Consider the following 284944-nt stretch of genomic DNA (forward strand, 5'->3'; position numbering starts at 1 on the left):
CAAACTCTGAAATAACTGAAGGTCCGTCTCTCGGAGCTGGCAAAGTAGTCTTCTGTTGGCAGGGACGACTATCCAAACATACACGGAATAAACAGCCCCCTGTTAGTGGCACAGTATACATAACACAAGTAAAGATTATAAAATAGCAGTGTTACGTTGACTGGCTGTCAGAGTTTCACCAGTTCAGTTGAATTATGCAGATTCTTGCCGTGCTTTTTTTTAAATAACTGACGACTGTAAATTTAAATTGCATGGACCCAGTAGTAGAAGTGAAATGCTGCCCCCTAATTTCTTTGTTGCATGTGACCTGGTATTACCCATTGCATGTTTGAAGCAGTATTAGTTTTTTGTCATCTGAGTGAGAATTTGTGTGCATTGAAATGTTTGACAAGAGAATTGTAATAAATTCATTTCGAAACGGTCAAATAATGTTTATGTACTAATTATCTGTTTAGAGAATTTGAGAATTGATTTTCAGGGAAAGGTCACTTGTACCTGAATATGTTTCAGAGGCAGAGGTTTCTTGTATAAAGAACTGCTGTGGTTTTGTACCACATTCAAGGTGTGGCTTTGACAAAAGATCTGTGGTTTTTAGTCCTGCATGAGGTGGTTTGGTTTTTAATCACTTAATGTTTAATATTGGGATAAACTGTGGTTTAATTTAGATACTCAACATGTCATACTCTAAGTCACAATTTACTTTTTCAATTTATAACCAAGACCAAGATCTTTCCAGACCAGGAGGAAGTGCTCCAATTTTCAAACACAACAAAAATGTAATCATGCTTTAGTTGCGGATATTGTATGAAAACAAAGGAAATATGTGATCGGGAATGTCTGCGGATGGGTGCATCATGAACATTTTACGTCTTGGCAGATATGTTCATCGATATGTTTCCATGTTATGTCGAAGAAAATATATATTTTTTAAATAAGTAGTACAAATGTGATTTCTATCAGATAGGATTGGTTTATTCTCTGTTATAGACTGGCCTGAATACTTATTCTCCTACTTTAAGAGTAGAAATGTGATATTGAGTTGCTTCCTGTTCTTTAGCTGACTTGGTTACTTGCAAGATTATGTAAATGATTACACTGGCCCAACAATACTTTCATCAAGATGGTTGCATATTTGACATTTTTGATATACAGGTATTTAGAAATAACAGCCTGACCACCACACCTAATTTTTTTCTTTAGCATTAAGATCATCCAGTTGATGGCCGACTTATTGTACACCACCCTTCCACTCCATCCCCAGCACCCTGTGGAAATCCATGTTCTCAGCACTGAAGTTTGCCTCTGCATGCAATGACTCTTTGCCTCGCAGGGAGGCAGTGCTGTGTCATTCTCGCACTGGTGAGAGCCACGGACACACTGTAAAAAGCCTGCATTTCAAAGAGTGATAACAGATTGCTAATATACAATATATAGCTTCTCACATAACCACAAAGCAGCTCATTTTTTACACTGACACTCCTCTCCATCTGTGACAGGGTCTCACAGTACAGGCCCATCAGCATGATGCACCCTTTGGCCAGCAGTCACAGAAACTGGCCTCGTCAATGAAGCAGGAGGAAACTCCACAGGTGAGCTAGAGTCACTGCTATCTGAAGAAGGAAGCGTTGCAATGCCGGTGTTTAATCTGCAGATTTATATATTTTGGTTCAGGGCCAAATAATATTGAGAGAGACAGTGAAAGTAGTTAAGAATAAAAAAATAAAAAAAAGATATATTGGTGTACTGAATACAAATTGCATACACGCTGTAAATATTTGGAAGAGACAGATAGAAACAGATGAAAAACCAATAAGACAGACAGGTAGATAAACAAACAGATTATTGGTCAGTCAGTCAGTCATTCAGACAGACGGTTATCCAGAAGGGACGCACTTCATCATACACAGGGAGGAAGTCGAGACAGACATTATGTTCTTACAGAAGAGACGTCCGCCAGTCACTCAGTCAGATAGGTATGACTGATTGACAGCGTTCTATAACGCTACACAGACAGACACTCTTAACAATCCAGCTGACAGACACACTGATCTCCACACAGATAAACTCGCGAGACAGGCGAGCAAACACTGTGCATCCCAGATCGGTTAGTTTTTAAAGGTCCACAATCAGGCAGACGGCAGCTGGACGGGCCATCAGGGAGAGATGTGGGGCCGCTCTGCCCCAATATATCCATGCAACATTAATATTTCAAAATTGTTTTTCTGGGAATTTATAGTCTGGCTGGCCGCTGGGCTCCATCACACGCGGTCACCTAAATCAAGCAATTATTAAGGTTTGTGTCTTTGCCTAAGATAGCAATTGTATTCCCATTAGCTCGTATGCTGGAGTTTAAGCTGCCACAAAGAAAGTCACGAGTTACTGTCGATGGTGTAAAGACTTGAATCTTAAAGCAGGTATCCATGCTGTCCTTATTCCAGTTCAACACATAGTTTGTGCTCTATTTATCTATCTATCGCTCTATCTATCTATCTATCTATCTATCTATCTATCTATCTATCTATCTATCTATCTATCTATCTATCTATCTTTTCCTCATGTGTATGAGTACAGTCAGTTATAAAGCCACAAACCTGGTTAAATGGATGTACATTACCATTAGTAATTGGAATAATAGAGGCATACTAAAATAAAGTATTAAGACTGAAGCAGAGTTCATAATGGAGACTTATATGAGAGCTGGTTATAAATAAGGCTTGTGGATAAATCCGATTATTTTCTCAATTAACAGTCCAAGAAATATCATAAAATAGTGAATATTCCCTAGAACCCAATGGGGAAAGCTTCAAATTGCTTGTTTTTCAAATCATCCTTGAAAACCCAAATACTTTCAATTTACAATCATACATGACAAAGAAAAGCAGTGAATAATTACTGAAGAATTACTTAAAAATGAACAATTATCAAATGAACTGTCGATCGAGCAACATATTTATTATACAGACCGTTCTAGCTTTAGTGTGGAACAATGAATGAAATGATACTTCTGAGAAAGTTAGCATCTATCACTCCTATTGTGAGCCAACCTCTTACTTTATTTAGTTGCACTGCACCAACTTTAATGAGTCTAAAACACAATTCTTGAGAATGCTCTCTCTCTGATCAATTGCCGTGACGAGAATAATAGAGTCATTATCCAAACAGTGACAGTGACAGACATCCTACATGCAGCTGTGGTCAGTGTGTTTGAGAGTAAACCAGAGCTGCTGTGAGCCGTGACGCGCGCCTGGACAGAGGGAGAGGGAGGGAGGGAGAGAGAGAGAGAGAGAGAGAGAGGGAGGGGAGAGAGAGATAGATATCATCGCTCCAAACCAAACAGTGAGTATCCCAAAAAAAAAAACACAAGAAGCGCTGGCGATCTTCAATGAAATCCGCTCTTTGCGTCCTCCCTCCAAACTGACTTGGGTCTCCGCGTAAACTTCCTCCAAACGTCCATCATGAGCGCAGACAGACGCCGTGGATGTGCCACATGAGGCGGACCAGACTAACTGAAGACACCGCTCAAAGTTTGCCCGCAGACACCGCCGTGACACTGACCGAACAAACGCACAACTTTGCACCTTTCTTTTTTTTTTTTTCTTCTTCTGCTCTCCTGATACTTTTTTTCCGGTTGGGATTGCTTGGATTCCGCGGTGCTTCTTTTATATGTTCAGCCGGGGAGACGTGTAGTGTTTTCGGGGGTGGTCCGCTATAAGGAAGGTGACATGCAGGTTCTCGGTTGGACCACAGTTCTCCTGTGCCAGTGGATCCTACGGAAGGTGAGTTTATTAGCATCCTGAGAGGGGAGGGGAGGGGGGGGGATAAATAACAAAAATAACAATAATACTCTATTTTTGGATTTAATATCCAAACCACTGAGAGGTGGGGTTCTGCGTTTGGAGAGAGAGACACACCTGCCTTCTCCTGTGAGAGGGTCAGTTTCTTAGAAATCTCTCCGCTGAAGAAAAAAAAAAAAAAAAAAAAAAGAGTACATGCAATAACGTTTTTAAAATGGTAACTCAAAGATTTTTTTTTTTTTTTATCGGAATCAAGACACCTGGATGTTTTACAGTTTGTTTCTGATAGTGCAGTGTTTAAACTGCGGGATCTCCACACAATCTTTGTTGGCTGGAACTTGATTTAAAGTTGTTAAATCCTCACGAGAGCTGTTAATCCTCCAAACAACCCGCAATGGGTGCGTGTCTTTTTTTTTTTGGGCATGAGTGGGACTTTAGCCAGGACTCTCCAGACGCGCAGATTCCTGCTGCCTGAGCGTTTCCCTCCCTGCTCCCGGTGCAGCAGCCTCTCTTATCTGTGGATCTGTTTGCGCTCCCAGCAACTTCCTCTCTAGATTTTTTTCCCTTCAGAAGTTAAACACGCCCGTGGCTTGTTTTATTATCTCGGCATCGCTATGGCAAAGAGTTTGTACAGTTCGTATGGCTCTGATGCTGATGCTGCTGATGATGCTGATGATGATGATGTGTGGTGAAAATGAGTGCGAGTGTGCGTGTATGTGCCCATTATAGTAGAGCGTTTTTTTTCTCCCTGATTGCTTTACACTGACAGCAGTATAATGTAGTCATTTTGATAGAAATATGCACATAACAGAATACAATACAACAGAATACAAGAGAAGGCTGTCTGACCCAGCAGAAACACACCATCTGTACTCAGTGTGTCTCCGGCCTCAGCAAGAAATGAAAGAGAATAAAAACATGACCTTTCACCATGATCCTCCTCTTTTTCTTCTTCCTCACCTCTGACTCCTCCACTTTCCTCCCCCCCTCCTGTTCCTTTCCTTTTTTCTTATCTGTTTTTTTTTTTTTTTGTACAAGATTTCAAAAAGCATCCCTGAAAGCGTGAAACAAGTCTGATTAGCAGATGAACATCACTTGGTTGTAGTGTTGGGACTTCAGAGCTGAGGGGGCGGACGGATGGAGAACCTTTCTTTGTGGCCCACAGTAGTCGGCATATTCTGGCATAAAAACACCCTGTTTGCTGCTGGTATATTGGGGCTGGGTGGTATTGTGACAGGTAATAACACCTACGCTTCTCCTGAAGATTGAATGCAAATCATTTCTGCTGCAAAGTGGGACTGCTGTGCCTCCACCGCATGAGAGTGCAACTCTGGTTCAAGTATTAGGATTGACTTGGTATTAGATTATATCAGCCATGCTTTTCAGTAATGTGCCATTTGAAATTGTGTCGGATCGTTTTTCTTCTCTTTTTTTGTTCGAGGAGTCGGATGGGCATAATAGTCTTGTTTGTTTTATATGCGGTGTAGATGACGCAGCGATTCGGCTGACATAAAATGACAAGTTTCATCCTTGGGAGCGCTATTAGCTTGAGGGATTAATGAGTGAAGAGGTTAAGGAGGCAGTGAAGAAGTGAAGGCAGCATTCGGTAAACAGAGAGGAGAGGAATCAGAGAAGCAGAAGTCAGCCGAGGGGAAGGAAGAAATGGTAACATTAAGCTTCACTCTAACTTAATTTCATAATCTCTTCGAACAAAACCCACTCTTAACGTAGAGGCCAGTTTAAGTACATGTGGAAGTGCATAACTGAGCATTTGCAAGAAGAAGAAAAGGAGACGGGAAGAGAGAGAGTGAGAGAGGACGAGAATCATTTATATTTTCCAACTGCATTAAAAATGGCAAACTTCTTTCATAGATTATTTTTTGAAATGTGTTTTTGAAAAATGTATTTGTTTTAACATACTAGGAGTGGGTTCTCGTATTTCTTATTAAAGAAAAAAATGTAATCCTGCATATTATGTCCAATGGTACAATATTCAAAATGTTTTTTTCCACCTTTTGCTTTGAAACGATATCTACAGTAACAGCACTACAAAAGAAGCAAAGATGTGTGAAAAGCTCCTTTGCTGTTTTATGCTCCCAGTAGGAACAATAGCATTAGCCGGCATCTCAACCTGACAAAATCCTCTTATCTCCCAGCATAAAACAACTAGCTATATACCCCGGGGATATTACAGCGACTGAGTCACTTTAATATCATTATACTGTATATCCTACTTCCTTTGCAATCGAGTCGCATATATTCTGCATAGCTTTGCATTTCAGCCTCCGTCCCGTTGAAATCTGTATGAAAAATACAGCCGAGTGTGTTTCCACGCCTCATGTTCTTGCCCACATTATGTATTCATATTCACGCCATTGTAGGAGACCACAGATTAAACCAGGTGGTTGTTGCCCCCCCCCCCCCCCCCACACACACACACACACACACACAAACAAACACACCCTCTATGTCTTTTTGTTCATCCATCTGTCCGTCCATCATCATCTAAACTGTCAAACGGCCCAGTTTCAACAAGCAGGAGGCTCCACTGTTCTTTAATCTGCGTAAATTATATTCTCTATTCTCAAACCGATTAGATATGTAATCTGTTGAAACATGATGACACAAGCAATCACATTATTGCTATATCTATTGCCTCTGAAATTGTTCCCAGAGATCAAAGCGTTCTTTAACCCAAAAAAAATGGCAAAGATTCATCCAGTGTTTTAATGGATTCTAACATGGTTTGCTTAAGGTTAAGCAACAATCCATTTTTATTTAATTTGTTTTTCTCCCCTTTCAACAGCCCGGTGCCCCATTTTTGACAACCCATTACTTTTAGAAATGATTTATCACTTGCTTGGTGCAGTGAAAAGTTCCACCCCAGGCGTGGTATTAGCCTTAAGGAGAGTGGGATTTAATTTAAATGTGTTAAGATGTCATATATTTTGGACTAATGTAAAATAAAACATCATTATGATCCTGTAGGTTCTGCTTTGTACAAGCACCTGGCATCACTTCAGGTTGAGGGGCTCAGGTACGACTGTAATCTACGAATAAAATTGCATTTTTTTGTGATTTAATTAAAACACAAAGATTGATATATATAATATCTGCATCATAATCCAATTTATATTCTGCAATTTATTCAGGATCCGGTAATAATAATGAAGGCAAACAGCAGGCAAAAAAACAAGTACTACGCTGCCAGAATTCAATTACAAACAACGTGTGCAGCCTTGTGTTTGACTGACAGCTCCACTGCACTTGAGCTTCCAAGACAGGGAGCATTATGTCTGAAATTATTGATAAGGTGATGGTATTATTTTTAAGGCAAAGGAAGAGAAACCCAGAACATATTCAGGTCCTCTGACAGTTGCTGCTGCTGCTGCTGCTGCTCTCTGCTGAAAAGGCCTGTTGCTGATGTTTGGGTCTCTTCCTGTTGGAGTCAGCAGTTCATGTTGGATATAAGGATGTTAAAGGAGTTCCTGGGTCAGAGATTAAGCTACTAAATGCATTTCATTGCTTTTTTTTTGTTGAGAATCTGTAGTTATTTCAGGAAGAATCCTCACCTCTAGCGAAAGTGCACCTTAAAATAAAAGTAGCATTGTTGCACTGTGAAAATACTCCATTACAAGCTCAACTCTTGCATTAAAAGTACTACTTAAGTAAAAGTATATAAGTATTATAATCAGATTGTACATAAATTATCAAAAGAAAAGGTGTTCGTAATGCAGAAGAATAACCTCTCTGAGTGGTACCGTCATGGTGGGGTGGGCCGGCAGCAGGGAAGGACCCAAACGCAGATGAAACAGATGAGGCAGCAGGATGAATGTGGTGATTTATAGAAAATGGCTCACAGGCTGAGTGTCCAAGAGGCAGGCAGGTAACAGGTAATGAAAACTCCATACAGCAAAGATGATGAAGCGACAAAGGAACAAAGGAAGTGGGCTGTTATAAGTAGTGAGTGACTGATGAGGGAAGTGGGAGCAGGTGAGTGTATGAATGAGGAAGTCTAGTGAAGAAGACTGAAAAGGCAAATCATTTATATTGATAAGAAGGGAAAGGCTATTGGCTTTTAAGAAGATTTTATCTAACTTTTAACGCTGGTTCCCTCGACAAAAAGCCAATGGGATTTGTCCATTTCATTTTGGATTAATGCAGAAAAAAAGCTCTGTGGCAAACAAATGTTTATGAAACTTATATGTTCTGTTCAACAAGATAATCTTCATATATGAACTCCACTTTAATAATTTTTGAAGCATGAATGCAATCAACAGATGAAAAAAGCTAACGTTAGGCTATAAACAAACTTCACCACAGTCACATGACTTCACTTTACCGCCAGAAATCTTTTTTTGTTGTGATGACGTTAACTAATCTCATTTAGCCACTTGTTAGCAACGGCCACTTTAAAGACACGTAAAAGCTTTTCAATTCACGAATTGGATATTTACTGACGTATTTAGTACTGTAGAGCAAAGTGTTAAAATCTCTTATGTTAACCAAAGACTTTATTTCAGGCATCTAACCAAAAACCTTATTCAAAAAATCCCACTGACTTTGAGAGGAGAGAACCATAAGTGCAAAAGTGCTGACTAATTCCTGGGTTTTAACACTCAAAAGATGCCCTGTTAATAACCTGTTGTTTGGGTACAGAGACGTTAATAAATCTGCCACTGCCCATGGGTGTGCTTTAAGATAATAAAAGTGCTAGTTACAGTACCTCAAATTTGTACTTACATTCCACTACTGTTTGTCCCTCTGACAGAAAATAAAGTACAGTAGGTTTTTTATAATAATAATAATACTTCTACATTTAACTGCATAAGTCCTGTTTTTGTGTTACTTTGGTTGTTGCTGCAAGAAAAACAAGAAGAGAGTAAATCAGGAGGACAGGATCAAGTTTGTGTGTTGGTCTAAAGTCCATGTCTAATATATCTCAAAGTGTTTCTAGAAACGTTCAAAGATAAATTCACATAAATGGGAGAAGAACACAAATGAGAGCATAATAAGGGAGTGGACTTTTCTTTTCCAGACACTTGGAAAATAAATGTGTTCCCATTTCAGCGTTACCAAAAAGCTCCTTTCTCGCCCATGTGGAGAACAGCAGATGTGTCTCAGGTTTAAATGCAGAGGCAGATCACACTTCTTCGGGCAGACAGGAAGCAGCTGGGCCGAGGTGCTGTGGTGTTTTCACTGTCACACATGCAACTGGCTCTGGAACAAATCTAAGGGTTGGCTCCTTGAACTTCTTAAAATCAAGACCCAAAATTGTGTCACAAAATGTTCCTTCTGACCCGTCCATTACTCTGTCTGCGCTACATTTGAGATGTTTCTCTCACATTACAGGTTATCCTGTTTACTATTAAAGCAGTTTTCTGAGTAATCATGTTGCACCTTTTAGAGCAATGGCGATGAAAGAAGCCAAAAACACAAATCTACAGTCAGTGCAATGACACTGTTTCATTAAAGCAGTATAATCATGTTCACTTGGTGTGAACAAAAGTGTGAACAAAAAATACGTTAGTTTGATTGATTTTAAAACTTTTTTCAGTGTTACAGATATAACTAAACATCTTATTTCCTAACTTTTTGATAATGAAAAGTTGCCATTAACAAAAAAAGTGCCAATAATATCATCTTTGATTATGAAAGCAAACCAGGTCTGATAAATTGTGATATACACATTGGAGCTTTTCCTGTTCATGTGAGATCATTTTGGCTATAAAATGATAAAAACAAATATGTACAGTTTCTGTGTAACAATTTAGTCATGATGCAGAAACATTTCTTTTTTGTTTTTTTTGTATGTCTTGAGTTCAATGTGAAACTGTTCCTTCCTCAATTAAATAAATACTTTATTTTATTTTCAAATTTAGCTGTTTTTTGTAGCACCACCATCAGGAGAATTATTCCCACAATTTAGGTTGTATCATCTCAGATAATACTGACCAATCTATCAGACTGTGGTGGATTTACTTCTACAATCATTGGATTCATACACTCACGCAGATTATGTTCTAAAGTTGAAGTGAATGTGATATATATATATAAAATAAAGATAAAATGAAATTGGTGACATTTTGGACAGATCTGGAAAAACACGACATGAAACTCCATCTTGACTGGTTGGCGGAGGCATACAGCCGTGAATGCTGTAATTTTAGTTTTGTAATATTTAGAAAAATGAATATTAAAATCGTACTATGGGCCCCCCAACTGTTTAATTGGCTGGCAATCACCTATACCCGCTCTGCTCTGGTCCGACTGGGGTTACAGTGCCACAGGGAAAGTGAGGGGATAACCAAAGCCATGATGACTCAACCACCGGGGGACATCAACATCTGTTCAAAATTTCAGTGCAACAGACTGGCAATGCCATGCTTAGAGCCACGCTAGCGTGGACGAAGATACCAGCAAAAAAACAAGGCTTTTGACCATCGATCCAGGTCACTTAATTAATATCTGCATTCTAAGACCAATAAATGTTGATGGAGTGATGTTAGTTGTCCTCTAAATCAGCCAGTCATGAGCAGAAGGTGGAACAGGAGGCCCTGTGTACAAACACAGTTAAACTCACCACAGTTAAATGATCTGTTGGCTCCCTCCTTTCAGACTGGTGGTAATATCTCCTGTTATGCTCAGTCAAACAGCAGAATGATTTATGTTAATATTCTTGCAGTTTGCCGCTTTGTTTTTACATCACCTGGCTTTTTTTTACAGTGCTTTAGGCTACTTATGTTGTGAGGTATTTGCTCTCCTTTTATTCTATGGCTTAGCTGTTTTTATACTTCTTTCTAAATAAATGGGTTTTTTTTTAAATAGGAAAAGGTACTCGTAATGAGAGAAGACAGGATTTTGAGAAAAATCTTGTTAATTTTTCTGTTTAATTTTACAAACTAGCCTCCAGCTGTCATAAGAGTCTTGCTTTGGTTGACTTGGTTGTGAATGCCAGATGGTGGGCTTTCACATAACTGCAAATAACGTTGGCAATTGGTTGACGCTTTTATGTTGGAAAGAAAAATATGGAAATCAGAGAAGCAGAAGCAGACAACTTGAATAAAACGCCTCCTCCTGTCTCGTCTGGGCTCTTGTGGCGTTATAGAAAGCTAAAGTTAATATAAAATGTCTTTCATATATTAACAGTTTATGGCATTATGGCAATGATCAGATACAACAAAACCTATTTCCATCTGTTTTTTGTTCAATGATTTACTATCCTTACTGGCTGAATTAAGTCTCTGTATGTGTGGTGTATGTCATTTTGAAATAAGTGGAACAAATTTGGGAATAACAAAAAATATAAAGTATTTAATCATGGTGCCTGCATATATAAAACTTGTCACATGTAACTGACGGGATGAAAAATTAACTGCATTCATGCTGAAAATGGGAATGTTTTAATGGCTGCACAGATTGTGTTTGCATAGTTCATAGTTGTTTAGTTACTCTAAATACCATTCCAGGTGTACATAACCTAATCAGAATATCTCAATTTCTATTTTTTTTGTACAGTTTATGGGGATGTCAGTATTTTTGCAGGGTTTGGTTGTCCAGCCAAACAAGTACCCAATTAAACTTGCATCAAAGCAAAAAAACGTGTTGCGTAATGTCAAGGCTGTCATAAAGGGATGAGGAATACAGTTTGTATAATTCAGAAGGCATATAAGTCCTGCTTCAGCTCATGAATTTAAAACCAATGTGTAGCACTGGTTTTATTCGATCAAGAAGGAAGGCTGATCCTTATGTCTCACTTCTAAAAAAATCTGGGTGATTGTTAATGTGAATTTTTTAAACCCTTTAAACCCCTCCTTAATATGTCAAAACAATCCAACTCTAGACTAGATCCTTGACTTTAGTAAAAGTAGAAATACAGGAGCCCCTCGTTATTAGTGGGGTTACAGCAGTAGCTGGCCGTGCATTTTACACCTAGGCCTTCAGTGATGTCCTACCTGAATTAATCCACCTCTTAATGCCATCATTATGACACCATGGTTCTAGAAACTATACATTTAGACAGAAACGCATTATAACTGGGCGTTGCATAACCTTAACATAGTCAAGTACAACAGAGTTATATTAATATTTCCGAAGCATTTAAAATCAATAAATCCGCATTTACAATTAAGAGTGTTAAACTACCAGCTTTAAGATCACTTGGATACTATCAAAACGTTAAAATAAAAGGCGCTTTTAAGGGAATAGTCCAAGAAGTTTTATTAAGTCCACCAATAGTATGTGAGCTTTAACAAGTTTGTTCACTAAACAGCGCATTGTTTCATTTAAGAAACGTGACGATAAAGACACAAACTATTCACTGAAAATAAAAGAAAACAAACAAATAATTTGCATTTGTTCTTGAGAATATATTTGCGACAGTGGTGAAGTACTAGTGTATTCCTAGCCTTGAATGTCCACTTTGATATAGGTTAAGCCAAAACAATTCAACAAGTCTCCTTGAGTCCTTTCACTGCAGGCACAGCTGAGCCAGTGCGCCACACACATCATCTCTGGAAGCATCAAGCATTTATTTTTTATATATTTGTCATTTTATTTCGTTTATATTTATTTAATAAAAACATCAATTAAATGCTTTGTACTCACCAAAACAACTGAGTATTCCCCAAAACACCTGCTTATTTGAACACAAAATCCATCCTAGCATCCTCCCTAGCATCCTCGCTAGCATCCTCGCTAACATCGGGGTTGGCCGACCTCTTCTCACGATGTCTAACTTTTCTTGAAAAGTCCGTCTTGAAAATGTAAGTATATCTGCGACCAAATCGATCTCTTCTCCTCCATCAGCCATCGTGGGTTGAAAAAAACCAGCTTGTAGATCTACACGAATTAGCTCGTTCGGGTTCACTTTGCTAGCTCTGCGTAGCTCCGCCTCTCACTAGTGCGTATCTAATCAAAAGGCGTGCACGCGCTGACGTTATTGTACGCCTGCTAGCTGGCCCCGGTGTCGCCAACTCGAAATCTGATTGGTTAACACCACAGTTTCGCTTCCGTTCACTTTAAGCTACAGGCGCCCGCGCTGTTGATTCTGAAGGCCTAAGGGCAGATTTCTTGGACCCTAGCAACACATGATGGCTGCAATATGATTGGATAAAAGCTCTAACATAAAGGCCAGCCCTCCGATCTCGACCTGAGGCTGGAAGCAGCGCAACCAAGAGGAAAGCTATAAAATGAAGAGAATAGCCTATGGGGAATAATTTAATACATATTTGTGGAAAAAATATATAATTTATATTCTGATGATGTTTAGGCCAGCAGAGAAGGCCTTGCTGGCCCTGACGACCCGCCACTGGGTTACAGTGCATGTCATATCACCGCATTATCCCAGATTCAATTCCCACCTTTCGTTGCATTCCTTCCTCCACCTTCACCACCTCATTTCTACTCTGTCCTCTGTCAAATACAGGCGAAAAAATACCAAAAAGACAAGAGAAAAAAAGCAATAATGCAACAGCGTTCATTTTCAAGTAAATGTCTTGAATTCAGAATCTCAAAGCTATAATATGTAGCCACATTGTCAGTTTATGTTTGTTAGCACAGCATTCAAACTTACGACTCCTGTAAAGTGAGCGAGAGAGGGAGGGAGAGAGAGCACAGTGGTGGTGGAGCGAGCTAGAGAGTGAACTAAGAGAGGGGCTGTTAATAATAAGAACATACTGTGAATCAGGAGAATTAAATGTTATTTTCTAAATGTTTCACGTGATGACGTTTTAAAACACAAATAAACACATACACACCTCCTCACACACCTGCGCCAAGGTGCCGGATTTGAAAATAATGCAGCCCAAGGTGTCTTGAAGTGAATATACAGAAGTATTATCAGTATTATCTGACTGTCACTATGGCAAAGTGCTAAACAAAGTCATCTTTTCAATTTAACACTTTATTCAATAATTTAACATCATTAAATTACATTTATTAAAGGAGAAGAAAAAAAAATGTAAATTCAAGGTGAGAATAAAAATCGTTCCTTTAATTCATACCAGCAGGAACAAACCCAGTCAGTGTAGGCTTAAACATCCATCCATCTTCCGTAACCGCTTATCCAGTTAAGGGTCGCAGGGGTGCTGGAGCCGATCCCAGCTGTCAATGGGCGAAGGCAGGGTACACCCTGGACAGGTCGCCAGTCTGTCACAGGGCAGACATATAGAGACAAACAACCATTCACACTCACATCCACACCTACGGGCGATTTCAGAGTCATCAATTAGCCTAACCTGCATGTCTTTGGACTGTGGGAGGAAGCCGGAGAACCCGGAGAGAACCCACGCTGACACGGGGAGAACATGCAAACTCCACACAGAAGGTTGTCTAGCCCGGGAATTGAACCCAGGACCCTCTTGCTGTGAGGCGACAGTGCTAACCACTACACCACCGTGCAGCAGGCTTAAACATAATAACATAAAATATCCCTGACCTGTTTTTTTGGAAAAATTTGCTCTTGAGTTTCGGTGGAAACACGGCCACACAGAGAAAGAAGCAGGACACCGGGCTCCACATCAGACCACGGCAGGCAGTTTCTCTGCCAGGATAGTCTGGAGGAGGAGGCCTGTGGACAGCTGCTGCCTCAACCCCAAGAGGGTCTCGCGTCTCATGGCCTGACCGGGCGCCCAGCCTCCAACACGGCTCTCTATGAGACTGCCAGCTTGGGCCGTGGAGGAGGAAGCGGTGATGTTGGAGATTGTTGGTGGGCTGAGACTATAGAGAGCAAACAGGAGGTCTGTGAAACTCCATGTTTCTCATTGTTCTAGGTCATGTATCATTATGCTTCTCTATAATTTTTCCTCATAGGCCTTCCTACTGACTCAACTTCTGTTTCCTTTGTATCCTCTGTTTGCTCTCTCCCTCTCTCTCTGCCTCTCCTCTCTACCTGAGTGAAGGGAAGGAGGATGAGGACAGAGCAGGCAAAGCACATATAGAGGTCCAGGTCAAGATAACCACACCTGATCTGCCTTGAACTGAGCTCTGCCCGCACTGCAGAACACACACTCGCATAGCATTTTAATGCATCCCGGCCTGCCCCAATGGATGGGCTAGCGTTATTACAATAGTACTGTGTATGACTCACCAACCCTTATGGAGCGACTGTGGAAAATTGCTCCCTGAGATGAGTTGTGGGGGGCAAAGAAGAGAGAATGCACGAGGAGACGATAATGTCTGAAAAGGAATCATCTCCAAAATATTACTCATTCTGTTTACAGAAAAAAATATAGTGGCACAAGTCGTGCATGTATAGAATGGAGAGATGATAAAAACAAATTATCCCCAAGCACAGGCATAAACACACGTATACAACCAAGGTATTCCTATACAGGGTACATGAATACCCGATTGTTCATGTTGTCATGACCAAGGTTTGATAGAGAAAGAGCTTATCTATTACAGCGCAATTACCATTGAGTTACTATATGGCCATGATGGCAGAGGGGAGAAAATGAACACTTAGCTGCAGCCGATAAAGGGACATTACAGCTGGCCGTGTCGTGGCCCTGTATCGCTGTCTGCTAAGAGGGCACACATCCATCACCGCACCGTGTCCTGAACAGAGCCGGGCAGGAGGAAGGAGGAAGCTCCAAAGACTTCATCCATCCCCTCTCCTTCTAAATGTTGACTGAAACTCAGAGTGACACCAAAATGTTTGAGTACACTTTTAAAGTTACTTACTGTAGACATTAGGGCTGGGCATTTGTAATTACTTGTAAAGGCATTCGTGATCCCCAGAGGATGACCCCATATGATTTTGGAGATCCCTTAACTTTTCCTCTAGAGCCATCATCAGGTCATAATTGTTTCAAGCACTTTGATTTATGACCAAATACCAGCAAAACTAAAGGTATTCCCATCAGCCTCAGTGGTAGTTTGTGTTTAGTGCTAACCAGCAAATTTTAGTATCATGCAAAACAAAGATGTTGAACATGGAAAACATTATATCTGCTAAATATCATCATGGTAACATGCTAATGTTAGCATTTAGCTCAAAGCATCACTGTCAGTGGATCTTCTCAGTGCCACTAGCATGGCTGGGGACCCTTAAGTCTACGATGACCAGACGTCCAAGTTTGTTTGTTTGTCCCAGGTTCATATCGGCTTTCTCAAATCCCGACAAATATCTGTAAAACACTAAAATATCCTGGTTTTCGTCACAATTAAGATGACAATAGTATTTACTATGTAATTCTTGTTTCAAGCACTTACATAGGCGTTTATCATGTTTTGTCCCACTCAGTATTACCTTACCCAATATAAAAACAAACAATGCACCACAAGTCTGAACACTGATTTGTCTGTATGTTTTTAAATCAATCATCTTATTACAAAACTCAACGGTTAGTGTTTTAAGTGTATTAATATACTGAGAGCCGAAATAATTGTTCCCTATACTGATGAGCCTCTGGTGCGTTCGTGTGTTAGTGCATGAACTTGTGGTCCACTTAAGGCTCCTGGTTTGGAGTTTTAAAATATGGTCACCCTACTTTAGTATTGTTGCAATATTTAGTATTTGATTACTTTGGAGTGTTAAGAAAAACATGTTTATATTTCTCAATACATGGCATGGAAAATAAGTATTGTTCTGGTACTGAACTGAAAATCAGGTATCATGTTGGCACTGGTATTGAAAAGTTGCAAGTTATTGTGAATCAAAACACTTCTGCTTTTTTGGGCGGTTTTGAGTTTGTTTTCTCTAGTTATGTAATTAACTATTAGTTTGCTGAGTCTCCACTGCGGTTTTGTTGTTGTTGTTATCCTCTTTTGCATGACTTAATAAATAACGCAGCAGGGGGAGATCTGGGTGTAAAGTGGTCAGCCCTACTTTGGATTGCTCTACTGGTGTTGCTCCACTTTGAGAGGTCCCCAGTCATCCTCGTGATGTGAGCGGTGTGTTAATCTCTCTCCGTCTCCTTCCCTCTCTCTCTCCCTCCCTCCCTCCCTCTCTCTCCCTCCCCCTCTGTTTTTCCTGGATGCAAGGAGCGAGGTTGAGCTTTGGAGATAAATCACATCAGAATGGACACTTGGCTTCTGATGATGGGCACCGTGTTTGTTTCATACATGCATGATGAGTAGCTCGGCTCTCGGCGGGGGCCACCAGTTATGGCATCCCGCCGCTGCCCGTGGTCAATGTGTTGCCTAGACTCGGCTCCCCCTGGGAGAAAACACACACTGTGCTTGCTATTTGATAAAGCAGTGTGTATTCCGATGCGTTCACGTGTATTTACTGGTGCGAGAGACAAGCAGGAGAACTGAACATGGGCTCACACAGAGTGCGGAATTGTTGAGGAGAAAAAGAAAATGTGTGTGCGTTGGTGTGTGGTTGTTAACGTGCACGATTTGAAATTACCGCTATATATACTGTAGATTCAGGTGTTTGATTTATTTTCCTACACATGCGAGCAATATTTGTAAATGATTGTAGCACACATAGTATTAAACAGCCTTGGGGGTTTTCACAAGGTCCGATGATTAATAGTGACACACCCAGGGGAGAAATATAGAAAAGGATTTCTGTGCATGTAATGAAATATTAATTGTAATCCGAGTGACACCAAATATCATAACTCACGGTGCAGACAGCAGAGAGCGCTCAGGGTCAGCTCGGTGTAAGGATCCCGCCACAGATGAGACTGTGGAGGAGGGAGGGATTCGTTTTTTTTGTTGTTTTTTTTAATAATTTTTTTATATCTCCAGCATTGCCTGTAATGCATTAATTCAGACATGCATTGAATATATTGGAGAACAGAGGCAGGGTGAGAGGGAATAAAAAAGAGGAGACACAGGTATGGTGACCCCTCTGCTAAGCCTCCGTATGCACTGAACCTCAGCATCTTAATAAAAAAGAGATCCTGCGGAAATCTGCTGCACAATTTCAGGGATTTCATGTTTCTTTTTTTTAAGAAGACATGTAATAATGGCGTCTTGTTCGCATTGTTGTTTGTCCTTTTACGATTTCGGGAGCTACTGTACATGGTCTGCATTATTGACATGAAAGAAAGACAATATGCTTCTACTAGCTGTGATTTTTCTTTTTTTTTTGAAGGCAGGTTTTGTTTTTCCTGCAGTGTTCTCCCCATGTCAAAACTTTCTTTATAGATATTGTTTCCTAGACTCAAGCTTAATGGAGATTTCAGTGGAGAAGCGAGCACTCTGCAGAACCGTTTGGTCACAGATTGCTGGCTCCTCTCTCATTCTACAGTCCTTCTCAGTCTTTTCTCTCTCGCTGTCTTTCATCTTACACCTTTCTCACCCGCCACCTGCCTGTCACAACCCTCACAATCGGGCATCTGTCCTTCACTCCGTCGCCCCATTTCTCCTCTCGCATGTTTTTTTCCACATCCTCCTCGCTCCCGCTCCTCCCCCCTCGCCTTGATACTGGTCATGCCTGGCCCCGCAACTACTTTTGTGTCTGATTAAAATGTAGCCCAGGACGATATAAAATATGTGAGGAGAATTTCATAGTTTCAGCTTCCAGCTCCAAATGCTCTGATAGCTTGGTGCTGGTGGAGAGGAGATTTGCGTTTTTTGTTTTTTTTTCCTCTCCTGGTGGTTTCTGGCTCCAGTCACCATGTTTCTCTCTGGGTGTTTCTGGATCAAGACATGGCAGTTCTCGCTGCTGAATTATATAAAATCTCTGCTTGGTTTTTAGTTAATTAGCCCGAGCAACGAAGAAGCAGGGGGGATGGGGAGATTGATGGCAAGAGGGAAGGAGTGGTGTGTGCGGAGGCGGCGAGGGTAGACTTTCCTTCCTTTAACTCGGTCCAAGTTGGCCCAAAGGAGGTCGCTGGGGAGGGAGTCTAGGTCAGGACTAAGGAAGGAGAAGAGTTCAGAGCAAACTGAACTCGAAGCAGTGTGGGCAAAAGGGGAACATCTGAAAACTGTCAAACATCTTAACTACCCTCACATTGGCAAATTTGATCACGATACTCCTCATGCAGAGCTTAACTGTCAGCGTGTGTTAGAGGACCTTGACATGCATGTTTTTGATCTTATTACAGATTCTGAACAAGAGAATTATATGTTGAAGGGCTGTAGCTGTCAGTGAGGAAGTTAATATGGGAGTAGCCTTGTAGAAACATCCACAAATTTAGTTCACTCACCGCAGTCTGACAAGGCTCACGATGTGTTTGTTTGGGTTAGAGGCAATATCAGCTGGTGTAGACCAAAATCTCTTTGTTGATGATTGGATCGACCCAGGGCAGGACTGCCCATCTGGCAGAGCGGCCACTTTCCCGGTGGGCCGACGTGCCTTTTAGGCTGAAACAACTGTCTTTTTTTTCTTTTTCTTTGTCTGACCGGCCCATAAAACAGGTAGATCGCCCCATTGTTTTAATTTTATTTTCTAAATTGACAGTGAAGAGGGGATGATGATAGAGAAACGTGCCTATATGTCTTTATCTGGAAAACACCGGTGGCAGCAACTTCACGATTGCGCAGTAAGCAATAAAATGTCCACCGAAAACGCTGTATTTTTGAGTTAGGGTCATTTCTGAAGAACGCCTGGAAGGAATTTCTTCAATTTTGGCACTAACCTGAATGCATACATGTCACTCACTTGGCTCTTGTTATAGTTTGAACTGTCAGAATGTCATTGAAGATATCTTGAATTTGTGTTCAGGCCGTAAGTTAATTGGAGAAAGTATGGAATTCACTTTTCAGAAAATGTTATTGTAGCTATACTGTATATATATACAACTCTCTGGTATATTCTTAAGAGTCAAAATGTAATTAGAGATAATTCAAATAGAGTTTTTACTGGTAATAAATGCATTGTGAATGTTCATTCATTCATTCATTATCCATATCCTGTTAAGGGTCGCGGGGGGGGCTTCAAAAACTATTTCCAAGGAGGAGAATAAAACCATCTGTCTCAACTTTGAAGTTAACATTAACGAAATGTTCTTAAAGTGCTCAGGAATATGGAATTTTAAACATCTAAGACATCTAAGTTCATGACAACTGGGCGAAGTAGTTCACAGTTGTTACTTATCTTTCACTCAGACTTTGAATAAGAAGTTATGTTTGGAGAAAACAGTCATAGGGGTAATTTGTAAAGCACTTACAGACGATGTACGATGTAGGTTATCATTTTGTTGGTTTTGTTTTATCTGACATAGTTTCACAATCCAAGTTTGTGGATTAAAGTGTCAAATCATGTTCGATTTTAGACCTGCAATGCTTTTTGTAGTTACGTGTTAGTTCGGATTTTATTTTATTGTGAAAGTTTAACAATATTAATACATAATGGAAAAAATTGAGCTTGTGGGGCTAGAATACCATTAGTCAGATTGTGAGGATTTTTTTTTCAAAAGTGTCACCATTTCAATGTAGCTTTAAATAACTGTCCTTTCCGTTTTTAAAACCTTTATGTATTACCAGCCCCAGCGAGCTCACAACAACTCTGCCCTCTTAAATCAAGACCAGTGAATGAAACTTCAGGTTGTGACGCAAATTCAGCAGACCTCTTCACTCATTCTGAGTCACAGCTGGATCCCACACGCTAAAATGAAAAAAAGATATAGCTTTCTCTCTGTGTGTCCTGGTCAGAAAACCCCAGATTGGAACCAGTTTCCTGAAGCCACAGTTCACTCCACTCACCGGATGTCAGCCTCCCGTCTGCAGACACTTGGACCATACCCCAACCTGCATGTAGCGACATGACCAGTCAGTGACAGCGACATAATGTGGCACCTAGAGAAACAGACGGACAGAGAATGAGGGCTGGGAAGTGACAGACTAGACGGAGAAACGGACACATATGCTGCACCAGCGAGAGGCCGGACGCCTCCCTGCAGACAGCTGTGCTTCTGTGTGTTCAGCTGGGGAGAGTGTGAACAATGTAATGCAGCACAAACAAAGAGGGCATCAGCAGAATCAGTGTAACCTCCTGAAGGATCCAGCGGGCAACGCTGATCAGACTCTTCTTCTTCTTCTTCTCCTTATGACTTTGGGCAGAGAAGTTGGCAGCAGAATAACCTTAAACTGTCAGTGCATGTCTGCTGTAGTGATATATGTTGCATGAGTGACTGCGTGAAGTTCAACCAACTACAGTTTAGGGACGAAAAGTCAGTGAACGCTTGGATGAATCAAGTTAATTTGCAAGCTCTGTGATGCATTCGATTCATCCTGTACACACTACAGGACTTTAGAAGTCTTTATTTCTTTCATTCTCTTTTTTTTTGTTAGCAAACTTTTCAGTTGTAAACCGATGTCCCTATTTTCTATGTTTAAAGTCTGAAATTAAATTGTTTGGGGTTTCTTTCTGCTACAGGGTGCAGATCCGCTCTGTAAATTCCATGTCCTGTGTGTTATTTTAAGAAAAAAAATACCCGAAAGGGAACCATTTATATTTCATATTTTTGGTTTCATGACAGTGTGCCCAGTCTGTTCAGACTGTTGCTACTCTGTCGACACAGACAGACATGATTTGCATTTGTTTGTTTGTTTACATTGTCAATCAAACACAGACACTGGCCAACCCACTCAGAGGCCCGATGAATGAAGGAGCATTTCTGATCTACTCCTTCTCTACAGATCTTCTTTAGATAGCTCTTTTTTCATTCATTTTACTATTCTTTGTTCCCTTCTTAGATCACCATTAGCTTTCACAACATGTTGGTTTTTCCTCCTGGGGTCTATATTTTTTTTTCCTAGTAAAACCATTCAGTTTGAAAATCACATTGATATTGATTTTTTACTGCAAAATGGAAGGATTTTGGTGATTTTAATGTGGCCTTAAAGGGATACTGTTGCCAGTTTGCTTTGTGTCAACGCAATGTCTGCAGATAAATGGTGTTTGGTTCCGTCCATGTGGCATCTCGCTCTTTTGCCGGTGGACTTTTGCTGGTGGATGGGCAGGGAGATCCATGCGCTGGCTGGTCAGGGGGGGTGTTTGACGCTGTTCTGGTGCCGTTTGTCTGCACACACTGTGATGACACAGAGTGGATAAAAATCTGGAGATTTCCCTTTAAAGACCACTACCTTAGGGTGCAAGGTCAATCTATGGCATGTTGCAGGGTCACATTGTGTGCAGATATCAATAATGATTAGTTGATTCATTTGAAATGACTTTGGTGATCTCCTGACTTTTCCTCTTACATCACCATGCAGTTGACGTTTCAGTTTTTTTAGTGACATCTTTCGTCAACTCTTCGATGTGTTGCAATGTAATTTAGTACACATGTTCATGTTCCCCTCATTTAACGTTTTATCTGATAAGCAAATTACAGCATGCTTACATGCTAAATTAAGACGGAGACAATGGTAAACATTATACCTAAGTATCAGCATGTGAACAAGTCGGCATGCTAGCATTGCCATTCAGCTCACAGCTTTGCCAAAGCTCAGCCTCACAGCGTCTGGTTCTGTCCTCCCTTCTGTCCCACCTCCTCCTCTACTCTTCAGAGTCATCCCGAGTCCTCTTGTTTTCCAGGTATTCATTTCCTTTATATTCTTTTTTCTTTGTCACACTTTGTGGTCGGATGTTTTCTTGTTGTTGAGATAAGGGGGTCAGCGTGAGCTCGCGTCTTGCCACATCAGACAGCAGAGTATTGAGGGGCCGGCTTCGTGTCCTGATGGCCTGCTGAGCCACATAAATCAAACACATGCACACACAAGGACAGAAAGAAAGAGATTAAAAAGATATCTGTGAAAGATTGACCACCCTGTTGCCTTGTGAAATAGAACCGCCAAAAGGTTAAAAAAAAACATACTGGTGTGTATACGTACCTGTGCAGTAGTCTGGTCTCAACAATCCCTGTGTAGACCTTGAATGAGTAATCACTCGCTTCGAGAGCGACACACACACAGAATTTATGACGTAGTTTACTATCTGAATGTTATTCTTGAGATGGACTTGAGGACTTAACCTTAGAGTGATGTCTAAAATGATGCGTCTACAAATTTCGCTCCTACATTACTGTGAGTCTCAAGGTTTATCACATCTTACAAAATCTCATCAGGCAAAGCAATTTGTATTTAACTGGATGTGCATTATTTGGAGATTGTCACATCCACTAAATAGAGATTAAAATGAGATTTACAAATGAATGTTGCTGATAAATGTTTTTTGTTATTTTGTCCGATGTTTAATCCACAAGGTCAGTGCTCCCCCCCCCCCGTGTCACCCATATCAATTCTGTAATTCACATTCCTCCCCCACAATTTTTTTTTTTTGATACTCAACCTGCTCCAGTTATCATCTTTTACAGGACATAGATTACAAAAGGCTTTGGGATTTAATATGTCTTCTTCAATATTGTATTTCTGATCGTTCTTAAGGTCTTAAACCATGTTTATTTATTTTTTTACTGCACCAAACACCTCAGCTGTCTTTATGCACATTGCCTCTACAATGATTTTCATCTGTGATAACAAATGTTCTGTGTTGAGATATCAACCCACCCTCCCGTTTTCATTTACCACTTCTGATGTAGCAAAGATTAGACTCTGTCGCCAAATGGTTTAGTTAATGATTTCATTCTGGTTCATCATTGAGATATCAAACCACCGCGTCTCCTTTTCACTGTAGGAAAGGAGATTACAATCTGTTGCCAAATAATTCCGGACTTGTTTTGTTGATCAGACTGAATGACGTGTTGGATAAAGAGTGGCAACGGTTTTCTACATGTAAGGTTACATACAGTATTGTGTACTGTATGTTATTGAGCAACTGTTGTTGCTCAAATATTCCTCTTTCTGTTTTTTTGGCATCAGAAAAATCTGGAAAATTATTTTGCAGGCAGATAATTAAATTACATTACTTTCATCAATGCTATGTGGTGTGCAAAAATGCAATACAAGCTCTTCATTAAGTCAGTGAAGTAGATTTTTGAGATGAGCTCAAGACATGAGTCAGTGTCAGTATGAGCTTTACTCAGCATAGTTAATGTTGAAATCACTTTTTTGTACACTCTCAATGATACTTTTGAATTTATTCATTTTTATTTTAAAACAAACTTAACATTTATTTTAATGAAAGGAGATGTGAGAAAAAAAAATTAGCTTGTACTCATTAGTGTTCTCACTAATATTATGCAGCGACTCGCTCAGCTGACAGTCTTATCAGAGATGTGTTTAAATCATTTATATCCAGTCAACTGTTTTCTTTCTCAGTTAGTTTTAATAAAGTTACTGTGGGGAACTTTTAATTGTTTTTGAAAGTCTCTTTATGATCTACATAAGCAAACGAGACCATCAGCGAGAATATTGGTTATTTCTATTTATTCTTAATGTTTGTCATCGTTGCACTGGGTCTGATGCTGTTCAAAATCAAACAAGACACAAGAGAACCAGGACTTAGCGGGCAGACTGTCAGACCCTGTTACAATAAAATGAGAGGTTTTTCAAAGGGACTCTGGTGCTCTGAAATACAATCGCTTTCTCAAAGGGACCATCAAATTCAACACAAAATGCTGCCTCGTAGAAGCTTTAATGTTATGTAGCGTGTGCCCTCTTAAAGAGTCCTTCATTCATAGCATATTGTTCAGAGGATTCATTTTTTAAAAAGGCAGAAAACCTTCCTTTTGTTCTTGAGGAGGAACTACCAGCACTTGTTCATTAAATCTATATAAGATTATACAAAAGTGGAGGAACATATAACCAATAGAGATTACAGTTCCCTCTACCCAGCAATACGGCTTTAGTTCCAGTACTTAATAATGTACTTGTCATGTGTTTATAGTACATACACTGTTTCTTACTTTTAACAGCTTAGGAGAAGGTTTGCTCAATCAGGACTCTGTATTTTAAAAATGGATGACTCCTAGATGTATGAGTTTCTACTTAATGTCAGAGGAAAAGGTTGAGGTGGTGCAACAGCAGCAGTAGAGGTCAGACAAAAAAAACATCCACGCTGCATTTTATTTTGCAGAATTCTCCAAACACTATTTTTGGTATGATCAGAGCAGCAGCTTGTACACACTGTATCATACATTTAGCTTTTTGCTACTCTCTTATAGTAAATTGACGTTGTATGGATTTGTAATAATTCTGGCACTAAGTGTTACATTTTCGATCACCAGCTAATTGGGAAAGTCCAGGGGGCCTGTGAACAGCTAAACCACGACCATAAACTAAAGTGTAAATAAAGAGTGGGCTGCTGCTGGCTTCATTGACTCGAGGGTGTATCGGCAAAGCTAACAGAGTGTTTAGATTGTTGTGTTTGTGGGTTAATTTGCCCCATGAGGCCGAGCCAACTGTAATGAGACAATCTGAGAAGCTCCGTCGTCCTTCCTAGTCACTTGTGAGGCCTCTGGAAAGAGTGAAGGCTCAGACATGTGAAAGGAACATCACTGTAGACACTGTAGAGAAGGACTTATATTACGCATATAATCCAATATTAAGATATATAATATTACCACTAAGAACCAGGATATTCTGCCTGCACTTGGTACTGATGTAATGCTGTCAATTTAGCTTTTACTTATTTACAGTTAATACAGTTTTAAATGCAGGATTTTTTACTTGTTATGGAGCGTTATGTGGAGTGTTACTATTGCTTTTACTAAGTTAAAAGATCTGAATATTTCTTACATCACTGAGCTTAAAACACCTTAAAGGGTCAGTTCACCCTCACAGTTTTACCCCTTAAAATATTTTCCCAGTTACAATTGATGGTATCAAGATATATAAATAGTTTTTGTTTGTTTTTTCAGTTTTTGCTTACCAAAGAAATAGTTACTATAGTTACTTGTTTACGGAAAGACACTTTGAAAATGTAATATAACATATTTTAAGTGTCATTTCTAAATAGCAATCAGAGAATGGGATGCAGAACGTCTGGCTGGGTGTGTTTTTTACGCATTGTGTTTTCACCCTGTGAATATTTTTCTCTCCAGGCTCGGTGCAGTAAGGGCAGAAATCCGATTGCTAGAAGTTAGTATTTGCTTTGCTGAAAGCTTCAGAGTGGAAGATGCATAATGTCATTACTGATTCAGTCAGCAGAGGGGGTTGTCAGGAAGGATGGAGGGAGGGGAGGAGGAAGAGGAGGAGGAGGGTGCAAAAAAAGAAAAGAAAGATCTCTGCTAAAATTAAAAAAAATGCCACAAAATGAAATAAAGATGAGTGCTCCACTGAGCCACAGACTGAATATAAAAGACAACTCTGTGAAATATACATGGCTGGTAGGAGAGCTGAGCAGAATGCTAAGCTCCAAACTCTACCTGTAACCCACAACACCGGCCCGATCCTGAGCCCGTTCATCACAGAACATTTAGGGATCAGGCCAACCGCTGCGATTCGTTCAACGGAGCGGTTTCCTGCTCACCTAGGCAACAAGAGACAGGAAGACATAAAAGAGAAGAGACCATCTCCCATATTTAATAAGATTTGGTGTTATTTTCCCCCGTCTGTAATGCCTTTATTATTGCAGATTAGCTTAGCGGTGAAAGGTATTGATTGTGAGCCAGAGCGCCAACTGGGACTGAAGAGAAGGAAACAGGGATGGAGGGTGTGGGACGTTAGCAGGTGATTTGTTTAAAAAAAATACATTCTTTCTCACGTCTTGTAAGGTGTGTTTTTTCTTCCAACATACTCCAGTCAAATAAGCGGGTTGCATTTATTTATTTGAATAAATCAAAGCAGTCGTACTTCAGTGCCTGACAATCATACCTTGGGGACATTTTTTGTAAGAAGACTTAGAACGTAGAGGAAATCTAACAGCAACATTAGGTGTGTGGTGATGTAGCAACATGAACCAGTCAATGCTAGAGAAGTAGGCCTACTCCTGTATATGTAATATAATTTAGAGGAGGCACGCTGAGAGAGAGAGACAGAACAGGGAATGTGATTCTTATGTTTTGTTTGATAAGAGTATTAAAGAAAAAAGAGACACATGTTACATATTGATTTGGCAAAGTAGATGATGTTCATAATTGTTCTACTGCTTATTTAATCCAACTTAGACCAGCATGTACTACACTGGGATTGTTTTAGTCTTTCCCTGACCAAAAATAATGAATTGCAGAAAGAAATAAAAGCAAGAAAGGCAAGATGTATGGAGATGATGAGTGAGTGATTGTGTTCCTGCTCCTATTCTTAGCCGGTGCAGTGGGGAAGCAGGACTAATGATGCTTCCTGACCTTAATGCCGAGCACTCAAGGTCAGCCCTCCACTGATGCATCGTGTGCAAGGTGTCCTGGACCGCTGAAGAGCACTGCCAGATCGAGTTTGTTGTTGTTTTCTGTGACTTTGTCCCAGAATATATCACTGTTCTTCCTGAAAGAGTAATAGACACAATCACAGAACAAGCAATTTATTCATCAATGCAGCTCTGAAGAGGAACAACCAGCACTTTTTCATTAAGTTGAAAATGTGATTTTTCACAGTTTCTCCAATTTATGTAGTGATAATTTCATGCTAATGGAAAAATAATGGAATTAGGAGACAATAGTGGAAGAGTATCCTGAGCATTTCCTCAAAATATTTCTGCAAATCCGGCAGCCATTATGGGTTTTACGCTCTGACCTGAACAAATTTAAACTGAAAGTGAAAGAACACATATCTAGGTTGTTCATAGTCAACAGATGATGGTAGTCTATGGGAATCTGTTATGTTGATGTTTCAAACGAGAGGTATATTAGTTCAAATTTCAATAAAACTGCAGTTTCTCAAATGACCACTTGAGGCTGGCTCCGAAAGTGAGTCAATCCCCGTAGACCCGGCTGCAAACATGTTTACAGCCTGGTACAAAAAAATACTTTGTGGTTTCTATAGTTCATGATCACTGTTCCAAACTTTTTCTTTTTTTTTAACTCACCCATTTGTTATTTAATTATATTAAAGCATAAAGTTATGCAAAATTGAGGGCGTACCTGCTTGCAGTGAAAGGAGGGTACTGTCTCAGGTCGCTAGCTGAAAGCTGTCTACTTTGATAAGTCCACCGTAGTCGTCCTCCGACAATCCACCTCTCTGTCCATTTTTTAGAGTTACGCTGTGTCATCACTGCCAAGATGGCTACGGCTGGAGACGACAACTTTGAGCTTAACAACTGCTTTTCAGAAACCTATGGGTGACGTCACAGAGACAAATTCTATATTTTATACAGTCTATGGTCTCAAAGCACTGATCCAATTAGTTATGACAAAAATAACATTAACATCATGTTAAAGCTTCTAATTACCTTCCCAGTGTGGATGTCAGATTGCTGTGTGGAGGAGCTAGTCAAAAGGGATAAGAGGTGGAGAGAGATCGACCCCATGTAGGCAGACCGTCAGTCATTAGATGTCTCTGGTTGTTCCTTTATCGGCATGCCAACAATTTAATGAAGATTCATGAAGGTTAGATAGAGATTTGTAAAGTATTTATTTATAAAGTAGAATTGATTTCGTGGAGGAGAGGCTTGTGGCTTTTACTTTCCATTGTTTTTACCAAAGTCTCAGCTTGTTGTTGGAGCAGCTGAAAGCAGAACAGAACAGAAAAGACGGTGAGCAGGCTGTTTTTTAGATTCAAATCTTTATTTTAATGACACTTGATGACTATATTTTCAAAATCAAAAGTGCTACACGATCCCTTCGGGAAAAAAAGTGTTACATGCGTATTTAACAAGTGAGGTGCAGCCCTAGTAATGGTGGATTTTGCTTCCGCCTACAAGTTGGTTTCCAGTTTGCAATCTTTTTTTTTTTTTCTTGATTTATAAATTAGAAACAACATCATTCTGAGAGTGTTTCTCTCACCTGTCTTGGAGGAGGAGAAAGCGCATAACCAGGATTCAAAAAAGACAAAACAAAGGAGAAGAGGAATAAGGAAGAGAAGCCGATGCAGAGGAAGATGCAAATGGGAGGAAGGCTGAATGTTGACTGTAGGGAAGGAGAGTCAGCCTTCCTCACTTGCTTGGATCATTAATTTGTGTTCTAATTAGCAGGAATGCCACAGTTGGAATGTGACGCCTGCGTAAGGGCGAGCAGCGGACGTGTGTGTGTGTGTGTGTGTGTGTGTGTGTGTGTGTGTGTGTGTGTGTGTGTGTGTGTGTGTGTGTGTGTGTGTGTGTGTGTGTGTGTGTGTGTGTGTGTGTGTGTCCTGTCTCTGTGACCTGCCCTGGCTGCAAGTCTCCTGGCTTGTTAGAAATGACAGATTGGCACTCTCCTGCACCCGCCACCCACAAGGCCAACCACCCTCCTCTACCCCACCCACCCATCTGCTCTGGAAGCGTGCCAGATCCTTAGACCTGTCTTGTGTTATTACACCGGGTGGGCGTTTGTCAGTCAGTCAGTTCAGTTTTGTCTTTTTTTCCCCCGTAGGTCTGGTTGGACCAGTGGGGGACCTCAAGAAAATTCTTCTTATGCTTTTGTGGCATTCATAATTTTTTGCTCCTGTGAAAGCCGAGGCCCAGCTGGTTTTGTTTGGTAGAAGGTGTTTTATGAACAATGTCATTGAAGTCTTTTGGCAAATCAGGTTTGTTCACTTAAGATGCACATTCAAACTCACAAAAGATCAGGTAACAGACGAGTGAAGCTCTACATTCAGCTGAAACCGGTTGCACACACTAACTGTCATTAGACTTCTATGAAAGTCCTGGAATTGACTTCATAGGTCACTATTCATTTCCTGAGTTTTCTCACTCATTGTGGATAAGCTGCTTCCGCCAAAGCTTTTCATCAGCTGTCCCCTGATTTTTTTAAAGAGCCAGACTGTGCAGTGAGCCTTTGCCTCCCCAGGGCCTGAAAACATTCATTTAGATAGTACCAATATCCAATCTTCCAATATGTTTCTTCTGGACATATCTTTAAGGAAAAAAACGAGGAAGAGAAATGTATCAGTGTTGATATCCTTTGGTCAGTGACATCACATTTATAAAGGCTGTGTGTGTGCGTGGGCTCTGGCGTCTGCTTCAGTGTCTGTGTGTGTGTGTGTGTGTGTGTGTGTGTGTGTGTGTGTGTGTGTGTGTGTGTGTGTGTGTGTGTGTGTGTGTGTGTGTGTGTGTGTGTGTGTGTGTTAACTGAAAGCTATTGCAGTAAAGCATCTAGCCCAGGGACAGAGGAGCGCTGCCCCACACGGTAATTGAACCACAGATCCTGCTGGACTATTAGTCACAAGTCTGGGTCTGTCCAGAGACTTTTATCGCTGTTGAATCAACACAAGCAGTGTGAATGAGAGCAGGTCAGTAATACAAATGTAGCTATCATAGCACTGCCACAATTTTACTTTCTATACAAATCTTACGCTTCATGTTCCGTGTACCAGAGATAAAACTGATGTGTCAATGAGAGCACAAAATTTGTTTTTACCTAAGAGTATAAATATACAAAAATATTACAATGTATAATTACATGAATATAATGTTTGAAGGTCTAGACCTTAGACTGTTTAAAAGAAATAGACGTGGTCAGCGTGACATAACACATTGGTTCGTGTAGTGGCCATTGTAAAGTTCCATCACAGTTCACGGATCAATTCTTAATTGAACTGTAGCTTAACGTTCTTTCTGTTTTTCTCTGTATTAAGGGATCTTTATTAGAATTACATGTACTCACTTTCGGTTTTGCCTCCAAATAGATTGGTTTAGATAATCTGGTTAATGTATTGGCTTGTCACTGTGTTCCTAGATCTGTGCAGTAAAGCTGGACCAATAGCCAGGCCAGTGTAACAGACAATATTCCATATGTCGGCTGATCAGTATGAAAGAAATCCCAGTTTGGGAATGCCAACGTTGTGTTTGAGGTAACTTAGAAACCGTGTCTTTGTTGTCCAACAGAGAGCGGTTAGCAGTTAGCAGGAGGGCTTTATGTCATTATAGTGTTTTTGGGATATTTGCGTTTCAAGCTGAAACAGTTAGTCAATTTATCAACCCATCCTTTTATATATTTTACCTCATTTCAGCATCTCAACTGTGAAGATTTGCAGCTTTCATTTTTCTTTCGTGATAATAAACTAAATATCTTTAGGTGGACTGTAAATTTTCCTTTAGACATTTAATAGACCAAAAGATTAATGCTGCATTTACATGGAATCAGACGGAAGGTACATGGCAAACCGGATCATGTTAGTGGACGAGAGCAGGACGGTAAAAGAGAAAGTGTTTTTTAGTTTGCAAGAGAATATTAGGAGAAAGCTGTATTTTATAGCTACATGCATACCTACAATAATTACATAAAATAGTTGACACAAAATTATTTTATTTTAAATTCTTTATTCCATCACCATAGCAACATATCAACAAGCGTACTTCATTTGCCGTCCTGCCATTCTGTTAGACTGTTTTTGTTTTTTTCCCGTCTGCATAATTCTTTGTGAATGCATCAATATAATAAATTAATAATCTGCAGATTACTCAGTTATGTAAAAGTAATACAAATAATAATCATTAGTTGCAGCCCTGTTTTCATCACTGTAATAAAATAAATACATTTTCAAATTATAATTCACTGATTTCATCATTTGAAGAATAGGCTTCAGCATTAACACCACATGTTTGTATGATGCATGATGGCATCTGTGGTCAAGGATGATTTGTGTGTGTGTGTGTGTGTGTGTGTGTGTGTGTGTGTGTGTGTGTGTGTGTGTGTGCACATGTGTGTGTTGACAGTGTCGTGCACAAGAGATGACAGTGTCTAAGAGATGAGCCGCCGGGCAGCAGCCAGCAGGTGAGATGACCTGAGCTGAAACAAAGTGTCTGTCCCATCAGGTGGAGAGGGAAGAAAAGAGGAATACTGCTGTCCTCGGTAATGTTTTCGGCCTGATGGAAAGACAGCGGGCAGGCGGACGGGCGGGCCGGAGAGATACAGGCCTACGTACACCATCGGATAGCATGACACAAATAACCGTAGTGGACACAATTGTCTGTGGAAAGACAATCATGTGTTTCTGTTATCTGTTCATATCTGCTCTGATATTGGGTCTCTGAGTGCGAAACCAAGTCGAATGATGGAAGGACACCGTCTCCGGAGGAGGGCGAGCGAAAAGGAGAGAGGGAGGGGAGTGTGTGAATGAATATGTGCGACAGGCACACACACCGACGGCCTCTCTCTCTCTCTTTTTCTCTGTTGCTTTCCGCTGTCTCTCTCTCAAAATATCATTACTGCTCTACTCGACTCCTCTTCATCTCCACAGTGGATGTTTTCCAGTCCAGTTGATACTAAGCAGTCGTTGGATTGATTAGGTTTCTATCTCCGGTATACACCCGCCCCCCATCTTGCGGCTCGTACTGAGGAACAGAATGAGAGCAGGGCCGCTGGTCAGCACTCTGCGTCCAGATGGTGGATGTGAAAGATCCCAGTTAGGGGTCCCAGTGCTGCGTCCTTGAAGCTGGGTGATTTATACACTGGCAAAGGCATCCAAAAGGCAGCAGAGGAGAAAAACTTGCTATACATTGTGCACTCGAATGCGCATGTGTTGTCTTATCTTAAACATCTATCTTATCTATCGTGTTATTTTCAGCTCCTTTTAATCAAATTATTTGCACAGAATTAAGTGGAGATAATCTTGTGCTTTCTATGCAAATGATATTACAGGAACCTTGTCGCTTCATCGTCAGTAGCAGGTGTGTGTTTCAGTGTGTGTGCATAACCTTGAAGTGAAAGGGGAATGCCGCCGTGTCCTGCTGCCAGCACCTCTGAGATTTTTTTTTTTTATTCATTGGCACCTCCTACTGTTTTCTCTCCAATTAATTCTGCCATCAACCCCGGTGAAGACAATGCGCCCCAAACCGGCATCTCCTCGCTGGTTTGAGCTTTGCCCTCCGAGGGGCCTTACTCGGCTAAGCTCCCAAAAGCAAGGAGAGAATTCTTCGCAGCAGAAATGAAAACGCTTAGTCTTTTCATCTTATTACATCCCAAAAGTCGGCTGACTCCCAAATCAGGGAGACAGACTGGGAGGCCTGGGCCCTGGCAGCAAGATGAAAGGAAAGTGGGAAGGAAGGACGAAAGGGAGGAGTTAAAGGTGCATCTTTTAACGGTTTATGACTTTGGGAATTGGAGACATGAGACGAGGAATAGAAGGATTTAGGGATGGAAGGAAGGAAGACGTGTGATTAGTTGGATGTGTGGATGTAGACAGGGAAGGGTTTAACTAAGGAAGGAATGAATCAATGTCAGGAGAAAAAGAAAGGATTGATGCTGGAAGTACAAAACTAAAAGAGAGACATGACTTGGGAGAGAGAAAAGAATTAAGGAAGTGAAAATCTGGAGCCAGTCTTAATGTTAAAGTCATGGGACGGATAAAGATGTCAAAAGAGGCAGGAAAGAGGAAATAGAGGAAGGATGAGGAAAATCATGAAAGAAAGGAAAACAACTGAGGGATGGAATACAGATCAGAGATGGAATAAAAGGAGGATGAAGGAATTGAGGGGTGAAGACAAACAAAGGCAGATTAAAATAAAATTAAACGGGTTGTAGGCAGTGAGACCGCAGGCTGGTAAAGAAAAAAGAAAAAGGGAAGCAAAGGAAAAGGAGCAGGTCTTTATTATGGTGAGTAACTCTGACACGCTCGCGTTGCGCCCAGCGCCAGTCCATCCGTCATCCAGCTCTCCCACTGATGAGCACTGGAAACAAATGTGAGGAAGCCGGGCTTTATTTTGCCGCCTGGGTGACTTGTCGGAGTCGTCACAGGCCCATGTGTCCCTGTATCCCTCGCCGACTGACGTCTCCCAGGCTCAGCTTCACCCGCTGGGAATCTCTGCCTCTCTCCTCCCCCTGCTTTCCATCTCATCTAGTCATTATGCAGATAGTTCAGCGTTTTTCTTCTTTTCCCCTGTGTTTATTTTATTCTTTATTTATCTCAAATGTTTGTGCTGTTTATCTGTTTTGGGCAGCGTGTGTGTATGTATGCTTGATGAGTTGCGAAACACAGAGGGCATCAATCACTGTCACTTAGCTGCTCAACACGTCGCTCAGAGCTGCCAGAGCCGGAGAACTCTGAACCTCCTCCGAACCTGCTCAGTCTAAACCTTGATGAAATTCAAACTAGTTCAATACATAAATATATGAGAGGGAAAGGAGGTAGGGGGGGTGTTCGGTGCGTGATGAGGACAAGCGCTTTTGTGCTTTTGCAATCTGACTCAAATATATGTTTACACGTTTACAAATGAGCATTTCAGTAGCGCAACGTCAGTTTTCATATTCCCCCACGCCCATGGCAGCCTGCCTGGCTGCGGCCCCCTCAGACTTCTGCAACAGTTATTTAGATGAATGATTAAAGTTAAGGCACAGCCTGCGAGAGTCTCACCACTCTTGTTTAAGGAAGAATGGGATAGCTGTCATCTTTTGATGCATTGCCTGCCATCCCGCATGCAAACGAGACACCCTCAATCCACCAGTGCCTCCCCGCTCCTCCGTCCCTCCCTTCCTTTCCGACGGGTCCCAGAAGAGTTGCCTCGGGTGATTGATCAAGTGCCGTGGCATCACTGGAGACACGTGGGAAGTCTGCCCACCCACCCAGCCAGCTGGGTGAAAACACACCGGCATGCTGATCTGATGTGATCAGTAAGATAGGAGGAACAAGGGAGGACTCCTGCACACAGTTGATCTATGGCCACTAAAGTCAGGCTCCTGAGAGCAGAAACTTCTAATGACTTTATAGATAAAGCAAACGGAGGTTTGTATTCTCTGCCTCTCTTGTCCAGCTTTCGGCAGACGGAATAGAGAGGAGTGAGAGAGTTTGCACTCCTGTTTGGTAATTGATTCTAAAACAGAGATTAAAGGGTGAGGAAAGAGTAGTTCACTGAGCCAAGTTGTAATTTAAGTTTCTATTTTATACAATTGGTTTTGTTTTGATAGATAAATATTTAATTGTTTCTTTGTTTTGTCATTAATTCTGATATTTGGCAGTAATACTGTTATGTTCTATATAATTACCAAAGGAGATATTTAAACAAAATGAGACATCAGACAGCATTTTGCAGTTTGCTGTGTCTTTTTTTCTTAATTATTGCAATACTGCCGAATGAGTGCCAACATTAGCTTAACCCAAAAACAATCGTATATCTGTGTAGAAAATGTCACCACAATGAGAAAAACAATCTAGGCACTTTTCCGATGTGAGTTGGATTTGCATTCACGGTGCTGCTAAAAAACGCAAGGCGCATTGAGCAGAAAAATGCAACGCAAAAGCGGCACGCAAAAAGCTTCACTCTCATTGAAAACAATCCTCCAATCCTGTATCTTGCACCTTTGAATTAAATGAAATGAATATCAACGGTTATAGAGTTAAAGTGCATGTTATCCTTTAATGAGCGTGAACAACACCACTGACACAGCCTGCCTTGCCACAGGCCTTACTTTATGCCCTGAGGCTGAGTGTGATAGTTGACAGATGAGAAGAGATTTTTAAACGTAACTGCATTGATCTTTATGAGTAACGGTAAAAAGGATTGTTAGATTGTGGCAAAGAGGGGAATATTTTAAGGAATAGTTTGACATTTGCCGGAGCCCCAGCCGGAGCCCCGGCCGGCCATCAGACCTCTGGAGCTTGTCCAGAAAGCTGCAGCTCGTCTGGTGTTCAATCGCCCCAAGTTCTCCCACACAACTTCCCTTCTCCGTTCTCTACACTGGCTCCCTGTAAGAGCTTGCATCCAGTTTAAGACTCTGGTGCTAGCCTACAGGGCAGTGAAAGGAACAGCTCCTTCCTACCTCCAGGCCATGGTCAAGCCCTACACCCCCGCCCGACCACTTTGCTCTGCTACCTCGGGGCGATTGGTTGCTCCGTCGCTCAGAGGTCCCTGTGGCCGATCCACCCGGTCACAGCTTTTTTCTGTCCTGGCCCCTCAGTGGTGGAATGAACTCCCCACTGACGTCAGGACAGCAGAGTCGCTGCCCATCTTTTGGCGCAGGCTGAAAACTCACCTCTTCAAGAAGTACTACCCTGAGCCTTCCTCGTAGCACTTATTGTATTCGTATCAGTTCGTTGCACTTATTGTATTCGTATCAGTTCGTTGCACTTATTGTATTCGTATCAGTTTGTTGCACTTATTGTATTCGTATTAGTTTGTTGCACTTATTGTATTCGTAGTAATTTGCTTCTGTACTATACTTTTGCTCTGGTTTATGCTCTTAGATGCTTGTTTAAGAAAGGAGATGCACTTATGACTTCTGGTGACTAGTAGTTCTCTTGACTACCTATGTTGAATACACTTATTGTAAGTCGCTTTGGATAAAAGCGTCTGCTAAATGACTGTAATGTAATGTAATGTAATTTGGGGAAATACGCTTATTTGCTTTTGTGTACTGTGAGTTAGATGAGAAGATGGAAATCACTGTCAAGTTTGTCCTTAAAATGAAGGCTTCAGCCCTCAGTCAGTTATCTTAGCTAAGCATAAAGACTAGAAACAGCTAGCAGTGTTTGTTACTGCTCCCTGCCAAGCACACAATCCTTGTAAAACCAAATGTTTTGCTCCTTTATATGGTCCTTGGTTTTTGTATGGATTAAACACACAGGATATAATCAGTTGATCTGTGGGTTTTAGAGTTGCTTGTTGGACGTTTTCTGCCATAGAGTACTGCAGGGATGAGGCCTAAAACCTTGAGGTGAGTCAGCATTTTTGCATATACGGTTCCCTCGTCTTGAGGTCACTGCTTTTTTTAATGTGTTCCTGGTTAGATACCTGAAATAAAGTCTGCGGTTAACACAAGACAAAGATATTTAAATGTTTTGTTCTATGCGAAATGGTAAAAATACCATTGACTTTTGTTGAAGAGCATGATCCTGACTACAAAATTACATCTCCCCACCAGCACTCTATCGTGCATCAGTGCTAAGCTAAGCTAACCAGCTGCTGGCTGTAGCTTGATGTTTACCGGACAGATTTCTCATCTCACTCTAGACAAGAAAGCAAAATGGCGTGTTTCCCAAAGTAGCGTGCTATGGCTTTCAATACATGACAGTCTTTGTGCATGATGGGGTCACTGCAGAGTGTGTATTATGGTGACTTTTCACAAGGTATTACATTGTCTCGGTAATAGTAAAGGTAAACACAAACCCTGTAAAGCAGTTTATTTTCTCCCAACATCTGGGCCTCCACTGGATCTCTGTTGCAGACTTTCTTTCTTCTGGCTGTCTCTTGTTGCTTAATTAGTGATGGTGAAAGGTATTAAGGAAGTTTATCTGGTTTGTACAAAATTATAAGATTTTCCAAAAGAAATCTCTTTAAACTTTATTTAGGGTTAATTTAAGATTCTAATTGATACATAAAACCTTTAAAAGTGCCAAAGCAAAGTAACAGAGATGTTAAATTGTCTTTGAGGTTTGTATTGTTACACTCGTGTTACCCTGATTTCTACATCTCCCTTTCAGTCCAATCTTACTGGCATCTACAATATTTTGCAATATTGTCAGCATATAACACTTAAGCTAGCACACAATACCTTCATAAATCCTCTTATGCAGACGTTAGATGGCAGAGAGTACCGTCTCACTTCTTTCTTTCTTCCTCAGTTGATGCTTGATCCAAACAGAACTTTAATGAAGCTTTATTTGTTGTATATGCTACAAAATGTACAGATTGTTCTATATGAAACTTTGCTCATGATCAACCAGCATACTTTTAAAATTTTGCCTGATTCATGGGAAAAACTTTAACAAAAAAAAATATTTCAGAGCTGAGCTGGTCTTCTCGAAACAATATTACAGATATTACTTCTCAAGAAACCTCTGATTATTCTCTATGGGGTGAAGTGATTCTCATTTTTGTCTTATTGCACTCATAATCTCAGTCGTATATATATTGTCTTTTTACCTTTTCTCACTTTCTTTGCACTTTCCCCTCACATTGTTTTACACACTTCTCTGCTTTCTCTACACTCGTCCTCTTATTCGTTTTCTTCTTCTGCCTTACTGTGTTATCTGTCTCGGCTCCATTTCCTTGCTCCCTGATACTCCCTGACTCAGTAGCTTTCATTTTCATGATAATCCAGCGACACCACTGGACTGCGAAATCGCTTTTACTGCCTTTTCTTTTTCTTCTTCTTCTCCCTCTCTCTCTCTTTCTCTCTCTCGCTCTCTCTCCATTTTCCCCCTACTGGTTTATCTTTTTTCCTCCTGGCGTTATTTTGCTTTTTGTAATTAAATGTCATTTTCAGTTCTCCCATTTTTCTTTGGAGGGAAGGAAGAAAAGTTTATTTTTTTATTTTATGATCGTTGTCAAGACAGAGTCAAGTCTCTGAATGGTATGAATTGAATGGTACTGGGACTCGAATGTCTGAGTCCCAGTACCACTTTACCAACACCTAAATGTCTTCAATTCAGCTTTCTCTGACTTATTTGCCTCCTTAATTTGTTTCATTGTTTCAGCAGCAATGAGGACTTAGTAAAATTATGAAATGTCCTTCAACCAAACAGCCATAGGTTCAGGTTTTATCATATCTAATGTGTCTGTAGTCTGCTCCATCTATAAGATAACCCATTTAGCTCAGGTTGTGGTGGCCCAGACATTCTTATTTTCAGTCACTTCCTGTTGTGTTCTTCAGGCAGATGGGATTTGTAGTCACTGGGATGAGACCTTTGAGTCCTCCCTAAGGTGCTACAGGGAGGCATCTATGATGATATAACTGTAAATGCCCATGAACGCCGGACTTATCTGGAGGTTTTAGGTCCTTACCCGTCACCCCAAAGGTGACCCCGCAATGTTCTGGTCACTCCAACATTGAAATTAGTTTTCTTGAGCTGACTATCTGTTGTAGATGTCCTCCTACTTGATTCTGTTTGTTCACCTGTTGCAAAATGAAGGCTTCAGATCTCCAAGTCTGCCTCTGTCTACCAGACGCTTGGTCTTCCTAGACTTCATGCAAAATCCAGTTTTGGCCCAACTCCAGGTGGAAATCCACCTGAAGCTGTTAAGTAACTGATAAAACCTGCACAATAACAATAATCAGTTGGTTATTGCAACAGATAACCATTAACTAACTCAAACACACAGATGAATCACATTTATTGACTTCAAGCCAGATGAAAGTTTTAGCATTCTTGCTGCTTCCTGTGGATGGTGCACCGATCCACCTGTTGACCTTGAACTCTCTCTTAGCTTTACTTGTCACCGTGACTCCGTGATACTTGAACTCCTTCACCTGGGGGCAGCAGCACATTGACTCGGAGGTGCTGACCCTCCTCTCTTCTGCCTCACACTTAGCTGCAAAAAAACTGCCCCAGTGTGCCCCGTATGTCACAGTCCAGTAAAGCCAACAGAACGACATCATGGGGAAAAAGCAGAGATGAAGTCCTGTGGAGATTTCCCTAAATAATGACCTTTTCTCTGGTCACTGTAAGGCTTTCTGGATCTCAGTTTTATCTACAGTGGTGTAAGAAGTACTCGCATTCAAAATGTTACAAATTACAAAAGTTTCAAATTCACTTTAAGTACAAAGAGATATCATTACGCAGAATAGTCTATTTCAGTATATATATTTATTATATGATGTGATTCTATTATGTGATGCATCAATGTGTTCATCACTCTCTTACCTAATTGAATAACTCTATAACCATCTTTAATCCATAACAATACATAATGTATTTATTTCGGTGATTATATTTTGTATTAATTGTAGGAATCTGCAAAGAAACCAGTAACTAATAATGCCAAACAAATGTAGTGAAGTAAAATGTATAGCAATAGAGTAGCGTAAAATGGAAGTAACTCAAAATTGTACAGTTCTTGAGTAAATTTGCTTTCCACCACTAATTATCTAAATACCCACAATGGAAATTATATAGCTGAGATGAGAGTAATTGAGATTTCAGGATCTTACAACACAACTCATACCTCAGTATAAATGGTGTAGTTAAAGAACTACAGTAAGATAACTTTGTTCTTACTTTAGGATGTTAGGCTTTTCCACCAGCAGCTTTAACTGACTGATGGCATTTGGGAACGTTTAACTTAAACAGTGACTTCAAAGATAAAACTGATGTGCATTTAATCCTGATTTTGTGTCCTCCCACTGCTTATAAATAGTTTGCAGCCTCTCTAACTCCTCTAGAGGAACTATGAGGTTATCCTAAAAAATGTGAAAGAACAAAATCCATTTCTGCTTCTAATCACAACAAGCAGTAAAGTAATAAAAGTCGGTAGCTGGCATCAGAGTCCGTGGTTTGTAGTGTGGTGGGAGTGGAACTGTACATTTGACTCTTCTCTGTGACAGCGGATCAATGCAGCCCGGAGCACAGATAGAAATGAATTGATTGTCACCAATAAAACTCCAATTAAACAAAGAAACAAGCCCAAAGAGAGAGCTCTGAGACAAAGCAGCTTTCATTTTCTCATCAGTCCTCCCTGGAGGGAGGAAAGATCGGAGGGTGGGAGGCAGGAGAGGGAGTCGGATGTGTGTAGGGACGCCGGTAAGCGAGGTCCATTCCCTCTGAATGCTCTCATTATCAAGGAGGTGTGGAAGTTATGGATGAAGGAGAGAGAGAGAGAGAGAGCGAACTGTCCGACAGAGGATCAGATACCCGATAGACAGAGAAAGGGAGAGCAGAGGAGCTACCATTGATCCAACACTTCCTTAATGATGAAAAGAGATCTTAATTGTGGTGTCATGTGATATGTCGGGTTTCAGCAGTCAATTTTACAGCTCATCTGACCTTCTCTTATTTAATAAGCTTGTGTGAATCCCTCCACCGCTCAGTCTATCTCTCCCTTTCTCTCTCTAAGCCCTTCTCTATCTGCCGGTATGTGTGTGTCTACTTTTTTCTGTCACTCACTCCGAGCTTCACTCATAATCTCCTCATTGAACATCTCCTACATTTCATTCCTCCGTGTACTTCCAGGTGGGTTATAGGCGTCCCATCTAAGCAACAACTGAAGATGCTTTTTTCTTTGCTCATATGAACTTCCAAATGAAGTTATAGATGATTAATGCTCCCTGTTCCTAGAAAATGTACAAGATCTCCTTACTCTCTCCGCTCCTCATCTCACTTCTCCGCTAATAACATTTTCTTCACTATCTCCCTCTATCTCCCGAGCTCTGTAATCTGATTGTTCTGTCTATGATTGTGCTGTTATTGAGTTGCCTGTATCATACATATGTATAAGACCACCGCTATACTTATATCCATCCCGTGCTACCAAACAGGAATCTCAATCCTAAATGGAGGAAACACATAAGCCGAGTTGATGTGTGTAAAGCTTCACTATGTGGGAGAACTTTGCAGTTTGGAAGAACTCAAAGCACCCACCAAGTCCAGTTTTCATTCACCTTTATTTAGTCACTGTAGTGGTCTGAATGGGTTGAAAGGCACTAATCCCTGAGATGGTTTGTCTCTGTTAAAGGTGCTCTTTTTCGTGGCACGGTTGGTTCATATCGAATGTGATAAAAGTGATTTGAAAGATAAAGACGTCGTGTTGTGTAGCTATTTTTGGGGGAGCAAAACGTTCACCTTTATCGGATTCAGATTACAAGCCATGCTAGCATTTTATCCGCAGTGTCAACAACTGCTGGATGGACCGTCATTAAAGTTTGTACAGAGATTCATGTTCCCCAGAGGATAAATCCTAATGACCTCCATGATCTCCTGATTTCTCCTCTAGAACCACCATGAAGTTTCCTTTTGAGTGAGATGTCTCAAGAGAAATTGAATGGATAGCCTTTAAATTGGTGAAACAAGCATGTGTAATAACCTTTTATATAGAAGCCTTATGATCGTTTTATTATGCCTCCCTGCCGGCGATTTACATGGGCGGAGGCATAATGTTTTTCAGGTTGTCTGTCCGTCCATCCATTCCTTTCTCGCGAAGCGGTAATGCTAGTTCATCCAGTACAAAAATAATGACATTTTATTTGTATGTTATTCGGATTAGGCATTTACTCAAAGCACCGCTGTCACTAAGTACAGCCTCACAAAGGCTCCAGCAAACATGAAGTACCTGAGCAGAGATAAAACATTTTCTAGGAACATACGTAATTTACATCTCTAATTTCAAAATGTACTTAACCATAGATGGCCAATTTAAATAGTAAGGCAATTACTTTTTCCCGCTATTATGCTTGTATGCTTAACATTCGAACAAATGTGATACACATCACCCAGGTGGTTATCATTGCAAAGGTTGAACACCTTCTGTTCCCTAAACAAGCCTCTACTATATATCGTTTCCTGGAGTTACACAAAGCCTTTCTGTAATTTCTGTTTTTATGCAATTGAAACTTTACGTTCATAACTTCTAGTTTACTGTATGAAGACTATTAAACATAAGTATGAATAGGAATAAATCGAAACACGAGATAGCAGAGTGTAAAAAAATACAGGTAATTTACATGTTAATCTATGCTTTAATCTCTGCTTTTCCCAGAATTGCAGTATATTTAGATAAAAGTAACTCATTTAAATTGAATACATGCATGTATGGGACTAAAATATTCTCTCTAGCTGAGTAGGTCAGTGTGTAAATATAGTGTATTTACTGTGTGCACCTGTGTGTAATTAGCTTTAATGCCTCTTAATCATCCCCAGCAACACCCCTTTTGCTTAAAGTTACTTCTCACTTATTGTAACCAAACTGAATAGAAACTGAGGAGGAAGAAAAGCATGAAGCTCTATTTTTCAAACTGTCAATCTCTTGCTGGTTGCGGCAGCCTGATGTGACCTTATAGCAAACATCCGCTGTTTTGCAAAAAGTCTATAGCATATGGATTTCATGTCAGGAAAAAATATCTGATATTTCTTCTAACAAATCCTCACCCTTTAAATGGATTTACTGTCCAGCACAAAAAAAGCCATATTTATGCTAATAGAAAGTCCATCTATTCATTGGTTTCTGTTGGCACAGAAGAAGAAGAAGAAGAAGAAGAAGAAGAAGAAGAAGAAGAAGAAGAAGAAGAAGAAGAAGAAGAAGAAGAAGCCCTCTCTCCACACTCATCTTTTTCCACTCAATCGATGTTTATTAAAGTTGCTGACATTGTACAGCTGGCCCTTAAAAAAGACCTGCGCTGACCTCAGACTCCTTCATAAAATCATTTTTGAGCTTCATACAGTTGACCCAGTTGACCCTGAAGGTTAGGTTGAGGTTCCTAGTGTGATGTTGCCGCTGAAGACGGTTAAGGATTATGATGATGGTGCTGGTTCGAGCTCCGTGCCATCAGCAAGAGAAATGATTAGGACTCTGCACCAGCAGAGTGTTAGTCTGACAGATGGCAACACATGGAGCTAGCTGACAGCACTGCTGACAGCGCATTCACAGGAAGTCCCCATCTTGCATGCACGGTACACACTGTTTGTTGCTGTACATATTGTGGTGTTTTTCTGCCATCAACTGTGGCTACCTGTCAGCGCCAAAGTCGGCTCACATCAACAATCCACCGGCTTAAAATTGTAAGACCACCGCACAGCCCTCCTGTCATGACACCAAAGGGAGTTGAGGTCTGTTAAAAATCTTCAGAGGGTCATTATCACTGGTTATTTATCAACACCTGTCGTTTTTTGGTAATTCATTCCTCCAGTAGTCAATAAACTTTCAGTTATTTTCCCTTCAATCAATCTACTTAGAAATCAGCTCTGCAGGCATGTTAATGAGTGGCCAACAGACATAGATGCATTAATTGAATGACTGAATACATTAGGAGCTGTATTGAGCGCTGCACTGTTGCCTCTGCGAATAGCAAGATGGAGTTATTATTAGGTTCAGTGATTGATGAAAGATGAGGAACGCTTTGGCATAAACCTGTCGGTTCCACTGCCCTGGATAAGAATGAAGGGAGACGAAGAACTATCCTTGCACGAGAAGACACAAAGATCGGATCGTTTTTTGTTTTGAAATGCTGTTTTCATTTATTTTTTGGTTTTGTTTATCCACTAGAACAGTTTATAACTCTATCCAAATGCATCCTCAGGGGAAGCACATGTAACCCCTCTGAGTAGCTGTAATACTTCTCGCTGTCACTTCATGACAGCTTTGAGCTTGAAGTTTGCATGTGTGCGAATGCGCCTGTGTGCTCCAATGTGTGTGTGTTTTAACGTGTGCTCATATATACATATGGATGGTAGCATGGCAGTGATGTGATTGATGAGACTTGAAAGAGAGCAGAGGAAGACTTCTAGTCAATCAGCCCGGTGAATAATCAACTAGGCTGTGGATTAAAGGCAGAGAGCTGTCTGAACTAACAAAGGCTCACATCCATTACCTTACATGCAGAGTTGTTTTTCTCTCCAGAGCAACTCTGACAACAAAATTAAAGTGTGTTAACAAAAATAGATGGTTTTGTTTTTCCTGAATTCAAGAGATGAAACAAAGAAACATCCAACAACTTGGATGCTCGGGGAAATAAAAATCATGTGAGGTAAAAAGATCTCTGCGGAGGAGTGACCTATACAAGATTTAGGATTATGATAATGTGTGTGAAATGAAATGGGACATTCCTTTTTTGTCCAGTTTCAAGATCAAATTGAATGTGCATTTCTGAATAACTGATGTCTTCAGCGTGATTTAGATGCATCCTGGCTTTGTCAGGGCTGGTATTACATGTACTGTATATTGCCCACTATTTAATTTTAAGGTGCATAACCCTTTAACTGATCCATGATGCTGCACTGTGGCTGATGCGGGACAGACATTGCAAGGATTAAGACGGATATGAATCCTGAATTGGTAACCCTCAACTGAGCCGAATTCCCGCCTGATTGTGGTTTTACGTTCATTTTGCATCCGGACAGCTGAGTAATTTTCAAAACATCAGCAATCTGGCTTTTTAATATAATTTAAACTACAGCCAGTTTGTTTCTACCATCACTATAGTTGTATTTTGCAAGTTGTGGCTAACTGTAGTGTTGACAAAACATAGAACTAGAGGTTAAACTAGACGGCTGATGCTTTTTCTCCTGTGGAATATGTGAATATTTAAATTGAACAGCCTTTGGCCCACTGTTAATAAAGATTTGTTCTTCTTTCATTTTTTTTTTCTCCAGGTCCAGGGGTTGGAGAAGCAGGTGGAGTTCTCACAACTGGGCCCAGCGGGGTCGGTGATGAAGACTCTTCCGTATGGCATGGGTGGAGGCTCGGTTGGAGGAACAACAGGGGGAGTGGTTAAGCCTCCATACCAAACACGTACCTTCTCCACCTCCATTGACCAGACACCCATGAAGTCCAAGCCCCCCACCTACAGTTTCTTTAACCCATACGACTCGGCCCGGAACCAGTCCCTGCTCCTGGACCAGACAGGATACCGCTCTAAGCGCAAGCCCTCTCTAAAGACAGCCATGAAGACCAAGAAGATCTTCGGCTGGGGAGACTTCTACTTCAACGTCAAGACCATGAAGTTCAGCTTGTTGGTGACAGGGAAGATTGTGGACCACATCAATGGGACATTCACCGTTTACTTCCGCCACAACTCGTCCAGCCTGGGGAACGTGTCGGTCAGTATCGTGCCACCGACCAAAGTGGTGGAGTTTGAGGTGCTCCAGCATCTGCACCCCTACACCCATCCGGACGTCCAGATCCAGGAGACCAAGCAGTCCACCGTCAACCCGAAAGAGACAAAGACCTTTAACTGTCGGGTGGAGTACGAGAAAACCAACAGATCCAAGAAGCCCAAACCCTGCCTGTACGACCCGTCTCAGACCTGCTTCACGGAGCACACCCAGTCCCACGCTGCCTGGCTCTGTGCCAAACCCTTCAAGGTGATCTGCATCTTCATCTCCTTCTTCAGCATCGATTACAAGCTGGTTCAAAAAGTGTGTCCGGACTACAACTTCCAAAGTGAGCACCCTTACTTAGGATAAGTAAGTGAGACTGAACTACAAAGAGAACAAAAAAAAGAGACAATGTTAATGACGATGATGAATATAATGATAATGGTGGAAATCACAGTCATATTGATTACGAAGAAGAAGCAGAGGACAGTTTTTTGCCTCTAAACTGCTGTGAAATGTGGATTTAAAAGTATAATCGAGTTATGGATGGTTAGGATATGGCTGATTTCTCTGACTTATTTTCCAACTTTGTGTTTGTTAACTTCAGTTTTTGTTTGCTTTTTTCTGTAAATAATGTACTCAACCTCAGCACACTTATTGTTTTTAGATATTTGTTTCTCAGTGTTATTACTTTTTTGCAGTCGGAGAATTCGGTTGAAAACAGCTGGAATCAGTATTATGCCCTCCGAGTACAAAGGGCGCCTCTGAGGGGGCTGTGCTGTGCCGTCACTGTATGGCAGACTTAATGTTATGGTAGACTGACTGTTAATCATCCTCTCAGCTCTACGTTTCCCCGGATATAAGAGAGTTATATGTATGAGAAATGCTATGCTGGATATGCATACAATATACTGTATGAAAAAAGCACATTAAAATCTCTTAAACTGTCTGTCTTTTACTGGGTGGATGTTTTTTTGTTCAGAGCTACAAGCACAACTGCAGGGCACAAGCTGTGCAGCACATTCATGTTATCTAACTCAGCGAGGACACTATTATGAATTAAGTTACATTTTACTCTGATTGGGAACTCGTGCCCAAGCTTTCTGTGAAGATATGTAATTTTAATTTACTGAAACATTTTGAAGGGAAGGATTGAATTTTAAAATGAAAACCAACCGTGAAACATTCTTAAAATGACGATAACTCCTTTGGAGGCAGTTGGTGTGTACAGTAATTGAATCCGAGGGAGGTATCTGGCAATATTTTAATTACATTCACCCTGAAACTGAAAAGAAAAAATAACTATTGTATTGGAGGTAATATGACTGACAGATTTAGTTTGTTTGATCATGCAAGCAGAGGAAGAATTGCACATTTGAGCAAACAGTTTTCAGTTGCACCTAAACCTCCAGGTGGCTTCGTCACAATTTTGACAGCGGTATTTCTGGTGCCACTGTTATAATCTAAACTACTTAAAAATATTTACTTCATCATTGTTTTCCTTATTCCAAAGGTATGAACTTATGGAAAAATGAATCATGATAGTTTCATCATTGCTATGTATAAATATATGCATCCATATTAAATGCTAAAACTGAAAACATAAACCAACTCACCCACCTTTTTCTTGGTTAGATTAAGAACCTCCACCTTGCAACTACATCAGACTGTTTCCTTTTCCTCGTTCACAAACTCCCTTTTTTCTCTCTCAACACAGACTCGTTGGCTCTTTGCTCTCCACACTTTTGATCTAACGATAATGGTGCTCAAAATGTCATTAGAAAACATACAGTCGATGCTAATTGAATCTTCATCTCACTCAGGCTCGATACCCTGTTATGCTTTTGATCAATGGCATTGAGATGGAGGTCCATGTATTTTAACACAAGTTATTGTGGATTATTGGGACACAGAGGTTAATGGAGTCGCCGTGTCCCAGATTCTCCAGAGTTCCCCTCTATGTGACACAGATTCTCTACAGTGGTTTTGGTGAAGAACTCACCAGACTATTCGTTGTGGACAGAGATGCTCATGATCTTCTCTGCATGTGGCCGTATGAGTATGTGTGTGTGTGTGTGTGTGTGTGTGTGTGTGTGTGTGTGTGTGTGTGTGTGTGTGTGTGTGTGTGTGTGTGTGTGTGTGTGTGTGTGTGTCTGACGCCAACATTTTAATCCACAGAGATCACAGACACCGACAGCATGCATTAACTGACACATACATTTATAGATATGGTGATAAATGTAAAACTTGAAACCTCTTATAACCTCTATTATGGGAAAATGTCTAACTATGTTGCCAAGTGTTTGAATACTTTCCCAAAATCTTGTTATCTGTAATTCATCCATTTTCAAGTTCTCCAACGTTAATGAAAAAAAATATCCATTTCAGAATGTACTGTAGGCAATGGAAAACAATATCTTTTTTTTTATCAGTTTTTATCTTATTAGAAATATTCATACAAAATAAATTACCAACATTAATATGTTATCTTGATGAAGTACACAAATTTGTAATTTCTTACACTAGTTTGAAATCTGCCCTTACATGCACCTCTGGTGATTGCCTAAGTCATAGTGTGAAGCCAGCTCTCGTTTCTTGCTTGGCAGGAAGCTCAAACGTATCATGACCTGTTCCTCATGTCAAAGTTTATGATTTCAAGACCTGGGTGATGCTGAGAAAAATGCAAATACCAATTTGGGCATAAGATAAGATAAGATAAGATGATTCTTTATTAGTGAAATTTGCATTGTTCTGTGTCAGTTAGAGAACCATGATTTCAAAGGTATTTGTCTTCATCCTCTTCCTTATTTCATCTTCCTTTCCTCCTCCTCCACCTCTTTCTTCTTGCTCCTTCTCAACATGTCCGTCCACGACTCACTGCTGCACACCAGCTTTGATTTATTTTTTGTTTTTGTTTATCATGCTTACATGCCTTTTTTAAGTAAGTTGACAGATGATAGCTGACAGGAAATGAGGAGAGCGATGGGGAAGAACATGCAGCTGGACTCAAACCACCGTTGTTGGTGGGAACCTTAATCCTTAATCCACCAAGGTACTTCACCTAAATCTATTGTGGTACAAGAGGACTTGGTGCTTTTCTCAACATACATTCGGCAAACGACAAAAGGCACCACCCATGAGCAAATCAGTTTGAACAGAGACCTAAGACAAGCAAAGTCACTCATATTCATCTTTTTTTTCAATTTAAAGCTACACTCAACCTGACTTGTTTTGTGATACTTTGAGAGGCTAACAGGGCAACAGAGAGATAAACAGGCCGTCTAAATCAGTTAAAACGGACTAGTAAAGAATGAAATCAGTAACCTGCAAGGCTATTCAAGTACAGTTCTATATGTCCATGGACAAATAATTTAACATCTAAATGTTGAACATGTGTATCTAAACTGTCTGTTTATCATCCATGATAAAAGAAAATAGCTTACAGCAAGCAAGACAAATGTTTTTTTTGAAATCTTTTTGCTTTGACAAAGTTATGAGATGTGGTGTTCATTCACATGTCACATATATAAAGCTATATAATATATATATTGAGCATAATTTAAAATGTACATATGTATTGAAATAATAAATGTTACCAAAAAATGATGAATAAGGGATGAATGCTTTTACTCACTTTTATAGGCTCAGTCACCTAGTGAGCATGTAAATGAAATAAGTTGATATAGAAGATGAATGAGTAAAATCAGTGGTGGAAAAGTATGCTACATTTACTTACGTAGTGTAGAAAAACAATTTTGAGGTACTTGTTCTTGAGGCTACTTTAATAATTCCATTATCTGCAACTTGATAGGTTACTTCTACTTTACTACACAGAGGTAATTGTTGTACTTTTTACTCCACTACATCCATTTGATAGCTTTAGCTCGTTAGGCATGCTTAGCAGATTCAGATCAATAATACTAAATATAATCAACAGATACATTCTGATGTATTATTGATAAGACCTACTAATCCTCAGAGGAAAAATCTCAAGCTACAGTATGCACATTTGAATTGCTATTGTATGTCAGTATATTACTATATATATGAAAGGAGATGCACTTATGACTTCTGGTGACTAGTAGTTCTCTTGAATACCTATGTTGAATACACTTCCTGTAAGTCGCTTTGGATAAAAGCGTCTGCTAAATGACTGTAATGTAATGTAATGTAATATACTGACATACAATAGCAATTAAAATAGGCTTCACCACTACCAGTTACAACATTAAAGTGATACTTTAATGCATCAATAATGAGAATCGCATAATATAAAATAGATTACTCTGAAATGGGCCATTATTTATGATTGAGGACTTTTACTTGTGGTACTTTAAGTACAAAGACTGTAAATGAGAAGTATAAGGAGTTTAAGTAGTTACTTTTACTTAGGCAAATCAAAAGAAGCAGAAGAAATAACTATCTTTTTTGTTGTATTTGTACACTTAAGTAAAAGATTTGATTACTTCTTCTACCATTGATAAAAAACGAAATGACAGATACAGTAGCAGTGAGTATCTGACACGTGCACCGCTGCCTTGCGTAATTTCCTCCTGACGGCCTACATTTCCCAGCAACCCTTTCGGCAGGTTAAACGTAACTACACGTTGCCATCAACTTCGAGCAGCCCTTTCGGAGCCCGTCAGCTGTGTGTCTAACCGGCTGAGCTGCTTCTTCCTCCGGACTGAGACCTGCAAACCATGCTGTCCTTCGCCCTGAGACGAGTCGCGCGGGTACGTGTGATATAACGGGGGTGGTTTTGGTGTGAATGTTTCTCTGATGGGTTTGTGCACATTTGACACATTGGTCTCTTGTTAGCTGATGAGCTAACAGGCTAGCTCTCTGTGCATGTTATGTAGCTGCAGAAGGTGATGATGCAACAGAGACTGCTCAGTTTCATCATGTGGACTGCAAGAAACAACACTGCGTCTCTGTTTCACCAAAAACTGTCCATGTAACACTCTTTTGGGTCCATGTAACACTCTTTTGGGTCCATGTAACACACTCTTTTGGGTCCATGTAACACACTCTTTTGGGTCCATGTAAAACACTTTTGGGTCCATGTTTTGGGTCCATGTAACACACTCTTTTGGGTCCATGTAACACACTTTTGGGTCCATGTAAAACACTCTTTTGGGTCCATGTAACACACTATTTTGGGCCCATGTAAAACACTATTTTGGGCCCATGTAAAACACTCTTTTGGGTACATGTAAAACACACTTTTGGGTCCATGTAACACTCTTTTGGGTCCATGTAAAACACTATTTTGGGTCCATGTAACACACTATTTTGGGCCCATGTAACACACACTTTTGGGTCCATGTAAAACACTCTTTTGGGTCCATGTAACACACTCTTTTGGGTCCATGTAACACACACTTTTGGGTCCATGTAAAACACTATTTTGGGTCCATGTAACACACTATTTTGGGCCCATGTAACACACTCTTTTGGGTCCATGTAAAACACACTTTTGGGTCCATGTAACACACACTTTTGGGTTATTAAGTGACTGTAACTTTTTGTTGTTTTTAGTTGGTTAAAGTGAAAAGCCTCAGTCATGGTTACTGTATGCAGATTATGCAAAAAAAAAAAAGCTTTATCAGAAAGCCCCCCTAATAAAGTTCAAAGTGCAAAATGAGGCTGCAGGAGAACTGACAAAATATGAACTTTCTACTTTGAGATACTTGTGTAACAGATAAGGCAATAGTCATTATTGTAGGTATGTCAGCAGATTGTTACATGTGAAGCATTACTTTCAAGGGAGCCACAAAGATAATGTGAGCTTAATTTTACTGATTGATATTATCTTATTATATATGGTGGCTCAAAGGTCCACCTTCTACGATCAGTTATCAGTTTATAAGGCAGCTAAAACTAATGATCAAACTCTGGAAAAGTATTTGAAATACCTTTTCAGAAAAGCACAACAATTCAAGGCATCACAGGAATGACCATAAAGTTGAATGAACAACCTTTCTAAACGCAATCCATCAAAATCTGGACATTACAACCTATTACAAAGTATTTATTGCAGGCTTGTAAACTTCAGTGAAGTTTACTTCAGTGACAACCATTGATATAGTGTTAATGATTTAACTTTAAGATGTGCTTAAGTACTGAACATTACAATGTACAGTAGGTTCAATTACCCTAGTTAATTATTAGCATACTTTATTATTATTGCTGATGATTATTATGATGATGGTTAATATTATTATTATGTTTTAAAGTATTTTCCCCTGTATCAGGGTGATGGAAGAGTTGGGGGGGAAAAAAAGGTTGGTTGAGGGCTATTAATATCCTCATTTTGAACTTTAAGAAGTGACCCATTTTGGAGATGGTGCAAATTTCCTGTAGTTCCTCAGAACCCAACGAGACTGTGCCACGTTTGGGCCAAAATTTGGTGGCATGTCCTCCGACCTAGTTTTACAAGTCACTGTCAGTGAGTTTGAAGTTTCCCATTAAACTGACTGGTTCACATGTATGCATGCGTTTCCTATTGGTGGTAATTGGTTAAGTGTGCATCTTCATTGAATTTTCAAAAGGACAGACAAGACCCTTGTTTCTTTTTTTGGTTAAGGAATGCAGTGTCCTCACAGGTTCTGTGCTGTTATTTCTTGTTGCTGTTGATATGCAGTTTTAGGATTGGTGTAAAGGTGGCTAAAGGCGAGGGAAATACAACTTTTGAGACTTGTACCATCAAAGAGTAGTTCATCTGTTTCTGTGGATATTATATCTACCTCTCTGTGGAAAACAGACTTTGGTCTTATAGGTGGGCTTGCTCTTAAATAGGCCAGTTTCTGCAGGTAATGGATTCCAGTTAATCAATTTAAGAATGAAGAATTTTCTTTAATCCCATTATGAAAAACTTTTCTCCCAGTAAAAGCGGCCAAAGAAGCCGGGCTCTTAACTGACACTTTTCTAACTAGGCCTGCATTATGTTTCTTTTGCTAAAGAGAGCTTTTCTTTATAAATTATTCTTTGTATAAAAATATATATTATTAGGCTGTTGAAATAACTGTTATGTTCAGATGATGTTTTGAATTACATGGATTTTGCGCCATGAATCTTCACTTCTCACCAAATAATGAGGAGTCAATCTCAGGTTAAAGATGTAGTGATGGAAAAAGCACCTAGACAATCCAGCTCTTAGCATTTTGCCAAACATTTGTGCTGAAAACGACACAAATTTTAAATTGTAATGTAGTGAAGAGCAAGGTAGTTCTCCAATCAGAGGGTCGGTGGTTCGATACCCGGCTTCGGCAGTCGATGTGTCCTTGGGCAAGACACTTAACCCCAAGTTGCTCCCGAAGGCTTGCCATCGGTGTGGACTGGATGTTGCATGAATGTTAGTTAGAGTCTGATGGTGGCACCTTGCATGGTAGCCTGTCATCAGTGTGTGAATGGGTGAATGATATGTAATATACTACTGATTGTAAGTCGCTTTGGATAAAAGCGTCTGCTAAATGACTGTAATGTAATGTAAACTTAAGCAGAGCAAAGTGAGTGTGAATATCACAGAATGTAGCATTTAAATTTGCAGGTTATATTTTTGACAGTTTATATCTGCTATGTGAGGCATTTGTGTAATTAGAGAAAGGGAATGAGCTGGAATTCAGTTCAACAGACTGCTGTATCTCTGTACTTCCAACATTAACTCTTTAACTTTAAAGGTTGCTGTGCTGAATACTTAAAAATGGCTCATTGTTGGTAATAAATGTGTCCTTTACTATTTCTATGTCCAACCCATGTCTGAAGCATGTGTGAAGCTGGTTGTTTACTGTCTTCTAATGTTTGATAATAATTCACTGGTATGACCTCATTCTTGGCTGGCTGCAGCTAGACAAGAAGGAAAGTCAACATGCTGTGATGTAACCAGAAAACTTTCATAAATATACACTGAAAGAAAGAAACTCAAGAAAACTATTAACCTATCTAGACAGCTTTCTTATCAGTATCATTGCTGGACAGAAAGGTTTGGTTTAAAATGTGAAAAGTTACATTTTTTTTATGCTTGAAATTTCCCTCCTATGTATCTGTAGTTATACTGTACTCCAAGAGGAATTTAGGGTAACGGTTGAATATTAATGAAAATGTATAATTAAATACTTTGTAGTCAAAATTAGTACTAAAAGTACTCAAACTTATCCGTGCTGCTGTGTACTGATAGATTAAAGATTTGTTTTGCTGGGCTTTATTTTTTGTTGGTGAGGCGACCTGCTGCCCTTTGAGTTTGGTGCATAACTCCTACTCATCTTGTTTTTGTTTGAAGTTATGAGGGAAAGATTTGCAGCAGCTTTTTAAACTTTTCTCAAAAGCTACAGTCAATAGAGGTTGACTCGTTTGGGAGAATGCATTTTTGTTTTCATCTATATGTTGTCAACATAAACCAGCTGAGTGGTATTTGTGCATTCAGTATTACCCAGCAATACGCCTGGAGTTTGTTTTATTTAACCTACTTCTATAAATTGACTCAGAAATAGTTTTCGGGTCACTCTGAATGCTGCCGGCCTGGCTTCATCACCTCCCACACTGTAACCACTAAAATTCCAATTTAGTGCTTTTATACACATACATTTTCTTTTGACAAAACTAACAAAGAGTTTCGCAGCAGAGTTATTCTCTAGCTATTTGAATTAATTTAACAGCAGCAGAACAGAAACACATTTTTTGGGGTTTCATGATTTCATCCATTTTATTTTCCAACAGAAATGTTAATAAGTTGCTTGGAGCTATTATGATTCCATGAAAGATGGCAGCCACTTCCTTCAAAATTTTCAAGCGCTCCTCATGTCAAGACCAGCGTAAACACACGTCAAACTAACAAACATCTGCCGGTGTCTTGAGATACCTTTCACTACTGCAGTTACCTTACGCATGTTTTAAGCTTTTTTGCTCTTTTTTGCTCACATCTCGATAATTGCAAAAAGGTACACAAAACTCTTCTGCATTTAAGTAAATAAAACTGTGTGCTAGTTCAGGCTCAATATATTTGTCTCATTACATTGAATCTTTAACTATGTGAAAACATCACATGGAGTTTTTCTTTAGTTTCTGACATTGTATTGACAAAATGATTACTTTATTCAGTTATCGGCAGATTTATTGAAAATAATAATAGGTGTTAGTTGCAGCCCTAGTTTAGTCAAGTTTGCTCCCCCGGCCAGACTGTCCCTAAAATTTTCTTAAGACTTATCCCACTGTGAATTTGAAAAACAGCATAAACGGATTTTCTCTCCTTTTACTGGTGATGTGAGAATAAAGTAAGTAAGTTTCATGACTGATTCAGCCGTATTTAGGTGGCTCAAAAGTGCCAATAGTTGTCCCTCAGCATTTTACAATGCAGGAAAAAAAACAACTTAGTGTTTTCAGTGTGTGTAGTATTTAGTGGCATCTAGTGGTGAAAGCGCAGATTGCATCCATCTGAATACCCCGTCACTCGGATCTCCCTTTGCAAGCAGGTCGGAGAACTACGTTTGTCTTTATTTAACTAGAACCTGAAAGGCTCTCTTGTGTTTGGTTTGTCCTTTCTGCTTATGTAAAAAGATGGCGATGCAAGATAGATGTGCAACATGGGCGACTCTGTGAAGAGGACCTGCTCCCTATGTAGATATAAATGGCCATTTCAAAGCTAACAAAAACACAATGAATCTCAGTTTGGACTAAATATTCTGCCAATAAATCCCACTCGATCCTACACACGGTTCCTCTTAAGTGTGTCTATTTTTGATTGAACAAACTCGGCACTTGACGGGGACAATGAGAGGTTTGTGGGCACAGGTGCTCTCTGACGATGCCAACAGTTCAGTCCACAGCTCACATCTGGACTCCTCGAGGCACCAGGAAGCCCAGTGTAGAGCCCCTTCACCATCATCACCAGCACCAGCAAAAAAAAGCGTTGTTGAACAATTACAGCATATATGTAGTGTTCCACCGCCTACGCCTCCTGAAGATTGGCTTTGTTGCCAGCATCCCTTATGTCTCTGATTGTCTCCTTGACAACCCTTTGACCAGAATACAGTGGAGTTGCCCTGGACTCGGCCTCAATCCCTTCACGCCTCTTCACCCCGTCCAGATTTCTCAGTCTAGTGTTATCTAAACTGAATCACAGGGCGATTTGTAACGGACAGCCCTGCTATTAGTCAGTGACAGGGAGAGAGGCAACTACGTGTCAGACTGACGGATGCTGCTGCCCTGTTGACACTTCTTCTCTCTAACCGTACATATCTTCTGTTTGTTTGTTTTTTCTTCAGTGTCTCCTCTCTAGTCCTTTCTGTTTTGCTTCTGTTACCCAGCTGATTGTTGTTTGGTTCAGCCACTGATGGACAGCAGTCATCTGTAAAATTGACTCGCCTCAGGAGCTGCTTCAGGAAATGGGCAAAATAATACAGAACTAGGATTAATGAAATAGTTTTCCTTCTTCCCTTTTCTTCTTCTCTGCTATTGGTCTTTGGGTACAGATGTTTGACAGGGAAAGGTAAACTGCCAACAATTACCCTCATCATTGTCACTCAGATGCGGTGCATCTGTGACTCTGCCATTATCGCGTGCTCGCGGGTTGATGTGGCCTATCCCGCCCCTTTTTCTCAGGTTCACCTTCAAACGACAGCATCATCTGTCGCCTAAAAATAGGCCCGCTGTGACACATTCGGTGCTTGTATCTTGGCTCTCACTTTTCTTGGATCAGTTTGTCTTGTGTTTATTAATTAATCTTCCGTAATGATCAGGGCTGGGACGTGAGGCAGGGAAGTGGAGAGGCAAACCACAGGGACTGACCCGTGTGTTTGTTTAAGCTCAGTGCTGTCCCGTTTGGACGCTAGGAAGTGATAGCGATGACAAGGCGAACTAATAAAAACACCACATGAGAGCTACTTGGCTGAGCGTGCTTAGCAGCTTTGAGTGACAGGATGAGGGTGGGGAGAGGAAAGCAGGGATGAAGGTGTAGGGAGAAGGAGAAGGAGGAGGAGAGTCACCCTTGTCTGTTTTGCAGTCGTCAGTAGCGCTATAACCATGGCAGTGTTGGCTTGTGTTTTTGCCACTGCTCTCCCAGGCCTCGGTGTGTCCCAGCAGAAGTGCAGACAGCGAAGGACAGTTCCCGTCAGGATTTAATGACCCGTGTGATTTCTCAGCGAGAAACTTGTCCTCAGAGGCAGCCCGACCTGTCTCCCCAGGCCCTCATCTCTTCCAGAAGGGGGGAGGGGAGGGGGGGGAGGGGGGGGGGCCTTCTCGGCTTTTCCACCATCGACACCGCCACTGGTGACAGAAGGCCAGAGTAGAAACTGTTAGAAAAATCGGCCATTAATGTGCAAGTTGCCTCCCCCGGTGTGTCACCGCTGCTCCCTCTGCCTCCCCAGGGAGCAGATGAAGAGGCGGAGTAGAGAGGATGGGCCTAACAGCGATGGAGTAGATAAACTATCTGCAAGCTGTTCCTAAGGATAAAGTGTTCTTATTAACGGTTTTTTTTCTTTTTTCTTTTTTTTAACAAAGAATGTTAAATTATGTGACGGTCAGGTTGGTCAGAAGCTTTTTTTAATTTATTTTTTCGTGGAAAACTAGAGCTGGTTTCTTTGCAAGATTACAGTGCAATAAAGCCACTACAAAAGATGAAGTACCCCAAAAAAAATTAGCACCACATCGAATAAGCATAAATTGCCTATTTTTTTCATATGGGTGTCCTCATCCAGTGCAGCACATTGTGTTAATTGCTTTTTAATGGCGCTATTAAAGGGAGGTTGTCCCTCACACCCCAGCACACCTGTACAGATGATAACTATAGGCTGGCAGCGATGGGATTGATCTCAACACAGAGTCATCACATTGTTGATTAAATGACGGGAGTGAGTCACTTTGTTGTAAATGCTATCAACCTGTCAAGGAGTTTTCTCTTTCTCTTTCTTAGTCTTCTCCCACACAGCCACGGTGTCATTTCTGTTGATAAGGGAATGTAACCACAAAGGGTGCACACATTAAGCACAGCTGTATTACAGCGCAATCGTTTGGTGCCTTCAATGTTCGATATCACCTTTGGAAAGTATCTACTGTATGCAATACCAAGCCAGAAATGTAGTGTTTGACTTATCCATCACAGGCATGGTGCATAGAAGAACCAGTATAGGATTCCTGTTTAACTTTTAAAGAAGAGACAGTGAAAATTGTATGGACTCTGCACGCTCACATGATCAGGCATTGCAGCAGCAGCAGGAGAAGAACTCGCCAGTCCCAGTCCAGATTAGATAAGCAGGAAGTGCTGAATCTGTTCTCTATATGCCTCCTTCGGCACACTGAGGCTGTAAAAGTCAGTCCCCCAGTTTGTAGAAGTGCTGATAGAGGCATAATTGAACAACCACGCTGATTATTGATATCGCGCAAACACGCCAGTTTCTAATTATACCAGGCTACATATTGGAGTCTATGAGGAACGGAGGAGGGGACTTCAAATGTCTCTTTATTTATATAGGACAAATCAGGGTGTTACCTCAAATAAGTTAAATGATCAAATACATACTAATGCTCTGTGTAACGACTCCTAATTACGTTCTGGTTCCTCTTCACGGGAAGTTTAATCTTCATTAATAATAAAGACCTTCTCAAACATGTCAACATAAACGTTCTCATTGGCCCCTTTTGTATTTCCTATTGCAATGTTTGTTAACGCAGTAGCTGACAGGAAGTCAATTTGGACAAAAGCTGTTGCCCTAGCAACAGAATGGCAATGAAAAGCTCTATAACTCAAAAAATGCATGCTATTCATTTTTATTTATTTTTCTCTTCTACACACCCACATTTGTTTTATCATTTTGCAGCTGCAACACCTACTGTGGTCCTACTCTGTTACCATAGTTTTATTAAAGCAGTGGACATTGTCAGTGCAGTGGTTTTGGTTAAAGGAAAAAAAAAAACATCTCTCCAAACCTTGGCATAAATGTCAGTCCTCATGAGACCCTTTTAAGTGCAGTGGTCCAGAATGATAAAATCTGTTCATGATAACTGTCAATCTGTATAAAACTAATATACTTTCAATTTATCCTTTTCCCTCTTTCTCATCATAACCCCCTCAACCTTGCATCCTCTCTTCTGCTCACAGCCACTGTGCCAGCGAACCCCGGTCCGTCTCAGTGTACGCGGCCAGCAGTCCCACGCCGCCACCCGTACCGTGGATGAAGATCGTCCATGGACGGGCCAGGAAAGCCTGGCTGAGGACGACCCCGAGATGTGGGATCTTATGCTGAAGGAGAAGGACAGGCAGTGCCGCGGACTGGAGCTCATTGCATCTGAGGTGAGACGTCTTGCTTGATGTCTTCATTTTCCATTTTCCAGTTTTTGACTTTACATTCTACTTAATTAAACAGTTAACAGAGAGATAGGAAAGGATGGTATGAACATTTATTTTAACCTCTTCATTGGTTTCCTTAAAAATGCCGGTATGGAAAATACATGCTAGCAGATACTATGAATAACAAAGTAAAAATATTTCTCATTAAGTCAGCCTTAAGTACAATATAAAGACTGAACTTATACCATTTTGTACTGATTGAGTTTATTTCTTTTTGAAGAAAGACAGTCAAGGTTAACACTTAATGCCTTTAAGAGCTGGCAGCACCTCAGTTATATGTTAGCAATGGAGACAGCTGAGAACACCTCACCACCTCTGATTAATGTTTTGGCAAAATGAATGGATAAATTAATAGTCTAGGTAGCCCCATGGATATCTATTCTGTTTGTATCTTTTATTTTTTTCTTCATATCACTGCTGGCAGCATTGATTGAAAAGCCTTCATCAGTGGTTAATCAGCGCTCATTCTGTAGATAAATACAGTACGCACAGCACATCCAGTCAAAATAATTCTATGGGTATTGCATTTAAAAGTCATACACTGCAAGTGTATGAATTCTTTATTCATAGTTACTCCTTATTCATCTTGCTGTTGTATGTTTTAATATTTAATAGAAATACATAAGGGGTGCTAGGGCAGTGAAACTGTGACCTTCTGGCTCAAACATACAAATGATAAAACAGATATCATGACCTCTGACAGTGTTGTTTTTAAAATAATAGAATAAATTCACATTATTCAAATGTAGCCTCCTAAATAATGAGAAGGCTCTCAGGATTGAGTTCTTTCTGTAAGCATGAATCGCTCAGTTGTTACAGAGACATGTGGGTTTCTCTTTGTTTCCATTCCGAGGCTGGATGGTGTGAAATGGAAAATATTACTATTCAAAAGAGCAGAAGGGGTTTTTATCTTGTATTGTTCTTTCTCTCTCCTCCTGTTTCTTCTTCGCCACAGTAGTTTTTCAGTGGAGTATATCGGCCCCCTCGCTACACAAAGCCTGACCGCTCTAGTTGGAGATAAAGCTGATATCTTCATTCTGCCTCCTTCCCACCTCACTGTGTGAGGCACATCACAGTAACAGCTCAGGACGGCATTCCTTGAATGAAAAGACAACCATGCATGTCCACACACGCAAACGGTCATACCCACACCCACGCACACACACAGACACTTAAAGGCGCTGAGAAGCAAATGCATTTCCTTTTGTAATATATGCAGAGTTGTCTGCATGACAGACGGACGCAGCAGAGAGCTTTTACTGGAGCTGTTATCTCCCTTGATCTCCTTTTGGCTTCTAGGTGAAGCATTAGCATAACACACACACACACACACACACACATATATATATATATATATATATATATATATATATATATATATATATATATATATATATATATATATATATATATATATATATATATATATATATATATATATATATACACACAGTACCAGTCAAAAGTTTGGACACACCTTCTCATTCAACTACTTTGAAGAATGTAAAATATAAAACATATTCTGGTTTGTTGAGCATTTGTTTGTTTACCACATAATTCCATATGTGTTCCTTCATAGTTTGGATGTCTTCAATATTAATCTACAATGTAGAATAAAAAATAAAAATAAAGGAAAAACCATTGAATGAGAAGGTGTGTCCAAACTTTTGACTGGTACTGTATATGCAAAAGGTAGTTTTATTTTTCATAGCATTTTTAATTAGTTTTTTTCACATAACATAGTTGCTTAGAGTCTGCTTTCTATAAAATATGTTTTTATGCTTTCCCTTCACATTTTGCAACATGTGCTATACTATAAACATTTGTGTAATAACCTTGCGGAGAGGAGAGAAGAAAAGTAGTGTTTGGATTTGTTGCGGCAGAAACATTTGGAGGCAGATTGGATGACCTTTCTGCATTCCCAGCATGCACAAAATGCTTTTAGTTTCAACCAACAGCAACACTTTCCTACTCAAAAAAAGGAATGGGGGGAAATCTCAGGAGAAGAAATTCAAAGAAAGGTATCATCAAAGGGACCAGTAGAGTAAAAGCTGTAGGTGGGAAATGACAATTACAAGATAAACAGGAAGTTGTAACAGCTAGCTCCATAAATCGTACCATTTATTGTCTTAATTACTTAATTAACCATTTAGTTCTTGAAGCATCAGAAAACTGTGACAAATTCCTCTAACCCAAGTTGACATCTTCAAACAGCTTGTTTTTCTACAATCTTAACCGTCATAACCCCCCAAAATACACGTTTATTATCATGTACGACAAAGAGAAACTGAGAAATCATTACATTTGGAAAGCTAGCACAAAGGAATGTTTTCAATTTTATCTTAACTTATGACTAAACAAAAACGTTTTTTAAAATAATAATCTAAATTTGTCTAACTAGCTTTCTAAGAAGTCCAGTAAAATAAATCAAAGGAATCGTTCTGCTGAAATCAGGCTGGTAAAATGTATCAGTCAGTCCAATACAAGTTACTGGTATTTATCACGTCTTTTCATCCTCCAGCACACGCGCAATATATAAACAAAACTTTCGGGGTATAATTGCACCCCTTTTCCATATCCATACTCGCAAAAATTAGTTTTTCTTACATTGCAAAATGATTAAAAAAGTCCACACCAATGTTTCTCAGCATGTACAGCAAAGATTATTACATTATCTTGTACCCTCCAGCAGCGAGGCGATAAGCATTGTGAAGTGCAGAGTGTTAGTCTATGGAGGTCCAGAGGTTCAATACTGTAATGATTGCCTTTAGCTGGAGGGGGATTTCTCACTATCACTTAACAGACTTTAATTTGCCGTCCTTGTCCCTTCTGTCCACTCGAGCAATTGATCTGAGTGTGTGTTTGCTTGTGTGTGTTCTCACCACAGAATTTCTGCAGTCGAGCAGCTCTGGAAGCTCAGGGCTCCTGTCTGAACAACAAATACTCTGAAGGCTACCCGGGGAGAAGGTGAGCGTGTTTATTGAGACACACCCCGGCTTATTAACACCGTTGATATTCTCTGCTTCAGGATATTTGCTACATTTAAACACACACATAGACATACACTGGTTTATACTCTGTTCTCTAGCTTGCCCTGTAATAGTAGATGCCAACCACACAGCAGATAATCCGCAGCCTCTGCTCTGCCAAAGCAGATTCCTGAGGGGATACATTGGAAGAATTCAGTGCCCAGGCTGGTAGTTGAATGTTTTCTTATTTCAGTTTTCCTATTATCTATTGTTTTCCCTCAGATAATTCACATTTAACAGCAGCAAACAGAGAGCTGACCTGTTTTGAATTGCTTCTTTTTTGATGCCTTTGATAACTGGAATACAAGCCTACCATAACTCTCCCTCCCACTGAATGGGTTTTTGTTTTTTTATGTTTTTTTCCCCCAACATCCTACTCATCTGCTTTTTGCACTTAAATGCAATGAAACAAAAGGATGATCTCACAGACTGAGTGGTTTGTAAAGTAGCCATCTGTTGCTCCTTCATCTGTACCTGAAAACGTTTGATGAGCGTTTTCATCTACGATGCCCCCGATCTGCTGTGGTAGTCTTTGGTTAACGTTGGTCTAGATTGCTCTGAGTCAGCAAAAACGGTAATAATTCCATAAATGATAACATTATAGGCTATTTGTGCAGTAATTGCATAGAACCACTAGTGCTGTACCAAATGCCTTTTTTTTTTTTTTTTTTTCATCTAAAGCTCACATTTAGGTTTTCAAATAAAGCTTTTAATGTCCGTTAACTGAGGTTTTATACTGTTCTGTTTTTCTGACCACGTTGAAAATTTGGTTTTAAATGTCCAAATTCCCCAAAAAATATGGATTGAAGTGGAATATTTGATTAGATTGAAGTATGTTGTGAATTTTGGAAATGATAACATTTATTTTTTCCAATTAATATAAACTTTTGGACTGGAGACTAACTGAAACAACTACAGAGACGAGGACGTAACGTGTGTGTGTGTGTGTGTGTGTGTGTGTGTGTGTGTGTGTGTGTGTGTGTGTGTGTGTGTGTGTGTGTGTGTGTGTGTGTGTGTGTGTGTGTGTGTGTGTGTGTGTGTGTGTGTGTGTGTGTGTGTGTGTGTGTGTGTGTGTGTGTGTGTGTGTGTTTTTGACAGAGAGTGGAAGAGGAGATGGAAGGTGGATTGTCACTTTTTCGGTCAGAAAAGCGCTGGAATGTCAACGTTATGAATGAAGCTTCAAAGTATTCGGTACAGCCCTACGAGCCACACACTAACTGACTTTAAATCACGAAGCAAACTAATGAATGAAGATATTGCACTGAAACTGATGAATGTGTAAATAAGCAACTATTTTCTAAAAAGTTAGACACATCAAGTAACAAAAATAACCCCCTCTTATAGGTTTCAATTGAATTCATATTATAGATTAATCCAGCAGGGTATTTGCATGAGTGATGCGTCTCTTATTAAATGGCCTGAGGGTGTCTCTTGTTTTCCATCCCTTCCCTCAGATACTACGGTGGAGCAGAAGTGGTCGATCAAATTGAGCTCCTGTGTCAGAAACGAGCCTTGGAGTCCTTCGACCTGGACCCGGCTCTGTGGGGCGTCAACGTCCAGCCGTACTCCGGCTCCCCCGCTAACTTCGCCGTCTACACGGCCGTGCTCAAACCCCATGACCGCATCATGGGCCTGGACCTGCCCGACGGAGGACAGTGAGTAGTCTCCGCAGCTTTCCTTTTAATTCTTCACCTGAAGCCTGTCACTTATAATCTCTTATCCTCACACTTTTCTGAGCTGCCCTAGTTTCTTTGTTGCTCCACACTAGTGCACCTTTTACACCTATAAAAACCAAGTTGGTTTCAAGGTAATGTTACTTTCTGTTTACATGTTCCTCTCTCTTACCCCAGTCTGACCCACGGCTACATGTCCGACGTGAAGAGGATCTCCGCAACCTCAATCTATTTTGAGTCCATGCCTTACAAGCTCAATGTAAGTAGAGATCCCTACCACTGATGTCACATAACATGTTGTGGACTGTCGTGAATAACAGTCAGCTTTTTTGGTAACAGTGAGGAACAACATCACCAGTGAAAGTGAAGTGAATTGGACAACAGCAAAAAAAAGTGTGTTTATAAAAGCTGTGAGGCAGATACAGGTTAAATAATATTCAACAATGCTTAATGTTTGCTTTGTATATATGTATACCTCCTTCAGTTTCGGACGAGACTTTTTTTTTTATGTCAAGATAAATAAAGGCAAGGTTTTCAGAGTCAGTTTATCTTGACGTTAAAAAATGGAGCTATTGGTGTTAAGAAATGTCCTATCCGACCACCACATGAACCAGTACTGTTGGTCAGAACAGCCCGTGTGTCGGAGGCTTCAGGCGTCTCAGATGTCTGATACTCGCGAGTGCGAAGCATTGCTTGTTCTGTTGCAGCACTCTGTACAATATTTCAGTAAGTATGTTGTGTATAAGGTGTTTTGTGCTGTCCCTGCCTTTCACTGTAATTGTGACAGGGAGTAAAACAGTTACACTGGATAAATACCAAGGTGCAACTGCACCACTAAAAATTGAAGCATATGTGCTGCTTACAATTAACCATATGTTTAGTGTCTAAATTTCAGCCCAACACGCTTTTGCTAGCAGGTGCTTGTGGAAAGAGCGGCATAAACGCAGGTGTTTTTGGTTGATATGGCCTCTCCACTAACAATGCAACCTTTCAGTCCTCTTGGTTTAGTATAATATGTACAACATTCAAAGTGCTGTTTTCCACCAGCGTTGAAATCCGTACAACCAGGGTCCCATAGATGCGGGAGCATCGTATATTAGTGTAACGTGTTTTATTCCTGGGGTCATAGTTGTGTGGTGGTGGTGGTGGTGGTGATGGTAGCGGCTGATGGATGGCCATGAGACTCTGCATGTCCAGACCTGCTGATGTATGGGAAGGCAAGACCCCTCTGTGAGAGAGATAATGGGAAATCGACAGGCTGGCCAGCACCACTGGCTCTGTCTTCACAATGAGCAGCTTGATGGAGTGAGGGGGCATCCATAGATGTGCTCTGGAGATGGGAGATTATCAGGTTGTCTAAATAAAGCTTTCCCTCCTTCACTTCTCTTTTCTTTTTTCTTGTCCCTGTCTCCCTAATCCTCCATCCTTTCTGTCTCCCACTTTGTTTTTCTGCTCCGTCCTGCTGTCTATCTCTCGTCTTTCCTCTCTGATGCTTGGAGGAGGAGTAGACGTGTGAAACCGGAGGTTCGGGCGCCAGACACACTTGTCATTTGACTGTTCCAGTCTGACTCCATTTCATGTGACTCATATGTTCCATCTCTGGGGATAATGGATTGTCTAACATATCTCACATTTCTTATTTCAATGGAAAGAGCGGCTAAAGTCTCCAAACCAACCTCTGATCTGTTCAGCCTCATCACACCAGTTGAGTCGATCCCTGAAAGGCTGAATTAGGATAAGTAGGGGTGCATTACTGCAATTGCTCAATCTTCTGCGATGATATGATGGGTTGAAATGTCTCCCTTCGATAAATTCCTTCCGCTTTTAAGGTACCCAAAGTACTTCAGACGCAGCTGCTTCAAATGGAGGAAAAAAACTCTAATTGTGTTGATATGTTTGCTCTCATCTGAAAACTTTTTCTCACCCTCTTGTCCTTTTTTCCTCCTCGTGACCCTTACTCTCCCTTTTTAATATTCTCATATTCACCCTCCACTTCTTCCTTTTTTTTTTCTCCCAATTTCAATCTGTCTCCCTCTCCGTTTCTCTGCAGACTACAACAGGACTCATAGACTACGACCAGATGGACATGACGGCCAAGCTGTTCAGGCCCAGGCTCATCATCGCTGGCACCAGCGCCTATGCCCGCCTCATTGACTACGCCCGCATCAAGAAGGTGCATGGAGAACTCTCTATACCAAACTTGCCTAGCTTTTGTGTGTGTGTGTGTGTGTGTGTGTGTGTGTGTGTTTTTTGCGCTACCTCATCCTCTCTTGCTACCTGTTTCCTCATTCAGTAATATGAAGGTCAGAGCAGCTTATTCCTCTTATCTAAAACTCAGTCAACCTTTTCCACTGAACTGTCACACACACCTGCTCCTCTTACTGATAGCAGGCTCTTACCTAGCCAGGATCACTCCGAACCATACCTTCACTAATTCCTTTCCCACAGTGGAGACCAGTGTTGCTCTAAATACCAAACGTTCACTTACAAACTTCATCATAACCCAACGCAAACCAAGCTGTACCATCTCTCACAACACAGATGCTTTTTCTTGCCTACTCATCCGAACTGAACGCGAAAAATAGAGGCACTGACTCACGTGTGCGCGGCAGCAACTTTTAACTGCACACTTCACTGCTCTCTTTGGCCGTGCACAAGAGGCCCCTTTATCGGTTTTGTTATAGCCACCCGCTGATTCACTTCATTCGCTCCATGACTGCTCTCCTTTGTTGCTGCAGAGCCCCACTTTAGCCAGAACCGTCAGATGGAGTGTCCCCCCATTACAGAGCTGTGTTTTTATTAAGCACCATAACTACTTTGCCACTAGGCCTGAAGTGGGGCCATATTTTCCCCCTGGCATGTCTCTGTGGAACTGTTTACTGTTTTATGGCAGAATCTGCCGGGCCGGGCTCCTCTCCAGACTTTCAAAGTGTTGTTACCTAGATTTGAGCAGCCTTTTATTTATTTTTTTATCTGAAATTTGCCACACTATCAGCGTTCATCAGCTACCGCACATCACCCTCTTGTGTTCTTTACCCCCTCCAGTAACCCTGCCATCTATCCTGCCTCTTAATCTAATAAACATGTGCTGATCCAGTTTAGATAAGAGAGGAAAGGAAGATTGTCACGATAATGAATATTAATTGGAGCGCTAAAAAGATTGTTTACTGCTCTGATCATTCGCCAGCGAGTCATTTGCATGTTAGCGAGCTATTTATTGTTTGTGCCTTTTTCAATAAATGCTGGCAAGAGACTACAAGGATTTATTAAATTATGCTCTAATATTTGGGGCCTCTGAAGACTGCTGAAGAGTGTAATAACAGCAGTTCCTATTTGTAATATCTGCCCTTTGAGAGGAGAGGTACTGCCTACAGATGTAGAGTTATCACTGAATCTTTACCGTGAGGGTAACATTTAAATGTATTAATGCCAAGAGATTTTATCTCAGATTTTTGGTCTCACATTTCAACATATACAGAGCACATTATAATATAATATGCAGAACAGTTGGGCAAGTTTAGGTATCTAGTTTTATAGTAACTATAGTGGTTTCTGGTAGCCCTCTATATCTCAATGCATAAATATTTATTCAGTTCACAGTTTTACTCCAGATTTGTAATTAAACAGTGATTGAAGATGACCTGCTGAATTTCAGCTTAGCGTGGGTTCAAGTGTGTTTACATCTATATTTGGTTGATGATCTAAAACCCTCTCCTCTTTGTACATGGTCTCTTGAAAATAATTAACTTACTGAAAAGGAAACTGAAGAGGTTTTCATGGCCAAACACTGGAATGTTATTTGAATCCAACTACGCATTTGTTTCGATTGCTGAAGATCAGACTCAACACAGAAAAAACCCACTGAAACAAGCAGGAAGTGTAGAAGGCTTATAAATGATACATTATTTTGGGTATTGTATCAAAAAAGATAAAAGGTAAAATGTAAATATAATTTGATTAAAAAGTGTCCTGTTTCATGGTATACATTTGAATCCTAATGTTGTGTTTCTTCCCTCTTTCTCACCCTTTTCCCTCTTAGCTGTGTACTGACATTAAAGCCTACATGCTGGCTGACATGGCCCATATTAGTGGCCTGGTGGCAGCCAAAGCCATCCCCTCTCCCTTTGATCATGCTGACCTGGTCACTTCCACCACACACAAGTCCCTCCGAGGAGTCAGGTAAGAACAAGAGACATTTCAGTTAAATGTCATTAGTGATGTTTTGATTCCTTTCTAATGAGATAGCTGATGAGCCTCGTCAGCTAATTATTCTGCTCTGTTCAGGGCTGGCCTCATCTTCTATCGTAAAGGTGTTCGCTCGGTGGACAAGAAGGGGAAGGAGATCATGTTCGACCTCGAGGACAAGGTCAACTTCTCTGTGTTCCCCTCGCTGCAGGGTGGACCACATAATCACGCCATCGCTGGTGTGGCTGTGGCACTCAGACAGGTCAGCACAACACACTAACGCCCAATTTTCAATTCCAACTTTATTTGTATTGATGTAACAATTCATTACCTTGGTCTGATATTCCCTAATAAGAATTTGATAACTGGTAAATCCAATTTTACAGTGAAACTAAATCTTACCATTGAGATGTGTTGGTTCTACTTGACACAGGAGCTACAGTGGGCATCTGTTACTTCTCTTCGCTACTGAAACTTAATCCATTATAAAGGATAGAAAGGCAATTTCTCTCATTTGTAACAACGTGATATGTTTATTTAGTAGGAAGTTGTTTTCTTGATATCTGATTTATAATTTCTCGCCCCCAACAGAAAAAAATCAAACTCTACCTTCAGTTCTTCTATCTTGCTCAACCTTTTTGTTATTTGTGTGTGTGTCCAGACACAGTCTCCCATGTTCAAGGAGTATATCTCCCAGGTATTAAGGAACGCCAAGTCTATGGCTACAGCTCTCCTCAGCAAAGGCTACACCCTGGTATCAGGTAATCTAATTTGTATTACAGCATTGTTTTTGTTTTTTTTGTAATTCACAGGGAGACACTTGCTCAGCAAACTGCAGAAAGAAACACCGAAAAAAACACAACACAGTCAATAAAGAGAAATGTGCTGTCAGAAAATGCAAATTACGTGACACAAGAAAAAAAGGCATTTAAATTCATGATGTGCAAATAGGCTAATGCCAGTGTAGCTGTCCCGCCAGTCAAGTAAATAAAACCAGATGAAAGTGGTCACTTTCTGGTTGTGAGCGAATGCTTGAATCTTGTACTGCATTTAATCTGCTTGCCTCAGCTCTTTTTTGATGTATAGCCTTCAATTGTCACCCTAAAAAATACAGACTGGTCCTGTGCTTACACTGCATGTTGTGCATGCTCCTTTTTTCAATCCCTCTGTAGATGTTTGTGTAAAAAAATAGGAAAAAACAATTTTACGATTACAGTCAACAGGAAGCTTGTAAAAGGAGTGTGTACTTACTCAAGTAAGATAGTTATATTGATAGCTATGGGAGATTGTATTATTAAATGTGTGTGTGTGTGTGTATATATATATGCTAACCCAGATTTCTGTTTATTACTTGAGTCAATGCAGTCTAATACAACAGTCCTGCAATAAAACCTACTTTCATGAAGGTTATAATATTCTGTTTTTGTCGAAACTAAGGAGAGGTTTTAATTTATCTATGATCCTTTCTGAGGATGTAGTTTGTGTTTGATGTAGCCTACTCTCATTGGTATAAAAATGCAGGGCAAAACAATAGAAAAACCTCTCTCTAAAATGCAATACAGATCAGCAGCACCCTGAACTGCAGCCTCAGAAATGTAGTATTATAACATTACATATGGCTATACTCTTAGCTAGGTGTAGGCATGAAGTACAACGTATCTACATACTGGATATACTGTCAACATCTAACATCAATACATTGCTCAGATGGAAATAAAGCACATATGACGACAAATGCATGAGAAAGGCGAAGATGTGAAGCATTGGAGACCCTGACAACACACGGCTCAACAATAATTTGGCTTCATTGTTAACTGCATTCAGTTTTATATCCTACAGCTAACAAAGGCTTAAATGGGAAGTTCGTGTCTACAAAGCTTTGGACTTTCCTACTCGCTCCTACTCCTAAAAGTTTTTACTTACCTTTTTTTCAGACGGGACGGACAACCACCTGGTCCTGGTTGACCTGCGGCCTAAGGGCATTGACGGGGCTCGGGCCGAGAGGGTGCTGGAGCTTGCCTCCATCACCGCCAATAAGAACACCTGCCCCGGGGACAAGAGCGCCCTGACTCCTGGTGGCCTCAGGCTAGGTAAGGAGCAGCTTCACATTACACTACGTTTAGCTCAGACAAGATCTTGTCATACTTATTATTAAGGATTTTCTCAGAAACCACATAAAGAAAATGACGCTTATTTGTGTATTCTAAATGTTTCCAACCTCAAAATACCTGTAACTTTTGTCAATATCATCAGTCTTGATATGATTGTCAACAATTCGGCATTATGTGTTCTGGATTTAACCACAAAGTGAATTTTTTCTTTGGGTGGAATTTACTTTTCACTAAGCATCTTCTTTACTTAATTTCACTTTTCAAAATGTAGTTCTGCATATGGAAATTAGTCAGCCACCAATTAAGCCACAAGCACTGAGCAGATCATGATTAATTAAGTATGTTTGGGTTTTAAATCATCTTCCAGGAAGTTCCAGAGCTCCACATCAACACCGCCACATTTTTAGCATTGTCTTAAGGCGAGAAACTGCACTTATTACCTCCCCAACGGTTTATTTGATTGCGATTTGGTTTCCACCTCAGCGGCCCATCAGCCTTCAGCATCATTGTTGGTTTGACCCTTCTGAAGTCTGTAGAATTATAACTTATATTTCAAGAAGTTCCAGGATTCCATTTTTTTTATATATTATACTATTCATATTGTTCCTAAACAGGATAAAAATGCAGGAAAGTTTATTGGAGACGGTTAAACCTTCAAAAGCAAAAGGAAGTGATCACCAGTCATAACTTTGTATTTCAAGCTGCAGATTTTGTGTTTTTCTCCATCCCAGGTGCTCCAGCTCTGACATCCAGACAGTTCAAAGAATCTGACTTTGTGCAAGTTGTCGAGTTCATGGACGAAGGTTTCAAGATTGCTTTGGACGTCAAGAAAAAGACCGGTAAGCCTTCTGTGAGAGGGGAGACCAATAACAATGTAGACCGGTATTTGGCAAGAACATGGGCCTCAGATTATTGCCTTTTTATTTTTTAAACTATGTAGAAAGGCAACAAAATTACAATATGCTGTATCTTATATTAAATTGTTGGGTAATGAAACATTAGAGGAAACAAAAAGCCCAATGGTGATAAACCAAAGCAAGCTAAATGGCCACAATGGAAAGCTGAACCTTTTCTTTCTCTCTCTGTTGTCGTCTCCAGGAAAGCTCCAGGACTTCAAGAACTTCCTTCTTCAGGACCCAGAGACCGTGGCTCGCATCGCCAACCTGCGCCAACACGTTGAAGCTTTTGCCAGGCCCTTTCCCATGCCAGGCTTCCACGACCATTAAACACAACAATATGGAGTTTGTGGGCCCATAACAGCCAGGTGGCCATCAAGGAGATGGAAAATTGTGAAATGTGGTTGTTGCCAGTGAAACAGGGTGACTCCCTTTTTTTTTTTTTTTTCAATCAGTTCTAGGAAACCACATATTTTTTTATACCTCTTTGCAGTAATCCAACAATCAGTTAATGTAAAAACTTGGCCTCCAGTTTGAGGTAAAAAAAAAATAAAAAATTGTAGAGCAGGAACATATTTTAGAGATCTTTCTCAGTTGTCGTCACACAATTTCTTTAATGTGGGGGTGTGGAAATAAAAAATCAAACATGTCAAATCAAACAACAACCAACAGCTCTTAGTGTCACAGACTCTGTGACTTGATTGGTATATAATTAGTTTTTTCTAATGAGATACACTGAGAGGTCTTAATGCTGTAAAGAGTCTTAATTAATGTCACTAATGTATTAATTATATTCACAAGAAGATGTGTGCATGATAGCTTTCTTTTTTTGTTTATTAAACCAGGTACACAAGGGGACTTTATGAGGTTAAAAGGTGTTCTGCCAAACAATGTTGCTCTGGCTTTTAAATGTATGTGGGTGACATTTTTTGAAGATCAGAAATGAACCTGTGATGTTTTCAAAAATGATTTATAACAGTTAGACCTCTTACTAAATAGAGATTTGGGCATCTAGTCTCTAAAGCCAGATTACTTTTAACCAAATCCAATATTATAAGCTTATTTTCTTTTGACGCTGTTGCTATTGAAATGTCCTTTTTCTTCCAGCATATCATTGATGTCAGATTTGAATTGCTATATATTTTGTTATGATAGATGAATAACCAAATGGGATAATAATAGAATTGTCATCCTTTTGTTATTTTATACTTTCTGTTAAGTGCGTTTACAAAGTATCTATACTTTTTAATGTGTTATTTTAAAAGGATTAACGATGTAACAGCATCATCATTTCACATATATCTTAATGTTTACAATACCAGCTGATTTGTTGTACTAGAAGAAAGATTATTTATAGTGCAGTCTGCCTGTTATTTCACAATGGTTTTCAATGATGGAAATTGTGAAGCATGGAAAATGTGAAGCAGCTTGATTTGAAAAAAAAAAATGTGTATCTGGCTCACAGAATGGTAGTGTTGTCATTATCACTGCATCAGTGAGGAAGCAAGAATTCTGTTTTGAAAATGTTTTTACAGCACAATGGAGAACAAGGCTTTAGAAATGAATGGTGTGGTTACTTTCTTACTTTGCACAAAAAACAGCTTCTAAAGTGAACCAAATCATATGAATTATCCACATCACAATTTTTTGACAGCCAACATACTATAAACATTACCAAACCATACCAAGTAGTATTTTACTATGTTCATACATCTGTTTATCATCTCTGTCATGTTGCCAGCCTTTTTACTGTACATCAACACAGTTTGTACTAACTTTCTTTTACATAACATTTGAATAAAATGTAATTGGATATAGCTGAGTATTAATAAAAACCCAATAATGCATACATAGTTTGTGTTTTGTCGTTGATATCAATTCACCATTTGTCACCATAAGAAACATCTAGTGTAGAGGAAGATGTCATTCAGTCAAAATGCAATAATGTTTCGTTGACAGACAGATTTGTGGTGTTACTGCAACAAATGAACTGTTGAGAAAATGTGAGTAGAATAAAGGATGCTTTACCAGCTATTGTATAGTATTAGGATAAATCACTTGGTATGTGATGATTGGTTGTCGGGTATATGTAGTTAATCTGGAGGGGTTTGGATATAAAAATGCATCCTAACATACACTTAAGTTAGTGCACAGATCCATCCTTAATTTTATTTCACTTTTTACTGTATACTTTGTGCATACATCGGCTCCACTGAATGGAAATATTGTGTTTTGTACTCCACTACATTCATTTCACATATAGTTACTTTAATAATAAAATGATACATTCAAAGCCCAAAATAATCAGTATGTATTTTCTAGATTTTTTTTTAAATAATACTTTTACTTGTTACGGAGTATTCACAGTGCACCATTGTTATGCTTCCAAGTTCCTCCATGGCTGTTTGTAAATGTTTGTAAAATGACTTGCATATACTGTCTTTTCAGCGGATTGTTATTATATTCATGATTAATTATTTGTAAGTAAAAACTACTGGTGAGGCTTGTCAGCTAACTAGTTAAGAGCTAGTTCTTGTTGGCACTGCTTCACACACACATGACAGCAGGTATGACCCCTGGGTGATTCCATGACTTCAACCATTTGTAACGTTAGGTCTATCACACCGGAAGCCACACGGCAACAACTTTACTACAACAGAAAAGCCCAAAGACCAGTTTTACACATGAGCCCAAGTCGTGTTAAGCAAATACAGAGCTTGGGAACATCTTTTTCAGTTTCCTATTACAATGTGCGCTATATAGTGCTGGGGAACACTAGACCTGCAAACATGACTCCCACAACCTCTACACACTGCAGCACAAATCCAACACCCTTTCTGATGGGCCGGTTTATTTAAACCGTTGAAGCCCTCCCGATGTTTGGTTCAGTTATCGGTGCTTCGGCTTCACATCAACTGTTAAAACACCTAAAAACTCTTTTATTCAACAGTACAGCGGCTATTGCTGCTTATATATCATTTTATAAATAAAGCTAACTGCCACTAGATAATATAGCCTATCTTAAGAGTTAATAAAAAAAAATTACACTGGACAACTATCCATGTTCACAACTTAAAATGTGACCCTTTCCACTCTCTCCGAAGGTGTTACTATTTGCCAAAACGCCAGGGTACGAATGCTACACCAAGTTAGTGTTTGCTACTTGTGCTAACATGCTGTTGACTTTCTTGGCTATTGGCTCATGCTCATCTGCTTTAAGTCATGTCTTGTCTGCTGCTGTTGATTTCATTCTTCTGACTTGACTTCTACCTACAGTATGCACTTCATTTGATTCTGTATAAATTGTCAATAAGATAGGGGATGAAGTTACATTTTTCTTCGGTTGGTTGTTTGGCACCTGGATGTTAACTAGTGCATGCTAAGGGGTGGGGGGCAGGAGTCCCTGAAGGGTGGGGAGTTAAACGGAGCTAATTTCAAATCATGCTAGCTCTCTCCAAACGATGTTGGAGTATGGCTAATTGGTTAATTGGCTGAATTGTGTCATAATTCCCCCAGACTGCTGTTGAATAATGACTCAATGTTATATAGTTATAACGTAAGATTCAAACATCACTTTTTTGCGTTGCACACACCCCTTGAATCTAACTGTTAACTTGTATTTCTTTTATTCTACTGCTGCAGCTGCATTCATTGTAAATCTTCAGTTTATATCAACGTATTGGTGTTTCCTGCTATTCAGTGCCCGCTAACATTTTAAAAGGGGTTGGATTTATCCATAATTGTTCCATAAATACTGGACTATATAGGTGTAAAGTAGGCATTATACAAATGTCTCTTAACAAAACTTAGACCGAACTGACTATATTGATTCACTATGTCACTAAATGATTTTGTAGCTTTAGCTGTGTTGGTCCTCTCACTAGTGACATATATGTGAAGTGCTTGAACAGGCTATTTTTGTATCTGAATCTGGTAAATTATTATCACGTCCGCTCATTTGCAATTTGCTCATTTATGGATTTGTGTTTATTTGAGACAAAAAGAGCCTCAACACATATATTGTCAGTACACAGGCAAAACAACTTATTTAAAGTGACTAATTAGAGCTGGGCTTAGATGTTGCTAGTGGAAGCATGTGCATACCTGACATATGTTTGCTTGTTTGAAATAAACATGGATGAACATTTAGCAATATGGTCTGATGGGGTAGAAGTTCTCTAACTTCAGGAAACTTCAGCATGCCTTAAAATCAAAACACAATCAGTAACAGCCCCTCAGAGGTTGTGTTACAATGGTAAATTGTCACTAGACTCTGTATTGACATAAATAACTATGTTCCAGATGAGTTGGATGACTGACCTATTTATGATGATGCTTATGATAGTGTGAAAGATCCAGTATGAATATTCAATTTTCACTTGCCCTTTTTTCTCCTTGAGAGAAAAAGGAGCTTATCCCCCAAAGACCCATCTTCTCCCATTTTTAACTACAAAAAAGGCAATCGGCCCCGTTTCCCAATAAGCCACTTCTCTCGGTTATAGTTGAGCATCAGTATTAGACTATTCACTCTACTGGGTTATCTATCCGCTTTTTCAAATTTCTTAATGAGGCCTATAGACCATTATAGTTGCTTAAACAGAAGACAATGCTTTCTTGAATAACGCTGTAAATGGGAACTGCATTAACAAGCTACAATACGTAAACAAATAAACATGCGACCAATGTACACAGACAGCATCAAAATGTACTTAGGTGGAGGAATTTTAAGGCCCCTTGCAGTTTTTTGTTGGTCATTTATATAATTAAGTCTTCTCTTTACCCTGAGGGGGAGTTAACAAAAAAAACTCCACTCCTCAGAAACGACAGATGAGCGATATCTTTTAGCAGCAGAACGGATCGTAAAATCACTCTGTAAAATAAATAGGTCCACAAGCAAGAAAAAAAAAACGATGAAAAAGTATCCATTGGTTGTAATTGTCATAATTGTACACAGTATTACCCATCTGGTACATTTCCTCATAATGTTGGTCATATATCAAAACCTTAAAACTCCCCTCCGATCTGCCCTCTGTTGTGTTCGAGGCACACACACACACACACACACACACACACACACACACACACACACACACACACACACACACACACACACACACACACACACACACACACACTGTTTTAAATGAAAATATGAAAATTTTGTTCTCTAGGTAGCTGATCTGACAATAAATCATGTCTGTGTAATGAGGAGAGGGATAAATGACATTGTCAGCAATTAATTAGAAATGTACCTTCACTCTGTCTTATCTGTGTCTGTGTGTGTGTGTGTGTCAGAGAGATATGGAGTATAAGTGTAGTTTACATGTATGTACCTTTATCACTTCAATACCTGTTATGAATAAACCTGTCAGAAGTTGATATGATAGTAAAAAAGATCTAAATATATCCAGGAAGAGCTCTCTAGATGTAATGATTGGTCCAAGTCATATTTAGACATCCATGCCACACTAATGCGCTGTAAATATCCGTAATGAAACATGAGGGCTCCTCATAGTGTCAGAGGCCTCTCTTCAGTGTGACCGGGTGTTGTCTGTATGTACAATAATCCTAATCCCCGACCTAATCCTTCCATACTACTGCACCTGCTGTTGCTGCTGCCGCTAATAGCAGTAATAAGACATTGATTCCTGTAACAAGTTGCCGCATCCAGTGCAAACCAAAAATAAAGGCATGGTTAAAATGAAAAGAACTGCCACATTTAACACTAATGAAATACAAAAAACACTCAATATTGAATGGCCTGTACAAACACAAGTGTTTTTCAGTTTGTATGTTACTCTGCTCAAAGATGCAAAGCAAAGAAGGGAATTGCATGAGTTCACTGGACTTTGTGTGCTTATACGATTGATGAAGGTGAAATTTGATGCAGTAAAGCTATAAGGAGATTTTTAGTGGAAAACACTTAATTTTTGTGCACCACTTCATGGTTGAAATGTATTTTGTTATGTGAATATTTTATACGCAGATTTTCATTTTTTCCCTTAACCTTTGGTAAACAAACATTGTGTCATACCTGCAGTAAACCTGCTGCAGGGAGCCAACAATTGAAACCTGTTGTTTTTTTCTCAACTCTCCAACTTTATGGAAACTCTTTTCGCTCCTGAAGTAAGAAGGGATTCCAGGAACAAGACTGCCAGTGCAGCACAATTCTTTGTCCTGCGTTTCACATAGAGCGAGCTATTCTCATGCTGTATATTCTAAACATGCCGGTGGCTTATTTAGAAATTCATATAGGCAAGATGTTAACTCGTACATTGTCGTATTTTTAGTGAGATATGCCGCTTGTTTTCTTTCTGCACGTGGCTTGCTTGTGTTGAGGTTTAGCAATCTGCATTGGTCAGCTCAGCATACTTATATGAAAGTATTCTTATCACACAGATAAACTGGGATTCAAAACCATCATGTCACCACATGGCTACTGCAGCTGAAATTCATTCATCCATAAGTTTCATTATATTATTATTTCATTTATTTTACAATTTCAGAATTAATTGTTTTGAAAAACGTTTGCAATGAGAAAGCATACACAGGAAGTAGAGACATCACATATCAAGTTATGTCTTTGCCTCGTCTACAGAATAGTTTTGTAAGAATCTGCCTCTAGAAATATATAATTATTAGTAATCTTATTTTAATCACATATTCATATGAATGAGAAAAATCTGAATAGAACATCTTCTTTTCATTGTTTTGTGCAATTCATAAATATATACAGTATATACTCTTCTGCTGATGAAGGCCATGTAATATGGTTGAAAGGTCTGAAAAAAGTTGTTAAATAGACTTTGGACCTCATATTGGGATCTTATTTGAGACATCATTTGCAATGTAAGTATGTGAGACATTCCTTCCAATTGAACCAGGAAGTAGCTCAGCAGTGAAATGCACCTTTTGTACCTGACATTTTTGGTACAACCTTTTTAACTTAAACATTCAAAGAGAACAGGAAACGTTCCCTTCTGTAACCTTCTCAATCCACTTGCAGTCACAATGATATCTGTTGCATTAAAATGCCTACTACAGACCCGGGTGTTTTTGGTAGGGTTGAAGTCATCTCTCCGGATCGTTCTCATCCACTCAGCCCTCAGCGGAGTCAACAGGGAATGAATGGAAGCTAATTTCCTTATTGAATTTACTCTGGCACACAACAACATAGCGCTGAATTTTATGACCGGGCGTACCAACCCACACCGGAATACGGAAGTAAAAACCGTTGGAGACTCCTGCACCTAGCCTATATGGTTGAAAGGTCTGAAAAAAGTTGTTAAATAGACTTTGGACCTCATATTGGGATCTTATTTGAGACATCATTTGCAATGTAAGTACACATAAACATTATGACACATCAATGATTTTGACAATTATTCTCAAAAAATATTTAGAAGTTTTACTTTTATAGTTATTCCTGCAGATCTTGTTAGCGTTTTTTTCTGCAGTTATCAAAAAAACATTGAATATTTTTGTTTCCTAAAACGTGTTTTAGCGTTTAGCGCAAACCTAACAGCTCTGCTTTATGAGAGGTCGCTCCATTTGGAGTTCTGGACGATCACTGGTTTGCTCTTTCAATTTTGAAGTTCCATCTCTGGGAGAAAACATTAAAAGATGAAAGGCCTCACTATCTCCACTGGATCAGTGGATCTGCCCAGGGCCTCGCAACAACAGCCACGCTACCCCTACGCTGCCTCCTGTTTTGTGGCATGTCTTATTTACTTATTTATTCGTCCCTCCTCCACCCAAGACTCACTTCTTATCTCACCCATTATAATTAATCCTCATCTAAAAATATCTGCTCTTGCTCGTCAGAGAGGATGTAATCGAGGAGGAGATGGTCTCTCTCCGTCTCTTTCCCTATCACTGACAAAAGCCCAAGCTTTCTGAGAAAGTGCTCCCACTTCAACTTCTACTTCTGATGTAGAAAAATGACAAACACAACCTGTGTTTGTAAAACTGATCTTGATCACACAATGCCATACTTTGTTTCCTACTGAGGCCTGACTGAGATTGCGTGTCTGCTTTAATGTTTGCTGTTGGGGAAAAGGGCTGCTCTGGTTTGTTGACACAGACGCTAACTGTTGAAGTCATATGAATGTAGTAATTTAGCTGAATAGTGCTATTTTACTGGTGGTAGGAGGCGATAAAATGAGTAAAAGGCTTGCAAGCAAAACATGTTATTAGATATAAAGAAAGAAAGACACATTTGAGAAGGGACGGTGTGTTCAGGTAATGTTTAGAAAACAGTCATATTTGAAATGTTGGGGAATAAATGGGGAAATGTGAAAGTCCTAAAAAATAGATAAGGAACAAAATCTCCCCATACATTCTACATCTTATCCTAACTGGTAAATTGTTTGATGGCGAGCCTCAACCACTCTCTTTAAGTTTGATACTGATACTAACACACGACCTGTGAAGCTGCTCTGGTTGGATAATAACTGTCCCCCCTCTGTGTGTGAGTGTGAGTGTGTGTGTGTGTGTGTGTGTGTGTGTGTGTGTGTGTGTGTGTGTGTGTGTGTGTGTGTGTGTGTGTGTGTGTGTGTGTGTGTGTGTGTGTGTGTGTGTGTGTGTGTGTGTGACCTTGTGATTATGCCCCAGTGTGATGCTTTGGCCTGGCTGATTACCTGTCAGCAGGTTTTGTGCATCTGACACACACACACACACACACACACACACACACACACACACACACACACACACACACACACACACACACACACACACACACACACACACAAATCACCACCCAGCAACAGACAATACCCACTGGGCAGGTCAGCACACTGTTACGGGAAGCATATTGCTGTTTAAAAAGAAGGACACACACACACACACACACACACACACACACACACACACACACACACACACACACACACACACACACACACACACACACACACACACACAGACACACAGAAACATAAATGGGCCCATGCCGGGTCTGGAACATAGATTGTCTATTAAGGAGTTTATTAGGAGAACCCAGGGGTCTGGCATTGAGACAGTTTGTGTGCCATTAGAGAGGGATTTTATGTTGTTGTCTGGTGTCCAGTGTGTGTGTTAGCGCACGCACACACACTCACACAAAGACTCAAACAATCGCACACAGACACAAACATTCATCATTCAATGAACTCTCCAACATGGGAGAATTATGCCAGCAGGAGGCATACTTGGAGAAACGACTGATTCTGTCATTTTCCTACTCCACACCTTAAGTGAAAATAATGTTTGTTTTTTTGCAGAGGAGCAGTGATCAAACAGATCCAGTGATTTGTCTCCTTGGACTGCATTTTCTGGGACTGAAAACCAGTTTAAAAAGAGCTCTATGACCCACACGAATACTCGTCTCTCATGATTGATTTCTATTTTGGTCCTCTTCATCTGAAACTTTATATCTCAGCATGTGTGACTTGCTAGTCCCTGCAGTGCTGGAATTGTGATGTGACGAGCTCAAATAATGTTTTTTTTACCTTTTGGAAATAAAAAAACCAACAAGATTTTGGTTGTGTAGCGCATGTATGAATTTATTAACACAGTTCACCACGAATTTTGGCAGTTCGTGGTATGCATAGGATGGCACACACTTTTATCAGTGTAGCAGCAGGGTGGCACACTGTGGTAAGCAGGGCAATGTCATTAACCTATAGCACCTGGAGGAGGCGTCCTCTGCTCTTATCTCATTTAACCTGAGACTTTCTATACTTTTAAGAACCTGTGAGACTTTGTCTCTAGATTCTCATTGATGTCTCCAATGTATTCTACAAACCAGGACACTTGATGATATTTGCAACTGACATCAGTGGCCTATTAAATCACTTGTGTGTCACCCAAGGGAAACATACAGGTAAATAAACAGCTTTATTAACCTGAAGTTTGCATTGTTTTAGAAAGTCCACTCACCTCCAATTGCAGCTGGAGGCTATTCAGTCTGCATTCCATCCACGATCACCTAAACTCTGTGCTTTTTCACTCTGTTTTTAATCTTTTCAACACAAATTGCACTGCATTAAAAACAGTGCCAGGGTTTAGTTAGAACATTTGACAATTGGCTGTCTTGCAGCATTACAAGCGACCCCTTTCACATAAATGTAGTCATGTGATCCATTATCAACATAAAAAAAGTTTGATCAGTGTAGCTTCAAAGAAAGGCCGTTTTCAAACCTTTTGACACCTATGCTGACGAATTCACACAAGAAAGAGAACAAACAGAAAATAACATGAAATAAAAAACACACATGATGAATTCACAGCATCTAAATAATAGCTACACAAATTGTGCACTGAAGAACCAGACTTTTTTTTCTCATATAATCTTTAATATTTTTCGTTGACAGGGTTACAGTGTTAATTCAGAGCTCTTGTCATGGAGCATGAGGTGAAACTGATCTCTGAGGCGACAGCAGGAGGTCCTGCCAAACTTGGTGCCCCTGGAGCTGCCCGGAGGACCTTTAGAAGTCAGGGCCCTCTTTCTTCAGGTTCTTGTAGTCCGTGTTGACGGCCATAAACTGTGTAAGGCAGGAGGAATACATTTAAATCTGTTTTGCTTAAATTAAATCCATCAGTCCTGTCTTTAGGAGAATACATGGGGGTAAAAAAAAGAGGCAGGGGTGAACATTTTTTCCCCTCAAATGCAAATGTAGATGTATGCTCACCCAAACACACTTATATTTACATGATGCTTTCTAGCTCATTTAATTTCCAGATTTCGTCTTGCTGAGCCTTTTTAGGACAATAGTTTGCATATGTAATGGATAATATAAATATTGTGTGACAACAAGCATGTGTTCCGCATACATCACATCCCTCCAACCATGAAAAACAAAAATGTTTTGCGTCTGGCAGTGATTATTTTTTCCCTGTGTATTTTTCTTGATTGGTCTGCCATTAAACCCCTCAGCTCTTCCTCCCCTCTTTTCCACTTCCCCCATCCTCATTACGATCATTGTTTTGGACTTCTGTGGAATTTCGATGCGAGACCTTTGCCTTGCTATCGAGAATTAAACATGCAGTGTCCTGACCTTTTGTCTGCAGCGACTTTCATTCGGCTGTCAAGCAGTGCAGCCTTGAAACGCTCAGAAAAACGCTCTTTTCTTTGAAAAACACATCAGCCAGATCTCCTCTTCTGGGACTTTTGAGTTGGTTGTTTTTCTGCTCTATTTTGGGTCAGCGTTGATAATATTTTCATTAGTTTGTCTGAGACTCTGGCCTTGTTCAAAAGGTAAGGCAAATTATTACCGACCACTTAAAGCTCCCGGTTCCATCTGCCTTAATTTGTTTTTGAAAGACACTTTGTTTTTCCTTTGTTAGAACAGAAAAGAAAGCCAGACGCAGCCTTGTTGATCTGACATTATTTTGCCAATGATGGTTGGTCCAGATCTTTTTTGGAAGGTTGTTTGGCTGTTGATGATGAATGTGAGATTTACAGTGATTTAAGGAAACAATGGCATTCCTGTGTCAGTGTTCTGGCAGACATGAGGGTGTGAGCAAGCGTGTGTGAGGGGAGTAGTTACCTTATACTGGTAGGTTGGGTCAAGCTTGTTCCAGGGCTCTGGGTTGTTCTTCTTGTCCCACAGGCTGCAAATGTGGAACGGTTGGGGGCATGCAGGATAAAAAGAGAAAAGACAGGACATGAGGAGGAGCAGGCATGCATGATGGAGGCAAACATGCAGATCAGATGCAGAGTAAAGGGAAGAAAAACAGGCCGAGATAGAGAGGACAGAGATGACAGAAGGACGGAGACAAAAGGAGATAAATATATAGATGTTGGACGGAGACACAAGTTGGATAAAAAGAGAGGTGATTATGAGATGAGGTGAACTCAGCCCAGTGACTTGGCAGTGCTTCTCTCTTCATTAACCAAAGTCTGGATTTCACAGCTCTCCACTGCGACTGTCCATCCCTCCTCCTCCTCCTCTTCCTCCTCCTCCCTCTCTGGCAGCACATCATGCCACCAAAGCACAAACAAAGGGACCGAGGGACTGATGGTGGAGCGAGCATGTCTCCCCCTCTCTCCCCCCATTACAACAAACACTAGACAGTCTCTGAGAGGGAGGCAGCCACAGACCACAGCACTTATCATCAGCCGGTGATGAGGTCAGGCTTTATGGCTGACCCTCGGAACAAGTGGTTGTCAGTGTGTGTGTTGCCTAAAATAGGACGTGAACAGTGCACATTTACAGTATGTGGGCAGTGACTGAGTTCAGTGCAGATTCTGAGATATGATAGTAGCTCACTGCTAGCTTTGTTTGTTATAAACTTTATTCAATGTATTTAGCCATCCAAAAAGCTTTTGATACTAGGTTTGATACTATGTGCAGGCCTACAGTTAATACAAACCACAACTTAACTGTAGGCGTGCACATGCGTGCACTCAGGTAGTTAACTAAAATTGCACATGGTGCTCCCTCAGCATTGGTTTGATGTTTGCCAAAATCCTTTACAATACTAGTACTAGTATTGATACTAGTATCAAAACAACTTGAGTGCACTCATGTGGAAGGCGTTAGAGTTTGACTTCAGTTTATCAAATCTGAAGTAGTGTACGCTTATTGAATCCAAATATTTAAAAATACCTGATCGAAATCTTATTGTTTCACTTTCAACATCTGTAATTTAGCCAAACCTGTAAATCAAGGGGCGGATTTTTTTTTTTTTTTTTCATTGGCAGGATTTTACTTGTATTCATCTGAGATCAAGACAGAAAAGAAATCAGTACAGAAAGATGTTTTGATTGTTAAATGTCCGTTTCAGCCTAATCTAATCTTTTCGAAAGTCTTCACCAAATTTAAATAATCCTTATCCAAATTGTTCATGTCTGCTGTTCAAGTTGCAAAATCGAAGAGACCAATAGGCAATATATTTTAGGAAATTGAATTGTGGAATAATAAATCTCAAAGATGCAGTTGAAATCAAACAACTTTTTGGGTGGAGGAAGAAGCAGAGTAGAAAATGATATTAGCAGCATAACATGTGAAATTATTTATATATTGGTACTTGCTCTCCACCATGTTTATTTTGTTTGTATGGCCTATGACTCATCCAGATAACCTGATGTGGAGAGGGCAGAGAGGGGTCCTGGCAAGTACGGTTACTACATAATATTGAGTACCGGTCCACTTCGAGCACTAGTGTGTACTTGTAGTTCCGTTAGCTGTTAGCCAAACATACCGTCACAAAACAATAAGTGTGCAAATGGTTTCTTCCCCTCTGTGTCCTTGCCCTCAGAGTAGCAGCTGGGGGCGATGTCCTCACCTGTGTTATCACTTTCGGCCCCTAGCTGCCAGGAGCCGGTTAAGAGCGGTGAGTGAGGAGTAAGCAGACAGTCAGTGGCAGTATAAAACGGGTAATAAAATGTGTTTGGAGAGAGTGTGAGTCACTGCAACCACGAGAGGTCCTTGAGCATTCGGCCATAACTGGGCACCCAAAAATATTATGCAGTTTGCTGCAGCAGAATGCAAGATTAACCGTGGACAAACACAAGGGTGGAGACTCGCTCTGTCAAGGACGCACAGACTCACGGACTGATGGACGAACACACTAACGCACAACCGAAGACGTAACCTCACCCCAGGATTATGCCTGGCTCAGATAATAATGGAAAAAAAATATATATATATTCTCACAGTATCAGAAGCAAGGTAAGGGATTACTACAAAGGCTTCAAGTTTAGACAGACAGCCATCTTACGTGACATGAGGTCCTCTTGCCAGGCGGATCAGATAGAGGGTGGCACCTGTTACGCCCAGAGTCAGGAAGACAAATTGAGGGATTAACTGAGGAGAGGAGAGGAGGAATGCATTAGACCCACAGACCACAGAGACATATGAGGGTAAACAAACATATTCTATCAAGTGGTTGGCTGTGTTATGTACCATGAACATACACTTGTGTGAAATACCACCACACACACACACACACACACACACACACACACACACACACACACACACACACACTGTATATACACACGTACACGGGTAGTTGTTATTCCTGTTTTTCCCCTCCTTGCCCTCCTCCATATGCATGAGGGCCCAGGCCATGTGTGAGGAAGCTCACTGTCAGCCTGGGTTGAACGGGCAAGGACGCGCTGGAAGAGAGAGCTGCTGCATCTCTGTGTGTGTGTGTGTGTGTGTGTGTGTGTGTGTGTGTGTGTGTGTGTGTGTGTGTGTGTGTGTGTGTGTGTGTGTGTGTGTGTGTGTGTGTGTGTGTGTGTGTGTGTGTGTGTGTGTGTGTGCCAGCCTCTCCTCCTCAACACTACACCTGTCAGACTGATCGACAGCATCACACACACACTCACACACACAAATTAAGAGCGAGACATATGCATATATTCGCACACACATGCACAGAAATTAGCCAACACACACACACACACACACACACACACACACACACACAGTCTGAGCACTCAAACACGAATGTGTGCTCACCCACACATACACTTTTATTTGATGTGCTGAGCGGCGATGATGACAGGAATTAAAATAGAAAAGCACATAAGGGGGACAGGGGGATAATGTGGTATGTCAACTTAAACACCTAAAGCTTAGCCGTGTCAATCCTCTCACCGAGCAGCGTCTATTCATCAACGCTACACTGCCATACATTTCCTGTCTACTTTGCTTCATGATTCTCTGTGCACTGTATGAGAGAGAGAGAGGGGGGGATGAGAAAGAGAGCGGGGGAGAGTCACACCACATTCGAAACAGCTGTTCTCAGCCTGCGCAGATCTAGTCAAGCTGTAGAGAGATGACAGTTTGATCAGGTTGAACTGAAGGATGTCTCTTCTCAGCTGCATCTAGACATCTGTTTTCTGTCTGATTGCAATGCCACTCGCCTTGTTGTTGATTAGGAGAATGATAAAACTTTGACTTCGCTACCTTAAAGCAGCAGTAGAGAGACGAGGAAAATATCTCTCCCTCGGTTACATACTTGAACCATTCAGCACTCAACTATTTAACAACTCTGACTCAGAACATGGACCTCCTGTTTCAGACATATACTCAAGTTATCAGATGCCCAAGTGTCGGTATTGTAAAGATTATGAATAGGACGGCAACCAATCAATCTACAGATTATTTTCTCGTCAATCGTTTTATGAATTGTGTCTTTTAAAAGTCAGAAAACAGTCAAATATCACAATTTCTCAGAACCCAAAATTATATCTTCAAATAACTTTTTGTCCAACATTCAATCCATAAAGAATTTCTTTTAATATAAAATAATGTCTTACAGTCTTGGTTATGTACTGTGAAGTGTGCTAACTATAGGTGTATTACTGCCGGAGTGCACTGAATGGGTTTGATGTTAGCCAAATGGTTGGTTCATTGTGAACGTCTCAACTTCCCCAAGTTAACCCTGGAAAAAAAGCTTATCGTGCACACCTCGTTGTCAATGCATACACACAAGCACACAACCATTCAAGCACACACACACACACACACACACACACACACACACACACACACAACGCTGACTGCAGACGCTCGTTTTCGATCACTGAAGTAAACAAAAACAGCCACCCGCTCACAAAAACATAGAAGCAGGTCAGCTTTGATCAGTCACACACACACTCAAACAAAACACACTCAAACAAACACACATACACACATGCACACACACATACACACACAAAGCAAAAAACCAAGACAGGCCTGTGTGTTGGGAGCTGTCCACTCCCTAGTGCTGATATCTTTCTATCATGCCACACAAGTAGGAGTTTCCCGTTTTACCATCGAGCCTGACCGATATAGGAAGTGTTTTATACTCGCTGGGGTTCGATACTGTTGCTGCCCTTATTACTTTTCTGGTGCACTGCCAAACCAACCCTGTCAATCCATGAATTTGGGTCACCCTCTGCATGGCTCTGAGGCTACAGAAAAAAAACAAGCACAGGCAGCTTCTGTGTCTTTTCTTTTTCTTTTTTTATTCATGTTTTTATTATTATAGCAATAAAGTAAATGAACATGCCAATGATGCTAAGTAATCATGTGCAGTCACAGTGCTTGTTTTTAATCAGCTGATCAAATCAGTAATGATTGTTTTAATGTTATGTAACAAATGTATCTAAACTAAAAGGTCCACTTCAAGCTTTTAGAGCTTTCAGCTCCATCTCACGGACTTCACTCAATTAATGGAGCTGGCTAGGTTGTTAATGTGTATTTATGTCAATATATTGACAACGCATACTGATATTCCACTATTATTTTGAATATGACAAATTTGATGCGGGTCATGTAGACAGCTTATTCCATTGCCGATATTATACGGATTTTAGGAGCATTGTTTGGTCGTGTACAGCACATTCTGAATACATGTCTTAATTGGAGTTTTTGCCAAAGTTTGCTACACACTGCCTGTTGCGTGGTTGCGGCCAGCTCTGTGCATTGTACTCAAACCAACAAGCCAGCAGTTTGCAAAGCTGGTGTGGTAATGCATGCCCAAAAGAAAAGCCCACATTTCTGTCCAGAAGGAGAAATGTACCGACTTTTAAACATTATGAAATACTTTTGACAGGAAAGATCACAACACAGACTTTTCAAAAGGGTGGCTGAAGGATTGAAAGAGGGAGGCTGTGTTCACACGGTCAAAATGTATCTTTTCTTTTAGGTATCGTAATTACAAACTGCTGTCAGTGGAGATTGCTTTGTGTGTCCATATTTACTCTATTCATATACTGTACATTTGAACTTTCTAGACATGTGTACAGTATGTTTCTTTTCTAATATAGATGAGTAAAGCTACTCTACCATTCAGTAAAAACATTCCTAATGTCTACAATTTGAAAACCAATACCAAACATCCCAGTAAAGTTATACACAAAAAGTAAACAACGTAACTTTAGTTCGATGATGTCAAATTTTTAGGCCTTGTCAATATGACAAAAATAGCTTGATATTAGTCAAAGAGATAAACACAGATCTCAATAGATACATGAATATGATACAACCTACCCCAGGATGTTTCTTCGCATGTGCAATCATGATCTTAATCATCTTTATGATTCTTCAAAAATAAGAAAATAAATTAAAACAAAACTACATAAAAAGTAAAGCTGAAATCTAATGTCTGACGAATGTATCCATCTGAAGTCCTTATGTAGATTTATACAAAGAGCTGTTTGTTAGCTGAAGTATGAAGTATCTTGGCCAGTGCAGTGAAACCGTTTGCCAATCCCCTCAGCTCTGTCCCTCACCCTCCCTCCCATTGGATAAACGAGAGGGTCAGAGGGGGTCAGAGACAGTTCTAATCCTCATAATCACATCTGTTGAGGACACTGTATGTTCCCACTGAGGCTCATTGAGTTCGCTGTGTCCTAAAGTGTGTTGTTATACAACAGCAAAACAGCAGGTACTTAAAACCAGATTTTTCCTGACACAACAGATACAGGTCGACATTTTCCAAACATTTTCTCCTGGAGATGCAGCAGTGGTGCAACCTGCTCCTATAATGGCTTCATGTCTGGACCTCAAACCCAGAGTGCCGCCATTGTGTTGGTTAATTTCATATTCTATTGTCGTTTCTAGAATGACACCACTGTTTGTTTTATAAAGAGCATCACTCTAAATCTTTAAAATCATCCCATAGCTGCGATTAAACGTTGCTGCTTCATGCAGAGCGTCATGTTCAGCTTAAAGAGGAGAGAAGTAATGACAGCGTCCAACAAGTCCCTCGGGTCGAGACCTTTGTACCTGGCATGATGACGGCAATTGATTAGTCAGCAATGCAGCAACTGCAGACCTTTCAGGTTCCCGAACAGCACTTTGGAACCTAATGTAATTAACACCAATGGCACACTCTGCAAAATGCACAGGTCATTACTTTTCCTTAGTTAAGGTACCTGTTGTGTTCTAACCATTTATCATGCTTAAGTGGGTGAAGCAAAGTGGTTGCATTTCTAGCCACGCTGTCATGGCTCTGAACTGACTGAAATATTGCATTACTATTGGATGGATTGAAGTGCAATTTTGTACATTGACATTTAATGTCCCCAGAGGATGAATCCCAGTGATTCTGGGGATCTCCTGAATTTTCCAAAAGATCAGGTCAATATTTAATATATTCAGTTCATAACATTCCTATCAGCCGTAGCCCTACTTATACTGTGTTTAGCGCTAATTTGCAAATGTTAGCAACTTACACTCTGGTTCACAGGAAAAGGTAGGCAGCTGCCTGGGGCCCCAGCTATAAGGACCCCAGACAGACATAGATTTATCAAGTAAATATAATGAAAAATATTAAACTATGTTACTATTCTAACTCATTGTACCCTGATATAACTTAAAAAAGGCCCCTAAAGCAGGTAAAAAAAATATGCAACTCAGCTTTATACTATTAACTTTGTATTTCTTCTTCGGAGGGTACTATATTTAGCTGACAGAGAAATGTTACTGGTGATGTTGCAGATTCAGATTTCACTCACAAATAAAACAATTCAAATATAATGCATTTAATACAAACAATGCATTTTTTTAGGCCAATGCCAACATTCCCAGTTAGAGAAAGGGTGAAAAGCAAATCAAGACAATGTTTGCCTGGAGACCCCAAATCTATAAATCTGCCCCGAAAAACACTATGTGGTGGTTACTCATGGTCAGAAGCGTCGGTGAAATACACTTGGTGGAGGTATTTCCAAATAGGCGTATTAGTCGCTTGCTTTGACACGATCACTGCAATTAGAAGAGCATGGATTTAATAAGCGGAAATGCACAAAAAAACACCCGGTGAAATGTAGCTGGCTACGGAGAAGAGTTTGATTACAATCAACGTGTTGTTCTTACTTTTTAAAGTCGTCACAAAGTAATTTTAACATATGACCTTGAACGATTTTTTACGAAATCAAACAAAAGCTTCATAAAAAGTAGGCTAATTAAAGAGGTGGAAAACCAAACTGGATGCTGTATTAACTTTAGTCTAAGCCTCATTTAACTGACTAGGTACTAAACACACTGTAATCTCCAGTAGCAGCCTGTTGGTGAATGTTTCAGATTAGCGAGATAGAAAATCCTTCACCCATGAGTAGAGGCTCGGTTTGCACAGTCTGCTTTATATAGGATGTGCACCCATTTCCCAAACTTTTACCTTCTGTTTACTGTATAAAAGTTAAATATCCAATATTTGGAGTGATTTATGCTACGCGCCCTTGATCCCGCAATCTTGTGAGTCACCATGAGTTGTTTTACCTGACGTTTGTCAGTGGAAAGAATGCTATTTTTGTATACCACATGACAAAAGTAATGCCTGCCATTTTTCAACCAGCGGATAAAGAGATTGATGAAGGTTGATGGGGAAGGAAAGGTGTTCAACAAAAGAGAATAGGGAGGAAATGAGATGCATTAAGATGAAAGAGAAGCGAGAAAAAGTCAATACATGCTCGCTCTCACTCATCATTCTCCTCCATTGTTCCCCCTAACAGATTGCAGGCCAAGTGTTTAAACGAAGAGTGAGAGTGCAATATCCAAATCCGTTTCCTACCGGCGTTATAGTTGGGAGGAAGACTCGCTTTAATGATATTTTTGCTGTAAGAATGGCTCAAATAGGATAACCTCTAGCACATTCATATACTTAAATACTGTGACTTGACGTCTTTTCTTTCTTAAATACTTAAATCAGCTGCAATCAATATTTTTCTTTACGCTATATTTATATTCTTTTGTTTTTTAAGATTTACTTTTCTTTAAAATTACTTGCCCAATCAATTCTTTGTAGCTGGTGGGATTTATTTAAAGCTGCACTAATCAATATTTTCATGTTAATGGATCAAATGGCTGTTTAATGTAAAGGGGTAGTCTGTATTGATAAACTGACACAGAATGATCACCTGACTCTACAGGTCCCCTCAGGTTTATGAAGCATTTTAGTGTCTTCCAGCTCATTGTTTTGTCTTGTAGTGCTTGTTCCCTGCAATCATACTCCCTGCCCTCCCCTTTCACCAGACAAAGTTATCAACTAGCTTGTGCAGCATATACCTCTTTTAAAGGAGCCAAACATTTTCTCAGCAGTTGGGGGAGACCAAAACTGAGATAAAAAGAGAGTGGATATTGGCCTTGCATTCATCTGGTGGACAGACACACAATTCCAAATTGATAACAATAATATGTCTGCTTGATGTTTGAATAAGCAACTGTTGCTAACTAGTTGATGTCAATGTTGTGGTCAAGTGGCCAAAAAGACAGTTATTGCAGGTTTAACACATATGGAAATGTACCGGGTCTATTCTCTATTACTCTGTCTGGCTCTCTCCGTCACACAGACATACAAACACTCTTGTGCAAATACACACACACACACTCTGAACTCCTATACATTTTCAACAAGTTTTTCTTTCATTCCTTAGAGAGAGGTGAGTAGTCGCGAGTCCCCCCAGTGACATGACTTTAAAACGTCCAGGGAATACAGAAGCGTTATCCAAACACAGTCTGCCTCACTGTACAAATATGTGGTGGTGGCCCCAACATGTGATCCCACCAGGATAGCTTCCAAATAATAGATGGCTGTGTTACAGATATCTCTCCTTGTGATTGTGGCTCATGATCATACAGATATCTACTGTGACTGTGTTTATTTTGAATTGTAACTTCAATTTCCACTTAAGATATTGGACACAGAACCAGGATGCCACTGTTAAATTCAAAGGCCCAATAACAAGCTGAGACAGGCCGTCACCCTGATCCATGTTATTTACACTAAATAAACAAAACACTACAGGTAGCTTCCTGAACTTTTTTGTCTCAATTCTGTATTGTTAATTCAGTGAAGTACAGTGTCATCTTCTAACGTCGACCCCAAAGGAATATATCTTCCCTTGTCCTGTCACTACAGGAACATGATCTGTCTGGAATAATGATCCACTGTAAGCTCGTTTTTAATTTCACCGATTTACGGTGCTTTATGTCCCAAAACTGCAATTAACTTCAATGTAGACTAACAAAGTTTAGTTGAGAAGAACGTGCACCCTCAAAAAGCAGAATATACATACAAACAACATAACAGAGGTTTGTGGGGTTCAGATTGGAGTGGATACATTGCTGGGTTCTTTAAGAAAAAAACCTGCTGTCTTCATGGTTTGGAGTGTATACTACTCAATAAACTTTACACTTTGTGTATGTCGTAAAAAAGCAATTGAACATATTTCACAAATGCAAAACATTGCCTTTGGAATGAACATAGTTTAATCTTGCTTTTCATGTTTTATTCAGGTTTAGTCTGAAGTCAATAACCTTCCACAGAGCGTGATAGCTACTTACCAATTTCAGTTCCAATTTTTTTTCTTTCATCCGTGGCCACATACTGCATCGGATTCAGAATACTTTGAATTACAGTATACAACCACAATATGATAAATAACATGTAGAGAGAAATGCAAAATCCTCCAGTGGGTTTGCCTCAGAAACAGAGGCTGCAAGGTGTATGAACAGAGCAGAACCTTGTGGCTTTGACAAAAGCTGCAGTCAGTGTACAGAGTGAGGGTCTATTAGGTAGACCACCAGCCAAGACTGATAATGAGATCGGTGTGGAGGGCTGAGGAGCTTGACAAGGCACGAGTCTTGTCACAGATATACTATCAGCTTTTATGTCAGATCATTAATAATCAGCTTGCAGTGCAGAAATCCTATGCAGAAATATATATTTTTTAGGTAATACAGTAACAATGTCACTATGGCATTGATTTGATTTGTTGTGTTTTTTTTACAACTTGAACATGTCCCGCTGAGTACATCTTGGTCAACATCCTTTAATAAGTAAATTGAAGGTGTTTTTATTAAGTTGTCTAAGTTGTGTTTTTATGTTAAAATAATATAAATGAGACCAGTAACTATTAGATGATTTATCCATCAGCCAATCAAATGGAAATTAATCAGCAACTATATTTATTATTAGTTGTTTCAATCCATTTTCAGGAAAAAGTGATGGACATTTTCTGGTTCCAGCCTCTTGAATGTAAGGATTTGTTTTTCTTTTTCATTCAGTAAACTGAATATAAATGAGTTTTGGATAAAACAAGCTATTTGAATGTGTCGTCTTGGCATCATGGTTGTCGGTTATATTTATAATTATTTTTCAGAATTTTCTGACTTTTAATGCAAAAAACAAATTTGGGTAAATTTAAAGAATAAATAGCAGATTAATTGATATAAAAAAACTGTTGGTGGCAGCCCTGATTCAAATCATACTGCTGATGTATTACTAAAAGGTTTCAAATATCAATATCCGTTTCTACCCTAAAAATCCGGTATTAGTCAGGCTTTACTTAACTCTAAAATAATATAATCACCTTAACATGATCACAGAAAACATCCGGCGTGTAGGCCTTTTAACCAGACTGGACAGAGCTGAAGTAATAATAGTATTGGTCGTAATAACAGCAGGAACTCTGCTGCTTTAATCACACAGAGTGATGAACTTCCTTTTGCTTTTTTAGAGAAGTCTTGGCCAAGAATTACAAAGCAGAAGATGAGTGGAGGGTAGGACATCTGCAGGGAATTATCCATCTGCGAGTGATCTAATTTCAATTCCTAACCATCAGTGCACATGTAAAAAAAGTCAGTTAGACTGTGGCCATCGTTATTTGTGATTCTTTTTTTTGTAGCAGAAGGTAGAGGAGATAGTTGTTCTTAAAGCAGAAGGCATTTCAGCTAATAGCCATGTGTGAATGTAAGCATGAAAAACAACACAATCTGTTTCCAAGTTTTTCAAGAGACTGGAAAAATACCAGTCACCGCAACTGACAAACTGTTTCTCTACACAGTAGCACGCGTGCACACACACACACACACACACACACACACACACACACACACACACACACACACACACACACACACACACACACACACACACACACACACACATACATTTTACATCTAAACAGGCACATCCACAGAAATTACAGGAATCTGTGTTACATCGGTCTGGCAGGGCACTTGTTTTTATTATTAAATGGCACAGTGGCACATTTCAAACCCTCCACTATAAGCAGCGGCTCCCTTCCATCCTCACCACTGAGGTTTGGATGATGGTCACGACTTTGTGTGCCCAAACCCAGTCCCACGAGTTCTGCAATTGCTTTGATGCATTTTTCAAAAGGGCTGTGACATGAATGCCAAAAACACATAGCTTCCAATTCCTCCAGACAGCACACACTATCCTCACCAGTTCTTCTTTGTCACATTTTCTTTGACGTACCAGAATTTTTGTAACAATAAAATAAGTTCTGTAGTGAGCCCCATACTGTACCTACACACTGCCAGCTGACAGAATTGTGGCAGCGCTGAAGTTCTGTTTTGGTTCACTTTTTAATGAAACTCTCTTCTCTCCCCCTCTCCTCTTTCTCTCTTTGACTTTTTTCTTTATAATGCTTTGTAAGTTAGGCTTGATTCTCGGTAGGTTTGTGTTTATCCAGACCTCAGCAAAAATACAACTGGAATACCTGGAAATTGTGTCCTCACAATATCCAACTTTTATTCTCATTAGTGTGTTTTTCTGTTGTGATTTTAGAGATGCAGATTCTTACTTGCATCACGTTGTGGACATGGACGATTCTGCATCGATTCAGTGACGCGTCTGGCTCTCATTTACTGTCACACCACTTTCTAAGCTGGGCCACAGATAATGGTATTGAAAAAAATGCAGCTTGTAATGTTATAGTCTGTTGTGGTTTGATTTTCTAAATAATAGGGAGTTCATATTAACTATGACTGCTTGTATTAATTAATAAAAAAGTAGTCATGTGCAGTAATATAGAAAATTGCTGATGCAATTCATTGAAATGCATTAAGAATTGTTGTGGATTCTATGTGATTTACTGTCATTTTACATTCATCTCCCATCTTTGCTTTGATGCTGGAGGGATTTATTTTTAGCTTCACTAATCAATATCATAGCAAAAATGAATCAAATGACTATGTGTTATGTGAAAAGGGTCACTTGTAGTGACAAACCCATAGAGAATTATTGCCCAAGAGCAGAGCTTTTCTTCTTTCAGCTAATTATTCTGGTTTTCTGGCCCACAAACTCTGCTCTCACAGCTACTTTCAACAAAAAACATGAATTAACTCACTGTACGCTACCTGCACAAAATTGGCCTGGTTCCAGACCAGTTAATTAATTGCAGCCCACATATCAGATTTTTTATTTCAAGTAGGTCTGGTGTGTGCTCAGTGACAGCTGTTTCCCTTGAAAAACAACTAATTTCTTACTTAGAATAAACATAAAGGGAGTTGCAGACCAATGTGAGCTTTAGTGCAAATCCATTGACATGAACTCTTCCCCAGCATCATGCTTTACCCACCAAACATGTTTATCTATTCTGACTTTGGTGAGGTCAGATATTCAGCATTTCAAAGATCTTGACACAGGTCTTAATGGCAGGATAACCTAAATCATTTGTTGTGAAACATGTTTTTAATCTTAAAAGAAAAACAACAGAGCCAATCAAAGCCTTGTGGACGTGATTAGAAGTGAAGATGTCACCCTCCTAATCCTAAAACAAGATATTGCAACAAGAGTGGGGGAGATATATATTCAACTTTTTATTAATGTTGAATATAATTAATAACCCTTTGATTGATGCAGATTGATGCAAAAATTAAATGTGTTAGCCTAGCACCAAACGGATAAGACAGGAAAAGTTGGCGACTAGCGGGCGAACATGAAACGACGTGGGGGACTGTCTCAGCTAAAAAGGACAGTGAATATTGGACTTGGAAATTGGTAATTGGAAATATGATTTCTAATGTTGCTATGTGAGTTCTGGTTGTGTAATGCAACTGTTTGTGTAATAACTTTTCCCTGAAAACTTTGCAAAGGGATAATATGTAAATGATGTGAGTTCAGCTTCTTCCATAGTGTCTATATATAATATTATACTTAACTTGCAATAAAGTATGATTATGAAGTGTGAAGCAAGGTCACACTTTCTAAGGTAGGAGATTCACACCTTTTTAGTTTGCTTGCAAATTCAGCACCAGCATTTGTTTAACGCCTGCTTCAGGTGTATTGAATCAGGGAAAGAACATGTGTAAAAGGTGGAGGGGGTGGAGAAAGAACACAATGAACTAATCGGATTGCTTTCCTTTCTCCCTTCACAGCATATTAATGTTAAAACATTTGCTCACTTGATAACTATGATATAAGGTTCCAACAAATAACGCAGTTTCTTTATTGTGAATGTGAGCCCATAAATGACTTATCCCTCCACGGCTGCAGCATGAAGTATGTTAAAAATGTCTGGTATTATCAGTCGGGGGAAAATCTCCTCAAGCATCGTGGATTGACGTGAGTGTCATAAATTCTGCCAAATAGCCTAATATCATAATATTAGAGGCAACGTCATATCTGAATATGAGAGGAATAATAGGTTTTCCTCCTTCTGTCTGCGGGTCTTGATGAAAACCTCATTTTATTGCCACAATCATAATGGAATTATCTCCAGGTGTGATGAGGGCATTTAATGAAATCATTACAAAGGATTACTTGCTCTTTTTCATGGGCTTATTAAAAGGGCCTTTGTGATGTGAGGCTGAGTAAGAAAGGCTGTTTTTTTCTTTTCCTTTCTCTTCCTTCGTTCTCCACTCTGAGTGATTGCGTGTTTGTCAGTCTGGCAGTCGCACCATTTGTGGCTGGCATAAAAGCCTGCAGGGAGCCACCAGATCTGATTGGGAATCTTAGGGTAAAAAGAAACAGAAAAAAATACATTGGCTGCTGCAGTTTTGTATTGATGTGTTTGAACATGGGGCTCTCATTTTCATGCCCTCAAAGCACACATAAAAATGGTTTTTCAATAAACGCTACACTTTGATGCATAGTTTATCTGTTCGGGCTATAATAATGGAGTTTCTCTTTCTTTCTTTCTTTCTTTCTTTCTTTTTCTTTCTTTCTTTCTTTCTTTCTTTCTCTCCTCCTTTTCCTTTTCTATCTGTCCCACTTCCTGTTCTTCTCCATTTCTCTAATCCCCCCTCTTCTTTTCTTTACCCTGCGTTGTATCCGACTACCTCTTCCAACCACCTTTATTAACCGTCATGTGACTTCACCTCTTCCGAGTATTGAATTGTGTTTAACCTATCCCTGTAAATCTTATTCCTACATTGCCAGGGGGGAGACATACACTGTAGGTATTAAGCTTAATGAGCAGCACAGGCAAATCACAGTAGTATTGCCATCCATAATTCTCTTTGATTGAGTCCTGTATTGTAAAATCAATGTCTCCTTGGCCCCTGTTCACTTGTAGTTCATATTTCTCTGTACGACAAAGCAACTTTGTTTCTTCCCTCATCAACCGGCTGAGGCCTGAGGATCTCCCATACATCAATGTTTGACGGCAAATATACTGAATACATTATTCCTCTTTATTGTTGTTATTGGCATTGCTGTTATATCCGTTTTTTTCCAAAAGGAAAAGTGGCATACAGCAGTATTTTTTTAATGGTTATCTCATCTCACTAAAACTAAACCTGCTCATGTATGTCCAGCAGTGGGAATTAACCAACTACAACTACAGTACTCAAGGTACTTGTACTTTTACTTTACTTAAGTTTTTAAATGTCATGGTACTTTATACTTTTATTCACCACATTTCAGAGGTAAACATGATCATTTATATTCTTTAACATTTATCTGACAGCGATAGATACAAGCTACTTTTCAGATTATGCTTTTATCTTCCACAGGTGATTGACTGGCTATAACTGTAAATTGCTATTTACACATGAAACATCAGTATAGAATAAAAAAATGCATATGTAATGCTTACCTTCTTTAGCATTTAAAAAGTACAAAAACATTAAATAAATTGTTTATAATGCATTATAATGTAGTTGTAAGCAGATATAAGTGATTATTAATGTATTTGTCATCTATAACTCCTCCTGTGGATACCAATGCAGTAAGTGGCATCTCAGATAATGAATGAGAATATAGTAACCACAGTCTTAATAATATTAAATATGTTTTTGTAGAAGTTATAGCTAACAAATACTGTACGTTAATAATCAACACGTACAACTACAAAATGGTGTGTTTTATATATGTATTGAATGCTTGTCTTCTGGTTACAAATGTTTTCTTCTATATTTTTGTACAAATACTACTGTGCTTTTATTAAAGTAAACCTTTGAATAAAGGCAGGACTTTAAATTTTACCTGGAAAAACCCCCCAAAAGAATATTTATTTTACCACTAGTAAAGTCAACAGGCCTTTTGCAGTGATACAGGAAAAACTAAAATATGTCAAAATACTCACCGGCCCATTTTTAACAATCCCAGCAAAAAAAAAAACAAGTTTAAATTATAGCTCATATAACCATAAAACATGCTGTATTTAAAAATGTAAAGTAATCAAGTAGGCAGCTGAGTCTTGCTCACTTCGGCTGACACCGATGGTGAAAGATGGTTATGTTCACAGCTGTTGTCAAGCTGTGATGAATAGCTCCGCCTAACTCAGGAATAATGCTTAAAACAGAAAATGAATCTAAGCGGTGAATAAATGTATTAAAAATGTGTGTTGTGCCTGGTCAGCACTGATTCCAGTTAACTCAAAGAAGGAGGGAAAAGCGAGGAGAACAAAAAAAAAGAAAAAGCAGAGCGGGGCGAGTGCTATAGTGGCACAAAATCAAGCACTCAGCAGCTCCACAATACCCCATTAGTCTTCATTTTCAGCAGGCCATGCAACAGGGCCCTTACGTCTTGAGGAACAAACTAAAATTTATTGGGCTGGCCAGTTCGGGCTAATTGAAAGAAATTGTCTGTCTGTTTGCTTTCCATTAGGTTTGTGCAGGGTGGTGGGTCGGGGCGGGGTGATGATCTGGGGCCTGAGCTTGTTGCCCTTCGCTCAACACTACAGCCTGGTTTCCTGTTAATGGTTTGATCCATGAGCGCCCTCCTCTGAGCAGACAGACTGAGCTGTGGGAATCATTTAAGGGGGAATCGTTTAAAGAGGATTTATGAGATGCATTCATTATGAAGAGGGCACAGACAAACAGTCTTCAATCGATTACGGCAGTTCATTTGTGGTTTGCGGGGTGCTTCATTGCACTCGCTGTAGTTTTGGTTCACTCCTCACCCAGAGTGCAAACATACTGATTATGACTGATCATCTCAGCCTGTGATTTTTTAAATATTTTTTTGGGTGCCACACGAGAAACTCCAAATGAATGTTGTAGCTGGTTTCACAGCAAGTCATTAGGTTATCGCTATATTGCTTTTAATTGTTATAGTGTCCAAGAAATTGGAGGCAAATGACCCTTTGCTAAGTCGCATCCTCGACGCAGACTGGCCAATCATTACGTAGTTGATGATTGATGAAGATGATTTGATTATATTATAGTAAAATAATGGAGAAAGAAGATATTGGGGTGTTAATATTTCCGTACTTTTGGCGTTTCTCTTTTATAATAACATTTTATTCACCAACTTCATTGCTGAGATCTTCAGACGTAGTGATGCAGTATTGCAGTGGGGTGCTCTTCTATTAGATCTCGGAGAGCTACTCTCTTACTCTAACCTTACATACGGGCTGTAGGTGTGTTACTGACAGATTTATATTGCAGCACACATGTAGGAATGAAACAAAAATGGACACCTTTGTTTTGTCATCCAGAATAAATAGATTATTTTGTTTAAAACCCGTCTCATGTTATCTGCCCTTTTGGAAGTGTAAAGAAGTATCAGTACGTAAAAATAAATATCTAGTTTGGTTACTATGCACTAAAACATCCCTAAATAACCAACTGTGAATTAGGTTTGTACTGTTATTGACTAAGAAAGTTTGTGGTTTGTTTTTGCATTCATACTCTCTAGAGGTGATTTAAAATGAAATTAAAACATAAACATATATTAAAACTCTACCTGGACGACAATAATCCATAGGTAAACAAATCAAATATATGATAACTGGCATCTAACCAATTCTGCACCTTTCTGGATGGAAGTGTAACATATGAAAACGCTAAATGTTTGTTTTTCAATTTGCTTTCAGTCTGGTATCTCATGCTGAATATATTTTATGTTCATTGTGAGCGAATAATCACTATAAAATCTTTTGAGGAAACAAATCCCTTCAGCCAAATCAATATTGTTACGCCCAGTACGTCAGTGTACCTTAAACGTCATTGTGAATCCACTGAAGACACATTGGAGGCCACAGATTGAATTAACATTAATTTAACTGAGAAAAGACGGAGGTGTAGAACTACTCTGCATCTAGTGTTCAGAAGTATTGTATTAAAAAAGCACAAACTAATTGATCCGGCTGCCTGTTAGACATGTGACAGGCATTCAGCTCAGTTAAAGAACCAGACAGTCAAAAACATAATCCACAACTGCCAAAAACATTTTGACATTCTCTGCCTTTTGCTTCCTCTCCCTCCTCTTCTCTGTCACAGGCTGGATAAACTCTCTGCCTCTCCGTCTCCAACCTCGCCTCAGCCTTTCGCTCGTTTATAATTGCTCACATTTAACAACTGAGCTTCTGAATCCTGAGGAGCAATGAGACTGAGGAGGAGGAGGCGGCAACCCTATAAAAAAGGAATAAAAGCACGCATCTCTGGTAGAAATTGACTGGCACCCGTGTTTTAAAATAATAAGATGCAGCTGTTGATAGTAGCGACTGTCTCCAGGTTTACTTCCCCGTGGCCCCTGTGGCAGCAGAGGAGCCGTGATGAAGGCAGACAGCTGACAGGTGCTCCAGGATGATGCTGCCATCAGGTGCATCTGCTAAACTTAACTCGGAGACAGGAGAGGAGGGATATGGGGAGGGAGGCAAAGAGAGCGGAAGAAAAAGATGCTCGAGCGAGACAGTGAGTAGGGGAAAAGTTAGAGGAGTGGCCAAAAAATAGGAGGAAAAGAGGGTTAAAGCAACAAGTAAAGAGGTAGATGCAGGATAAAGAGAATACGTGTGTGTTTGTGTATGATTAGGTGCACCTTGAAACTTTATGCCATACCTTCCTGAAGAGAAATTCACAGAATGTCTTTGAACCTGCGAGGTTGACGGAATAGGTGAAGGGCCAACAAGTTTACTGAGCGGGTCAGGAGATTGGGAGATGTGTTCAGGTAATCATGGGAGAGATAACGAGCAGGAGCAGAAAATAATGGAGAGGAAATAGTAAGAAATAACAAGAATGAGGAAATGTTATAATTCTAAGGTGCAAGAGGGAAAAGGCAGCTTGTCATGGAGCGAGTGTGTGGGTTTAAAGTGTGTGTGTGTGTGTGTGTGTGTGGTATGTGTGTGTGTGTGTGTGTGTGTGTGGGTTTAAAGTGTGTGTGTGAGAGAGAGAAATAGGGATTGTGTTGTTGCCATATGTTCATATATCACTGCATGCATCAGCACTTTGCAACTGCTATATTCACACACGCCTCCCAACTCTTGTGTCAGAAATGCAGCCTGTGTCTGAAATACACAGCCGTAATGGATTCACTCTGTGTGGCGCCCTGACAGCGGTGACGCTGACAGTGTTTCTGACTTTAATAAAAGGTGCACCGGGGCTCAGTGTCGGGAGCCGAGGCAGGGATTTGAACCCCCTTGAACCCTACTGGTGCTTTGGGGGGGCGGGGGAGAGGAGGGGCCCTTCATGTAACTCAAGGACAACCAGATGAAGTGTTCACTTGTATCACCACTCAGTACTGGGCTGAGCAAAAGGTGACGGGGAGAGTAACCAAGGAGCTGATCCTCCCTCTCTTCTTTTTCCCATGGTGTCAAGCTTTCTCTCCCTCTGCACACACACACACACACACACACACACACACACACACACACACACACACACACATACTCTAATACGCAAATGCACAGCAGTGTGGAAGGAGAGGAGCCTGACGGAGCCCAGTGCATCGCAGGTAGCCCGACAGAGTGGCTGGGAGCGCTGTCACCAATTTGTTCCTAGCCATGGGGGACATGCAGGGGATGGAGAGGCGATGGCAGCTCCCTGTCCTCATCATGGCTAATGAGGCCCAGGCTTCTCCTTCTACCTCGGTGTGAATGTGTGTGTGTATGTGTGTGTGTGTGTGTGTGTGTGTGAGTGTGTGTGTGTGTGTGTGTGTGTGTGTGTGTGTGCGTGTGTGAGAGTGTGTAAGGTAGGTCTGTATCACTTTTGTGTCACAGTGCTGCCAAAAGTCCTATTTCTGAAAAACCTGGGGTTGATATCTGGCACAGACCACCATGCACTCTCTTACTTCTGCTTATGCAAGTCTCCTTGCTGAATTATTTACCAGCCCAAGAAACACACAACCACACTCACACAGGGCGAGAGAGAGAGAGAGAGAGAGAGAGAGGAGATCAGGTCTTGTTCATAGCTGCTACCATTCAATACAGATCTTCAGGGACGCGGCACCAGCTGAGGTGTGCCTGCTGACCCTTCAAACCATCAAGGAAAGAGAGAGGGAGGACAGGAAGGCAGAGAGCGGAGAGAGGAACGGCATCATGCCTGCTGTGATAAAATACAGCCAGAAATAATGAATTCTTATGAGGACTAAAAGTGGTCAGTGTAGGACATCACCCCTTAGGAAACATATGGTATACCAGCATGGCAGTGTTTTATTTAAACCTTTAATAATTTAGTTTTCCCAGACTCGTGTTTCAAGTTGAAGTATCATCCAGTTCTCTGTGACAAGAAATTCTGTAAATGATTTCATGTTTTGAGTAATCTCCCAATATTTGTACAGCGACTTTATCGCCGCTGCGTAGACAACGATCTGTCACACTGAACAACACCAGAGAAGTTTGGGAAGCATTTAGCATCATGTTTTGTAGGGCGCATGAGGAGTGATGCTCCTTCTGGTGATATAACGCTAATATCCATCTTGAAGACATTAAGAGTACAAAGACATTCAATCTTATGAGAGATGAGAACTGTATGTTGCAGTTTTGTCAGAGTAATGGAGGGAACAACGGCACTGTGTTTGTAGTTCAGGAGCTCCCCAGTGTGGCAGAAAAGGAGAAATGCAACCAAAAGGTGGCCTCTTGGTGTGACGGTGGAATCATTTTGTGATGGTGATATTTCATAACAAAAACACTCCATATTAAAAGGAGGAGTCCCTTTTTAATAGTTAAATACAGTCCATCAGAAAATAACCCTCACAAACCAACATTCTTCATCCAAAGCTCGCAAAGAACTTCAATCAGCTTCACTCAGAGATTATTTTTACTGCTTGGGCAGTGGCATTTGCTAAATTAAAGGGCAAACGGGAGAGAGGCACAGCAAAGAGATAGAAGAAGAAGAAGAAATAAGATGCTAGGAGAGGCGCTAAGAGGAAAAATAGCAAAACAACAAGGGAAGCAAAACAACGGCAGGAAATAAAAACAGCGTAGGCGAGTCTGCAGGACAGAAAGAGCAGCGAGGTAGGAGACAGAGAGAACCTGAATTATTCTGCTGATTCATGTAACACCAGAACACGGCCAAGTCAGCTAACGGGGAACAGTGGAGGAGAGATCAGCTTTTTTCCACATTGAACCTTCACAGCATTCAGGGACAAACCCGCCCACTGAAATAGGTTAAAACCCCTGATCATACCTCTGATTGTAAATAAATATTTGTGCTTTTTCAGCCTGTGTTTCTGGTTTTTGGAATGCACACATATTAAAAACATGACTCCAAATACACTTTTACAAAGAGCCATTACACTTCATTCTTTTTTAATCCTACAGTAACACAATTGAAGACATTGATTCTACTGGAACTAATTAAGAAAATGTTTCACCTGAATTCACAATGACTGATGAGAGGTGAGTCATCTCTAGATGAAGGCAAATGAGAGCATATGGTTTTAATTATGGCTATTAACAGTCAGGATGTTTGTTGCTTGAGGAGGCAGCAGAGGAGTAGAGGAGTAGAGGAGTAGAGGAGGGTCCTCAGGGTGCAGGTGTGGGGGGTTTAAAGTGACCAGTCTTTCTGAAGTAGCGCACGATGAGAGGCACGGACACCAGAGTGATGCTGATGCGAAGAGGAGCGAAGAGCTTGTGGATGGCGTACGCCAAGACGAACGTGCTGGTTCCTGCTGCCATCTTAGAGCGAACGACGGCCTCGCTGAAGCCCACTTTGCACAGCACAGCCGCCATATCGATCCCACTGGGGAGACGGATGACACACAAAACCGGTTAGAAGTAAGAAGAATCCACATGTTAGACAATCGCTCACACCTCTTCTCCATTTGTCTTTATATTGAACTATTTCACACACAGATATTTCAGGCTATGCTGTCCTCAGTGTGTGTGTGTGTGTGTGTGTGTGTGTGTGTGTGTGTGTGTGTGTGTGTGTGTGTGTGTGTGTTATCCAGGTATCTGTTATTAAGTTAACCTCAGCCCCTCCCCTTAAAATATTACCATTCCTCAGCAAATCATTCAAAATTATCAAGATTTTCAACATGAGGCAGGATGGAAAAACTTTTTAGTTTAACATGAAAAATTCAATAACCTCAGTATTTTTTTTAAAAAACTAAATGAATAAGACACAATTAGGTTAATATAAACAAACCTAACATAAATTAATTTAAATGAAAAAAATAAAGAAACCATTTTTAAAAAATACAACATTGAGAATATAAACAATAATAATGATAATAATAATCATCATAAGACTACATTTGGACTTTCAGCAACAATCAGCCATGTAAAAAACATTCATGAAAGTCATCAACAATAAGGTGCCTCTGTGTGGACAATTATCTGGATTACTACAGTACATAAACCCAAACCATCTCAAAGAAAAAAACATTTGAACTTCCGAGCCCCAAAAAACAAGTCCTAAAAGCCTCACGCTGCAATAACAACTTCTCTTCTTTATCGCCAAGCTTTTGCTCCTGTCTGGTTGCACACTCAAGGATTTCAAAGGATTTGATATAAAGTAGAAAGGTGGAGTCCCATCCTCCCTTTTGCTTCTGCCTAAGTAGTTAGGAGTGCAAGTCTCCTTTATGTCCACCAGAGGGAGCTGTGCTCACATAATAATGTTGCATAATGTATTTTGTGGCCTTTTGAACCATTTAAACTGATTACATTAGCATAAGAAAAACTACAAAATCAAAGAGGGTTTAACAAGCTTCATGTATCACTGCCTTTGTGAGACAGCTTTGTAGAGTCGTGGCATTTTTGTCTAAGCTATTTGAGGAAATAAATATGTAAATAGTGCCAACACAAGGCAAAGAGCTGCTTCAATCAATAGAGAATCTCAATCTCACTCTCTCTCTCGCACACACTGACAGCTCTGTTGCATTCAGCAAACTTTAAAATGCTAAATGTAAGGATCCATCTGCATCCTGGCAACTGTTAACCCAATTGTTTACTGCATTAGCAGACCACATGCCTGGGCTATGTGGCCTCACAGTGTTAATGCTCAATGGTTGTCACAGTCGGTAGTAGTTCATGGTTCATTATTAGCTACAGGAGTCAGGAATGTCTGATATGTCAGAGGAGCTCTGCTGTCAAGTCTCTCCTGGCATGGAGCCACACAAACTGACAAAGTCCTGACAGATACTCTCACTAAAGTAAGGTTGTTCTGTGCTGCTTTGGCTTTTCACTGTCTGCCACCACCAACAGAAAATGACAAGGAATAAGATAGTTAAAAAGAAGAGTCAAAGATTTTACAATACTGCATGTCGTTGTAAATAAGCTAAAAGAAACGTTAACAAGATGAGAAAATTAACTAATGTTTTATTCAGCTTGATTTGAGAGTCCGACTCAGCCAGGAGTAGTTTTTCAACATCAGCAGGGCCGGCATGTTATGGCGGACTGAGTGGACCTTCTCTAGAGCATGCATATAAAAGGTCCCATTATTTGCACCAGACATTTTGCATTCCTCGGTTTAAAACGCCATTTCCTGTTTACATCTTTTGTAGGAAATACTGTACTCGGATTCTCTCACGCTGCTAGATAATGTTATAATAAATGATGTATAATAGAAATGTTTGATGCTTTCCAGAGCTATTTTATGTTATGTTGTGTCTTTTTCTAGTTTCCTTTCCCTTCAGCTAGCTTTAATGGCTTTTACTTCAGTCAGTGATTTCCTATACTCCCTAAAATACTTGGGAGAATTTCACAATGTGTTGCCTTCAGCTGCAGGCTGTATTAAAAAGGACTTATGGTTTGTCAGCAATAAATTAATCTCCCTTTCTCCTCCTCCTGCTGCTGAGAATCAGTATATCTAGAATTATGATCCGTCTCTTTGATTCTTTGGGGAATAATTTAAGATGTGATGTGTTTTGTCTTTCTTTGAAATCGTAGACACACTTGACAAATTGTGACTTTATAGCAAAGGATTTCTCTTAAGCCAGTTAACGATAGTAAGAAAAATATGTTCTGTTACAAAACAAGAAAAAAGTAGCAGATAAGGTCATGGTATATGCAACCCGTTTTTTAACAACATAACAGTGTTTTAGGATGGAGTTAATTGACTTTGAACTTTGAACTTATTTTGAGAAAACGGGACTATAGACTAAATAAAAATATTAAATCCTGCTGCTAACAGGACGCACTATATGAGGCCACTTGTCTCCCACATGTAGAACAAACTATAATGTGTTGTCACCTTGATATAAGGAGGTAGAACATTCCCAGGGACATGAGGGAGATCCCGATGTGAAAGGAAACTCCCACCGCTCCATATTCCTTGAAGACTTTCTTTAGCTGCTGGGTCTTGTTTGGTTTTCCTTCCTCTGGCTCCGGCTCCCCTGGGGCCTTCCCTGTAGATGAGGATGTAGAAGAGGTCTCCTTTAAATTCTGCTCTTCCTGAAAAAAATAGAAGAAAGAAAAAGAGCAGAATCAGAGGGAGTGATCAGGACTAAATGAAATAGGAGGAACAGAGCGTGTCTGTAAGGAGACAGAGTACATCTAGACAAAAGGAAGTGGATTAAAATTGTTAGCATAGTTTCCGCTAGACATACAAAACTTTTCCTGTTCGTATTCCAAGAACTCCATCAAACTACAGAACTGACAAGCTCCACGGTGGAGGCTTCACTGGTTCAACTGGTTTATGACCATTTTTTGGATGGGGCAGAAAAACTCAAAACAACCAAACTACCAACCAATTATAGTTGTCATGAATTACAAAATGTTTGTTATGTGTTTGTATGAGTGTTGACAGAAACCTGACAGCAATTTTCTGCTCTTGTCTTGACAGAAGACTAAATTAATTAAAATAAATAGGATTTACAGGTGAAATAAATATGAATAAATGCCGAATGTCTTCGGCTTCAAAAGTAAGGGGTGCAGCTGTTGGCCTTTGCATGGCTACAACAAACATCCTTTTAAAAATGTTGGTTCAAATACAGAAATGCATGCATCATCAAAATATAGAAGAAAAAAAACTTTGCTTCATCTAGGTCAAAGTTGAGGTCATATTGTACAAGCAAGTCAAACAAAACCCAGACTTTTACAGGCTGAGTCAGCTGATTAAACACAGACTGCTGCTGTGTGGTTTAGGTAATTCACATGATCACTGACCCTTTCACACACTCACGCGTCCAAGTCAGTCACTCTCTATCACAAACACACACACACACAAAGAGCCTCTCAAACACACACACACACACACACACACACACACACACACACACACACACACACACACACACACACACACACACACACACACACACACACACACACACACACACACACACACACACACACACACACACACACACACACACACACACACACACACAGTTTGTGACCTCCAGACACACCACTCTACATGATGAACAAGTCCCAGACACAATCCAGCCGTCTGACATATAGCAGAGAGCAGGCGGGTCATTCCAGTGTGCGCCGATAGTAAAACAGATAAGTGAACTACTACACACTCAACAACAATAAGACAACAGACTGTAACGGAGCATTGGTGGCTAGACGTGTGGAGGGGAGGCGACTCAGGGAGCAGCTAGGGATGCAGGACATTTAATAAAAAGAGAAAGCTGCCAGTATGCTAATTATGCTTAATGCAGCAGAGCCTGTAAAGGAGGTATGCAACACTACAATTGGAGGGAAAATATTATAAAAAGGGAAAATTGAATTTGAGTACTGAAATTACTCTGTACTGAATTGACTAAACAAAGTTAAAATTGCTGTTATATGTGCTACTGATTTGTTAGGAACTAGTTTAAGTCTGTGTCCTGACATTGCAGTTTAACACAGTATTTACCAAACACAATCTTAATTCTACGAGGCTCTACCCGTATTGGCTGCGTATTGATATAAAACCTCTTCAAACCATGTCTGAAGCACCTGGTGCACCACAAACCAAAAAAATAATATATTTTATTTGAATGATAGGGCTTCTTTTAGGAATTTAGGAATTATTAGGTTTAGGGACGCCTCAGAACTACAGGACCTTAGTAAAGACTGGATCATGAAAAGCACAGTACAGATGAAGTTTAAAAAAAGAACTAAATTATACTTAATCACATAGAGATGCAGCATTCTTGAACATTTCAACCCACAGAGAGCCCTGTGTTAAAATAAAAGTATGACTTCATCAGGAAATATTTCACCAAAGTATAAGTAAACAAGACCAAGAGTCCACATTCAGTACTTCACAGTTTGTACCGACTGCTATGGACACATCTGTTGTTTCTCAAGGTCACCTGTTTGCCTCATCATGCTGCTGTGGAAACGCAATTACAACAAAATATCTTTTATGGGGGCCCTTGCAGTTTAATTAGAGGTTTCGGTTATGATTAAGGATACTGGGGGGGGAATAATTTCAGCTATATCCCCTACAATTTTTATCTTTTAGATGATGAGGGCTGTTAAACTGAAATTGATACTATAAAAGGGCAGCTGACAGAAGGACATCGTTTCCATCGGCTCCGTCTGAAACCATGTTATTCAAATATTTTCTGCCAAGAGGAAACACAATCCTCTCCTGAGCAAACAGGAAGTAGCTCGGGCCTGTATGGAATTAATCTATTATTAGACAAAATATTGACATGTGCCTACCAAAGCTGAGACAATTTAGTAAGTACAACGAAGACGGCAGTGACCTCTTTAACAGGGAATGTATTATTATAGCAGACGATATGAAGTCAAGGTCAACTTGAACAGCATTGAGGACAAAATGTAGGCTGAGGGGAAAATGTTTGTATGAACATTCACACATACAGAAAGGATAAGGAGGGTGATACTATGCATCAAAATAGTAACTTGATGTCTTACAAAAATTAAAAAATGATACCAATTGGATACATAACAAGAATGCAACTCACATATAAAACAAAGAGCTTTATACGTGTTATTCTCTCTAAAGAGACTAAATAGTAGAATTGCTGTACTGAAATGTGCAAAGTCACTTTTATACAAGAAACAGCATATTTTTTGAACAAACTTCTGTTGATCTGAAGTTTGATATCTTTATTTGTAACTTGTAGCTGCGCCCATTCACCGCCGTGTGCGACACTTGGCCTAACATACAGAAACTTTAACTTACATCCTTCTACCCTTTATTTGCTGCACTGACATTCTGCTTGCTTCAGACAGTCTCCCTTTGTAGGCCTGAGTCAGACAATAAATCATTAGGGCAGAAACAATGAAGACACAGAAGAGCACAGGAGAAAAACAAGCTGATCTTTTCTCTTCAAGGCAATCCGTCTTGCTAAATTTTGTCCCAAGCCCCCCCCGGATGAAGCCATAGTCTGAGTGACGTATTCACCGGCCTTCCTTCCAACAATGGACAATAGAGAGACCAGAGTGGGCGAGGGAGCAGGCCTTTGCCTTTCAGAGGCAAGTCAGGCCGAGCTAAAAGTAAAGGCAGGCAGCAGCATGGGAGGGTCATGTGAGCGAGCGGCCAAAGGGAGTTGTGCCAGGGAGGGTGTATAGGAGGGGAACAGTGGGACTGCTGTGTGTCTGATAACAGCTTTTCAGAGCAATGAAAACACATGCAAACACAGAGAGACACACTCACATGCACACACATACACAGACAGAGCAGGAGAGAGATGATAAAGGGGTGAATCCCTGAAGAAGACGCTAAAAAGCAACTGCTAAGTGTTTGGCATTGATAAGACGAGAAAGTCAAACTGAACTAAACAAGTCACCAACGGCAGCAGGCGGCAAGCTACAACAGAACTGTCTAATGTATGGTCTTATTAAGGGGAAATTGACAATTTTACACATCAAAGTCTGTGTACAGGTCTTAAAAGAAATCTTAAGAGGGGCTGCACTAAGTACCTCAATTGCCTCAAGTGATGTCACTGGAGTCCGTGTTGTCTGGGTCTGAAGTTTATAAGTTTGAAAATTAAAAAAGTAGGAAGGTGTGAAGTTTGAAAAAAAGTGAGCTTATCTGAACTCTGTAGCCTGCTCCTCCTCTCTGCATGAGGTTAGTTGCTCACGGCTACATTAGCAGCTACTTGTATAACACACCTGGATCCCAGCCCAAACTGTCAGCAGTTGAGTTGCATTGTGGGTAATATAGACGCCAGGTTTTTACAGGGAAGAAGAATGTGTGGATCTCGGGTACATACATTTTGACCACTATTTTAAACTTTACATCCTGAGTCCGATTATGTTGTAGAGTGCAATGCTAAATTAGTAAAGTGCTCTTTAAAGGACCCAGACTCTACACAAGAAAGAGAATCCACCGGAATCCGGTTTTGCCCAACGTATGTTGTAATATGTTGACTTTAGCTGCTGGCTAGCAAAGAGTGAGGATTTTATCAATATTTACATGAGGACTGCATATCAAACAGAAGGAGAGATATTTTTCATGCCCAGATGATGAATTCAAATGAATTGGTAATTCCCTCATCAGGTCAAAATAGTATCTTTTTCCAACACTTTGCTTTTTTGATCACATCTCTCGAAAGCTAATTCCCCATCAGCCTCAACTGTACGCCTTTGCATAAAGCAAATGTCACCATGCTCACGGTGATGGTGAACGTGGCACACAGTCGACCTGCTGAACATGTGACAGCATGTGAGCATTGTCACAGTGTGCATGTGAGCTGGCTGGTGTTAGCGTAGTTAAGGACAGAGCATGGGTGTAGCCTCTTCGTCTTGTGTTATTATCTAACATAATAATCATGTAAGCCTGAAACTCATAGCCTGCATAACCCTGAAGAGAATACATTACATTACATTACAGTCATTTAGCAGACGCTTTTATCCAAAGCGACTTACAGGAAGTGTATTCAACATAGGTATTCAAGAGAACTACTAGTCACCAGAAGTCATAAGTGCATCTCCTTTCTTAAACAAGCATCTAAAAGCATAAACCAGAGCAAAAGTATAGTGCAGAAGCAAATTACTACGAAAACAATAATTGCAACAGACTAATACGAATACAATAAGTGCTACAAACTAATACGAATAGGATAAGTGCAGTAAACGAATACGAATACAATAAGTGCAGCGAACTGATACGAATGCAATAAGTGCTACGAGGAAGGCTCAGGGTAGTACTTCTTGAAGAGGTGAGTTTTCAGCCTGAATACAGCATAGTAGTGTCTAAGAACTGCTCATTGTGTGTCAAGATCAGCCAGATTATTATCTACTCTTTCACATCACTTATGTTCTTCACCCACCCACCCACCCACTAAAAGAGCACTTGCTACATTTACATTGTATTCAAATGAAATGGGTTTGGACACTCATTCTCACTAGGAGTCCCTGTAAAAGGAGCCATTCCAGTTTGAAGAGTCAGGTGTCTGAGAACAGTGACTCAGCATGTGGGCCTCTCAACTCTGTAAGTGACACCTCTGCTACTTCCCATTCAAGTTGTGAAAGATGGATCAATTATGCATGGACTACTGTGAATCCTCTGCAAAATGCACTCACAGCCCACACGGCTCTGCGTCTCATGCAGTGTTTTACAAGGATGGCAGTCAGTGAGGAGGCCCAGGCAGGCAGCTTTTTTTTTTTTTGCATAATTCATATTTTTGGAGTTCAATCCGGGCCCCACTGGGACACAGATGTGTGTGGGGGGGGGGTATAACACAGATTGGACACAGACACTGGGACATGCGCGCTCGTGTTGACTTGCCACTGGGGGTTACACACACACACACACACACACACACACACACACACACACACACACACACACACACACACACACTTGAGAGTGAACAGTTTACATAAATTACCCCTCTTTTGTTGATGTTGTTGTTGTTGTTGTTGTTGTGGTGAGCCGTCTGCTCCTCGCTCTTCTTCGTGGATAAGCTTCTGGTCTGCATGGTCCCAGTGGCGCAGAGTAAACTGGAAACCCCCAGTCACCTGTAAACAAACCATAACCCGCCGGATCTCCTCTTCTTCTTCTTCTTCTCCTCCTCCTCCTCCTCCTCCTCCTCTGTTTGCACACACCAGCGGCTGCGTAATAACATCTATGTAACCGCCTTCACTTTGCACGCGTTTGGAGAGATTGACAGGTTTGGTAACCAGCCGGTCCGGTGGTGGTGGTAGTAGTCGTAGTCGTTGTTGTTGTTGTTGTTTCTCCGGTTGCACAAGAGTTGCATCGACGGACACGCAGAAACACCGGTGCCAGTGAAACGTGGACCCGTTGCGTAATGTCCCGGCGCCGTCACGCAGCCTGCTCGCTCTGACTCGCACTAGAAACGAGCCCGTGGACCTGACCGCCTGATCCAGAGCCGCTGCAGACAGCCTCCCGGTGCGGCACAGCAACATGGTGGACGACCGCCCGACGCCAGCCAATGAAGGAAAAAAAAAACAAAAACCCCCAGAATAAAGCGAGTTCCTTAATTGAAACTAATTATGTATGTAAGTTCACAGTAGCTCTCTCTCTCTCTCCCTCTCTCTCTCCCTCCGGTCCTCTTGTTGACCGATTATCGCAGACAGCCAATGAGAGCTGACGCGCAATCGCAGATAGTGAAGCTTTACGCGGAGGGAGGGAGGGAGGAGGAGGAGGGGAGGCATTTAAAGGTGTAACCGTGTTAACTCTTACATTACATTACATTACATTACATTACAGTCATTTAGCAGACGCTTTTATCCAAAGCGACTTACAGGAAGTGTATTCAACATAGGTATTCAAGAGAACTACTAGTCACCAGAAGTCATAAGTGCATCTCCTTTCTTAAACAAGCATCTTAAAGCATAAACCAGAGCAAAAGTATAGTGCAGAGGCAAATTACTACGAAAACAATAATTGCAACAGACTAATCCGAATATAGTAAGTGCTACAAACTACTACGAATAGGATAAGTGCAGTAAACAAATACAGATTCAATAAGTGCAGCGAACTGATACAAATACAGTAAGTGCAACAACTAATACGAGTGCAATAAGTGCTACGACAATTGAGTTATGTCATGAAACGCCGCTGGAGCTGAGCGTAATGCATGTTTCAAGGACTCTTTTTTAAAAATGTAATAGTCTCTGCAGGCTCTCTGGTTAAAATGCGTAAAGTTCAGTACAGATATGATCTATTGGTTATATTCCCTAAAGCTGTCTTTGTTATGGTTATACAACATGCCAGATCTTGAATATTCCTTCACTTGTCCTCTCTGTCAGAGCAGATGAGGAGATGAAGTGATCCAAACGACACAATCAAAGCAATACCTTTTTATATTCATTATCTTATTCTATTTTGGGGTTTTTTTTTAACAATAATGATCAGTTGAGGAGAGAGGAGGTCAAGTCACGAAAAGATATCAAGAATTTAACAAAGAAACAATTACGAATGACAAAACAAGATGTAAATAGTCCAAAAAAAAAAAAAGGAACTGTACATGTATGAGCATGCTGAAGGAAAACAAAGACATCAGCAAAATGAAAAACACAATTGCACCAAATTCTTATGATACAGAACAATACAGAATATCCTACTTTTTATTGTTGGCCCTTATCTGTGTTTTTTCTGTTACTCTATGTTATGGGGAGATAAAACCGGTCAACCAGAAGAATGAAAAGATATTAACGGCATTTTAAACTGTTGGCATGATGTTTTATAGCCGTACACATCTCATATGAAAAGTAGAATGTAATGTAAGCCCCCCTCAGTTTGTTGTTATGTAAACATTTTTTTCCCTTAACTTTTTATGTATTTTCCTCTTCTGCTTGAGAAAGTATTGAGGTACTTTGCGAGAAGTAGTACTACCACACTATAAAAAACTTAATCACAAGAAAATGTCCCATATTCATAATTTCTCTTAAGTAGAAGTACATAAATAGTTCAACATTTCCCTGAAAAGTAAGTAGAATCATTAATTATACTACACAATAGCCCCTGTCAAAGTATTATATTATTTGTTTATAACTAAAGCATTATTGCAGCTTCTAAATGATCAACTGGATGTGTTGGAACTTATTTAAATAACTGTATATATGCTGTTGGGTTGTTTAAACTTTAAAATATAAAATGAATTCTAAGATGATCATCTGTTTTGTATGTAAACTCTTAATCTTCAAAGTAACTAGTAACAAGCTGTCAAATAAATGCACTGGAATAAAAAAGTTTAATATTTGCCTCTGAAGTGGAGAAGAAGTGTCAGGAAACTACTCAAGTAAATTGTGTAAGTACAGTACTTGAGTAAATGTACATAGTTACTTTCCCTTTATGTTACTCGTGTAAATGTGCATGCCTTTGCAAAACCATACAGAAGTGTTAACCTAAAAAGGAAGTGGTGACAAAGTCTGTCTCTTACTTAAATATTTCAGTTTTTCATGTCTGAGAATGCTGAATCATGTCTGTGGGAATTCTTTTCATGCATAATGTACATCTTTTTCTTAAACAGACATTGCAGTTAGAAACGCATCAACACAGAGACAGTCGAAGGCACAGAAAAAGCAGTGAGAGTGAGTAGGAGGTGAGATAAAGAGGGTAGGATGTTTGGCAGGAAGCCACGAAAAAAAAAGCCCACAGTCAGAACAGCAACGGAGCCTCTGACCTTTCAGCAAAGCAACAAGATCAACATGTGGGCTGACTTAAAATAGCTATAGTTTAAACGCCCCTCTTTATATCTGTGGTTTGGTAAAATATCCTTTTATTTGTTAACGAATTAAACATCAATTTTCCAATAGGGGACATCATGTTTAAGATGACATTTACATATCTGAGTATAAGTACTTTTATTGTGACCTTCAACTGCCTCATACAGCCAGAATGAAGAGGAAGAAGTTCAACCAAGTTCCTTAATCTGTGATAACAGGTCAAGGCAGTACGGTCATAGAGAATGAAATGTAAAAGGTGACTGTAATATTCCCAAGAAATATTCAATATCTGGGTCAGAATTCAAATCTTTACTCCCAAATGAAGGTCATGTTGGTGTAAAGGTTCAGACGATGCTCACAGAAAGTTAGTTAACCATATTTTGTTGGAGTGGCTCTTGGATGGCTTCAAAAATTGCCAAAATTAGGCTGAAAAGAGCGATTTTTGCAGTTATAAAGTATAATCATTGTTTTAACAGCAATTCAGTCAATAAATATGTTGATTGTAGTAGTTTCACAGATAGAAATATACATTGAAATGTAGTTGGGTTCCTAACGGTGAGGCCTTGCCATGGCAGTCATACAAAGTTACTCTCTCACCCATCCTTCCTCTAATTCAAAATGATCCTTCCAGAGTATTGCTTGTGATTGTGTGTTGTGAATATCTGGGACACCCTGACTTTTTTTAAACATTTTTTATCACATACTATACTTTGGCATTTTCTATTGGATACTGTTCAATGACATAGTATAGTAAGCAATAATAAGGTATGACATTTTTAAACTCTGCTTTTTTTATATATACTATACTATGACATTTTTATGACACTATATGACATACTATACAACACTATTTTTTACATTTTCTATGGCATAGTATACTATGACTTTTTTTTTTACATTTTCTGTGACATACTAGGCCAATCATTACATATTTGTTAATGGATACTATACTAGGACTTTTTTGTGACATTTTTCATGACATTATAAGATAAGATAAGATAATCCTTTATTATATCATAACAAGTCATAATATATAATGCCATAAAGAATTAATTATATAGAAAATTACATATTTGACATTTATTATGACATACTAAATGAAGTTTTTTAGGACATACTATATCAGTACATTTTAATGGCATACTATACTATGAAATTTTACATTAATATGACATAATATGTCATATTAATGCATGCTACAGGTAAGTATTACATACTTTGGCTCTAAGGCTTATGATAAATTTAATTTTCTTAAGTTTTCATGATATTCTACATTATGACATATTTGATATTTTTTTGACATACTATATTAGTACATTTATATGGCATACCAAATTTTATGGCATGCTGACATTGTCTATGACATTTTTACGGCTTACTTTTCTATTTATTTTATGACATACTAAGTTGTTCAATTTATGGTAAACCATACTTTGACTTAAACGCATGCTATAAAATGACTTTTTATGACATTTTTTCATGACATAATGTTATTTTTTGGACATTTACTGTTGATGAAGGAAGTGTTGAAGCTCTGGTGACACTCACAAAACCGGCTATTCTGGTTTCTTGAGACAAGCCTTATTGTTTGTGGACTATAAAATGTTGTCCTTTAGTTAAAATCAAGTTGTCTAGAGGCTTGTAAACAGGAGGCTGTTGGTGTGTGTCATGACTCCAACTGTAGCTTCTCTTAGTCATGTTGTTTACAGTGCCTTTCATGGGGGAATGTACTCTGGTAGGTATTGGTAGCTTTTGCACTGACACTGTGTCTCATGCCTCAGAATATTTAATATTAATATTTAATATTCATTCATTTAAATCTGAGTGTTAGTCCCTCGGTCGATTGGCTTTTATCAACATTCGGACAGACAGACTTTGACTCGCTCTACTTAAACATCTTAAAATTCAAGTCAAATAGACACAGAAGCCCAGTAAAGTCCAAAGGATCCTGGGAACAGGGCGCACGTTCTGAAACCACTGAGCCATCCCTCCATCCCTCCATCTGTTCTTTTTGTGCAGCTCGTCTATCCGTCTTCTAACAGGCTGGCAGCATGGTCAATAGTTGTGGCCTCCTCCCAGCGCAGGCCCTTTTTCAGGCCTGCCATCCACCCTTCATTTGAATGCTCTCTTTATTTTATCAGTGAAAACAACTCTTTTTTTTCACCCGTCACTCCATCATGGCGGCCATTGTCTTAGCGACACCTGGCATCGGTTCATTTTCCTACTTTATCCTTTCACACTCCTGACTGCTCCTCAGTGCAGTCCATCATCATCCCTCTGTTTATGTGCTGAGCAGAGTGGTCAGTATGCGTCTGTGTGCTCACTCTGGCAGCGATCCACTTCACCCTTCAGTGAAGAGGACTGAAGGACTGGGACCTGAGCCAGCTGGCCTGGAGTCAGTTCAGGCACAATAGCAAAAAGCCAGGCCATGCAGATGAGGTTAATGCAGCCTGGGTCATGTTTTCAGCACCGTTGTCCTCCTCTCCATCTATTTGCCTTTGACAAACTGAGGGAGCTTACGGTTCATGGGTGATTTCTCCTAACATTTGCCCAAGACACATAGAGAACATCTTGATGTAGATGTTTGACAAATTAGTTAATGTTTGTATTTCCAAATCCCTGATCTGACATAAGAGCCAGTAGGTGCTATGTTATAAAGGCCTAACTTTTTGTAAATACTGATAAGCTTCTCCATAAAAGACGGCCTTCTATATCCGTGCCAAAAGGTCACTCCCTTAAAGTCAACAGTAGTGAACGGGATGAATGAGCAACTATGGTAGCCAGGGGCATTTGTTTTTTCTGAACTGTCACTGAGAGGAATCTGAGAGTAGAGAAAGTAAAGAATACCAAAATGTGTCCCTTTTAAACTGTCTTCTTTACTTGTCTCTAACCCTGTTATGTGTCGGGAAAAGTGACTGCTGGGTGCAGCCTGTAGAAGTCTTGACCGCTCTGACCCCGCAGCCAGTGAATGAGAGGAAGTTCAGAAAGGGAGAGGGGGAAAAAAAGACAACACAGAACCTCATTGAAGAGAGGACTTGATGCCGGGCCAAGACCCTGACAGCTGTGTGGTGAAGGACGGTCCAGCCTCTGACTGCTTCAGAACAGACAAGAGCTGTAGAAGTAGGGCAGAGAAGGCATACGTGACGGGCCCAGATAAAGCGTTAGTAACCTTCAAACCTGCAAACGTGAACTGCACGCAGTATAAAAGGTAAGCATCAGAAAGAGTAGTTGGTATTCTCAACATGTAAGTGATGCATCCACTTTAAAACTGACAGCTATGCATGATACTGCAAGAGCTGCAACTAATTATTATTTTTACTATTGCTTCATCTACTGTTATTTTCTTGATGCATCAAAGTTGGTCTTTGAAATGCCGTTGGTGATGTCTTAAAATGTATTGTTTTATCCAAGAGAGATGATGTTGGGCATTGTTGCTTGTGTTCAGCCCTACGAGGCACATTTTTCCATTCAAAAAGTAAGAAAACAAACAACAACATGGAGCTTTACTAAGTCAGAAGAGACCATATAAAATTCTCAAAATATACAATTTATTCAAAATATGTTAATGCAACCATCCACATATTCCAGTAATTATAAAATCAGTAGTTTTTCGTCTTTATAATCGTATTGTTATAGAGGCTTGCAGACAAACACGAGCTTTGATCTCTACCATGACAACACAGGGAACTTTTGAACAGGTGAATGTCCCTTTCGGGCTAATACTGAGTCACTGAACAGGTCGTAGTTTAAAAATACAATATAATGTGATTTAGATTTCATTATTAAGGAAAGCATATCTGACATTTAAATTGAATTGATTGAAGGATAAATGTGAACTGGACTAACTCCAGTAAATTTCAGCTGAATCATAACAAGATGATGTCATTGCCTTTTGACACTTTAAAAAAAAAATAAAGAATAAAGAAGGAACCAAATATAGGGGACACAGCAATATCCTTGACTGTGACTTCATTTATACTTCCTCAAATTGAGTTGAAAAAAAGCTTTCAATTGAGACCGTTGCAGACATTGCACAGAAATAAAACGGACGCAGACGCGAGTCACAAGTATGATGATGACGTCTCCAGATGAATATATAATCTGAAGGGGGATACATAGACTCAGTTTCTCCATCTACAACCAAATATCTGCTAACAATGTTCCTCAGTGTGGGTAAATGTATCTACATATATGTTCCTCAACAGTAACAACACATACATGTAAATGCAGTTCATTGGAACACATAAGGGGATACTTATTCAGACATATTTACAAATGCATCTGTACAAATATTTGTCACTGTACAGTTGATGTTATGGGGATTAAAGTGGTAGTGGCAAACAAACAAGGTGAGGTTAAAGAAAATAGAAAGTAGGGTATGTCCCCATAAGTTGTTTTTTTAAATCACGGAAGACTCTTTGGCACTCACAAGGAGACTAGAGGAGCTACTTTTAGATTAAAGGAGGAGTTCAACAGTTTGGGAAATATGCTAATTCACTTTCTTGCTGAGAGTTAGGTGAGGAGGTCGATATCATTTTCATATCTGAGATTTAAATATGAAGCTTCCAATCTTCTCATCTGACCTTCGGCAAGAAAGCATATTTCCCCAAATATTAAATGATTCCTTCAATTAAGCAGAGAAGCTACTTCTGGTACTTGATTTTATATTTAATGTTGAAAACCATTATGCAACCAAGGACACCTGTCATAATGACGTTGGATCGCTACATACCAAATCCTATTTGTGGATTAATGTTTGACGAATAACTGAGGCAAGCATACAATTCCATACTTACAGTAATTCATTACATAACACTTACAATTTCTGTAATAAAACAAATACAGTGACTGGGAGAAGATAAAGCCACACAATGGCCACCAGAAGATACAAATAAAAAAACATAAACAAATAATACTGCTATTTGTAGTGACACAAATATTAAATCCGTCCCAATAGGATGGCTTGTTTGCGTGATTTTAATAACACATAGCAGACAATAACCCTTACTACACTTCATCAGGTGAACGATTGATTTTTCATGTCAGAAAGTTCTTTGCTGGAGGACACCCCAGCTCATTCTTACGTTGCATTCAAGCTCTCCACACAACATCCAAAAAATAAATACACTCAACTTTAGGAACCATCATTTTTTCTCTACACATTACATTAATTTCATAAATAAAGAAATGCACAGTAATTTTTAACCATGTTTGCTTAAATTATCTAAACGCAAATTGGGTAATGCATAAAACAGAGCATGACCTGTCAGTTCAGGATTGATATGAGAGGACGGTGACGTGAAGTCTAGTTGACAAAAACCATAGCGACAGTTTCAAACACTAGTGCAGGACTTAACTCTTTCCTGTTAATCTGTCGCTGTAGAGATACACTTCCTGAATATTTTAACACTCTTTTATGGCATTCCTTCCCTTTACTTATGCAGGCAGCATTTAAACATGACAGTTACTTCAAAAGAGACGTCACAGGTCTCTGTTTGCTACGTTACAACGTTTCTGTTGTAGTACGATATGATGTAATGCGATACATCTGGCCAGTTCTGTCGCGGTTTTCTTGCACATTTGACCAAAAATATGACAAAAAAAGTAGAAGAATGAGTTTCGATAACATTGCGAGTTTGTTCTGAAGAAAATGTTGTTTGAATATATTTTCCATATTGACCTCCGAGGGCAGAACATGCACCTTGTACCTTGTGATCTTCTCTACTTTCCTACTTTTTGACACTTTCCAGGTGAAAAAAAAAACATCGGTCCACACTTGGATTCTTAATGGTGCTCAGGGGACAGCAGGGCCAGAGTCACAGCTTCTTACACTCCTTCCATCCATTTGTCTAGTGGAGACTGAATTATAATCCAAGTGGCACCGGGGGGAAAAAAGTGGCACTGCTCAGTTCTTTTCCTCCTCTCTGCTTCGCTTGACACATGCCTGCGTTTGCAGAAGATGTCTCCTATTGTAGCGGGACTGACATGGCAGGTACATTCTTCAGACTAGCCATCTTCTCTGTGAGAAGTTTGGAGGAGGAGAGGAAACAGGATGTTAAGAGACAGGAACACCTCCTCTTTCCTTCCTTCCTCTCCTCCTACAGCACTTTCCTCGCTTCTCTGTGCAAAACACTTTTGTTCCTTCAACAGTCACATGATCAGGGTGCTACGACACGCAGCAGCAGGCTCGCACCTTCGGCTGCTCTGCTTCTATTGGCTGTTTCAGTTTGAGGAGCGGTGGGTCGCCGCTGGCCGGCGTGTAGTAAACCGCGTTGCCATTGGAGGACACCAGCGGCATGCGGGGGTCCTCAGAGTTGTTTCTGGCATCAGTGAAGGAGTCTGTGGAGCCGTTACCTAGGTGACCGTTGAACAAGGGGCGATTCAACAATTTGGCGGCAGCCCTCTGTTTCTTGAGCTCAGACAGAGTCTGGGCGCGCTCTCTCGGCCAGGCTTCCTCCTGAGTGGGCGTGCACGGGATGGCCCCGCCCTTATCAGACGACTGGGTGTTGCCATTGGAGGGCGGTGGCTGCGGCGTGGACGTCGTCGTGGAGATGAGGCCGTTCTGTTTGCTGCTGCCATCTTTCAGGATGGTGGGAAGTTTGGGCTTGTCTGGCAGCTCCACAGCTACGACTGGCTTAACCTGCAGAGCATCAATAAAGATTCTTTAATCTCTCTATCAGGCTTCTGTTTGAGATTATTAAATGCATGCAGGCCGAACACTGTTCAGGGAGATCAGATAGCTTTGATCTGTGCCGAAGCTATCAAGCTCATTATTTGATACTATGAAGAGAGTCTCGCCTCGGAAATTGTTGCTAAAATGTAACCGAGGGGTTCTTCTGTGACGAAGGCTTGAAATGTATTTTCCCTCTCAATATACTACCATTTCACATTATTATTATGTTAATGTACAATTCAAGATTGAATGAGAAAAAAGAATAGTTTTCCATCCTCTCTTTTCTTTTTTTTCCAAACTATTATTCGACTTGACTTTTTATGAATTTAAAGATGACATTTTTATGACATGCTATACTATAACTTTATTCATCTTTTTTTTTTTACATGCTGTACTTAAACTTTAAATGTTTAAAGTGAATTTTCTAATTAGTTTTTTGATGACATACTATTCTAAAACATATTATACCACATATATCTTTTTATAGTATATTACACTATGTCATCTTCAATGACACTTTTGAGAGCATACTAGACTATGACTTTTTTTTATACTTTTTTTGACATACTATACTATGACTTTTTTCAGGACACATGTTTAAATGACATACTGTACTATGACTTTTTTATGAAACACAACACCATGGCATTTTTATTGACGCTTTCTAGGACAAACTCCTATGACTTTTTAATGACTATTTATAGAGAAAATCCCAGACGAGGACATATTATTCTATGACTTTTGAATACTTTTTTGCCATACTATACAATTACTTTTTTTGTGACTTAGTTCGAAAGCTATGACGCTTTTTCGCCAAATTATAAAATTACCTTTTATGACTTTTTAATTACCTTTTTTAGCCATGATATACAATTACTTTTTTCAACACACTATACTTTGACTTTTTCATGAGTTTTTTTAGCCATACTCTACCATGACTTTTTTCTTTTCTTTTTTCGACATGCTATACTATGACTTTTTTTTTACGTACTACTTTTACTTTTTCTGAGCTTTTTTGACACACTTTACTATTTTTTCAGAAAATCCAGGACTAGACTCGGAATCAAACCTCGAACCTTTGACTAACACCGGGACTATTTTTATTGCAGTTCCATGACATACTATACTGTGACTTTCTTTGCTTTCTTTTCTCATTTGAAATATTAAGTTAACCAAGGATGCCTGCTCCAAACGAATTGAGTTAAAAACACTATTTTTTTTTTAGAAACTCAAAACAGATCAGGAGCAATAGTCTGGGAACACAAATATTTTTCAACACTGTTTTTATTTTTTTTTTCCATACTTATGCAGACCTGGAAATTACCACAATCAAATTCCATACTTCATGGGTATCCTGAGATGAGTAATTATCAAATGCATCTTTCAAAACATGCATAGGATTATGAGATTCTTAAAAAACAGCAAGAAGAATAAATGATATATGAGTAACCTGAAGACTCACATTAACCACCTGGTTATTCTCCTGATCAGACTCTTTCTCTTTTTCATCCGCCTCCTCTCTCCCTCCCCTCCACACGATGGCCTCGGTCTCGTACTCTTTACGGCACAGGTTGTGTCTGTCCGACAGGCTGGCTCGCCGCACCACTTTTCTGTTGACACATGGGTTTACCAGTGAGTTGTGCAGGTAGGAAAGAAACATTCCAACAAATATGAAAAAAAGTTTAGAGCGTGCACATCAAAAACACATTTACTAAACTGTACAGAATGCAGAACTAGGACCAAGAAAATCTGCAATGTACTGAGAGCTCCATTTATTGACAAGGATTTCTGTAAAATGAAAGCACTGTCATTGAAATAAAATTTAGGGGGAGCTATCAGTGCACAGATTATTTTGTATAACTTTCCTCAATCTGCTGATCTTTCCTGTTTATGTGGGAAGGGAAGTAAATAAACATTGGTAAGTACTCTTTGTAGTAGCAGTAGTAACACCAGCAGGTGTCAGCACTTACCCACGGCTGCCTGCACTAGATGTTCGCCTACACAGCGAGGTCTTGTGTTTGAGCTGTGATTTCATGATAATGTCATGTTTGTGTTTCAGGTCCAGCAGGTTGGCTCTGAACTCCTCATCCTCACACAGATCTTAAAATGAGAAGCATGAAGGACAGGAAGTTTAAACTCCTTTCAAAATAAACTGTGCTTTTCATGTTTTGATACCCTTCTAAAAATAATAACAGAACTGAGATTATAAAATGTATTTGTTTAGATAATTATTATCCTAAATGCTGCTACTCATTCCTAACACTGACTGTTAACATATACTAGTAATGAAAATATCACAAAAAAGATTCAGTTTTACCTTAACAAGATTTAAATCAGCATTTAAACAGAACAAACTCATGATGTAAGCCTACATTGACTAAACACTGCTGAGTCCCTGCTGAGATAAGCCATTTGTTTTCTTAACCCCCCACCAGGTGTATTGATAAGATTGTCAAGGTGTAAATATACCGATGGGGGTCTCATCTAGGAAGGTCTTGGCATTGAGACTGGCTCCATGAGACACCAACAGCTCGGCCGCATGCATCTGAAACAACAACAACATTATGTTAATGGTTTCAGAAAACCTTTATGTGTGCCGACCTATCTGTTTCCTGTTGTGATGGCCTTACCTGACCCCAGCATGCTGCAGCGTGAAGAGGCTGCCATCCATCGGAGTCTCTCAGGTCCATGCGAGCTCCTCCCTCCAGCAGCAGCTCTGCAGCCTGCACGTAGCCACTCGCTGCTGCGATGTGGAGCTGCAAGAGCAGAGAAGGAACAATGAAAAACAAAAAGGGTTTTTCCAGTGCACAGGATTTGCTATAGATATGCTCTGTGCATAAAATGAAGCGTGGATTTCACACTGAAGCCGAAATTTAGATGGTAAGAATAATGTAGGCCTACTACTAACTCAAGAAAGACTTTACAATATACCTGTAAAAATCTACATCAGATATTCACTTGTGTCCAAGTTTGAGGATGTGGATGCATCACTGGAACACCTTCAATCACTGATGTTTAGTCAGATTATTTCCACAACATTTAAAAAAAACTCTGCCATCATTTCAAGCTGATGAGGTTCTTGGTCCAGCTGGAACAGCTCTTCTGCAGTTTGTAAACTGAACCGCATTAACAGAGATACAAAACTGCTGACCTGAGAAAACCCACTCTGCAGGTCTGACACTCACTTGTATGAGGAAACACTTACACCAGGGGCAGAGAGCAGAGAATCACTGCACACCTTTTTAAATAGCATATATTCTATCAGGATATTGACTCTTGCCACCAGCAGGACAGTCAGTACAAAGTTGTGTTATTCAGCACATCATTGTTCAAACACTAAGTTTTTTACTTTATATTATAGTGGAGATACTAAAGTTTCCAAAGATGCCAAATATGTCTTGGTGAATTACTTAGAAAATAGTAAAATGCACATCCATAGTTTCTGGAGTCACAGGAGACTTCATGATCGACGACCTTAAACCCAAAGAATTTTCTATCACAGAGGACAGTCAAACCCATGAAATATTCACATTTGAGAAGCTGAAATCAGGATTCTTTTCTTTAAAAAAAAAGCTGCTGCAGAGTATTTTTTTTAGCGACTAAGTGACAGACAAACTAATTGTTTTAGCTCTACATTATGTATTGGACGAGGAGCTGCAGACGTTGATATAAAATAATCTGTATGTATGTGATGTCTCAGTGATTGATGATTATTTTAACAACCTTAAAGCTCCTTAAAGGGGAATTAAATAATATTTCTGTTTCTTAAATGCCATGACTCCTAAGCTTGAATGCTTTGGGTATTTAAACATTTTTAGGTACAGTATGATCCAGTATGTGCTCTTTTTGAAAGCCTTAAAAAATCCCTGCGAATCTGTCTGAGAATCACACACGTATAAAACGAAGCCATCGCCAGCCTTCATCTCGTCTGTATCAGGGACGAAGCCTGATTATTTCACCACTCAACTCTGACTGTCGAGAATTATTACATCTTGGTCTGACCAAAACAGAGTTTGAGCAACTGGTGACAAAGATGAGTGTTGATGAAGAGAGAGAGAGAGAGAGAGAGAGAGAGAGAGAGAGAGAGAAAGAGAGAGATAAATGCACACAACATCAGACCCAACATTAGCATTACACAGCATTTTCTTTTCTTTTTTTTACAACCTGAAGTAATTTTATTGCAAGGCGTTCTCTCTGTCCCCTAGATAGCAGGAAAGGGAGCACACTGCTACATGTATTTATTGAATTTCTTTTAAAAAGCAGCTTTTTCTGTGAAAAATTCACAACGTTTAAAGCCCACAGTGAATGAATCTACAGCAAAATATCCAAAAAGATTTGGAAAGAGGAGGAATGTGAAGGCTGAATTCCTGCTTCATTGCACACCAGTAATGGCAGTGGCTCACAGATCTTTGAGAACCTGACATGTTTAAGTGGATGTTTATCTGAGGTGCTATAATAACAGGGCATTCGGGTGTATGGGGGACGTTGAGGTCCATCGGTTCCCGGGGGGCTCAGCTCTTTCTGGATTTATTGCATTTCTGTTGGTGCCAGTTGAAGAGACTGAAAATGTGCGCCTTTATCCATGTTTTAAAGTTTTGCTCCTCTCTAAAATCACAAGCTTTTCACTCCATCTATGAGTTTGGCCGTTTGGATCAGGTGTAAAAAAATACATACACATATATACTGTTAAGATATTTCAGTCTGGACCAAAGTGGTGAACCCACACTGCAGAATCTAAAGCCACTCCGCTAGCATCACAAAGGTCAATGTTGCATAATATTTCATTTGACTCACACAGTATCACTGACAACCTGTCTGGGGTGAACCCTGCCTCTTGCCAAAAGCATGCTGGGATAATCTTTCTCTGTCTTATCCACTTTTCTCCAATAGCCTAAAGACATGTTGGTTAGGTGAACTGTGGATTTAAAACAGCTGGTAGATGTGATTGTGAGGCTATGAGGTCTGTAATTTTGCTTAAAATTAACAAATTTGTATAATTTTAATATGTTTTATAATGCTTTTAAAGCACTTACAAAAATATGTATATAAAACTGAACTTGCCTTCAAATTGTGCCCATCAGTATGAATCGTGTTATTTTGTTACCTATGTTCACATGACCTAAATGCAAGTTTGTGAGTATTTGTTTTACGTCTTTAGATCATCCCTCTGATCTGTTTTTGTTAAGTTCTCATTTTACTATGTTTTTGATGTAAATTGATCATTTGGTTAGTACTTTGTTTTTGAATATTCACAGTGAGTCTCACCAACTTGTACTTTCTCTCTCTTTTGTTTGCATCACTTAAATTATACTGAGATAACTTTACGAATTAAAGATTTTGTCTCCTGTTTGATCGACCCATTTGTGGCCCCAAGGGATGAAAATCATTGCTCCTACGCATCAAAACAAAGGACACAAAATGTATTTCAGTTGAAAACAAAGAGATTAACCTTACATAACATCCTACCAGTTCCAGGTCTCTTCCTCTCTTCTTTGCCAGAGATTTTAATAAGGCGTGCTCTAGTTTGCTCCATCATGCTCGAATGAAGATTAACAGGCGGCGCAAAGCAACGGGACAAACAGCTCAATCGGACAATCTGTAGTTAGACTTTAAGGCTTAACTGGGTTATTTTGGGCTACTACCATGTAATGTCCTCCTGGCTATTTTCCTCTAGTGATCCGTCACGTTGTCTCCCCAAGGTAGATTAATCCCTGATACGAAATAAAGATTTCATTAAGGCATTTGACGTTATCCGCTGTTCTCAGGAATAATTACACTTGTGCCCTCCTCAACCTTTTCATGCATCAGTGCACTGAACTACACAAAACGTATTCAGTGACCAGTTTAGTTTTAGTTTGGTTTATGTGTCTGTGACTCACTATTTAAGGCAAAAGAAAGTGTCTTCATATCAATCCCATGCACTCTTTGGTCCTCTCTAGTGCAGCTGACATAACATGCAAGAATGAAAGCACAGTTTGAAAACAAAAGAGTTTGATGGACGCATTAATATATTTCATTGCCTTACAGATGCTAACCTCGACAGTTATGGGCATCGTGAATATTTTTTGTAAAAATGTGTCTCACTTTACCTCAGTCAGATGTGCATTTTTATCGATAAACAAGTGCAAGATTTTTGCATATATATGGAGATGGTGGATTGTGTTTATTTTCAGACAGCTGAGATTGTCCCAATTGTAAGTCAATTTCCGATTCACAGACGTGATATTTTACTTTATGATTATGGTCATTTTTCATAATGTCTTATTGTTTTCCTTAAAGCTAGGGTAAGCAATTTACTTTACAGACCCTTTTTGTAAGAATGCCAATGAATCAAAATGCCCTGAAAAAGAAAAGGAAACGAATATGGCTGACTGTTGTGAGCCTGTTAAATCATTTCATTCAGCCCGTATTAGATGATTGGAGGGCCAACCTGCCCGTCTACCTACCTACCCTGTGTGCACTCTGCTGGTGCAATCATTGACTTTGATGGGAGTCTAACACAAAGTCAAGCTGTTGAATCTAGCTTACTTAGCTAGTTTCTCCAAAGTTGTCTGTCCCTCTTTAAAGCATACATATTCATCATTAAAGGTTTATTCTAATCAACCTTTAGATAGCTTTTAAATTGTGACTGCAGGTGTGTTCAGGACTCACAAACAAACCCCTTTCATATTTGCAGAGTATTTTTCAGTCATACAGCTGCTTTGCACCTGAGAAGATGGTAATGAGTCTCGAAAATGCCTGACTAGCTTTAAAGGTTTTAAAGCCTCATGAGCCAGTGTTGCAGAGTGAATAATCATTAGAAGGTTAATCTAAAATAAAGATGATCCTCTGCATATTTACACACGTTTCATTTTTCCTCTCAGAGCAGGCCTGTCATGTCTGTTTTTTAAAAGAGTTGCTTAAAATCTTGTGTGTTGGCTTGAAGGCAGCTTTGGAGTAAACCTTATTTACAGCTCTGAAGTGTTTAGTCTGCTATGTTTTTACATATTCAAATATTGTCTAATGAAACCAAGTTTCTGTGGCAACATGGTGTCAGTGCACATGAACTGCATGAATCTATGAAACACCCAGTCTGGTCAATACAGGCTGCTGCAGCTTTGAATGAATCTATGTATTGTTTCAAAATCAACAGCAGTGTAGTTGTTATTTGTTTTGTTCGTTGCTTTAAGCTAACTCTGTTACAATACAACAAATGGTAACATGAATGTATAACTATTGTACATGGTCCCTTACATATAAAATATAGAAATTAAATAAATACACATATAATGCTAGTAATCTTGCATCGTATTAACTGCTACTTTGTTAATGTTTATAAGTATGCGTGTACACAGTATATATCCTACTTCTTTGACCCTTTCATGTGCTCAACAAACTTTTATGGTACAGTTTATATTTTATGTTTTGACATTTTCTTTATACCCTTGTCCTCAGAGAGGAGACATTTTGATTCAGCAATGTTTTCTTATATTGTCAAAATGACGATACACTTGAACTTTAAAAAGAAACATTTCGTCAGCTTGTTTTAAATTGAGATTGGTAGAGAAATGTCAAAACAAAATGACTACAAACTCTCACCAGCGTGGCTCCCTGAGAGTCCTGCTGGTTGACCTCCTCTCCCTGTCTCAGCAGATCCTGAACGTCTCCCATCATCCTCATCTCTGTCGACGCTCGTGTCTCGTTGATCATCTCCTGGGTGATGCCTGTCAATCAAATACATAAACAGAACCACAGCTTTATCACAAGGTGGACAGTTTTTTTTTTCCTGACAGTCTTGATATACAGCTGCAGCATGCTGACAGGGCGAGTTCATCACTAATCTGAGGCTCACGGAGGGACGGAGAGGGAACTCAGCTGGAACGGAGCAGAGACACGTCATAATGCTTTTACTGAAACTAACTTCAAAAAGTCAAGTTATAAAGAAGAAATCATTTTCAGGATTGACAGAAACATCTTTTTTTTAATTACACTGGAGGTTTTGTACAAGTAATGGTTCACTGGGTCCACAATAAAAAACTTCTCGGCAATAATTGAGATATGAAAGTTTAAGAGAAGTAGAAAAAAGTTTTAATGGGAAACGACAGATACAGACTAATGGTTGTTTGTTCGTTTGACTTATCGCAGTCAATGAACCAATAAGCGAAACCTAGACAGGAGTAATATATAACATCAGGAATTAGAGAGAAATTTAAAATAATGTTACTGGTTAACATCAATAAATTCACAGATTATAATTTTGATGTATTTCTATTTGTAATATCAATGTAGAGCTGCCTTCAGTACAGTCTTTGAATCTTGAATTCTTCATAGAAATAAATTGACTCCTGTGTCTCAGTGGTAAACAGTATTTCTCTTTCACTCTGCCTTTCCGTCCAGCTTTTTGCCAGAGAGTTTAATGGTGTTTGGCCCAGTTGAAGCTCAGGTGATTCTGTCTGTCACAGCCACTCTAAATTCCTCCTTTAATTCATTGCCTCACTGCCAGGTACGATTCAATTCTGTGAAAGGCTACACTTGACTTCTTCCCCCACAGCTGAGCAGTAATAAACCGTGCAGTCCAGCAAATCTAAAGCAATGTATAATGAAAACAGGCTGTCAGTCAGAACTGTGACTCTTATATTCTCAGTGTCGGACTAAGTATGTGAATTACTAAAGCTAGAGAGACAAACTATTTTAATTTATTTGTCACTTGAAAAGGTTTCTCAAGTGACAGCAGCTGGAAGTAAAAGCTCAAAGACGTTTGAATATATTCACAGGGATTAGTCGTTTAAAGATACATCTCTCTTTGTGTAGCATGAAGGTGAATCAACAGAAACTGAAACTTTTATTTGAAATAAAATGCAGAAGTAGACAGGTGTCACCTGACTGTGCATATGTTATTGTCAGTATTTCAGCCCTACGACCTTTCCTGTGACACTCAGGAGTTATAAATTGAACCTGGCCTGAATGAAGCTGAAGGCAAATCCATCCACCCAGCCAACATTCCAGCCTTTCAGCTCACCATTTCAAAGCCAACTTCCTGTTTTAGAGTCACATTTTTTCAGACACGGCCAAAAACAGACATATGGGATGGGCAGTGATTCTGAAAAATGGTGAGGAGGATAAAATTGGTAATTCTCTCTGAATTCATAAAAAGAATCAGAGCCCGAGGACTTTTAAAGGAGCAGGAATGAGGACGACATTCCCCTTTGTCGACTTTAATGAAATGCATCCCTCCAGCTACTATTTCCTTCTGTGTTTTCTGTCAGCAAGCATTCGTCTCTCTGGTTTCTGTTATGTTTTGATTTGGTTACAGTGATGCCCTTCAGCGTAACTGTGCCCCAAATGATTTAAGAAAATGTATAATACAACAGACATTCCTCATTGTCATACTGTGACAAATGTAGTTAACAGAAAAACTGTCAATATATCATCACATAAATAAGATTTTTAAAAATGAAGACGGATCCCAGGGCCAACAACATTAGTCTGTGGAACAAACCTGGTTTTCTGAGCTAAACTTCAAGTATAACTCTGTCCTGCAATGACAACAATAATTGCATTGTTATGGCTGAAAACACAATTAAAGACACTACACCTAATGTCACAACTCCTCTCTGTATCTATTGACAAGTCCCGAACACAGGAGGTGTCGTAAAAAGATTAATTACAATCAAAAAGTCAAAATTTATAATGTCCTAATTGAGGTATGTTTTCACTTGACCCACATTAGATTATAAGATTAGCAACGGAGAAGGACAAAATAGCAGGGAGAAATAAATCTGAATCAAATAAGATCAGTTACTAAAAGATTATTTTTAATATTGATGAATCTGTTGATCATTTTATCCACTTTGAACCCAATGTAATGTCTGCAATAGTCTTGTTTTTTCCGACCAGTCCAAAATTGAACAACATTTAATTAACTATAATATAAAACAGAGAAAAGCAGCAAACCATCACATTTAAACAGTTGGAAGCTACAAATGTTTGGTATTTCTGCCTAACAAATTACTCAAACAATTATGGGATAATTTAGTGATTTAAAAAATAAAATAAAATTGCAGAAACTTGTGGGTGATCTCATCAATGTTATGGCCATCTTTATCGACAGTCTATGATCCTAGGTTTGAATTTGATTGGGGATTCAAATTGACAGATGAACTGGGCTCAACAGAGGAGGATCAAGAGTAAGGCAGATCAGTCGATGCTGCATATGTGTGTGTGTGTGTGTGTGTGTGTGTGTGTGTGTGTGTGTGTGTGTGTGTGTGTGTGTGTGTGTGTGTGTGTGTGTGTGTGTGTGTGTGTGTGTGTGTGTGTGTGTGTAAGAAAGAGTGCTGGTGTGCCCATCCCTGAAGCGTCCCTGGCGAGGGAATCTAATCCAGCAATACAGTGCCGAGAACGTTACGGGAGCAATTAGCAGCGGCGCTCCCTTTGATCAGCTTAATAATCATTCTTCTCACCTACTGTACCGCTATCTGCATTGTGCGGCTCCAGTGATCCCATTGTAAACTGAGAACCTCATTTATGGCGTTCTCTGTTCTCCCTCTCCAAGCCCCCAGACATTCTCTCTCTGGGTTTTTTTCCAGGATTGTCTCACATCCAGGATGCAACCCCACCCAATGTCGTGTCATGTGTCCTATTTGCACTCGTAAATATTTCAAAAGCATTTACCACAACACTTGTTTACGATGCAGCCCTTATCATTACAAGGCTTTCTCCGAACCTTTAATTGTCTAAGGAAATGTGTCTGAGCAACCATGATGCCCTCCAGCAACAGTTCTCTCCTGTTAACCACTTAGCAGCTCCACTCAAGCATTCTGGATTTACTTTTAACCTTGACCAAGGAAAATTTTAATTCTTCATCCTTCTCTTGTTTGCTTCTTTTTCTGTGGCATCTACACACATTAATGACAGCAAAACACAGCTGGACTGACACACGTAAACCAACAAGATGAATAAGACACAAGGGTGGTAAGCAGCAAGTTGCTGCTATACACAAAGGTTTCAATTTCTAATAGTAAGAGCTTTGTTGGATGGCAATTTGTCTGAGAATATGGCGAGTAAACCCCAGGAAGAAATTAGAAAGACGCTAAAGCAGAGATTGAATTGAATTACAGAGGTTAGTGGAACAGAGACTTTCTACCATGTTAGCTACTATAGCTAATCTTTGGGACTAGTTTCTTTGTGAATTTTTGGTCTGATTCAGACACAAACAATTAATGTAGAGGTGAAGTTTATTTGTAAAGCTTCAGGAGGCTCACGCTGTTTCCCCTGACAAACATTTTTTCTGTTTGGAAAATGTCTACAACAGAGAGGGTCAGGGAATTGTTAGTATGACCCAAAGTCAGAAAAAACACAATTATGAGAAGAAGACCCAGATTAGCTTCAGAAGCTAACTGCTGCATTCACATCACAGCATTTCTCTACACCCAAAGCCTCCGCAGCCACAGATTTAGCTGAAAATTAAAATTATCAATAAAATTATATTTTAAAGGACGAAAGAATTTTGCTCATGAGACGATCGATACGCTACAAAATATGGGAGAGTGGTATCAATCTTTTCCATCTAACTCTCCACCAGAAAGCTAATGAGCATATTTCTCCCAAAAAACTCGTCCTATAAACCAATCACACTTCAGCTTGCCAACCTCTGGATTCACACTACAGCATTTCTCCACACCCAAAGCCCCCGCAGCCACAGATTCAACTGCTTTGTTCTCCAACTGTGTGCTCACACGTCTGCCTGTCGACGTTACTGTTTACCAGACAACACAAACAAAACATTGACAACAGCTTATGTTAAGAAGGTTGAGTGTGATTTAACTCCAGTGTAAATAAAGCGGTCTGTCTCCCGGCTCTCTTTGTGTCGGTCTTCATTCATATCACACAAACGCCGACAGAAATGCAAACAGCGCTCAAACGCAGCGTGACTTTCCTCCTCTTCCCCTCGCTGATGTGACGTCTCCTTGAACTCTCTCTCTCTCACTCTCGTCACACTGACAAACTGTGCAGACTGTGTTTGTTTACAGTGATGCAGCATGAATATACAGTATACCAATCTGCATCCCGCTGCGACTGAGAGAACTGTGAACGTCTCGGAGCTCCCCCCGAAGAGGCAATCGTGAATCTCTGTGGGACTCTCAGTGCTCTATGAGGTCACAACCCTGCTGCCATCTTCCTCAACGATCTGTTCCTCTGGCTGACACACTTTGAACACTGCCAGGAGCTACAGACACTCTTATCCCGCTGTTAAGGTTAAGGAGGCTTTACACTTTCTGTTACAGGTAAAGAAAGAGATTGGGGTGCAAAGACTATCGAATACACAGAATTGTGCTATACTGAACATTAGCTAGGCCCAATTGCCCAATTGCCCAATCATAGCTTAACAATCGTACCATGGCTTTGTATCTTTGAACGTCTCCACAGGCCAAAACTGTGTGTATGTCAGATGGATTTGTAGCGAGTCTTATTTATTTGCTGCAGCAGTAACCGAGCGTTACTTTCAAATGAGCACATCAATAACCAACAGTATTAGATTGTTTCTTACAGGTTACTTTAAATTAAAAGCCAAATTCATAACTATCAAATCCACCGTGTATTACTTCACCACTGTAATGTTTACGATAGCAGCTCTGTCCTGCACTGATTGGATTTTGGGGAAGTTTACACTCCAGTGATCAGAGCCCAACGTTACCCAGGACAGTATTTATGTTTAGCAAACAGATCGGTAAGTCCTCGTCCTAAAAGGATTTTCTCTCGTAACTGTATAAGTAATAAAGTAAGTTAAGCAATCAGTCTGCATTATGTAAGAAAGAAAAAAACGGTAGGATTTGAAAAAAAAGGTAAGATCAGACTAATAATACTTGGACTAACTAGCTCTACACTGCAATACAATCATGTACAATACAGAGTTGTTTGTGTATACAGGGCCTGTGTGCTCTGATGAAGGTCCTTTAGACCGAAAGCTAAAATATAGTTTACTCAGAATAGATATCCACACACTTAGAAAGTTAAAATATAGTTTACTCAGAATAGATATCCGCACACCTAGATCTTTTCAATCAGTTTGAACTTGTTGTTACTCTGAGCACTTTATTGAAGATAATAATAACAATTGGATTCACATGCAGTACTTTAAAATGGTACATGCGCTTATCCTGGACCTTTTCTTTGCAGCAGTATGGTTCAGCTTTACAAAAACATATGTAGAAGAACTATAAAGGTTAAAAAGCCAGTAATGGTAAAATGATAGAAATACAAGTTAGATCTAACTGGCATTATATTGAAGAAAGTAGATGCTGCACACTCCCTCCAGTGGCATAAGAGCTTTAGATGAGGAAACTACATTTTCTCAGTTATTCAAACCATTAGGTCAAACTGTAGACATTTTCCGTATGAAAAGTTTCCAAAATTGTTCAAGGAATTGCAGGGAAAATGCGGCCGTGCCATCTCTTTAAATATTTATACTCTACCTCTGTTGGCCATAGCCGTCTCAATGATGTCCAGCGTTGGATCGTCTTCACACAGGTCGTACGGCATGTTCCCATCAGAGTTGACCGCCAGCAAATCTGCATCGCTGTTTGAAGACGAGCAGACAAAGACTGGAATGTAAAAAGTGTATGTGCTAATAAATGTTCTTAATGTGCAACATTTAACAACATTGTTTACAACAAATTACATTTAACTGCATTATCTGTGAACCAAATATACATAAAAATGCACATAAAAATTGTATAATATTTACAAGCTTATGATTGAGAAAGGCTAAATATATTTTTGTGTTATTTTCAGGTAATTGGTTTGTTGACATCAGTATTGCATCTAATCATCAGATCAAAGGCCTGTATGTTATACTCTGATCAGTTAGGAAACCTCAAAACCTGCTGGAAAAAAAAGCTGATCCATAACTCAAAGTCTTGGGAGAATAAATCTCAGTTGGAGCTCTAATTGATGATGCTGATTAAATTCGTTCAGTCCTGAGCAAGTTGGCCAGCATTATTCAGCATTTTTTAATCAGTAATTTCGCTGTGGATAATGAGTCCGAGCGATATAATGAGAGGATCGACAAGTCCTGCACGTCAACAGATGGCAGCAGTGTGGCTGAATATATTGTGTGTGTGTGTGTGTTCACATATTGTCAGCATCTGTGCATGTCTCTTTGTGTGTACATGCTGTCATATCAGAGGTGTAATCAAACCCAAATGTAACAATGTGTATGTAACTCTATACATAATGTATAACACATGTTCAGATGTGTGTCAGAAGAAATAAATCAACAACACATGAGGTTGTTTTTTTGCCCCCTGGAAAAACCTGGATCAGCATTATAGAATTATGAAATACATTCACATAACAAAGACGGCTAATAACAACTTTGTTAATAATTACATATCCTAAGGCTGGGAGATAATTCAATATTACCCTTTATTGATTGTGAAGATTTTATGATATCATGTTAACCAAATTCTGCTGTCTAAATTAATGTCTCAGAGGAAATTGTAATTAAAACTGTTGTCTATCAGATGTAAAAGTCCAATTAATTGTACTGAACGTCAATTAAAATACTTTATAAGCGATTTTCATACATTTGCCTTATCAGTACATAAACTGATATCAGAAAAGTATGGTTAAATAAAAATCATTTCAACAGTATCTGCATAATCCAATAGCCCCTAAACCTCTTTGTGTGTTGTATTTGTATGTTCTTTATAACAACTCAATGTTTTTTTTTTCCCTGCTACTGCTATTAGTGCCTGATTTTCTCCGCATTGCCTCTACTATCCAGGTGCTTTATAATTAATTTCTACTCCTCCAGGTTGCAGCTTCTGTCTTTTCAGGAACAGAAACACCTAATGTCTTTTACCCAGAACTCAATTTAAAAACTAATTCATAGTTTCCTGCAAACTGCCTACAGTGGCCCACTCATTTCAGACTGTGGTGTGTGTGTGTGTGTGTGTGTGTGTGTGTGTGTGTGTGTGTGTGTGTGTGTGTGTGTGTGTGTGTGTGTGTGTGTGTGTGTGTGTGTGTGTGTGTGTGTGTGTGTGTGTGTGTGTGTGTGTGTGTGTACAGTTTTCCTCTGGAAAGCACTTAGCGGAGGCAGTCAGCACTGCCCACCATTCTGTCTGATGAGCAGCCACGATTCATGTTCAGCCGGTCAATAAAAACTTTGAACTAACTTCAACTTCAGACTCTAAGAAGTGTGCATCCAAGTGTTAGTAGAAATAGAACTAACTTCTGCTTGGGGAGTTTTGTTTTTCTGACACATCAGCACCTGGTTGTGGCTGATGGGATTGTTTGATTTTACTTTTCTCAACTTATCAGCAAAACCGGTGTTAATACTTCTTTCTGACTTGAGCAGAAATACTCTTTATTTCACTTCCCCTATAAAACGCTGCAGGAAACCCTGGTGTATTAGTGTTTATCTGCAGGTCTTACTGTGCAATGAGTATCTTGACCAGTCCTGCGTGGCCACAGGTAGCAGCGGCGTGCAGCGGCGTCCACAGCTCGTTGTCCTGAGCGTTGACGCTGGCTCCTCGGTCCAGCAGGATCTTCACCATCTCCTCATAGTTATCTATACAACACTGTAGTGAAAAAGAAAGGGGAAAAAGAAGTAATAAATGAAATTATATTGTTGATACTGTAACACTTGCTGGTATTATACCTCAGATGGAGTTAGATTTGGGAAGAAGTGAACAAGAGATTAAGACGGCAGGACATAAAATGAAAATATTGTAACAGATATGAGTTAATACTTTGCAGCTCGTATCTGTATCTGCTGTTTTTAACAAAATCATCAAGTAATGTGAAAACTCTGGCAGCAGACTGGGAGCCACAGTTTTCTCTTGTTTGGAGGAAATTGAAATGCATTTGCTCTACGTTTTATCATTTTCAGTCTGACGTAGCATATGATTAATACAGTGAGCAAGCTGTGTTGCATTAATGCAGCTGAATCCTAATCATCGCAGGAAATGGATGAAAAGAGACTCATTGTCTCAAAGAGCACAAACTAACGAGAAGTCCATTACGAAGTCAAACCGAATCTCTGCAAAAGTCTGTTATCTCATATTGCAGAGTGCAAAAAACTGAGAACACATTAAGCCCATTTGGACACAGTCAGTCTGACATCCCAGCCATTGTGGTGGGTTTTTCCCTGGATCTGTGACAAAGCTGGAAAAAGCATCCATAACTCACACCCATCCACAGAGACAAAGACTGAGACGGGGACAGAACGTATTTTCCTTGTTAAACTGGGGTGTGATTATAGGGTGGGGAGGAAGGAGAATTTTTCCGTGTAAACCATCCTCCAATCTAGAGGCTGTCAGCAACAGCAGTTTTCTCCATCAGAGCTAATTGGTGAGAGTGTCAGTGCTACGCCGCTGAACAAAGACAAAGAGAGAAAAACAACAGAGAGAGAGTGCAACGAGCAGACATGTAGTCAAAAAATGGGATTACTTTTCACAGTGGGAGGGTCAGAAATAATCAGACAACTGAAGGATTCAGAGCAAAAGTCTTGTTTTTAGTCTGAAAGGGGCATTTCAGTAAGAGCCGATTTTATTATTTGTGGTGGTAAAGTTGTGGGTTTGAATCTGATCTATCAAATGTCGTGTTGGGACCCCCACTCACTTCAGTGTATGTAAAGCCTATCAAAGAAGAAATGTCAAAAATATCCTTCTTTGTTTCCAGAAACAGCTGCCAGGGTTGATTTTTTACCTAAGAGCGCGTTCACTTTTGTGAGCAGCCACTGGAGTGTTGTCATTTCTCAACTCGGTGCTTTGAAATGAAAATGAGACATCTGTCTTAATCCCGTTATGATTCTACCCACTGAAAGATTTAAACAAAATGGAGAAAAACCAAAAGAAAAGAAACAAACAAATCTGCCCATCTTATAAACCACTTATGCCGAAATGATTCCTTTAATGTAACATTAGAGCCTCTGGGACATTTCTGTTACTATAAATGGAGTTTTTTTGACATGCCCGAAAAAAAACTCAGTGTTAGATTGAAGATCTTACAGGTCCTGGTTCTGTCAGCAGCCAATGTGGATACTTTATCTTTAATCTTTTTACTTGGTGGTATCAATAAAAGTTTTGTTGAAAAATTAAACAATTCTGGTGGGAGTCTACATCTTGTTCTGCGCTCATCATTCTGTGTCTTCAGGATTCTTACGTACACGAAGGAGACGATGCAAATACAAATTTTGTACTTTTATGCTAAGGATGGCTCCAGTGCGTCATCGAGCCATGATTTAAGGCCTGCCCAAAAAATAAAAACACACAATTGGTGAACAAACTGCATAATTTGCAGTTGAAAAAGGGTAATAAATCATAATATATGTAATCGCAACAGTCAGAATATCGCAAATTGTTTAAAAAAAAATCGCTATAAGATCATACTTTTCCTTAAAAGTAGATTTTCTCCACTTACACTACGTCTTTAAATATTCCACCACACTGCACATGCTCACCATGGAAACCTTGAGAAGTTGAGGTGCTCAGAGCAGACTGTTTTTCTTTTTTTTAAGGATTTACATAGAGGATGAGCTGAAGTGCATTCTCTAGAGGTTTCTAGTATCTGAGAGAAGGAGCGTGAGCAAGTCACAGTAAGACAGCTAGAGAGGTAAAATAAATATATATGTAAATATAAAGCAACAGGGTGGAGACGCCAAGAAAGAGAAGGGGGAGGCAGATAAGAAGATATACAAAAGTCCGTTTTTTGGAAAATGCAAACAACAACAGCCGACTTTCCTTCAGCATCCTTTTGCCATCATTTAGAAAACAGCACTGATAACAGAAAATGAATGAGCAGAAAATAATTTACCTTATTTTCAACACATAGCACATATTATATGTTACTTTTCTGACAATAAGTGTTCTTGCAGTAATGAGTGTGGAGTGTTTAGTGTTCTCCGGACGGGAAGAACTGAGCACAGAGGCTGTTATTGTGTGACAAGGCGAGCAGATGTGTTTTGATGATTTAATGGCTGAGACGTCACCTTTGGTACCTCGTACATCCCTGCTGGCTTTTAAACAAACCCTCCATCTGTCTTCTCAGTCACCTGTGCTCCATCTCTGTCTCTGCCTGCCTACCGTCTGAAAAATCTTAATCTTGTGCTTAAACAACAATAAAAAAAAGACAACCTTGATGTGAGGAGAAAATTAGTTGCGTGCATTTGCTGGAGTTTTGTAGCACCGACTGCCAAGACTGCTCAGATAAGGCGTCTCTGACAGGAGTGTGTGTGTGTGTGTGTGTGTGTGTGTGTGTGTGTGTGTGTGTGTGTGTGTGTGTGTGTGTGTGTGTGTGTGTGTGTGTGTGTGTGTTTGGGGGGGGGGGTACATAAATGAATATACAACACTAGAAAGGAAATTAAATTACTCCACAGATGCAGAGGACAGATAGCAGGAAGGCAAATAAGAGGTGAAATAGATGCGTGGAAAAACACAAAGGCTGACTGACTGGAAACACTAGCGGCTGATAAACACATCCTGTAAACAACATTCTCGTCACCGTGAAAATAATATTCTAATGTGAGCACATTTAAGGCGATTTTATACTCATTTTAAATGAAAATTGTAATGCTTTTTTTTTTTCCTAAACCAGTTATTTATGTTTATGTAAAGTCTAACTGACCACTGAAAGACAATCCATATTCAGCTACAGAGCTCCTGTTTATGAAGATGATGTGTCCTTCAGAAAGAAAGGCCGACTTGCGGATCATTTTAGTGTCAGGATTTGTGTCACAAGAAAAAACCCCCAGCACAAATAAATGGGCAATACATGGCCTGGTTACACACCTCTATATCACTGCCCATGTCTCAAATTTCAAAATAGGTCTGGTGCTCTTTGACAGCTGCTTCACTGGTTGGAATAAAAAAGCAACCACATCAGACATTTGCAAGCAGGAGTAATAAGAATGTGGATGATATATTTCTATGCCATAGACAGAAAAAAAATTGGTGAAGAGTGGGTGAGATCAAGTTGAAGACCTTGATGAAAACTAAACTAATAATAACTCTGAAAATGTGAAAATGTCTTATATTGATGTGAAAAAACGTAACGAGACAAAAAATAAAAGCGAGAAAGCGTTGCTCGACAGGGTTTTTTGTTGCTATTACAGCATTACTTGGTCTGACATGAACAGTTTCCTTTTGGGGGCTAATGTTAGCTTGCTCTGCATAATAACTGACATTACTGAGTCAATTCACTAAATGTATGTGTCCTCTCCTTTTGAGCTACTGCTGCAGCCAGCATATCAAAGATGAACCTGTCCTGACCTTCGTAATGTGGATAGCATAGCTGAGGAAGGCGAGAAACTGACTAAGCGAGTCTCTAAGATCTTCCTCTAAAGCTCCCAAAAGCAGAAGTAGTACTGGTTTATTTGTGTCAACTACATCCGGTGTCAATGATGTCAAAAGAGCAGCAGGCACAACAAATTCAAAGGAAACGACGGACGAACATGAGTCACACATTTCCTATTTAACCATGTGTGTCTCAGTGTGTGTGTGTGTGTGTGTGTGTGTGTGTGTGTGTGTGTGTGTGTGTGTGCATGTATGAAGGCATTCAATTCTTCCTCTTGTTACACCGAAATAGTGACTCAGAGAGCAAGTTATGGTTTTCATCTTCTGTCTGAGTCTGGTAATTGGCAAGCCTGCAGATGTAATTCTGGGGGAAATTAGCATTGAGCAGCCTCATAAAACTGACAAGAACAAGACTCCTAAGCGACATAAAGCTCATCAAAGACATCCACTACACTGACGGATTAGCTCGCGTCTACATCTCCATCTCCATCCTGCTGCAGTGGCGTGACAGATGTCATAAGAAAACCCCCAAGAGACTGCAACCTACACATCAGCCAACAACTAGGCTACTCTCCTAACCTCCTTCTGAATAAACCCACATACTTCAGCCCACCTGCGAGCTGACTAAACTAATCTCTTAGCTTTTTACAGAAAAAATAAACATATTCATGCATACACGAGCAAACAAGCCAACTAGCCTCTAAACTAAACTCCTAGCCGTCCCATGTTGATCCCACCATCCTGCACTCTTCTTCTCCTGCCAAAAAAACGCTGAGGCAAACAAGGAAATAATGTGCCTTTCATGAAAAGTATTCACACAAGGATGGGAGTGTGGCTCTGACAAAGGCTCAGATTATGAGGCTGGAAAACAACAGCAACAGTATTGTTGGGATCCTTCAGTGGGCTGAGAGGACTGCGGTCTGGGTTGAGGAGCAAAACGACGAGGCAATAAGGCTGTGATTGACATTTTTAGTCAGGGCAAGTACCACGAGGGCGGTCGATACAGAGCTGGCCTTAAAACTGAAAATACTGAGAGGTTAAATGAGCTCGACCAGGACCGGGTGGCTGAGACGGCAGGAGGTTAACGGATAAAAGGGCTTTAAAATTGACCAGGCATGACAAGACTCATGCAAATCACGCGGAGAAAAGAGGGGTCTGTGTGCAGGAACTTCAAGTGTTGTGAATTAGACCTAAAAGGCTAAATGAATTGAATCCAGAAGTTGGGACATTCAGCTTAAACCACTGTTGCATGTCATTTACTGAGACCTCTCCAGTCACTCTGCTTTACATATGGTCTAATGGGACACTTAATCACCTCTGAAAAATAACTTAAAACACAATAATAACAATAAAGTACAGGAGACCAAATGAAGGGTTATTACTGAATTTGAGAAGCTGCGTATAAGAACATGGTACTGAAAGGCTGGCAGAACAAAGAGCTGAATGACTGATCTGTCTGGGACCACACAGGGACGCAGTCTCATAACTTCACATATCAAATTCTTCATCATTAGAACTCAAGTTAAAAGCCCGTCTCAGTCATGTCTCTCTCTCTTTCTGCCCGTCTCCATCATCTCCGCATACATATTTGAGTGGCTGAATCACTGTACAGTAAAATGTTTTTAAATGTGACTCCGGCAGTCTGTTGATGTTCTGGGTCATCGCTCCTGAAGCAAAACACCGAGACCTCAGATCCGGATAACAGCGGTGACTCAACCAAAGACGGGACAACATGAGTTTAGGGTGTGTTTGAAAGCATCCGCTGGTAAAGGATACCATCTCCTACAGCTTGAAGGTTGTTCAGACCAACAAATACCAGTGTTGAGGTGCCGCTGGCTTGGGAGTGTTACTTCAGATACAGGTTTAAGGAAGCTAAACTCTCCTACTATAAACAGTGCAGCCTGTTTAAACCTTAATGAATCAGAATCAAACCCTGCTGACTCACTCTGTTGCGACTCTGCTCCAAAGCCAACCAGGTCCATCATGTGACGATCTGCCTCAAAGCAAAGTCATGTTTGATTGGCTCAACAGGTGTTTCTGTGCTGGTTGTTAGAGGAAAAAGTGCTGGTCTTTAAAAGCAGATATTTTGCAGCTTGTAAATGGATATCTGTGCTTTGGAGATAAGTTTCACTCCTACGTTCCTGCTCGTACTTTCAGATAGTCATGGTTTACTTTCACCCATATCTGAACTGTATTTGAACTGAGTTACTGCTGATACAAAACAAACATTTCCTGCTGCTTCACATTAAAACTTTTACTGCTCCTATCTTACTAGTGTGGTTTTGCCAGTTATTTGCCCGTTTTTGCCATGGTTTGGTCTTCTTTCGTTTACGCTGACATCACCCCACACTTCATCATGCTTCACACATTCATGTTGACATTACTGATGTTACTGACTGACACACTTCATAATTGTAGCTATTTCTTTTCTTCAGTATAATAAATACCTTTGATTTACCATCATCCATTGTGTCCTTTTCTGTAATTGTCATGCCTAGGAGCCAAGTTATGACAAAAAACTAATACTATCATTCTATTATATAGAATGCTGCTATTATAATTTGAAGTAGTCCTGTTTCTGTTTGTTATTTCTGCTATTACTTCTATTATTATTATCATCATCATTATCCTTGTATATTTACGGCTACTATTATTTTTATTAGTCCTATTTTAGCTGTTGTGCTATTATTGTTGTTGCTGTCTCTGTCTCTCCCTCTTACTCCCCCCTCTCTCTCTCTCTCTCTCTCTCTCCGTCTGTCTTTCTCCCTAAAACAATCAAGTCGAGGCAGATGGACTCCCACCCAGAGCCTGGTTCTGCCTCAGGTTTTTACCCTTTAAAGGTTTATTTTTTCTGGCCACTGTTGCCCCAGGGCTTTTCATGAGGGAATGTTGGGCAAATTATACAGTACAGTCTAGACTTGCCGTATATAATAAAGTGTCTCCAGATAACCTCACTTAAATGATCTGAATGAATAAGTCAAATTGAAAATAAAAGCAGACAACCAGCAAACCAGCGGGGACTTTTATTCAGAAGCCGGCAACGCATATGCAATTTATTTGTAGTGGAGGTAATGGAGCTTTTCTGGCAGTGCTTATCTTTCGATAAAAATTCAATTAAATACTGCAGGGAAGAACAGTAGAAGAAAACACAGTCCGTCATTAGATGAAGAGCTATGAGTCTACGGGGAACTGTGCCGACAAGCACCTGTTTGTCAAAATAATCAATGTCTTTTATCTTGATATGCTGTCCGCTGGAAAAACCCACCGCATGAAATGATTCAAGAATCAAACTGTTGAAAACTATGTTTAACTATCAAACTCTTTCACATCATCAAATTGTGATACAGCTGGAAAACTGTGGAAAATAACAACATTCAGTTTGTCTCAAGGGCTGACATAGTAAGTATAGAAGTGTGTATACACTAGGTATGTTAGTGTGTGTGTGTGTGTGTGTGTGTGTGTGTGTGTGTGTGTGTGTGTGTGTGTGTGTGTGTGTGTGTGTGTGTGTGTGTGTGTGTGTGTGTGTGTGTGTGTGTGTGTGTGTGTGTGTGCAATCTGGCATATACAGTTCCCCGAAAGCCATCTATGGATTAATGTTTCCCATCAGTGAGGTGAGACCAACCCTGGATCTCATTTAGAGAAACATCACCACCACTTCCCTTCATTTATCTCACCCTCTGCCATATGACGTGTGTATGTCTGTGTGTGTGTGTGTGTGTGTGTGTGTGTGTGTGTGTGTGTGTGTGTGTGTGTGTGTGTGTGTGTGTGTGTGTGTGTGTGTGTGTGTGTGTGGGTGAGTGTATATATGGATGAATTCTCCCATGTGCGTGACTTGCCTTTGTGTGAATGGATATATTTGACAAATTGTAGCAGGAGTGAAAAGGTCTCATCTTGAAGACAGTGTTCAGGCTGGGCGGTCCAAATAGCAGATTATCAGATACACACAAATTCAGAGCCGAAAGGTCAATCTGACCTCCTGGCAGCGAACGGCCCACAGCGTTTGAAAGAACCAGCCACACCAGTGGTGACTGATGGACTTCAATTTTCTCTTCCCCTTGTTCATTTCATTGCCTCCCAGCAGGAGCCAGAGTATTAGGCTTTGAACAGCCGAGAGGGAAAGAGAGAGAGGGGAGGCTGTTTTAGCTGAAGCAGAGCGAAGAGAGAATACATAAACTGTCAGAGGTGAAGGAGGAGAGGTGAGGAGAGGGAGAGGAGAGGAGAGATGGTAGGAGAGGAGAGGTAGAGGAAAGGAGAGGAGAGGTAAAGGTGAGGTAGGGGAGAGGTAGAGGAGATGAGAGGAGAGGAGAGTAGAGGAGGGTCCAGAGGCGACAAATAGATTTTATGGATTCTATCAATTAATTTGAATTCATACAGTAGGAATATTTAAAAAAATGTATTGAATGATATTCACTTTGGGGTAATGACGGTACAGAACCGCCACAGCTTCACTGACCTCCTGTGGAAGTTCATAGTAAATGCAACCGCGAGTTTTCTTCAGACAAAAGTTAAAAAAAAAAAAAATCTACGCGCTTATAAAAGTGAAGAGTTCGTTCCCAAAACACGGTCCGCAGTAAAGTTTGTAGCAACTAAAAGCAGCAGCACAACGGATTCATTCCAGCTTCTCAAACACCTGCTAAAAAGCAGCCGAATCATCTTCTCTTTAGGACCCATAGGAGAAGAATGCAAGAGAAAAAATGAAAACGCTGGAGCTGGAATAGTCGCCTGCTGGTTCCTCTTTAGCAGGCGGCTGAACGGAAAGAGCTGTGTTAAAGCGAGAGTATCTGCATTTAAACCACACTTTTAGGGAGTTTGAATGGAAATACATCGAGCATGCCAACGCGTTTTTGCTGTAATCTGGCATGAAGTTTGGCTAGGTCTGTCTGGTGTGGCCAGAAGAATGTGTTCTTAAGTTCAACTCAAGGATCTGATCAGTGCAAGGACTGGTTTCACAAAGATATTTTAGACTGGTCTGTAGTGTTTAGGCCAGTCTTCTTTTTTTGCTCTTAAAGACAGTTTCACAAAAAATAAAGACCTATTTAAGGCCTACAAAGTTTGCCTTCCTTCTATTACGGTAACTCAGAACTAAGAGCTGCGTCTCCATGGTAACAATATGTCACACCTGCTCACCGGTGGCACCAAATGATTAAAAAAAATAAAAAAAATAAGAGTCAAACAGCTCATAATTTTACGTTTTAGTGGAACAAAAATGAGAAGAGGAAGGTTTTTTTAGAGAGCACAGTTACCTGTTTGAGATATACAGCCGTTCATTTGTCCCAGGAAACTATCCTGAGCCTGACTGACGAGTTAGCAGAAGTACCGCCAGTCCTGCCACATTAAGAAGACACAGTATCTCAGCTCTGCTGCAGCTCGGCTCTGCACTCGAGAGTTTATATTACTGGAACACTCTTTGCTGAATTTTAACAGGTAAATGTCAGTGTAAACCGAAATCTTCCAGACGACAAACGTGTTCCGCTGGAGTGAAGAGAGCGTTACAGTTTGATGCAGCTGCTCTGTCAGGCAGGTTGAAAATGTATTTTTTATCCAGAATTCATTGCAAATTAGTTCTGCACTAGACTGCTTCGTGAATATCAGCGTGGGCTAAGCCAAAGTCAAAGACTGTCTTTGTGAAACCAGGATTTGATTTGATGGTTGTACTTTGTTGTTGCACCCTATCTGGACTCTAAACTAATGTTTGTTACCTCAAAAGCGGGCGATCTGTTTTACTGTGTTGACAGGAAATTGGCTTCAAGTCAGAGGAGTGAAGAACTGATGTTCTGATTGTGATTAAATGAGACATGTAGTGATTCTTTTTTTTTTACACAGACAACTGAGCTGTTTTGATTGAAAGTGACTTGGAGCATTGATTTGGATGAGGTGGAAGCTTTGATTATCATGCCAGTAATGGTTCCAATTATAACTAATAGCAACTAATTAGCAACTGAAAATGAGCCTGATCTCGTATCAGTTTCCTGCATCAAAATGGACTCATTTCCCAGATTCTGAACTCATTTCCTGACTATTAAAAACTATTTTTTTCCAGTGTCAGAAAACCTCAACGCTATTCTGCACTTTGATTCATACTGCTACAAAGTAATCACAGCAGGAAATGGTTTAATTACATTTCAACAAGACTGATTATGGTAAAGATGGATTTGATTTATAACATTTTTAAAAAAGAGAAGTCACAATGTTGCTCCACAGATGCAAAACAAGGAGATGTGGAATCTTTGACAAAATAAACCCAAGAATACATCACACTGTTTGGAAGGCAGGTCAAGTCACTTTTACAGGATAATATTTATGTAATATAAACAATAATATGTTTACTCTCAAGTATTTTGTATCATATTTAATGGAAAAATGCAGAATGTGTCATTTAAGAGAGCCAGTTAGGTAAAAATCTAAAAGATTAGAAAGAAAAACTCTGTTGTAAAGACATTTTGTACATAAACATCTACATTCCATGTTTAGCTAACTAAGGAGATTATAATTGAATTTCAATAAGCTTAAAAGATCATTTAAGATGCATCATGAAAAAAGGTTTGCATAACAGACTGCATTACTTTTATTACCTTTTACTCACAGGAAGCCAGCATATGCTCCAGTCACTTAACGACTCTCAATGATTGGCTGTGGTTTATTAATATATGTTTATATTATAGGTGTATGTAAAGCCTTAATCAATCAATAAGAATAAGTTAAAGTACACCACTCTTACTGGCAGCTTCACTGAAAAGGTTTTGCTATAATTTATGATATAACATAGACAGTTTCTTTCAAATGCATGTTTGACTCATCATATAACAATCATTTTTTATTTTAAAGATTATCTTTTGGGCATTTTCAAAATGTTTTATTTTTAGTTTGAGATGAGATTCCATCAGTGCCACAGTTTCAGAGAAACAGTCCAACAGTAAGAAAGAGACAAGTAGAGAGAGAGTCGGCCACTCTTACCTGATGCAGAGCGGTGAGGCCGTCTTCATTGCAGAGGTCTGGACTCACGTTGTTCTTCAGCAGGTAGCGTACTGGAGGAAAAGACACAGAGATACACATAAGTGAAAGTATAAAATATTCAGAAAATGTTTATTTTTCGGATACAGGACTTCCTTTAGTTGCCTTGAATAACTGCTTTACCTTTTACTAATTGAATCAGAGTGAGAGGGCTCACTGACACTATTTTGAAGCTAAGAAATGAAAAATATTCAGTTTGCTTTCACAAGTTGCGAGTTACGACCATTCAGTTAAAATCAATATTTCAGAGAGAATACAATGTACGGAAAAATAAAACGTCCTTCTTGATTGCTCGAACAGCCTGCAGGTGCACCTTTACTTAACCTTTTGCTACCCGATGACATCACCAATCAATCTGCAATCCATTAATCTCACCGCACCGTCGTGATGCATCCCTGCAGGAACTCCAATCTCTCAAATTATCAGCTCCGCCCGGATGTTACCCAACTGACCTTGGAAATATGGATGAATGATTGGGTGGAGGGGAGGGGAGGGGAGGGTTTGGTGAGACAGAGGATGATGTAATGATGCTCGGGATTACACTGTTTGTCTGCCTCACAGTCCCAACAGATAAACTCTCTGCCCAGACCCTAATTCAGAAAATATCAGCTATCACAGTCGGCACACTGGACAGCTGCCTGACTGCTAAGACCGCTAAACCTGCCGGCCTGAGCAGGAAGTGGCGGAGGAACACAGGGCTCCTCTCCATGCCAATGTTATATTATCCCCTGTTTTTTGGCAGAGCTGCCATCTGCCTTTGTTTTACAAAGAACAGAGCGACTGGATAAATCAGGTTGTGACACTGAAAGAGAGATGAGAGAGATTTGGGATGATAATTATCACATCTGTCCCTCAGACAGTCACATAAACATGAAGCAGATACGCCACATGTTTAAGGACAGAAACACTAAGTTAAAGGTCTGTTCACACACATACACAAAGTAGAGGCTGGAGAAACACGCAAGAAAGAGCAGTACATTAATGTATAATGTCTGTTAAAAGTATCTTACTTTCTAACTAATGTTAATGAAATGAAATGATATGTAAACGCACAGTGGTGATTGTATTTGACAGACTTAGGGGATAGGCTATATGATGCAACTTTAACATTATGAGGAATTTTAGTAACTGGATCTCTGTGAATTTAAATTCAATACCCCTGGATCAGTCCATTGAGAGAAAAATAACCCGATAATCGATTAATAATTTTTAATATCACAGAATTAATGCATATCATTTGTGAGGAATTTCTGCTTTTCTCTTTTTGATTTTATTACAAATAGAATATCTTTGTGTTTTGGACTGTTGGCTGAACAAAACAATAGTTTAAAAATGTCTCTTAGGGTTTCTGGAGTATTATGATAAGCCGTTTTCTCTATTTTCGGACATTATATAAACCAAATGATAAACCAATCAATCAAGAAAATAATCAACAGATTACCAGGTACTGAAAATAACCGTTAGTTGCAGCCCTACTGCGTAGTGAAGGCAGAACATTAGCAGAGCAGCAGCTTCAGTCCTGCGTCTGTATCTACACAGGATGTGTTCAGAGAAAGTATTGAGCGTAGGCCGCCAGACACTTCGCAGCACTAAGAGAAGAACCCACAAAATGGATGTCACAATAAGAACAAAACTCTTTAGGTCGCGGTTGTGAGCATAAAGCGCAAATGAAACGTGAGCCATACACAGCCGGCTGAATTGATTCAGTTAGAATTCAGGCACGGCTGATTTTGTCAGACGGCCAGTAAGACAACGTTGTATAGCAAAGTTAAACTGAGCCATGGTTTAAAATACAAACTGTGCTGGTCAATGGACAATCAAATATAGTATTGCACTACACAGTCTTAATCCTTACACTGTATTATCCATTGATATAACTTGTTGATTGCTCTACATGCAGCACAAACACTAAATAATACACCATTGTCAAAATGCAAGCACCTTCTGTATGAAAAAAGAAATGGCAGATGAGCAGGTACTGTTGGAGGCGCTTTACTTTGCTTCACTTGACATTTTTTTGGGAAGAAATCATTCTGAGGTTAAGAACTCCTAGAGAACTGCCAATAAAATGAACTGCATTTTTATTTTACAGCTAATAAAATGAGGCAGGGAGGTCATGACAGCAAGATGTATATGAATAAAAATGGACCATTAGACAGGTCAGTATTTATGCGCGCTGGCTGCGTGTTGCAGGAGTTTCTTCTAAGTGAGAGTTAAATGTTAGTGCTGTTGGACTAGGATAATGGCAGCTGGTCATTACGGAAACACATTGTGCAATCCACAGAAACGTGGCAGAGGGAGTGCTTTTTCAACAGTAAAGTAGATTGATGGAAGTGCAGCCATCAACAGTCTAACTCCATTATCCCACATCCTGAATCCTGCAGCCATTAGCCCTCAATTAGGCTTCTGACAAGCATCGCTGTCAACATCTAGCTGTGATATTTGTCTTTGCCAGAAACATTTTGAGTATAATCAAAATCCATGAACACAGGAGCTCAGCCGCAGAAACATCTCAAACATCAGGTGCCTTTTATAACCAAGGACACCGGGAAAACAGATGAGCTGCTGAAGCTGCCTGGTTCACTGTTTATTCACTCCTGCAAGAGGCGACGGGGAGAAAAGTGAAATATTACATTGAGTGCTGAGAGAATTGGTCCCAAGGTTATAGTGTGCAAACTCAGTCTGGCTGCATCCAGTAAATGTCACACACCATCTCTGCTCTCCGCCGTGCATTCGGAGTGCTTTGTTGTACATAAACAGTGTGGAGGCTTGAGTGTAAACACATCTCAGAGGAACTACATAACCAACATCACGCTCGCAGCCGACATAAGCTGCCTCATCTGTGATTTTCTTGTAATTACATACCGAGGTGATATTTGTGTATTCTAAATCTTCAAGGGGCTGCTTAAAAGTCATTTTCAGCCCCCAGGGAGATTATATTTGGATTTAAATTGGCTTGAAAAGTACATTTAAATAACACTATTTATGATGCATCAAGCATAGGGTTTCCTGAAAATCACTGAATGCATTATTTTTATTTCCTTAAGCCCAGAGGAGGCCAAAGGAAAGTAATTTTGTGACTCTCAGTAAGTGGCAGTGGTTTGTGAATTTATTCTTATTATAAGTATATGAAAAGCATGAATCAGCATGTGTAAGTTACTGCAGTATGAGGAACTCCAAGATGTGTTTTTCAACCGAAGCAAGCTCCAATGAAAAGGGTTTACCACAAAGTTTGCTGTAACATAAGCAGTTTTTTTAAATAAAGTGCATTCAGAAAGTATTTTTCTACTTCCTTAATGCCGTACATGTCTGATGACATAATCACTTCTAAAGAAATCTATACATCAAAACATTACACATAAGCAACTAAATAAATCAACTTACTAAACTAAACAGTATTTGTCTGTTCTAATGGAAAGACATCAGAGCCAAAGAAAGACTCCAAAACACCACAATATTATCTATAATAGCAAATGCCAACTACTGATGTCTGTCAAATAATACAATTTGAATTAAAGAGGTTTAGTTGCCAGGTCAGTTTTATATGCAGCAGGTAAGCTTTTTCTTTCCAGCTGGGAAGAAAAACCCTTTGAAACAATTTGAAAAAAGAACAGACGTAAATTAATTCATGATGCAACACAACCTCATCTCTTCCTGACACAACCATTACTTATTTGCACTTTCCTTTCATTTACCGTAGAAAATGAATTACTACATCAATGAGTCATAGTCTGGGTGCCATAATTCCGAAGTTGTAATGACAATATTTCAGGAGGTCATGAAAGATTTTTTTTTGTTGGTTTCATTTTCAGGGAAAACATTCACCTTTTTCTTGCTCCCATAGAGAGAGAAGTCAGAGTTCAGATAGTGGGGATTCAGTGTTTTTTCAAAAGGTACTTCCATAAGACAGATACTCGCTATAAGAGGAGCTCGAAGAAAATCATCTGGTTGAACACCTGATTAAATAGAAAAAATATTTTTTTCTAATAATAAGGTGAAAATAAATGCATTTGGCCACATGATGTGTTCAGTGGGCATCTACCTTTTCATCCACAGGATGATTTATTATTTCAGCCATGTAATCAGTCACATGACATGACACAACCAGCACTACAGCTGCAGAGACAGGATGAAGGACCTGTACTATATGGACATACACATGCTAATGACATCCACATACATGAAAAAGATCACATTTCATGCCAAAGTGTGGACACATTGCACGGTGCGTCCAACCTTTATAGTTAGTCCTATTGTTGAAGATGTGCAGAAAGTGGTCATAGTCAAAGATTACACATCTAAAACATCTGTTAATGTCGGTTTTGATTTAAAACATGTCTCGATATACCATTATGGGTCGATATCCCTTTTCAGGTACAGCAGATCTGTCAAGCTTTGGATTTTTTAACATGCTGAAACTGAGTTATTGAGGTCGTAGTGAAATGTGGAAAAGAGTTTGGACGGTGGTGTTTTTCTTTTAGCCTCTCTATAGATAAAGAGCAAAAGTGAAAAAAATGTATCAAACAGTGTGTTTGTCTGCTCCAACGTCAGATGCAATTGTTAGCATGTTGGCTAACTAGCTTTAAAGAGATGGTCCCTGACAGTGTGTTTGTCTGCTCCAACGTCAGATGCAATTGTTAGCATGTTGGCTAACTAGCTTTAAAGAGATGGTCCCTGATAATTTCCAAGCTAATCCTAGTGCGGTTCGATTGAAGTGAGAACTTCATCTAACCCAGCTGTGGAGGTGAACCAGCCTGCGCAGACATTTATTGACATGAACCCACGTAGACGACACAGTAACATGAGCGGGAGAGGAATGACTCGTTTGCTTGATATCTGCGCCTAAAGAATGTACAGAATGTGCTCAATAAAGTATCAAGCAATTCATGATTAACTGGAGAAGGGATTCGTGCACACAGTAGATCAGTGCAGAGTCAAAGTGAAAAAATTCCACAACAATTCCCGCGGAGCGGCAGCTCTAGAGATGAAAAACTTGACCTTCACCATATTATTTTTTTTATTACCATTTGTTCTGCTTTATGTGTGCACTGTGAAACCAAACAAGACTGAGTAGAAAACAATCTAAAGTATCAACTTCCCTCTGATTCAGACTAGTCATACAGACTACGCCCTAAGACAAAGAAAAGCAAGTGGTTGCAGTATTACCACAGTAATTACTTTTATTCTGTTGTCAAAAGTGTCAGAATGGTTGTGAGGATCTGGATAAAGTTAAACTTCAAGTGCAATCGATCAGACATCTCCATAATGGAAAAACTAACCACCAAATGTAGAAAAAAATCCTTGTCTGGAAAACATTACTGTGAAAAAAGCACAAATTCAATTTTCCAATAGCTCTGATCAGATTAAGAGATCTTATTTCTGTTGCATTCAGCTGAAACAAAACTCTTTATTCTGTATGACTGAAAGAAATCCAGTTTAATGATAAACAATACGGTGGTGTGAAAGTAGGAAACACCAGGATGAGTGACAGAGTCTTCGTGAACAGCAGCACTAGATAAACACCACTCTGTCACTGTGCACTTCACCCACAGGAACACCTAGCAATTAATCTCCATTAAATACTGACTGGTGGTGGAAACTGTACACAAAGATCTGCAGTAGTATGTATGCGTACGACATTAAGACATTCATGTTTTAACGTTATTTCTCATTCACATACGAGGCCCTTTTGTGTTTGTATTTGTGTTTAGATTCAACACATACAGCGATGTTTAAAGACTTTTTGTTTTTTCTTTTTGCTATTCGGAATCAGAAGGTGACGGATGTGTCTGATGATGTCTGTCGGAGGCAGAAGTCGGATTGCTTCAGGCTGGAAATTACACATTAAGAAAAAAAAGGTGAAACTAGAGAGAGATTACCAGATGATGCAGGCAGCACTGACACACTCACCACCACCAAAACAGCTTGATATTTCATTGTTTTATAGGCAGGCATGCACCAAATGATATGCATTGGTGCTGAATTGCTTTCTCTGGTTGAGAGGGCGTTGCGCTGATGCTTTAGTTGAGATGAAATAGATTTGAGTTATGATGTATCTGAAGATGAGAGAGATGTGAATGAGAGAAACAGAGAGACGTTTAAACAGCTCGAGGAGAAAGGCAGCGGGATTACTCGTTTAACATTTATGAATATTTCTGTTGTTTTGTTTCTTTTAATGCATATTTAATATTGTGTTGTGTCGTTTGATATTTTTTTCATGTCCGGGTGGAATATTTGGTTTTGGTTTTCAATCTTTGTTCTGTTTGAACCCATTTGTGTAAACAATGTTCAGTAAAGTGCTGCAAAGAAATTTTAAATGCTCTACCTTTTATGCAATATACTGCAGTAGCAACACGAAGGTGGTGTGTGAATGTGACCATGGGTATAAGGTGTGTATAAGGTGTCTGTGCAATGATGATGGCCTCCTTTATCGTGTCATACAGCGATGCACACAGTGACGCATACAAATGCATCAATCCTGAGGCAAACTCAGGATCAATTTCTCTCTGCTGAAAGACGTCACATATTCTTTATTATTCCCTTCAAATTTAAGAGGGAGCATCATCACAAACAGCAACAAACTACATTTTCTTAGTTGATCTGACAGACATTTCTGCACACTTTAGATGTAAAATATCTCTCAATGCAGTCAGTTCCTTTTCAGGTCAGTGAGAATATAAAATCAATTCTTAAGATTGTTGCATTTCAACGAGAAGAATGTTTGATCTGAATGTGTCTGTGTATGAACGGTTATACTAAAAGTGGAATTCTGTCTCTTTCTGTTTGTATTGATCCTGCCATAGAGTGATTATTTTGTAATACAACGCATGTCTGTATGTTACCGATCTGTTAACCTGGTGGTGGCACAAGAGGAAAAGTCAGGAGATTAGAGACGGGACGATATAGGATTTTATAACGGAGCGCCATAAAAAAAACCTCAATAAATCGATGGTGGTGAATATCCACACTTCAAAAAGCTGTCTAGCACATGTAATGGTAGAGAAATTAAAAATATAGCTTGATATAAAAATACACAAATTATCATGTAAGAAAGAAAAGACTCACACAATGTTGCTATTTATCATTTATTTCCTTATCCTTTATCTTTTGCAGGGGGGTCTTGTGATTTATTGTTACCATGTTAAAGATTTTTTAGTTTGTCACTAAAAAAGGATGTTCACAAAAACAAGATGTATCCTGGGATTCAATAGATATTTGATCTTAGCAAACTGTAAAGTATGTTTTAGTGCCATTTTAAGTGTTTAAAGCATATTTTGAAGATTTTCTGGATAATATTGTGAATAACAATTATTTTAGACAGGTATTGCCATACCTCGATTTAAATTTTTGGGCATTTTTAGTTGATAAATTAATGAATTGAGTGAGTCGTGATTTAGTTATTTCAATGTAAAAGTCATTTTGCTTTTTCCTCCTGCATGTCTCATTAGCAGCATGTAGACTGACTTAATGACCAACGGCAAATTGAAAATGTGCCACTTCTTTACTTTTATCTCACCCGTGGCATATGAGTTTTATGATAAAAGGAAAAGGGATCTTAGAGAATATATCATACAAACCCTGACAGGGAAGTGCCGGGGATAAAATGTTGTTATATACCACACAGAGAGATACACTGGTACAAAGAGATGCAGAAAGAAAAGAAGAAGTAAAATAGAGTTGGAGCTGGCGACACAGACCATGAATGTGATTCCTATCTGTCTGTAGCACCACCCAATGGGGCAGAGCAACACACAAACACAAAAATCTTTAAAAAAAGCAATCCATTACATCGAAGGGGTCACCATGGTGATTATCTACGGACACAAAAAGCCAGTAACACAACGATGCAGAAATCTCATGCCCGTCTTCCTGGGCAGGTCCCATGAATTCCCATGGAGGGAGGAGATGGAGCTGGACAAGATGCTTCCCAAAAGATAAAAGTTACATCAACAAACAACAGCGCATGAGGAGAGAGCCACCCTTCCTTCCTGTTATCTTACTGTGCCTCCACAATACTGTATGTGTGTGTGTGTGTGTGTGTGTGTGTGTGTGTGTGTGTGTGTGTGTGTGTGTGTGTGTGTGTGTGTGTGTGTGTGTGTGTGTGTGTGTGTGTGTGTGTGTGTGTGTGTGTGTGTGTGTGTGTGTGTCAGAGATGAAAAACAAATCCCAAGTGAATGAACTACACAGGAGTTATTTAGGTCATACGTTTCCTGAACTCTGATTATTGATAAGAAGTTATTCACAAACAGTAATGTGTGCTCCGAAGTGGAGGCAGGTTCATGAATATCATAAATACTAATATATTGTACATTTCTATAGTGTACTATGCCTGCTCTAATTAAAACTGTAAACCCTCTTTACTGCAGTGCACAAGAAGCTAAATCAGGTATTTTACAGTTTGGATGGGGATTTTCGAATGAAACCAGTGCAAAAGATGTTAAAGGTCACTAGTTATTTATAAATCAGAGTTTCTGATCGTTTAATTTACTGTTTGAGGCCAGCCATGCATGAAAAGCAATCCACTGTGAATAATATTGTCTTGACGTCCTTTTACGCATCTGTAAATAATACAGTTTCTACAGGAGACCCTGCATGCAAGACATATTAGACAAGTCAGGTGTGATGTATGTCTGCACTAAGATGAAGATACGGTAAAAAAAATGATACTGCAGTTGAAGTGCAGTTTGTTTGATGCAAACACACTGGGTCGCTCTAAATTCTACAAAACCTGTAGAGAAGAGACTAGTCATTAGAAATGCTTTGTTATTGCAATTGTATGATGCAGTTTGTAAGTAACAGAATTCTTTAACCCTTGAATTATTGTTTTTTACCAAAATGCACCTTGGAAGTCAGAGTTAACCTCTAACTTTACTACACAATTATTTAACATCCATTGCAAAAAGGATGTGCCATGATAATTAATACAAATGTTTTCTGTCAATCAGTATCCTGATGTTTTACAGTTATTGCCTCGTGATCAGGATCCTGCTGTCTCAGACAGAAAGTTAACATGTAAGTTTACATTCTGACAAATTATCTCCAACGTGAGAGCTGCACAGTACACGTTATATGTCTGTTGTGTTGTACTTATGTTTATTGACAATGAAGAGTCATATTATTCATATTATCCCAAATGTCTTTAAATTTCCACGGGAAGTCGAGCTTGAACAGTAAAACGAAAAGAAATCAAACCACTGTGAGAACTTCAGAGATTGATTTTTTAATAATTGTCCTTTTAAAAGCTTGGTTTGTGCAGTCATCCATCACACAGTTTAAAAAGGAGCTCTCATAAATCATATCAGCTCACACTGCAAAATTGAGTTGCATGCACAAGCACTATAACCTTCCATCTTCTTCGAAGCAACGCAGATGAGGATCTTTCAGAGTTCATTAGAGGATTCATTTTTATGAGCCTACTTATTCCTGTTCAGGAAATCCCTGGCAGATAATTGATGTAGGAGCCTCACATTGCAGCCTTTTCCACGCATGTTGAGAATCGGTACATAACATCTACATGTCTCTTGTCATGGAAAAGAGCCCCTTTTTGGTACCTAGTTTACAGTAGCGTTATCACAGTATCGTGGGTGTTCTTAATGTGATGGTTTAGCTGAGGATGCTGACTCATACTGATCCCCCTGTAGGCTCATATCTCACAGCCTGTGATCACTGATAAGATAGAACGGCCGGTGAAGTGAGGATCAAGTAAAGATTGTAATATGAGAGGATCTGGTGCAGAAGTGGAGAATTGATTTTATATCCAGAGTATCTCTCTCTGCCATATTAAAGAGACAAATATTTGTTGCGCAGCAATAAGAGCTGCCACAGAATCCCTTAAATCTCACAGACCGGCCGATAGCAACGAGAGAATGGTTTATGTAATATACCTAAAATGTCACTGGGGTTTATAATCCATCTAAAACAGTGATATGCTGGTGAGAGGTTATATTATAATGCACTGCAGGAAACATTGATGTTATGTGACCTATAAAACAATTCAGAATGGGTCCAGGTAAATACAGAGACAAGAGTGGAACACTTCAAGCTGCTCCCAATGAGTTTGTTTGATTAAATGTTGAACTGAGATTTGAATTTGGCTCACTTTAATGAATATTTTTAAGCTTTTTTTGGAATGTATTTTTGGCATCATTGACTAAAAGAAGATCCTCTGTTACAAGGAAAAGCACTGTCAATAACTGGTTTGTGATGCTGACCAGCTTAAGCTATCAACCATTAGCAAATTAAGCTGTCTGGCTCTTCAAAACACTTTACATTTGGGCTCATCATGTTGTTAAGTGTGTGTTCCAATTGGGAGGGGCGAAGCTATTTAGCCTAGCTTGCTAACATTAGCACTGATTTCAATTAGGTGCTACTTTGTGTGCGCATGTTATCGTGCACACAGTCAGTCAGTACTGAAAGTGTGCCTCCCAACAGAACACCAATATAGGGTCACTGCAGGAAAGTTTGATGATAATTTTGTCCTTTTTGGCAATTACAATTTTTACCAAATAAATCACAACACACAACTGTGTCAAAGATATTGGTCTACTCTAGCTTGACTTAAAGGGGAAAGAGCAAAAGTGGATATTAACCTGCACCATAACTATAATTATTATTATCGAAGTAAACCTTAACCTGTATAAAACTTTTGCATCTATTTTTCGTTATGTTTTTGCCTCAAGCGAGGAGAAAAGAGGCTTTACACCGAAATGCAATTTAAGCAGAAAAGTAAGAAGCTAACCACGATTGTTAAGAAAATTAAGTTGATGAGTTTTGATCAATGATCTGCAAGATATTTTATCAAAACTGTTGAGTTGTGAAACCCACAGATCTGAAAATAAGAAGAAAAATGTAAGTCGGCTTTAAACTAATAAATCTTGTGTACAGCAGTTACATTAAGTTAATGATATTTGATGATTTACAGCGTTAATAACACCGTTAAATTGGGCTCTTTTTCAGTATTCAGATACAGGAACGATCTAAAGGCCAGTCTGTTCTTTGAACATTTCTCTCTCAGCTCTTAATACTGAGAGCTGAGAGAGAGGTAATTGATCAAAAAGTGAATTGCTAGTATTCATTTCTGTCATCATGCCACGACCACGTTTCATTCGTTCTTCACTAACTCACTAGAGATGGGAAAACGCTGATGTAGCACACATATTCATCAGTGCGCATCAGTTCCTACAAATTAGACACTTTAATCTTCGAAAAGTCAAACGGCCCTAAACATATCAAACAATGCAGCAGTTTGCAGAAAATAACATCATAACGCTCCAAACGCTCTTCAGGCGAGGTAGCCTTCTCTGCTTTCCTGTCGGCTGAGCAGAAAGTAGGCCACTTGGCACCGCCATAAGTAGCAGCTAAATGACATTGGTTTTAGTAGGACGTTAGGAGAGAAGATCATTGATATAATTAGCATTCCACCGTGTGGTATAATTATCCCCACATGATGAGCTATTAAGGGACTTTAATTGTATGTTACACAGCTATAACAGATGTAGTTAGATGGCACAGCGCGGAACGCAATTGGGAGACACAACACACCAAGTATTTGGGATGCAGCAGGTTTTCTCTGGGTCACCATGAGCAAATTAACGCTGAAATATAATCAACATAACACGCTCCAATGAGCTCAGGGTTCAATTTGGAAAGAGGATGGGAACTCGCTCTAAAAGCAAGACTGATTCAAAAAACTCTTAATAATGTAATGAAAAGACAAATCCTTCAGGTGACATTGTGGACACACTGACAAATCCTGGAAGTGGTCTTGTGATTCACAAACATAAGCTGCCACTTTGAAGAAATATGAAGAAATAAGGATCACTTTGTCAGATTAACTCTAGGTTCATAAATCTCATCTCACATAATTGAGACTTTTTACATGTTATTTCCATGTCACACTGCTTTGAGGCAGAGCTTTTAATGTATAATAAAACTAATTAAAGCCAAAGATCACACTGAAAGCATTCACAAACAGCCATTTTTAATAAACTTTACAAAATAAGCTTACACCCCGTCTTCTTGATAGTGACAAACCAAAATACTGGGCCTAATGTAATAACATTTTCGTATTCTCCTCTTGTCTTTCTCTTACTTTACAGTGGTCTCTTATGTGTGCGCCATGTCAGATTCAGCAAACGCTCCTAACTTCAGATAACTGTGTAAATGACCAGCAATAAAAAAGAATGAAAGCCATCCATCTGTCTCTGCCAGATGTTCATATTGATTTTGTAGTGTCATAAAATTAAATTTGCCCCTCTGACTAGAAATATATATACAAAATAAAGAGGATCAACATTTCCTGGGTATTTATTGAAGCAGCCGTCATATGAGGCTCTTAGACCAGGAACCAATCCAAGCTTCATAATTAGTCAAATCAGTGCAGAGTCACATCAGGTAGAGAAACAGATGGAAGGATGCAAAACACATTAAAAACAGCATCCAATTTACGCAATCTTCCCAACCTGAAGCCATGCGGCCCTAAAATACCACATTAGCTCTTAAAATTGATTTTATTTTATATTGAACAGGATTAATGAAATAATCTATAAACTTTCTGCCCAATTTGTAAACCTAAATACAATTCAACAGTAATGTTCAAGTCTGGACAAGTTTATGATCTACAGGAGCAAAAAAAAAAAGAAAAGAAAGCGTGACGCATGAAGTTGGAGACAAGCATCAGTATTGTTTGTCTCAGTAATACTCTGGATTAGGCGGCAGTGCTCCATCCAATTAGTTCCAGTATGCGTACAAAAAGGCATTAAGATAGCAGGCTTACACCGACTTTAGTGAAAGAGAGGGGGAATATAAAGTAAGACAGGCTGCCGGGGAGTAACTGAGACAAAGTGAGGGCAGTTTTTATGACAAATAAAACATAGAGCTCAAACCCAACATGAAGACCTGAGTCACACGTGGTTCTGGTCTTGCAGAGTGCTATTGCGAAATATAAGTAGTAAAAAAGCATTTTCTTAAGACAGGGAGTTGTTCAAAATCTGATTTACCAACGTATGTGTCACTTGTCTGTTGGGTCTAAAGACTACAAGTTTATAAATGAAAATAACTTTGTGTGGAGTTTAAGAGAATCGAAGCTTACTAGACCTCTGTAGGCCGCTCCTCATCTCATGCTTGAGGTTAGCACCTTTTGGCTACATTAGCCTAAACTAGCATAACATACCTAAATCTCCACCAGAACAGTCTGAGGTCACATTGCATTGTGGGTAATGGCTAAAGGATTTGACAAGAAAGAAGAATGCATTTAATAAAAAATAAAAAAAATGCTGGTTCTGCTGCATCAATTGTGATCGTTTCTTTTTAATGTCATTGTGAGTCTGACCATGTTATAAAAGTGCAATGCTACATAAATACTCTGTTAAAGCGATCTTCAGATGCAGTTCCTTTACTGGCCACTAGATGCTAATTACAAAACATTCTGACAGTACTGAAGTAAATTCAGGAACAGTAAACTTTCCTCAAAGAAAAAAAAAAGTAATCAATTCTCAAGAGCTAATTTAACTTTAATGTGTCTTGTTGGCAATTTTGAAAATTGCTCCATTGAGGGTATCTGAGGCCTATAAAAGGTAGAGTTATATATTTTCGGCGTGTTGTGTGCCTTGACTGTCGACCCCTCAGGCAGCTTCAGTAGTTGCCATTTGTTCATTCCGGCTCAGCTGCACTCCACGGCCCCAATTCAGATCCAGTATTATCTAACAAAGATGGCATATAGTTGGGTCGAGGTTGTTATTGGTATTTTATTAAATCTGAATCTAGCATTTAATCTTCTTTCAAACCCTTAGTTTAAATCCCTTATCAAATATATCTATGTTTTCTAGATGCATAAGTAACAAAAGTAAGTATGTATATATCTATCAGAAAATCTAATTGTTCATTCAATACCATATTTATCAAATCACTCCAGCTCCAGGGCAGTTTTTTGAGGTTAGTCAAATAGTTTGAAATGTACTTTCACTCTTTATTAAATTCATCCTCCCAGTCTGCAGGTGTTTCTGGAGTTTCATCACAAACAATTAAAAAGGTCACTCACTGTGGCTCTCAGGTTTGACATGATCAATCTTACTGTTGTAACTGAAACACACTGCCCTGCTTTGTTGAGGTCTAATCCTCGTTGGATAATCCATAATCCTATTTTGAGATTTACCCTATGGTGGAGGGCTTTTCATTCACTATGAGTAGGGGAGGAAGGTGGGCAGGTGGAGAGGCACTGAAAGATGTGAGGTGGTTTAGAAAGAGTGGGGGAGCAGCGATGTGCTGAACAGACTATCAGGGGATTGGCAGCAGTGGATAAAGTCTGACTGACACTTTGTCAGGTCCAAGTTCCAGCAGGTGGGCTTCAAACATGGACACTGATAAAAACGTAGTGGAGCAGTTTCCAGTCTTTCTCTGTAATTAAGTGAACCAATTAATGCTCATAACAATGTAAATTAAATTAAATTAATTTTAACATTTAGTAACAAAAAGAAAAGTAAAAAAAAAAACATTCAAATTTTCCCCAAGTTCATGCACACCTGTTAATGGAGTTATCTGCTCCTCAGGTCCATTGTCGCCATTTTATGTCTCATATAATGTCAAAATGATGTCTGTGATTTCCATTAAGAACATTTCTTCAACAATTAATAGCCATTTTGGGCGTTACCTTTCCCCATATCTTTATAACAGCAACAAGTCTTCCAATATAGGTGACAAAAATATTACATTAACAAATATTTTATGATCCGACACCCTCATTAACAGGACGACATCATTATTTGTCTGTGCCTCCACAAACGAAAAAATATATGTGTTTCATAATGTGACAACGCTACGGTTTAGTTAGGTTTAGGCACAAATGTGACTTGGTTATGTTTAGGGAAACACTGAGTTTGGGTTAAAATGACTAGTGATTCTTCACTTACTGCCGTTCGTCTTGAGAGGATCGTCTCTGTAACACCTTTTTTTACTATTTATAGCATTAGTAGCATTAATAATTCAACTCATAGGCACCTTAGAGGCTACTATTTGTCTTACCTATTTCCCAAAATTATGAGTAATTAACAAAAAGATGATTCACACTCAATCCAACGTATCTGACATATGACATTTCACCTTGTCTGTAATAAAAATAACTATATCTGAAATATTAATATCAAAGACCTTTCTCTCCCATTTTTCTCTTATATGCTTAACTACATACAATTTTCATAATATCCGTTGACTTTCGGATCACACTATTCTCTTCCACCCGTGACAGATTCACTTGAGGGCAACTTAGCCCAGAAGGCACATCCACTATCTCCCATAGACTATCCCGTGCAGCAGCAGCAATAATGATGCGCAATTTGTGCCTTTGCAGTTGAGTAGCTCTGGGCCATGGCTGCCTGGACCTCTTTCTGTCTGCCTCCGTTACCATGGAAATAGGAGTTAACTTGAGAGTCGGGGCTCTCCTAGGAAATTTAACTGATGTAAAGAAGAGGGAGGAGGTCTCAGGAGCTCGTTGGCAGACTCTCCCTTAGTGCAGCACAGTTCACTAAAGACTACAGTGAAAAATAACAATAACAATCTGGCTTTAAGTGAGCAATTAGCAGGAAAAAAAAGACTAATGCACCAAAAAGATGTGGACATGACGAGAAGGAAATAAGGGCTGTACTGAAACTAGAGAACACAAAGAAGCAGAGATAGTCAGTGAAGTCCTGACGTTCAATAAAAGACCCTTTGTTGTTGTGTGACAGTTACACGGCTCAATGCTCAATTATGGAGCTAAAAAAGCCAAAATCATGATAACTCCACGGCCCAATGCATTCTGCTCCGTCCACTGACTACAGCAACCCCTAAAACAATATCACAAACATTTACACTCCACACATTGTTCTCCAATCAAACTACTTCCACTTTTGTATTTTGCCTTTTTTTACTGCAGGATTTTTTAATCCCAGATGATGTTACGTGACCAGGATGAGTCAGTCCCGCCTGCCCAGGCTGAGGCACGTGAACATGGCAGTGGGGAGGAGACAGCAGTGCCAGGCAGGGCAGCAACACCCAAAGGCCGAGAGTAGAGAAAAGGAGTCTTGTTGACCTGAAGGGTGCCTGAAAACTGCCCTAATCAGAAAGGGCTGACAGGAACGAAAAGACACAAGAATATCAATACTTAGAGCAGCAATAGCGAGGACCATGGCCCATTATAAAAACACATTTTCTACCATCCACTAATGTCAGGAGAGAAAGACAAGTCCTCCTAATCACAGAAGCATTCAATAGATACATTTTATCCGTAGTTCTCAACCTCGTCATTGTCGCGGCCCTGCTCGGAGCATTAAGTACCAAGTCCCACTTAAGTAATCAAATGCTTGGAAATGTCAAATCAATCGTGATCGCACAAGAGGAAAAAAGGAAAAAATGTGAAGAGCCAGTTGTGAAGGAAACCTTGATTTAGCTTTAAGTGGAGCGGCTTGATTTTGTCATCAGGAAAGACGCAGAGGTAGTAAAAATGGTTGCATTCATATTCAGTCTTGAGACTGAATGAATAAAACATCTAGAAAGAGCCGTGTGGCTTCATATTAGGTCAATAGATTAAAAGCAGTAAATGCAGAATTTCTGCTTGATAGATTTAATTGAGATTTGACTATCAGATCTGAGTGAACGTCTGAGCTCACAGCACAGCAAACTGTTTGAAAGCTGCTGGGTTATAATATCAAACTTTATTACTGAAGTCCTTTGGTCTGTGATCATATGCATGTATCAAGTGGGCTGTTTAATCTAGTTAGTTATTCATTATGTATTAATCTGCATCGTATATTTGCAAATTAATCAAGTATTTCTTTTGAAAAGCAGAAAACATTTGTTCACGAAGCTGGAGCCAATAAAACTTTGGCATGTTTGCTCAGTAATTACTTAAATGATGAATCAATTATCAAAATGAACTAACTGAAAAAAAAGTTGTTTCAGCTCCAGTTAAATCTTACATGCAGAAAATAACTAATAAGTTCTAAATAGTTTAATGACAAAAAAGTACATCATAAAAAGAGAGATGATAGAGCCCTGAAAGCTCAAAACACTGCAACTTAAGAAAACATACAAATTGACAAAACAAATGCAAATTTGAAAAATAATAATCACAATGGAATTAGTTAGTTAAAAGAAGTTTCAAGGGGACATCAAACGACGGCCATGTTTTGTGTCCCCTGGAAATGATCTTGTTTTATAACTTGTTTCTGTTGTGTTCTGTTCGATCTGCAGTGTCTGTACTTTTGCTGTCTGTGCATTTCTGTGGTTGTGTTTTGTCACCTTGCTACATTGTTTTCTAAATGCTGCGCATGTGTCGTCTTAAGCTGCAGTGCCTTTTAGCTCCCAGAGCCACTTTAATAAACAGAGCCAAAACTCTTTATATTTAGATATCTATACACACACCCTCTGTGTCCTAACCTGATTTGAGTTACGACACATGACGCAAGAGAGAGACAGGACAGCTTACACTACTGTTGTCAAAGGTCAGAGGTCACATCAGCTTAGCTGAGCATACGAGTAAACAACCTCCTGTTACGGATCGCTAGTTATTGCTGAGCAAAAACATCTCTTGCTTAAAATCCTTTATAAATCAGTGGCCTTTTAAAAGACCTTGGGCATAACAGAGGTTGATCACATCTCTGTGTGTCAAATTTTATAGTTTTATAAATAGGTCAAGGCTCAGTCACAAAAACTTATCAAACAACTCTCAGAAGATATTCAAGGCCTCATTATCAATAATCATTAAATAGAAAAAAAGAAGGAAGGAAAAGAATAAAAGGACAAGGACGCATAGTTCACATTAAGTTCTGCATGCAAGGAGCCCCTGAATCACTTGTCACATATCTTTATATCAGATCAAATGTTTTACAGAATCTGAAGGCATTTGAAAGAAGTGGCTGATAAAAAACTTCAGGCGTTCTCCATTGGCTTCTTAATCTGGTGGAAAAGTCCATCCTTTTATGTCTGCAAGGGAAAACTGTTTGAAGTTTACCAATTCTCTTTTGTGTTGGTCCGACATTATCGTTGCAATCTGACACAGAGAGCAGTAACACTGATATTACATTATTGATGAACTGCACTGTTTGATTTTAATAATGTGAACTTTGCTCAGCCCATCTCTCTGGTTAATGACAGCAGACGCTTGTTTGTTTAAGGTGCTGATTTGTAAATGGAGGGTATTTTCTTGTTACATAATATTACATTTATTTGTTTTTTGTCCAAAGACACTTTCACTGACTGCTTTTTTTAAAATACATCCCTCTCAATCAAAAAGAGAATCTTTTTGTTAAGAAATGAGACATCAGGGGGCGTGGAAATGTGTAGTTGAGCCAGAACAGACAAGTAGAGAAATTTAATTGACTACAATATATCATTTCTTGTCTACTAAATGTTACAGCCAAATTTATTTTGTTTCCACACCCAGCTCTAATGAAACAGACCGTTTGTTACATTATTCAACATGACTAGAAGTCTACAGCCTGATTGCAGCTCTGTCCAGTGTTGCTTTGAGCTAAATGCTAACATGAGGATGCTAACATTCTCACAACTACAATACTATCATGTTCAACATATTAGTTTTGCGTGATAGCATGTTATCATTTGCTAAATAGCGCAAAACACAAATCCCAGCTGAGACTGATGGGAATGCCATATATTTATTCTTCTAAAACTTTTAATCCACTTTACTGATTTTATAACTTCAGTTACTTTGCTGATTCAGATGGATAAAACAAAATGTATTCACAACACAGAGTTTATGATGTAATATTATAGATTAATATAGAACTTAAAACAGTACAGTAAAAACTAAACTCCACCTTTATATTTTTCAACATGAAAACGATGAACACATTACTGCACCAATAATTATAATCCAATAATGAAATAAACATTATTCTGAAATGACTCATTTTGGATGAGGAGTACTTCTACTTTTCGTACTTTAAGTATATATTGATGCTAATACTTTGTAATTTTACTTAAGGATTTTAGTACTTCCAATACTATAGACTGTAAAGTAGGCTTGACAGTACGTTTCTGAAGTCCAACCACCTTCAATCATTAAGAAAGGAGGTCAGAGGTCACTGTCACAAAGGTTCTAAGGACTGTGTGCTTTTCAATCTCATCGTTTCTTATCAAACTGCATGAGAAGAGTTGGATAAATCTCCCCTCTGGCATTTGCAATAAATAGCAAAGGTTAACAAACAAACAGTATTGTAATGTGTTTCCTCCTAGAATTGACTGAGTAGTGTGAAAAAAAGAGAGACAGAGAGAGAAGGAGGGAGAGAGAGAGAGAGAGAGAGAGCGAGAGAGCGAGAGAGGGAGAGCGGACATCATCCCAAAGGTCAGCGTATTATTTTGACAACCAGTTGCATCCGATGTGATGTATTTTTGTTTGAGTTGCGCTCGTCGTCTTTTCACTCTGCTCGTGTGAGTCTTTTTAATGCCACTCTGTTGCTGCCATATGCCTCGGAGCAGCTAAGCCTGTCTACGTTAGTCCTCTGAGGCGAAGGCCTTACCACTCTAATAAGACAGCAGAAGAAGACAAAAGCTCCACCGAGACCTAATTTGCACACAGATAACTAGAAAGAGAGGAAAATAAGGAAGATAAAAAAACACTTGTGAATTCTCCTTCCAAGAGGCGATACTCGCTGCAGGAGATATTTTTCTATCCTGAAATCTAGAGTTATGCCTCCTCTGTATTTATAGGGTGATGACATGGAAGAAAAAAAATGTGGTGAGCCAACAGTGAGCCACAAGGATAAAAATGGAAAATTTTAAAGTGTGGCTTTTTCAAACACCAAGTTACAAGTCATGATTTTAAGTGTGGAATAACTGGTAATTAGCAAGCTGGGTGTTGCCATGTGAGTTGGTGAATAAATAGAGTCCCAGGGAGGAAAAACACACAGAGCTGTAAAACACAGACAGAGTTCAGGGAGGGCTGAAATACATTATCACATTGTCACAAGAAACTTTTAGAAAAATCCTAAAGATCTCAACCATAAATGATTTCAGTGAAAACTAGAGTCGCAGGTCTGTGGAACAGTCACTAATTCAGGTGACTGAAGTTAAACAAATTGATTTTTCTTTTGCACAGACGCCATTTTATTTAACACTTTTTTCATTTCGGTTGAACTCACAATGAAAACAAGTCAGCTAACAGCAATAATGTTCAATATGGTAAAATAAGATGGGTAGGAACAAAAATTCATGATTCAGCCCCTCTCCACGTGTCTGTTTATCATCTTCTTCCTGTGGATACTTGATTTGCTTCATCCCTTTGATTGGTTCTTCATCATTTATGCATATAATTTTAAGTATGTTCTTTCTGTTACTTGCTAAATGAAATTCCTGATGGACGTTGCACCTAAACATAATTTGTGTGCTGCAGTTTGGATATTTTTGTTTTACAAGAAATACAAGTATGAATACTATCCAATTAAGATTATTATATAATAACTCAAAATGAAAAGAGAAGAACACAAGTTTACAAATAGATTGCCTTGAATAGGCACATTAAATAACAAGCAGTGTGAAGGCTGTTGAGGCACCAATATTCTCAATCAGATCTGCTTCTCAGATGATCGATCCGGAGCAGTTTAGTGTTGGGTGTCCTAATGAAGGACACTTTGAAAAGCAGTTAGGATTTCTGAACGACCTTTTCATTCATGTTACTTTCACCCACTTACAGTCAGACAGATTAGGGTCACCAAATGTTAACGCTTACTTCACCTAATGCATTGCCTAAAATATTAATACTGAGCAGCTTTGCAAGTGAATCTGGATATCAATTAATGCTAATTACCATAAATGTGAACCTAACAGTTCATTTTCTAAATGGTTTTAAGTGTCATGCATGTAACATTTGGAGAGTTTAACTTTTTAGCACGCTACAGTTCCTATTCTTTCGAGAGTCTTGACTCCTTCAGTGACATCTGAGTTGTTTGACAACTGCATCAGATAGCAGAGCAGTGTTAAGAGGAATTTTCAGGTCAGTCCACAGTGTGTGTGTGTGTGTGTGTGTGTGTGTGTGTGTGTGTGTGTGTGTGTGTGTGTGTGTGTGTGTGTGTGTGTGTGTGTGTGTGTGTGTGTGTGTGTGTGTGTGTGTGTGTGTGTGTGTGTGTGTGTGTGTGTGTGTGTGTGTGTAATGGCTGTCCTTTCTGACCCGAATGGCTGCTCCTCTGCAGGAAAGCTACTCTCTGGAGAGGAAAAATAATCTATCAGTCTCAATAGTCCGAGAGCTGCACAGAGAGACACGGAGGTGCTCCACAATAATTCACAGCCATCAGCCCTCATCGCAGTGAGGGGGCAGAGGGTTCAGGACACTGCCAGAGAAATGGACACAGAATCAGGATGCATCTCTTCCCATCTAATCCTCTCCTACCTACTGTTCCCTCCTTTGTTTTCTCCTCAGATCAAAGCTTCTTCAGTGGGCCTCCAGCTAGCAGCAGACCAGCACACATACAGACATATTTCTCTATTGAAACACACACTGAAAAGTTTATCCAATATCCACACACACATTTTCTAAGTCTTTCCTTTCCCCCTTTCACAACAACAACATCTGTGACCCGAGTACACATGTTGTGTCCTCTGCCTTTTTGCTATATCTGCATATCCTCACGGCCCGATGCGTCTGCAGCCTCAGCTTCCAGCGAGGAAGTTATAATGACAGGGATGTTGTAGTTCAGTGAGGAAACACACACACAAACCAATATACACACTTAAACACAGGCATTTAAATACACACACCTGCTTTGTACACAGATTCTAGTTTTTAAATCACAATTGACTGTTGAGGATACAGTAAAGCACACAAAATACAAAAAAAGAAATCAGTAAATACTCCATCCATAAAACATGCATGCTGATGAACACACACACACACACATTTCTCAGTGTGAGCTCACACACATGCCCTCCGGTCAACACGGTGATGCTCTGACTGCAACCACACAGAAGAGAGAGAGCAGTGAAAGAATCACAGGAAACATCTCATCGGATCCAACCAATCAGTGATTAAGCAGGAGTCAGTGCAGCCAATCAAACCTCTCATCTCATTACATCTGAGTCAGCCTCAGGTCAAAGTCAATGGCAGTCTCTCTCTGTGTTGTTGTCTTTACTTCTCCTATCGTCCTTTCTATTTCATGAAGAAACAGGTGATAGTTGGCTCCTTTTATTTTCTAAAACACATCTGTAACCTTCCACTGCTCATATTGCTAAGTTAAGATAAGATAAAATAATCCTTTATTAATCCCACACAGGGAAATGTGCAGCATTACAGCAGCAGAGTGGATAATGCAAACAAACAAAAAAAAGACATAAGTAGAAAAAAAGATCAAAACCAGTAAATAAGTAGGAAACGTTAAAATACAACAATAACTAAAATATTATATAAAAGGACGGTATGATTATTAATATTGCACAGTGGATTTCACAGATCGTTTATGTTGCACGGCGGATATATTGGATTTATATTGTCGTTTTTTTGGAATGTGTGGTCTACTGGGAGCAGAGCTGGTTATGTTGTAATCACTGTTCTTGCAGATTAAGGGTCTAAATAGTAATAGTCCGATTTATGAAAATCAATCTTAATGTAAAAGTCAGTGTAGATGTCGTGTATTTCTACGATGCTAAAACTCATTTCCATCATGATCCACGTTCAATTTCCATTTCTGCTTTTACATAACCTTCTTGGAAAGGACTGCAGAAGAGAACAAATGAAAGTGTCACATATTATTTTTGCAGAGGAAGCCCAGAGCCTGTGAGCGGTGTGCATTGAGCAGCACGGAGTCACGATGCTTGATCGAGCATTTGGGGAACCAGAGGGAATGAGCGTGGAGATTATCAGGCTCCTGAGCTAGCCAGCTGCCACTGGAGCTGTGTGGGCAACACTACAACCTGTCCCTTTGCTTTTTATCTCTCTGCCTCTTTCATGGTCACCCTCATTAAGCAGCACTGTCGGCAAATATTTCTTTGCCCAGGCACCGTCAGCAGCACAGAGAACTGACAAAGCTTCTGCAGGCCGGTTATCAGCGATGCTCAAACCAAAGCAAAGAAATCTGCTCGCAATGTGTCCAATGCGGCACACTGACTAGTATGTTTACTCAGATGTTCTGAAAATAACATAAAATGTTAACACAGTCGTGTTGAAAACTAACAACTTATTTACTTACATCGCTGGGCTTCACAGATATGGTCTCAATAACTGACAGAATCCTTAAAGTTGTGTGAGATATAATGGACTGAAATCATGTTATGTGCATATTGATATAATGTATGATATCATATAAAATACAGCTACATACAAACTAGACAGAGTCTAAAGTCATGCTAATGATAATGGTAACAGGTACCAGATATAAAATTCAGCATGTTCGAATACTAAGATTCTGAAATTAGCACTAAATATTGTGAGTTTGAGATCAGAAATCAAGGCTCTATATCTCGACTGAGGCGAGTACAAAGGGTTGTACAAAGGGTTTTTGTTTCATTCAAATATAGCTCAAATAGCTTTTATTTAAAAAAAAAAAAAAAAAAAAAAAAGAAAGTGCAGCCTACTGCTTCCTGTGTTTTGACTGTCGCTCCTCTCAAAACTGGAAACATGACACAAAATTCAATAACATCAAAATGCGTTAACCACATAAATCTGACTTTAAATACATAGAATATATTTCTGATAATTCTTGGAAATATTGTTATAGACTTTTCCTGAAAATGACAGTAAATGGGTAGATGTTGCATGTTCCTTGCTACCTCGTGTGGTTTTTCAAACTAAAGAATCACATGAACACCAACAGCCACAACATCCTGGTTCAATGTCTAATTGGCTCAGCAGACTTTCTGGGAACGAAACTCAGCACAGCAGCGTACGACGAAAAATCCCTTCTAATGCTATTCAAACTGTTTTCAAAATCTCTCACACAACACCACCTCTCTCTGTGTCTAATGAGGCAGCAGCCTCAGAATCAGCAACAACAGCAACATAGAATGAGCTTCTCCTTTCTCACCCAATAAGGTGACATCCTTTTATCGACTGCTGGTTTTATCTGATCTTTATTTAGGTTACACACGATAAAATCCAACAGGCCATCAATACAACACAAATCCCAAGCTGTCCTCTGACTCTCACTCCAGCTGCAGCTTCCATGTGTTCACAGTACATGTGCATATGTGTGCACGTATATATGTGTGTATATACGCAGGGCAGGGCCTTGCTGCTCTGTGAGAATTATTGTACATCAGCCTTGCGGCTTTTTCCATATCTGTAAAGACAGCTTGCACAAGCAAAGAATGTACAGTAGCACTGTATTGGTTATGATAAAAAAAATTTAATTTTTTTTTTAATTTAAAGTTAAAGGGGAGTTAAATTAGATATCGTATCTAAATGATAAGGAGCCCGTTATCATTCCCGCATCACTGGCACACTGTTAGAACTGCCATAGCATCGTGGGACTGTTTGTACTGGAGGAAAACAATTATTATCTCCAAATAGGGGCACCATCCGTAGAAATTTTAATTAAAAAGACTGGCAGAGTTTCATCTCAGTGTGACAACTCCATTATTTCACAATGAGAAAAACAGTCTCCTAGCAGAACAAATTCAGCTCCAACGGAGAGACTTCCACTGGCAGTTTAAGTGGGCAGGCTCGTCTAATCGTTCTCCTGACCTTGGCATTCTGATATCCAGCTGAAGTAGTGAGGTGAGGCTGAAATTAGAGTAATTATTCAAATGTGACATCACTGAGCTTTGTGCTGGGTTCGTCACTGAGCTTATAAACGAAAACCCAGCCACATATTTTCAGTGTGTTGCCTCGTTACAAGGAGAGTAAATCTACAGTGGTTAAGATTTTGTGTCTCCGTTGGTTTCGCATGTTAAGAGCACTCGTGTAATTTATTGTTTTCACTACACTGAGCACATTTCCCCATAAATCTACACTTCCATTTTCTAATTTGTACACATCATAAATAGTCCCACCTTCATCTGGGTCATTCCTGGCCGATGCCTCCAGTAGAGCCACGCTGGCGGCAAACGACACATGCCTCTTGGCCTCTGCTAGGTGGAAGTTGTTGGCGCTGCGTCCCTTCTTGTCAGCCTTTCGCTTCTTGTTTTGCATCTCCTTCTCGTACACAGCCCACCTCTTCAGCTGCTGGGTACGCCGCTTCTGGGCCGCCCGCAGCCTCTCCAGACTGGGCACTTTGTCGAGCTGCTGCAGCTCCTGGATCAGCTCCAGATGGTTGGCCATGGCGCCCGGGCGCAGGGACGGCAGTAGAGGATGTGATGGTGGATGGGTGAAGTTGGGGGGAGAAAGTATGATTCTAGCGAGGGCTGCACCTTCGGCCGTGGCCTCCTCCTATCATCATCATCATCATCTTCATCATCATCCTTCAGCAGCAGAAAACGTCCTGAGTGAGGAGACAGAGAGAGAGACACTGTTCGTAAAGAACACTGAGAGAGACACTGTTCAGCAACAAACTTTTACTACCAGGTAGTGTAATAAATACACAAGCAGATAAGAAGTGGAAGTTGTTTGATGCAGCGTTCGTTTCCAGTAAGTATTGGTCTGATGCGCCTCCGCAAAGTGCACAGAGATGCATTTAGGTGACCTAGTTAAAAAACGCTGAATAACTGTTTACTTGTCACATTTTCCGTTCTTTGTCAAGTGTAAATAAAATCAGATGTATGTCCTACCAAACACCCTCTGGTTCACATCAAGGTGAAACCAAAATGAGAGCAATGTCATTCTCGTAATCGTTTCATTTACTTCCATTCATTTGCATGGCACACACTCCATCATGATGATGATGCCTTCAAGGGTTCAGGAAAGGGGACAAATGTACCTCAATGAGAAAGAGGGCCAATTTATCCATTTTTATCTAAGTGACTGATATGAAATATGACTGAAATGATGAGCATGGGTTGCTGGCTCAATTTTCCATTTGCTTCGTGAGCCGTTGTAGACATCTCTACCATCCTCCACCAAGGTTAACCGCTTCCTGAAAGCTACAAGTAGGCGCCAGTAAGAAGAGAAACTGATAAAAAAGAAAGAACAGAAAAACTACTACAGCAATGAGCTGAAGTGGGAATTCACCCTGATGTAGCCATGCTACCTGTTAACATGAACAAAGTCTCTTGTTTTCCTCTCTGACCATTGAAAGTTATTCTGCCAGTGAAAGAACTAAAATCTGCTTCAGATTCGTATTGTTTACTTTTAGAGATCTACCAAGAAAGCAGCATACTGTATGTATAGATATCTTTACAAATGATCATCTAGATTGGGGAAAACTAACCTATAACACCTAACAGGTCAAAAGCAGAACAATACACATTAAAAATAAACCTTAATATAGTTAAATAGAGTAAATAGGTGGGTAGAAAATCTACAGGAATCGAGTCTATTCCAACCACTTCCTTTAAACAAACTCTTAACAATGTGTGGACATTTTAAAACCTCTCCTGATAAAAGTCCAGCCCAAACAAATACACACATGCCAAAACAAATGACACTTTATATGATTTAAGTAGCTTTAAAAACAAAATATACATGTGTTATTTATCAAACTCGTTCTTACTTACTATTTCACCGATTGACTGATAATTATTTCCTCATGTCTGCAGCCTTTCACTCATGAAACCAGCAGCATTGTACGATAAATTGCTCCAAAATGCTGCTTCATCTAATCGGCCTGCCACCGACCTTATACTACATTTCCTTAACAGTTTGACGCAACTGTTACCAAACTGCCATAAACATGGACAGGAAACACGTATAATAATCACTTCCTACAGCAGCATCATTTTCAGTCCTGTGTGTGTTTGTGTAGTGTGTGTGTGTGTGTGTGTGTGTGTGTGTGTGTGTGTGTGTGTGTGTGTGTGTAAGTGAACATAGGTTAAATTACTCAAAAAAGGTATCAAAACATAAATGAAAGTCAGAGCTAATCTTTGGCCTCTTTGACACCTTTAGATGCATTAAACTGTACAAATTACTTTAAAATATACTTTGTGGTGTGAAAAGGGAAGGTGGGACAGGTTAAGCTTGAAAGAAGTCGGTTTAGTGTTGGTGGTGGAAAAGATTGTCATCAGACTGCAACGTGTGTGACTTCCACTTCTTAGCAGGCCCTTTTAAGCCATTTCCAAAAACCTGTTCAGTAAATTGATATTTATCCTTTTGTCTAATTAGAAGTTCTAACATTAACATAGCTTGCTTTGAATTTGAGTTCAACATTAACAACATACATTTTAGTTTTGTTTTTTTAATGGATGTAGTTCATATTTCACATCTTTTGATCTCTATGGTCAACACACCTGAGGAAATAACAACAACAACAACAATAATTCTTCTTTAAAATGTCTTGTGTTTAAATATATTCTGAAATCACCGCTACAGTGATGTCATCAACTGAGGCCATTAATATTAAGATAGTTTGTTCTGTCATCTGCTCCTGACACATGTTCACACTGATCGAGGCACATCTATTCAAGCAGTGACATGAAACAGACTCATCTTAAGTGTGTTTCGGTGCTGAAAGAGGAGACGCACCATGCTGGGAACAAAGCAGACCGCCTGGATGACGAGTGGGATAAAGATGAAAGGTCATGAGCAACGCCACATACACCTCACGGCTTTTCCTTTTTTAATCTTAAACAAACTGCAACCCTAATTGATTTTGCCCATATTATACTTTATAGTATACTATGCTTAGCTGTAAAGTTTTCATTGCCTTATTTTATATGTGAAATAAAGGTTCACTCAGCTGAACTGCAGCCAAAAAGTCAGCCGCCCTTCTCCGGTTTATAGGAGCCAAGTTCAGTGAAGGAGCTGATGAAATAATAAATGTTCCACACAATCAAACACACACACACACATTCACTCACTCACACACTCACACACTCACACACTCACACACTCACACACTCACACACTCACACACTCACACACTCACACACTCACTCTCTCACACAGCGTGGTGGCTGCCAAGTTAGGAAATAAAAAACAAACATGGTCATGGAAAAAAACAAAGATCAGTCTACAACTGTGCAAGTGTCGATAATGTAATGATACACTCTGAGGCGTACTCTATACATTGTGCCTTATTTGGTATACAAGGTTACATCTGAGTGTATTTTCACATAAATACAGATAAATGTTGCACAGCACACCTTGGGGGGAAAAGTCTCAGAAAGCAAACAAGAGTAAAGTTAACTATTCATAACAACAATACATGTCAAAATTTTTCCACTGGGATGATTAATTAAAGTTTTAAGATATATCAAAATAAGAGCCACATTCAGCCGAGCTGATCCAACGTGGGCCAACGAGCAGCTGGTCTAAGAACGACTACGACACTAAACCGCTGACATCTATAAAACTTTTTCACAAAATGCTTTAATTCACAACATGCTGAGTTTTACAAGGTGAAAGTTTCCTCTGATGCACCGTGAAGCTTTCCGGACACAGCGTAACCTCTCTCTCTCTCTCTCTCTCTCTCTCTGTGTGTGATGTGAGTGCAGCAGGCAAAGTGAATTAACTTCAGACAGGATGTGTGACAAACAAGAAACGTCCAGTGTTTTCTTTAGCTGTCTTTGATGGCCAATGGCATTAGTGCCGGGAATATGAAACCCAGGAGCCACTGTTGATCAAATCAGGGGAATCAGAGCAGCGGTAATGATATTACTCATACACACACACACACACACACACACACACAACACACACACGTGAAAGTATAGCCAGAGACAGAAAAAGCAGCAAGTGACAAAAACAGTCCCAGACAAAGTAATAACTTTGGCATTATCAGCGACTGACAGCAATCATTTGTGGCTGTATGTAAAGCCCTTTGAAGGTTCTTGTTCTGAAAGATGCTTTACCATAAACCTGTTTTGCCTACTTACACAGATTTCTAACAGTACTGGATTCATGTCAAGGTATCATACAGCGCACATAGATAATGAGCAAAGGCAAAAATGTATCCTATCTTTATCCCAGACTTTTAAAGTTTCAGCTTGATTTACTCACCTAAACGTCTCTAACAGTGACCCTTCACCTGCCCAGCTGCTGTAATCCTGATGAAAGAGTCTCTGAGTTGATAAAGACGTCGATAAGCTCGTCTGTGTCGCCTTGTTGTACCGTATGTTACTGAGTGTTAACAGTAATAAACTTAACAAGCAGTTAAGTGGACTTTATAGATTGTTGATTATTGTTTTACAGGCTGTGCTATGATGGAACATGTTTGATTTTTCATGATTTAAGGTTCTCAAACTTGAAAATCAACAGCTTATTTTTTTGTCTTACAATATAGCAAATTTAAATATTTTGGAGAGTGGGTCTGTCAAAACATGATGTTTGACAACGTCACCTTCTGCTCTAGGATATTGTGTTGGACACATCTTTAACGGTTTCCTGATATTCTATTGAACAACCAACTAATATATAATGAAATGTAGCTAAAGACGTCAGCAGGTCTTTTTTAAAGATCACATTGAAAACTAGATACATTTTTTGGGGGGATAAACATGATTTAGGTAGAAGTACCCACGACTTCATAGTGTTTCCCAACATTTTAAACCAAACCAAAGCCCTTGATAATGATAATGTTGTCATGTAAACAGCAGTACGAGTCCATTCTATGAAGTCTTTCTTATTTCAACTACTTGATATTTACCTCCTCATATAAAATACCTCCAGTCTCTGGGTGAAGACGATGCTGCCAACCAAGCATGAATTTTTCCAAGAACACCACAGATCTTAAGTCCGTTAAGCATTTTCCTACCCGCTCTCAAGCACCCGAACGCCCCCCAAAACCACATCTGTGAAAAGGACGAGGAGGTGCCTGAACACGCGTGCAGCGGTTTCACTTCTCATCACACACCATGCCAGCTTAACCTTTTTCTCATGAATTATTCTGAGGGGGATATTTACAGAGAAGTTTCCATTCGACGTACCGACTGAAGGCTCTCTCACAGACCATAGCTTCTTTAACATCAACAAAAGGTGAGTGAGAATATGACACCAGCACAGCCTTAGCCGTTTTTTTAAACAGCAGAAGATAAAAGAGAATGAAACGTCGGTTGCCTCGACGGGAGATTGACTTGCACATTATGTGCGTCAGCAGTGCGTGAAGAACAGACAATTCAAACACTCTGTTTACTTGACATGGTGTCCTAGCAGGAGGCAAAGACAAACTGTTTGAAGATATGTAAAACTCTGGGCGCTGTGGGCAACGGTAAGCCCTCTGGTGATATCACAGCCGGTCCCCGGGGCCAAGGCAGCAAATCACAGATTGACCTCAATCGGCTCCCAGGCTGCAGATAAGAATGTTGCACTGCACTCACACTTTGTATCTTTTACGCTTTTGTGGAAAAGACACAGCCAAACTTTCATAACGATTATCAGAAATAGAAGGTCGACAAAGCAGCTGCTGCTAAACAATATGTGTGCTCAAAAAACACCAACAGAGAGACAATTACTAACAATTCTTCCAGTTGTGTCTGTTTTTATTCGGGTTGGTGTTTTCATAAATTGCCAGCTGCCTACGCATCACAAAGGCTCCCGCTTTGTTGTGATTACAAGATCACAAAAATGCAAACCACACCACTCACACTCCTGAAATACATATAAGTGGGTTGAACTTTTGAAAAAAATGCTCTTTCTTTGCCAAAAAAGGCAACAGACGGTCTTTTTTGGGCAGACTTTCCACTTATCTTTCAGACTAAAACTATAAATGACTTTCTTTTAAAAACTGTATTTGCAGCTGATCTTTCAGAGCAGAACATTGATAAAAAAGTATATTATGAAAGCAATAAAAAGACGCATAACTTAAAAAAAACCACAATATGCTATGAAAACAGCCCACATTATCCAGGGTAAACACCTTAACAATGAATTATCACAAGCTTGGAGCCATGTACTGCATCTCACTGGGCCGACTGAGAGACGAGCAGGAGAAAACGAGGTTGTCGGAACATTTCACCTGTCATGGCCGCCTGACGGCTCAGTACAAAGCCTCTGTCACTGAGCATTCAGGTCCATTATCTCCTTTTCATCACTGACAACTGTAACGCAGCTGTGTGTGTTCATGGGTTTCCACACTTATGAGAGCCAAATGTCCTCTCAAGGGCAGAAACCAAAACTCTAAACTATGGACGTTTTTAAGAGCCCTCACTTCATAAAAGAAACTGTTGGATTAAATTATAGGTGCATTTAAGTAAAATGAAATGGGGTTGAAAGGGAAATTAATCATAAAATGAATGCTTCCAATGAAGGCACGAAAATGATAGCGTCACAAAAGTGTGTGTGTGCGTGTGTGTGTCCAGCAGTGCTGACATCAGCTTTAATACACTAATATCTCCACAAACCAGCTGGATTGAGGTCATTCTGGCCCCTCCATCGTGATTATGAAGGTGATTTGGCAATAGACGTACAGTATAGATAATGGCAGCACAGTACAGCTGTACAATACAGCCACAGGCAGGATTTCATCTAAACCTCTTATGTATATTAACTGTCCTGTTGGAATATTTTACATTTAGAATATTTTCACTTCATCATGCTGTACATGTACATGTTTGTCAGGGCCATGGATATATAAACATTTAATTTGACAAAAAACACAACTTAACTCCACTTACTATCATTTTCAGGATCTTTAAACTATATCGCACAGTCTTTATGAGCAAATACAGTTTTTGCTCAGATAATGAGCTTTTAAAACTTACAAAGCTGTCAGATTTGTATCCATCGAAAATACGGTACTATCATTTTCGTTTTCAGGCATGGATTATATAACTCCTCCATCTATCTCTAAAAGGGACAGATTTTTAATGTTAATGTTGCTTAAGTTTCCATTCATGAAATCGACTCCACACCGTGTGAAGCAGGGAATCAGATCACAGTTCAATTAGTTTTGACCGACTTCTTTGCTAAAACAACTGGTTGCACTCTTCTGTATTTATGACAAAGTAGCTTCTCCATGAGCGTTTGCTGTTGTATCAAACCAAACTTTGTTGTTACCACCAGGAACCACATGTGTCGCCAAATCAACCAGGACTGAAATCTTTGAGACGAAAGATTTTGTGTCACAAAAAAAAACTGCAAAGTATCAGTATTAAGAAAAGAGTGGCAATGGTGTCAAAAATGTCAACTCAGCCGACAGTTGGAGCTAACTGTCTGTTTTATCTGTAATTACAAGGCTGCACATCCTCCAATAGAAAGAAAACCCCTCCACCATCCAAATACACAGTGCTGTCATTGTGAGTTTGGTTCATGAAGACTTTAACGAGTCAACAGAAAGTGAATTCCCCGTGCATGAAGGCAATTTAAGGTAAGCAGTCTTAATTATGCATTTCTTCAAATCTGCATTTGAATAAATAAATTATTTTTTTTAAGCTGAAGTCATTCACTTGTGTTTAATTATTTAGTCTGAGTGCCAAGAGAATCTTTGTCTTAACGCAGACTCTTTATGAGAGAGAATACATTAAAGCTAATTGACTAAAAGCTCACAATGAGGTCCAGCGGTCGAACACCAAAAGGCTTTGAAATCTTAACCCTCATCACCTCGACCTCCTCTCATCACCTTCATCAATACAATTTAAAGGAGACAGTTAAATAATAGTCCTCTTGTCTCATTTATTTTAAGAAAGAAGAATATAAAAGGAAGAATCTAAATTTAAATTCTGCTTAAATGGATGTCATCTGACTACAATAACTGACAAAAACACAAAAGATTTCAAGTTAGTTACTTTTTGTTCCAACGCTGGCACCTCTCTATTCAGTAGCTGGCATGATTTTAATAATACTTAAAAAGAAAACCATATCTTTGAAAAGACTTTCCATTCCATCACTTTCAGCCCATTATGAATGTCTAATGTCTTTAAAAAATGTCCCCATAGCTTATTACATAACATGACAATGGTAATCTTCTTCAGGTGCTGAACAGATCGTCTTGACAACCAATTACTTCACCTGTTTTACTTCTGACTGAGACAAAGACGAGGACAAAGCGGTGCAAAGTTTCACAGTCGCCCTCTCAGCAGTAACGGACAGTTATAGGGGCAAGTTGCCAAAATAAGAAGGCTCCGCCCACTGAGGCTGACCCCGTCAATCAGGAAGAAGAGGAGGATGAAGAAGAGGAAGAAAGAGAAAGGCCGAGCACTGGACCAAAAAATAGTGAATGTGTTTGTGTTCTTGTGCAGCTGGTGAATCGTGCTGTACTTTCACAGTCTCCTCCTCACAGTTCATCATGTGCTGTTCTGAAGATACGAGCTAATGCTGTTATCAGTCACTGCCTGGCACGACCAGATGCAAAGACAAAGAGGCACAACCAGGCAGCAGGAGACAAACACATCTAGGATAAGAGGACGTCTACACTAAAAAACAGAGGAGAGCTGAAACGATTAGTTCAATGACAGTAAATTAAAAATCAGCCACAATTTTGATTAATTGTTTCAAGCAAAAGTGCCCAGAAATATCTGATGTGTTTCTTACTTTCTCTTTGTTTTATAGGATAGTCAATATATTTGGATTAATGGATTTTTTAAAGACACATTTGGCTCTGTGACAGGAAGTTTTGTTGATGGACAATTCATTATCAATCATGAAAGGAATCATACATTGCAGCACGAAAAACAGATTCTTAGTATAAAAAAACATAGTGCTAAAATATATTAATGGCTTAGTTGAATAAAAAAGCTAATTGACTTCAATTTTCGGTAATTATATAAACAAAAAACATTAACATTTAAGTCAGATGCAGGATTGAAAAGAAATGATTGCACAACTAATGACTTTTATTAAATTATAGTTCGCTAATTATTTTCTTAATTAATCAACTGACCAGGGCGACAGACTCAAACATCAAAAAAACCTCCAAAGAAATTCAGTTCACAATGATAAAAAACAGAGAAAAGTTGTAACTATTAAAACGATGAATCGTTTATCAAATTAACTGCCAATTCACTGCATCTTCTTTGGACCGCCTCACTGTTTTATCGCCTAATTTTTTAGTTTTAAGTAACAAGTAATACACAACTGTAACAATACACAAGAACATGACACACAAACAAACACACACTCGCTGTACTTTGCATCCCCAATAATGTCAGTAGCAGTGCATGACATTTAACAGTGAGGAGGCGTGTGCTGTGTCAGGACGCTCCGCGTGGAGACACAGTGGCGGCAGTGTCACACACAATGGGCCAGTGTGTGTGTGTGTGTGTGTGTGACAGAGAGTGTGTATCTGCATTTTATCTACATGTTTGTGTGTATTCATGAGAGCTGCACAAACCCCTCTATGTCATGAGAAAGTGTTTGCACACCGTGTTCGCATGCCTGCCTGCTTGTGAAACTGTGGCATCGGCAGAAGAACGTAAAGCTGTGTGTCCCTCACCCTCTGTACCCTCTCCTCCCCATGCCGACTCCCCCCTCCAGGTCATGATAATTCATTTAATCGCCCACTAACACTAAAGGCGGGCCAAGCTGATTTAAAAGCCGAATGAAACCATTCAGCCAGATAGTAGAAGGAGTTACAGCTGTTGTACAAATGACACCCACCATCATTCACTGCTCAGATACAAACACTTCACCTCTTGAAAACTTCTATCACTCCAAGATCCTTATTAATATATCGGGGTTGTGAAGCAGAGGAGACAATTAAGTATTAATTTGAGGTTTTGGGAAAGTCATTTTAGGATTTCTTCAAAGCCCCAGTGTGAAATGAAAGTACAACGGAATTATTTTGTCAAGATGTTTTGCGATGAAAGAGCTCGATCCAATTTCATGTTTTAAATGAGCAAGGACATCCTCTCATTTCATCAATTAGCTGAACCATAAAAGGCTTTTGCACAATGACAGCCTGTTCTAACTTCACAGTTGAGCCTCACCAAAGTGTTAAGGTCATCATCAGAGACGAAAAACAAGTCCATAACATCCGACTGTGCAGTAATTTTCAGCATGCCGCGTCCGTCATTGGTGAAAATGACAGCGTCAGCTGACATATTAGACTCGAAGGGAAATCAATGCACAGCTCCCACTTTGCATACAAGAAAAGGCTCGACTGTGTAGCATTATTCACATGCTAATAGGTGCTTAAAGCATGTTGCACACATAAATTATCTTAATGTTCAATGTGTTATACTGTTCAGGGGTCAGTCATTTTCCAAGCCGGTGACTTTTTACACACCAACCATGTGATTACTTGTTGTGTGCTCCGTATTCAAATTATGTATCTAAAATAACTAATACTGCCTTTTATATAAACAATAATTCTAGTTTATGCCAGTATTTAATCAATTACTCAGTCCTAGAAACACAGCAACAGGGCAAAGAAATATGTTCAGATGATCAGACAGTTTGTAAACAATCCAACAGTTTAGTCAGATTATCTAAAACCAGTAATCCCCAGCTGGGGACAAACACCAACATGACTTGCTGCAGTTGAGAATTCATTCAGGTCTGTTAGCATTCGAGCACAGTGGCTGAAATAGATAGCAACAGATAACATCCAGCTTCTGCCATTCCAAACTGTGAACTCGACCAAACCTACTTAAAAAAGGTTGAATATAGTCTAGACAATTTAAGAACCAGTTTTTGTATGACATAAATATTGTAACAATATAATATGTATTATACATCACCCTGTTTAATTCAAACAAATACATCATGAACATGATTAATGTTGATAGAGAGTTAAGAAAAGGTTGCAAACTGCTGATAAACCACTTTATTTGGAGGTAAAAACTATAAGGAGCACACCAGAAATGTGTGTAAAGTCATCTTTCCTACATCTTAATTGGTAGAATTAGAGTTTCCAAAACAGACAATCCCACAAGAGAAGCAACTCTTTTTTTTATTCTTTCAATACAACTGAGTGCAACACCATGAAAGCCTGCTGCTATCCTCATTTATTAAAGATTACCGCCTCTGTCCTTCAACTGTGGCTTATTGGAGCAGCTATAAACACTTACCTTCTGATACGGAATGTAAGATATGTTGTACAAATTAAGTGTTCATATTTCTTGCCCTGCTGGACTTTTGATGTGGATGTACTCCCAGATATAACAGGTAGCAACAACAGTGAAAACTATGAAAAAACAGACCCATCTCATAACCTAACTGAATTAATTTTCAAAGTTCAGACAGTAGCAGCAGCTCTGAAATGTATTTCACTGCCGAGCCAAACTTCAAAATCTGAAGTTGTACCCAAAGGTCCTCGTTATTCGAGCAATTAACTTGGGCCCTGAGTCGGTGTTGAGGAAACACTGCACAAAAGGCTAATGACACAGCACATGGCCATTAAAACAGGAAGCAATTGGTTTTGACTGCTGCGCTGAGGTTTGACATCTGACCTCTGTGACAACCGCAGCCATTAGCCAAAACACGACCCCTGGCCATGTCAGCCCAAAGTCACTGAAGTCAAACTGACAGAACGCAGGTCTGTGTTTGGAGAGCCTTTCAAGTCTTTTCAATGCCGTGTTTCATTTGTTTTTCACCTAATGTCTTTTAAATGATGCGCTTACATTTCTGTCATCTGTTACATAAATGTCCTGATGTTATAATATACACTAATTATGTATTCTATATGTTAATCTATTAATCAGGCTTTGTGTTGCTTTGCTTTAACTAATCACAGACATGGTTTTTTGATTCATTTCTGTTGCACGTTCTCAAGCTTAAATCCACGTTTTTATTCAACTCTGCATCCCACTCAATCAGCATTCATTTCACTATTATTAATTAAAAGGTGCTGTATTCGACAATCTGAACATTAATATAACAGCAAACAACTATTGTCTATATAACGATAGAATGGACTAATGTCTACTTAACCAGGGAATGAAGTAACTCTCCCTCTGTGTGTGTTGTTATCGGAGCTTCTCTTTGCTTTGATGACATAGTCGTGCATTTAGTGCAAGTTAGCTCATGTTAGCTCATGTTAGCTCATGTTAGCTCATGTTAGCTCATGTTGTGCCCCATTGGCTAGCTCAAGGCCGCCGCTCAGCTCTGCGCTCATACGGCGGTTAAAGCTGATAAAGCCGTCCTGACCGAAACCGTCTTTGCAGAAGAGTAGCACCCAAACTGTGGTTCCTCCTCAGGTAAACACTGTTAGCTCTGTCACACACTTTCGCCGTTGTTTAAACTGTAAGCTATGTTAGCACTGTGAGCCATGATGAGAGCTGTTAAGAGGCATTCAAAATGCTCTCAATCCTGTATATTGCACTTTCAAATGTCCTCTCCTAATACGTTGTGTGTTTATGTTGTGAACATGTGGTCTTGGCTCCCTCAGCAGCAACAGCAGCAGCAGCTTCCTTTTGAAACCAAAAAGGAGAGTAAAGGAAACCTTCCTGTTCAGTGGCAGAGGAGAGCAGAGGAGTGTAAAGAAAGAGAAGAGGAGCAGCTGCTGCTGTATGTAAACAGATAAACAGAAAACAGGGCAGGCTTCAGTGAGCCATGAAACTCCTTGAACACACACACACACATACACACATACACACACACAAACAGACACACAAACACGGTCTCAAGGACTCAGATATTAAACGAAGATGTGTTAAGTCGAGAAACAGCTAACCTTGCTCTTTCCAAAAGTATCAAAATGTACTTACCGGGAATTCAAGGACTAACACAGTGAATAAAAAATAAAAAAAGCTATAAATCAGGTAACTATCTGATCAAAGAACAAGTAAATCAGACAGAAGTTCATTGCCATTTTGGTACTTTTTACAGTTTTAGTTACTCAATAATATAAAGGTCTGTTACCCCTCCCTGTTGACTGGTAAACAAACCCAGCAGAGAACCTGTGCTCAGATTTATAAACAGGATGTCTTTTGAAAAAATCTGCAAATATAATGTAGAAGAATAAATGCAAAAACAGGATTTTCTAACAATTTTGATATCTACTTTCCATTGCACTGCTCTGATCAGTCTCCCCAGAGATAACTTGTCTTATGTCAAAAGGCGTGTTGGTGTTGCAGCAGTGCACCACTTTTCCGTCTATCCAGTCAATACTCTCTCTCTCTCTCTCTCTCTCTCTCTCCCTCTCTCAGTCTATCACGTCTTCCATGCCTCTCTCCCTTGGCGTCGTCTAAGAGGACGTTTTTATTCTGTCTGGATTACTTGTCCTAGTTGGCGCTAGGCGTGCTGTTATAGGGAGGGAATTTATTTCCTCCGGTGGCGCCTTGATTTAAAGCGCTCAGGTCAAATAGATTCTGGGTCATTGTCTCCCCTGTCGTAATGAACCAGGGCAGAGGTAGACAGCAGACTGCGTGTCGACTACAGCGAGGTGTTGGGGTGCTACAGGATGCCACAACCGGCCAGCTGCCTTCAGAACTGAGCCAAGAAGCATTATCACTTGTTAGGGAGGCTTTAGTTTTTTTTTGCCCAAGAGTAATTCAATATTCCACCGTGATACACATGAATAAGCTCAACTCAGCTGATAAGCACTCGAACTACATCAGCTTATGTCCACATAAGCTGTTTACTTGTAGCTTTTGAATACAAAGACAGCAATCTTGCGATAAATCTAAATTTCCCTTCCATGACGGATCCTGCCGGGCCCACTGACCAACATATTTATCACTGCTACACAATCCTGCTGGCCCAACAGTCGTGGAAAGTCCACATTTTATTCTTGTTAACCTAATTCATGGTTGTACTTCGTCCTGCCTGACACAGCCAGGTCAGCACCGACCAGGGCCAACAGTTCTGCCATTGTACCGCTTTCAATCCAGCATTTAGGAAAGCTGAACAAAAGATCTCAGAAAATCAGCTGAAAGGACAGGTGTGAGACATGGGGGTCAATGAAGTCCACAGAAAAATCCTGACAACGGAAACAAAGTCATGTTCTCACATTTTAAGGGCAGTATACTAACCCTAACCCTGCAAGCAGCAGCAGTTTGCCTTTAACTCTGTTCTTACATTCTCCTTATTTGGCCAATACCGCTACTTAATTATTTAAAGACTCGCTATGACAGTAGAACAAACACAATCTGCTTCTTGCTTGACGTCACTACATTTTTCAACTGTGCTTGTGGCAGCATGTATATATATGTATATATAATATGCTGCCACATAAATATATATATATAGTACCAGTCAAAAGTTTGGACACAACTTCTCATTCAACTACTTTGAAGAATCTAAAATCTAAAACATATTCTGGTTTGTTGAGCATTTGTTTGTTTACCACATAATTCCATATGCGTTCCTTCATAGTTTGGATGTCTTCAATATTAATCTACAATGTAGGAAAAAATTGAATGAGAAGGTGTGTCCAAACTTTTGACTGGTACTGTATATTCTTCTCCGTCTTGTTTTTGGTTGTTTCAAGAGTGCGAAGGTGGCAGAACACAACAATTATGCTTAATTTATTTCATAACAAAATAAAAGGCCTGAACAACTTTCATCAAGCTCCATAATGCATCTGAATGTTTGACAGCCCTGTTTAGGACACATGCAGGTGTCACCAATCATAACTTAGGCGGACATCCGAAAACAGCAACTAAAGGAAACCTTCACAGGCACAGTGTGTAGGAATTTAGGGGTATTTATTAGCAGAAATGGAATATAATATTCATAACCATGTTTTAGTAAGGGTATAATCACCTGAAACTACGAATTAATGTGTTTTGCTTTGCTTAGAATGAACCCTTAATATCTTCATATGGAGTGGGTCCTGTTTGTGGAGTCGGCCATGTCACGTTTTTATATATCACCTGAAGGCCACCTCAGTGCTCTCCGACACACTTGAGAAACTACAATAACATAAACCGCAGAGTGCAAAACCATGGCAACACCAGCCGCCCCCTGACTTCCTTTGCTCCTAAAGTAGTGTAATTAAGGTAAGGAAGGTCCATGTTATCGTAGTCTTGGAAAAGGACGGAGGGAGTGGAGGGGTACACAGTTGGCTGCAATCTGCAACAACAATACTATTCCTACACTCCTTCAACGTTCAATGGGTGAATTAGAATAGAAAAAAAATATGCAAAAATATGAATCGTACAAAAATAAATAATATCTACATGGACGGACAGTCTTAAGCGAAAACCTGCCCTGTCTAATATGTTGAGACACGCTGAGAAACGCTATCAATCTGCTACAATGTCATTCTGTGTGGTGTGAATAAATATGAAGCTGCAATGAGGAAGAATAAAAGCACAACAACAAACACTTTGTATGCTCTCTGTAGGTTCTTGTGCTTTCATATTGGATTCAGAAGATGCATTTTCTCTCCCAATTCTCACTTCAAGCTGATTCATATTCGACCCACAATAGTCCAACTGCCCAAGATGGAAATGATGTGAGGAAGGGCAGATGTAAATAACAGACACACGTATTGTACTAGCAAAGCACAGCAACAGGCTCTACATATGTTTGACAACTTTTGACAACAGGTGGCCAAAGCTGCAACAATCAAGGCCCAATGTGGCACCTTTTTCTATTTTTTTTCAAAGCCACCATTTTGCATGTTGGAAGACAAATTCCTGTTTTGTTGTACATTGTAAGTTAAAGTCTCTTACAACCAAAGAAATTTACAAAAAAGGGTTAAGATTAGCATTGTTTTCTTTGTTTAGTATAGATATAAATAACCATTACTTAACTGAATAGTCTTTTTACTACGAGATCTGTCTATTGGAAGATCTTCAGAGCAGAGACACAAAACTATGTCAACTGACACATACAGAAACATTTTCCATCCCTGCACAAGCCCACAGTGTCAGCAGCAGGAAACAGGGAGGCTGAAGCCCCAGCTTACCAAGCAGACAGTGAGAAAACTGAAGGATTTAGAGCTCTCTTATATCCTTTTTCCACCAAATATTAAAGTATTTTTCTTACAGAAAAACACACTAAAAATAGGCGTTAGACTCCTTTCCCCTTACCAGTAAACCATGTTGTTGCACTGGCCTCACTGAGGTTATTCTCCTGGTGTTTCACGGTCAACGCACAAACGGCATCGGAAGCAGGTTAGGAAACAGTGGGAAAATGTTACGGTGGTTACTTCCTTTTTTATTTCAGTTACTAATTCAGCCTCTCTTTCAAAAGCTCAAACTAGAGATGGTGATTGTTGGAACAGTGGAAAGACTGACAAAGACCATTTTGATGAGTTTCATTTTACCTCAAATTAATTGTGTTTTACGACCATCCTCGAGGTAAAATGACTGTTGTCTGACTTATTCGTCGTATTTATTGTATGTTTTGTCTTTTAATGAATAATAACGATTATCCAAATACCTAATGATTTTAAGCATTGCACCAGGAAAAGGGGTGAATATAAGCGTTTCCGCCCAGATGTCATTTTTCCAACACTTTAAATCGGAGCTGCAGCTGATTAATACCTGTGACTACTGCAAAGGCATTTCTCCTGGGAATGAATGCCTATTCTAACCTTTCGGCCTTTACAAAAAAGCCAGATGTTTGAGGGTTTTTTTGTCCAGTTGGAAAGGGGTTTCACGTTGCACCTCGTAAGCTTCTCGTTTATCTTTTCAAGTGTAGACTGAAGTTTCTTGTAGAAATCTTTAAAATCAAATCAACCTTTATTTTTAGGCAGTGCTTGTATTTTATCATGCAATGTACCAAAAGGAGATTCATCTCAAACAAACATAAGGTTAGAATCAGTTCTATAAACTCAACGGATCAAAACTCATCACAAAGAGGAGAAAACAAGAGAGCAAGTAAAAAGGACTCTTTCAAACCCAAGATCACCATCTATTGCACCTTAACCTATACGTTTCTTCATGTGGAAACAGGAGCTGGTATTTTTTTTTTTATGCAAGGCACTGCAGCAAGACCTAGTGAGATTACCAGCAATCTCCTTCCACGGCTCTGGTGAGAGCAAAGCAGCGACATTCCCAGGCAAAGCACGCACAAAGTGACGGTTTCCTTGCATGTTGGTTTGATGGAGAGCAAAGGAGCCAATGAAAGAGATTAAAGGATTCCCTGAGGATTTTTTTTTTTATTTTTTTTGCAATCTTCTACATCATACAAGACTACATAAAACAAGAAATACACACATTTAAGATACTGGAACCAGAGAACGGTTGGTGATTTCGACAATTTATCAATCAATTATCAAATTAGCTACAGAGCCACTCCATTAACTCACTGCTTAGGGCTCAAATGACTACTCATTACACCTCCAAATGCATTTTCCTTAATCATAAAACATCTACAAACATTTTTTTTATATCTTAAATTGTGCATTGGTTAAATGCTAGCTTGTAGTCCTATACATCATTGCCTTTGCAGGCGCATTACTACGCTTCTTCCATCAGCAACAGCAGGAAACCAGAGGCAGGAATGTGCATCATGTCGCCCGTGTGCAGACGCGTGTTCATGGTACAAGCAAAAACGAGGATCAACTCATAAAACATTGCTTCACAGCACTATTACTGGTCGAATACTTCACAGTTTACCTTTAACATCTTGCATTTCCTTGTCTCACGAGCTACATAATGGCATAATCTATGCAACGCAGACATTAAGACAGGAAACAGACTCTTTCCATAAACAGTAGAAGACCTTTGTGTGAACTCCTGAACCTTGGTGAAACTCTTTCCCAGATAATTTAACCAGAAAATGTTGCATGGTTCCTTGTGTGTAAGCAGCTTAAGTCGTCTCATCTAGACTCAGTCCTCTGCACTCCTGTCTTACAGTCCATTAGGCTAACTTTGAAGGAATATAATTCACTTCCTCTCAGCAGCAGGCACTTTGCAGAAAAGATTCATGCCCTGCCATGGCCCAAAAAACATTTAGTCTTCTTGCTCTGCTTTTCCATTTTCTTGTTGTCTCTGTTACTGTGTTCTGCTTTCTTTGATCCTTGAGATGTTTTTTTAACAAATGGACAGCTTTGGATTTCACCTGCCCACCGTGAGCCTATTGCTTTCTGTTACATCATCATAACAACACGCAGGTTTACAGCCGTCAAAATGAGGTCCAGATCCTCCGGTCAGGGGTTTAAAACCTTTCCTGACAAGACGTGGTACTGATCCCTTTACTGCAAATCCATTTTGAATTGGAGAAATGTCTGAATTGGTTGTTTTTCTGTAGATCTCTTTTTTTTTTTTTGCGTAGATGGTTTTTATAAAAGGCCTCAGACCTCCATGCAGATAAAACTTGGCCTGCAGCCTCTCTGCACAACAGCAGCAGTCCATGTTTAGGGCCTGCCGCCCCGTCCCGGTCCTGGGTGGGGTTATTGGCCCATCTGCTCCGCACAGACATGAGAGATTCATGTTTATTTTAGACAAATCTGTCTGTTTATTTATAAAAAGGGTTTGACCACGGCCCGCCCTGTTCCCCCCCCCAGCTAAAGTCATCCAGTTCACTCTATCTCGCGCAAATTCAGGAAAATCCTCCGGTTTTTTTTTCATTGAATTGTTCCTCCTACTCTTTTTCCCCTCTTTAGTCTTTTCTCTCGCTCTCCCTGTCTGCAGCTCTGTCCCACTGTTGAGTCATTTCGCTGCCTAATGATGGTTTGAGTCCCCGGCTGAGACCTAGCCAGAGTAAACAAGGCTTAGACTCAGCCAGCCTGCAGTAAGTGTCACTTCTAATCCGCTATTAAAACCTAGATGGGTCTGCAGTGAGCCTGCACTGTTCCAGTAACTGTGGGCACAGCCAGAGCAAGAGCTATACATGCGGATATCTCTTTTTACTACACTACAGAACAAAGATCTGTCTGTGTCCGTTAGTTTCAGATAAGCCAAGGCAGAAAAAAAGAATGAGGGGAGAGTCGATCCCTCGATACGTTGATCACTTATGTTGGTGAAATTCTGATTTAATGCAGTTATAACACTCACACTGCTAGTTTGAATCTGTGACAGTTAAACTTTATATATATATATATATATAACAACACATGTTTCCAATCTCATGCAGGGAATATCAGGGATATCAGTTCCTGTTTGACTGAAGTATGGTTAATGCGCAAGCAGAATACAATCTGTAATATCTGTGGAAAAGATCACGTATGATGGGGACATTTTTACTTATAGCGCTGCACTGTTTGAAATCAAATGCTTTACTGAGCACCAAATAACATGCAGACCCATCTAGATGCCACACAACATCTTCTTCCAAGTAGGGCAGTGGAAGCGGTCTCTTTTTCTATCCTTTCCTGCGCTCCCTTCAGCATTTCTCACATCGCTCCACTAACCCGTATGCGATTTTCCAAGAATAATTCAAACGTACCACATATTGGAAACAAAGTAAATAAGAGTACAAATTATCTTCAGCATTTGGTAGTTAGTTGTTTGCGTATTTGAAGTGAATCAAATACTTGACAAATGAAAAGTTTTGTTCTAAAACAATTTAGTGCTTTTCTGCAAAAATAATGAGATTATCTGAGACATTTGAGTTAATATGTTTTTGTTGTTGATCCAAATTGTTGCTGATTTTCTATTCTACCAGGTGGTATTTTTAATGTTTTTTTCATCCGAATTTGGATTTGCATCAATACACACAGTCACTTATTACCTTGGGTTAAAAATGCCAGAAATGCAGTTGTTCACAACGTTAACAAAAGATCAAAAGATTCAAAATGTAGAGCAACATCAAAAAACACTTGTTCCTTTATACTGAATTTCTTTAAAAGCTGTCAACATGATTCTGAGACTTCCTGCCGACAACAAACAGGACAGAAACACATAACTTCCCTTAGTGGAGGTAATTAGATAGCTGGACTGAAACCCAGCGGAGACTTTGACCCACAGCTCTAGAAACTGACCATGTCATTGTTCCAGAGCCGGAGCAACACAAGGCCGCACATCTGTGTCAGATCTGAGCTACCTGCTCCTTCTTTACATGAATGGTGCAACTGGTGCTGATCGGTTTAGACACCAGCATCATGTCTAGACACTAATGTGCTTTAAACATTCGGTTTCTTTGGAGGATTCCTAAAAGTAAGCTTTCTGACAACTTGTGCTCACTCATCATTATTTAAACAGATCCAGCTGTTCACACTTCAAAAGGAATTGTGCACTTAAGAAATCAGAGCTGAGGCAGCATCGGTTCTCACTAGTTTATAAAACGTTAAAAACCCTAATGGGAAAAACATTAGCGGTTAACAGAGTGTGGTATGCGTGTGTATGTGTGGTATGTGTGTGTGTGTCCAGGGTTTTAAAGCACAATGAGCCATCGTCAAAAAAGGGTAAAAAAATGGCACAAATGGCCTAAAGAGAAGAAACAACACAGAGGAGCACAAACCACGAACACACACGCCTCAGCCTCAGCGCTACCAGACACAGCCAGGCACCAGAGAGAGCGGTCGGATCTAGACCAATGGTTGTAGAGCGCAGACGGAGATATGGAGGACAGGGCAAACCAGACATTAAAGGCCCCCCTCTCTAACAGCAGAGGGAGAATTCATGAAAACAGCCTTCAAAAAGCACCAACCCACCCACCCACGCACACACACCCACACACACACACACAGGGACTTTTTCAACAACACTTCGATATTGGCAGAATTTCGCCTTTGAAGTTCAACAGCTGTGTTCGTCTAATCTAAGAGGCATTTTGCTCATCAGCTCAGCAGAATGAAAGCACGAGTCTTGGGTAGTGGGGAGTGGATATTTGTACAGGCTATAGACGGCATGACGGACTGATGGAAAGCACTGCTTCTCACAACAAGATCAATCATTTCAAGCTCTCTATATATTTATAAAGATGGCTTTGATAAGACACTGGAAAATCATGTACGTATGAGTAAACATGCTGAAACTTTCGAGAGAGACCAGAGAGGCTTTCTTATGTGCGTTCCACAACAATGTGAGGGAAAAAACCTTCACAATGCCCCCCCCACCCCCTCTCAGTCAAACGCCTTCCTGAACACAGAGTGCAGGCACACACATTCTATGAGCTCACTTCCTATTCACAACACTTCACTGACTCTGATTGGCCGGCCTGCTTCTAAAGACAGAAGCATGAGATGTTTTGTCTTTGACACAGAAACATGCAACGAGCGACAAACACAGCACAGGGCCAGAAAAAAAAGGATGTAAGAACACAGTGAGTCAAAAAGGACATTCAATATGCATGAAAGCCTTTAAAGACATGTGTTTTACCTTTCGCTTTAACTGCAATAACACACTGTGCGTCACGAGTGAACAACAGCCTGCCACGTAATGTTAACTTTTAATAAACTATGAAAAACAGCCTTGATTTAGCTTGTTTACGTTGCATTTTTTTAATATTATAATGGGGGTTTTTTCAAGGATTGTGCGCACCTATGTGACACAGCAAAATCCACTCATTCGCCTGATTGGAAGACCTGGAATGAGTTGTGGTGAGAAAGGTCATGTGCAATCAGAGGGGTTTTATGTCTAACGGAGTGTGTTTAGAGATTTGATTGGGGCATCTAACCGTTATTTTCATTATTGAGTAATCATTTGGCATATACAATGAAGGAATCTTTTTTAAATTTTTTAAATATATGTCACAATACCCTAAAAACCCTAGGTGAGGTCTGTGGACATCTTGTTTTGTCCGACAAACAGCCCAAAACCCAAAGATATTCAGTATATATTGATAAAAAAATATAAAAAAAACTGAAATGATAAACTGGAACTACTTTATATTTGCCATTTTTGCATGAAAAATAAAGGATAAATCAATACTGTAAATAGTTGCAGAATATGTTTATGACTATCCAATCCGTCAATCATCTTATCGACTTATTGTTGCAGCTCTAGATATGATCATGGGGTCTGGGTGATGTCTGTTTTTCTACTTGGATGCTTGATTATCTGAACAAAAATTGTAGGATGTTGCTTTTTTTGGAGTTTGCAATTTTTCAGCATAATAAAAATCTTACTTCCATATCTCAAGCAAATCATGTAGAATGAAAATATTTCTGTCTAATATTGACTTATATTTTAGATAATCTTCAAGTTCTAAACATTTCAGATCATTTTTAAATATTGTTGCAACCAAGCTCCTAAGAAATAGGGTTACTGTCTGCAGCCATATAAGTTATACTGTTGTACTTAAATGTATCTGAAACCTAAAAAAATCATCAAATGTTGAGATACGTTGTCTAAACAGAAAAGTTACCGTCTGAAAATGAAGAGCCGAACAAACGAACGGACACACAAACACACGGCGCTGATCGATCGGGACGACAGACACGATGCTTAGGCTCTTATCTACAAAACAATGAGGTTTGTGGTTTCATCCTCTCAGTGAGTGGTCACAGGGGGAGGTTCAGATATCCCAGCATGCATCAGCAGGGGGTCCACCATTATGTCCCCTGATCAATTAAAAGCCGAAACAACACAATCTGAAGGAAACGTACCCACTGGTTTTAATTTGGTATCCTTTTGTCTCGCTCTAAAACCAAATAAATGGATTGTGGAACAAAACACAGCTGCACAATTTTATAACACACAACCCGTTTCAGTACAAACAAGCCAAACCTCAATCAACCCTTCAAATCAACATCCAGGGACCAATTAAACAGTTGTGAGTTTTTAAGAAACTTACAAAGTGGACAAGAGAAGGTGCGGTGGACTTTAAAGGCCTCTAACTAGCCTTGATAGCTGCCCTGAGATTTGCCTGTCTCAGTATTAAGACCACAGATTAGCAGACAGTGCCTGGTTGGTAGCTGTAATCAGAACGCTGATCTAGTATAATCGCTTTTCGAAGAGAAAAAATTTATTTTATTTAAGCAAAAATGTCATTAAACAGCTTATGTGGTGGTTGTGTGTCTGTGTTGACTCCCTTTGAAGTCGGTCACAGACGGCGCCCGAGTCCTACTTAAGGATAAAGTGAAGCCGGTGACTTTCAGCGCGCCTCCTGGGCCGCTGTTCTGTTTCAATATTTTATGAGCAACAGCCAAATCACCGTGTCGGAATAATTAAACATCAGTTAGGGTACAAAACTACAGAGAATATATTAAGGAGGCAGCTCATCGGTGAAGAGGAGGAACTGGAGGAGCGCAGCGGGGCTCCACAGAGATCAGAGACTGCTCACTCAGACACTCAGAGGAATCTCATTTTGCCATCAGGCCATACACAGCCTAATGATTTATTGTCTGAAATACCAGAGGAACGGTTTGCTGTCATGTGGAGGACATTGCTAATGTGTGTTTGAGTGTGCATTAGGTCCAACTAATAGAGGAAAGAAGACATTGCAATTATTTGTTGTTGTTTTTTTGTATATATTTTGCAATGTAAGAAAACTAAACATAAGCACGTACCCTTCATATCATTTAAAAAGTAAACTAGATGATAGCTGGCTACTACAGCAGATCAGGCGGGTGTCATGACACACAAACAGCAGAGGCAGATGAATTAGTGTGCAGACTCATGACCCAAACTCTTCTTGATTGTCAGGCTCTTTACTCGTGTTCTTCCTCCTTGTCAAAACAGTCTTTGCTTGGTTTTTGTTTTTTTTAATTCCCCTGGGTTTTCCTGTCTCATTTCTTGATTTTGTGCCCTCCCCATCTCCTCAATACTCGATCCTCAGGATGTGTGACCTGGAAATCAATCAAAGTGTCTCATCTTGAAGGACGTCCCAATTCTTAAAATGCATCTTGAGCAGCAAGGAGGTTTGTCAGAGGAGCTTGAGCGAGGAAAGACCGAAGTATCCTTCTCTTTTCCTGCACTCTTGATGAATAAAAGAGCCGTGACACACAACTGGAATAATCTCAAACCATGGCAGGACTAATGTTCCTTTTGTTCTCATAAATTGTAGTTATTTAAGATGATTTATCCATCTGACCTCTACTGTTTGTGCATCACCTCATAAGACTCATTCCTTAAAGTCACTTCAACTTGATATTAATTATGTTTTGAATGTAGCTTACACCCAATTCAGCTGCTATAGTCATGACATGTTGTTTACAGATGCAAACAGCTGCTGAAGTCAAATTATTATAACAATAAGATCATTATCCTGCATTCAGCACTCATTTGTATTTCATGTTGTCACATAGATAGAGAGGCCTGTGTTTATCACTTAATCATGTGTCACGTTTTATTTGTGTAGCACGTTTCATGAAAACATTTGCTTCACACAATGAAATATCTAAAAGGCTATAATATATTTGTGTATGTTAAATAAAAATGCATAACATCTGTACATTCTTGTCACATTATGCCATGTTATGAAGTGAATTAAAAGTAAATATATAACTTGTCATAAATACTGTTACGCTCATCTGACAGAGATCATAAAATACGGCAGTATAACAAAACAACGGACAGCTGATGCAGCTGTGCAACGCGTCATATCTAATTGACGTCCCTTTAAAATGACGGCTACGAGGCGAGAATGTCTAATTAGAATAATGCCTGTTGCCTCGACTGCTCTGTCCTCGCGTCTCATCCTCTGCTGGGTCGAAGGGGACGGGAGGAGAGGAGGCGAGGAGGTACAAACTGGGAAATGACAAGGGCCCATTGTGACGTAAACCTACACTACATTCTCCTCTGTGCACGGTGCCCTGCAGCTCCACCTTACAATGACCACTGCTGATCATGTGTAGGGAGCCGGGGCACAGCCAGAGCTTGATCTCTGACATCCTTCCATTTTTTTTTTTTTTAAATGTGCCAAAAGCCTGAAATTGCAAGCTTAAATGACTTGCTTTTACGTGTCTTCTTTGCAGTGTCAGAATTTCCCTCGTGAGCATCACATGTCAAAGCTGAGACAAAGCTACTCACAGTCTACTCAGTCCTGAGCCTTGTGCATCCAACACAATGTTTAGGTCAAACATGCATCTAGAGACATTATAGTCTCTAGATGCATGTTTGTGTTGCACACCTGCGGCAGCTCATTTTCTGGTACTATATGTGCATTAAGTGTGTCTGCGTGGAGGCAGATTGTACCACCTCTCTTCCCAGCGGCCCATTTCTAAACATGAGCTGACAGCCGGCGCAGATGTTGAGAGGAACAACGGGAGAAAGGGCTCAGGACGTCTCCACACATCAAACATTTAGAAAGGCCGACACAGCCGGGCGGAGATACCACCCGTCCACATCTGGCACAAAGTGACACTAACAAAGTGATGATGTGTCCAGTCTATTGTGAGAACATCAAGGATGTGACAGCGAGAGACAGGGCCGGTAAATGGTGCAGCGCTGGTGTCATACTGGTACTTAAGGATCTCATTGATGTTTAATGAGGACTGGTCTGTACCATGGAGGCAGATTCGATTGGGTTGACAGATTATAAAACAACCACCATTTTGATAATGAACTATCTTAGTCCTTTATCATGTGAGGAGTTTCTGCTCTCCTCTGTTTTATAAAACCATAAACTGACTTTGACACTTGAAATAATCAATTTAAGTATTCTTTCTATCCAAAAAATGTCAAACATATGCTGGTCCTAGCGTTTCATGGGTCTGGATTTTCATTTATATCACTGTCATTTGAATGTGTTGGGAGTAAAAAAATAAGCAGATTTTCCCCTATTTTCTGCCAAATTATTTAAACAGTTGATACAACAATGAATCAAACAATTCATTTAAGAATCAACAGCCACTGGCAGACCCCCGTTTTGCTACTCAACCCACACATATTTTCCATTCAGAAAGTTGAAACACTGCAACCTCAGTTTGCAGACCCGTGAACATCTCCAGCCTTGCAGCTCTGTCCTCGCCTCTGCACGGTGATTTATAAAAGTAACAGCACTACTTTATATGAGGTAAATCCCTGCAGAACATGAACGGGTTCAAACTGTGTCCAAGTGGCCAAAGTGTCTGCTGCAGGAGCGGCTGTAGAGGGGGGAAAAGCCATGTGAGACACCACAGCGGTGCTAAAGGAGGATGTTGAAGCAGAAACAATGTATCTGAATTAACAAGCGGAGGAAACGACTGGCTTTATTTTTTTTCCCCCTTTCCGACTTCACGTTGTTGGGGCGTTCAGGGACCCTCGGAAGGCGGTAAAGTGAGCAAGGGAAGAGATTCCTCCTCCTGTCTGCCGCTTCCTCCTCCGATGAGGAAAAAAATAAATCCCCTTTTTCTTCTCCTCGTTTAGTTTCAGCCAGTTAAAGGCTCACCCTCCTAAAATATAAAAACTGACAAGTACATTTGTGCACTCACCTCACTCCCGTTCACATGGAGGCGAGAGAAAACCAGCCGAGATATCCTGAAGGTTTTAAACTTGTCCCGTTAGTAAAGACAGAGAAGGGGGCTGAGGAGAGGAGCTCACTGTGTGTGTGTGTGTGTGTGTGTGTGTGTGTGTGTGTGTGTGTGTGTGTGTGTGTGTGTGTGTGTGTGTGTGTGAGAGAGATAGAAACTGTGTGTGAATGTGTGTGTGTCTGCAGAGTCTCCTCTCTCTCTCTCTCTCTGTCTCTGTCTCTCTCTCCTCTACACCGAGTCACTCCTGGAGGGCGGGGCTGAGAGGGAGGAGGAGACTGAGGAGCACCGTGCAGGGCAGGGGTGCACAAAGTGGGGGACCCGAGACCACCGGGGGGGGGGGGCCCTACCTCCACCCACCACCTTTAGAAAAGATTAGTTGTGTTGTTTTTGGATGGAATTTAATCAATTCAGAGAAATATTTCAACTTGAAGTGAATTACGCTCAGACACCATCGAAGGTTCGATTGAATGTAAGAATTATATGGTGGCCCTAAGAAATCAACACGCTGCAACTTTGAAAAAAAAAACATGTGCATAAAGTTGTTGTTGCCATGGTTTGTGCCACATTAAGTTATTAAAGTCTGCCAACCAAAACTGACTTTGGAAAATTAGCTAAATTACACGTTTCTTGGACATAAGTGTGTCCTGGCCTGCGCATCATTTTTATGGGTCCCCTGGAAACAATTTCTGTTGTCGTCTGGGCTATTTGCAGCACATTTCAGTACTTAGATGTTTTCTGTATTTTCAGCATGTTTCTGTATTTTTTTGTGTGTTTTCTGTATTAACATTTACGTTAAGGTTGCAGTGCAATGAGCTCTCCAGGCCACCGTAGGATCAGCCTTATCAGCCAAGTATGTTAAAACATAAAAGGACACTGCGTTCCATATTGCACTAATACATTTTCTTTTAACTTTTAGCTCAAACTGCAGCTGCCCTTACAAAGTACGTAATGTTGCATGCAGTATGCATTGAATTGGGACATACTACCACATAACCTTGCACCTTGAACTTTGAGTCTCTTGCTCATATATCTACCGTGCAGAGATCAGAATAGCCAGGAAAGCATGCTGGCTTGCATACTGAAAAATGTGACAGGATGCAGCAGGGCATCCTGGTATTTTTGTCATACTGCATTTGACATATATGTCTTGGGTCATACTAAATCTTTTTTTGGCATACTAAATATATGGTGCAGTGAGTTTGACTGCCATTTTAACTATAGATAGATTATACATCTACATACAAGTCAAGTGTTTCTGTAAACAAGTACACATGTTGATTATTTATCTTGTTCAAAAGTTTATGACACCAAGAGAATTATCTTTATTATCTGCATTGTTGGTAAATAATAGTTTTGCATGAACCAGTGGTTAATCATTCAGTAACTCAGACTCTTGTTTTGCAGGTCTCAACAGGAGATTACTGAATATTTGGGACACTCAACCTGACAAGAACTTTTATTTCACAGACTTTATAATTAATGTATTATTAAACAGTATTTTTTTACTTGTCTTAATGCTCGTGAGGTGTCAGAAATACACTGAAGCTGATAATAAAACCAGTGCTTTGTCTGCGCAGCCTCTCTGGAGAGGCAGTCGACTTTGGAAGAGAGAGTCTCTCAGTTTTCTCTCCCACTCTTTGGGATTTCCTCCTTTTCTTTCTGTATCTCTGCCTACTTGTGTCTCCTTTCCTTTCTAGGTTTCTCTTCTTCTTGTCTGTACTCCCATGTCTCCTGTCTCTGTGGTCATACCTCGAGCAATCAACCACCCACCACATGGAGTGTCTTTATCTTGATTCTAGTGCAGAAATCTGTCTCTTGGCACAAGATAGTGGTGCTCTTTTGTAGAAAGCTCCTGAAATGCACAGGCAACAATGAAAACATTTGAGATGAAACGACTCTTTGAGGTTTTTTTGTTTTTGTCAAGGGAAGACTATTGACAATTCAGAATTAAATGTTTAATTTGTCAGATGCTCATGCAATATGAAAAGTGAAATGCATGATGGCATACTTTTCAGGCTGTGCTAAAAAGGCTAGCGTGCAACAAAGAACAATACATAAAATATGAATTATATATATGTACAGTACCAGTCAAAAGTTTGGACACACCTTCTCATTCAACTACTTTGAAGAATCTAAAGTATAAAACATATTCTGGTTTGTTGAGCATTTGTTTGTTTACCACATAATTCCATATGTGTTCCTTCATAGTTTGGATGTCTTCGATATTAATCTACAATGTAGAAAAAAATGAATAAAGAAATAAAGAAAAACCATTGAATGAGAAGGTGTGTCCAAACTTCTGACTGGTACTGTATATATAAAGGATACAAATGGGTCACAGATATATAAAATCTGGTACATGCAAATGCAACGGTGGGCAGATGCAACAGCATTTTTGAAAGAAGCATAACCCAGACTAGCTCATGATGTAAGGAAGCTCAACAGGAGAAGGTCTTCAGGAGCCCAGAGGGACTCTGAATAACTTAAACTGCCTTAGGTGGTGAAGGTGTGGCCACACTTCTCTTTTCTCTTTTCAATTATTAATCATTCGATCATTCACTTAATATTATTGTCCGGTAAAGAAAAGAACTTCCGTCTGCCCTGTAGAGTCCTCGTTAGTCTTCGGGGATGGAAGATATTTAATTCCCAACCATGTTGATCATCAAAGTGTTCGCTTCAAGGCACTTAACTTTAAAGATCTAATTATAAAAACTTCACCAAACTTTTGACACATGACAGTCAATCTGCAATAATCATGGCAAATATTATGATCATACCATTTTATGAATGCATCTCAAGATTGTGAGATCTTGATGTGCCTCAAGATGTACAGTTTTTACTGAAGCATAATAATATCCAAACCTGGCAAACAAGCAGATACACATGCACATATTGACAAAGCAAGCCTGTCTCCTATAAAATTACCGTCCCATACAATGTAACTTCCCTCTTAATAATGCTTCAAGGGAAACATATTTTTTTCCACAGATTATTGTTACAGTAACTAACACTAATTGGAACAAAATAAAACAAAATACAATACAAAACTACTTGGTTAATAGTAAAAACAACAACATGGTTTGACTTAACACTTTGACAAAATTGAGACAAACGAAACAATATTGTCACAAAACTTATCGGCTAGGTTTTGACAACAAAATTACTACATTCTAAGGTTCAGGCAACAAAATGACTTGGTTCACTTGGGACACAATTAGCAGTCTCCTGCGTGAAAGCCCTGTGTTTTCTGACCCATCTACTACTACGACCTCATCACTTACACTGACTAATTTGAAAAGCAAACGTAATTCACTATGTAGTTTTTCGTTGTAAGGGAATGTGCTTTTAGGACACGGGCTGTGACAAAGACACATGGATAAAATGGGGGCATAAAAATTTTAACACAGAAACACACGGTGATCTGAGAATCTGGGTCAGCAGTAACGGTTGATGGAGTAAAGTATTTGTTCATACACTCCCCTTTTTCCTCTTAACCCTAATCTTCCTGCTCCCATGGCATTTGGAAATGGCGAGTAGGCTTAAAACTTCACCCTTTACATATTTTATGGATTTGTACTTGCCATACTTCTCCCTAGTAGCAAAAAGGGCTGGTTGTTTTGTTGGGAGTGGCACGACTAAACAAAGATCGCAAAGTAACACTTAAGAATGAGGATTAGGTCTTTGCAATGTACCTCAAGATGGCACTCAAATTTATTCTTGAACCATTCAAAATTCCATTGGAAAATTTTGGCCAAGAATTAGATGAGAAGATTGATACCCCCCTCTTGTTGCACGCTAAAGATGAAGCTACAGCGTGCTACCAGTTAGCCTAGCTTAGCATTAAGACTAGAAACAGGGGGAAACAGCTAGCTTGGAAGCCCAGAAAGTCACTGCCAGGAAATAGTCAGCCCCATAACACCATGTAAAGATGTAGCATGCTAATTAGCGAGCTTTAAAGGTATTGGTAGGGAGGATTGTAACCTTTGTAAAGACGTAGGCTAGTTGTTTCCTGCTGTTTCCAGTGTTTATGCTAAGCTAACCATCTTCTTTCTGTAGCTGTATATTAAATGAATAGTATCAAACTTCCGGTATCAATCTTCTCATCCAAGTCTTGAAATAAAATCAATCATTCCTTTCACTTTGTCCAGGACAGGCCTGCAAATGCTGACTGTAAAGTGCTTCAGAATGATTAATCTGATCATTAAGCGCTAAATTTGAAAGTGAGTTTTCAAGTCAGAAACTTTCCTTCATCAGTTTTTAGGGTTAGCAGGCAGACAATGAGACACAATGTTTGGTGACCAATGAAACAAGAACAGATACATCAAATATCCGACGCTGCTGCAGATCTCCTCCTGAGGAACGATGCAGGAGAGACAATCTTTCTTTGAGTGTGATGCTAAAAACGGTATTATAAATCTGCTCTAACTATAAGCAGCATGTCTTTCTGCCCTGCATTGATCCAAACCTCTCCTTTATCTCTATCTTCTCTCTGTGCTGAAGACTGGATCGGTGCCATGTAGCTGCTGTGAGCAACGGGTCCAACTTGTCAAGTCTTCCCATTAAGATATTAGCACATCCACGCAGATGGAGTATTCTCTTATTATCAACCACTTTTACTTCTTTTTTTATTGCAATCAATTGCATGTCAATCAGACTGTTATTCATCACAATGCAATTTCAGTATTAATGGAGTGCCCTTTTCTTAAAGTGCACTGCAGCTTATATTATTGACCCGCATCGTCTGGTTAACAGCATTGAGTGAACAGACATCGCTTTCAATACCTTAATGTTCTTTACACTGAAGATACTTGTTTATTGGAATGGATGTAATGTTTCACCAGTTTCTATGTTTTTTTCTGTGTTTAAGTGGATACAACCTCAAGAAATACATGTTTTAATATGTGCTATATACTCACCTATATTTCAGAGGGAAGCATTTAACTTTTTACTACATTCATCTGACAGTAGTGACATTGTAAAATTTGTATTTACAAACAAAACATAATCAGTTTACTGAATATGATGCATCGTTGTCATAGATTAAATGACCTAATAGAATATAAAGTAACTCATAGCTTCACGTCCACCAGCTAAACCATGAAAATCCTGTTTACACAGTATTCCATCAGTAGTAATACTCCAATAATGAAATACGTGATACATCTTTTTTTCACTACTGGGCTACATAATTATGAGTACTTTTACTTCTGATACTGAGAACATTTTGCTGTTGATACTTGCATTATTTTACTTAACTAAGATTTTGAATCCATCACTTTTGCAAAACTGTAACAGTTATACTTGAGTATATTTACATTTTATTATTGCTGCTTAAAGCTAGGGTTGGTTATATTTGTTGAAATTCTAGATAACATCTACATTTTAGTATATTCAAGTAGCAAATAAGAACACTTTGCAGGCATGGAAAATTGAAATAGTGTCTGCTGCTGAATTGCCTGTAAGGGCTCCAGAGGGGGGTGTATCTCCCGGGGACAGTAGCATTTATCAAAAGCAGAGGGATTTGAATGAACAGTGAAAGCTGCAGTGTGGAGGGAGATGAATAAAAAAGGAAATCATTATTTGCAACTGATCTCTGGTTTATGATTACTCTCACAGACTATCTGCATGCTCACTGATAGAAAATGTGTTTTCATGACTATTCGAAAGGGTCAAAATGGCTTTGCAGAATGCATGTATCAAATGGTACATTTATGAAAGAAAACCCCACATTCACTTCATCCAGACTGCTCCAACTCGTTTGGCCATGGCTTTAAAATGGAAAGTAATTTCACTTCACATATTCTTCTACTAAAGAAAAATTACATCAGCCATTTACCTGCAAACCTGAACACCCTTAAATTACTTCTTTTGTCGTTTTCCGTCTCAAAAATCCAAATGCGGTTTATTTCTTTTTTGCTAAACTTCTGCTGTGCAACGTTTCTCCTGAGAACTGAAGGGATGGTGTCATCCTTATGGCCCAAGGAAAGATAATCCACAAATAAGTGTGTTTCCTGGGAGAACTTACTCTGGGTTATTTGCATATTGCTGATATCTCAGTTGAAGGGAGGAATCGTGAATTTAGCAGCTGGAACAAAGCCATAAAAACACATTAAAATGCTGCTTTTGGACAGTTTTATTGTCTTCCTTGTATTCTATTTTAACCACTTCAAGCTATTTGATTTGGTGTCCTCCACAAACGTGTCATACATTTTCTGTGAATGCAGCGCCACTTTAATCTTTGGATATGTTAGCTGTTTTATTTGATTGTTAAATGTCTGCACTGCGGGCAGTAAGAAGTACTTCGAAAAAAGAAAGCAACCATGTAAAATTGCAGGAGTTAAACTAAAATTAAAGACGAATTATCAAGTACAGAAAAAAGAACACTGATTATGATTGTTTGTATTATATATAAAATTATACAATATATATATTATAATCATGTAGCATTTTACTGTAGGTAAATGTATATACATGTATATACTTTCTTTTTATTTCTGGATCTAATATTTGCGTTTTTTGGCAACATATTGGAGAAATTTACCTCTTTGGCACTTCAACAGCTATTTGAAAGCATGTTCAACTTTAGAGGGGAAATGTCTCTTATGTGAAACTGCTATTGATACATGTAGCCATCTGAAACATGAGAGGGACCCCCTAAGTAGACAATGTTGTTTTTGTAAGCGGTCACAGGCCAAAGAGTTTGGGAACCACGGGGTTAATCTTTAGCAATGAATTGTATTTTATAAATTCATCATGTGTGATTTTGTAATAATAATCTCAGAAGTAACTATATATACATATTATTTTGGAAGGTGAAAAGTATGGTATTTCCCTCTCTTAGTGTCATATTGTATAAGAATTGTAAATGTATTTTCCATCTCTGCAAGCAGGATATTCAATGGGAGTCAGTCAGATTCTGCCACTCAAACAGAGTATTAAGCTCCTCTCCATCCTGTCATAGACGCCAATGATTGCCACTCACACGTCACGCTGAGATCAACAATAATGCAGCTCTGAAGAAAAACCTGCAGGTCTGAGCGTTCTTTTTGAAGATTTGACAGTAAACCAGATTATACTGTGACTCCTCTTTGGCAAGACATTCTCTTTCAACTGATCTAGTAATAATAAATAAAAAATAATGATAAATAATAAATTCTCCTCTTGCCTGTTTCTCTTCTTGGCATTGTATCGGTGTCTCATTGAACCTATTGAGCCAGTGACTGTGAATGCCTAAAATGTAAATATATGCATAGATCATGACCAAGAACTCTTAAAAGTGTTGGCAGTTACTGCATAAAAGTTTCTGTTTCTATTTCTGTCTGCACAAAAATGACACCACAGGTTTCCAAATTCTAACACCCACCAGCAGAGGGGTAATTCACTCTGCTGGAGGCAGGCTGCGGTCTGACTCTGCAGCAAAGCTTCTGTGGGAGCTCCATCGAGGTTTGCAGACACTGACAGTGCAGTTTTAGTGAAGGTTTAAAAAGTTCCTTTTAACTCTTTATAGACCAATGAAATGTGATTGAAGCATACCTGTCCCAAGTTCATCGGACCATATACTAATGTTAGAAAATAAGGATAAGTGAGAAAAAAGAAAAAATCACTGTGTAATCCCCAGATACACCAACCAACTCTTTAAATTCCTTCAAGCAAGGCAGTCACTCCCAGATACTCCGCAGCTTATCCTGTAAGTCATTGCTGCACCTTAAACATGTGTTTGCAGTCAAGTATAGTGCCTTCAGTGGGATCAAAAATCAACCAGTTTACACATGAGACTGGTCTTTTTTGTTAATCACAGTCTAAGACTCCAGAGTGTAAACAGCTGCACTTGGAACAAGTAATGAGCAAACATTTGATCAAAAACAGTTGAATCTCTCCAGGATAGATCAAGGGAAACTACGTCTTTTAACATAAATATACTGAAAATCACTACATCTGTTTAGATTGGATGGAAACAGTTAATGTAGACAAACGTTATTGCAGGAAATGGGCCCCAATTGTTGATAAAGTAAAGCAACAAAACTATGCCGTTCACCCTCATTTTACAGAAAGATAAGAGCTCCCTCTGGTGGTCATATTAGTAAATTACATTTACATTAATATTTAAAACAACGATAAAGATGCTTCAGAAAGTTCAACAGTAGCAATAGTTATGTGGCCAATATCATGTAGTGTGCCTTAAACACTTACCACTCTGTGTGCCTTTAGGTCCTGTAGTTTTTTTTTTATGTCCTATGGACTACAAATTGTTGACGTGCTGACGTTGCTGTAGTTTCTACATTGTGACACAAGGGGGCGCTGGTGTTGTGTTACTCCACACACAGGAACAACACAGTGGCCCATTCATACAGCTTCTACTTACCTCAGCAACTGAGCGACAGCTATTATAGGCTGCTGAAGAAGAGAGAACAAGGAGGAACTGCAGCACTGCTTTTGACTGCACCAGGCTGACTTAATACATGCAGACTATAAACTGAACATTCAGAACATCACATGCACTTTCCTTTATTAATCTTCTGTATGTGAATCCCAAAGAAGATATATTTTTTTTATTGACACACAGATTTTAATTATGTAAAAGGAATGTGACATGATATACATGTAACATATACAGTATCTGCTCTTGATGTTCTTCTGGTGTTACCAGAATTACTATTTTAATTAAATTCATTTTAGTTCATTTTTTATTGTTTAGCCCAAAATCACAAATCACAAATTTTCCTGAGAGGGCTTTATGTATTTTTTTTTTTTTTATATAGGGCTTTATATGTACAGATTACATATAGGACTTCCTCTGTCCAAGGACCTTCACATCGCCCAGGAAAAACACTATTTGCCATTGACAGCCATTTTAAAATGTATAATCTCATGCAGGGATAACTATAAGCAATTATTAACTGATTAATAGGCTTTATGTTCAAATTCAAAAACAATTACTCCTTACTTCAATATATTAGTGATACATTTATCAAAACTAATATGTTCATCGTGGGAGGGGAGAGAAAAAGAGCACTCCCACAGTTTATATATAGTTTATATATTTATAAATATTTTATCATTTTGATATGGCAGCAGAATATTTGACAAGAAGTGAGTTTGAGCCTGGAGTTCATTCAGTTTGAGTTATCAGTCTGATCCCAGTTTTAAAATGATTGGATTATAATTATGCAATTGCTTGAACAATTGTCATCTAATTCCCCAATCAGACGTCATCACAACTCGTGCTGCTGAGCTCACATCCCACCACGAGTACTTTGTTTGCACTCGGCTAAAATCAGGGTTAATCCTTAAGCGGGATATTACCATGAATGTGGTTAAATATAGAAAACAGATTTTAGCCCTGCTTGAATAACGTCCATTGTCTGGAAATTTATGTAATCGATCAAATCCTGTTAAAACTCTTCTTTGTAGAATAACAGCAGGAAAATATCCCCCGTCTTAGATAAATGAAGTAGCATGTGGTTAGCTGTGATAAGCAGGGCAGGTTTCACGTGCTGTTGTGACAACATTTGATTCTGATTAATGCAAATAAGTTTTTATCTCTGGCCTAAACTGTGACTCAGTGTTGAAGGACGCTAACATGATCGCTAGCACAGATAGCATTCCTCACTGCAAACAGAGCATCAATAAATCATTCGTCAAGCTTGTTATGAGGTCCTGCATGCATGCAGACAAACAATCCCATGTGCTGATGGAAGGATGCAAAAACATTCAAACACACAAATACAAACTCATATAAAAGGAGTTGGAGTTCTGACATGCCAATGAGCTCACACACTCATCCTGCATTCTGTAAAGGCCAACGTGTTTACACTTTCTGTAACTCACACATAGTTGCTGTATCCATGTATGGCCTTATTTGGACCTTTTACGGTTTTCAGAATACACTGTAGATATGAATGATCGATGGACAAAGAGTCAAAGGTGGCTCTGTGAAGCTGTGCTCAGACTCAGTTGTACTTTGAGCGAATTGTCAGCATTGTTTAGCAGGTTCAATGTTAGCATGCTAATATTTGGAAATTGGTACGAAACACAAAGGGCGGCTGAGGTTAATGGGAATGTCGTTAGTTTTGAAAGAACTTAGTCATAAACAAAAGTAAAAGTTGAACTGATGATGATGGCGCTGGATGAAATGTCAGACGACTAAAGTTATTACTGTTCATTATCAAACGGGACATGAATGTACGATCCACTTTTCATGTCATTAAATCCTAATGTTTTTGAAATATTTCACAAAAAAACACAAAACTGTACCTTAAAGTGGCGGTAGATGAAAACCTAGGTGATCACCAAAGCCAGCAGGAATCATTTAAATTTCTTATTTCATGAAAAGTTGACCTTTTGGGGATACATAGATTTCATTGGACAGCAACAACATATGAAACCAAACAAAGCAATGGGGGGGGGGGGGGGAACACACATTTCTATATTTATATTTATATTTCTTGATTTAAACCACAATCGAAAACAGATTGTCTCCATGTTGCTCTTTCGACAGTCAGAATTCCAGGTCGTTCTGCATTATTGCCTCCATGAAAGCCTTTCAGCAGGGGCTGCAATCATCTGCAGGCATATTCTCTGTCTCCATGGAAACGCAGAGCAGCAGAAGGAGGAGTGGCCCGACGGGAGGGGGAGCAAGCTGATGTCCAGGATTCATATCCTAACCGAGCCTCATGTGAGTCCCTGGGATGAAACAATGGCAGGAAGAGAGTGGGCTGCGTTACAGGCCCTCTGTCCTCTCTATCGCTGTGTCTCTCTGTTTTTTCTGTCTCGTTCTGTCGGTGTGTGTTTCCCTCTCACATCTCTCTCTCTCTCTCTCTCTCTCTCTCTCTCTTTTTCACTCTCACCCACCCACACACACACACACATATCCACACAACCCTGGAATGAGGTGGACTGTCTGCAAGAAGGCAGAGAGAAGACAATGAAAACAAAAACAGGATGCCAGAGAGAATGTGTCCGTCCAGGAGGAATGATCTTTCCACCTACTAGCTGCAGCCGGACAACCTGCAAGGGTGTAGTGAATGAGTCAGGCTGAGTTTACAGTATGTTGGGAATGTGATATATACAAATAAATAACTCCTGCTGCAGTGCTGTGTCAACTGCTTGAGGGATTTATTTCTATGAGTGATGTGAGAGCCGTGAGAAAGCAGAAGTTGATGATATGTGAAATACATAAACACATCATGTGGACATCTTAAACACAATGGAGGTTACATTTCCACTGGGTGTTTGAAGTGTATTAATAAAATGTATTAAACCCATTCAAAGTCCATATCTATAACCAATATGAACATTTCACCCACTAACCATAATAAAACAAAACTATGAGCCATGCTGGCAGCTTTGTGACTAATAGAGGAGACCTGAGCTAAATGCTAACACATCTTGATGGTTTTAGCATGCTAAGTACAGCTGAGGCTGATAAGAAAGCCAATAGTCTTGCTGATATTTGTTCATTAACCAAATTCAAAAGTTGTGACCTGATGGGTTTGGTAGATTTAAGGTGGAGGATCATCAAAGTAATTACAAGGGGGGAACATGGATGTTTGTACCTGTTTCCTTGCATCCAAGCAAACATGCAAAACAATTTGTTCATTTTGAGATATTTCTCAAAAGAAAAGTCAAGATCAGTAATTGATATTCATCCTCTGGGGACCATAAATGTCAGTTTAAAATGTCATGTCAATCTGCCCAGCAGGTGTTGAGATATTTTAGTCCGGACCAAGGTGGTGGACCAACGGACCAAATGACATTGCCATCTGGAGCCCTGCTGCTTGCAAAACTATATATAAGCATGTCGCATTTTCCACACAGCTGTGACTGTGTTTATGGAAGCGTTAGTCTAAACTTGAGTAAGCTGGGGCTGTGCCATTTCTAAACAGATGACCCATTGTTGATCGAGAGCGTGAAGATTCTGTATTAACCTTTGATCAGCAAAAAGTGCACTTACTGGAAATGATCTGATCAGTAGCTGCATCATAATATCCAATTTAAGAGACAAATCAAGCAGAAGTAATACAGAAAGGGAGGAGAGCATGCAATCATCAGAACAGAAGAAGAAAGATAATTGAATGGATTGATTGATTGAAAAAATGGCAGGCATTAAAACATTTTAATTATTAGTTGCAAATGGGAGTAGAGTTTAGTTGAGGATGATCTTAATTCAAATTATATTTATTACTAGGTATAACAGGATTTGCATGCAGATGGAGCCCTTATTTCCAATGAGGCGTTATTCTCATGTGGGCAATTAAAGTGGCATTTATTTTGAGCTATTAATAAAAAAAAGAGTAAAATGTTATAGAAAACCACAGTTGGTCATGTGGCACTGATGCTGATGATGCTGATGCTGCTGTTGTTGTTATTGGCGTGATGACGTCATCCGCAAGGTGCTTAGGACAACGTGGACGGAGGAGAGCAGCCTCCCTCATCCCCTCTGTGAAGAAAGGACGAGCTGCCCTCCTCGTCGCCCACAGCAACGCTCATCTCTGTCGAGCTACATGGAAGAACCCTCTCTTCACGCTCAGTCGAGCCTGCGCGCGCCGGCGGTGTCCACGGTGATCTCCCAGGTAACGTGTCCAGGTTCGGCTGATGGTGGATCTCTTTGTTTTCCGTTGGCTAGGCAACCATTTGCAATTTGTTGAAAAAAAAAATAATTTTCTGATGAAAAACAATGATGTAATGTTGAACAAGAGGTTGTGTGTATTATAAATAGAGGGACATTCATTTTTTTAAAAATTCTTTGCCGTTTGCTTTTTGGTTTCTGTCCGCCGGTCGGGAAGCGAGTCCGGTTGCTAGGGGAACAGTTGCTATGGGCGTTTTTTTTTCTTTTTCTGCATGTGTTCAACGCGGAAATGTAGTTTATTGTTGTTATTGTGTATGATGGATTTTATTTTCAGCCGTCCTCACACTATAGCCTGACAGATAGTGGCCTTTTGAGTCCCATACTGATTTTTAAGAGTTAAAAAAAAAACACCAATATTCCCCTTTTTCGTGTAAAATATACACATATCTTTGTTTTTGTTATTAAAGAATTGTGACCCCCAAATATAGGAGGACTCTGAAGGACACCATCCATTCAATCATCAAGCCAATAAATTGGCCTTGATGATTTATGCAAATGATCATAAATCAGATTTGTTACAGCTGCATTTCCAATGTATGCCATTAGCCTACATAATATATTATTGCCGCAGTAATCAACCTAATTTCATTTAAAAAAAATAATGCATACATGTTTGCATCAGTATTGAGATGATTTTCTTGGCTATTAGCTGCTGTTTAGTGTTGGCAATTTCAGAAAATGAAATGTTTAATTTTGCTGCAGACTGGCATCCATGGCATGCTGCGTTAGGTGCCTGCAGATACAGCGGGTAAAATAAGTATTGAACACGTCACCATTTTTCTCAGTAGATATATTTCTAAAGGTGCTTTTGACATGAAATTTTCACCAGATGTCGGTAACAACCCAAGTAATCCATACATACAAAGAAAACAAAACAAATAAGTTCAGAAATTAAGTTATGTGTAATAAAATGGAATGACACAGGGGAAAAGTATTGAACACGCTTACTGAAATTTATTTAATACTTTAATACTGATTTTGGCCCATTCTTCCACACAAACAGTCTTCAAATCTTGAAGGTTTCGTTGGCCTCTTCTATGAACTCTGATCTTTAGTTCTTTCCATAGATTTCCTATTGGATTCAAGTCAGGTGATTGGCTGGGCCATTCTAGCAGCTTTATTTTCTTTCTCTGAAACCAATTGAGAGTTTCCTTGGCTGCGTGTTTGGGATCATTGTCTTGCTGAAATGTCCACCCTCGTTTCATCTTCATCATCCTGGTAGATGGCAGCAGATGTTTGTTCAGGCTTCTTGGAATCATTATAGTATTGTGGAGTTTTACCTCTGATTTTTTCAGCTCACTGTCAGTAGTGTACCACAAAGAAAACACATGGCTAATAGGGTTGTTTTGGGTGAATTAGAAACTACATGCTACCCTAATACTAATATAACACCTTAAGAAAAATGGCAAAGGGTTTATATAGTAAAAGTCAGTGCAAAGTACTACTGCTCTTGTAATCCACTTTTGCTACATATGGCGAGAGAAGAGAAGGTATTCCAGCTTTCATTGCTAGTAGCTTAAGCCCTGCACAGATCAGGTGGCAGCTGCTGTGAGTCACTTATGACACACTATTTGTTTTGGTTGACGCAATATGAAATCTGCTGCCAAAAGAGAGAATTTGGATGCACAAACATGTAATCTTGTTAAATATATGATAAGATAGCTTAAAGTAGATAAATGATAGTCTTGGAATAGCTCTGTGGAGGAGACATGGTCAATGGACCTGATCATAAAACATACATGCTACAGTTTATCTTTCAATCAATTATCATGTTTTTGATGATCATTTCATTTAAAGTCGGAAGTCTATTTATAGCATCTCTGTGGAGAACATACTAACTACCTGCTTTATAACCCGCATTTTAAGTAATAAAATGATACAGTGCTGATGATATCAAGTAAGTCGTGACTGTGATAAACTGCCAAAGCAAGAAGTTCATAGTCGTATATCACATCATCCGTTTAGAGAATATGAGGTGCTGCCATCAGACCAAAGGTGGTTATTATCTGTATAGGCCAGTAAATCTCCAGACCAACATTAGTGTCATGATCACAGTTATGGGATGACAAAATGTGAAGTTAATTTACCCCTTGCACCTATTATACCTTTGCACAGGGACATCTTTTTAAAGAAGCAAATGACCAGATAATTGAAGCTTTCTCCAATTCACTTCCAATCTGTTCTCTCAGATCAAGTTCAGCTACATCGCTCAGATGAATTAATGTGCCAAACTTTGCAGCAATAAACAACACCCACGTCTGGTACGATGCAGGAATCCTGTCTATGTGTTTGCATAGGACAAGCAACACAAGTGCCTGACTTGTTTTTTAATCCCATAAAAATATTTTGTCCTCCTGACTAAATTGTTCACAACAGATTTTTCTTTTCTCCTCACATTTTAAACATTTAGCATCAGTTTAACAATACTAATGTAATGAAACATGGCGTCATGGTTTTGTCCATGTTCCAACACCCTTCACCATCCTCCTTCCTCACCTATACCCTCCACTCCTGTATAAACCTCCTCCATCAGCATTTGCCCTTGTTTCTCTTGTTTCTCTTTTTCCTCTCTCCTGTATTTTACACTGCTCCACGTTCCTCCTCTCCCCTTCCCTTGCTCGACTTGCCAAGAGGCTGAGCTGGCTGTCACATGCCATCTGTAGGGTCACAAGGTGACACACCATCACATTCTCCACTCTCCTTTTCCTCTAGGCATATCTCTCAGCCAAAGAGGATTGTCAGTGACGGTGAGAAAGGTCTTGACTTACCAAGAACAACAGTCAGAGATGATTCAAGAGAAAGGAAACAAACTGAGTTTCTGAAGTGACTGGGCAAACTGCCAGAGAGCTGAGCCAGACTACAGACTTTGATTTCAGCCATACTAAATGGAATTGATTCGGTATTTAGTTTACTAGTTATAAACTGTACAAATGGATTTGTTATCTAATAGATAGCATTGTTTTGGTGGACAGTACTGTGCAGAAAACTTAATCTAGGGAGCTGATTAGATTTACTTTAACAGTGAGTACAAATTAGGTTTTCATTAGAGGGAAATTAATGTATATTGTAATAACTGGGTCAGTGCAATGAATACAATGTAAAGCAGGCTAAGGGAACACCATCAGGAAACTAGAAAGAGCAATAAGGAGATTGTTTCTAAAGGACAGTGGATATATTTTGCAAATATATTAAAACCTATAATATATTATTACATATCCCCCAAAACGTCAAGTAATTCCTTGATTTCCTCATTTCAGTTCGATTTGTTTGTCTGTTTGTCAGCAGGATTACGGAAAAAACGGCCTGCCCCATATTTAGGAAACTTGCAGGAAGGGTGAAGCATGGGCAAGGAAAAAAAACATTTTATTTTGGAGCGGATTGACCTTGGTGGAGGTCTATGCTCTCCGAGTGCCCTTCTAGTTGTCCTTTAAAATCATGCCGGCAGTGACAAGTACATACGTCAATGCAGAAGGCCATCGTCACCAATGGCCCTGCACCTCTTATTTTTTTGGGACACAGTGCGTAAGGGTAGCAAATCTTCTCAATGTCCCAGTGATTTAAAAAGAGTATTTGCTGTGTACATAGTCTGCAATGTCACATTGTCAGATTTACACAATTACGTTGCTCACATTTGTTCCTAGAAACACTGTATAGATTTCTTATAATCTTAAGATTACCCAACACTGCTGTGGTACAAAGTCCAATCCTTACTGCTGAGCTCTCAAGGCTCTCTCCTAATGAGAAAAAATATAGAGAGTTGGTCTAACTCATTGGAATTTTACTTTGAGGTTTATAATGACGTCATAATATACCCAACATTGTCTCAGCTCACTTCGGCACCAAGTAACCTTTTGTGCACCATCCCACCAGTGTAGAAATGCAGCTAAAAGGTCAGAGGTCAGGTCAGAGCGGCAGAATTTAACTAAGAGGGATCTAGGAGCCGGTGGCCTTTTCTGCCTCTATCATCTTGAGTGTTAAAGTGCCCTTTTCAAATGGCAAATCAAAATTATTTTTCCTCACTTTCCCTGTGGCTGTCAAGTGTTGCCAAGAAAAGGCAAGACAACGCAAGACTTGTTTCTTCGTATAGCACATTTCATGCTCAAGGGAATGGCAGTATTTTTTGGTAATATTTATATACGTGACTAAGAAATAAGTAAATAAATAAAATTCGGTCAATGCATTCCATCAGTATAGCAAATTTCCTATAATTTCATTTTAATAACAGGCAGTGAACATTTAGGCCTGGAATAAGATTTGTTTTAGCAACAGCTGCAACTTTTACCATGTTTTGTCAGACTTAAGTCAGACTTAAATTGTGGCTTTAAACTGTGTCAAACCATGTTATGTCAAAAAGATGTAACAAAGGATGCAGGTATTATGTGTTGTTTGTGCCCGCCCTCCTTTACACTGTATTCATTCCCCTTTGATCCAAAGTTCAAGACCAACTGTTTTTTTGTGTCTGCCCTTACATTTGTCTGTGGCAAGCTGAGACCTTCCAGCTGTTCATTGATATTAAGCTCTGCTTTAGATAAGTGTGAGTATATTGGATCATGGAATCTGATGACAACCATAAAGACCAAAGGACAGAGGTCAGGCAGATTCCTGTGTTTGAGTTTAAGTAAATTATAAAACGTAAAGTGAGAATGTTGCCACAAACATAAACGATGTGGAAGGATTTTCCACTTTTCTGAGCCCCAGCATAACTTTATCCAAACAGTTTGTCAAGCCGTCCAGACAGCCAGCCGGCCAGTCAGTCAGGCATGCAGCTGTTGTGCCCTCATGCCCAAACCATTTAGCTCCAGCTATTCAGACAGGGTCTTCCCTCTGTCGGTGTCCCAGCCCCAGTCAGCTATTCAACCACTCAGCTCCTCTCCTTCCCGACCCCCCACCCCTCCACGCAGACCTCCTTTCCTGCCCCAGGATGTGATGTAGTGACGTGGACACCAGCACAGGGAGACTGTCCTTGTTCTAATGTGTTTGTGCACCGAGGAGGTTACAAGGAAACAGCTTGCCAGCGGCAGGCAGCTGCTGTTTCCTACGGCGTGCAGCAGTTTGGGGGGACAACAGCAGGATGCCGTGGGGGAGAAGTGGCTCTGCGGCTTTGCTGTTTCTCTCGGGCAAAGCCATCGCGTGGGCCAAGGCCAGGTAGGATCATGGCTCTGCTGCCGCTGTGGACTCAGGGGTGCTGGGACCTGAAGCTCATTTATGGATTAAGCCACTCCACTACAATTAGGCTAAACAGGGTGTGGGTGCTCGGCAAGGTTGTTAAAAAAGTTTTAATTGTGCCTCCATACTTTAGTTTGATGTATTTTTACTGGACGGTTAGTTCAGCAGTCTGATTATCATTTTTAGTATCCATGTTTTGATGCTATTTGCTGTTGTTTTAGGGATGTTGTAGACTGTAGCTCTCTGTCTGTGTTTATGATTTTCTGTATCAATGGACGGATCCTGTATGCTTTGGCAGGAACACATTCTCAAGGCTGTGTGAGCAAACTGTTGCATTCTCTGCAGGCTAAGAGGCTTGCCATGGAATTCAGCCACGAGGATTAAACACAGTGTTGCTTTCAACGCCAGCAGCTTTTTTCAAGTGGATTACCGTATTTCTTGACCAAAGTTTGTTGGATGGGGTTACTTGGTGTTATTTCCCACAGCGCTGAGGTTGAGCGTAACACAACAGGTTGACATTTTGTTCATTCTTCTCTCAGAGTGGATGGCTTCCTGTTAATTCCCTGTGTTGGTTCAGGCCCATTCAACTAGAAACAATCCCAACACCCTGACATTTTCATTAGTCCCTGTTTTAAATTTTCTATTTACAAAGTAGCATGTGTCTTATTTTGTGGCTGAGCTTTTTAAATTGTTGGCATGGTGAGAAATATTATTAGCCGGTTTAAAAATAAGACTGGGCTGTTTGTGCTCCTGCTTTTTGAGCCTCTCCTCTTCATAGTTTGTCTTCTGAGTGTGTTCTATAGAGGGCTGGCATACTTAGTTTGAGGTCATTTTAGTTATTAGTCTGGCTAAAGACTATTTGTATCTCTATAATTTAAAAATTTAGAACCTTTATCCCATTTATTGTTTAGATAGAAAGCGATAGAAAGCCAGTCGTATGACAAACTGTGGAGGTAGGTGAAGTAACTGGTTTTCTCATTTCCCTCCCAGTCTCACCAGGCAACTGGTTCTGTCTGTTTACATCCTCAGTTGATATATAGGCTGTCATCAGCATTACAAGGGAGAACGAATAAGTGGCGATGAGTGATTTGAGGAGGGGTTTGAGGGGCTACAGTGCCGCTCACACACAATGTTGACAGACCTGTTGCACTTGAGGAACTTCAGGCACTTTCTTTGCCTCTAGCTACACATATATCACATCCACACTCAGCCGCCTGAGTTTTACCTCACCTGTTTAGTCAAGAGTTCAGGTATGAGGTTGGACAAGGATGTAAGCTATGAGGGTTGCAATAAGTAGCTTTCTTCAGCATATAAGCATTATTTGATTTAACATACCACGTCATGAACTGTCACAGCACAAGTATGTGCTATTTGATTTTAAGATTAGCAGCGTGTAATGTACAATGCAAGACTAACCACAGAGTTTCGAAAAGAAGAAAACATCTTCATCCTTTGAACCGTTTGATTAACTTAATTCTTACAGTAACAGCGAAGCAAAGAGGTGAAAACATGCCTAATTTTTTCAACAAAGAACCCTTTGATCAATTAGGTCAAGTTAAGTTGTGTAGCTTTCACTAAAAGGTCAATAAAGAGCCTGAGGTATACATGTGAGTGCAGTCAGCTTTTACCCTTGTGGCTAAGGGATCGTTTACATCTATTAGACCTGGACTAGAACAAGTATCTTTATTATCTTACAGCCCTTGGGCCCTTTTTAAAAGGGTCAAATATTCTTGTTTGAACAAGATGTGCCGGTCATTAAGCACGCAGGCTGGGCGTATCCCCTCAGTGGCGAGGGAGGGGACAGGTGTGAATGATGTGTCGATGTACAGGGAGTCGTCACTCCCTCCTGCATTCCAGCTCCACTCAGCCCCAAGCGTCAGTGAACAACTAGCTTCCTTATCACCACACAGAGAAACTGGAGCAGCGGACAGATTTACAGCACACTCACATGGTGTCCAACTCACAGGAGTATATGAAGCTAGCTTTTTGTGCTGGTTTGTAATCCCTGGATTATTGTAGCATTGTAGATATGGGAGGCAGAGAGGAGGTTTTGGTGAACAGGCTCGGATCCACCATGCCGTTTCCCCGCACCAGGTTGAACCGTTTCAGGCTTCGTCCTAGCCGAAGCCCGGTGTGGAGCAAGCGTGTGAAGCCGTCCTCCCACAAGAAAAAAGCCAGGTATGTGTGATGAGACGGAGCTGGAGCTGGAGCTGGATCAGCGGGAAAGAAAAGTCATAAATGTTTTTGTGAAAGTTTGAATGTTGTCTGTGCTTGAAGCCCACTGTGTGGTGAAGTGCAAAAATAACCAGTGAACATCAGAAACCCTGTAGTTATAGTACATGTAGTTCATGCTGTGGAGTCTGGGTTTGTTGACATTTGTTGTAACATTTGAGACGGACAAACCGTCATTTGTTGGGTAGAAAAAAAGTTTCTCTTGAGAAGGTTTGTGTCATAATAATGCCAAAATACTACTCAGTATTTTCACATCATTTTACTCTCATTTGAATTTTTATTGCATTCCCTGTAGTTGAAGTGGATCCAGAGTGCACTGCTGTGAGTCAGCTGTCTGCAGACCTCTGATCTCTCAGGCTTGATGTGTTTTATTCATAAGAGCAGCAGGTTGTGAGCACATGTTTTGGCTTTGGTCAGCTGTGTGTGAGGGATATACTGAGCTAGTTGTTGTATGAAAAGACAGCCTTTATTATGTCTATATTGCATCAATGCCACATGTTCTCTCCCCTTACTGGTTCCTGTATCTAAACTCAAGTTATTGGCTAATGTTGATAACTTCAGATAGTAGTTACTATATTTTATTTTACTACTTCAAATCTCTGCTTTCTGATGGATATTATTCTTCTCTTTTTCTGTAATTCCACATTACTTCTCACTAATAGGCCGAGACGTTAACACAATAACATCCTATATAGGTTTGTCCAAATCATAATTAAAAAACGATTTGTGTGACTAAAGCACAGTATTCAAAGCAGATCTGCCTAGAGTTGAAACAGTTAGTCAATTAACAGAAAATTGGTCAACAACAATTAGGATTACTGATTTATTGTTTATGAATTCAGCATTCATGACAAACATCTGCTTTTTTCAGCTTTTTGATAGTGAGGATTAACTTTTCTTTGCTTTGTAGTCTTGGTAGGCCTATCCAGTTTATGATCCTACAGGGAAACGATTTCTATCTCTGTTTCTTTGGAAAGAGGCTTTCGATGAATTAAGTATCTATTGAAACTCCCAACTCCTGACTTCTAAGCAACTTCTAAGCACACACCCCCTCCCCCCTCCCCCGCATCAGAGATACCTTGAAACTGGTTCAGCACACTAAAGTGTTGACCTGGAACAAATTGTATCTGTCTTCAACCGATGTGTAGTGGGTTGTGGCATCATTCAGAAACTTAATTCTCAATCATTGCATAGCAGCTCGGATTATGACAGGTATTTTTGGCTCTGATACAGAAGACTACTATGATCGCACTGTCTCTCTTTGCGTAACGTTGGCGTGTTCAGCCATCGGACATTCCTCAGATATGTACGAGTATGGTTTGGTATGTCTCTTGAGATTTAGAGGAATGTGACTGAGCAGCACACAGATGGGGTGACTCAGCTGACCACTTCCTGTGTCTGTGATCCCCATGTCACATTTTAGTGCCCAAGGGTGCAACTGTGTCTGCAGCTGAGTGTGTCCCATTGTGGTAAGGGAACAGTTGTACCATCTCTTATTGAGTACTTCACAAGAAACGCTGGCTGCTATTTTTCTTGCTAGATTTCAGAAAACAATCTGACAATCAATTTTTGGGGGGGAATTGTTTATTGTATTTCTGTAATATTCTTCCATTTTTAGTGGGTTGCAGTCTTGTATCTGTTTCGGTGGATGAAGGGGTGTGACCCACAGGAAAACAGATCTCACATTGTAACAGTGACATCTAGTGGACCTAAAGGGTACTATGCCTCCAGGACACATTTTGCAAGAACAATAGAGACCCCCCTTTGTGTCCGCTCTCGCCATCTCGCTCCTCACGCCGGCCCCATCCCTCTCCTTTTGTCTCTCCATCTCTCTGGATCGCTTCAGTCTCCATTCCTCCTGTGTTTGTATGTGTCTTTGTGTTTCTGCTCGCTGGTTTGCATGCATGCGTGCAATCTCTTTACGTGTGTGTATGTCTGTACCAGAAATCCCAGCCCCAGCGAGATGAGCGTGGAGCCCTGGGCCAGCCCGCAGGACCAGGCAGCCGCTGAGCACTCACACAGCACACACGCGCCGTCCGCCCAGGATCAGGAGCAGCGCCCCGACAAACTCTGCCTGGATTCGTTCTGGAGTGAGGTGGAGACCATTCGTCAGGGAGTGGCTACACAGACCTCGACAGCAGCAGGAGAGACTCCAGGCAGTCAGAAGGTAAGAAATACTGCATGGCTACTTCTGCACTGATGGATTAAGAATGGACAGAGAGAGAGCTGAGATATGGAGGTCATCTTCAGTCTATGTGGTGGAATTACAAACCATCGGGGTTTAACACAGCTGCTGCTGAGATACTCCATGAAATGATGCATCTGTCATGGCAACATATCAGGTGTCTCTCATGCAGCAAAGATGCGCTCATCACCATGACAACACTATCAAACACTTTGCGGCAGGGAGTGTTTTATGTGCACAAGCCAAAAAGCCATTCGGAATGGGAATGCTCTTTTATTATGTTAAGGGATTCTGATTGTGTTAATGCTGCCCTCATTCATAGATCCTAATCATGATGTGTTAAACAGAAACACTCTTTTCAATGAATTTTCGCTCTGAAGTGTGGATTGTGGTGTGTAAATGAGTCTATGCCCCAAACAATTTTATGGTCTTCCTTATTGATCTTAAACATTTTCCTCACTACTGTATTTATTGTCCAAGATTCAGTTGCAACAGCTCTTCATGGTTTCAGACTTACAACATGAGTGATTACAAAGCGGAGATTTACACATCACTAAGAAGAGATTAGTTGTTACTAAACATTAACACTCATTAACTGCCAGGTGTTACTGTTGCGTATCTAAGTGAATCGACAGACAAAGCTAACGTTAGCTTATTAATATACAACCCGTTTAGACTGAACAGGTAAAAAGATAAGATGGAATAGGTTTGACACATCTGACCTGACACTTGACTGTTTAATGATGATGAAGATTTTCTATCATAGTTGACAGAATTCACACAACATGCCTCAAATAACAAAACTTGATGCTACAATTAGCTAATTACCTAATAATATCACTAATGTCGTACTAATCACTCTGAAACACACACATTTCTCAAAATCATACCTTCTTTTAGTTAAAAACTGGCAGTTATGTTGAATATATTGTTTATGTTACAGCCTGTGGTGCTGCAATGACTTCCTGTTTACAGTCCATTGCTTTGATTGGACTTTGCTACAGATTTTTCCTAATTGTGGTTACAACAGACTGAGGAGGGACTTTATGCTCACACCAGGTCCAGAAATGTAGACCAAATTTTATGCATTACATTAGATAAAAATTATAATTTACTGTAGTAAAATTGTCTATATGAAATTGCATTTATCTACATGTTGCTGTTGCCTCTGTGTATTTACATGTTGCCGGATCTTTCACTGTCTGTTATATGTTTGTCTCTCAGAAGGCGAACAGGAGGAGCAGTGGTTGGCCGATGCTGGTTTATCGACCCTCATCAGCGAGGACAGCGAGGATGTGGACAGAGCAATGCTGCTGTCCACTCTGACCCGGACCCAGGCCGAGGCCGTCCAGCGTCGACTTGATTCCTACACGCTGTCCCTCCGCAAGAGGAACAAACCAGCCCCGCGAGACGTTCGCGACATCTTCAACTCCCCCATCACTCAGGTCAGGAATTTGAAATACCTTTGTAAAAAAGTTGTTCTGTAACTCAACATGACCTCTTACACCCCGGCAGAGGAGGAAAAACAAGAAAAAGCTAGCTCTCCATGCCTCAAAATGAAGTTAAAATAGAAAAGAAATGTGGGAAATTTGTGAGTGACTTGTAACAACCCTACTATGTCCTTTGTTAACATCAACCCACAAGAAAATGCAAAGACCAGTCCCATGCTGTCAAAGCTGCATTCAGAGAAATATAAATTATCCATTTCCCCGGTGACTGTCAGGACTCAGTGAAGGACTTTCCATTGTTCCGCTGTGTTGTGCTGTCTTGTTCTACACAGAGCTGACCTGTGACAATAAAGGCAAATCGCATGTAAAGGCCATGCTTTGTCCTCCCTGTCTGCCTGAGCGGCCCTGAGAGAGGAATAGATACACTGTTCCTCTGATCCATATCAGTCCTTCATCAAAGGAAACACTCTTCATATCCATCTCCATCTGCTCAGTGGACACTAAAAAACACTACTACTATTCCCAGTGGGGGACAAAATATTAAAGGACTGATATTTTAACAAAAGTTGTTTCTTAGACAAAGGGTTGTTACTGTGTACACAGGACATCTATTGCGTGTCTGTCCATCCCGCGAGACAGATCTCTTCTCAGTTGCTCTCTCTGAGGTTTATTCCAATTTGTTTTATTCGAATCGAGGATCTAAGGACAGAGCATGTCGTATTCCTGTACACAGATTGTAAAGCCCTTTAATGGAAAATCTGTGATTTGTTAGATTCTGCTGCATAAAATTTGACTTTACTTTGACATGTGTTTGTGACGTGTCAATAAATGCTCTCTTTCACCAGACCCTTCTTCCTGAGTCCCAGCATAGCGAAGACTCTGCCCAAACCAGCATGGCATCGGTGTCCAAAACACCATTTTCAGGTAAGAGCTACAGATACAGTGGTACTATTACAGTTAGCCCCCCCCCCCCAAAAAAAAAAAAAAAAAAAAACGAGCAAGCAACCTACTAATAGGTTTGACTACAAATGAACTGCCTCACATGTCTTTAAAAAGACATATATGAAGAAGAAAAAGTCAGGTGAGCAGCAGATTTGTGAAGTCCTGATGAGGGATTGTCTGTTGGGATCAGTCCACAGCCCCGTCTTCTATCTTCTAATTGGTTCAGATTAATCCCCGGATAACTCCCCATGTCAACAGCTGCTGAAGAAAGTCCCTGTACTCACAATGCTGAGTTCACTGGCCAAATCACACTGTTTTTGGATAGTATTTAGGTTTTTGTACTGAGAAAAAAATGAAAAGGGAAACAGTCCTTAATAAAAATGAAGTTGTTGACCTCTCAACAGTGAAAACATGCAGCAGGTTGGTATTTGATTTGATTGATTATAGAAAGGGCCATAATGTTACAGATGCCACAGTAAATGGTGACATCTGTATTTGGTAAAGCTTTTCTTTTTGAGTATTGACTCTAACCCGGATTCTCTAAATACTCTACTTCTGCCAAATGTTCTTTTGTTTTGTTTTTATTTTGTTGCTATGTTTTTGGGAGATAAAAGATAAAAAAGCGTGCGGGTACATTTCCTCATTTCTTTGGACTTTTGGTCCAACATTTTCCTTCCTCTTGTTCCCTCATGTAGTGTGCGTTCAAATTTTATTTTCATGACTTCCCTCACAGTTGACTTCCTCAAGTGAACTAATAGATTGGAGTTTGTGTGTGTTTCCCACTCAGCTGTGACGCCGGAGCATCATAGGGGCGCTCCAAAAGAGGAGTTCTTCATCACCGACGTGGCTTACTGCGAACAGGCCGTCATCTTCCTCAAACAGGCCAAATTTCCTCAGAACAACAGCCAACGCAGAAAAGAGGATGGCACCCTGCCTGTAAGCATTAAAACACTTCCATATTTTCTTCTCATGAATGAATCCCCTGCTGCCCTTCAGGAAAAACTGTGGAAAAGTTTTCAAATGTTATTTCAAATGTGGAACTTTGTAAATGTTCCAGTGACGTAATGAAATGGGAAGAGGATTTGCAAATAGGGAATAAAAGAGAATTACTGATATAACTTCACAGCGTGGACTTCCTACAGTAATTTACTTTTGGGTGGGTGTGAAAGTACATCGTTGACATCATTTTACAGAAAACAGGACATGATAATAATCACATCCTTTTTGGCAAGGCAAAGAACATACATGATGAATAAAAACAGTTTGGCTTGTGTACCTAGATGTAATATACATCTTTGGTAATGGAGGAAAAATACATTTCATTAATTTGGGGCTTTTGGACCACATTATATTTAACTAAAACTGTTCATTGTACATTTAAGTTTCTGTCTGGAACAAAGTATTTTTTGGGGTTATGGGTTATTTTTATGTAAACCTGCTCACACACAAACCTTATTGTTAGCCAATGCTAATCGGCCCTGCTGTTGGTTAGATAACAGGGTTAAACAAAATACAGGAATGAGGGAATTAGCCCCAAACAAAAAAAAGAGTTGTTGTGTCACTGGGTCCAGCAGATTTATTATTCTATTTCAGGAAAAAGTGTCCTTAAGGAAAAGGGAAGAATTTGTGTTTTTCAAGGTGTTAATTAAAGAAGCATGAATACTGTTGCCACACTGCTTAGAGTATTAATCATGGAATGGCTGTTGCACATTATATAACAATGAGTATTATGTAAATGATTTGACACTGTCACATTTCCTTCTTTATCCCATTCTCTCTTCCTGTGCTTTTTTTGCTTTGTGTGCTTCTTTGTCTTACTTTACCTCTTCACCTCCGCCTCCCATCTCTCAACTCCAATCCCCCTCTCCTCACTTTTCACTTCCTTCACCTTCTCAGCGGGTGATCTGCCCCAAGTGCCGTCTAGGAGTGACTCGTATTCAGGATCTCTCCCACTCTGACATGAAGAAGGTGCGTCAGTTGGCTCTCATCGACATGACGGCGCTGTGCGACCTCCTAGAGCTGGAGGTCAAAAGGCAGAAAACCAGCAAGCGGAAAATCCCGGGTATGGCAGCACTGACACACGAAGAGGGCACTTTATAAACACACACACAAGGAAAGCTTTCTTTCTAATTTCTGAAGAGACTTCTTCCTTTTGCCCTGCAGTCTGGAATTCAATATAAAAAAATATTCTTAGTAAAGATTTTCGTAGTACCTGTTTCTGTATACATAACAACACCGAAACTTAACTTTGGTGACAAATTCTTTAGTACCGGTAATACTTTAATCAGCGATAACTAATCCTAGCAATTTCGTGGTAAGCCAAGGTGTGTTGGCACACTAATATACAAAGAATGACATGAGCTATGACGTGGCAGTATCAATGTAGGTACACACACACATACAAACACAGGAAAATGTCTCCCTTATGAAACTTTAGCTAAATGTCAATGTGAGACAACTGAATGACACGTTGTTTCTCCCACAGAGAGCTCGCTCTACGGTGTACCGCTGGCCACGCTGCTGGAGAACGATCAGAAAATAAAGGCCAACACCGTTACTCCTCTCTTCATGCAGGCTGTAAGAACCGGCAACAGTTTATATGACCTTTTAAAATAAATCAATTATTGTGTGATGAAAATAGTTCCAAATGCTTTTTATTTGATCGTAGCAGTTTAAGAGTTTGGAGTTAATTTAGCCAATAATCTAATGTGCCTGTAATATATCAGTTATCCTCCCCTGGTCCGACACAAGATGACAGTTTTGACCATATTTTGCTCAGCCTGTGTTAAACCTGCAGAACATGTGTTCAGATACACATAAAACAACCTCAGTGTCCTCTGAATGTGAAAAGCTTTGACCACACCCTGTATGTAGCAGCAGTTACTGCGAATAACCAGCAGAGGTGAGCAAGAGATTCTTATCTACTGATGCTTGACTCTCTGCCAATGTCTCTCTCTCTCTTCTCCCTCTCTCTCTCTCTCTATGCAGTTGTTGTCGTTTTTGGAAAAGAAAGGTGTCGATTCAGAGGGGATCCTGCGGGTTCCAGGATCTCTGTCAAGAATCAAGGTACAATATTTGGATCTACACATTATTTATGTCATACAAACCTCAACACTGCACCAAATTACCACATCCCTTTTTTGTAATCGTATGTTTGAAGCAAAGAAATGAAAAAAATATTTCATGACCTAAAGGGCAGCCAAGATATTGACACTGTTAAATGTCAGAAGTGCCGGAGCAACAGTAAAGAAAATCAAACAGCTTCACTGAGTTTAAGTATAGATGACATTTAGAAAAGTCCAATGAGACTAAATCAATTAAGTTTTTTCTATCAGATCCATCTACTGATACTGTATTTAATTCAGCACATGCACAGTAGATGGTGAATCAATAAAACTAAAGCAGACAGAAGAGGGCGCCATTTGGCATCAGGACAGATTACTGGGATTGTACAATGAAGTCCCTTTGATAGATAATGGATTTGGCAACAATGATCATTTAAATAGGATTAAGTCAATATTTTAGTTACTTTTTCATCTTTACAAAATAGTATACCATAATGATCATATTTTTCTTTATCCCAAATTAAATTCAAAATAGAAATATCATAAATATATTTGCAAATAGTGTCGTTTTGTCCTGAGACAAAACAAAGCACAACATACACAAATACAAATAGAGCAAGAAAACAGGTCTATGAATTCAATCCAAAGCATAAAATCCTGTATTTTTATAAGACATATGAACCATATGGCCTGTATTAGCAACAAGCTGTTCAAGAAGAATGGTTTCTCTGTTATAAAAGTATAGAAAATAAATTTGACTACAATAAAATAATTGAAAGTGTTGAAATAATTCTAATAATTTGAATGTCTGGGAGGTGGAATGAAAAATGACAGTTCATGTGTGATCATTGGTTTCTACCTGCAGCTGCTGCAGCAGAACCTGGAGACAAACTTCTACTCAGGGCAGGTCAGCTGGGACGAGGTGAGTCCGAACGACGCTGCGGCGCTGCTCAAGAAGTTCATCAGGGAACTGCCCGCTCCTCTGCTCACCCCCGAGTACCTCAACACCTTCAGTGCCGTCAGAGGTCAGTGTGCAACATTTTAAATCTCTTTAAGTCTTTCAGGTATACCGTATATCAGGATGCAGATGGGGAAAGTACTTGAAGTGACTGAGTGTGTTGTGTGTGTGTGTTTTTTTGTCTGGAAAGTAGCATATTTACTGCATAAATCAGGCACACACAATTATTCCTCTTCTCTTTCTCTACATGACTTCTTCTACATGCTACATGACATGACATCTGCTGCTCACTTCTCCAGACAGCTCAGCAGGGTTCACATCATAATTACCTGAGTCTCCTCTCCGTGAAGCTTACCTTTTCTGCTCCAGCTGAGAAAGCAGCATTAAGATGAACAAGTTGATAGCCTTTTAAGAGCAGCTGTAGAGGATCTGCTATTTTCACATTAGTTTCACCTTAATAAAAGGATGGACTGATGTTAATGTGATCTGATTGATGACTCACTGATGTTTAGTTTGCGAAGAGAATCAGCACAAAGTGATAAACGAGGTGTGACCACAGAGACATAAGCTAACAAACCTAATGGCCACCTGTCACAATGTCATTAATCTTTAGGTATCCCATTACTCTCAGCCAAACGCAGAGGAAATTAAGAACATGTGTGTGTATGTATGTGTGTGTGTGTGTGTGTGTGTGTGTGTGTGTGTGTGTGTGTGTGTGTGTGTGTGTGTGTGTGTGTGTGTGTGTGTGTGTGTGTGTGTGTGTGTGTGTGTGTGTGTGTGTGTGTGTGTGTGTGTGTTAGACCTGTCTTACCTTTTGCTTCTTCTTCCTTCAGACATCACAGAGTTGAGGCAGAAACTCCACATGTTGAACCTGCTCATCCTGCTGCTGCCTGAGCCCAACAGGAACACACTGAAGGTACTCACACACACACACACACACACACACACACACACACACACACACACACACACACACACACACACACACACACACACACACACACAAACACAGACACAGACATGGAGTTAGATAAAATATTTCAAACTTCAACAGCAAAATATTCATTTGCACATTAGCGAACCACTAATAATAACCTAATATAGTATTATTTAATAGTAACACTCATACAGGCAATTTTTCTAAGGACTTTAAGTATTTATTTTGTTAATATACTTAATGTACTTTCACTTCAGCCAACATTTTCATTAGTTATTTAACAGTGTTGATCTGAATGCTTCCTTCACCATGTACACACTTGATCTGCAGGCACAAAAGAGGAAACTAGCTTCCAAAATGAAAGAATCAAGTTTGAAAATTCCTTTTATCTTCAAGGGTTGAAAACACAGAATCCATAAATGACTCCAAACATGTTAAACTGGCCTTAAATCTTTATTCAACTTTCTTCACACCCTACATTCCCTTCCTTAAGGTTGTCAGAAATTCATCCCAATTTACACTCTCATGAAACTCAAAATACCAAAGCACTGACTCACAGAACATTACTATATTGTTCTTCCCTTAATCCACATTTTAAACACTCTGCTTTGTTATGTAACGGCTTGCATTAACCACGACTCACTTTCACCGACACAAGTGTGCAGCCCGCTCCGCTTATAGCATCCAGAAGCACAAAACCCACCTGAACTAATTACTTTGACTCCAGTGGAGGCAGCTGAAACGTACTGTGCATTAACATACTTCTCAGGCGAGGTGTTACAGATGATTCAGTCACTGTCATAAATCACTTTACTCCATTTTTGTGCGTCAGTGTAAGTGGCCTCTCAACATTTACACATTGTTCAGTTGAAAGTGAGCGTCCTTCATCTCTGTAAAAACAGGAATGTTCATATATTATGATAAAAGATCACCTTTGATTTCACGCATGCATGTCTCCATCTGTGTGGTCCTCAGGCCCTCCTGGAGTTCCTCAGTAAGGTGGTTTCTAGGGAGAAGAGGAACAGGATGAACCTGTGGGCTGTAGCGACCATCATGGCTCCAAACCTCTTCCTCCATAAAGCCGTACCCAGCAGACTGACGGAGGGGGCCGAGAAAGGACACGCGGAGAAAGCAGCCGATGTCATGAGGCTCCTGATCCGCTACCAGGACCTGCTCTGGACGGTAAGACAGCCTACATATTCAACCCCATGAGGAGAGGATTGTTGGTTTAACTGTAGAAACATTAGATATAATAGTGTTAATATTAAGAGGCTATTGTTCGTTTTCTACATGTGTTAATAATAAACATTGTTTCTGATAAGTCTTTAAACATTCTTTTTTGTAATAAGGAATAATGAAGCAACACTGATAACAAAAACTTGGCATTTAATATCCCTGTTGCAATCTAGCAAGTTGGAAATTAAATATCAGCAAAAGCTGTTTTTAAATTTAACTTGAAGGTTACATTTTCATTTGAAATAGTTTTCTTTACAAAATTCCCTTTTTTGCTTTTTCTGGCAATAAGCTCCATGAAAACAATCAAGTAAGCTTTATTTGTTTACATATTTCTTGCCATGAAAATACATCCATCACAAATGTTGCGTCATGTTCCCTTTTCTCTTCAGATACCCAATTTCCTCATGAGCCAGGTGCGAAAGCTGAACGAGAACAGTAACCGGCGGTACCAGTTCTACGATCGGCGCATCAAGAACCTGCTGAGGAAGATCCACACAGACAGCCGGGAGAAACCTGATAAAAACACCTCAGAGGTGAGCAGGTTTACGTCACTGTTCTGCTTCATACACTCTGCTTACAGCACACCAAGGCAACAGCAACATCCAGTAGAGTATAATTACAGCAATAAATACTGCATACTCTCATGCTGTCTTTCAAATGTTACACAGTGTTTGGTGTTGAAACGTCATTCTTTTAATATCCAAAGTTAAATACAGTGATTTCTTCTGCCCTGCAGCCGTGCCGCACAGTGAAGATCCAGGTCGGGGATCTTGTGAACAGCACCATGGAGTTCCAGCTCAACATCAACTCCCGAGTCTCGGACCTGCTCGCCCAGTTTCAGCGCACATCCCTCCGCAGCCCCGACAAAGGAAAGGGCAAAATGCGAAGGTACAATTCTGCACAGACTTTAGATGACAACATGCTAAAAACTCTTAACTTAAATTTTGTTACGTAATGCTCACAGCAGTTCAGTTTAGGCTTTTTCTCTCACAGTAGTAATGGTGTCACTTCTGTCACCTGATGAAGTATTCCTTTTAGAGAAACATATCTAAAATGTATCCACCTTTATGAAAAAAAAGATGCTATATATGTGTTGTCTCTCAACAGAAACGGCTCTGTGGCGTATCCCGACTGCGCCCTGTATGAGGTGGGAGGGAATATTGGTAAGTTGGAAGTGGCTTCAGCACTGACATTTGCATGTCTTCCTGCTCATTGAGCCGACGAGGGAAACGAGTTCTTATGTAATGAACTGTGAAAAATACCAAACGAGATTCGAGCAGTGCATCTGAAGTTATCGGAGCAGACAAATGCTTATTACACACATGTCTGTGCTCTCACAGGAGAGCCGACACAGTGAACAAAAAACTTGTTCTGTCAAAATCAGCTTTTGTAAAACTTCTGGATCTTCACAATAAAATAATTCCCCAAAATGTCCCATTTATAGCTTTTCAGCATATGTATCAAACAAAATATCACATTTAAAGACATTCAATTTGGGCTCAAGGAGCTGGATGGACATATTTAAGAATGTGACTAATTGAGACTATAATGGGCAGATTAATCAATAAGAAAAATAATCATTAGTTGCATCCGTAATTAATATAAAAAATCAGCCGTACATTTTTTTTATTTTATTTATTCCAACAACAAAGGCTTTTAGTAATTTTTTATGTGTGTTTTCTGCAGGTGAACACTGCCTGGATCCCGACACACACCTTCTGGATTTGTACAACAGCAACTCTGGAGGAGAGTGGGTCATCAGGCTGAAACCCAACGCCAGCAGACAGCTGTGAAGGACGGACGAACAGATCGGGGAACAGGTTGCCGAAGAAAGACAAAGGCAGAGCCTAAAAAAAAAGATCAAAATCCACGCAGCCCTCTCTTCTTGTCCTTTTCATCCTTGGAGCAGCAAGGGAGAAGAGACAGATGGTCAGATGGAGGAAGCAGACACAGATAGAAGGAGAATCTGCCAGGAGCAGAGCCTAAGAACTGTCTATGATCAGATGAACACACTTTGCCCTCTGTCTCTTTCCCTCTTCCTTTTTTATCTCTCTCCATTCTCCTCTCTTTTTTCTCCCTGCACCCCATCATGTCTCGCCTGCGTTACCGTGGCGCCGCGACGCTGCGAGCACAAAGCTGCCGACGTGACTCATTACTTCCGACAGAGAACATGCTGCATAGAAAAGAGAAGAGAGAGGCTGGGCAGTTTGGTTCACCATCTTTTCTCTCAAGCATTCATCTCCAACCATGAGCGAGCAGATGCAGATGCAGAGCACCTCTGGCTGTAGAGAGCAGAGGCCCCGCCCCCTTCTCAGGTCAGCCAGACAATGTGTTTTCAAATCATAGGTTTCATTCAGCAGTTTTTTTGTAATAAAAGATTAAACAGGATTCAGGAGCTTTACCAGCATATTATTGGTTAGATTGGTGCCTAACCCTGTGCCAAACACATTTTTATACAACAGTATTCTAGGTTTCATTCGTGACCTTGGAAACTGCAGTAGGTAGCTCTTTTGGAGGGTTTGAGATCCCCAGAACAGTAACTTAGGAGACCTACATGGCAGAGAAATCTTCTTCTCCAGGGGATATTTACCTGAGGAAATCAGGTTTCTTTAATCCCCCTATCCGAAACCAAGTTGCTTGTTTACTCACTGAACTGCATATAAACAGAGTAACCACAGTAGTTATCCATTTAGCTTATGATTTGGACAGAAAACTCGAGTTCTATGTAATGCCTTTTTAATTACTGATAATTAAAAGACAGCAACGAGAGAAAATGAATTGAAAACTAAACGCTAGTGGCTACAGCCCACCTGGAGACAGAACGGGACTTCAGCTCTGATCAATCAGTGAATAGAATGACTGATACCTCTCATCTGCTGTTTATCTCTCCGCTGACCGTTTTTCCAGCTCAGACGTTTTGATCACAAAGTAAACAAAGGATTCTTCTCTGTGCCATTGAAAGAGATGAACTGATATGTTCTTATCTGTGAAACCCTGCGATCTCCTGGGCCTTATAAAAAAAAAAAATCCATGGACTTCCAAGGACCCCTGACTTGTACAGATCAGTGCTCAAAGAGACTTTTCTTTTTTTTTTGATACCAAGGGATTTGGTGTCACAACCTCAAGGACAGATGCTGCACCTCTAAAGGGAGTTGTTAAGGACACAGTGAAGCTGGTCTTCAGTTCATCATTTTTAAAACACATGAATGGAGCCAAAAGTGCTGAAGTGACTCCCGGGGGTAAACTGGGATTATTGTTGTTATTTATATGAATGTAACGCCATTGTTGCTTCTGTATGTGATGAGTATTCTGTAGGCTAGAGAGACTTAGGATAATGTGGAGCTGCTGCACTCAGTGTAACAGCATGTTGTGTGAGGTCAACCACACTCAGTGTGGGAATTTGCAGTGTTCTTGTACAGATTTACTTGATGCCGAGTTGTTTTTTTATCGATACATCCTAAACAGTACAGTAAGATAAATGTCATGTGTAAATATTCATTCATTCATACACTCTGCTGTGAAGAAGCCCTGAAATCACTGCAGTAGAACTGTTTTGATTTCGTAGCTGTACTGAAAGTGTTCCAAACACACGGGCAAGCAGCAAATTAATGTGTTTAATATTTGGCGCCGATCGTCAGATGTGAATCATTTACTCCTCGCAGCCGGGGCCATGTTGGTGCTCCGCGGCCATTTTGTGGGAAACGTCTCCCGCTCTCCACTCAATAGATGGAGTAATGACAGCCGGCCAGGCACCAACATCCATCAACACCCTCTGCTCCATCTCTGTCGCCTCCCAATAATGGACTATAATGGTGCATCAGAAACATGCCGAGGAATCACATTTCTCTGATAAAGGGGAAGGTAATAAATGGCTGTTATAAATTCTGCTGCCCTGGACCCGACGACAGCAGCAGTGTGTGTGTATGTGCGTGCGTGCATGTGTGTGATGAGCTTCATTACACAAGTCCAATTGGCCTGTCCCAGGGTCCCAGGCACAGTTCAGTGCTCCGGCACAAAGCGAGCTGATGAAACTGCCTTCTGCTGACAACCAGGAGATCTAGGTCACCTCTGAAGCAGAATCCCAGAGGGCAAGAAGTGTGAGTACGAACGCCCCGAGGAGCCGAGCACATGGGCACGTATCGTGTAAACACACATTACACACACAACATGATGTGGAGTCACCGAACGGGGGGGGGGGGGGGGGGGGGGGGGGGGGGGGCACATCTCTCATGCGACACAGGTGTTCTGTTGTTTGTGTCTGTACATATATGTGAATGAGTTTGAGTGAGAGAGAAAAAGCTTCCTGAAACAGTGTTGTCCATATAATCACCCAGGGAGACTAAACGATTGACAGTTACAGTTACAATTGTTTCCTGTGGTCAAAGTGTTGTTGTGGACCTCTTATTGTCTTCATCAATGTCCAGCTTTTATTCTGGTGAAGCTTTTTAGACGCTTCAGTCAGCAGACGTCAGAATGTATATTTATGCCCTTTACACAAGTCATTGTTTTTAATACTTCTGTGAAAACAGTATTTGCTGTAGAAAGAAACACTTTTGAAAAAATGTTTTTGTCAATAAATGTGAATCTAATGTTGTGCTAGACGTGATTTATTTTTTCAATATGGGGTAATGGGTGTGGTGGAGAGATGGTATCAACAAAAGCATCGTTCATCATTCTTGAGCTGTGAATCTACAGCTGCATGGCACAAAGAAGCAAATATAATGTACACACACACATATGTGAAAACAGAGAAAATGTGAAGTGAAGCATCGGTTTATTCTGCTGCTGTAATCAATAGAGAGATTAACCTTGTAATGTGTGTGGGTGAAGAGGGCCGCCGCTGCTCGGTTCCTTGATTAATCATCGCCACTAGAATGGAAAAAACCATTCGCAACTAACTGCCTCATCAACTATGATTATTCAAGGTCTCAGCGTGTCCAAATGGCCGCGTGAAAGACAAAAGGAAGAAAACTGATGTATGATATAGAGTTTATTGTTTTTTTCTTTCACAATATTAAAGTTTAGAGCTATACTTTTTGTGTTTTTGGAATATGCACCAAGTGGGGATTTGATCGTGGTTGAGAATGAAGTGATTGATTTTTAAAAATAGATATTATTTGAAAAGTACATGATTTCAAAATTGAATCATGGAAGATTTAATATCTTCAGACTTAAAAACATATATATAATATTGATAGATAATTAATTGGAAATGAATAAGTCCAAGACTTTCTCTCAGTACAGAAAACATGAGTCACACCTTTTTTTCAACACGGCTGTTGTTGTGTTTTTCTGAGTTAATACAGTATGTTGTTTTTTTTCCAGCCTCAATACCTAATTTTGGACAAAAACAAGAAAAAGAAATCACCAAGCAAAGCAAACTGCAACACCCCAGACTGAGCAGCAGCAGCAGCAGCCAGCCTGCCAGACGTAGGCCCTTTGGCCCGCTGCAGATCTAAATTACTGTAATCAGTGGATGAAAAGCAATCAGCAGCCTTGTATGAGCTGCTGGCAGAACGCCTGACCCCCGGCTCTCTCCACCAATCAGACCGCTGCGTCCCATTCACGACTAATCACGATGCGCACTCACCGCCTCCCTCACATTTGATGGAGGAAGCGCTCTTCTCCCGCCTTTTGTCTTTTTGTGTCGGGCTGACCGGAGTCGACCGAGCTGAAGCTTGTTCCGGTGCTCACATGGTGGCAGCCATGGTTTCCCCTCCTGGCACCAGCTACAGAGGCTTCACCACTGAGGAGACAGTTCGCACAGACAGTTCGCACAGTAAAGTTTCGCCTTTAAATTTATACTCTAATCTCTGCTGCCAATGATGTGTTCAAGTGAGGCAGGAAACGGATAGAAGAAGGGGAAAAAACATGTTCTGGTTCTGCTAACAGATTATAGGACTGTAGTGAGGTTACGTAACATAGTTATGTCAAAGTGTAATTTACTCTGAGTAATGTGGGGGCTTTAATGAGCTGAGGAGGAAGAATAGGTGCCACAAGTTGTACATAAAAAAAAAATAGGCACCATGACATCACCTGTTAGTTTGTGGTCATTTTGAGGCCTAAAGTTTGGCATTTTTGTCTTTGCCATCTTGTTTTTTTAAAGCCAGAAGTGACACAGGAGGGTGGAGCTAAATAAGTACAACTGAATAAGACATTTTTAGGTGACCAAAGGTTACGATTAACTTTAATGAACTGAAAACACACTGTGAATTGGTTAAAGTTGTAGGAAGAAAACACTGAAATCTCAAACCGGACAACGCAGTGGTAGCAATCTGTCAATCACATAGTAGCCACGCCCTTAAGAATACCCTTTTTATTGTCTTTTTTACTCTAAATAGGACCATCATTTAGTAAAATTAACATCATGCTGTATTGCAGAAGACTTAAAACTAGTGATTAAGTCCAGAAACTAATGTTTATAGAAGTAGGATTATTTTCTCATAGACTTCTATACAATCAGACTTGTTTTTGCAACCAGAGGAGTCGCCCCCTGATGGCTATTTGAAAGAATGCAAGTTTAAGGCTCTTCTGCATCAGCTTCCCTTTTTAGACCCGAAATACAGTACACAGAAATACCTACATCACCTTTAAAAATGAGCCACGCCAAAATACAGTAATGTAATTCATGTGAAATAACCATATATGTTTTAACTTTGGCAGAAATGTTGTGTTCAAGTAGGACTCCACCAAAAAATTGAGAAAATATGTTTGCAGGGGCTTCAACACATAGGAGCACAAGTTTGGCAATAACTTGGTACAACAAAGTAATTCCTTTGTTGATAGAGAGCGTAGCAGCGTGTTAAGACTTTTACCCGATCATAAGATAATCCTTTATTAGTCCCGCAGCGGGGAAATCATCAGTCTGAAGTGCAATTTTAGTTTACTTCAATATTTATATCTTTAAAAAATCTGAGATGGACAGCAACTCAGGCAGGTGAACAGCCTTATAACCTGAATGGTTCTAAGAAACTTGAATAAAGGAGGAGACGTCATGTGTCTGCAGGTAAAACTTTTGAAATGAACAACATTTTTATATATTCTTGGATTTTTCAGTGAGCTAAAAGATGTATTGTTCTGTCATAAAACATGTCCAGACATGAGTCTTTTATTGGCTGAATGACTAAAATGTGTTGAACATGAGATGTGGAGGACGGAAGAATAAAAAAAGTGACCAACTTTTGTGAATAACAGACGAGAAGGAGAATGGGGGATGGAGGGAGAGCTTATCTGCCACGAACGAGGATGCCTCTTTCTTTGTCACATGACCCCCCCCCCACACACACACACACACACACACACACACACACACACACACACACACACACTCTTATCTAGACTCTCCCTTTTCTTACCCTCTGCCTCCCCCCTCACTCTTTCCCACCCTCTCGTCGCCGCCAGGGGTGGATCCCAGCGTTTATCTCTACCATCCAGCCCCGGTGTCTCCTAGCAACGGAGCACGGATCATTTAACTGCCCCTGCATCCTCTGCTTTATCCACCCAGTTACAAACAATATGCCGACTGCCTTAATTCACATTTTTCTGTGCTTTTATGGCCCTGAATCGACCCACTGGGCCTGGTTGTTGGTGGGTTTTTTGTGTGTAGTACTTGTCTCTCTGGCTTGCAGCACTCAAACCATATCGGTTCCACACTTGAGGCAGACAGACAGGCAGGAGAGGCTGTTCTGTCAGGACGTGTCACTCCAGGAGCCAGCAGGTGCACAAAACACACACTAACGCACACACACAATCAATGGGGGAAGACAGGACTTGGCCCTCGGTCTGAAAGGCCCTCGCAGAATCAATTAGCATTTAAATTAATGAAGCGCGTAATGAAGAGAGCGCTATCTCTCCTGCAGAAAGCCGACAGACAGGCGGAGAGCTGATTGTAAATCTGCATCAGGAAGAAACGCTGAAAGGAACATCAAAGATATTCAAATAGCCACTTCGTCCCTTTTTTTTTTTTTTTTTTTTTTAAGGAAAAGTGCCAAATTAAAAGCACTGCTGCTTTAAATAAACGTACAATATGTATGGCGTGTTAATATAATCAAATCTCCATATAAAAAGTGCCATTAATAAAGCACATAATTAAAGATAAAATGATTGCGTGGAAAAAGGCCGTCTTTATCTTTCAATATCCATCAGTGCAAATATGCTCAGAGGAGGCTGCTTCCGGTGCAGATAACCCTAAACTGATTTACTCAGGCAGATGGGAATTTGAGCTCATTTCTGCCATTCAGGATGAATTTCTCAATTTAGAATAGACTATATGTGATTTTTACAACACAATAATTATATTGTGTTAAGGGAGACCAGAATGTGGCTCTGAAACTGACTAAAAAAGAAACAATACAAAGACTATCAGAGAGAAAAAAATAATACATCAATAATAATATTTAACTGTCCAGCTAACACTAATAAAGTTAGCTGATGCTAGGTAGCTGCCTGAAAAAGCTTCTGCTCAAATGATTTGTTTGTTACCCCCACTGCTTGTAAAGTCACATGCTTTTTGTCATGATTAATTTAGGTCTGTTTCCATTGCTCTTCGTCTCATTTTGTTTTTTATTGAAACACCAAGTAAACACTTTTATACATTATAATCAATTATGAGTTATGATATATGTATTATTCAATATATTGAGGGTCATTTTTTGTGAAAGAATTGCAAATGTGCTCTCAAATAGGAGGGTGTAAACTCATTTCATGTTATCAAATAAGGTCACCGGCCACACAGTCCTGTGGATGCACTCCTCTTTATGTCACCACTGATGTTATGCACTGACAAACCTTGGACCAATCAATCCTCCAGACATAAACACACCCACCTCTTTATCATAACCTAACCATGCGGAAAATGGGAAATGTGGAGAGGACAAAAAATGATTTATTTGCAGCAAAACCAAAAATAGAATAAATTGAAGAGCAAAACTTGTGTTTTACTGATAAAGTTGGAAAACTGATTGGAGGTTAATGGACATGTATTTTCATGCTATATCGTACATATATTTCTTCTTAGTCTACGTTTTAGTTATTAACATAAGTACATTTTTTATTGATTTATTCGTTTTGGGTTTTTTTGACTCATCTGATAACCTTTTCCTTTGTCAGTTTCAGGGCGCTCACTGTGTTGAAAAATGTTGTTGGTGTGTTTGCGGCTGCAGCAGCTTTTGTGTTTGTGACAGCTGATGATGTTTGTGACACACACGCACACACACACACACACACACACACACACACACACACACACACACACACAGTGCTGGCAGCTCCGTCTCACTGACAACAACAGACGCTCCGTCCCCTGGGTCACTACACACACACACTAAGAGATGAACGGTGACGCTTCAGACTGACAGCGTGTCTCACACCGAACAAATCTGACTGTATGTCGCATAAACTGATGCTTTCATACTCCTGAGAAGAAAAGGGGAGTTTGTGTGAGTTTGTGTGAGTGTGTGTGTGTGTTTCTGTGGGTGTGTGCGTGCCTGCGTACACATGCTGACAGCAGCTACTGAGTGTGGCACAGAAACCTTTTCGCTACAACACAGTGACAAAAGAGAGCTTTTTGCCTGGAGCATCAAAATCCACCACTGAGTGAGGGAGGAGGGCTGTGCTTCCCCTCCTCTACATGAGTCATGGATCAAGACCCCCCCCCATGAGTCACTGCCATCAAGAACACACACATCAAACACACCCCTGGTTGCCTCAAATACTGTACATCCTTATATAATGTGACATTTCTTTTTATTTGAATTGTTTGTTACCGTGACGTCTTGATCTTTCAACGCGACCCCGACCTTTCCACCACATCTGAGGAGGAGAGGAGGAGAATAAAGGAGGAGAGGAGAGAAAACAAGAAGACAGGAAGAAAAAAAGGAAATGAGAGGAGGTAAGGAGACAATAGGAGAAAAGGAAGGGTGAGGATAGTAGGGCAGGAGATGAAGGAAGGAGAGCTAAGAAAGGGAATTGTAACAAAATGAAGAAATTAGAGGATAGGAAGAAAGGAGGAGAGGAAAACTAGAGAGGAGTGGAAACAAGAAGAGAAGAAGAGTAGAAAGGTCAGGAGAAGATAGAGGAAACGTGAGGAGAACAAATGAGAGGATAGAAGAAGATGAAAGGAGAAGAGGAAGAGAAAGGAAATTAAAGGAGGAAAGGCAACAAAAGGAAGGAAGGAGATGAAGAAAGGAGAGGAAAGATAGGGAATTGAAATAAAATTAAGAAATGAGAGGAGATAGAGAGGATAAAAGGAAAGAAAAAGACGAGGAGAAGGAAAGAAGGGAGAGGAAAGGACAAGAGACAAATAGCTTCACAGGCCGCTCTGTCCTTCAGATGTGCCCTCAGATGTCTAACAGCTCCTTTGCACCACAGTCGTATTTTCACCAACGTCCAATACAGAGCCTCAAACTCAGCACACGCCCACGACACACCACGTCATCGACGCATTGTCCCGGCTGCCTCGCTGTGGGCCAGTAAAGAGAATCACCCACGATGCACCACTCCCTCCAAGGGGGCTTTTCCGGACCACAGCATGAGGAAGGAGGAGAGACGTGGGTGGACAGAAGTAATAATGACAGTGGGACGCCGGGGGTTAGCATGACAGTCACTAATGTGTGTTAGTGTGTGTGTGTGTGTGTGTGTGTGTGTGTGTGTGTGTGTGTGTGTGTGTGTGTGTGTGTGTGTGTGTGTGTGTGTGTGTGTGTGTGTGTGTGTGTGTGTGTGTGTGTGTGTGTGTGCCTCAGTCAGGGTGTGGGACATCCCCAGTGATCTCAGTGTGTCAGCAGAGGATGATGATGAGGATGATGATGATGATGATGATGATGATGATGATGATGATGATGATGATGATGATGATGATGATGCTGTGTTGTGACAGAGAGACGAGCTAGAGCGCTTCATTCAGCCTCAGACTCACACAAAGTGCTGAGAGATGCAGTGAGAAAACATCATCTCTTTCTTAATCGTTTTTTCTAAACAATGTCAGAATGGGGAGAATTGTCGTTATCAAACGTAAAGGATAAGTCTTGTATTATTCCATATCTTTCCTTTTGTCAACAAATCTCATACACAATACATTGTATTTATAAAAAAAGTTGAGTGTTACAAACACCCCAAAATAAATCTTTGTATAATCAGAATTTGATCCATTCAATTCAATAAAATATTGAATGTCTTGAAGAGCCATCATATCAAAGATTATCTAAACTCCCCCTGAAAAGCTCGTCTTTGTTGATCTCCGGTAGTTTCATTTCTCACCTTTCAGCAGTGATTTAAGGTTGGACTCCTCTCTGAGTTATCACTGCAACAAAGCACATTTCTGAGGTGAGGCAGGCTTGAAACCTTCAGAGTAGCAGGTAAAACAGCATTTCAGCCTGGTGTTAAGTTCCTCTTTAAATTTGATGTTGTAATTTTTATGCCATTTATGCTTAAGAGGAGCAAACAGGAAGTCAGCCGGCTCGGCCAGAGGAAGTGTCTAACATGCATGCTGTTATCTAGCTGTGTGGGCTCAATAACGTCAAAGGATGCAGAGACTTCTTTTTTTAACAAATGCATCCAGTGAGAAACTTTTTTTATAGAAATGAATGGAGTGCCATCTTGGAGAGCAATATCCAATTTTCAAAGAGAGTGGCGTTGCTTACAAATTATCACACATTATCGCAGTGGTGATTTTGATGTTGTGGATTGTTTTTTTGCTGTTGCATAATGTCACAACACAGCAAAAGTGTTCCTATTATTTTGTCCATCTTTTGCACAATGTGTCTTTGTGAACAGCGAACACTCGTCAGCAGCTGGTGATGTAGTACGGCTTCCTGCTGCTAGTCTGCAGTGTTGCCTCAAGCCTCGTTTTCTCAAAGTCAATCATAGTCTCTCTCTCTTTCTTTGTCTTTTTCTCTGACTGTCTGTCTGTAGACATGAGACACCATAACACACATACACACATGTACATGTTCAGGCAAAGCACACACACACCTCCCTGTCTCACCGCTCTCTGCCTCCCAATTATTGAGACCCGAACAACTACCTTTGAATATGGCCTGTGGATAAATTCACTATTACCAGGTCACTGCCTTGCAGCTTATCTGTCCCCCTCTTGACACACGACACACACACACACACACACACACACACACACACACACACACACACACACACACACACACACACACACACACACACACACACACACACACACACACACACCGTCTCCCCACACCCAGACTCTTTTTAGCCGCTGTCGACTCTAATCATCGGCCGCAGAGGAAGCACAAAGCTTAAAAAAGAGAGAAGAAAAATAACCATGGCAACAAATTTGAGGCAATTTCAGTAATGATATGAATTAGACGGCTAGCTGAATTACAGTATGTTGGGCAGGGAAGAGAAAAAGCTCTCAGCTCTGCTTCTGAAGTGACAGGAATAAGAAGATGATGCATTTTGTGTTTGAATTCAAAGCAAAAAGTGATTTTTATTTTGTTTTCGATGAAGCTCTGATGATTGTGCTTCGCCACTATTTCTATTTTAGGCCGGATGCCACATTATGCTGGCCAAAATAGGACACACAGTCACTCACACAGAATGAATGTCTGAGCATAAATGGCAGCTGGCAAAACAGGATCGGCCAACCATGAAAATCAACATGAATTCCCACTCGGCTGGAGCTCGATGCCCCGATGCGTCGCTCCCTGCGACCCGTGTCCCCGTCCCCAGACAGCTCTTCACACAGTGGAGAGGAGAGCAACGTCTCTCCACAAGGCAGAAATAATGTCAGAGCCTTTGAGAAAGGAGAGGATCTCAGAGGATCTATAGAGTAGCACAACAGTAGAGGAGATAATGAACATAGATACTGAGATCATTTCAGATACCGTCTGTAGGGTGTTTTTATTTTATTTACCTGAAATACCCTTTTCTGTCTTAAAAAAAGTGGGTATTTTTTTTTATTGTTACATATTTTTCAAGTGAACTGATTTGTCAGCAAATATTTTAAAATTGGTCACAGATTGAATTCAGTTTAGTTTACAGTGCTTTACTTTAATATTTGGGAATAATGTTTTTGAGCAGTATGTAATTTGACTTTAAGATAAAATCCCAAAAGCACTTGCACATCTAACATTTTGGCGTTTCTGACTTGTTTCACAAATTACATTCATGTTTTAAATGTCTGTCACTTATAGGAAATGTTTCAAGTTTGTATTTATTTGTTTAATAATTTACAGGTGTAAATGACACCAAGGCTCAGACCAAAGTAATGAAAATATTTTCAAAATATTATGCATGTAACCAAATTGAAACTAATCAACCACATCCACAGAGAAAAAAACATATGATGGTTTTTACACATTGACTCTGCAAAATGTTAAACAGACCATATTCACAATTTCTTCTGCTCTTTTGTTAAATGAAGCAGGTGAAGGATGGCAGGATAAACTGATACATAAACCAGCAGTTCAGTCATCAGACATACACAGTCAGTCTGCAGCAGAAGAACACAACTGTGCTGTTCTCAGATCACATCAGTAAGTCTTTTGTTGTTGTTGCAGACATGAGAAGCCACGCTGTGATCTGAGCACGTTGAAAGCTGCAGTGCTGTTGGACGGGGAGCAACCATAATTACCTCAAATTGTAACTCTGAAGGTACTGCTCTACACGAGTTATAATCTTAAAATACCTGTAAAGTAGATACTAATACATGAAAACATTCTTCAAGCAGTAATATCAGAAAAATTACTTTCCCATCATATTGACTTTGTCCAGTGAAAATTGTGCATCTTCAAATTTGAGAAACTGTGGATTAAGTCTTCTTAAACTACATAATCAATGTAAAAGAAACATTAGATGATCTGAAAAAAAAACCTGATAATAAAGCTGTTTATCTTAACCCATGTAAAAAGTTGGAGGTACATGATTGGTTTTCACAAGACAGCAATGATATGCTGGAGAGCCGAAAGATACATTTGCCAAAACTCTTGAAAGGAAATAGTTCTATTGTTTATAGAAATATGAGGCTGTAAGTGCTAATGAAAGACAAAATGTGTGTGATCCTGTGTTATTTCCAAGCATTTTTACAAAAATTCAAACCAAAGCAAAACCTTGAACCTTTTTGGGGGGATTTTAAAGTAATTTGAATCAGTGTTTATACCTTGATGTTTGCAGAAAAAGACAGGGAGTCGGTACAGATTATAGCCTGGATCAGTTTTGTCCCCCTTTCTAGTCTGGGCCAAAGCAAAGTGTTTTTTGTTCATCCTGCCAGTGTGCCATTTTACACAAACCACTGCTCCCCTGCGCCATTTATATCACGCTGAGCTGTGTTGCCTTGGGGTCAAAATTGTCCTTTTTGTAATTGCAAGAGCAAACGGTTGTTTTTTTAATAGCAGCACGCTTCTCTCAGCATCCCATAAACTGCCTCTAAACACACAGCTGTTCAAGTAGTTTTTACAGGTTAACATTTTAGTTGTAGAGCTCTGAAGCCCATTTTAGGACTAAATAAATGTGTGAAAACCCAAACAATCAAAGGGGGACACTTTTTGAGCCAGTGTACAACTTAATCTGTGACATGATCATCTTCTCCTGGAACGGCCTATAATGTACAGCTGCTGTTCAGTGAATTCAAAATGGGGCATTCAGATGGAGCAGGGCCTTTTCACCGTTCAGAAAGCAGCAGCTGTAGGAGACAGCATTGACGGAGAGTGGAGGAAAGGCGAAAAAAGAAGGGAAGGAGAGAGTGAGGGGGGGTGCTATTAATCTCCCCCCTTCATTCACCATCTCTACAATGAAATGCAGCTGTGGCTGCAGATAAAAACTGAGCTTTTTTTTTCTTTCTTTCTTCTCGGGTGATTATCTGCAGTCAGGTGCCTGGGTGGAGGTATGATCACAACAGAGCAGAGGGAGAGAGGACACAGCCAGGGAGGGGAAGGAGAAGAAGAGGAGGAGGATGGAGACAGGAAGAGGAGGAAGAATAGAGAGGGCAAGCAGGGATCAAAGAAAGGATGGAGTTAAAACAACAGACTGATGGAAAAGAAAGGATGGAGGAGAGGACAGAGGAGATGTGGAGTAGACAGAGTTAAAAGACAAGGACACAAGAGGCAGAATTGTTAATGACTGCAGATGGTAGTGAGGATACCTGAAAGAGAGAAACTAAACTACTGAAAGGACGAGGAGGTCACTAAACTCATTAGGACTGAAACTAACATTATTTCATCCTTGATTCATCTGCTGATTCATCAACGATTAATTGTTTTGTATACGAAAACAGCAAAAAATTATAATCACAATTTCCCTTGAGCCAACAGTGGAAAGGCCAGAGATATTTAATTCACTATAATGTAAAACAAGGCAATGGACTAAGCGTTTTCATTCAAGTAGCAAACTGTGAAACCTATTTCATCATGGATTTGAGCTAACAGCTAATGTCAGTATGCTATCATGCTCACAATGACAATGCTAACATATCTGATATTTAGCAGGTCTATGTTGTCTCATGTCCACTGTCCTAGTTTAGCGGGTTAGCATGCCAACACTTACTAATTAGCACTTAACTCAAAGTCCAGGTGAAGCTGATGGGTGTGTCATTTGTTTTTCAGATATTTGGTCATAAACTAAATTATTGGACTTCAAATTTTGACCTGATGATGGCACAAGATGAAAAAATATATCTTGCGCAATTCATCCTGAACATGTTAGGGCATTGTATGGACATTTTTTATGGAGAAATTATGGTGGCGCTAGATGAAAAGTCTGAGGATCATGAAAGTAATTTCATCCTCTAGGGACTGTGAATGTCTGGAGAAAATTTCATGGAGATCTATCCATTAGTGAGATATTTAAATCAAACCGGAAACACAAACTGACTGGAAAAATACAAACTACAATGCCGCTGGGAGATACCACTACACTCATGGGGGGAGGGGGAGCACATTACAGGAGAATACGGAGAGCCATGAGATTGAAATGCAATAAGGCAGCAGTGAGAGTGAGAACTGGATTGTGAGAGGAGAGAAGAGGTGCAGATACGGAGGTGTTTAATATTGTTTGCTGTTTATCTCGACTGAACACAACCGCACAATAGAGATGTTATCTCGCACACCTAAAGGGGGAGACACATTTCAGATCACGGTGGATGGTGATAAGCTACATTCAAGATTGAATTAGGGAGAGGTGTGATCTAATAGCTTGACTTCTGTTGCAGCAGATATGACTAGAAGGATATTTACTTCTTTTTATAGACAGGCTGAACTGACTGGATGTAAGAGGAATATTCTCAAGAGTGAATGAAGAGGATTTTAAAGAGGGCCGCTGCACTTTTACCAAGAGTTTTGGATGTACCAGAATATCTATAAACTTGTGTACATTTTTAACTAAAGTGACCATTTTCCCATGTGGGACTGAAAAAAAGATTATCCAGCGCTTCAGCAAATCCCCCAAAATGACACATATGATACATACAGTACATGTTCAAGTGATAAAGAATCATCACTATAGTCCAAAGCAAAGGAAGTTGTGTGACGTTGGTAAATAACAACAAAAGTCCAGAGAGAGAGGAAGTCGAGATGGATGGACGTGTCACCAAAACATTTTCCTATAACACAGGATACAGCTGTTCATTCTAATTAACTTTGGTTTCTTTTAACAATTACTGCCTTCAAAGAGGCAAACAGACAGTCCTTGTACATTCTCTCTCTTGCTCTGGTAAAAAAAACAATGTCCCTTCCTGGTGCATCACCTGACATTGACACACCTACTACCTATATTCCTTCACCTAAACTAGAGCCTGGCCTGGTGCACAGTTCGCCGAGTGTCACCAAAAATAAATTCAAAAACAGCAAATAACAACGAAATAATCAAACTAATGAAATAACTCCAACACTTTTCCTACGTATTTTTATAATAAGTCAGAGAAACCGTTGATATTTCCAGTGGCCTTATCTTTGTCCTCTCTCATTATGTCTTTGCATTACGTAAACTTTTTGCCAGCTCACTCAATTCTTAGCTTCGTTGGCTTCTCTTGGTCGACAGTAGCGCCCACGTCGGCGTTACCTAGCAACAGTGTTCTCACGACTTAACCACTTGAATGCCAAGCATATCATGTTCACGCCTTCCCATGTTGTAACCCCAAGCTCACAAGTTCCATATGAAGGCAGCATATGACCACGAATGTCCCCTAACCAAACACTCACTTTAACCCACACCATGATCTTTCTCTAAAGCTGACCAAGTCATTTTGTGCTTTAACTTAATCTAAACCATAGTGTCGATGGAAATACATTTCATTTGAAGGACTTGTTGGAGATTCAAAGAATAACATACATTTAGAGGTCCTTTATTACAGGTTGCCACAATTCAGCATTACATTTCTTTAGATGAGTAACATATGTTTGAGATTGTTAATCCAACAAAGGGAACTTTCAATTATTTAACTGAGTTGCATTTGTTTGCTAAACCTTGCTGGTGCATTAAAGTGCAGGAAAATCACACAAAATACTTTTTAAAGTGATTATGTTTGTTCATAATGTGTCATCTGGTATTCTAGTCCCTGCTTGTAATTGCAATGCCACATGGAGATAATGTAGTAAGTGATTAAATATTGACTGTTAATAAATATTTATTTCAAAATACAGAGATGCCTTCCTTCTCTGCAAGTTGTTTTTTATACCATATTGGTATAAACTGAGAAAAATGTCTCCTTGGATGTTAGGAAACTATTTTGAAAAAAGCAGTTTGCTTATTGAAAGCAGGTGGTAGTAATGTAGTATAAGTATGCAAATTTGAGTTAATGGGCTAAAATGTGCAAACCCTCTAATACAGTCCTTCCGTTTTTTTTAGAATTAGGCCCTCAACACTCTTATGGTAATTAAACCTAATGCTGTTTCCAGCAAAACCACATTCAAGGGGAAATGTGGGTGCAACGAGTTCTTTACCTGCTCAGCTTTGTGAACGAGGTTTCCACTGCAGGCAAAACAAGAGGCTGTGTTCAGACAGCAGAGATGCTGCTGATTTGTGTTTCTGTCAACGCCCAATGATAAAGGAGAGAAGAAAATGAGCGTGGAAATGGAGACGTCCTGCTTTGCATATCAGAGTTTGCAGTTCCTTTGAGCCAACCTCCTCCAGTTTCTCCTCATCATTTCCCGATGCTCATTTCATACTTAGTTTCAGATGGGAGTGGCAGCAGTAAAACATGTTTACGACCATTTGTAAGTATAGAAAAGTGTTGCTGTAATAATCTAGGGAACATAAGGCCTTTATTTCACAAGGTAAAGCCAGTAAATCAAGAAATTTTTACTCACTTTAAAACAATTTACACTAGATTATTTTTCTCAAGGTAAATTTTTTTATTTATTTAAAACTATTTCCTCTCGATCTAAACAAAAAATACACCAAAACTCAAAGTATAAAGAAAAGTTGCGCTGCCATCACTTCTGTCTAATTAGCTGACATTTTCAAATTATTAAAACTTGACCTTTAAAAGGGGCAATGTGTAAGATGTTGCCAGAATTTTTGTTAAAAAGTAAGTAACATTATCAATAAATGGTAAATAAGTTACAGCGTTGCGTCTAAGACAGTTGTGTCTAAGATGTCTTTGTATTGTGTTGCTGAGAAATCTAATAAAATGAGCATGTTGACCAGCTAGACGAGACGAAGGTTTTGGGCCTTTTCTTGTTTCTGCCACTTTGGATTGTATTCAATAAACAAACTGTCAAAACGTACACAGACCATACAGTCCCCAGTTAATGGTGCAGTAAACACAATATAGACCTACGCCAAAAATGAAGATTATAAGATAGCAGTTTGGTCAAACTTTGTGTATTCCTTCCCTTGTGTTAGCGAGCTTTTTTATATTTAAAGAACTGATGACTGTAAATCTTAAGTCTTTTAATAGACCCAGTGGTAGAGGCAAAATGTTTCCCACTATTTGTTTGGAGCATGTGGCTAGACATTACACATTTAAAGGAGCAGAAAACCCCTGAATATCTGTGTGTTTCCTGTCCGGCAGCGTGCCCTCTGCAGCCGTTCACGTGTTCCTCAATGTACTTCTTAAACCGTACAAGAGGGAGATCAGAAAGCAATCAGTGTTGAGTTGTAGACACACAGGGAGAGAGCCTGAGGGCCGCTGTTGAGAGGAGTGAGAGAAGTTGAGTTTATTGACTGGTTTGTATGAGATGTGTTACTGAAGTTGCCCTCGGGGACACAGCTCACTAGAACACAACAGGCTAGATAACCTCTAGTCCGTCAATGAGAGTGAATGAAAGTTGCATTTGAGAGAATAACAGAAACATGTGAGTGATGTATGGGACATTATTCTGTAGTGTTTTGATAATATTCATAAAGGCTCTGAAAACTAAGGAATTTTAATTTAATTTAAGGAAGTTTTAGCCATGAAAAAACATAAAATCAAGGTATATAAAATCAGTTATATTAAATGACTGAAAATCTAAGAAAATAATATAAATACAAAGTCATTTTGTTGTTATCAAGTCTCCCAAGATATCAAATCTGTCAGGCTGAATTTGGGAGTAATTTGTATAAAATAATATATAAGAGAAGTAGAATATTTACATTTGGTGGGAATGTAGCATTAATGTTTGCCTGGGTGTAATCATACAGCTTCAAAATATATACTGTAGAATATACTGTATATGTGATACTGTCAGAGAGGGAAACAATAAAAAAAAAACAATGCAGAAGATGGAAGTAGGAATATTCTTAACGTTTCTAAAACAGCTGGGAAATACAGTTTTTATCAAATGTTATTTGGGGTGTTAATGAGTATTTACAGCACCAGGAGGTGAGTGGGACTCAAAATAAACTACATGGTCTTTGCATTGAAAGTAAAATATCCCCAGTGCAAATGGGTCCAGTTTTTTGGAAAACAATGGAGGTCTATCTCACAGAGTAGCTATATCAGACTTGATCCCACTTGTCAGAAGGATCAATTCATTTTGATTTTGGTCTTGATATGGATTTGTTAAAAATAAGAAGGAAAGAAACTATAGGATACTGATTGTGAACACAAGCATACATGTTCATTTACTGGGCTCCTTTTTCTGTTTTCAAAGCCAGAGGGGAGTTGGCTCCTTAAGAAGTCGTGCAGGTACGAGTGGCTCAGATGAAACTAAAGATTTGACCAATAGAGTATTTCTGTCTGTTCCACGGCTGTGTTGACCTGCTGTTTAAATTTAGAGCCGGTCACTGGCCTGGTGTTGCAGAATGATTACAGCTCTTGAAAGACAAAAACACCTTTTGTGGCCAGGCTTCTGTATTTGTGCAACGTCTGGCACATCAGCCCAGAAATCAATAGTAACATCTATTCTCCTGGTGTGTGTTGTGCAATTTTTGTGTTCCTGTGTGCGGTGTATATGTGGGTTCCTGTGGCTGAGCTCATGATAAGTGCCGGAGTATTTTTTTCCTGCTCTTGATTGTGCCGCTGACAATAGCAGTTAATGACAGCCCAGAGTGGCTGCGCCGCTCGACTGTGGGGGGATGGGAGGACGAGGAGGGGAAAAACCCATTTTCAAAAGCATACATGGTTTTTATTCATAAAACCTGTATGCAACATGGCCAGCGGTTTGCCTTTTATTAAGCTCCGAGCACTCTCCATGAGCGCTGCGAGTTTCAATTAAATCAAAGCCGTTTGAAGGCCTGCCGACATCACAGGGACAGAACAAAAAGCTTTCAGCAGGTTGTGAATGTAGTCAATTGCAAACAAGATGTGTATTTCAATGAATCATTCAGGCTGGAAGGGGAGAGGAAATGGATGGGTTATACTAATAAAAACACAGGGATGCGTCAGAATAAACAAAGCATCAATGCTAATTTGAAAACGGGATTCCCTGTCTTCAGCTTTTGATCCAGGATGTAGTTCAAAGAAATGAAACAATTTATTCTCCTGGAAAGAAACACTTGTTAGGCAAGTGAAATGTTTTTTAGAAAACATGAAGGAAACTGAATGCAGGCAACTGAAGGAGATTACGTATCGTTTTTTGAAGGATATGAAAATATATCCTAAATTTGTTTTGGATGAAACTGTATTTTTCTGTAATTTTGTTCAGCTGATACTGTATATTTCTGTAATAAATATTCTGTTATGCCTAAACACCTAAGGAGTTACAGTTTTAGCAAATTTAACACTCGTAATTTGGGCACTATTTGTGCACCTAAACATGAGTAAAAGCTGTGACACAGGTTGAAATTGTGCCTGATATAAAGTGTCTGAAGGGACTGAAATACATTTTCTAATGATCTTTGATTCAATCTGTTCTTGTATGACATGACAGATGAATGAAGACTTCAGTAGCTACATGGGGTCTGACTTATCGAGATTTTTTAAATGAAATGGTTTGACTTTTGTAAATATGCATATTGGCTTTGTTTGCAAGAGCTGGATGTAGAGATGGAAACCACTCAGTCATGTTTGTCTGTAAAATATGAAAATACAGCCTGCAGACGGTTAGCTTATGTTAGCTTATTGTTGTTTAGCATGAAGACTGGAAACAGGGGGAACCAGCTAGCCTGTAGCCTTAGAGGTGCTGGTTGGTGGATTGTATTACCTTTGGACAGAAACAGGCTAGCTGTTTTCCCATTTCCAGAGTTTATGCTAAGCTAAGCTAACTGTCTGCTGGTTGTGGCTTCATATTCATCAGTCAGACATTAAGAGTGGTATCGATCTTAACACCTCACTCTAGTTTTTAAAGCAAATAAGAGTATTTCATAAAACGTCAAAATATTCCTTTAAGAGTTAACCATCAATGTATGAGAGTTTTGTGTGTTTAGTTTAAGTTTATTTATACTATACCAGGTTTATGCATATATACAGTGGTGGAAGAAGTATTCAGATCCTTTACTTAAGTAAAGGTAGAAATACCACGCTGAAAATACTCCAAGTAAATGTTCTGATTTAAAAATGTTAAGTTCAAGTACAGAAGTATTATTGTCAACATGTACTTAATATATCAAAAGTAAAACTGTTTATTATGCAGAACGGCGCCTTTCAAGGTGTTATGTTTTAGAGAATATTATATAATTCTGCACCATTAATACATGTAAGAGTATTTTAATGTAGTAGTTCTCCAATTTGGACCAAGTTTTAGATACTTTGTATATAACTGGGTATGCCATACTGCATCATATGTTAGCATACTATTTATCTCTGCAATGTAGTGGAGTAGAAGTAAAGATGAAGAGATAGCGAGTATAGCATAAAGTGGAAATACTCAAGTAAAGTACAAGAAGGTCAAAATTGTACTTAAACACAGTAGTCTACCCAAGTAAAGTTGTACTTATTTACTTTCACTGCAAATATTTACAAAACCAGTTTTTTTCTTGCTTAGTTCATGTTTTTCATGTGGGCGGGTAACCTTTGGATGTATGATACAAAAGTATCAGTTCATTGAGATTTAAAGTCCATTCTTGTCCTTAAAACGGAGATTACCGAAAGGTTAAACTAGTGAATAATTTGTTGATGCATGAAGTCTACAGACTGAATTATAAAATATATGTATTGAAAACATGATAGGCTGCTACCACATGATGCTGCTACACTTCCTCACAGTCACCGTTTGTTATTGTGACTATGTCAAGAGCTGCAGGATGAAACACAGTGAACCTCTCAGCTCTCTCAGTCAAAGTGTAGACTGATTCAAACATGTGTGTGTGTGGGGGGGGGGGGGATCCCTGTGAGAGCTGACAACATGTCGCTGCTCTCATGACATAAAACTTTAATGAGTACAAAACTATTACACATCAGTTAACCAGCCACTGAGGTCTGCTCCGTTATTGACTTTGCTCTGGGGGACAAGACCACACACACACACACACACACACACACACACACACACACACACACACACACACACACACACACACACACACACACACAACATAACATATTGTTGCATATGCAGACAAACACTATTGTACTTGAGAGACAAACACAAACACAACACACACACACACACACACACACACACACACACACACACACACACACACACACACACACATCAATACTACCAATGACAGGTGTTACAGTAGTAGTGTAGTAGATTAAATGTGATAGATATTGATGATTGTCCAACACCTTAAGTCCTGATCAATACAGAACACATCTTTCTTGCTCTACTACTCTCTTGCACTTACAAAGTATGTCTGACAACAACTGAGAATATGAGCATTTTAGGTAAGTGGGTCATTTAAAACAATAATTAGCTCTGTTATTCCACAATTTATCTTATTTGCCTTGAGGCAGGTGTCAGATGTGCACACCATGATACCCTACATCGTTTGCAGAATTTCAACATGAATAATAAAAAATAAAAAAACATGCATGTCCAGGTCATTTATTTATTTATTTTACTGGCAGTGTGTGAAAAATCGATGGCATAGCTTTGTGCCAGCCCCGGGCCCTGCAGGTCCCCGCGGACTGGCTCAGTTTATTGTGTTCAAAAAAAGGCAATTACAATGTTAATGTGTCGCAGCAGGAGAGTGAGCCCGCGAAGCACGGACGTCAAAAGGTTGATGGAGAGCGCGGAGTCACCGTGGGTTAACAGCAAACGGTGTCTGGGGAGCGTTTTATATCAAAAACAGAGGAATAAACTCACCTAGACTTTAGACTCTTTATTTGGGTACAAATCACTTAGGTGTGTTTATTATTGTAGTCGCTAAATATTGGTCTTGATTATATAGATAGATAATATGTAGATAGATAGATGGATATGTAGATATATATGTAGATAGATAGATAGATATGTAGATATAGATAGATAGATAGATAGATAGATAGATAGATAGATAGATAGATAGATAGATAGATAGATAGATAGATAGATAGATAGATAGATAGATACAGATAGATAGATAGATGGATATAGATAGATATATAGATAGATAGATAGATAGATGGAGATAGATAGATAGATAGATAGATAGATAGATAGATAGATAGATAGATAGATAGATAGATAGATAGATAGATAGATAGATAGATAGATAGATAGATAGATAGATAGATAGATGGATGGATATGGATATGATAGATGGATGGATGGATGGATATAGATAGATAGATAGATAGATAGATAGATAGATAGATAGATAGATAGATAGATAGATAGATAGATAGATAGATAGATAGATAGATAGATAGATAGATAGATAGATAGACATGTAAACAGATGGATAGATGTAGAAGAATTTCTCATGCCATTTGTCACTGTTGTTCTCAGACAGACGCCATCAAGCAGGACTGATACAAACCCCTCTCTGGGGAAGTCCCTCGGGAGCCCATAATAAGCCATTAAACAGGCGCATTAGGAGTAATGAAAAGGCTCTTAGTGGTTTACCACTGCGGGCCACCTGGATTGTTTCTCTCCGTGGAAGTGGGCGGCGGCTGTGATTGCCTGATGGCTGCAGCTCCGCAGTGACGGGAAGAAAAACATTGGAGATAAATATGTTGATGTTTACATGAATAATAGGATGTTTTCAGTTATATATATTTTCAGGCATGATGCTTTTTGTTCCACTCTAAACTTCCCATACAGACACAGTTATATGATGAAAATATACGATGGAAATATTGGAAAACTGCAAATTCTCATTGTGATACAGTGAAACGACACCATGGTCCGATTTTGATGTAGACCTCCACCTTGAAATGCTAGTTTATTGATGGTGTGATGCAATTGAAACTGTAAAGTCTCATCCCATTGGATTCATCTTAGCTTTTAGTTATGGACCTTTAAAAAAATGTGTGTGTGTTTCTGTGATGTGTGTGTGTGTGTGTGTGTGTGTGTGTGTGTGTGTGTGTGTGTGTGTGTGTGTGTGTGTGTGTGTGTGTGTGTGTGTGTGTGTGTGTGACTGGCTGTTGTTTTGTTGTTTGTCTTATTTCATTGTCAGATCTCTCTTGCAAATGAGATCTTGACCCCAGTGAGATTATCTGACTAAATAAAGGTCACCCTGAAGTGGAATTTAATGTGTTTTATGCCATTGCAGCTCAGTTTTAACGTACTATTTTAAATAGGTTTTTCCTGGAGATCAGCAGAGAAACAAATTGACGTATAATGAAGCTTCATATGAACAGGGACCGTATTGAAGTGGTATATATATTTTCCAAATCACAGCTAGAAGCTCTACATTCAAATTAAACTCACTTGAGTTTAGTAACTTGTGTACAATATCTCAACATTTCGAAGCCAGAATCAGTCACCATCCTCTCTCCTTTACTCTCAAACTGTGTCATCGAGTGGCATTACAAAACTCAAGTGTGAGAGCCGCTTTGTGTTGAGACCAACCTGCTGTTTCCAAGGTCAAGAATGAACCTCAAAACGCAACACAAATGTTGTTTATGGTGGATTTCCCCTTTAGATCTACTGGATAGAAACACACGCTGTCCTTGGTGCTGAAATCTGGACTCCATCATGACCAGACTGACATGTTTCACTCTCTCTATCACTGCTTTCAAAAAGATTTGCACAAAACTGTTCAGCGCTACCAACACACAATCTAGTCGATAACACAGACAGCGAACTACCTGCGATTGTGATGCAAATGTTAATGGACTCTGAGGTCCTCTGATTAGCCTGATGTGGGCTAATTTCCCTCCTCTGCGGTCCCCAGAGAGCCAGAGTGCCTTTTTTCCTCTGTCCCTTATTAATTGTGGAGTGCTGGGTGGTGTTTTTCTGCCTCGCTGGTCTGGCAGACAGACGCAGCAGCCAGGCAATCATGGGTTAAATGGGACAGGTGATGTCGCACCGGGTGCACACTTCTGTTTCCAGAAACGTTTATCTTTCTTTTTTTTATTATTATTATTACAAAAATCCTTTTGCAACATCGCAGCATTCGCACCTCTCTCTGTCCCTCAGACACTTTCTTATCTTGGCGCAATCTGGGTCGTGCGTCAAACGATTCATGTAACAGACAGACAGACACACACACACACACACACACACACACACACACACACACACACACACACACACACACACACACACACACTCTCTCTCTTTCTCACACACACGTCTCGTCATTACCTTGTCTCACTGAAAACATTTAATGGATGAGGTAATGATAGCCCTACATAATTGCAGTCAACGCCATGGAAACATAAAACCCAGTCAGTTTGCTGCGTTTTGCAGTGAAATATCCTAAATATAAAATATGTTGCAGTTGCTTAAAAAAATATGGATCAGGTATTTTCTTAAATATCTTTATGTTTATTATTTTCATTGGGATTACTGTCTGATTATCACTAAAAACCAGGTGCTGGTTTTGGCAGGTCTTGCCAAAAAATGCTCTTTCCAGGAGACATCTCCCCCATAATTGCGAAAATTAGGCTATTATTTGTGTGTTTCGAGGAAAAGGTGGGGGTTGGGTTGGTGTCGGCGGAGGGGGCTGGAGGGAGGGGTTACATGAAGGCGGAGGACCTTGTGCCAGCTCACCCATGTGTGTAATGTGGAAAAGGAGAGCCGGGGGGTGAAATACTGAGGAGGGAGAGGAGGAGGGAAAGATGTGCGTGGGGGGTGGGTAGGGTACACTGTAGGACACAGTGAGATCACAATGCCTTTTTTGTGGATTTGACTTTCTATCACCAAGAAAGAAGAAGAAGGAAAAAAAAGGAAAAGCATCACCAGTGGATAGAGAAGATGCGGATCAAACACAAAGCAGCGCAGATAAAGAGCTCTGATTAGTCACATCGGTATTGACAGAGACGAGGACCCTCCTGGGACTTGACACCCTGACCTTCTGATGACTCTCGGGATGGGTGATAAACTGAGAAAAATCACTTCCCCTCCTCTCTGCGGACGGTTAACCGTGCAGCTCAGAGATCAGAGACACCATGGATGCTTGGATGAGGTGACTGAGATCCTTTAGACCTGAAGAATCTGAAAACTCAGCTTATTGTCACATTTGTGTGTGAGGAAGGTCTAAAACCCTCAAAACCTGTAAAGTCCACATGAGACACAGTCCCCAATAATAATATAAAGCGAAAGTTGAATTTGACAAAGGCCTCAAATGAGCACTTAAAGCCTAATAAGCCTGAATCATATTGTTAACTGGATCTAAACACAGTTATGTTGATGGCAGACAAAGATAAATCTGTTATTATAATTATAATTAGTGGTATTATCTGTAGAGCAGGTCGTGAAAGGGTCTGCGGTTCGCTGTAACCTGCTGGTGTCAGAGCTGCTCTTTTCATCTTGCAGCACAGTCCATCAGACAGCCGGATCAGAGGAGGGCTGCAGCCGGCTGATAACAGCCTCTCTGACATTAACTCTTTCACCCAGCGCTGAAGGAAAGCAGCCATTTTCGTTCCCACAACTGAAAATTACATCAACAAAAAACACACACACACATGTATATACACAAAACGTGCGAGCGATTTATGTGTGTTTTATGATTCAGACCCTGTCACTTAAATCAGGCTGGAGGTGTGATAAGAGATGCACAGGCCTGATTCCCCCCCTCCTCCTCCTCCTCCTCCTCCTCCTCCTCCTCTGGAGCTGAGAGTGAAATCATCGAGATGCAGCCTAGTTTCATACTGGATTTAGCTCGCGGTCATTCAAATGTTTTAAAAGGAAAACGAACAATAAAGCAAACAATTATTCTTTTATCGCCCCTTTGCACTGACCAAATCTGGAGTTTGCACCAAAGGGGTTAATTATTCTACTTTTAAGAGGATTTTTATTATAAATAATAATTAAAATAATACTTTTGATTAACAGTCCAGACAGCTTTATCTTTAGAGTTTGTTATCCTATAAATCTCTGCATACATTCACATAAGCCACTCATACTGAATTTATACCCAGGGCCAGAATAATAAAAGACTTTTGTTTCCGTTTTGTCACATGATGATCATCAATTGGATTTGTTAGTTTACTCTTTTCTATTATTCCTTATCAGGTTACAAAGCTATTCAATGTAACCCGATTCAGAGCTTTTAACAGGTCATATAATGTACAAATGGCAACAGAGCGGGTTACAGTATATTTGCTCCATGTTAGGCCGCTGCTTTGTGGTGGAGATGAACTCTGCTGCTGCAGCCTGAGGACACACTGAGCCTGGTGGAGGTGAAGCACCGGTGACAGGACTGTGTCCACAAACTGTCTGCAGCACTTTGGGGCCCTTGTTTTTTTTTTTTTTTTTAATCACCTAGGCTACATTAATGGAAAACAATTATATCGTTTTATTTCTTGAATGTAGAATGTGTCCACGAGACAATTACAACGAGACAGCAAAATCAGAAAGATTAAAAAAGATTAATAACGCGTGTTATTTAAAGCTTTGAGATTATTCCTCAAATGGCTCAATTTATTTTAAAATCTATACAATTCTACTTACTGAAAAAAAGGCTGATACTTTCAAAGCAGACATATAAATGCAAATTAAATGTCATTTCACAACATTTCTCAACTTATTTTTAATAAACAAATGTAGTGTATTCACACACACACACACACACACACACACACACACACACACACACACACACACACACACACACACACACACACACACGGCATGGCTCGGGTCGCATCATCACAGACATGAGAGACTGAATGAGAATGAATGAATGAATACTTCAGCCTGGAAATACAATCGATGGAATGACAGTCCAACGTTACGTTTTAATTTAAATAAAAACTAAATAGTAACAACGTTTAAAGGCTATATTTAGTGCAGTCCCGGGTCTTATATCTTACCATCATTAAGCAAAGACAAAATGCACGAAAATAAATTTCTTTCCTCATCAACAACCGTTTTCAAACCCGATCCATGAAATCCAAGAGTCAAGTCATGGTTTACTGTTTATCTCCACGTCCTCTTCTCGTAAAAAAAATAAAATATAATAAATAGAAATAATAAGAAATCTTTTGAAATAATAAAAAAAATATATATATATATTTGTAGTTTAAAAAAAAAAAAAAAAGTCTTGTCCAAAGAGTTTGGGTTTTCGTCAAATCCCAGCCTCCTTTTATATGCCTAAAGTTATGCGGGATCTGAGGCCCCCGGAATGTCATTGGATGTCAGGATGAGGTGTTATAGTTTATGGGCTGGGTGAAGGGGTGGTGGGGGTACTGCAAGCACCTCCCCTAGAAATGCAGCAAATCTCTCCCGTTTTCTCCCGGTGGGGCACTGGGAGGGCTGGAGACGTGGAGACGTGCTTTGCATTGGCAGGCTGATGAGGACACGTGTCTCCCACCCTCCCCCCTCCCCCTCCACGGTACCGCATTGGCATCAGTAAAGGCACCTGGAAAACACCGACAACCATCTCCTGGAGTCGCTGCCTGACGCCTTATAACCCTAAAAGAAAAGAAAGAAAACGATATCATAGGGCCCTGCAGGAAACCTGTGGCTCGCCTTTTCCCCTCTTGTGCGTAAAGCTTTTACGCACAGAGACACAGAGACTCAGAGACTCAGAGACTCAGAGACTCGTCCAGCGTCAGAGCATCAGAGCCAAGATGCAGAAACGGAGCAGCGACGTCTGAAGGTGACATGAACCTGGGGATGAGCAAGAGCAGCAGGCGCACACTGAACAAGAAGTGGAGATAGCAACTGGGGGGGGAAGAAACCATCGGTGTCTTAAAAAAAAACCAAACTTGGCTTTCTATCTAAAGCAGATAATCAAGAGCTGTCATCCAAAGTAGCCTCACATTTTTAGGAGAGGAGAGAGAGAAGAAGAAGAAAAACACGCTTAATTAAGCAGCAGAAAGTTGCGTTTTTTGGGGGAGAGAAAAGCTATAAAAATGGCGACGTTAATCAGGAGCAAGCTTTCTAATAAACTGTCAAATGCAGCCACCACTGTCTCCAACAAATCCCAGGCGAAGGTGAGCGGGATGTTCGCCAGGATGGGCTTCCAGGCCGCCACCAACGAGGAGGCGCTGGGCTTCGTAGCCTGCGACGACCTGGACTACGACCACCGGCAGGGCATGCAGATGGACATTTTGGCCACCGACGAGATGGGAGGCGAGGGCAGCGGAGAAGGAGGAGGGCTGGACGGGGACAGCCACTACCAGAGGGACGGCACCGGGCCACCGCGATCGGCCTCCAAAGACGGAGGACCGGAGGACGAGCTGAGTGAAGCCAGACCGAAGATCACCGCGTGGGAGGCGGGCTGGAACGTGACGAACGCGATCCAGGTACGGACCCGGTGCTCGGCTCTCATTGGTGCTGAGAAACAAGGTTGATTGTAATATTCATGTTAAAATCACAAAGGTTTTTATTTGAAGCAACTTTCGTTAAGCTGTTTTTTTAATAATGCTGTAAAATAATTCACTAAAATCACCTTTTATCATAACAATGGAAAGCTTTGCTTGTTCCCCACCCCCTAAAACATGATTATTATTATTATGATATGTTGTTTCATTGGAGCAGAGCAGATATTTCAGAACAGCGAAGGTGTTACAATGCGCTGAAAAAAGGGAGCACCCCCCCCCTTCTCTTCATCTTCATCTTCATCCTCCTCCTCCTCCTCCTCCTCCTCGTTAACACACACATTCTTTGTCTGTATAGTGTGTGTCTGTATGTCCAGTGTCACCGATGCACGCCCCTGATAACTGCTCAACTAATACTCAGAGTTTTTCAATTAATAAATGAATCAATAAATAAAAACACAATTGTTGTGTGGAGAGAGATATCTGAAGCCCAATGTTTCTCTCTCTGTCTTTTGGGGTTTTAAATTTAAAGGCACGTTATTAATTGCAGCTTTAACATAAAGAAGGAAATTAGTTCAAATGTCTGCACACATTGGCCTACTTTTTAAGCAATCAAATTAAATGAGCCACATTTATTTCAATGGTGTTGCATTCACGGACAGAAATAAATAGCAGGGGGAGAAAAAAAAATATATATATTTCTTAGGTGCGAAACTATCATACCTGGAGAGTGGAGCAATGGGCTCTGCGACAAAACCTCTCTGGACGTGATGCTTTTCACGCCTCATCAAGGCTGTGGTCACCGTGACGTCAGAGCGTGTCTCCGCCAGCTCGTGGTGACGTCAGAAGCTCAAAGCTCAAAGTGGAAAACCCACAACGTGGAGAAAAAACACGGGAGGGACATCTTTGAAGAGTCAGAGGCCTCAGTCCATATAGGATCTGTTTAATGAGAATAAAACATGATGAGCATGAATGGATCATATTTATTAACCTCAATGTGTCTCCTCTTGTGTTTTTATGTCCACAGGGCATGTTCGTTCTTGGGTTGCCCTACGCCATCCTGCACGGAGGATACCTCGGACTTTTTCTCATTATTTTCGCCGCCGTGGTGTGCTGTTACACGGGCAAAATCCTCATTGCCTGCCTGTACGAGGAGGACGAAGACGGACAGCTCGTCCGTGTGCGGGACTCCTATGTGGACATTGCCAACGCCTGCTGCGCGCCCAGGTTCCCATCCTTAGGTGGCCACATCGTGAATGTAGCCCAGATCATAGAGCTGGTGATGACCTGCATCCTGTACGTGGTGGTCAGCGGGAACCTCATGTATAACAGCTTCCCCACCATGCCCATCTCCCAGAAGTCTTGGGCCGTCATCGCCACCGCCGCGCTCCTCCCATGCGCCTTCCTGAAGAACCTGAAATCCGTCTCCAAGTTCAGCCTGCTGTGCACGATGGCCCACTTTGTCATCAACGTGCTGGTGATAGCCTACTGCCTCTCCAGGGCCAGGGACTGGGCGTGGGACAAGGTCAAGTTCTACATCGATGTCAAGAAGTTCCCCATCTCCATTGGGATTATCGTGTTCAGCTACACCTCGCAGATCTTCCTGCCGTCCCTGGAGGGGAACATGCAGAAACCCAGCGAGTTCCACTGCATGATGAACTGGACTCACATCGCTGCCTGCATCCTCAAGGGCCTGTTCGCGCTTGTGGCCTACTTGACCTGGGCCGATGCAACCAAGGAGGTCATCACAGACAACCTGCCCTCCACCATCAGAGCTGTCGTCAACCTCTTCCTGGTGGCCAAAGCCCTGCTGTCCTATCCGCTGCCGTTCTTCGCTGCTGTCGAGGTGTTAGAGAAGTCATTTTTCCAGGATGGAGGACGTGCGTCCTTTCCAGATTGCTATGGAGGCGATGGACGCATCAAATCCTGGGGACTGGGCCTCCGGTGCATCCTCGTTGTGTTCACCTTGCTGATGGCGATCTTTGTGCCACATTTCGCCCTCCTCATGGGTCTCACTGGGAGCCTGACTGGTGCGGGCCTGTGCTTTCTGCTTCCCAGTCTCTTCCACCTCAGGCTGCTATGGAGAAAGCTGCTATGGCACCAGGTTTTCTTTGACGTCGCCATATTTGTAATAGGAGGTATATGCAGCATATCTGGGTTCATCCACTCAATGGAAGGGCTGATCGAGGCTTTCAGATACAACATACAAGAGTAGATGCATTGCTGGAACTAGATGTTAACTGCTAATAATCTCCATTTAGTGACAAAAAAACTACAACACACAGAAAAGCCCCCCCCCCCACCCCACACACCCCCAACACCCTCTGCTTAATCCATGCGTAAAAAGTGCGCTCACAGCACAGGCGGACCTCTCCGTGTTCATAAAGTCTTGCATCAATTCAGTAAAGAATGCGTTCACACACACACACACACACACACACACACACACACACACACACACACACACACACACACACACACACACACACACACACACACACACAGAGAGAGATATAGACAGTGAGGGAATCCAATGCATCCACAACACACTATATGGACAGTACATGTTGTATAAATATGGTACATATACATATTTTTCAGTGGAGTGAACGTTTACAAAATTGCAAAAAGGGCAGTTTTTGTCTCTTCGTCGCTCTTGTGGTGCTTCCCCACACGAGACTTCACTCCATGTAACGCTAGAGTTTGTGATGGACGGACCTTCGACAGCATAATGTGATTTTTAGTTTATTTCAACAAAAGACAAAAAAGTTAAGAAATGCCACTTTCTTCTGTAGGTAATTTGCAATATGATTCTGGGCAGTGAATGTGGTGTTAAATCAAGAACAAGTCTGTGGGACAAGCAAGACGGGAAAATAACACAATGGCAATAACCAGCAGTAAAAACACACCAATGCGTTTATGAATATGTTTAAGAATAGCAGAGCTTCGTTAGAAATGAGGAAATTGGACCTTCCCCCCGAGCAGTTGAAAAAATACTGGAAATGCAAAAATATCAAAGTACACAGCAGCTATACAAACTATGCATTGAATGTATGACATTTCAGACACACAGAAATAATGAAACTGAGAAGTGGAAATTAAAAAAATCTTCCACATTTCGATTCTTCTGCGTGAAGTTTTGCATTGATATTTTTTCTCTCCAATATTTGAAATTCATTTTGAGCTTTTAAAATCGGCAATAACAATATTCCCCTGACCTGAGATACATATTCAAACCCCCACAAACCCCTGGCCCAAAATCTCAGCTAGATGGCCGACCCCCCAAAAATTGAAATCCTGCACACTCAACATACCATAATGTTTGAGTCATTACATTTGAAAAAAAACAACCACGTGGCCTGTTCTGAAATTAATTGGAAGAGTCCCGTCTCGAAAATTCGTTGTCTGAAAAAAAAAAATCCAAAAAAAAGAAAAAGAGATCATTAAAGAGGAAAATGTGCATTCAGACATTTTTCATTCTGTGCAATCCAATGGGTCCTGTTGAAATGTTATAAAAACCAGTATGTGTAGTGTGTTATTGTGGTTACAAAAAGATGGAATGTATATCTCAAAGTCGTGATCATATATCGTGAAATTAATATTAAAGAATAAAGAAATAAGTGAAATTATATTGTAAAAATGTGTGTGGTTTTATGTAAAACGAAAAACGTTCAGAACATGTATTTTTTTTCTCTATAATAAAAGACAGAAAATGGAGAAAAAAGTCGCATTGATATTTTATTTATTTTTTTAAAATCGAAATTGAAAATTGATAGGCTGCAAAGGCCTGGTGGCTTAAAGGAAGAACAGCACAGTGTGTGTCGGTGTGTGTATGAAGCAGGCTCGTGTCTTACACCGGGCCTGGCCTCCCTGCCTGCTCACATGAAAAGCACCGACAGGTTTCCTGCTGCAGGCGGGCATCAGGCCTGATGGTCGACCTGCTCGTCTCTCCACTCTGACTTTTCAGCGCAGAAAACATCTGGACAAACCGTGTGAGTGCGCTAATCTCCAGCTGTTGAATCATCAAGCTACCTGGTGCATACGAATGCGTGGGTGCAGCACAGCTACACTACGTGGCTTAAAAAAAAAAAAAAAATGCAATGTAACTGCATGGAGAGGGGGGGAAAAAAAAGTGATGAAATATTTCTAATGGGATCACCTGATTAACAGCTAAGCACAAGCAGAAACCTCTTTAACAAATCTCACTGAAAGGCTTCAATAGTTTGGGCATAGCCAAGATTTATTTCTGCTTCAATATGCAATAAAAGCCTGTCTGAAATGATTCAGCTATTTTCATTATTTCTTTGGACACGCATGAGTTGTTTTTTTTTTATAACCAAAAAAAATAAAAATAATAAATGTCGTCACCGTATTCACTTAAAAGCACAAAAAGAAAATAGCTTCACACAAGTAAAACCGTCCTCTAAATGAAGGAGTTCTAAGATTACTTGCAATAATACGTATTTCCTTTCATAATCATCTCAGTTTTACTCAACATGTTTGGGCCTCGGGAGCCACCTAGTGCTCAAAAACAGAATAATGACAAAGTATAGGGCCATCAGACCATATATATGTACGTTGCCAGCATGCTATATAATAGTTTTCATCCCTCAGAGAATTATTTTTGTTGCTCGTTACATTTTACTAGCCTCCAAGGCAGCAGCTTTGTGTTATACTATTATTTCATTATTTAAGATTGACTGATAACTGTTCGAAGAATAACAGTTTCAGGCAATAACTCTAGTAAGTTTTTCAACAAAGAAACTCTTCGACTCATTTATGAAAAAAAAAAATCTATGAAAAAAAAAAAAAAAAAAAAAAAGGACCAATGGCTTGAATTTATACTTTAATTAAAAAAGATGAATTGCCTTTTTTTTTTTTAAAGATGCAATTATTTAATAAGTAATTTTTCAATTACAAGACAAAACATGATAAAAGCCAAATTAATAACTTTACATTCAAACATTTTATTGGAGCAGAAATGAAATGTGGAAAAGGTTTATTAACAGAGTCAGTGGGATTAATAATACCTCAAATCTGTAACAATGTCCCAATCCGACACTAGTGGTATGCTGGCGCCCTCTGCTGGCCAAGTGCCGCTGGAGGACTTTAATAAAGTCATTAGTGCAAAAATACTTAAGACACCAAGAGCTTGAACTGCACAGAAGATGAACAAACTAGGTTTCACTGAAAGACATATACTGTTTTATTCCAAAGTGACATATTACACGAAAGATAACTTATCTTTTATTTCAAGTAATGGCATTTTAGAAAAGCTCAATAAATTTTCATAATTACACAAAATAACAGCGAAATATTTACAGGCAAGAAGATGCCATATGCGAAACAAGGAAAAGGATAATAAAAGAGGAAGGGGAAAAAAAAAAGTCAACCAAGTGGCTCAAGATGCCTGCAGACAGAAACATCAACATGAAGTGATTTCATAGTCAATATTGTAGTACAAGCAGATTTATGATAAATCAGCTGCACACTGGTGTTCATGTTTCACACCTTGGTACAGCTTTGGTGTTCTGCACTAGTGCGCCCTCACATGTACAGACCTCAGGTGTTGGTTTGAAGGGGACAGAGAGGCTCACTGGCTGAGCTCTTCCTGGGTCAGGGTTGTGGGTTTCTTGGTGGCGCTCTCGACCACCCATGGGTGGGTCAGGACTCCCTGGATGGGCAGTCTGTGCATTGGGTTGTGCTTCAGCAGCCTAGCAACCAAGTCTTTGGCTCCAGCACTGATATTGGCCTGTGAGGGGTAAGTGTACTCCACCTGGATGACAAAGACAGACAACCAGCACAAAGATTAAACAGCTGAATGGGATATAAAGGGTTCTGAAACTATAGAGTTCTACAATAAATGACCACTGTTGGGTTGTCTAGCTATCCTTGCTTTACCCTTGATATCTTGCGGTAGGTCTCCTCGTGACTTTTTGTTTCAAAGGGGGGTTTTCCAACCAGGAACTCGTAGCAAAGGACGCCCAGACTCCACAGATCCACCTTTTCATCATGAGTTTTCCCCTCAATCATCTCCGGGGGCAAGTAGTCCAGCGTGCCACAGAGCGTAGATCTCCTGAACAGACAGAAACCAATGAAGTTAGTTTGAAAGCTCCCAGTGATGAAGAGGGGCAAACAAACTCCTGACCTGAGCACAGACACTGAAGCCAAACAAGTGAATTGCTGATGTAACTCAAAACATTATTCCTATCCAAACATTACAATCACATAGATTCACTAAAAACAAAAGCTGCCGTTTAAACAAAAACACATGTGCGTACCTGGAGGAGGGAGTGTGAACGGACCAGCCAAAGTCTGCAATCTTTAGTTCCCCGTTGGCCCCCAGTAACAGGTTCTCTGGTTTTATGTCCCTGTGGATCACCTTCTTGGTGTGGCAATAGTTGAGTGCATCTGCCAGCTCCATGATGTACTAGTAGAGCACACAAAGCAAAGTGAATAAAACATGCATCACATTTTGTATGGACAGCATCCTCTTAATTTGAAACGTTTAACTCTAGCAAAGACAATGAACATAAACAGGTTTTTGGAATTAGTAGACACCTTATATAGACATTAATAATAACTAACCCGGAATTAAATTATACATGTGTTTAAGTTGGTGATGTCAATTGTTAATTTGATAGCAAAGTACACATTTTAAAAAAAAAAAAAAAAAAAAAGGTCTTAAATTGGCACTTACTGTGGCACTTCTGGCCTCTGGAAAACAGCCACAGCGCTGCAGCTCGCTGTACAGTTCACCCTTGGGTGCAAACTCCAGGATGAGATAGACACGCGACGAGTCATGGAAGTAACCGTAGAGGCGCAGGATATTGGGGTGCCTGCATACCAAATGAATATTTCAAAAGAGTGAAGTAAATTAACAGATCTAAATGAATGCAACGCATCAGCTGCTGCTTTGTAGAGGAGGTCCACAGTGAGTTCACTTTTGGTTACCAGAATGCATCAGTCTTGGCACATCTTTCAAACAATCAGATGGGCCAATCAGATGTCAACTTAAAAACAGAAACATGAACTAAGCATGCATCTACTTGTCCATGAGTCACCATCAGTTTAGCCAGTGTGCTCTCTATCATTTTAGAAGATGAGTTAGGAGTCATTTAAATAAGAATGTAACAACGACTGACTTTCCAGTGATCATGTCGGTAAAAACAAAAGTGTCCTGAAGCCCTTTGAATTTTAATAATAAGGATGGCCACTGTGCTAAATTGCCTTTGGTCAGCCCCACTACAGTCAGGACTCATATTTGCCACTATATTGCATTATTTGAACGACGCATTACCTGAGGTGAGACTGGATCTCCACTTCCCTCCTCAGCTGGTGCTCCACTCCCGCCTTCTCCAGCTGCTTCTTGAAGAGCACCTTCAGGGCCAAGATGAACTTACTCTGTCGCTCTCTGGCCAGGTAGACATTGCCAAATTTACCCTTTCCTAAGGGACGGCCAATGTCAAAATTCTCCAGGCTCCACCGCCTGCTGTGGGAGCAGAAACATGAAATTACTGACTATAACAATTTGTAATCTTTATGAAAAGAAGAAAAAAATTACAATAAATCCCACTTACTTAGATGCAGAGTCGTTTGAATCATTCTTTGCAGGTTTGCCTGACAACAAAAAAATATTTTAGCATCCCAAAAAAAAAAGCACTCACAATTGATTAGTTTGTCTGACTCTGTATTATGCTTACTCTGTGGCTTCTCCAGCTTTGCCGGTTCTGATGGCGGTTTGGCCGGCTCCAGGTTCACCTTGGGCACATTTGTCTTTGGTTGACTTTGTTGAGAAATACGTTTGGGCTGCGGTGCACGGTTTCCATTCTGAGTAGCAGGGTTCACATTCTGATCAGTGGGGCGAGTGGACTTGACAGCAACCGAGACGTGAGATGCTGGTTTCTGGTGAGTCATAGGCCGCTGAATGCGCTGAGGTCCATTTGACACACCTAGAACCCGCTGATGCGGAGTTGGTGTAACTACAGCAACCTGTGACTGATGTTGGACAGGAATCCGCTTTGGCCCGTCACCGTTCAACTGCAATCAAAGAGAATCCACAAACACTGAATAAACATAAAGCATTGAGGCTCCATCTTTTCTGGATGAGCCGTTTTATTAACTTGACTTTCTTAACCCCAATCCTGTTATATTAACACTTTCTGCCCGTGAGTGCACGTCTACTTATAACTGTGTGTCCTGGCCCCTCAGTGGTGGAATGAACTCCCCACTGACGTCAGGACAGCAGAGTCACTGCCCATCTTTCGGCGCAGGCTGAAAACTCACCTCTTCAAGAAGTACTACCCTGAACCTTCCACTTAGCACTTATTGTATTCATATTAGTTTGTTCAACAATTGTACACACTATCAACTCTTTTCAAGTGCTAGAAATGAAACAAAACACAGATCTGTGGTGTTACAGTTCTGTGGTCTGTTGGGAGACTGAAGCTCCCATAATGACTGAGAAAAGTTTGTCATGTTGTCTTTCATAAGAATAAATACATAGTGGGTCCTAAATGGAGTTAAAGAAGTATTACCCTGAGCCTTCCACTTAGCACTTATTGTATTCGTATCAGTTCGTTGCACTTATTGTATTCGTATTAGTTTGTTTCTGCACTGTACTTTTGCTCTGGTTTATGCTCTTAGATGCTTGTTTAAGAAAGAAGATGCACTTATGACTTCTGGTGACTAGTAGTTCTCTTGAATACCTATGTTGAATACACTTATTGTAAGTCGCTTTGGATAAAAGCGTCTGCTAAATGACTGTAATGTAATGTGTTTATATCTTAAACTGTTAATAGTGTGCACAGCCTGTGTGATGACACTTTAAATAGGAGTTAAAAGCTCAACACATTCACATCAACACACAATGATGAAGGTCAGAAAAGTGATTCCACATTGATGTCTAATATTGTGAATTACCTTCACTTCAGGCCTTTGAAGCTTCATGTCCTTAGTCAGCTTGAGCCTTGCAGAGGAGTCCATGTTCTGAGGAAAGGTAAAGTAAATGTCTCAACACAAAGATGGAGGATCATTTCATCAATTTACCTTTTTCTGCATTGTCTCAATGTCAACATGAACATGTGATCACACAAGTTGAAAGAAGCTCTCTTTACTCATTTATCAATAGAAAACATCAATTACAAGCAGCCGAGTTGTAGCATGAGGCTTTTAGGCTAACGTTAGCTTCTCTGTAAGCATCCAACACACTATTCTATATACACACTATTCTCACTCTATTCATCCGTAATGAATAACGTGACTTACCTCAACGTGTTCTTGCACAAACACGGATGATTAACCCAGAAGTTAAACCCAGAGAGACGCTAGCTCTCAAACAGGGAGCTAGCTTAGCCGTAACGTGACCGCTAGCTAGCAGCTAAAACCTGATGAACGCGACTACATAAACATTGCAGAGTAACTTTAGGCTTTTTAAACTCCTTTTCAAAAACCAGTTCGGTGTCGTAAAGAAAACGTAAACGCTGCTCAATACGGATCAACCCGAACTACAAATGTGGCTAGCTAGCTAACGCAGCACCTCCGACCACTGCTTGTTTGATTTCAATTTCAAACGTCCCTCTTTTCAAAACCTTTAAAGGCACCGCGGCCACCGATTGGCTGACAGAATGCTCTGCGTCGCTCGCCATTGGCTGATTTTAAAAGGACGTAGCGTGACGTCAGATGGAATCCTCCCAAACTACAGGGGGCGGCAGCGGACAAAATTAAACCGAACATCAAAGTACACACAGCTCATCTGCTTAAGAAACCTACATACTCTGCATTATTCAGATCATTCAGATCATTCTATGGTAGATGTAGCAGTTCCCCAAATGCCACACTGGGAAAATGGGGCCTTAGTAAAAGTGAGTATTATCAGTAACATTTAGTTAAATCTTCCAAACTTGACTTTACTAATTGGGGAATCATGGGGAAGTTTCTCAGTACAAATAAAACAATCACAAATTTGGAGATACATGGTTTTCACTGGACAGGAAGGATATACAAAATGATATTAAAAGTTACTTTTTTTTTTTACAATAACTAACTATACATATACCTTAAACAAAAGACAAAGATCCCTATGTGCACAGTTACGCTCAGGAACATTACCATATCCCTAGAGACCGGTAGGTTTCATTCCACTCCAGAGGAGGACAGAATCTGTTTGTTGTGTAAGCTCGGTGAAATTGAAAATGAGGTGCACTTTTTGTTTTACTGTCCTGTCTATGAGGACATAAGGGATGTCCTCTTCAGTAAAATGACTTCCATTTATGTTGATTTCTTTTGGCTGTGAAAAACTCGAGTTGTGTTTTAGGAAAGGAACCTTCTTTGTAGCAGATTTTATTTGCCAGGCCTGGGAGAGAAGGCAGAATGTTTTGTTTAAGATTGAGCGGTGAACCAACCGGTTGTTGTCAAATGTGACTTGATGAGATATGGATCCACTGCAGCTGTACTGTTGGTGTCTTGTAAACCCATGAGGGTTGGGCACGTTTTTTGCATGACACGAAAATAAAAAATATCTATCTATCTATCTATACCTAGTTTGAGCGGGATAAATAGAGCTGATTAAAATATTCAGACTACAAAAACAGCACTATCAATTTGTTAACATTTCAAGCTAAAAAAACATAGGTCATTGGCCCGATTACAATGTCCCCCTTCAGGCTTTAAAACCTGAACCCTTAGGGACTTACTGACATCACCTGGTAAATGGTTGAGTGTGAGGGGCTGTAAGGGCTTGAAATGGTGTAAATACGAATGGGACAGCACTTTGCTGCAGCATATCACATTACCATGACAGCATAAAAAAACATTATGGACAATTGTGGGTATTTATTTCCTATTTTGTTATTCCCTGATTTGACCATCAGGCTCTTTCCTCACAAAATGAGAGGTAATTGCAAATAATATATTCACTCGTTTTTGTCAAAACAGCTTCAATCAAAATGTTTGCTGAATCTATGTAACATAATCTCTGCTTGCATTCCTGTTTTAATGTTTCATCTTTAATCCTTAATGTTTCTGAGTAAATTTAATATGCCAGGCTGTAAACACACATGCCATCCTCTTTGTTGACCTTTTTCGACATCTCCATGCCTCCACTGGTAACCTTGTGTTTAACGTCACATAGCCATGAATTGTGGGTAAACTCCCTTGGACAAAGTCTGCAGAGCTGCTGACTTATTGAAAGGGTTCATAAAGGGCTCAAAATGTCTGCGAGAATGCCTTCAAACATTCGACCATTTGACAGTGGGACAGTCCTAAACCCTCACTTATCTTTGAATTGGGGCATGTTTTTGTTAATTTTCAACCACCTGACATCAACCTTTCCCCTCTGGTTACACATTGTTACAATGGACAAAATGCACTCATGGCCCGTGTCATCATAGACATATGCTTCTCCACATAAAGAAAATTGTATGACACAGATCATTTAGTAAATAGCTTTATTTTAAACCATTCACTTCACATTTAAAATGTTTTTTCAAGATGGCATTGGAAGTCTAGCATTTGGCCAAAGTTTGTCAACAAACCTCTTGAATAGCAGTGAGTGACCAACGTTAGAAGAATGCAGTTGTGCTGGTCCACACCTGCTGCAGGTGTTTCAGTGTGTAGAATCTGATAATGTGAATAAGCACAGCACAAATATACCTTCACAACCTTAAGCTAACAATGACTTTTGGAATGAAGTTATTGACTGAAGCTTTTAAAGTCAATCCAGCTTCTATTTTGGCAGAATCATAAGCATTGGACATAGTAAGTTTTCACACAGGCCATTTTGCTACTTGAAAATAATTAGGTTAGATAAATATTCACTCAATGTTAGATATATGATAACTTATATACAAATATATACAAAAAGAGAGCATTTCTTCTGACTTTTTTTTTGTACATTTTATTTGCAGGCGTTTTTATTTTAGGACCTCATTTGAAGAATTACTGGCAAAGATCTTTTATTAACCAGGTTCAAATATTTTATTTTATAATCACATGCTGCCATTGGTGAAACTGTTTCTTTTAACATCCAGACAAAATGCACACATTGCAATTTCTAACTAAGCATGTGATATCACATGTCTCAATGTTCAAGCAAAGATGCAACTCACTACTAAATAAATATTCCTGTTACAGGAAAAAAAAAAAAAAAGTGTTTAAATAGAGAAACCAAATCTTTCATCATCACCACACTGCTGTGTTTTATATAAAGAAAGACCTTCTCAAATGCAAATTGTCTGTCAAACAAACATTCACAGATCATCAGCGTCATCACACGTGTAGCAGCTTTTCATTGTTCACATGTATTAATTCATAAGTGCAGATAAAAGTCAATGCAAAGGTTTCAGATTCCAGACCGAGAGGACTGTGATATAACGGAGGAACAATAGTATTTATTAAACTGTTTGAGTTCAGCAAACATATCCAGTTACAGTTAAACAGTGTAACTAAAAGTTTAAAAAAAGTTTAAACTGTTTTGATATCAAAGTTACACTAGCGCAGCATTTGAGAAGGTCTTCTACGTTTCTTCAAAAACATAAATATGGCAAATACCTTGATCCCTTCATTTCACTTAAATAACATTAGTTATCACATAAAAACAAAATCCAGTTTATATTCAGGCTTACAGATGTCGCCTGGTGAAGTGTGTCTTGTTATTACTGAGGTCCCACATGAAAACATTGTTGGAGATGCCTCTCTTGCACAAATAAACATTGACATGTCACCGTGTCAACCAAACAATTTATCACGTGCACTCGGAACCTTTTCCACGTACCCTTGACATGCATTGCACTTGACTCCTGCTTCAACAAGGCATTGTTTTCTGCCAATGTGTCTCGACAGGAGCCTTCCTCCCAGTCACCTACATACATCTCATCATGACATGTTTTCTTTTAATTGTTGCTGTACAAAGAGAGTTCATTCCAAAGAAGATTTCTGAGGTAAAAGTGCTGGACAAAATTGGGTGCGTCTGCTTTGGCACTTTCCTTGTTTTCAGCTCATCCAGTGCCTCGGATACCTCTTAGCTACATGTTTCTAAACCCACAGATAACAGTGGTGTTTAAACTTGTCCCTGAGTCTCTTGTCAGTGCGGCCCTGCCAGGCAGCATCCCCTAAAGATGCTCCACAGGATCCCTTTATGCTGCCGTCTGCTTTTAAAAATATATCTAATGTAGATAGTAAAAGTATATGAGATGGATGAATTGTACACTAAATTAATACAAAAACTCCAGAGCACCAAAACAGCACCAGAGCACCATAAAGGGAGGCTCGGTTTACTGGCGTGCAGTTTCTTTCAGATTCTCTTGGCAAAGAGCGGCAGGTGTCATTTCTCGGTGACGGCAGCAGCCATAGGGGTTCGTATGGTCCCGCGCGCTGTCGCTGCCAGCTCCTCGATCTCTGCATTCAGTCGCCTGATTACCACCTCCAAGGCTTCACGGCCCTGATCGAGAGAAAACAAATCAATAAAACATTAGTCGATAGAAGGTCAAATTAAGAGAATTACATCAAGCTGAAAAAAGGGAAAGGATAAGAGTGACCTGCTGCCATGAAAAGAAAAGAGAGCAGAGGTTCCATCTTTTCAATGAAAAGAAATTTGAGGAAAGATTCACTGAAAGTATACTTCTTAATCCCTTAATTTGTATTTAAATACTATTTACTATACGGTCTTAATATTATTGTTTCATAATAAAAAAATGTAAATGATATCTGGTACAAAGTGTCCTGACTCTTAATACTGACGTTGAAGGAGAAAACAGTGTGGAAAAGATAGCTCTTACACAAACACACAATCACACACACACAATCTTTAAAGTTTATTTGTGTGCGTGTTTCTATCCTTGTTTAAAAGCGTACTGCGTTTTAACCCTCTCTATGATAGCAGGCCTTTCTTTTGCCCTGACATGGGGTTGGACAAAACATTGTAGGAATTAGTTTGTTATGAGGCTTAGGAAAGAATACATTTATCTATTTCTATTACACAAAATTATGTTTATTTTTTCCTGACTTTTCTCCAAGTTTTGTGTTTTTTTCCAAAATAATTTAGATTGTCTCGAAGTTTCTCTTTGCCTTAACTGTGTACAACCTATGTCCACACTGAAGGGCAACATCAAAATTGCTTAATTTCAAGAGATCACAACCTAAAAAAGGTTTGGAACCACTGAAATAAAAGCACAGTTTTGTTATTTTGTGAGTAGTAAAACAAATAGTCCATATCATAAGCCCCATTTGACAATAAATGTTGTTGTTTTTTTGGTGCAGGACCCAAACAGTATTCAATCTAGATGTTTGGATTAACGTTTTGAGAACTCACTCTCAGGTCACACACGTGTTTTTGGTCTTACTTAAAAAAAGACCCTCCAAAGGATCTCTCACCTTTCCGGCGTTTGCAGAGATGGTGCTGGCCAATACTCCCTCCAAGTAACTGCTGAGGCTGACTCCTTTCACAGAGATGATCGCCTCCTGGGTCAGTATTGTTCTAGAGTTTAAAGAGGTTAAAAGAAAATTCTGAGTCTTGAATGCTTAAATGAAATTAATTATTCATCAGAGTAATTTAAAAATTCCTGCTATGTAGAAAAACAAGCCTACTTTTCTTTGTCCTCAGGGTGTGGTCTGTATGTTAACTTTTCATCCACAGACACCAAGTTTGTGAAAGTGATCTGCAGAGGAAATATCACAAAAGGCAAATTAATGTATAGATAATTGTCCTGTGCAGTATCACAGCCCAAGTTGTCAGACTGGGCTGTGATACTTCAGATTGTCAAGTCTCACAACAGCATTATGAAGTTTGAATTGTTGAAACATTGACAGAACTGATCAAGCTTTCAACCTGTGGAACGACCAAGACTTCATTCCAGAGGTATTAAGCAATAAGCTTGCATGTGTTCAGGCAAATGGAAGGCACGAAAGGTGGATCTATGGGTGTTATGGGTTGACACGTCTTAAAATAGAACATGTTTTGTGAACAGATGAACAGGTTGCATAAGCCACACTAGCACACTGATGGTTAAATCTCAACAATAAGAGATTTGCCAGCAGAGGAGGGTGAAGATGAGGGTGTCGTGTCATAAGTACTCACATTTGAGGACTGAAGTTCGAAAGTCTTCTCTTTGGGATCCACAACCGAGTGCTCCTGAACGTACGTGTATGTCCGTGCGTTACCTATTAACTGCGGACAAAGATAGAAACATGCTTTACTACAAACTGAAATAAAAACAATGCCAAGTCTGTTTTCCTGCAGATGGTAGTTAATCATTGTGCAGACTTTATATCGCGCCTTTATTTACTTAGATTTTTATTTTCACACAGAGAGCTTCATGCACTGTATTCATACACAAATCATCTGTTGATTTTGGCTTCATCTACCTTTAAGTTACAATGTCATTTACATTTTATTTTTTTATTCACTTAACGTTACAGTGTTTTCAGTGGAAACACACCAGTGCCAGCAGAGACTACAGTTGAATAGTATGCAGTCAATATGAACTTGTCCTGCTCAAACTGAACCACTCCTTGAATTGAACGGATTCATTAATTAATTAGACTTTTTCCTTTAATCTAAAATGACATTATTATTTAATCTCAGTTTAAATTTGTTTGTGTAATTCACATTCAGCGACTTCAGGCAGACCTCTGGGGACAAGCTGCATCTTTTAGCTGCAGTTTAAACTAAAAATATTTGTATGTGCGTTATAAAAAATTAAAATAAAGACTGACATCTATATGAATCTGATTTGCCACCCTACTTCTATACAATAATCTATTAAAGTAATGAAAGTTGTAATGAAATACAGGAGTTTTCTGTAATTTATCAAAAGAGGGATTGTTTTAGTAGTACATTATGGTCGTATTTGTTAAGTTAAATAAACTTTTTCACCTATTATGTGTTAGTAGACAGCACTGATGTCAAAGGAAAACCTCTTCATGATACATCCAGTTCACACACTGTGGCTCAGGGGTGATTTGCTTTGAGACAATCTGCTTAAGGGTTGCGTTAATATGCTATCAATCACCGGGACAGTCTGTGTCATAGACTGTCCTGGGAATTAAAGGGGCTATTCATAGAAGTTGTCTCTGACACCAACCCCATCCTCGGACATCTGAGGAGAGGTCAAAGCTAAACAACAGCAGCTGATTAGCCAGTGTTAACATAGGCTAAAACATTATATTATCTTTTCCAGCCTTATCATAAGTGAATCAGAAAGACTACCCACGCTGGGGAAAAGTTCAAATGTCCTGTTGCAGGAATCACGAGCGCCTCCGTCACCGCCTTTCATTCTAGTAGTGACCTCTACTTTTAGCCGAGCAGACAGAGATGGAAAGTTACACCACATGGTGTCAAGGGGTTACATCTCAGCTATGAAAGAAATGACACTACTATGTCCCGTACATCACGGGCCGTGGCGCATAGCCATGAACTCCCGCTGGGCTCAATTCAGCAAACCAGGTCTGCTGCTCACCCCGGGACAGAAATAGCCTCTTGGGGTTAATTTCACGCTCACTGGCTGGAAAGCATTAACCTGCACTATCTCTGGAACATAACGACTCAGGTTTTAACTGGATTATTGTGTCATGTTTTATGGTTTGACTTTTTAAGTAATTTTTTCACCACAATATTGAGAAGATTATGTATTTTTCTTAAAAGTCACACTTTGCTCATCAGGCGTCACACTGCTTTGATTATACGACAGCCCACGAGCGCATACTTGCAGGTCAGGTCATGTGTTTCTCCATTCAGAGTCACATGTGTACATTTTTATGTGTGACCAAAGCAGTTACACTACAAGGTTGCAGCAGCGAAACATTTGACAGTGATGCTCGACAGCGAGCCAGTTTTTTTAAACTCACAGATTTCACTATGGATGGAAGACCCCACTCTGTGCTGAGCAGTCTTTTACTGTGGAGGCGTCCCTGTTTGTCGATGTTTCTGTCCAAAACATCCACCCCGACCACACTGGGGTTCATTGGGTTGGGATACTTCTGCATAGCAGCCTTGGTCACAGTATCCCAAGGATGGCTGTTGAAGGAAAGACAAAAAACAAATATACTATTTAGCATTGCAAAGAAAAAAAGAACATGCAAATAAACCCACTGAGTAAATGACGATCTGATATTGAGTTTCACTATGTTTCACACATGTCTTTAGGATTAAAAGGGAAATACTGATATTCAACTGAACTTACTTCTGATATTTTCATTATAAAGACTCAATATCATACATTCCTAATTTTTAAACATTGCTTTTGTGCAGTAGTGGAAAGTTACTATGTACATCTACTTAAGTTCTGTAGGCAAGAACAATTTTGAAGAACATGTCATTTTGGTCTTGTTATTTCATAGTGTAGGAGCCATTTATTTGATGTACTTTGAGCTTTTTCTCCACTACATTTCAGAAGGAAATATTGAAGGCTAGTTTTTGCTCCATTACATTTAACATTTACGGTCAATTTATAAAATATCATGCATTGTTACAGATTAAGCTATCTGACAGTATATAGTTAAAATACGACCAACCAACCTACACATTGTCAGTGGTAATAATTAACATAATTAATATATCATACAATAGCATACAACTTACAGGTGCCATTGACTGCATAGATCCCTTTGATAAAAGTACATTCAGCTAATAATACACAGATAGGCTCCTTTTAGTACATTTTCAATGCAGGACTTTATCTTGTGATAGACAAAGCTATTTTTCAGCAGTATTGTTACTTTTTTCAAGGATCCAAACACTTTCAACACTGCATATGTGACATCATTCTCAAATGAACAACTCAGCAGATGACTCAAAATTGAGGTCTTGTCACGATGTCAATGTGGCAATATCTTTTTTGGGGCCACTTTAATTTAGTCTGGTCCCAGTAGGCCACACCACACATGACACTAAAAACCTGTGCAATACAAATACACTGTGTAATAATAATCTGTATATATAATAGTTCAGTTATTGTGGATTCTTTACTGTTTTTATTACTTATTTATATATATATATATATATATATATATATTTTTAACTATGTCTCTTGTTTGCACTATACCCTATACTGCTGTAAATCCTGTACATTTCCCTGCTGCGGGACTAATAAAGGATTATCTTATCTTATCTTATCTTATTTTATCTTATCTTATTTTATCTTATTTTATCTAATCACTGCACACAATTTTATTTTTTTCAAGTAAAGTGAACGAGAAGTAACGAAATGACATTCAGTGTCAGTGAAATCAGGTTATTTATAATATATATATATATATATATATATATATATATTTATTTTATTTTAATTTTAAATCGCACTGTAAAGCAAAGCTGCGCGTCACTGGTTACCGTGGAGACGCGTGCACGCGCCAACGCAACCCAGTGACGCAATCAGTCAAGGGAGAGATGTAGGGGAAAGGTCGCGCGCCCGTCCTGACAGACGGACTTAAGCAATTATGACAGCTGTGCAATTAGTCACACATCCACCATAAAAACACTCTTTACGTGTGTGTCCTATTGTTAACTTCTATCTCTTATATAAAAGCAGCAGACGTCACTTGACTGCCTCACAATAAACCTCTGACAGCCGGAATAAAATGAAAAATAAAGATTTTGAGCTACTTACTTGAATATGTGCTCTGATGCCCAGATCTTCATTGTGTTAGGGTGTAGTTATCTAGCTGTCGGAGGTGGAGGTGAGGCGTGGGTAAGCCGGTCGCACTGCCTTGAAATCAGTCAAACACATTCAAAGACATCCACGAGTCCCCTCCCACTGTCACGTGGCTCTACGCGCATGCGCTGTTCTTCATGCCGCATGACACGAGGAGCAGCTGAATGAAATGTCTAGTATGTAAAACTCGACAATGGATGATGCAAACAAAACAAAATCACTTGGTTATTGCCCTTCACCTATACCATGCAGTAGTTATAGATGTAGTTGTATTTCATATTCAGCTGTGTTTAAGTGTGGAAACATATCTGCCATTTAACCTCTGATGTTACACAACCCGGCTCAGTGAAGGTTGACAGTTCTCTGCAACCTTGAATGAATGGAAGATCAACACAGTGGGGGGGAAATGTCCACTGTGGGCTATTTAAGTGGGATATTTAACGGGTTATTTATTTGTACTCTTTTCAGCTCTCAACACCTCACTAAAGAGAGTGTCACTTATATGACATGAGTTGCATACATCCACCTTAATGACTTTCAAACTGCAGGACAGGTCGGGACATGAATCTGAATGGTATGGAGATCATGGATAACAAAAGCAGAAAATAACGTGACTGCTATTATTAAATGTATTTTTTCAGACTGTGAGTTACTTTATTTGTTTTTACCTTCTTGAGGACATTTAAAGTCATGTGATCTGTGATGAGGGGCTGCAAGTTCTTCATTTTAAGTGATGCCAGGTCATGAAGGTATAGACCCACTGGTCTAAGTGCTGGTTTCCCAATTATGTTGTTAACCAGGTCACCAACAAGTAGTTTCTTTGATCTGAGAATGGCAGCTCCTGTGGTAAGTTAATTACTCTTGATACAACATTATTAGTGCTGCCTCTCAGGATCAAATGGGCCCATTTTGCTGCATATTATCTATTATCTAAACTTAAGAGCTTTTTTTCCTTCTTGACCTCATTGCCTCCTTGTACCTTTAAGCAGATTGCCCTCTATAAGGCAATCCTGCTTCTATCACCTTAACCCATATTCACATGTGGGTTACCTACAGTGTTATCTCCTCTATCCCTGTGAGTCTAGGCCACTTTAGTGCAGCAGTGCAGGCATCTCCACGTCATGTGTGCTTATCTCAAAGTGCAGACACTCTGGCCAAGTTATGTGTAATCTCTGTGTACCAGACTTGTAACAGTTGGCGGAAACTGTGTGACAGCCTTGAACGTTGGTGGTGTGACTGTGCTGTCATAGTACTGTCCATCACTGCGGCCGGGTTTGGTTATCCAGTTCAAGTTCAAATGATAAAACTGAATAAAAAGGAAAATGTATTTTGGGTATTTTTTAGTCATGTCATGAATGTACCCTTAATAAGAAGTCATCAATATATTGGTGTTGCTGTTTTTATTACCATCATAACTTATAAACACTCAATGCAACATTTACTCTCAGACAAAAAATATTGGACAAACTGTTTTTTTTTTCCATTTGTGGCTTTGGATTATATAGATCAGGCATTACATAAACTTTTCCATACTGTATATACAAACATTTTCATGATTTAAAAACTATGAAAGAAAGAACTTCTAAAAAATACATATAAGCATACAGATCCTTTGAAGAATACATAAAAGACAATAAGCACTATTGTTTAAAAATGTCACAACATCTTTTCTCAAGTAAAGGCTTTCTAAATCAACATAGGCATAAATTAAACTACAAAATAAAAGTTCCTTTTCAGACCAACCATCCCACATTTGTTTTACACTTCCTTCTAACGAGGCGTCAAACTTACACACCACACTGTATGACCTACGTCTTCTACTCAATCCACTGTTTCTTGTCCGCTTGTTTCAGTCACTGTTTTCAGATTCACCTCCACCCGAGACTGAACATTTGTTGCTGCTGGTGACGAGGGTCCCTCCTCTTCTCCATCCTCTGCTTCCCAATCCAGATCAGTGGTGGCGTCCTGGTACTGCTGGTACTCCGACACCAGGTCGTTGAGGTTGCTCTCTGCCTCGGTGAACTCCATTTCATCCATACCTTCTCCCGTGTACCAGTGGAGAAAAGCCTTCCGTCTGAACATCAGGGCGAACTGCTCTCCCACACGGCGGAATATCTCCTGAATGGCCGTGTTGTTGCCGATGAAGGTGGAGGCCATCTTTAGGCCTCGGGGTGGGATGTCACACACGGCGACCTTGACGTTATGGGGGATCCAGTCCACGAAGTAGTTGCTGTTTTTCTGCTGGACCGCCAGCATCTGCTCGTCCACCTCTTTGGTGGACATCCGTCCACGGAAGATGCCAGCCACGGTGAGGTAGCGCCCCCTCCTTGGGTCGCACGCTGTCATCATGTTCCGGGCATCGAACATCTGCTGGGTGAGCTCAGGCACCGTGAGGGCTCTGTACTGCTGGCTGCCGCGGGCCGTCAGGGGGGCGAAGCCTGGCATGAAGAAGTGGAGGCGAGGGAAAGGCACCATGTTGACCGCCAGCTTCCTCAGGTCCGCGTTGAGCTGCCCGGGGAACCTCAGAGAGGTCGTGACCCCGCTCATGGTCATGCAGACCAAGTGGTTGAGGTCCCCGTAGGTGGGCGTGGTCAGTTTCAGCGTGCGGAAGCAGATGTCGTAGAGGGCCTCGTTGTCGATGCAGAAGGTCTCGTCCGTGTTCTCCAGCAGCTGGTGGACCGACAGCGTGGCGTTGTAGGGCTCCACCACCGTGTCGGAGACTTTAGGGGAGGGCATGATGCTGAAAGTGTTCATGATGCGGTCCGGGTACTCCTCTCGGATCTTGTTGATGATGAGGGTTCCCATGCCGGAGCCGGTGCCACCGCCCAGAGAGTGAACCAGCTGAAAGCCCTGCAGGCAGTCGCAGCTTTCACTCTCGTTCCTCACTCTGTCGATCACCTGCTCCACCAGCTCCGCTCCCTCCGTGTAGTGGCCCTTCGCCCAGTTATTGCCGGCTCCTGAGTTCCCTGTTACACCAAAAATAAATAGAATAATCTCTCTTGTCAATTGAATTAGAATAGGGGAAACAAACAACATACAAAACAAAACATAAAAAACAAAGCATAAATATGGTGCCATATCTCTATAAATATATCTACCCTATGTTGACAGTTAAAATGTGTCTTTCCTTTGGTTATATACTTGCAAATCAAATTTAGGTGATTTTTTTGTCTTCAGTTAGACTTATTCCATGTTCTTTGACGGGCTGAAATTATCATCCACTCTCCGATTTTTACATTTTCAATACCATTAGTTAAAGAACTAGATGGTTGAAAATGCTAAAGTTATTCAAACACCAAACATTTGTGTCCAAAGCACCAGATACAGCTGAACCACAAGTGTTTACAGTTTGATTTTGTCTTTCCTTTTCCACATAATAATACAAATTCCCTTTATATAACCAAATAAAAGCAGGACATACATAGCAGGTATTCCCCGCTATGAGTATTTTGTTTCTTTGTCTCACCGTGGATGAAGTTGTCTGGCCTAAAGAGGGCTCCGATGCGGCTTCCTCTCACACTGTCCATCGTACCGGGCTCCAGGTCCACGAGCAGGGCCCTGGGGACGTATTTACCACCTGCAAACAGAATGAATATAGTCGGAAATGGGCGACTTGAACATATATATGCCCTCACTTTGTGTCAAAGTTTAAAAAGTTTTATTTAAAATTTGTAGGTGATTGGTTAACGACTATATTTGAGGAATAAATTGAATAAGTGTCAGCTATTAAAATGAACAGTGTACCCTGTGTAGAGTACATACCCTGCGCCTCATTGAAGTAGACGTTGGCCCTCTCCAGCTGGACGTCGCTGTCTCCCTCATAGATGCCTGTCGCATTGATCCCATGTTCTTCACTGATCACTTCCCAAAACTAGAAAGAGAAAGTCAAAGAGGGAGATAATCATAACAACAGATTTTAATTGTTAAGTGAAAGACTTTTACACCCTTCACCTCTGGGACTTTATATGGTTGAGTACATGTTAAAATGCATCACTTGTTATTAATCTGTGGTAACTCATGTTCTTGTTCTAACCAGTTTAAGAATCTTTGATACACGCTGGAAAAAGGGAGAGGCTTAACAAAATAATAACTTGAATGACTGCTTGATTCTGAGAAGGCACATTCTCAAGTGTGAAACGGCACAATGTGTCCCTTTAGCTGTGGCAATGATAAAATTAAAAAAAAGTCCCACCCATACCAGCCTCGCTTTTGCCCTTATCTTTTCCCTGAATGCCTCACAGGATACACCCTCACTGTGTCACTCACAACTGCTGATGGCACCATAAAAGGAACAGTTCGTGTTAAAATTTGCTGCATAATTTAAAAAAACAAGTGTATTTTTTATCATTTTACCATGTACAGCAGAGATTATTGATCTGGTCAGAACAAGACCATAAAGGAATTACAATTAATTTTTTTAGTATATGAATTCAATCATATTGATCGCTTTAAAACATTTACTCATTTGGATAGCGTTAAAAAAAAAAAGCAGGGAATCTTTTTACAAACAGTGACTTCTATCTTCCACATTATAACTTTTATAGTTATTTTATTACCTTTGAGCCGATCTGGTTGCCACATTGTCCAATTTGCAGATGTACAATTTCACGCATGATGACGGGGCTACAGTTCACAGGGCAGCTGAGGCAACTGATAGGCTTCAGTCCTCTAACCAGGCTTTTATAACCACCCACAATGATGTCATCAGTGATGTCAGGGAGTCACCCAACTCAATAATATATGAGAGGCCCCTAATACACAATGAACACCCTTAGCAGATTATTAATAAACAAAGATTATCTTCATATGAGAAGTATGTAGAAGTATGCCATACTTTTATACTCATATACTGTAAGTAGTTTAGGTAAGCCCTATGTTCCAACATGACGCCTTATGTTCTGTTGTGTCATTTTGTTTGCACACTGTATTGCATGTAAATTATACAATAAATTACTAATAATGACGTTACGCACTTGCATTAAAAATAATTAATTCACAATGGAAAAGTAATTTGGTCATTCTTATTCTGTAAAACTGTGAAAACTTGGTGAGAGAACTTCTTAACATCTCTGTTGTTGATACATCATAAATGAATGGATTATCTGCTGTTGCAGAGGAAAACAGTTGGGGCTATGATGCACAAAAAACCCACATTATTATTTTGGCTATATTTGGCTAAAACACATATGTGAGCTGTACCAGCGACCAAAAACAGGAAGGAAGTGAAGAGAAGGTGAATGGGAGTTGTGTGTTTCTCTGGCCAGTGTCAGATAACACCCATTTCATTAACTACTTTAATATGATCATACTAATAGCACACAAATATATTACAGATATTGTTCCTATGTCTTAAAGGAAGCAATAGTTTTAAATTAAAAAAGGTTTTAAATGCAGGGACATTTGGTGAAAGATTGTAATATGACAATTTGCTGCCTTTTCATAGCAGTATTGTGATATTGTACACCTATTTTCCTTCCACATGTTACAAAAATAAAGTTTTCCATACTCACCTATTAAATCGGCGAAGGTATAATAACAATGGTGTAAAAATGGACAGCAGTTTGGAGATGTGAGATGCTACCATCTAGAGGACTATTATCAGCATAACAGGATATCATTGGAGCTGTTATCGTTTTATAGATCAGCAAATTGATTTAATCTGTAAATTTAAGCATTTTCTGATGTCAGCATTTATTAAAGGATTCGGTCTCCATCCCACTTTTTCTCTTTGTAATCATTTAGATCTGACATGCGAATAAAGTGGCTGATTCTCAAATTAATGCTTCAGCATGTGGCTCAAATTGTGACATTTAAAATAAAGCAATACAAATATAAAGGAGCCACAGATAAGAAAATTAAATATTAAGCCTAGTTTTTAAGCAGCATTGTTGTTCTTTTTTTATATTTACAGATAGGTGTTACTCAGAATATATATTTTTGACCTTCAGTTGCCTGTTGGGGTTCATTAATGTCATGTTCATCAGTGTGAATGTTAGTAAGTATTGATGGGGAGGTGGCTCCTTGCATGGTAGCCCCTGCCATCGGTGTAAGAATGTGAATGGGTGAATGACATGTGGTGTTAAAGTGCTTTGAGTGCTTGGACGACTAGTAAAGCGCTATAAGTACAATTCCATTTACTATTTACTATTTACTTTTTAAGAAGCCACAGTAGAATTTAGTTGTCATTGATGACCTTTATGTGTTTTGCCCTGAGCTTCTCTCCCTTTCCTTTTGTGGAGGGTGATGTTTGTGTGTGTGTGTGTGTGTGTGTGTGTGTGTGTGTGTGTGTGTGTGTGTGTGTGTGTGTGTGTGTGTGTGTGTGTGTGTGTGTGTGTGTGTGTGTGCTCCATACAGTATGTGTCTGTGGGTGTATGATTTTTTATGCACAGCGTTTGCAAGTGAGAGGATACAGGGAGATGTTAAAAAATTCAGATCACCATTAGGTGAGTGTAGCTGACAGAAACATATGGATTTCATTCTAAATACTTCTCATTGATCATTTTAAATAATGTTGGGACTGTTTTAAATGACTTGCCATCGGGTTTAAAAGGAGTTCATAGAAACTATCCAGCGTAGTTTCTTATAATGCCAATTGTTAAATATTGAATGTTGGAAACAGATTTAATTTAATAAAGGTTTTAACATCAGATTCAAATTAAAATGCTATTAAATCCCTGCACTAGTCACAGAGATGACCTAATATACCAAGGCATATCTATTAATTTCGCTTTTAAACTTTCTAAAACTTATTTGAAATAATAAATAAGAAGATTAAAATACTGTTTAGAACTATAGCTTATCCTTAACTTTTTATCCATCATCAATAATATAAGTATTTGAAGTATATTATTGCTATTAAATGTATATGATACCATTTACTATTTTTATACAATTAAAAAAATCTTATTTTATAGTTTTTCATCGTTATTGATTAATGCCTTTTGGGTGTATAGGTTTATTATCACTTTGCTTCAAAGAGGGCGCCTCTCCCCTTCTGTACCTCTGCTTCATGACGCTGCGGGCAGTCATGTGATCCGACCCTGCTTCATTCCAGATGCGTCAAGCAGCCACAAGGAAGAAACAGGAAGGGCTTTAATCTTAACTTCAAACTAAAAGCACAACATTTCTTTAGCCTTGATAAGATATGGTTAGAGTGAGGGTTTTTGTATT

The 284944-nt window shown here is 39.8% G+C and overlaps 10 protein-coding genes and 1 long non-coding RNA gene across 13 annotated transcripts; 5 read left to right on the top strand and 6 right to left on the bottom strand.

The window, feature by feature from the left end:
* Positions 1–3722: 3722 nt before the first annotated feature.
* LOC129106238 (neurexophilin-2) lies at positions 3723–45437 on the top strand. The gene is made up of 2 exons (XM_054617606.1): positions 3723–3776; positions 44625–45437. Exons 1-2 carry the CDS (start codon positions 3723–3725, stop codon positions 45435–45437), a joined length of 867 nt encoding a protein of 288 aa, XP_054473581.1.
* A 4220-nt stretch (positions 45438–49657) lies between these two features.
* On the top strand, positions 49658–72154 carry shmt2 (serine hydroxymethyltransferase 2 (mitochondrial)). Its single transcript, XM_054616435.1, has 12 exons — positions 49658–49801; positions 58159–58350; positions 61295–61374; positions 62891–63091; positions 63287–63368; positions 65160–65282; positions 67149–67288; positions 67394–67556; positions 67956–68055; positions 69229–69384; positions 70137–70244; positions 70504–72154. The coding sequence occupies exons 1-12, from the start codon at positions 49769–49771 to the stop codon at positions 70629–70631; spliced, it is 1506 nt and encodes a 501-aa protein (XP_054472410.1). The 5' UTR covers positions 49658–49768; the 3' UTR covers positions 70632–72154.
* An 8534-nt stretch (positions 72155–80688) lies between these two features.
* LOC129106331 (cytochrome c oxidase subunit NDUFA4) lies at positions 80689–87316 on the bottom strand. The gene is made up of 4 exons (XM_054617717.1): positions 87275–87316; positions 84009–84094; positions 81833–81896; positions 80689–80827 (listed from the first exon to the last, which is right to left on the bottom strand). Exons 1-4 carry the CDS (start codon positions 87314–87316, stop codon positions 80771–80773), a joined length of 249 nt encoding a protein of 82 aa, XP_054473692.1. The 3' UTR covers positions 80689–80770.
* A 14542-nt stretch (positions 87317–101858) lies between these two features.
* On the bottom strand, positions 101859–111621 carry fam210b (family with sequence similarity 210 member B). The gene is made up of 3 exons (XM_054616783.1): positions 111381–111621; positions 105830–106029; positions 101859–103378 (listed from the first exon to the last, which is right to left on the bottom strand). Exons 1-3 carry the CDS (start codon positions 111468–111470, stop codon positions 103162–103164), a joined length of 507 nt encoding a protein of 168 aa, XP_054472758.1. The 5' UTR covers positions 111471–111621; the 3' UTR covers positions 101859–103161.
* A 7523-nt stretch (positions 111622–119144) lies between these two features.
* On the bottom strand, positions 119145–198281 carry ppp1r16b (protein phosphatase 1, regulatory subunit 16B). 2 transcript variants are annotated; one of them, XM_054617672.1, is made up of 11 exons: positions 198159–198281; positions 172111–172538; positions 147085–147155; positions 136271–136416; positions 134308–134411; positions 128435–128559; positions 123487–123612; positions 123326–123401; positions 122827–122956; positions 122319–122466; positions 119145–120823 (listed from the first exon to the last, which is right to left on the bottom strand). In XM_054617672.1, exons 2-11 carry the CDS (start codon positions 172376–172378, stop codon positions 120350–120352), a joined length of 1668 nt encoding a protein of 555 aa, XP_054473647.1. In that variant the 5' UTR covers positions 172379–172538; positions 198159–198281; the 3' UTR covers positions 119145–120349. The 2 variants fall into 2 exon arrangements, with proteins under 2 accessions (XP_054473647.1, XP_054473648.1); XM_054617673.1 differs by lacking the exon at positions 198159–198281 and adding an exon at positions 173710–173840.
* Positions 177012–181076, top strand: LOC129106290 (uncharacterized). Its single transcript, XR_008531833.1, has 3 exons — positions 177012–177124; positions 179322–179453; positions 180058–181076. It is a non-coding gene; the product is annotated as an uncharacterized LOC129106290 (long non-coding RNA).
* Positions 198282–218020: 19739 nt separating the features above from the next.
* Positions 218021–233181, top strand: LOC129105836 (rho GTPase-activating protein 40). The gene is given in 16 exon segments (XM_054617042.1): positions 218021–218169; positions 220168–220337; positions 220340–220390; positions 221633–221853; positions 222702–222780; positions 223586–223734; positions 224695–224860; positions 225284–225375; positions 225787–225864; positions 226729–226888; positions 227655–227737; positions 228734–228940; positions 229384–229527; positions 229731–229882; positions 230102–230157; positions 230681–233181. Coding segments are annotated over 16 exon segments (2064 nt in total). The 3' UTR covers positions 230788–233181.
* A 25533-nt stretch (positions 233182–258714) lies between these two features.
* On the top strand, positions 258715–261342 carry slc32a1 (solute carrier family 32 member 1). The gene is made up of 2 exons (XM_054617794.1): positions 258715–259112; positions 260155–261342. The coding sequence occupies exons 1-2, from the start codon at positions 258720–258722 to the stop codon at positions 261340–261342; spliced, it is 1581 nt and encodes a 526-aa protein (XP_054473769.1). The 5' UTR covers positions 258715–258719.
* Positions 261343–264309: 2967 nt separating this feature from the next.
* Positions 264310–268691, bottom strand: aurka (aurora kinase A). Of its 2 annotated transcripts, none has more exons than XM_054616957.1 (9): positions 268395–268691; positions 268050–268112; positions 266831–267167; positions 266708–266747; positions 266428–266619; positions 265828–265966; positions 265409–265557; positions 265029–265203; positions 264310–264903 (listed from the first exon to the last, which is right to left on the bottom strand). In XM_054616957.1, the coding sequence occupies exons 2-9, from the start codon at positions 268110–268112 to the stop codon at positions 264721–264723; spliced, it is 1278 nt and encodes a 425-aa protein (XP_054472932.1). In that variant the 5' UTR covers positions 268395–268691; the 3' UTR covers positions 264310–264720. The 2 variants fall into 2 exon arrangements, with proteins under 2 accessions (XP_054472932.1, XP_054472931.1); XM_054616956.1 differs by having other exon boundaries at positions 268050–268115.
* Positions 268692–271588: 2897 nt separating this feature from the next.
* prelid3b (PRELI domain containing 3) lies at positions 271589–277860 on the bottom strand. The gene is made up of 6 exons (XM_054617171.1): positions 277730–277860; positions 275970–276138; positions 274201–274290; positions 273711–273781; positions 273498–273600; positions 271589–272565 (listed from the first exon to the last, which is right to left on the bottom strand). The coding sequence occupies exons 1-6, from the start codon at positions 277759–277761 to the stop codon at positions 272449–272451; spliced, it is 582 nt and encodes a 193-aa protein (XP_054473146.1). The 5' UTR covers positions 277762–277860; the 3' UTR covers positions 271589–272448.
* A 1297-nt stretch (positions 277861–279157) lies between these two features.
* tubb1 (tubulin, beta 1 class VI) lies at positions 279158–282430 on the bottom strand. Its single transcript, XM_054616147.1, has 4 exons — positions 282331–282430; positions 281537–281645; positions 281241–281351; positions 279158–280740 (listed from the first exon to the last, which is right to left on the bottom strand). Exons 1-4 carry the CDS (start codon positions 282385–282387, stop codon positions 279596–279598), a joined length of 1422 nt encoding a protein of 473 aa, XP_054472122.1. The 5' UTR covers positions 282388–282430; the 3' UTR covers positions 279158–279595.
* Positions 282431–284944: the final 2514 nt, after the last annotated feature.

This window comes from Anoplopoma fimbria, chromosome 17 (assembly GCF_027596085.1).
Source record: "Anoplopoma fimbria isolate UVic2021 breed Golden Eagle Sablefish chromosome 17, Afim_UVic_2022, whole genome shotgun sequence".
NCBI lineage: Eukaryota > Metazoa > Chordata > Actinopteri > Perciformes > Anoplopomatidae > Anoplopoma > Anoplopoma fimbria.

Excerpts from the sequence above, each read along its gene's own strand:
- ppp1r16b (XM_054617672.1), bottom strand. The coding sequence starts at position 172,378 with ATGGCCAACCATCTGGAGCTGATCCAGGAGCTGCAGCAGCTCGACAAA. Across the intron at positions 147,156-172,110 it reads CAGGAATGACCCAGATGAAG|TACGCTACCTGCTGAAGAAC; the intron begins GTGGGACTATTT and ends CTTTTCCTCCAG. Across the intron at positions 120,824-122,318 it reads AGAATAACCAGGTGGTTAAT|GTTAAGCCAGTCGTAGCTGT; the intron begins GTGAGTCTTCAG and ends GATGCTCTGCAG.
- shmt2 (XM_054616435.1), top strand. The coding sequence starts at position 49,769 with ATGCTGTCCTTCGCCCTGAGACGAGTCGCGCGG. Across the intron at positions 65,283-67,148 it reads ACTACGCCCGCATCAAGAAG|CTGTGTACTGACATTAAAGC; the intron begins GTGCATGGAGAA and ends TTTCCCTCTTAG. Across the intron at positions 68,056-69,228 it reads AGGCTACACCCTGGTATCAG|ACGGGACGGACAACCACCTG; the intron begins GTAATCTAATTT and ends CCTTTTTTTCAG.
- fam210b (XM_054616783.1), bottom strand. The coding sequence starts at position 111,470 with ATGCAGACCAGAAGCTTATCCACGAAGAAGAGCGAGGAGCAGACGGCT. Across the intron at positions 106,030-111,380 it reads ACAACATCAACAAAAGAGGG|GAAGAGCAGAATTTAAAGGA; the intron begins GTAATTTATGTA and ends TATTTTTTTCAG. Across the intron at positions 103,379-105,829 it reads TTCTACCTCCTTATATCAAG|TGGGATCGATATGGCGGCTG; the intron begins GTGACAACACAT and ends CCGTCTCCCCAG.
- tubb1 (XM_054616147.1), bottom strand. The coding sequence starts at position 282,387 with ATGCGTGAAATTGTACATCTGCAAATTGGACAATGTGGCAACCAGATC. Across the intron at positions 281,646-282,330 it reads GCAACCAGATCGGCTCAAAG|TTTTGGGAAGTGATCAGTGA; the intron begins GTAATAAAATAA and ends TTCTCTTTCTAG. Across the intron at positions 280,741-281,240 it reads GCCAGACAACTTCATCCACG|GGAACTCAGGAGCCGGCAAT; the intron begins GTGAGACAAAGA and ends TTGGTGTAACAG.
- LOC129106238 (XM_054617606.1), top strand. The coding sequence starts at position 3,723 with ATGCAGGTTCTCGGTTGGACCACAGTTCTCCTGTGCCAGTGGATCCTA. Across the intron at positions 3,777-44,624 it reads GCCAGTGGATCCTACGGAAG|GTCCAGGGGTTGGAGAAGCA; the intron begins GTGAGTTTATTA and ends TTTTTTCTCCAG.
- LOC129106331 (XM_054617717.1), bottom strand. The coding sequence starts at position 87,316 with ATGATTAAGATCATGATTGCACATGCGAAGAAACATCCTGGG. Across the intron at positions 81,897-84,008 it reads GCAAGAGGACCTCATGTCAC|CCTGTGGGACAAGAAGAACA; the intron begins GTAAGATGGCTG and ends CCACATTTGCAG. Across the intron at positions 80,828-81,832 it reads ACCCAACCTACCAGTATAAG|TTTATGGCCGTCAACACGGA; the intron begins GTAACTACTCCC and ends TGCCTTACACAG.
- prelid3b (XM_054617171.1), bottom strand. The coding sequence starts at position 277,761 with ATGAAGATCTGGGCATCAGAGCACATATTCAA. Across the intron at positions 273,782-274,200 it reads TCGAACTTCAGTCCTCAAAT|ATCACTTTCACAAACTTGGT; the intron begins GTGAGTACTTAT and ends TTTCCTCTGCAG. Across the intron at positions 273,601-273,710 it reads CACCCTGAGGACAAAGAAAA|AACAATACTGACCCAGGAGG; the intron begins GTAGGCTTGTTT and ends TTTAAACTCTAG.
- aurka (XM_054616957.1), bottom strand. The coding sequence starts at position 268,112 with ATGGACTCCTCTGCAAGGCTCAAGCTGACTAAGGACATGAAGCTTCAA. Across the intron at positions 267,168-268,049 it reads TTCAAAGGCCTGAAGTGAAG|TTGAACGGTGACGGGCCAAA; the intron begins GTAATTCACAAT and ends CTTTGATTGCAG. Across the intron at positions 266,748-266,830 it reads AAAGCTGGAGAAGCCACAGA|GCAAACCTGCAAAGAATGAT; the intron begins GTAAGCATAATA and ends TTTTGTTGTCAG.
- slc32a1 (XM_054617794.1), top strand. The coding sequence starts at position 258,720 with ATGGCGACGTTAATCAGGAGCAAGCTTTCTAATAAACTGTCAAATGCA. Across the intron at positions 259,113-260,154 it reads ACGTGACGAACGCGATCCAG|GGCATGTTCGTTCTTGGGTT; the intron begins GTACGGACCCGG and ends TTATGTCCACAG.